Source organism: Lampetra fluviatilis, chromosome 4 (assembly GCF_964198595.1).
Source record: "Lampetra fluviatilis chromosome 4, kcLamFluv1.1, whole genome shotgun sequence".
Taxonomy (NCBI): domain Eukaryota; kingdom Metazoa; phylum Chordata; class Hyperoartia; order Petromyzontiformes; family Petromyzontidae; genus Lampetra; species Lampetra fluviatilis.
Window position 1 is genome coordinate 9,816,891 of NC_136278.1, and position 266,106 is coordinate 10,082,996.

Here is a 266,106-nt window from a genome sequence, read left to right on the forward strand (position 1 = left end):
TGGGAGACATGTCTCATATATTTAGACGATATTATCGTCTTCAGCCGCACATTTGATGAACATTTACGGCGGTTGGAGGCGGTGTTCACGAGGATGCGTTCCACGAATTTGAAATTCAAACCAAAGAAATGTCACCTACTGCAACGGTCCGTCCGTTATTTGGGGCATATCGTGAGTGCTGAGGGGGTGGCCACGGATCCGGACAAAACGGCGTGCGTCCGGGATTGGCCAACTCCGGCCACCGTGGGGGATGTACGTCGGTTTTTGGGATTCGCCTCGTATTATCGGAGATTTGTTCCGAATTTTGCGACGATCGCGAGGCCCTTGCACCTCCTTACGGGTAAAGGACGAAAATTTGGTTGGGGACCGCCGGAAGAGGCGGCCTTTCAGGGCCTGCGCGATCTATTGGCTACGGCACCGACGTTGGATTATCCCGATTTCGATCACCCCTTCATTCTTGATACGGACGCGAGTGACACAGGTATTGGCGCGGTGTTGTCTCAGTCTAAAGGGGGTGTGGAGCGCGTAGTGGCGTATGGTAGCCGGGTTTTGTCTCCCGCGGAAACCCGCTACTGTGTCACTCGCAGGGAACTTTTGGCTGTTGTTTTTTTTATACGCCAATTTCGACCGTACCTGTACGGTCGTTCCTTTATTGTGCGTACGGATCATGCGGCCTTGCAGTATGCTCTTAAGATGGATCAGCCATCCGGCCAGTTGGCGCATTGGTTGGACACGCTGCAAGAATTTTCCTTCCAAATTCACCATCGGAAGGGGGTGCGCCATGCGAACGCAGACGCACTTTCAAGATTGCCGCAGCGCTCCCCGTGCAAATGCGCGTCGGGGACGCATAGGTGTACGCCCATTCTATCCCCCCCTCAGCCGGTTGCGTTGGCCGTAGAGAGGCCGGATGCTCCGATGGAACCGGGTCCGACTGATGGGGTTTTGAATCTGCCACGGTCTGTGTGGATTCGGGAACAAATGATGGATGAGTCGTTGTTGTCCCTACGGAAGCGGTCTGGGGTGGAGAGTGGGGGTCCGGGTACGGATGGGGTGCCGGAAACCGCTCTCCGGGATGGTCTGCTCATGTGGAGGGAAGGATTCCAGGAACGCTGGCGTTTGGTTGTGCCAGCGTCCCTGCGATACGAGTTAATTAGGACTCTCCATTGTGACACGCTCTTACATTTGGGTGTGCAAAAGACCCTATTGACGTTGCAACGTCATTACTTTTGGCACGGCATGGCGACAGATGTCGTCGGGCACGTACGCGCATGCCCTGATTGTGCCTGGCGTAAGCCACCTAAACATCCTTATGTCCCACCTTTACAGTCTATTCAGGTGTCTCGGGTTAATGAATTGGTGGCACTGGACATTTTGGGACCTTTCCCACCCTCTGCGAGAGGTAATAAATATTTGCTGGTTGGGGTCGAGTACCTCTCCCGTTGGCCGATGGCCTGGCCGTTGCCCGACCAGTCGGCCGCGGCTATTACCGAGGCCTTTCTATTCGGGTACGTTATGGACAAGGGTGCGCCGGAGAGACTCCTCACGGACCAGGGCCGGAATTTTTCTTCTAAATTATTGGCGGAGGTGTGCGCGGCTCTTGGGACTAAGAAAGTACAGACATCCCCATACCATCCGCAGATAGATGGTATGGTCGAACGGCTGAATCGGACATTGTCTGCCATGCTGTGCCACACGGTGAGTGAACAACAATCAGATTGGGATTTGCACATCCCTGGGGTGCTTTCGGCGTACCGGATGACGCCGCATGCGGCTACAGGATATTCGCCGTTTTACCTTATGTATGGTCGGGAAAACGTGCCGCCGATGGATGTGCAGTTGGGAACCGGTGTGAGGGGACCTCGTAAACCACTCCCAGATTACATTCGGGACACCGTTCGCCGGGTCACGGAGGCGCGGGAGGGTGCCCGCGTGGCTATGGCCAAAGCCCAGGCCCGGAACGAGCGGTATGCTCGACGTTCCGAGGGGGAGTGCCCTTGGAAGGTTGGGGACCTGGCCTGGCTCCATTGCCCGCAGGTGCGGCCGGGAACCTCTCCTAAATTGCATAAACCTTGGCAAGGGCCCGTCCGCCTCATCGAGGTTCCCAACCCGCAGTCGGCACGTGTTCGGATTGGATCTCGTCGCTGGTTTGTTCACACGTCGCGCTTGAAGCCATATGTTGCTCCCCTACCTGATGCGTCATCTCCTGACGTTGCCTTGCCGGGGTCTGTTGCTGCCGACTCTCCCCTGCCTGCGTCCATTGATCTTGCAAGAGCGCCTGTCGTACCTATTACAGACAGACCGGCCGTGACACCGCAGGTGACGGGGGGCCCTGCTCGGGGGGTGCCTGCCAGGACTGCGGGAATTCCGAGCCCTGCAGCCCTTCCGACCCCGCTGCAAGCACAATTGCGGGACACCTCCGGGGCTGAGCCCTCGGGGACACGGGACGTTGGTGGGCCTCCAACAGCGACAGGAGGATTGCGGCCTGTCACTCTTAAAACCCCATCACGTTCCCGCTCTGCGGGTGGGCCGCCGACCGTCCGGGACGGGCCGGCGACCCGCACACGTTCTAAATCTCTTACGTTTCGTTGATTATAATGTTGTGTTGTTGTTCTTACTGTTATAATTATTGCATGCTTCGTGTCCTTTAGTGTGTCAGGGTCGGTTTCGCCCGCATTACTGTTCGTAGTTTTGTTCAGCCGAGGTCGGCTGGGTTTTCTCTACGGGGGAGGGTGGTGTAATGCGGGCGTAAACGACCTTCCGGATGTGACGTCACGGGGGGGAGGAGTTACGTCACGTGGGAGAAGGGTTCGGGTCTTTAAGGGGAGAAACCGGAAGAGGAAGGGAGGTTGTTGGAGACTGGACTAGGGTGAGGCCACGCAGGGCGAAGGCTGGGAGGAGTGGCGAGATCGCCACACACGCTCGGAGAGGGGATTGGCACCGTCGGCCAGCGGTGACCAACCCAGGGAGCAGCGGCGAGGCTGCAGCGAGCGCAGCCAGCGAGGCTGCACGAAGAGGCAGCAGTGGGACTGCTCGGAGAGAGAGAGCAGTGGTGGAGCTGCAGCGAGGGCAGCCGGAGAGGCTGCGCGAGGAGATCAGCAGCGAGGCTGCTAGCGGCTACGGGAGCGACAGCAGCGTCGGCGCCGAGCGAAGGGTCTCAGAGGGAAAGAGCCGTGTGGGAAAAGTAGACGAACCCGAATAAAGGACACCAAGCCAGATACTGTGGTCGAGTCTTTTATTACACCTGTATAATAGACACCTGGGAGGCAGAAACCTTTCTGATTGAGAGGGGGTCAAATACTTATTTCCCTCGTTAAACATCAAATCAATTTTTTACATTTTTGACATGCGTTTTTTTGGATTTTGTTGTTGTTATTCTGTCTCCCACTGTTCAAATAAACCTACTATTAAAATTATAGATTGATCATTTCTTTGTCAGTGGGCAAACGTACAAAATCAGCAAGGGATCAAATACTCTTTTCCCTCACTGTATAACCTCGTGTCACAGCAGAGCTCTCGCCTACTTCAGCAGTTTTTTCTTGCTATGGTTGTCCCACCTAATGACGATTGCTTGTGTTGCGATCGAAACGTCGTGATCTATTATTTTTTCTACCTACGTGACTTTACCGAAAGAACCAAAGAGTATTGTCCTTGCGCCTTGTTAATGGACATTGCAAAGCTGAGCTGGATGGGGGATTGAAGCCTCCTAAATTCAAAGACTGTGTCGTTTGGGATTTTATGTATGTGAGGGAGAAAGACGTCTTCACCTTTAGAATTGCCTGTAATGATTGTAGCTGCGATAACATTTGAATGTAATTGTTTGACAATTAACCTTGTGCCATTGCATAGCCTAGTCTGAATAGCAAGAAAGGTGCCCCAATTTTTAGTAGTAAGTTGTGTGGAGGAACACCCGGGAGCTGCATAGAATTCAAGAATTAAACTGAATAGTGAACAATTTGATCATGGTCCAACACTGTGTCGATAGATTTGTAGGACTTGCTTTCTCCAGGTAATTTGTGCAACAGCATGGAATTGATTCTGTGAACAGCATCATTCCTTGGAGCCAAATTGGCCCTCCCGTAGCCAGATAGCATCTTGAAAGTGTTGTTGCATGTTTGGGTACACTTTTGTGGGACATGGCGCATTCATCTCACACTATTAATTCACAATTAAGCAGGACTTGTGCAAGGGTTGTCCCCTTTGCAATATTGCGAACAGGGTTTTTTTTGTCGGGATGGATCCAATGGAAGCTTAAATGTGGAATGGGCAGTTCTTCTTCCAGTAAGCAGATTTGACGCAATTCCCGTTGATGCCACAGCTAGAGCAATGTGTGACTTACCTAAAAGGGTGTTGACCCAAATTATAATTCCCCCCTCACCCCCACCGAACGCGTGTGACTTGGTAGGGGCCCTCCCCCCACCGAACGCGTGCGAGTTGGTAGGGTCGAGCAGGCGCTATGTAATAAAGAAGTAACCGAAAGCAGCACTAAATCGCTAATTAAACTACTTTAAAGGTGATGGTCGCTAAATCGGAATAGCGCTGGCTCAGCACGGGGCTTATGGCGTGGTACCTGGGTACTTTTTTTAAACGTAAACCGCACGGTTTGCGAGCCGAATCCTTCACAAGTTTCGGCCGCACACACACAGACAGACACAGACAAACAATGGCATTTATAAGTTAAAAAGAAAATGATGAATGGCTGTATCTGGCTGCACAGTTTATATTCCTGATGCTTCCAGGCCCAACAATGAATACCACTGGGATAATGGGATTGGTTGGAATCTGGCAATTGTTATGATAGAAGCAGAAATGTAATACACCTCGGAGTAGGGTGCATCTGAAAATAATTATGACCCTGTATAAAAAGTGTATATAGTACAGTACAGTAAAACCTCATGAAGCCAGCCTCGAGTAAGCTTAAATTCAAGGTTCCCACATAGATTTAGTTTTTTCATACAGCTGTAATGAGAGAGCGCCATCCAGTGGGTGCTAGAGGGTAACTGGGTGCAGGCACTATTATGTAATCAGTATCCAATCCTAAGAGGAAATAACATCTGGGCCAAAGGTGACGGGCGGAGTCGAGAGAGATGCTTCGGGAACCATCAGGAAGGTTCCACGAGGGGGCATGACTAGAAGCGGAGCCAGCTCCGCCGGGGAAAATATAAGCAGGGGCAGGGGAGGATTCGAAGTTGGTGTAGGGAGCCTGGGGTCCGGACTGCGTCGCTGCTCGTCATCGCCTCTCTTCGCCACCAACCACGTGGTGGGTTCCCCAGTAAAGCTCGCCTCCTCTCTCCGGCATGCCGCCAGCCAATGGCGAGACCTGGGGGAGCGGAGAGATCTTCGTTGGTGGACCGGAGAGAGACGCCTCGTCTATGGCGTTGTGAGAAGAGAAATTACCCAGAGTCGGAAGGAGAGGAGCTGTGCAGTACTACAGTTAATAAAGAAGCACTCTTGCAACAATCATTGTGGAAGTCGTTTATTACATTGGAGTCAGAAGTGGTCCTTCAATAGAATAAATTTTACCAGTTGCGAAAAATGTCTAAACATCTCAAGAAGAAGAACCCACCTGTAGCGTCTTCCGACAATGATGAGGCGGGGACCCAGGACCTGCCGACCCCGGGATCTGTGGTCCCGGTCACAGGAACCACGGCTGGTGAGGTCGCAGCACCGGAGGTGGTCGGCGCAGCCGCGGCATCTCTGCCCCAGCGAGCCGAAGACGGTTGTAGGAGGGTGGAGGAGCAGCTAGAGTCACAGCGGACGGTGCTCCTTCAGTTGGTGTCGCTCGTCGCGACGTCTATGGTGGCAGGGCGTCCACCTGAAGCATAGCTGGGAGGTAGCGATCGGAGGTCCGAGGCTGGAGTCTCGGCGAGTTCTCCTGCAGAGGCAACGTCCGCCATTACAGGCACTGAGGAGACGTCCACCATTACACGCGCTGAGGACGCCACGCGGTAGGATGCCACCATTTCGGACGATGCAGCAAGGGCGCGGTCGGAGCCCGCCATTTTGGACGGGCCGTGTGGTGCGCAAGGTGCGGGGACCGCCGCTGAGGTCGGATGAGGCGGTGCCGATCGCACCCAATGACTTCCATATGTCAAAGAATTAGTCGCGGCCGGCGGCGACTGGAGCGCCTTCACTTGGAGGTTTGAATCGTCGTTCCGTTCAGTACGCTGGACGGAGGAGGAGGCGCTGGTCGCTCTACCAACTGTATTAGATGACGACACCCTGGCGGTCTTCAGGCTAACCTTCCAGAGAAGAAGGCAACGTTGCAAGGTGCATATTGCCGAGATGGCAGATGTTTACGAGCCACCTTCCGACACACAATGAAAGTTTATGCAACGTAGGCGAGGGAGTTCCGAGTCACCTCTCGCCTACCATAGTGCGCTGATGGCATTGGCTGTGGCCGGCTACCCTGAGGCCCGTGACTCGCTTGTCATGGACCATATGCTGGCTCTGGCGAGGGACATGGCAGTGGTTTTGCCTGCGTGTGGCCATGATGTACAATCATCCCGATGGGCCGCCAGATGTCTTCACACTCACGGGAGCCTGCAGCGGTGGTCTCAAATGGCGGTATGGACGGGTGACCCTAATCGGGATGGGGAACCGAAAGGTTGGTCGCCGACTAAATTCGTCGAGATTCTGCCTGGTGATACGTCTTCTGAAGGTGATTTCGCCGTTGCAGTTCCTCGGTGGAATCGAAGACGGGGCTACACTGCATGTCGCCGAGAGTTCAAGAGACCACGTTAGCGTGAGGACTGGGGGGCACAAAGGCTGCCCGTGATCTGCTACCGATGTGGCCGGCTGGGACACTACGCAAGTCGCTCTCGATCTCCGACTTCGGCTGCTGCTCCGGCTCCTGCTGTCCCTCCGACGGCTCAACCTCCACCCCCACAGGCGAGTCAGTACACGTCGGACACCCGGCCCATTTCGCAACCTCATGCATCTCATGACACGGAGCTCGTTCGTTCACAGCACGGTTCGTATGTTGACACCATGCAATCGGGTTCGGTTACACGGGGTTGGCCTAATTCGGTGACACAAGGGAAGAAATTAGCGCGTCGCGTGGTCGTGGCGGCTGAGGGATCCACGGCGGTGCCTGGTTCGATACAGGGAGTAGACGTTTGCGTCTTAGTGGACACGGGGGCTTATTAAACAGCAAAAAAACACTCCTATTAGAACAATGTAGGCTAATCAAGCCGCTTGCAGTAGCACATACCACACAAAGCTATATACTATTACTGTACAGTCTGTTCTCTTATAACGCGGTAGTTACGTTCCTGAAGAACACCGCGTTATGGAAAAATCTCGTTATGCAAAATAATATATAGGGTAATGAACAGTCCACGATGACACGTGAGATGCGTACGCAGGCCGAACAAAGACTGAGGCACGTGGGTAGCATCTAGAAGCATCCAGAAGCATCCTACCTTGTGTCATGCTACGCTGTGGGTGCCACACAACCGCTTATTCCTACTCGAGCGACGTAGTTTCTGTTCACTCAATTGCGTTATATAGAATTTGCATCCGTGTTATAAAATACTGTGTTTCCTAATACATTCATCGCCTTATATACAATTCGCGTTATGAAAACACGCATAATAGGAGTACAGACTAATAGGAGTACAGACTAATAGGGACGTCTTCTAAGCGTGTATTAAGACTGGAGAGTGTAATACTGTGCTTAAATACAACTTACGCACATATTTGCACTAGCAATTCAAACTCTATGTACATCAAGTACATATCTGTTGCATGGGATTTAGTAAACCGTGCATGCGCTCGAAGGCAGTGCTCATCAACGTGCTTTGCTCGGGGTTCCCTCTCTCGTCTCTACTTATTTTTTTGTTTCGTGTTAATTTTAGAGGAAAAAAATAACAACCTTAAGCCCGCCTTGCACCTCTGCTGCAGGGTGATGTTAAGTTCAAATTGGTTTGGATTTTATTAGAGCTACCGTGTTTCCACACTCTGATTATTCTGATGTATAGTACAGGTCAGCCTTTGTAACTGTCATCAATATGCTCAATTCTTTTATAGCACTCTGATTCTAAGATTTGTCTTTAACTAGCCCTTTAGGATATACCAATGTCACCTATATCTCACAGCTCATTTGAACTCTGGAGGCATGGAGAAATATACATTTCATTTTCAAAGTATGGTAATCGAATCTAAATCTGCTCAATATCCATCGAGTTTGCTGGAAGTTTAAAACAAGCCTCTGATTATTGTCCTTTGTAATTGCAGCGCCAAAATTCTGGAATGCATTGGTCACTTTGATCAATATTTCAGACCTTACCATCTGAGTCTGTATTGATGTCATTGCTCCCACGACTCCTACTGCAACACATTTCCCAATTTTACTTATGCCATTAGTAAGGCCATGAGAATGCTATTTTTGGAAAGGACAATTTAGAATTGCGAATCCAGTTATAATTCATGCTGTTTTTAAATGCCATTTTAAATGCCATATGCCAATTCCACTCACTCGTGTCATGTAAATTTGGATTGCTAGCTAGACTTCCATTGTACATAATTCTGACTAATGCATTAGACATGTCCATAATATTTCCCCGATTTTGTTCTATGCAGCCCCTGTAAACCCTCCCTTCCCATGTGACGTGCGTGCGAATGTATCAGCTGTTTTTGGCTGGGTTGCCATTGAAAAAGAGCTGCGTAGCTCATTGGGGTTGATACGATATAAACTTACTGAATGAAGTGACACACGCGGATTAAATGTAGGATTTTGTGAAAAGTGCTATTCAATAAGTGTGTATTAAATTGTAAATATTCAGTTTTTTTTTGCTAACAATATTACAGTTAATAAAATGTGGTCGGTGTTGTGTAAACATAATTGCCAATCAGTGGTGTAGCTGTGCTAGTGCACACCTATAATCCATCACTGGAGGTAAGGATCACCACATAAATAGTGTGAAACTCCCTTCCTGTGGGAATCGAGGTGCGAGACCCTTGCTTGCCATTTATTTAAAACGTTGACTAAATGCTTCATACTTCCCAAGCAACGTAATCATTCCAGAATAAAGTACTGTATATGCATCTTCACGCCAATAATTAATTACTTTATGAATACATGTACAATATGTGAATGCACAAGCTGTCTTCTTTTACAGTATATCAGTGTGCAAGATAAAATGCCAGTATGTTGCTACAATACAAAGCTGGTCTGTGATTTAAAAAGAGGCTTGAATTTCAACGTTAACACTGTGGCATTTGCTTAAAATCCTCATCGGAATGCCCTAAATTGCATAGTGTTGAATTCCAGAGGTGTGCATAGTCGACATCTTGTATCGACATAATATCCCTTTTCGAGACAGATGGCACAGTCCCATCTTTGTTGTTGCCTTGATTTACCATGAACCCACAGGGCTGCGAAACATTTTAATACGCGCACACACACTGTAAGCAATACCCGTTGACCAAAAAGAATGGCAGATTTCGCTGCCTTCGTTCAAGCTTTTAAAATGATTGCGTTCCATGCCGTTGTCTAACGGTGGCTCAATAATATAACCAGTCGTGGTTGCACTCTACTAAAGAACGGGAGGCAAAGGCTGCTTGCCTATGGAGTTCATCACCCACTCTTTGGTGACTGGTGATTTGAAATGCTATACTGGAACGATGTTTTTTTTTTATCCTTGACCATCTGTGGTGGTCCTGTATTTCACCATGACACATAATATCATGCTATGCAATGAATGCGATCCCACTGTTCAGTGATACTGCTGTCATATATGAATAGTGCTATGTGCAGTATGTTTGCATTGTTTGATTTTGAGACCAGTGACTTTTTAAGTAAGCATTTCAACATTGGGAGAATAGTACAACATCAGGTGGCTCTAATTGATACCGTACTGCAATATTTGTAAGGAATAGTTAAATTAATAGAATGTTGAAAATAAGTTATTCCAATTGTTGCGGTGCGCTTGTTAATCGTTATTGTTTTTACTGAAAACGGAATTGAGCAACAAACATGAATCGATTTCTTATTCCCTCCATGAATTGAAAAGAACAATTTTACATTCCGTTTTTTTCGGTTCGTTTTGTCTTTTTAGCTGAAGTTTTGTTTCATGAAGACGTTGAATCGAGATTGCATTTGTTTTCTAAAGTTGGCTATATGCTTAATAACAGCCGTAAACGTTGTAATTTATATTCAGATAAACTCACCATGCAAGGGAAAGCTCTATACGTTTTTTTTATCAGTAGCTTGTACAATCAGAAGCCACCTTCAGCTTAGCTGTAATTCTGACCATTCAGCCACAAGCAGAGATCACCTGTTATCGTCTAAGTGCTTCAAGTCCAATTTTCAGTGCCTTTTGCCTTGCACTCCCTTTTATCAAATGGTATGGAATGCTAGCTGTGCAATTTTTTCGCGAAAGAGGCAGTCTCATGTAGATGATGAAGGTGCATTCCTCAGCCATCCTGTCCACAAATCCATCTTCAAAGGAGGTCAGACAATATTTCAGAAACAATTCCACGATTGAACATACGCAATGCAGGAAGGTATGTTTAATAAAATACATAGAAATATACATTATGATGTGTATATCTTAACCATAGCAGCACTTCATACCAACAATAAATATGGTACTTTGCATTTTTAAATACTACAAAGTATAGCACTGTGGAGGAAGTGATCGTATAATTGTTTGCACACTGGGCTATGAACTTGGCAAACCTGAGCTCAATTCCTGGTCAAGGCTAACGCCACTGATGAGTAATTTCTGAATTTGTCCTGCCCCCCCTTTAGCAAACCTGCATTGACCAGCGTGAAGTATAGGAAAAAGCCCCCACCGTGACTGATATGACGTGAGTAGGCCTTCAGCCTATAATGGATTGACAAAGAACTGAATTATTAATTGGACATCGTACTGCATGTTCAAATAAGATATAAGAATAATCCATATCGCTCTGGCTGTTACACGTTTTTGAATAATGCACATGATTTTCCTATTCAGGAATATGGAACAGTAATTTTGAGGTCCATGAATATACGGGCAATTGACACACTGCTAAAATGTGTCCAATTGCATGTAGAATGTCCAAGCATACATATGCTGTAAATATATATAAAAAATATTGGACTCACTGAAGTAATATGCTTAAAAATGAAAATAAAATCTGAATTGGCTATGATAAAAAGCAGAGCAAGGCACACGTATGCATTTCTCGGTGCCTAAACAAATCATGTGCTGCATGTAAAATATACTTGGGAAAACAACAAACCCTAACAAATCTTCAACATACGGCAAACTTCTTTGGGGCATAGTTTGTCCTGCACAACTTTGACCAAAGCGAACTCCTTAATTGCCTGCTTGAATACATCGAATGGGCTTCCTGTGGACATATGTATTGATTAATGAAATGCTTTAACATCCCATTCGATATTTAATGTTTTTTTTTCAGAGTCATATTGTCAGGCTGTTATTGTTGGAAGCTTCGCTTGCTTTTTGTCCTAATTATTTTCGTGTAATGCTATATACATATATCGTATTCATGCTGCGGTTGTAAGCATACGGCCATCCAACGCAATTCTCAATAATTTTAAATAACTTTTCATTGGAGGACTGCCAAACCTTCAAGTTAAAGCTGAGATATGTCTAGTAGGCCAACACATATACTGCCTCTAACGTAGTTACCTGCGCAGTGAATGTTGCACACAATTGCAATAATAAGACAACGTTGCATTCAAAGTTTCATTTAAAATGAAACAACAACAAAAACACGACGTCGGCATTTATGCAACGATTGTGAAGGCTTCCCCCTCTGTTGTGGTTAGTGTACGCCAATGCATTACAATCGCATCGTCTCCGTGCGTGCGTGTGCGCATTTTGTTGTTGTGTTTGTGTGCAAGGCGGTCGAGCCCTGCTTGCTGGCCACCCTCCTGTGCCGTGCCGACCTTAAATTAAAAAATAGTCGCTCGCCACCAACAAGCACTTTGCCTCTCCCAACAGGCTGTGGAAGGGCTACACGGGTGACCTTTGTCTTTTGTTCGCGAGTCTGTGAACGCGAATGGGCAATCCCAGGGAAAGGCAAAAGGGGGTGACGTCATGCCGCCCGGAGCCTTAGAGACGCTGTTTGTAGCAACAAGCTGATGCGGCTTTCGAGACGAACGGAATCACCCCGTGCGCGTGAAGACGCGTTGCGTTACACGCATGCGAGGACGACTGCGACGACAACAACAACAACAACATCGTCGTCTACGCAATGAACGAAGACCTCAATTAGCAACATCCGCTGGATCCCCTGCTATTCGTTTGGTGAGAGAGAGCTGATGGTAATAATGGTACTACTGCGATGTGCGCCGAGGCTTTCGCAGTGCGTAAATGGCAGAGCAAGTGTGGAAACGCCGCCGTGCCTTCACTTGGGGGCTGTATGTATCTATGTATATATATACAACCGCAACTCGCGTTTAGACACACGGTGTATCTTCTGCATCGTACACGCGATGTGCGTCGAATTGCGGACGCGTCTGTGCCGCGCGTGCATGTGAACTATGACGTCACGTAACCTCGTACTCTTCCTTCCCCGCTGCGAAGCAACACAACCAGCTCGCATCGGCAATTCCTTAAAGCGGTAACCATGTATATGTGTGTGTGTCATTGCAGCACGGCTCGATGTCATTTACCACGCATTCCGATAGGCGAACAACAACAAAACAATTGGTTAACCTTACCTCGCGTAGCAGAGCCGCGATACGATCAAATATAGGAAGGTCTGCAGCGGTGAGAGTGATTATCATGACGATGACCGTCATCATCATCGTAAACACGTGCGTGCTGCATGCATCATTCCGGCGGTCGAGGCGTTTGCCGTCGAAATCGCTGGCAGCCGAGCTGCTTCGTAGTGCGCGTGGTCAATCGATCAGTGTCATTGACGCGAGCACACGCGGATTTCTAATTGTATCGATATTCTTCCAGTTGCAATGGCACTCGAGTCGGATGCTGGCACATGCAAAATATTTGACTTTGGATGCCTATATTGTCCGCTCAATATGCAAATGCAGTGTTTGTAATATGCAGGGCCAGGCCCGTTACGAACATTATAGGGGTTCAACCATTAAGATTATTGAACTGGTTGCCTTGGCTGTGTTTACTTTATTGTATTGCTTTTAATATATTAATATTGTATCTTTCGTGTTACAAAGCAATGCATTCATCCCGGGTCCAGTTAAAGATGCATGTTGCTTCTCTCAATGGGCTCTCGTCTAGCAAAAATACGGGGGATTAGTGTTTCCGTGGCATTTGCTTTTGCATTATTCATGCCACGCGGTGGGTGTGTGTGTGGTGGCTTAAGGGGAAATATTGCATTTACGACAAATTTCTCATTTGTGAACGGGGTAAACCACCGATGATTTTTTTTGGAGATTTAAACGAAATCGGGGTGGCTTTTAGTAGGAGGAGACTGCGCATTTTTTTATTCTAAGGTCCTCACCCCCCTTCCATAACCCCGCATCGCACCGCACCACAGCACGCACATCCCCTCCACTCACTCACCATCCTTCCCGTCCACTCACCCACCATCCGTACTCTCCACCACCTAGCACACGTTTGTGGTAACATAGCGAACGAGCATTGCCACGTACGTTCCCGTTCCTGTTTAGGATTCTTTGGAGAGATAGAGCGAGAGAGAGTCGCCTAGGAGGGGACCGGCATGGCTCGCTGCTACAATGAAGATGAGGACGAGGAGTTTTACGAGTATGAGCCACTGCCCACTGTGCTGGAGGACGAGGTGAGAGAGATCGGTGAATGCGCCGGTGATGGTGACACGTGCGTGAGATGCGTGTGTGCTGGCTCATTGATGTGCAGCGTTAGGTGTGCAGAACAAGAGATGTGTGTGCGGGCGTGCTGACGAATTGATGCATGATGCACAGCGCTGGATATGTGTGCATACGTTATATATGCACAAGCTGTACTGTGCTTATGTATCAATTTAAAACATGAAACAAATATCTATCTGATATATGTGCCGTTGTCATGTGCCTGCATGCATATACAATGCATTTTATGATTATATAAAACTATGCAAATAATAGTGACAAATATGTTTTATTTTTACAACGGGCATCTAGAACGTCAATAACAGTCAATATATCAAAGCAGTAATTTCTAAAAATATATATGCATTGCCATATGTCAGAGTGCATTACACACCATGTATTTCTTTGATGTCATGTTTGCACGGGTTTGCTATCATTGTACAATTCCAGTGCTGCCTAATTTAATTGAATGGGTGATGATAATAAGATTTACAAGAGTAATGCATCAGATTGCACTGCACGGGATGTGCGTGCCTGCCATTAATTTTTTTTGCAAAAATAATTTCTAATCAAATACTGCTTGTTCATTTAAATTGCTTTTCATATCAGTAGGACCTTTTTATTCAGCCTTGTGCATAGGTTTGCGTTTTTTTACCATTCTTTTTTTGCCAATAAATGTGATTGCAGCATGAGAAATGTGACATTGATATGAAGTGAAGTTAATGCATTTTTGAGATTTCAGAAAACAGTCATGCGAGTGATTCATTTTTTTACAGCGCTAACAACCAGATCGTCTCACGATGCTGGGAACTTTGTCAAACAGTGGTGTGTGATAAAATATTAATGTTTCGTGGCATGTGTTTTCAATGCTGCAGCGTTGCCAAATGTCCTCATGCGAATGCTGCTAAGTATCCCAGGCACAGGAATACTTAGTGCATTGCTCGGTTGACAATGGTTTATATTTATTGTAATAAAAACTAATGCTCACGGAATTATTGTAAAAAAAACACATTTTGCAAAAAAAACACGAGCATGAGTTTCTTGAGCGGCATTTTCAAAAGCCTTCGTATTAGTGGACCTCATTTGTAGCCAAACTGTTTTCAACCTCATCCGAAGTAAGACATACAGGACGCAACAAGAAAATGCTTTTAGAGGCTAACATTGACCAGCTTGTGGTGCGTCTGCGTTGCGCGACAGTCTAAGCTGGCATGTCCCAAGCGTGTTTTTTTCCCTCTCCAAAACTCATCGATGAGAGTGGGTGCATTGGTCAGGACAATGCAATTCAGCGCTTGCGTAATAGCACCGTGCACACAGCGTGCCACTGCACAGGTGTGTGCTCGCATACACGGTTGGATCGGTACAGTGCGAAAGAAGCTCAACATACATACGTAGGACCGTACACACGCTTTCACGCTTCAAATATTTGCTGTGCTGTACATTCGCAGCTTATAGACGATGTTTTCTCATCAGCTGTTGATCTTTTTTTGGGATGAATATAACTTTCTAGGTATGCAATCTTCAAATTTTACTTAAGCAGATTACATTGACGGCTGTCTGAAAGTGCGCGCATTTTTAACCTTACCATTCAAAATACTGCAGTGTAATAATCACCTCGCTCGGTGTATCCAGATATGTGTGGATGATAGCTGAGAAAAGTGTTGAACATCATAACAACTATATCTGTACAGTACTTTAAATGTTGCACTTAAGAACTGCTGTGCCCGGAGCCAAATATATACATACTATATGTATTAAAAATACATTATGAATTAAATTGACCGTACAAAAAGTTGAGCCAATGGCATTATTGAATAAAAGGCTCCATCAAATGCAACAAACTCTCTTTATTTATTATTAACTTAATAAAAGCACTTTGGTCCCTTAACTAAAAGTTGAAGAAGTTTCACTTGTAACCGTGATATGTGCCCTGACAACATGGTGTGCACTGTGACGTTCGTACAGCCCATCTCAAAGTAGAGCACTGAGGTGGCATTTCTCAAGCGTGGTTAAACATTTAGTGCTGTTGAATTGTATAGGATTTGCAATATGACCCGTATCCCAAGAGTCGTTAAAAGATTAATGTTAGCTCCTGCAGAATGCACAAGCAGTGCGGTTATGTTGGTCATTGTATTTTTAAAGAATGAGTCTACAGTGGTAACCAAATATTACTGCAATGCCTGAACCATCATAACTGTGCTTTGTTGTTTTAGCTATGAATCGCCCAGCACATCACTTTCTGTGTTTGTTAAACCAGTGAAGGATCTTGCCTTTTCTCATTGGATAATAAAGTATGGGCAACAATGGATCATTTATTGGACAAAATGTCTGAGAATCATTACTTACTCACTCGTCATCATCCCCGATGGGACGTAAGGCGACAATGAGCTCATGCACAACTGAAAACTTTTCATTTCAGAATTTTAACGACATTTATTTAGAGCACCGTCAAACTAGTTCGTTGGATTTGTATAATCTTGGTACACACTAAATATCGTATACACTGAAACTAAGCTTAAAGTATATGTTCATAGGGTGAGCTGTATAAACATAACATGTATATGTCCATCGTAAACAGCACAGACAACATCTACATGCAGAAAGGAAGTCCTACAACTCTTACGAAAACATTTTGCATTCTGTTAAGTGCTGTGTGACAACCTATGGTCATAACTCTTATCGCTCATGCTTTCATCTGCGTACATTAGAAAGCACCATTTGTCAACGCCTGCAAATATGACAATCTGCCCGCAATGGAAACCCACTGGTAGATGTGAATACTCAGGCTCCTTAACGTTTGAGATAACAAAGATGACGTGTTGATTCGTGGGCCGCGTCTATTGTCTTCGTGTAGGGTACACGGGCATTGTAGAATTTCAATGCACAGTTAGACGCAGCGAAACGGCAATATTCACTGACCCTCGCATAAATAGATTTGTGAAAAAGATTTTGTTCCTCACCGCTAATCATCCAAGCGATTGATGCAATTAATTTAAAGCATGTCTTTATGCATACTAATTGAAATATGCATTGCAAACAAGCCTGACAGTGAAAAGTGTGACTTGACAAGCATTTTCATATTTAATTTCCAACACAATATTGAACCATGAATTAAATGTAAGATGTAAACGGATAAGGAAATGGATTTCGCTCATCATTTTGTAGTTAACTACAAGAGTCGATAATGTTTAGTACATTTAATATATAATAGGACACATTTTGTTCTGTATCATTAAAATAACACGAGGGCATGTATTGAACATCGTTATAAAAAAATCATTTTATGTTTTACTCTTGGCAATTATGTAATAAATGGCACCAATAGCACATTATATATATAGTTGTATATATGCCTGGCATATACATTTTGACGTGGTGCACACGTTGCCTTGGGATGTCCCTCCATGCACACAACAAGTATGCAGCTCCCCTGTCTTGTGCATGCACCTCCTCAAACTCTTGACGTTGCTGTGGCAAACTGCAAAACCATGCAGTTGAGCTCATTGACCCTGAGCCTCTCGTTCTCTCCCCACACATCTCAACTCCGCAGGACCTCATTTATCGATCTGCACATCTCCCACACCTGCCGTGTCCTTACCCCCAGCCGCTGATAGGACCCTTGCCAGTGCATTACTTACATCCTGACTCAACTACTGCAACCGTCTGCTCTACAGCCTCCACAAACCACTCATCACCAAAACCTGATGATCCAAAATGTCACCGTTAAGACTCCTTGCTCACACAAGTAAACATGACCCTCCCCCCCCCCCAATACTCCAATACGTCCACTGGCTTGCATTATAGTCCCAGGTAAATTTCACTATCACACTGATCATCTTTAAGATCATCCTTGGACCCATTCCCACCTATCCTCTCCTCTGAGCATCTCTTAAGGCCAGCGCTGAACTTGACTGAGTGGTTGTGGGCAGCACTACACACCCTCTAGCTGCTTTTGTTTGTCTCATTTGTCATCGGTACCAATGTCGACTGCACTGGGTCTACGATCCTCCTTGGACCCATTCCCACCTATACTCTCCTCTGAGCATCTCCTAGGGCCAGCACTGAATTTGACTGAGTGGTTGTGGGCAGCACTACACACCTCCTGGCTGCTTTTCGTCTCATTTCTCATTGGTACCAATGTTGACCGCACTGGTGTCCTCGATTCCGGCCAATTTGTCCTGGGATGAACCCAGGCTAACTTTAGGCACCAATCACCACAGGCCCAATCTACCAGCACGCCAAGCAGCCAGCAACAAGCAGCACTCTTGAAAATATAATAAATAAGAGTTGCAGCAACATTCTGCTTGAATCGCACGATGTTGTAATAACTTGGAAAGAGAGACGATGGCAAGGAATTCCAAAACCGAGCGGTGCGAGAGAGAGAAGCATTTTCACCTGCCGTGTGGGGGTTGAACACAGTATGGATGAGACGAAAGAGTCACACCGCTAGAGTCATCACAGTGGGTGGAAGAATAATTGACAGAAAGAGGCGACTGACCGTCCGTGAGCGAGTGATTGGAGTGACGGGAGCATTGTGTATGACCTGGTATCAAACCTGTCGTCCATTGTGCTATACACTCTCCCCTCCACTCCTCATCCATACACATGAGCTGTAATTTTTTTTTCTTGGGGGGGGAAGGGGCATTCAATAATCCCCAGTGTCTTTTTTTTCCACTGTCATGCCTACGCAACATACATTCTTTTCAAATTCTGTTTTAATAGAATGGAAAGGTTGCAAAAGTAATATTACATTACAATTGCTAGGTACACTTGCATCAGTTGAAGGTGATGTGCAAACGTCATGCAGGCTCCACATAATGATTCAGCAAAGTGTGATTATAATACCCAATACGGCATTTGATTGTTTGATGCAGTTTAGTATACTGTAATTTGGTGATATTTCCGCAAATAGGTTTATTGGTTCTTATTCTTTGATCATCATTGACCTATTATCAATACATTGCTAGATGAAGGCCTCTCTAAGCCACCATCTTTTTGCATTATTTTTATAAATTGGCAACTTAACTTTATTCTTACGTGTCTTCAGGCTCTAACCGTAATAATTTTCAATACTCACGATACTATTGCACTCGCATCTTTAAACTATTTAAGTAAATTTGACACGCAGGCTTTCTACTCTGCAGTGTTTCTAATACGACAACTGGAAACACGACAGAGTATATATAATTGTATACACATACAGTTGAGCGGAATTTTTGGAAACAGACCAGGATGAAAATGATTATAGAGGCAAGCGAGAGCAGGTTGGGGTGATTTTGGACGCATGGACACTGACAAAGAAAATAGAGATGTATGCTTGGAATTACAGTCGGACACATAAATAGGAACACATGGATCAGGCAACCAATGAAAATCAGACATCACATTGACCATTAAGGAAATTGAGTTGACTTGGGAAGGACACATTGCTCGAGGGTATTGTGGTCCATGGACAATACTGGTGATGGAATAGTGGCTAGAATAGTGGACACTCCCGAGAGGACAACCCTGACGAAAATGGAGTGATGTAATTCGCTTGTGTGGAGGAGTGAGATGAATTGTGGTATCGCAAGTCCATGGTGGATGGCGATGATGCATTGGCTTGATCTTGGCTGATGACATTGGTGATCATCCATTACATAGAGGATGCTAACTGCACTGTTGTGTGCTTCATCAATCACAAATTGGCAGTTATGCAAATATTACAAGTAGGTACATTCCGGATGATTTGTAGTTTTTACCCCTTGCAACAAATTACAGTCTGTTCTCCTAGAACGCGGTAGTTGCATTCATGAAGAACACCGCGTTATGGAAAAATCTCGTTATAATAAATAATAGGGTAAAGAACAGTCCACGATAACACGTGAGATGCGTACGCAGGCCGAGCAAAATACTGAGGCACGTGGGTAGCATCTAGAAGCATCCAGCAGCATCCCACCTTGTGTGATGCTACGCCGTGGGAGCAGTACAACCACTTATTTCTACTTGCACGACGTAGTTTTTGTTCATTCAATCGCGTTATATCCAATTCGCATCTGCGTAGTAAAAAACGTGTTCCCAAATACATTAATCGCGTTGTATCCAATTCATGTTATGAAAACAACACGCGGCGTTATAGCAGAACAGACTGTATTTATTTGATGTATTCTTACCAGAATATTTTAAATCAATTAAAGTTTTTTTCTTTTATATTCTTGGTTCTTTTGGTAAAATTTGAAATTTTCTTATTGTGGATTTCACACCTGATGATGCTTGCTTGTGTTGCAGTTGAAACGTCGTGAGAATTGTATTGTTTAATATTTGTATTATTGTATTATTTCCCTTCTACGTGACTTTACCGAAAGAACCAAGAATATGAATCCCTGCAGTCACGAAAGCTTTAAATAAAAAAAAAATATTTTGTTATTTTGGTCACAATAAGAATACAGTACTGTATTCAATTTGCTAGTTATGGTGAATTTAAAACCTAGGCTTTCGTAGCCAATACAATGGTTCATAATTGTTTCTGAGTTAGGCCACATATTAGTTGTATGCCAGTGACAAGAATTTTGACATGAAGCTACTTTGTGCCAAAACTCAAAAATACATCTGGATCAGTGTTTATGATTCATGTGTCACTTTGAATTGCCGTGGTCTCTTTCCCCCCCGATGTAAATAAGTCACGCAACAAATTGGCACACGGGTGTACTGTTAAATAACAAAATAATTAACAACTCGACGTAAGGCTCCGTTGATTTTTCATGAATACCGTATTTTTATTTTTGCTCATAAATAAACTGATGAATGGAGAAATCGTGCATTTAAATCGTACATTTTAACTGTAAATGGATATGATGGAAACATCTGCGCTCATTATATCACGCTCTTATGGCACCACATATTTGTAAATCTTTCTCGTATTTGTTTAAACGACATCATTATTTTACTTTATCCCGATATTGTGTCGACATACGTATTAACGTGTATGCACACACATTAATATTCATGTTGAAATGCATTGGTGAATACATCTTTATTTTATACTTGGTGGTATAAAATATAAATAAAATACGACGGCACTCAAATATGGCTTAAATCTTTTATTTATACATTCTATATTCAAAACGAAGTGCACGTTTAATCCTTTGGAGTCTAACTGCCAGAGAGTAACCAGGAGGGTAGAGCGGTGAACATATTCGTCACCACAACCCATTGATTACAGATATCAGGGCCACAATTTCGCTTTCAGACGAGGAGCAGCCTATAATATGATGTAGTGGAATTACCTTCACATTGGACTGCAAAGCAGCCCTCAATTGCCAGGACTTTCATTTATTTCATGACAGCCTCTTGGGGCAATCAATGCTTCATGGCTGCACTGGAATTTCACGGACATTTCTTTGGTCACTGTCGTGTATCCAGAGTGATGCGAGGTTTTTTGTGTGCTCTGCTTATGATGGTCATCCTTTACAGCTTCACGCCACATTTTGCTCAGCCTGACAATGCAGTTGTGTTTGTGCAATGTGCTGTGCAGCCCTTTAACTTGTAGCACTATAAGTTACGGTTATGGAAAATTGAACTTGATGATGATAACGAGACTAGCAATGAGTGTGAATAGGACATGTTCAATCAGTGCATAGTACCTGCAATGACATTTCTTCACTGATTAAGAGGGTGAAATAAAAGCTAAACGCTCATGATGTACTGCACCATCATATTTGCAACTATAAAATACAGTACAATGTACATATCAAAATTATGGTGTGCATTTTCTAAAACAAATGTAATTCATTACATTACATATATCGTGACATGTATGATTGTTTTCGTATCATTCTCTACACAGTGTAATGAAGGACTCTCAGCCGATGTTGTTCTCCGTGTCCTTTATTGGGTTCTTGCTCGTACCCCGCGATGTCTCCGCTCCGACCTGCACCTTCTCCGCCTCGTGCCTCCGCACGTCGTCTGAGTCCTCCGCTCCCGCTCACTCCCTCTCTCTGCAGCCACCCCACTGCTCGTATGCTCCGCACACTCTACAGCCCCCTTGCTGCTCCGTGTGCTCCCCGCGCACCCAGCAGCCACCCTGCTGCTCCGTGTGCTCCCGCACACTCTGCAGACACCCCCGCTGCTCCACGAACACTGCTGGCCGATGGTGCCGTGACTCCTGCCTCGTGGCACTCACGCCACTCCTCGCCAGCTCTCCGCGTGGCCTCTCCCTTCTCTCTTCTGTCTCCACTCCCGATCTCCTTCCGGTTCTCCCCTTATATCCTCCCCCTCATGTGACCCTGACTCCTCCTCCTCCGCACGTGACCCTGATTCCGCCCACACTCACGTGACCCTGTCCTTGCTCGCATTACATGACCCCCCCCGCCCGTGTAGAAAAACCCAGCCGTCCCCGGCTGCAACAGAGCAAAATAATGCGAGCAAAAGTCCAGCAACAGGCCTAACAAGACAATGGAGATTATAACAACAACAACAACAACAACAAAATAAATAGGTACTTGGAACGCGTGCGGGTCGCCGGCCCGTCCTGAACGGGTGGCGGCCCTCGCATAGACCGTGACCGCGACAGGATTTTAGTCCCGCCAATGTCAGAGTCCCGTACCCCCGGGAGACCCGGCGCCGGGGTCTCCAGCAAATGCGTCCGCGGCGGGGTTGGAGGGGCGGCGGGGCCAAGTGTCCCCGTCGCCGTGGTAGGCCCACCCGGAGCAGAACTCACTGTCTCCATCCGTGTCACGGCTGGTCCGTCTGTAGAAGGCACGACAGGCGCTCTTGCAGGTTGAACAGGCAAAGTCAGTGGCGCGTCGGACGCAACAGACACCGGCAAGGCAACTTTAGGAGATGACGCATCCGGCCGTGGGGCCACGTAGGGTTTCAATCGAGATGTGTGTACGTACCAGTGCCGCGATCTGAAACGAACACGCGCGGACTGCGGACTAGGCACCTCGATAAGCACAACCAGCCCATGCCATGGTTTGTGCAACTTAGGGGAGGTCCCCACCCGCACCTGCGGGCAGTGCAGCCAGGCCATATCCCCCACTCGCCAGGGGGATTCCCCATCCGAGCGCCGAGCACAACGTTCGTTCCGGGCCTGGGTCTTAGCCGTAGCCAATCTGGCCCCCTCCCGTGCCTCCGCCACGCGACGAACGGCGTCCCGAATGTACTCCGGAAGAGGCTTAACAGGACCCTTCGCCCCCGTACCCAGCTGCACGTCCATCGGCGGCACATTCTCACAGCCGTACATTAAAAAAAAAGGTGAGTACCCCGTCGACGCATGAGGCGTCATCCTGTATGCAGAGAGCACTCCAGGGATGTGCAAATCCCAATCAGCCTGTTTTTCGCTAACCGTGTGACAGCATAGCCGACAGGTCCGATTAAGCCGTTCCACCATGCCGTCCATTTGAGGGTGGTAGGGAGACGTTCGAACTTTCTTGGTCCCCAGTGCAGCGCACACCTCAGCCAATAATTTAGAAGAAAAATTCCGCCCTTGGTTTGTGAGCAACCTTTCCGGCGCCCCTTTGTCCATTACGTATCCGAACAGGAACGCGTCCGTGATAGACGCCGCCGACTGGTCGGGCAAGGGCCAAGCCATAGCCCAGCGGGAGAGATATTCCACCCCGACCAGCAAAAATGTATTCCCCCGAGCGGACAGCGGGAAAGGCCCCAAAATATCCAACGCCACCAACTCGTTAATCCGGGACACCTGTATGGACTGCACTGGTGGAACATATGGGTGTTTAGGCAGCTTCCGCCGGGCACAGTCGGGATACGCCCGAATGTGCCCGACGACATCAGTCGTCATGCCGTGCCAGAAGTAGCCCTGCTGCAATGTTAACAAGGTTTTCTGCACCCCGAGATGTAACAACGTCTCGGAGTGCAGAGTCCGAACCAACTCGTACCGTAACGACGACGGCACCACCAGGCGCCAGCGATCGTGCAACCCTTCTTTCCACATTAGCAACCCATCCCGGAGAGCGGCTCCCGGCGTCCCACCGGACAGCGGGCCCCCCGTCCCCTTTGCAGCCCGACTCCGCATGGTTCCTAGCGACTCATCGAGCAATTGCTCGCGAAGCCATACCGAACGTGGCAGGTTCAAAACGCCATCAGCCGGTCCCGGACACACGGGATCCTCGGCCACCTCAGCTGGTACCGGGCATACGGGAATCTCGAGCCCTTCTACAGCGGACACAACAGGCAAAGGGGGTTGCTGAACCCGCGTACATCTGTTCGTGCCCGAAGCGCAAGCGCAAGGGAACCCCTGCGGCAATCTGGAGAGTGCGTCCGCGTTCGCGTGACGCGTGCCCTTCCGATATTGAATATCGAACGAAAATTCCTGCAGAGTCTCCAACCATCGTGCCAATTGGTCAGACGGTTGGTCGAACCGCAGGGCATATTGCAAAGCCGCATGGTCCGTGCGCACAATAAACGTACGGCCGTACAAATACGGCCGATATTGGCAAAGAAAATGTACAATGGCCAAAAGTTTGCGGCGAGTAACGCAGTAACGGGTCTCCGCAGGAGACAACATGCGACTACCGTACGCAACCACGCGTTCAACGCCGTTCTTAGACTGGGAGAGAACAGCCCCAATCCCGGTGTCACTACCGTTAGTATCCAGAATAAAATGTCGAGTGAAATCTGGATAGTCCAACGTTGGTGCTGACGCCAAACGATCGCGCAGGCCCTGAAACACCGCCTCTTCCGTTGGTCCCCAGCTGAATCTCCGGCCTTTAGCCGTAAGGAGGTGCAACGGCCTCGCGATCGTGGCAAAGTTAGGAATGAACCGGCGGTAATATGAAGCGAACCCAACGAACCGACGCACGTCGCCCACTGAGGCCGGAGTCGGCCAGTTACGGATGCACGCCGTCTTCTCCGGGTCAGTGGCGACCCCGTCGGAACTAACAATGTGGCCCAAATAGCGCACGGATCGTTGTAAGAGGTGCCACTTTTTGGGCTTAAATTTCAAATTGGCCGTACGCATTCTGGCAAACACAGTGTCCAACCTCCGCAAATATTCCTCAAACGTGCGGCTGAAAACGATAACATCGTCTAAATATATCAGGCACGTCTCCCACTGCAGACCCGTCAACACGAGCTCCATCAGCTGCTGAAATGTTGCGGGGGCGGCGTTTAGGCCCATGGGAAGACAATTAAATTGAAATAATCCCTGCGGCGTCCGGAAGGCCGTCTTTTCCCTCGAGGACTTGTCTAGGGGAAGTTGCCAGAATCCCGATGAGAGATCAAGAGTAGAAAAAAAATTCGCCCCAGACAAGGCATCGAGGGAATCGTCCATACGCGGCAGGGGGTACGCATCCGCAACCGACACCTTATTTAATTTGCAAAAATCCACACAAAACCGCAGCTTCCCATCCTTTTTTTTCACAAGGATCACCGGCGCGCCCCACGGGCTATTTGACGGGGAAATAATGTCGGCGGCCAGCATCTCCTCCACTGCGCCGCGAATGTGATCCCGCTCCAGCAGACTCAACCGATGCGGGTTCATCCGAATCGGAGCGGCATCCCCCGTATCAATGTGGTGGGAAAGCAAGGAGGTGCGACCCAAATCGAAATCGTCCGCACTAAAGACGTCGGAATACCTTCCCAACAGTGCGCGGAGCGCGGACCTCTGGTCCGCCGTCAAAGACGTATTCTCACGGCACAATTCGGCAATCCATCGATCATCCTGTGACATCGAGACCGATACCCCCCCTATGAGGCCCCGACGGTCATGATCGCCATGGCTCGTGAAGGCAGTTTTAGTGTGAGCCAAAACCGTTCCGGCCGGTACAACAACATTTTCCGCGCTCCCATTTAATACCTGTGAAGTATTGGAAAATGACGGCAGGAAACTCCTTGACGGGAACACACTTCTTTTATTAAATCTTGACTTGTAACGATACAACGCGTGGCCTCTCTTCTTCACAATGCGGTCACCATACAACGGTACAACTCGTGACCTCTTCTCTCCGCCCTACGCTTCTCTTGACTCTCGTAGATTCTGTGCTGCTGGCTCTCTGTGCCTCGTGTAGACTCCGCGCCTCGGCTACACTCTTCTCTCGTCTCGTGTAGACTCTGCGCCTCTGCTACACTCTTCACTCGTCGCGTGTAGACCTTACGCCTCTGCTACACTCTTTACTCGTCTCGTGTAGACTTTACATCTCTCTCTGGCTACACCGTATGCATACTCGGCTCGTGTAGACCTTTCTCTCTCTCTGGCTACACCGTATGCATACTCGGCTCGTGTAGACCTTTCTCTCTCTCTGGCTACACACTATACATCGCTCAGCTCGTGTAGACCTTTCTCTCTCTCTGGCTACACACTATACATCACTCAGCTCGTGTAGACCGTTCTCTCTCTCTGGCTACACACTTATACCTTACTCTCCTCTACTCTCCATTACTCTCCTCTCCTCTCCATTACTCTCCTCTCCGGGCTCTATCTCTGCACCTTCGTCTTCATTCTTAGATGGTTCCACTTCTGCCCTCTACTCCTCTGTGCATCACCTTATATATCTCTTCCTCCCGGGAGACGGAGCGGATGCGGACCTCAACGTCGGCACCGCTCCTCAGTTACCCAATCACCACGCGCTATCTCTACGATCCGTTTTCCCCCCAGCGCGTGTTTCCACTCCCCGACCAATCACACCGCGCTGCCCCCCGATCACTCCCTCTCAGCGCATCACCGGCACACAGCCAATCAGCAGCACTACCCCCACCCGCGCACTGACGCCTGCTCCTCCCCGTCAGCGCGCGTCACCACACACACACCCGTACATACGCGCTGGCACACAACGTATACACCCAGCGCGTATCACCACTACATCACCCCCTCCCACATAGCTCGCAGCCGGCCCGGCTGCTAACAACAACCAACCGCAACGATAAGACGACAACCAAACAAAAAAAACCCTGTAACCCCCCAGTGTGCCCCGTAACATAACAACAACAACAACTATGTACAGATTGACAATGAACACGAAAAGCCAACAATAACACAATACAAACAAATTCCAAAAAACGAACGCGCCCCACGTCCCTGCGACTACACGCAGTGACGAGGCGCTCCAACTGCCCCGACTCCTCACGAGGCAGGTCACGCAAAGTAGCACGACCTGGCGCGAGTCCGTCTGGCTGGTCCGTCGTATGGGACGGGACACTGACGACCGTCCGGCGGTTCCGGCTGCTCCAGACGGCGCGGAACGGGCCTGAAAGGGCCGGCCCCGCCGCGGAGATCCGGCCGCCGGTGATCGGCAGCTGTCAGTTCCGAGACACCTGGGAGCAGATCAGGCGAAAATACGTGTGGATCAGGCAGAGACATTTCCCCCTCTGGGTCGCCGGTCACGTCACACGCCCGGCCATCACGACACAAGGGGAGGGCATATGGAGGCGAGAACGGTTTCAGTCGGGAGGGGTGAACGTACCAACGGCGCTTTCCCCACTTTATCTGAACGCACTGGGGCCGTGCAACGCGCACGACCTCCACGGGTCCCCTCCACGGTCTCAACAATTTGGGCGACGTAGCCAAGGGTGCCTGAGGGCAATGCAGCCAGGCCCTGTCACCTGGTTTCCATTCGTGCATGGACACCTTCCGTGCCCGCAACCGTTCATTAGCAATTTGGCGAGCCCGCGAATTAAGCCGTGCGGCCTCCCTCGCCTCTGTCAGCTTGTGAATATTAAACTTAATATGTTCTGCCAATTTAGAATTAGTTCGTGGAGCGGACAGGCCAAGTTGCGTTTCCATTGGCGGGTCAGCTTCCCGACCGTACATCAAATAGAATGGGGAAAACCCCGTAGCTGCATGGGGGGCCATTCTATACGCGGCAAGGACTCCCGGGACCTGCAGGTCCCAATCTACATGTGCCTCGCACACCTGCTGGCACAGCATGGAAGTCAAAGTTTTGTGGAGTCTCTCCACCATCCCGTCTGTCTGCGGGTGGTACGGGGAGGTACGCACCTTCTTGGTACCCAACAGATCGCACACCTCTTGCAACAATTTACTCGAAATTTTTTTACCTTGGTCGGTCAGCAGGCGTTCGGGAGCCCCCTTGTCCAGGACATAGCCCTGGACGAAGGCGTCCGTCACAGCCGCTGCCGACTGGTTAGCGAGAGGCCACGCCATAGGCCATCGGGTAAAGTATTCGACCCCCACTAACAAATATTTATTCCCTCTCGGCGTGACTGGGAAGGGCCCCAAAATATCGAGTGCAACGAGCTCGTTGGTACGCGAGACCTGAATAGATTGCAGCGGTGGATTAGCTGCCACGGGCGGTGGTTTACGCCTGGCGCACTCAACGCACCCCTTCAGAATATTTACCACATCACTTCCCATTCCCGGCCAGTAATAGTCACGCTGAAGCAGGGCAAGCGTCTTGTTAACTCCCAAGTGCAAGAGGCGTTCGTGTGCCGCCAAGACAACCCTCCCCCTCACAGCGGAAGGCACCACGAGTGCGTTCCGCCGGGACAAACTGTCCCATCTCAATAACATGCCCTGCTCAAGTACATAGGAGCCGGTACGCTCCTGGTCCCCCTCGGGACCCCCAACCTTGCGGCGTAATGCTAGCAGCGAGCTGTCCGCCATCTGGAGACGGCCCCATTCGCTGAGCGACAACGAGAGCAGCGAGTCCCGACCCTGAGAGGCAGTGGAATCATCCACGATCGGTGCGCCCGCTGTCGCAGCCAGTGCCCCCATCTCCCCCGCAAGCGTCGGTTTACAGCGCGCCGATCCCGACAAACACGCGCATTCATCACAAGGCAACAACCGCGACAAGCAATCGGCATTTGTGTGTCGCAACCCCTTACGGTACGTAGTCGTAAACTGATAGTCCTGGAGGACTTCCAACCAACGCGACAACTGGCCCGAGGGTTGGGCGACCCTCAATGAATACTGTAGCGCCGCGTGGTCCGTTCGGACCGTAAAGTGACGACCATAGAGATATGGCCTAAACTGCTGCACAAAAAAGACAATGGCAAGCAGCTCGCGACGGGTGACGCAGTAGCGCTGCTCCGCCGGAGACAACACCCTACTACCGTAGGCGACAACTCTTTCGACACCCCCAACGACTTGGGATAGCACCCCCCCAATGCCCGTGTTGCTAGCATCCGTGTCCAGCAAAAAGGGCCTCGCAAAATCGGGATAACACAAGGGTGGGGCACCCACCAAGGCGTCCCGGAGGGAGCGAAACGCGGCCTCCTCCTCCGGTCCCCATTTGAACTTCACTCCCTTCGCCGTTAGAGCGTGCAAGGGTTTTGCAATAGTGGCGAAGTGTTCAACGAACCGCCGATAATAAGAAGCAAACCCGATGAAACTACGCACGTCGGAAACGGACGTAGGTGTCGGCCACGAACCGACACAATCCGTCTTCGCGGGATCGGTGGAGATCCCCGAAGAATCGACAATGTGACCCAAGTATCTAACCGACTTCCGAAGGAGGTGACATTTGGCCGGTTTAAATTTCAGCTTAGCCGATCGCATTCGCAAGAACACCCCTCTCAATCGCTGGAGGTGTTCTTCAAACGTTTTACTGAAAACAATGACATCGTCCATATAAATCAAGCATGTATCCCACTGTAAGCCCGACAAAACCAGCTCCATAAGTCGCTGAAACGTCGCTGGAGAGGAGTGAAGTCCCATGGGTAACCGGTTAAACTGGAACAGCCCCCCTGGAGTCCGAAATGCTGTCTTAGGTTTCGACTCTTCGTCGAGCGGCAACTGCCAAAACCCCGATAACAAATCAAGAGTCGAAAAATATCGCGCACCAGACAATGCATCGAGGGACTCATCCATCCTGGGGAGCGGATACGCGTCAGCCACAGAGATCTTATTCAGGCGACGGAAATCAACGCAGAATCGCAGGGACCCGTCCTGCTTCTTAACCAGCACAATAGGCGCTCCCCACGGGCTAGAGGAGGGCGAAATAATATCGGCTTCTAGCATTTCGTTAACAGCCGACTGAACGTGTTCCTTTTCCACGGGACTCAGTCGGAAGGGATTTAGCTTGACCGGCGCCGCATCGCCCGTTTCAATGTGGTGGTGCAACAAATCCGTGCACCCAATGTCATACTTATGTTTACTGAACACATCAGAGAATTCTATGAGCAACTCGCGCAGCGCACCCAACTGCGCCGCCGACAAATCGTCCGAGGCGGCGCATAGCGAATGGACCCACTCAAGGTCTTCCCTTGGCTCAACGTTCCGCGCGGGGCTCGAGCCCACCTGCGCAACCAACCCATCATCCACAGGGACCCGCGCCGCGTGAGCCAGCACGGTGCCCTGCGGAATGACAGCTGGCCGCGACCCCGCGTTCAAAACCATCACAAACGGATCCCTGTCAGCCCGCACCAAAGTGTGAGCCACCGATAAATCAAGACCCCCGACAGCCTTGTTAGAAGGACCCAAAAGCATACTTTGTTCCGAAGCCTCCCTCACCCATGGTTTCCGCAACCGGAGGGGAATCAACATCTGTGAACCCGGGGGCACTTGCACGGTCTGTGTCGCCACCGCTTGTATCGTAGCGCACGCCGTCCGAATGTCAGTAGGGCTCGTCAAAAATGAAATCCGGCGACCCGAAGGCAGTTCAATGCATCGTTGATCGATAAGAATTTTAATAGGCATTTTAGCCAAAAAATCAGTGCCCAAAAGACACGGAACTGCCAAAGAAGACGAAACGAAAACGGGTCCCGACAATTTGATATCTCCAATGCAAATGGACGCCCTAACCTGACCGATAATGCCCAACGATCCCCCATTAGCGGCGTAAAATGGCACATCCACTGGAAGCAGCGGACGACATTGGACTGGAAGAATATTATAAATGAGGTCCGATATAATAGTTGCCGATGCCCCCGTGTCCACTAACACCCTAATCTCGACCCCATCAATAGATCCCGTAACAACGGACGAACCCGCCGAAGCAGCCACAATTCTATGCCCCAATTCCGCCCATTCAATGTCTCCCTGGTTCCGGCCGAACCCCCCTCGCCGAACCGAATCCCCGAACCTTAACCGGCCCTCCTCCGCCGCAACGCGGCGTCCCATGTGTGCCGAATAAACAGGCCGAGCGTGTGAGGTGCCGCGACTTGCCGGGGAATGTAGAGATGACTTGGGCTCTCGGTCGTCGTCCAGCCGAGCTCCCATGGCGCGCTGGCGCGGAGCGCGGCACCCGGACGCCACGTGGCCCCGGAGGCCGCAGTTATAGCACGTGACGAGGGTCGGAGTAGATCTTGGTTGCTCCGACTTTCGGCCCGATCGCAGAGGCGACCGGGCCCCCGGCCTCCAGTCCCCTGGTCGTCCCGTGGCGAACGCCTCCTCTCGTGGGCTGACGACTTGGGGTTCGGTGACCACCGAACCCGGGGCTGCGACGACAGCAGCGTTGCAACCAACGCCTTGTTTCCGTTGTAGGGCCTCGTGCGCTTGAATACTCGTGGCGACTCTCAAAGAAGAAATATCAATCTCGTCAGCTGTGTTGATAGGGACCCTCAGGTCCTGCGCCAACTTAAGCAGCTGCTCCAAAACCATCGCGTCTTGACCCTCCTCGTCCATCCGAGGGAACGCAGCATCAGCAAGAGCCAGCAACGCAGTGCGATAGGCCAGCGCGGTCTCCGTGGCCGCTTTCCGTCTTGCGTAGAAATGATGGCGGCACGCCGAGGAAGGTCCGTAGACCCTGGCCAACAAACCCAGCGCATCCTTCAGCGTGGAGCGGTCCGACTTCCGTGCCGACCTGAAGGCCGCGAGCGCGTCGTCGTCCAGCATGGCGGGCAACGCCCGCAGCGCCGTAACATCGGACCACGCTGACATCTCTTGATGCGCCAAAAACCTTCGCTGAAATTGGCCCCAGTCTCCGCCTTCCGCCTTGAAGGCTGACAACGTGGGCAGACGCTGCTGAAAAATGAAGTCATCCGCCTCGTGGTTCCTCTCCGCCTCTCCGTCGGTGTGTAAGATGGCGGCTCCAGCGGCAGACGTAAAATGGCGGACCCCCTCACGCGCTGATGACGTCGATGCGCGCGCTTGGGAACCCACCACCACGTGGCGCTCGCCGTTCCCGCCAAAAGTAGGCCCAGGCGCCATGGCGGGAATCCCCCATTCGTTTTGGCAGGAATCTGCGGGGCGACCTTGTAAAATGTCCCCCACCGTCCCCGCTCCTCCCGACGAGCTGATCTCCGCCAAGATGGACGCGGCGGCGAGCAGCAGCTCCGCCAGTCGGGAGTGCGCCTCACGAAGCCCGGCCACGGTCTCCGGTCGCTCGCCCGGCGCCGTCGACGGATCCTGTAGCGTGGGCAAGTCGTCCTCCTCGCCCCCCGCCACCAGCGGCCCCGAGTCGTCCAGGTTTTCCTCGCGGTCAATCCCGTGGGTCCTACGGGTCTTCCTTGTCTCCATGCTTGGAAGCCCGTTTCACTTCTGACGCCAGATGAAGTATTGGAAAATGACGGCAGGAAACTCCTTGACGGGAACACACTTCTTTTTATTAAATCTTGACTTGTAACGATACAACGCGTGGCCTCTCTTCTTCACAATGCGGTCACCATACAACGGTACAACTCGTGACCTCTTCTCTCCGCCCTACGCTTCTCTTGACTCTCGTAGATTCTGTGCTGCTGGCTCTCTGTGCCTCGTGTAGACTCCGCGCCTCGGCTACACTCTTCTCTCGTCTCGTGTAGACTCTGCGCCTCTGCTACACTCTTCACTCGTCGCGTGTAGACCTTACGCCTCTGCTACACTCTTTACTCGTCTCGTGTAGACTTTACATCTCTCTCTGGCTACACCGTATGCATACTCGGCTCGTGTAGACCTTTCTCTCTCTCTGGCTACACCGTATGCATACTCGGCTCGTGTAGACCTTTCTCTCTCTCTGGCTACACACTATACATCGCTCAGCTCGTGTAGACCTTTCTCTCTCTCTGGCTACACACTATACATCACTCAGCTCGTGTAGACCGTTCTCTCTCTCTGGCTACACACTTATACCTTACTCTCCTCTACTCTCCATTACTCTCCTCTCCTCTCCATTACTCTCCTCTCCGGGCTCTATCTCTGCACCTTCGTCTTCATTCTTAGATGGTTCCACTTCTGCCCTCTACTCCTCTGTGCATCACCTTATATATCTCTTCCTCCCGGGAGACGGAGCGGATGCGGACCTCAACGTCGGCACCGCTCCTCAGTTACCCAATCACCACGCGCTATCTCTACGATCCGTTTTCCCCCCAGCGCGTGTTTCCACTCCCCGACCAATCACACCGCGCTGCCCCCCGATCACTCCCTTTCAGCGCATCACCGGCACACAGCCAATCAGCAGCACTACCCCCACCCGCGCACTGACGCCTGCTCCTCCCCGTCAGCGCGCGTCACCACACACACACCCGTACATACGCGCTGGCACACAACGTATACACCCAGCGCGTATCACCACTACACCTGTAAAAACGGAGGTTGACCCGGCCGGACAATCGTCTGTGCCCCCACCAGCGTCAAGCAACCCGTTACAGCCGCGGACGGTGATAACAAAACACCCGCCGCCCCTTGGATTCCCGGCACCGGTTTCCGATACCGCAGCGGAATAAGCATCTGCGAGCCAGGCGGAATATCGACCGATACCTCGGACAGCGCCTGCACCTGACGGTCAGGAGCTGTCCGGCCCCAGGGTGACGGCAAGAATGAAACACGCCGACCGCCCGGCAGTTCAATACAATTATGATCCACCCTTATTTGAATTGGCATCTTGGCTAGGAAATTGGTTCCCAACAAACAGGGCACCGCGAGGGACCTGGAAATCAACACTGTCCCAGTAGCCGAAACACCCCCAACCGATATATTGGCATCCACCTGACCCACAATGCCCATACTACCCCCGTTCGCCGCTATGCACGAGTCATAAACCGGTCTCACGTGCCCCGGCGGAATGGACAAGAGGTGAAATATCACGTCAGGGATAATGGTCGCTGACGCTCCCGAGTCAACCAAAATGCGCACGTCGATCCCTTGGATCGACCCCGGCACAGTCGACGAGCCCGTAGCGGCCGCAACTACTCTTCGTGCCAATTTGCGCCACTGCGTCAGCGAGCGATGCTGACCACCGAACACCCCCCCCGTCAGTAATGGCACCCGGCTCGCGTATCGATGGTGATGCATGAGGTGACAGGCCTTGCCGGGTGTCTGATGCGTGCCGACTTGCCTGTCATGGGTGGTCCTTCCCCGTTGCGTCCGTAACCGAGGCCTCCTGCTGGGGCGGCGGTCGAACGCGAGCCCAGCATTCCCTGGCGAAGTGGCCTTTACGGCCGCAGCGGAAACATGCCAGATCGGCTCGCCGTGCAGCACCCCCTCTGTCTTGTCGCTCCCGCGCCGGCGGCCCAGGTCGCAATCCCGCTCTCTCCCGAGTCGGCCACTGGGTCGATGCCGCCGTCAGCCCGTCAGGACCCCTCTCATCGCGAACATAGACGGCCTCCTTCGGGACCCCTCCTGTTGCACCGCCATCGACTGTAGGGCTCCTCGTCCACGCCGTCACCTGTTTCCATCAGCGAAGATTGAATTGGGCATCCAGGCACTTGGCCGCCGTCCGGGACATCAACTTATTGTGGCCGCACACGGGCATGGGGATGCCCAAATCCCGGGATAACTCCAACATTTTGCCCAGTATCAGGGGTTCCAACAAATCGGGCTCAGTCTCTGGATATGCGGCCATTGCTAACTCGATCACCGCGCCCCGGAATGCCACCGGCGATTCTTCAGGTGCCCATTGCCGCTGCACGAACCTGCGGTGTGCTTCGTCTGGGGGCTCGTACGCCTCCGCCATTTCCTCAAAGACCCCCTGTAGCGTCGTCTTCTTAGCGGCTTTGATGGAGCGAAAGAACCGGACGGCCTCGTCGTCAAGAACCGTTGGCAAGACCTCCAAAGCCTCAGCATCAGTCCATTTAGCGGATCGTACTGCCGCTTGAAAACGGCAGGCGAATGCGCTCCAATCTCCACCAATGGAGAACTCTTTCACCGTCGTTAGACGCTGGCTGCGGGTCCCCACGCCGCCTTCATTCGCCGAAGATGTCCCATGCGGTAGCGACAAGATAGCGTCACGTTGCAACGTGTTCAAAATGGCGGCTCCCCGTCGTTCGTCTCCGACCACTCCCAAGATGGCGTCCTCCCGCGTCGGAGGCGGCAAGATGGCGTCTTCCCGCCGTTCTTCCCCGACCACGCCCAAGATGGCGGTCCCGTGCCGCGTGGCGGAGAAGGCTGGAAGCGACGACAAGGCCCCACTCGGCTGCCCTCTGCTCGGGCTCCCCGGACTCGTCGTGGGCGTCACCAGGGTGCAAAGCTGAGTTAAAACAGCCTTGAGCGACTCAAGTTGAGCCACCACGTGTCGCCACCCTTCCTCGGCGCCTACCCCCGGAGACGGTCCCGCTGCGCCGGCGATATTCTGCACTCTCGGCGCGTCGCCCGTCACTGTCTCGCCTCCGCCTTCCATTGTTGGTAGCGCCACCAGAAGCTGGCACAGAAGATGGTGCAGGTATAGCCTTTCTTCTGAGGTGTTTCGACATGTCTCACTTCTGACCCCAGTGTAATGTTCTCCATGTCCTTTATTGGGTTCTTGCTCGCACCCCGCGATGTCTCCGCTCTGACCCGCACCGTCTGCTCGCACCCCGCGATGTCTCCGCTCCGACCCGCACCTTCTCCGCCTCGTGCCTCCGCACGTCGTCTGAGTCTTCCGCTCCCGCTCACTCTCTCTCTCTGCAGCCACCCCGCTGCTCGTATGCTCCGCACACTCTACAGCCCCCTTGCTGCTCCGTGTGCTCCCCGCGCACCCAGCAGCCACCCTGCTGCTCCGTGTGCTCCCACACACTCTGCAGACACCCCCGCTGCTCCACGAACACTGCTGGCCGACGGTGCCGTGACTCCTGCCTCGTGGCACTCGCGCCACTCCTCGCCAGCTCTCCGCGTGGCCTCTCCCTTCTCTATTCTGTCTCCACTCCCGATCTCCTTCCGGTTCTCCCCTTATATCCTCCCCCTCATGTGACCCTGACTCCTCCTCCTCCGCACGTGACCCTGACTCCGCCCACACTCATGTGACCCTGTCCTTGCTCGCATTACAACAGTATTAAATAACACATTGCATGTGTGTTTCACTCCTGGCTTTTGAACGTACATTCACGAAGAGGACGCTAGAATGTAATGGAAGGATGGGGTAGGCACCTTGAAAGTTTGGAACTGAATGTGGCAATAAAATTATGTGGATGTAATTAGGAAGAGGAGTTTGCAATAGGTGGGATGAATGTGCGGGTTGGAGGAGGGCCAGGTTGCTGAGACCAGCATTGGAGTGGCACCCGGAGGTCAATGATCAAGGGGATGTCCCAAAGCCAGATGGTGCGACACCGTAAGAGCAGCGCTTGAAAGTCAAGTTGCAAACAATGTGGCATGTTTCCTTGCCATTCGGGAAGGAAGCTATGGTGAGATGTAATGGCAACAACAGCATCTTCACATTGATTCAAACATTTCGACTTAACATGCTGATCACAGGACAACAATGGTGGTGTGTGTACGCACCGTATGAAGAGAAATACTTGATAAGACAAACATGTAGTTACTTGCTTTTTAAACCCATGACTGCCTTGGGTTATATTGCTAATGAATGAAAGGCTAGCATTCACTGGAAAAATATGTTGGAAGGCAATTGTAACCATTAAAATACCATAATTACTGTACTCCAAATTCTGATGCTGCCAGTGTTCAACTTTATATAATTAAAACCATTTCAATTGTGTATAGTGTATTTACATTTAATTATGCTGCAGTTGTTTAAAAAAAAATAGTGATATTTTTAAGTAACAAGAAATGTATTCCCTAGCGGTTTGTTACAGAATGTTGTTCATACACATACCTAACAATATGTAATGGTGTGTGTGTACGTATGTATTGGTTAGCAGGGGTAAGTATCTGCTGTTATACAACCGCCTGTCTGTAAAGTGGTCCCTCAGGATGAAGTCATTTTATTCGGTAACACTTGCGAAGGCGTGTTTGGAAGGTATGGGTCAGATTAACTCAACAATAACATTAGGAGGCTGCTGGATTTGTGTGCAGCCCATGGGCTTGTATTTAGCAGCATACTGTTCTGTAATAATTGAATCAACACAATCATGAGTGTATGCCAGGTCCTGGAATATGTAATGACTGACCAGTATATGTAAGCCCATGCCCTTGGTACCAGAACCTACCATATAATTACTTGGTATTGCTACCATGCAGTTAATTTGTCTACTGACCATAGGCTGATAATTTGCAAGATTTGCCTGGTGTTCTTCAGCTGTGGGAGTATGCATCCACCTAGGGCCCCATTCAACACTTTAATAGACATGTTCTCTTGATGCCAAAGAGAAGCGGGAGAGGTTTAGGGCTGACTTATGTGGTTGCTTTTACATTGCTGCTCCAAACTCCCCCAGAAACCCTGGCTAACGGAGGATGTATCCCAACTACCTGACAGATTTTAGCAATTCCTTCTCACAGATTCCAACACCCCATGCCTGAGAATGAGGATTGTCACAACTTCCTCTCCAAGGTTAAGGGACCTGATGGCAATGCAATGATGAGTGATGGCCACAGGTTTTCTGTACAGATGGAAACTGTCCGAGTAGTCTGCAATCACAAAGCACTCTTTAATAAATTAAAATTACATGAAGTTCCACCTCCGATGGCACCATTGAAGAGAATAAATTAAAATTCTGCTGTCCAAGTGCTTCGTGTCTTTGAGAACTCCACCCTCCCTTATTTCCATAAGAATCGAGGTGGTTGTGCAGAGGGTGGAGGAGATTCTGTAACTGGGCAGTGCACCTGTGGTTGACTGCTTTGGTGACACGGGGCTCACTCCAAATCAAAGCTCCATGGTGGTAACATGTGCTCCCACTTGACGAGGGCATCTGTGCCAGGTTGAAACATGCAGGCGAGCCTGCCTAAGATCTACCCTTGTGCTTATTTAGGTTAAAATGTGTGAGGAGCTCATAGACACTTGAAAGCTTGGACAGAATCTTCTCAGTCGGCTGCTCTGGCAGGTTAAGATGTTTTGGCTAGGTCTTGTAGCCCACCTGCACAGGCATCGCATACCCAAGATGGCCTGTTTGGATCACAGGGAGAGCTAGATTGGTGTATCATGGGCATGATAACTATATTAACTTGTTGAGTTCAGGAGGACTTAAACCTGAATGGACTTACTTACAACTGCTATCAGTGGTGTCAAGAACAGTCTGTGCGGAGGAGACTTATGGAATATGCGATTGGGCAGTTGGTAGCAGCTGTCTTCCAGCAACAATGGGAGGCAGGAGAACAATGCTCACGGCAATGAGAAAAACAGCAGGGGTCCAAAACATCGCTTGTTAGCGAAGCTAGACTATTTGAGTCTCCTGTGACCTGTTATTCAACTTTGCCCATCAAGTGGTCTTGAGTATACCTAGCTGGGCGTAAACACCATGGCGATGTCACCACTAGTATTCTTTTTCTATCAGCTTAAAAATATATTGAACCCAGGCACTGTGATTTGTTTACTTTAAATTAATTTAATGATTTGGCATTACATTAATTTTCCGTCTCAACAAATTAACACGGAAGCAGCTTTTAGAAGTGTTTTCATAGCCATAATGTCAACCTCCCCAAATTATATTCTTCATTTTTTTCATTGATGTGTACTACATTTGATCCATGTCATAGTAGGTAATATACACTGAGTAAAACATTATTGGTATGTTGCCTTTCTTTACAAAGTCACTCCGACCTGCTCTCGTCCACATTATCTTAATTCATCATTGTGATTTTGACTAATCTTCAAAACTCTCCTTACATATAAATATGCGATGTGTTTTATAACATGGACATATGATATGTGTGTAGGGCTTGAGTATAGCGCGCCACACATCCCCCGCCTCTGTTGCTATGCAAGAAAGCACAGTACAGTGGGGTGATGTGAGGTAATGGTTGTTGTTGTGACTTTAGGTGAAGTGGGTCGTTAAGGGTTGAAACAGGTGTCAGGGTAGCCGGGAGGACACAGGCCAGTGATTGGCTGGAAAGGTAATTGGACATTAGCTGGCGTCACTCCGGCGGCGAAAACAAGGCCACGTAACACAGGGGGGGGGTTAGAGATAATTAGGTAGATTAATTGGTGTGAGGATATAAGCCAGAGTGCAACGGAGAGAAGGGAGTCCTGTAAGAGTCGGCATCGTGGATGGAGCTGCAGTAACGGTGCCCGGAGAGTCGCAGAGCAAGTGATAGTAGAGTAAAGTGTAGAGAGACAGTGTTGGTAGAGTAAAGCATAGAAAGACAGTGCTGGTAGAGTAAAGCACAGAGAGACAGTGTTGGTAGAGTAAAGCACAGAGAGACAGTGGTAGCGAGAACGCAGTGAGCAACCAGGGTAGCCATGCATCGGAAGGATGCAGAGTAGGAGAAACCGTAGAGACGACGAGCGTAGGGATAGTGAGTAGAGAGACGCGGAGCGACGCGGAGTTGAGGGCACGGAGAGATGCAGAGCGGTGGCGCAGCAGAGACGCGGAGCGGAGCGAGGCCGCGCCGAGACGCGGAGCGGTGGCGCGGCGAAGGTGGACTCTAAGAGGAAAATAAAGAGGAGAGAAAGACAACCCTTGTACGAGTCCTACATGTGCATCAGAGACGTGGACTGATGGATACTGATGAAAGAATTGGATGAAAGTTTAAAGGTGTGCAAAAGAATAATGATTGGAATTTACACTGAGAGGCAACAAGATGAACACATCTATCAGGGAACAAATGTAAATCAGACCCATATTGATTATGAAAGCCTTACAAGAACACATTGCCGGAGAGAATTATGGCCCATGGACAAGGCAGGTGATCGAATAGTAGCTCCAAGAGGACAACTGGTACTGAGATGAAGTGTTGTGATTAGCCCGTGTTTATAAAACGTACACAAGTTACGGACATCATATTGACTGTTAAGAAAATCAAATGGCCTCGGGCAGGGCACATAGCGAGGATGGATGATGGCTGATGGTCATGAATAATGATGGAGTGGCAGCCAAGGAATGGAACGCGTCCGAGAGGACGTCCACCGGGGAGAGATGGAGTCCTTAACTCAGCTTGCGTGTAGGTGCTGCGTGGATTGTTCCGTTGCAAGACCGTGAGAGATGGTGACAAGTTGGGGAGACCTTCATCCAGCAGTGGACAGATCACAACTGGTGATGGTGATTACATGTGAAGGAAAATTGAAAAATATGGCTGTCCATATGCTGGTATCCCTTTAACAAAGTATTATTCAGTAAACTCACATAAACTAATGAAAACATTTCCCCACATGTTTGTATTGTAAGATTAAATACAGGCACTCAAATTGGCCTATATCAGTGATTGGCGAGGAATGCCTCCCTGTGAAGCTTAATACCGAGGATACTGGCCTTATTAGATTCACGGCTTTTGAGCTGCCAGGATGATGTATTGCTCTCCCTCCTGGTTATGTGAGAAAAAATGGTCCGAGTGATTGAGGTTTTTGAAAATTGGATAACATGCTTCACCCATGCAAGCAACCAGGCCTTAATAGTTATTTACAATGATATTGCACCTGGCACCACTTCACCTTAATTAAATTGATTGGTTGGAGGAGCAATGCAAATTTGCGTACATGCAAGTTATTTACTTTAAGCAATGAAAAAAATCCTGAGATGAACAATTTTAGAAGCTCGATTATTGCGACTTCGTTAATTAATTTTATTTAAAGAGGTATAGCGCGTTGTTTTTAAAGACATTGTACTTACCGCAGAGAACTGTAGCGACATGACCGCGCTCTATGATAGTTGTGCCAAACTGTTCCATACGCCCCCCCTGCATGGCCTTGTGGGAGCCTCGGTACCAACAAAGTAATTTATATTTTAGTTTTTTCTTCCGGTTTAGTTTTGATGATGTACACATACATAAATCGGAACGAGATCGTGTTAAAATGAACATGCAGTGACTAGACACATACACTTTGAGTTGTCATGTAAAACCTAACTAGTTTGTAAAAAGATATTATCTTATGAGGTCATAGGACCATGTCGCTAACTTCAGGGGAGACCTTACACCCTTTTATATGCTGTCTCTAATATAAAATAAAAATAAATCGACAGCGGTAGAAGGATTGTTGAGAAATTAACTTAACGGTTTTTTTTTACGGAAAATGACAAAGCGATAAGGTTTCATAACATCAACTCAAAAATGCCATGAATGGCAGGGCGCTCCCAAATATGTAATCCTGTTTTCCATCAAATTCTCACTTCTGAAAATCAACCCACAGTTGCACTGCCAGATCTTGCCGTGTTGCATTGTTAGTCACGATACTTCGCTTTGTGTTCTCTTGCATGTACAATTCGTGAGAAGCTGTGTTAGCTGTCAAAGCGTCAGTGTCTCTCTGCTTAAATGAGCAGTGGAGCAGTGCGCACATCTGTTGGTGACTGAGGCGGTGATGAAAATTTCCACTTTTTTCGCTTCACATGTATCTGTCTGTCCGTAAGGATGACCACTGCCAATGTGCAACCGATGAGGGATGATGAGTGGAGTCAGTCCCTAAATGACATTTGAAACCGTAACCAGGAGTGTTTTGAACCCCTGCCCGCAGCAGTTAGATGAATATTCATGACACTGGTTTGTGATTTAATTAAAACATTAATATTTTATGAATGTTATTGAACATGTCGTGGTTGCATGGGTATCATGAACCCATAAAATAACACAATACAAATATAATAAACATTGATTCTTATACAAAACATTTGATGCATGCCTTTGAGCTTGACAATTAATATTATGATAATAGGGTTTCCCCATTTTTTCTGGCAACAAAACAGGTGTTAAGATGCTAAAACACAAAACTGCAAACTTTTACAAGGAATCATGTCTGCATTAACCATAATGCTTGTGGTCAGAATGCAAACAAAAAACATGCTCTGATAATATATGCATTGTCTTTGAAACTGATTGGTCCACATTATCATGTGCACCAACAGGGGCTTGCGCACAAACACGTCCACGTCTACGTACACCTCGTGCTCTCTTTTAGCCCCGCCCCCCCTCCCAATACGTTCCATTCATTGGCTACCACATTCTGATCAGCTCCCCCCCTCTCCTCCCCCTTAACTTATATTTAAGAACTTGCATCTTGGAATCTTTGCCTCACTTGATAGAGCAAATCTGGCTGTGACGGTCCCACCTGATGACGGAGACTTGTGTTGCCTCCGAAACGTCGTGATTTTTATTATTTTATTTTTATTAATTTTCATTTCATTTTTTACCTACGTGACTTTACCGAAAAAACTAAGAGTATGATTGGTCCACACCAGAGATGGCTTTCTTTTGATCCTCGTCTCAAACGGTGTTAGACCAGAGGACGCCAGAAGGCCTAAAGCCCAAAGACAATGCACTATCAGAGTAATGAGAGCTCGGGGTGAGCATCTACATATGCTAGCAATTGATTAATTAATTATTAATTTAACCTTATTTGTATCTAAAAACTATATAAGCTCTGCATGCATCCAATGTACAGTGTAGGAGCGTTTAAGAGGGTAATTTGTGAAATTAGTATTATTCTCACGACTTAGGAATTCATATTCGTTGGGTCTTTCGGTAAAGTCACGTACATAGGTTCAAAGATAATAACAAAAAACTACGACGTTTCGATCACAACACAAGCGGTCGCCATCTGTTTATAAAGGTTTAAAATGGGCATAGCCCATTAGCATTAGCTGCCCCACCCATGCTGCTGACATTTGGGCTATGCCCATTTTAAACCGTTGTAAACAGTTTGCCTTGAGAAGCTACCCACCTTTTCCTGATGACGACTGCTTGTGTTGTGATCGAAACGTCATAGTTTATTGTTATTTTCTTTGAACCGATCTACGTGACTTTACCGAAAGACCTAAAGAATATGAATTCCTGCAGTCACAAAACTTTTAAGTCAAGATTTTATGTAATAACGCGTTCATCATTAACACTGCCTTAAATGGAAACTATATACCAGGCGACAATTTCGGGCAATGGATCTTCTTCATATCACATACATCATTTATGATTTTTGACAGTGTTAATAACGAATGTGTTGAGATTTTTTTTATTTGTGCTTTAACACCACTACCAACACAGCATCACCAAGTATATACATATCTTATTGTAATTTTTGCTGATGTAGTGGAATGGTCGGCACACTGGACATGAAATCCACAGGTTTTGTCTAATTTAGAAATATCAGTTGTCAACACACAAACATTTTTCATTTAACATGCACACACACATATGGACACACAGACGTACACACACACTAACGTCGTAGCAGACACGCACATGGACTCACACGCACACAAGGACTTATACACAATAGTAATTAGATTAATATTCAGCAAGTAAATTTAGAAATATTAGTTGTCAGCACACAAAAAAAATATTTTTTATATTTTCAAGGTGATAATTAAAATAATAGGTTTGTATTTACGTGATTTTAGCGAAAGAAGCAATACATATTAATATTAGTTGTCTGCACACAAACATTATTAATGTAATACTTGCAAGGTGATTATTTAAAGAAGAGGTATTTATCAACTTGAGTTTAGCAAAAGAAGCAATAAAAAAATAACTTAACATTGCCGTGGTGAGGCCTAGTGCCATGCAGAGCGCCCGGTCTCACCTAGATTGCCTAGCCAGCCGAGGTGGCACCCCCCCCCCCAGCCACAATCCCCCTGCCCACTCTGCAGTAATATGTGCGGCCTATAGTGGTAGCATCTACCGACTGTATAGTAGTAACTGCACGCGGTGGGGGGGAGGACATGACACTGTTAAGAATTTACCTGAGCATTTTGTGTTTTTGTATAGCATTTTTAACGCAAAATAAAATTTCCCCCTCACCCCCACTGAACGCGTGTCACTTGGCGTGTGAGTTGGTATTGTCGAGCGTGCGTTAAAAATAAATAAATGAAGAGAAATCGCACTAAATCGCTAATTTAACTAATTAGAAGTTGAGAGACGTGAAAATTTTTTAGCGCTTGCCCACCGCGGGGCTTATGGCGTGATACCCGGCTAATTCTTTTTTACGTAAACCCCACCGTTTGAGAGACAAATCCTTCACAAGTGTGCGAACACACACACGTACATAGAAAACTATTATTATAAAAAAAAGGTTTGGAAATATTTAATTAATAATGTTTGTGTGCTGACAACTAATATTTAAAAATGAAGTTGTTAAATATTAATGTGTGTTTTATGAAGCTGCGCCAGTGTATTGGCAGTCTGTAATGTGGCCTGTTTCCTGCTTATTAATTAAAGTCAGTGCACTGGCAGTTTATTATCTACACTGCAAATATTGCTATTGGGCAGAGTAAGTGTATGCCAGCCTATAATCTGTTGCCTGTTTCTTTACTTCGTTCCGTGTACTGCCAGTCTTTCATGTAGACTGTAGCCTGCTTTTTAAGCTGCTGACCGTATTGCCAGCGTATTATGTCGACTGTAGCAATGCTTATGTAATTGAGTCAGCGTACTGGCAGTCTATATTCTAGACTGTAGCCTGCTTCTTAACTTAAGTGTATGCACTGCTGCTCTTTAATGTAGACATATTTTATCTTCTTTCTTCAATGCATTTTTATTGTTTCGTTTGCTCACGTCACGCTATTTACTGATATGAGGTACTGCAATGCTGATTTATATGTTATACTGCTAAATACGTTGGACTTTCTTAGCGACAGCTGATTACATTTTGTCTATCATTTTGTTACATTGGTGGGAAAATGAACCATTTTAAATTTGCCATACTGCACCTTTTCTTTCGACCCAAGCGGGGAGCACACAGGGAGGTTCAATGCCCCAACTTGTGTTGAGGTTGCTGTTCTTACGGTGGGTGAGGAACATGGTAAGAGAGCCATTGTGCTTCGATACCAAGACAACACCATCAAAGATTTCCTGAGACAGAGCATATGATGCCCTACAATACTCCATTTGACTGTGGCAAGGCCAAGATAGGTACCACGTCCAGATTCCTCAAATTATCAAAGCTACAGAACAAAGACATCCTCACAAAACTGTCTCCTCTAAACACTTATATTCCTTCATGATCATAGACAGAGAAGAATGAAACCACATATTACGGTGCGCCAACGTCTTTCAGCAGTATGTTGTCGATGAGTATGCCAAAATTGAGAGTGAGCGCCTTCTTTACATTCAACTGAATCAAAAACGCCTGCGTGTAGACCAGTATGCTCATCTCAGGGACGCTATCAATACCGACGGAGATGCAAACGCTCAGAATGTGGGCAGATGAGTTATTTTGCCTTCACCCTTTACAGTTGGACCAAGGAACATGCATGAGAAGACTCAGGATGCCATGACGTACATCAGCCAAGATGGCAGGCCTGATCTCTTTAAACTCAACGTTTATAACCTTATGAGGCGTATAATGACTAACGAAGGCGGCGTCTTTGGAAAGACAAGATGTAACTTGCACACCATTGAGTAGCAAAAACGTCATCCATAGCAAAAACATTTTGCTATGGATGACAGAAATAATTCATGCAAGTGACATTGACACATTTGTCAGTGCTGAGCTACCTGACCCCCATCAAGACCCTGCCCTATTTAATGTGGTCTGCAAGCAAATGGTCCATGGCCCATGTGGCAGTTCAATCCAATTTCGCCATGTATGCAACACCGCAAGTTTACCAAGACACTCAGTCAGGCCATGATGGCTATCCTCTATATAATTGCAGAAATACTGAGCATGGTGGATTTGAAACAACACTCAGACCTGCCACTAACTCTGAAATGAAGGTTGACAACAAGTGGATTGTTCCCTACTGCCCTCTTTTGGGCAAGATCTTCGAGGCCCACATTAATGTGGAATTCTGCAATTCTGTGCAAGCCATCAAATATGTTTGCAAATGCATCAACAACGGCTCTGACATGCCTGTCTTTGCCTCACAAAAAGCGGGGCAAAGTGTGGATGAGGTTAAACTTTTTGTCCAAGGAAGATACATCAGCAGCAATAAGTCCATTTGGATAATTCTTGGCTCCCCCATCCATGACTGTTCCCCCACAGTCGTCCATTTGCCAGTTCAACTGGAAAATGGTCAATGCATCTACTTCACTGAAGGAAATGACCAACAACAGGCCCTGGCTCCACAATATTTCACCTTGATGGCGTTATTTGGTTTGTGCCAAAGTTACCCATTTGATGCCAACCTGCTCTAAAAGTTAAAATGTGTGTGTGTAAGTCGATATCTGTGTGTGTAAGTCCATGTGTGTGTGTGTTAGTCAATATGTGTGTGTGTAGGTCTATATGTTTTGCGTGTAGGTCGATGTGTGTGTGAATCTATGTATGTGCTTGTGTGAGTCGATGTTTGTGAGTGTGGCTCGATGTGTTTGTGTGTGTGGGTCGATGTCTGTGTAAGTCGATGTGTCTGTCTTTTTTACCCGTGCAACATCAGGTACTTCCCGCTAGTCTTATATATAAATGTCATTTTTGTCTGTCTGTGTGTTCGCACGCTTGCAAATGATATGGCTCTCAAACGGTGGTGTTTATGTAAAAAAAAAAATAGCCAAGTACCACGCTGCAAGGCCCGTGGTGAGCAAGCGCGATTCCTTTTTCCCATCCGTCAACTTTAAATTAGTAAAATGAGCGATTCCGTGCAAATCTATTTATTTATTTATTACGCGGGCTTCCACCATACCATGGCCCCTGCCAAGTTACACGCGTTCAGTGGGGGTGAGGGGGAAATTTTATTTCGCATTCAAAATGCTATAAAAACACAACGCTCAGGTAAATTATTCACAGTGTGCTGTTTCCCCCCCTCCCACCCCGATGCATGCAGTTACTACTGTAGAGTCCGTAGATATTAATATTATAGCGCTTAGATAGTATTATTGTAGCGTGGGTGGGGGGATGGTGTGGGGGGGGGCGGGGTAGCGGCCCAGCCCCCAGCTTGCCAAGGTGCAACCTCGGCCTGCTGGTCAATCTTAGCGAGGCCGGGGGCTCTGCACGGGACTAGGCCTCACCACGGCAATGTTAATTACAATTTTCTTGCTTCTTTTGCTCAACTCACGTTGATAGAAACCTATTATTTAAATAATCACCTTGAAAATATTACATTAGTAATGTTTGTGTGCAGAAAACTAATATTTCAATTCCTTGCTTCTTTCGCGAAACTCATGTATATAGATACCTATTATTTGAATAATAACCTTTCAAATATTACAATATTTTTGTTTGTGTGCTGACAACTAATATTTCTAAATGTACTTGGCAATTATTTATATGTTTATAATTGTGTATAAGTCTTTGTGTGCGTGTGAGTCCATGTGTGTGTCTGCCACGATGTGTGTGTCTACGTCCGTGTGTGTGTATCAGTCGACATGTGTGTGCGAGTAGATGTGTGTTTGCGTGAGTTGATATGTCTGTGTGACGGTCCATGTGTGTGTTTTAGTGAATGTGTCTGCGTGGTGTGTGTGTGTACACAACTCATTTAACAATTGGGTTACTAAATTTTTTAATAATGTGTGTGTCTAAGTCCATGTGTGAGTGTGAGTCCATTAATGTGTGTGTGAATCGATATGTGCGTGTCAGTTGATTTGTGTTTGTTAGTCAATGTGTGTGCGTGGTCTGTGTGTGTAGACAACTTATATTTTAAAATGTAGTTAGTACATTTTGGTTATATTTATGTGTGTGTTTTAGTCCATTTGTGTGTGTCAGTCCATGTGTGTGTGTGAGTTGATGTGTGTGTGAGTCTATGTGTGTGTGTGTGAATCGATGTGTGTGTGTGTTAGTCGATGTGTGTGCATGGCTCCATGTGAATGTGTAAGTCCATTTCTTTGTGTGTGTGTGTGTAGGTCCATGTGTGTTTGTGAGTCGATCTGTGTGTGTAAGTTAAAATAAAAAATACATTGTGTGTGCGCCTAAATTGATGTGTGTGAGCTGATGTATGTGTGTGTGAATGTCCATATGTGAGTGTGGCTCCATGTGTGTGTGTAAGTCAATGTGTGTGTGTACGTCGATGTGTGTGTGTAAGTCCAAGTGTATGTGTCAGTCCATGTGTGTGTGTCAGTCCATGTGTGTGTGAGAGTCGCTGTGTGTGTGTACGTCAGTGTGTCTGCATGTCACTCGATGTGTGTGTGTGGTTCTATGTGCGTGTGTGAGTCGATGTGTGTTTGTGTGTCTATGTGTGTCAGTCAATTTGTGTGTGTACGTCGATGTGTGTAAGTTCATATGTGTGTGTAAGTCCATATGTGTGTGTGAGTCGATGTGTGTGAGTAAGTCTATGTGTGTGCGAGTCGATGAGTGTGTGTAGGGCAATATGTATGTGAGTCAATGTATGTGTGTGTGTTAGTCGATGTGTGTGTAAGTCCATGTGTGTGTGTAGGTCAATGTGCGTGTGAGTCTATGTATGTGTGTGTGAGTCGATGTTAGTGTGTGAGTTGCTGTATGTGTGTACGTCCATATGTGTGTGTAACTCTATGTGTGTGTATATCTAAAGTCGCTATGTGTGTGTGAGTCCATATGTGTGTAAGTGGATGTGTTTGTGTGTATGGGTCAATGTCTTTGTAAGTGTGTGTAAGTCGATGTGTGTGTCTGTCTTTTTCGCCTGGGCAACGCCGGGTACTTCCCGCAAGTATAATATGTCTGCACGCATGAGAGAGGGTGCGTGCGTGTGTGTGTGTGTGTTTATCTATCTAAATGTAACATTGGAACAGAGAATGACATTTGACATGTCTGAGGATGGATAGAAGAAAAATGAATACATTGTGTTTGTCCTTACATGCTATTCATAATGAATCACGAACAGCTGTACAGTATTCCTTTTAAATTTGACCTTACATAGCCGCTTGAAAATATAATCATGTATTATGAAAACAACTGTAAAATATGTTTCCTTCCATTGCGAAGCTTAACATTCATGGAATTTCAGCAGAAATCATTACACTGCAGTGAAGTGTTATGAAGCTATTTCTATTGAAAATTGTGGTTTATTTACTTGGTATTCCTTTCTTCCGTTAAATACAGTATACTCATTTGGGAAATAAATTATCTTCTTGTGTAATGGTAATAGGCGCAAGGAGCTCACTGCCAATATCGAGGTCTGCTAGCCACGAAGAGGGCTTCAAGACAGAGTTTGTGTAGTTTTGGATATTCCTCCATTCAAGGAGTGTAGGTTTTTTACACGTGGTTCATCGTTTGTGTTGCATGGCCACAGTCACACGGTGGCTTGCATTTAATCTTCCATTCACGAAGGCTATATATGTGGCGGCCTTTTGATGTTGTGATGCGGTGGATGGTTTACACCCGTGTCTTCGAGGAGGAATGTGAACGCCAGTATGTGTGATGTTTGAGTGAGGTGTTTATTCAGGACATCCGCATTATTCCACTCTGTTGGGGTGAGATACAAGGATGGTGATAGCGGCGCAATCCCAGAAGCCAGTTTGGGACTTTAATCGGTGGCGTGGTGCATTGTTGAGGTTAGGAAATGAATATGCTGTATCAATGTCAATACGGCATATAATTATAGACTACAAAATGTCAATGATATTTTTACAGCTCTTTGTTAAGTAAATCCTGGATTAAGATCTCCCCACGCTGTGACAGTCTCGGGTGGTTTTGACCATGCATCATCTCAGTGGTCAAAGCTGGTTGGTCAAGGCAGGGGGCTCAGGACCAGTTTATGTATCACGAACTACTGGGATGTTAGCCATGGCCACAAATCCAACTCAGATGACCAGGTTTTTAATGGAATATAGTACTAACCACTGGGACACCTCTCCATGAGCAGTAGTGTATTGAAAGTGCATCGATACTTGTATATTTTGTTTCAGTAAAATGTAAATGATCATTTCTGTTTCTAAAACTAGGGCTATCTTTTGGATAAATCCGAGGTTACTAAATCATGTAATGTAAAAATTGAACATTAATGGATTTGTCTTGAGTCTTGCACTTGATTATACCATATGCACGTCGCATAAAAGGTGAAATACCAGATTTTTCTTTTTTACCTGTGTTGTATATACAGTAGTGACATTTTGACTTGGGAATTGACGCTTGTGTTTGTGTATATATTTATTGCACACCATTCATAAATATCAATTACCAAGTGGAACGTTTTAAGTATTCCACAGTGCACCCATGTTATGGACTATATACGATTCTTAAGAGCTGTTTAGTTTTTGAGGTGGCAGATGGCTCAGGACTCAGGAGCACTGCTGAGACAATGGGTTCAAATGTGGATTTCAGCCTCCTGTGATTTGAAAAGGCTTCTCGTGTATATGGAATTCATGGTTTGATAGGCTTGCAACAAACAATATCCTAAGGGCATTAAACGGTGTTGTACTTTTTGGAATAAATTGGTCTGTTGAAGTGACTACAGGAGCAGTTCTGTGATATAATTTTACGAGGCAATTTTCCACCACAGGGTGATGCTCTGCTAGCTCCAAAGTTTTGGATGGAATTTCTTTGTCTAATGACAAGATGCCAATGGCATAATTGGAATATAATTGGAGAAAAAATAATACATTAAACTCTGCTTTACTTTCACTGCTGGAGTATGTACTTTCCTGCTGTGAATTAAAGACTGCATGATTTACAGCATTGCAATGCCCATGACTCATATCAGGAAAATTATTTTAAATTTCAAATTAATAGGGTGGCTCTGTGGCTAAGAGGGTTGATGCAGGCCAATTCCGACGTCAACATGTAGAGCCTAGATTTTATATCTGGGTTGAGCAATTGGTTTGCACATATTTACCGCTACTACTATCTAACCTATATAATTCATTTTTTGTCTGTCTGTCTGTCTGTCCGTCCGTCTGTCCGTCTGCGTACGCTCTCTTCCGGGGGATGTAGCTCTCGGACCGTGGGGTTCGCCGAGATTAAATTTTGCAAGTGGGCACGCCCCCGGCCCCGCGGTAAACTTAGGCATTTCCGATTTTTTGTCTCTAAACTTTAAATCGGACCGATTATCTATTTAGTGCGATTTCTCTTTATTTATTTATTTACTATTGCCGACCAGCATGTAAGGAAGCACGCCGTTGCGCATACGATAAGGCGGTTGCCCCTGGCAACGGGCGGTTGGCCCCTGGCAACGGGCAGCAAAGCTGTCGCTGCGGGGTGGACGCCATTTTTAATTCCCGTAAAAAATATGCGCACGCATTAACACGCGACTCTGAGGTAAATTCATCAAAGTTTCACGTCCTCTTCAATCCCCCCCCCACCCCAATGTGTGCAATTACTATTATAGGGTCGGTAGATAATAAAATTATAGCGATTAGACAGTATTATTGTAGCGCGGGGGGGGGGGGGGGTAACGGCCCCAGTACCCAGCCTCAGCCGAGTGGGCAATCTAGGCGAGGCCGGAGGCTCTGCACGGTACTAGGCCTCGACACCCCACACGTGTCAGGTGACGACTTTGTGGTATAAACTCGATATACCCAGCGTTGCCCGGGGGAAAAATACATTTAAAATCTTCTGAAAACTTTAAAACATAACATACCAATGAAAATACAACTGTGTAATTAAAATTCTAAACCCGACCGCGCCAAGAATCGATTCTCTGAATCGCGAAAAGGAATCGAAGGTTGTAGATTCATTTATAATCGCCCTGTTCCTGTTAAATATAAGTTTGTTATAGAGTCGATGTAAACTGCTACAAATGGGAAATATCTGGCGTTGACCGGGGCAAAAATATAATTAAAAACTCCTGAAAACTTTAAAACATAACATACCAATGAAAATAAAACTCTGTAATTAAATATGGAAACCTCTTACGCGCCAGGAATCGATTCTTTGAATCGTGCAAATGAATCATTGAAGGTTGTAGATTCCTTTAGAATCGCCTTATTCATGCCACGTTTGCTTAACATTTCCCACACACATTCACACATTTAGCTTTTACATTTAACATACAAAACGTCAGCATGTACTGCTGTCATCATAGGTAAAAATATTTACACCTTCACCACTCTACCTCACCACTCTCCCTCACTCACCATCACCACTCACCCTCAACACTCACTATCACTCACCACTCACTATCACTGACCACTCACCACTCACACTCACCCTCACCACTTACCCTCACAACTCACCCTCACCACTATTCCTCACTACTTACCCTCACCACTCTCCCTCACCAATCACCAATCACCCTCAAGCATACTTGGCGACACGTAAGTAAGTTTTTAAAACGGGAATAGGGTGAGTGGTGGTGGTGAGGGTAAGTGTTGAGGGTGAGTGGTGAGTGGTTAGGGTGAGTAGTGAGGATGAGTGGTGAGCGTGAGTGGTGAGCGTGACTGGTGAGGGTGAGTGTTGAGGAAGAGTGGTGAGGGAGAGTGGTGAGGGAGAGTGGTGAGGGAGAGTGGTGATTGGTGAGGGAGAGTGGTGATTGGTGAGGGTGAGTGGTGAGGGTGTGATTGGTGAGGGTGAGTGGTGAGGGTGAGTGGTGATTGTTGAGGGTGTGATTGGTGAGAATGAGTGGTGAGTGGTGAGGGTGAGTGGTGAGGGTGAGTGGCGGTTGTGAGTGGTGATTAGTGAGGGGTGAGGGTGAGTGGTGAGCGTGAGTGATGAGGGTGAGTGGTGAGGGTGAGCAGTGAGGGTGAGCAGTGAGGGTGAGTGGTGATTGGTGAGGGTGTGATTGGTGAGGATGAGTGGTGAGTGGTCAGGGTGAGTGGTGAGGGTGAGTGGTGAGCGGCGAGGGTGAGTGTTGAGGGTGAGTGGTGAGTAGTGAGGGTGAGTGGTGAGTGTGACTGGTTAGTGGTGAGGGTGAGTGGTGAGGGAAAGTGGTGAGGGAGAGTGGTGAGGGAGAGTGGTGAGGGTGAATGGTGAGGGTGAGTGGTGAGGGTGAATGGTGAGGGTGAGTGGTGAGGGTGAATGGTGAGGGTGAGTGGTGAGGGTGAGTAGTGAGTGGTGAGGGTGAGTGGTGAGGGTGAGTGGTGATTGGTGAGGATGAGTGGTGAGGGTGAGTGGTGATTGGTGAGGATAAGTGGTGAGGGTGAGTAGTGAGGGTGAGTGGTTGTTGTGAGGGTGAGTGGTAAGAGTGAGTGGTGAGGGTGAGTGGCGGTTGTGAGTGGTGATTAGTGAGGGGTGAGTGGTGAGGGTGAGCGTGAGTGGTGAGGGTGAGTGGTGAGGGTGAGCAGTGAGGGTGAGCAGTGAGGGTGAGTGGTGATTGGTGAGGGTGTGATTGGTGAGGATGAGTGGTGAGTGGTCAGGGTGAGTGGTGAGGGTGAGTGGTGAGCGGTGAGGGTGAGTGTTGAGGGTGAGTGGTGAGTAGTGATGGTGAGTGGTGAGCATGACTGGTGAGTGGTGAGGGAGAGTGGTGAGGGAGAGTGGTGAGGGTGAATGGTGAGGGTGAATGGTGAGTGGTGAGGGTGGGTGGCAAGTGGTGAGGGTGAGTGGTGATTGGTGAGGGTGTGATTGGTGAGGATGAGTGGTGAGTAGTGAGGGTGAGTGGGGAGGGTGAGTGGCGGTTGTGAGTGGTGATTAGTGAGGGGTGAGTGGTGAGAGTGAGTGGTGAGGGTGAGTGGTGAGCGTGAGTGGTGAGGGTGAGTGGTGATTGTTGAGGGTGTGATTGGTGAGGATGAGTGGTGAGTAGTGAGGGTGAGTGGTGAGGGTGAGTGGTGAGGGTGAGTGGCGGTTATGAGTGGTGATTAGTGAGTGGTGAGGGTGAGCGGTGAGTGGTGAGGGTGAGCAGTGCGGGTGAGTGGTGATTGGTGAGGGTGTGATTGGTGAGGATGAGTGGTGAGTGGTCAGGGTGAGTGGTGAGCGGTGAGGGTGAGTGGTTGTTGTGAGGGTGAGTGGTGAGCGTGAGTGGTGAGGGTGAGTGGCGGTTGTGAGTGGTGAGGGGTGAGGGGTGAGTGGTGAGCGTGAGTGGTGAGGGTGAGTGGTGAGGGTGAGTGCTGAGTGGTGAGGGTGAGTGATGAGAGAGTGGTTAGTTTTGAGGGTGAGTGGTGAGGTTGAGTGGTGAGGGTTAGTGTAGAGTGGTGAGTGGTGATTGGTCAGTGGTGATTGGTGAGGATGAATGGTGAGTAGTGAGGGTGAGGTTGTGTGGTGAGGGTGAGTGGTGGTTGTGATGGTGAGTGGTGAGGGTGAGTGGTGAGGCTGAATGGTGAGGGTGAATGGTGAGAGTGAGGGGTGAGGGAGAGTGGTGAGGGAGAGTGGTGAGGGAGAGTGGTGAGGGTTAGTGGTGAGGGTTAGTGGTGAGGGTGAGTGGTGAGGGAGATTGGTGAGGGAGATTGGTGAGGGAGATTGGTGAGTGGTGAGTTGTGAGGGTGAATGGTGAATAGTGAGTGGGAGTGGTGAGTGGTGAGGATGAGTGGTAAGGGTGAGTTGTGAGTGGTGAATGGTGAGGGTGAATGATGAGTACAGTCAATATGCACTGCTGTAATCATAGCAGGTACCACCACCACAGAATGTACTGCTGTCATCATAGCAGGTACCACCACAGTATGTACTGCTGTCGTCATAGCAGGTGCCACCACACTCGGTATCTACTGCTGTTATCATACCAGGTACCACCACCACAATATGTACTCCTCTTATCATAGCAGATACCACCACAGCAGTATGCACTGCTGTAATCATAGCAGGTTCCACCACAATGTGCACTGCTGTCATCATAACAGGTGTAGTGGTGATACGCGCTGGGTGTATATGTCGTGTGCCAGCGCGTATGTACGGGTGTGTGTGTGGTGACGCGCGCTGACGGGGAGGAGCAGGCGTCAGTGCGCGGGTGGGGGTAGTGCTGCTGATTGGCTGTGTGCCGGTGACGCGCCCAGAGGGAGTGATCGGGTAGCAGCGCGGTGTGATTGGTCGGGGAGTGGAAACACGCGCTGAGCGGAACCGGATCGTAGGGATAGCGCGTGGGGATTGGGTAACTGAGGAGCGGTGCCGACGTTGAGGTCCGCATCCGCTCCGCCTCCCGGGAAGAAGGGGTATATAAGGTGATGCACAGAGGAGCAGGGGCAGAAGTGGAACCATCTAAGAATGAAGACGAAGGTGCAGAGATAGAGCCCGGAGAGGAGAGTAATGGAGAGTAATGGAGAGTAGAGGAGAGTAAGGTATAAGTGTGTAGCCAGCGAGAGAGAACGGTCTACACGAGCTGAGTAATGTATAGTGTGTAGCCAGCGAGAGAGAACGGTCTACACGAGCTGAGTAATGTATAGTGTGTAGCCAGCGAGAGAGAACGGTCTACACGAGCTGAGTAATGTATAGTGTGTAGCCACCGAGAGAGAACGGTCTACACGAGCCGAGTATGCATACGGTGTAGCCAGAGAGAGAGGAAGGTCTACACGAGCCGAGTATGCGTACGGTGTAGCCAGAGAGAGAGATGCAAAGTCTACACGAGGCGAGTGGAGAGTGTAGCAGAGGCGCAGAGTCTACACGAGGCGAGAGAGGAGTGTAGCCGAGGCGCGGAGTCTACACGAGGCACAGAGAGCCAGCAGCACAGAATCCAGAGTCAAGAGAAGCGCATTGTGAAGAAGAGAGGCCACGCGTTGTATTGTTACAAGTCAAGATTTAATAAAAGAAGTGTGTTCCCGTCAAGGAGTTTCCTGCCGTCATTTTCCAATACTTCATCTGGCGTCAGAAGTGAAACGGGCTTCCAAGTATGGAGACGAGGAAGACCCGTAGGACCCACGGGATTGACCGCGAGGAAGACCTGGACGACTCGGGGCCGCTGGTGGCGGGGGGTGAGGAAGAGGACTTGCCCACGCTGCAGGGTCCGTCGACGGCGCCGGCCGAGCGACCGGGGACAGACGCCGGGCTTCGTGAGGCGCACTCCCGACTGGCGGAGCTGCTGCTCGCCGCCGCGTCCATCTTGGCGGAGATCAGCTCGTCGGGAGGAGCGGGGACGCTGGGGGACATTTTACAAGGTCGCCCCGCAGATTCCCGCCAAAACGAATGGGGGATTCCCGCCATTGCGCCTGGGCCTACTTTTGGCGGGAACGGCGAGCGCCACGTGGTGGTGGGTTCCCAAGCGCGCGCATCGACGTCATCAGCGCGCGAGGGGGTCCGCCATCTTACGTCTGCTGCTGGAGCCGCCATCTTAGACACCGACGGACAGGCGGAGAGGAACCACGAGGCGGATGACTTCATTTTTCAGCAGCGCCTGCCCACGTTGTCAGCCTTCAAGGCGGAAGGCGGAGACTGGGGCCAATTTCAGCGAAGGTTTTTGGCGCATCAAGAGATGTCAGCGTGGTCCGATGCTACGGCGCTGCGGGCATTGCCCGCCATGCTGGACGACGATGCGCTCGCGGCCTTCAGGGCTGCACGGAAGTCGGACCGCTCCACGCTGAAGGATGCACTGGGTTTGTTGGCCAGGGTCTACGGGCCTCTCTCTACGTGCCGCCATCAGTTCTACGCAAGACGGAAAGCGGCCACGGAGACCGCGCTGGCCTATCGCACGGCGTTGCTGGCTCTTGCTGATGCTGCGTTCCCTCGGATGGACAAGGAGGGCCAAGACGCGATGGTTTTGGAGCAGCTGCTCAAGTTGGCGCAGGACCTGGGGGTCCCTATCAACGCAGCTGACGAGATTGATATTTCTTCTTTGAGAGTCGCCACGAGTATTCAAGCGCACGAGGCCCTACAACGGAAGCAAGGCGTTGGTTGCAACGCTGCTGTCGTCGCAGCCCCGGGTTTGGTGGTCGCCGAACCCCAAGTCGTCAGCCCACGAGAGGAGGCGTTCGCCACGGGACGACCAGGGGACTGGAGGCCGGGGGCCCGGTCGCCTCTGCGATCGGGCCGAAAGTCGGAGCAATCAAGATCTACTCCGACCCTCGTCACGTGCTATAACTGCGGCCTCCGGGGCCACGTGGCGTCCGGGTGCCGCGCTCCGCGGCAGCGCGCCATGGGAGCTCGGCTGGACGACGACCGAGAGCCCAAGTCATCTCTACAATCCCCGGTGTCTCGGAACTGACAGCTGCCGATCACCGGCGGCCGGATCTCCGCGGCGGGGCCGGCCCTTTCAGGCCCGTTCCGCGCCGTCTGGAGCAGCCGGAACCGCCGGACGGTCGTCAGTGTCCCGCCCCATACGATGGACCAGCCAGACGGACTCGCGCCAGGTCGTGCTACTTTGCATGACCTGCCTCGTGAGGAGTCGGTGCAGTTGGAGCGCCTCGTCACTGCGTGTAGTCGCAGGGACGTGGGGCGTGTTCGTTTCGAATTTGCTCGTATCGTGTTATTGTTGACTTTTCGGGTTCATTGTCAATCTGTACATAGTTATTCTTGTTGTTGTTGTTGTTGTGTTATGTTACGGGGCACACTCGGGGGGTTACGGGGTTTTTTTTGTTGGTTGTCGTTTTATCGTCGCGGTTGGTTGTTGTTAGCAGCCGGGCCGGCTGCGAGCTATGTGGGAGGGGGTGATGTAGTGGTGATACGCGCTGGGTGTATATGTCGTGTGCCAGCGCGTATGTACGGGTGTGTGTGTGGTGACGCGCGCTGACGGGGAGGAGCAGGCGTCAGTGCGCGGGTGGGGGTAGTGCTGCTGATTGGCTGTGTGCCGGTGACGCGCCCAGAGGGAGTGATCGGGTAGCAGCGCGGTGTGATTGGTCGGGGAGTGGAAACACGCGCTGAGCGGAACCGGATCGTAGGGATAGCGCGTGGGGATTGGGTAACTGAGGAGCGGTGCCGACGTTGAGGTCCGCATCCGCTCCGCCTCCCGGGAAGAAGGGGTATATAAGGTGATGCACAGAGGAGCAGGGGCAGAAGTGGAACCATCTAAGAATGAAGACGAAGGTGCAGAGATAGAGCCCGGAGAGGAGAGTAATGGAGAGTAATGGAGAGTAGAGGAGAGTAAGGTATAAGTGTGTAGCCAGCGAGAGAGAACGGTCTACACGAGCTGAGTAATGTATAGTGTGTACCCAGCGAGAGAGAACGGTCTACACGAGCTGAGTAATGTATAGTGTGTAGCCAGCGAGAGAGAACGGTCTACACGAGCTGAGTAATGTATAGTGTGTAGCCAGCGAGAGAGAACGGTCTACACGAGCCGAGTATGCATACGGTGTAGCCAGAGAGAGAGGAAGGTCTACACGAGCCGAGTATGCGTACGGTGTAGCCAGAGAGAGAGATGCAAAGTCTACACGAGGCGAGTGGAGAGTGTAGCAGAGGCGCAGAGTCTACACGAGGCGAGAGAGGAGTGTAGCCGAGGCGCGGAGTCTACACGAGGCACAGAGAGCCAGCAGCACAGAATCCAGAGTCAAGAGAAGCGCATTGTGAAGAAGAGAGGCCACGCGTTGTATTGTTACAAGTCAAGATTTAATAAAAGAAGTGTGTTCCCGTCAAGGAGTTTCCTGCCGTCATTTTCCAATACTTCACAGGTACCAACACAGCAGTATGCACTGCTGTAGTGATAGCAGGTACGACCTCAGTCGGTATACACTGCTGTAGCGATAGTAGATACTGCTATCGAGTTGGTAGATACCGCTATAGTAAATACTAAAACAGTCAGTATATACCGCTACAGTCAGTCAATACTGCTACAGTCAGTATATACCAGAGGTGTGGACTCGAGTCATGTGACTTGGACTCGAGTCAGACTCGAGTCATGAATTTGATGACTTGCGACTCGACTTGGACTTGCATAACAATGACTTTGTCCCACCTATGAGATGTGGACTCGAGTCATGTGACTTGGACTCGAGTCAGACTCGAGTCATGAATTTGATGACTTGCGACTCGACTTGGACTTGCATAACAATGACTTTGTCCCACCTCTGGTATATACTACTATACAGTCAGTACATACTACCACGGTGAGTAGCTACTAGAGTCAGTAGATACTATTATAGAGTGAGTAGATACTGCTATAGATTTTGTAGTTACTACTATAGTCAGTGGATACAACTATAGAGTCAGCAGATACTATACAGTTAGTCGTTACGAGTATATAGTCGGTAGATACTACTGTAGGCCCAGTAAATACCAGAGGTGGGACAAAGTCATTGTTATGCAAGTCCAAGTCGAGTCGCAAGTCATCAAATTCATGACTCGAGTCTGACTCGAGTCCAAGTCACATGACTCGAGTCCACATCTCATAGGTGGGACAAAGTCATTGTTATGCAAGTCCAAGTCGAGTCGCAAGTCATCAAATTCATGACTCGAGTCTGACTCGAGTCCAAGTCACATGACTCGAGTCCACACCTCTGGTAAATACTACTATGGTCAGTAATTATTACAGTCACTAAATACTACTACACAGTCAGTAGCTACTACTGGCTCAGTAGATACTACGGTACAGTCAGTAGATACTACTACATAGTCAATAGATACCACTTCCTCTGTTGTATGTAAGGTGTTGTTAGTATATATACCTACGAGGGGTAAAGATATTTTTTGAGGGGGGGGGGGGGGGAGACCACAATTTTCGGAAACCTTTCGACATCAACTATTTACCCCACACTTTCTACAACTTTTTGGACTTGTGAAAGCCTCTTATATATTTGTTGGTGGAGAAATGTACAAACAACCCACCGGGCTTTGACAATACCTTAGTATCTGTGTATATATATGTAAGGTTTTTAAGAAATATATTTTTCACCCGGGCAAAGCCGGGTACTTCCGCTAGTATGGATATAAAACAGTATTGCTGTCGTAGCTGATTCAGCCATAAAAAGCTACAAAAATGCGAACATGGTGTATTAAAGACAGTCACTGCTTTGCGTGCTGTCAGATGCGCCTCTGTAGCCTTCTGGAACGCTCTTCCTTCCGATATTAGGAAGCCACTGAAACTATGCACTTTCAAATCTATATTGAAAACTAATTTTTTTACTGATTTTTATGTTTAGTTTGCTGTCCTTCCGCCACACCTCTGATTAGAACGGTTGGCTATTTATGGTGCGAAGTCAGTTCAATACACAGTACATACATACAAAAAACTAAATTAAGTAACTATGGACCTTTTTGCCGGTATCAAAACGAGTAAATAATAGAAAAAGGGCTTTATTCAGGAGGTGTTAAGATGTTCGGACACCAAATAGACACCAATTCCAAGGCATCAAGTCTGCATCAACCACGCATACTTGTGCGAAAACACAAACCAATATGCTTAGAGAATGTCTGCAATGTCCTTGAAACTGCAACAGAGACGGCCTCCTTTATGTTTTACCAGTGCCAGACCAAATGCTGAGAGCAGAACAAGGACAATAAAAACATACTCGCTCAGGTTTGAGAAGTTGTAACTTTTTCAGCAGTTACATTTTGTTTACAGATTTTTTTTGCCTCAAGCGCTTGTGGTTGTGTCGATAAGATGCCTTGTAATTTGTATCTATTTTGCGTTTGTACATCTTAACACCTCCATTTACGCCAGAAAGGGTATCGCTTCTTTTGTCAACAAAATTAAACTCGATACTTCGTGTGTGAACTTTGCACCCTCTGAAATCAAATACACTGGAGTTGATACTGATGATGGCAATTATGATGGTGATGATCGCAGGGGCTATTTAAAATAAAGTACATAACGACAGCATATATAGTAAAGCATGTAAATAAATGATGCGATTGCACTATATACAGTATTTGGTGATTCATTGCGTTCAGGTATGCGGTGCCCTTACAAAGGAATTTGGCCATCTCAGATTTCTATTTTAATAATGTAATGGTCATGGTTGATTGAAATTTTGTAGAGTCTTAAATACTTCAGCTCCCTGGCTCTCATTTTTAATTAAGGTATTATATTGTATGTCTGACATGCAAATAGCGCTAGGAATGGTCTTTGCATGGTAGACGGGGGATTTATATTTTCATTCCTATATTAAGAGATGTCTATGTCCTCAATACATTCAACACAATAAGTGATCACAGACTGGCACAAAGCAGGTTTATCCTTCAAAATAGTCAAAGAGAGGGAATTCTAATTACGGGTAAAACCAAAACGGTTGACAAAAATATAGGGGAATTTTGTACTCGATTTTCCCAAAAGATTGATATTCCTAGAGGAAAGAAATTACTTTAGATAATGAATTAACTGTCATTAATGGAGAGTGCATTTAAAGTGGTGCGAAAGGTTAGAGAAGGTAACGAGCAAATCGTCTGAAATCACAAAATACACGTTGAGGAAAAGGTGAGCTATAACAAAATAAATAATGGAATACGCAAAACTCGCTGTCAAACTATTCAGGGAAAAAATGGGAATAGAAATCAGGGAACACAACAGAAACATGATTGAATATGCCATAGTGAGCAATGGGAGCATGAAGGCAGAAAAAATTAGGTTGGTGATTGGCAATTCACTAGTGGTGGCACAGAGGGAGAAAGGTAGAACGTACCTCATAGATAAATAAAATGTTAAAATTAGTAGACGAATTTTACGTAGACCTTAATAGCAAAAACATCATATAGTCGAGTAAGAATAAGACCGTCTCTCATTTGAAGAGCAGGAAGCTCCAGATTTCACACTTAAATAAGTAAACGATGCCCTTAGTAGCATGAAACACAGGGAACACTCCTGGACCAGACGGTCCAGAAGTAGGACCAATTGATGGAACAAAATGAGCAGTTTCGTTATTAAATTGTTGACAAAATAATAAAATACCACAATCGTGAAATGATGCCTCAGTTAGAAACCGATGAGTGAGTGGGTTGAAGCGTTTCAGGAAAGCTGAACTGGTTTATGTGAATCAAAATAAAAAAAAAACGATCTAAAGAAGAATGTTTTTAATAAATGTGTATTACCTGCTACAACTTATATATCAGAAACATGGGCAGTGATGAAAAGGAGGATGGACAGTTATGAAAAGAAGCATAGAGAGATGTATGCTTGGGATTACACTGAAATATAAATAGGTACACCTGGATTACAGAACATACACAGGTCTAAGACAAAATTTTGATTGTTGCAAAAAGTAAGTGGATTTGGGCAGGACGTGTTGCCAAAAGGAATGATGGCCAGTGGATAAGAACAATGACAATATCAGCCAAAGGATGGAAGGCAACCGAGGTTTCATCCCCTGTGGAGATGGAGGGATGAAATCACCTCGTTTGCAGGTGCTATATGGACCCTGAGAGACGGCAATAGTGTGGGGAGGGGCCTTCATCCATCCGTCGATTGATTATGGCTGATGATCATGGTGATGACTTGTGTTAAGGTTCCCAGATACATCTGTTTTGATGTCTATCTGGAGTCATATGTTGGTTGCTGGGTTTTATAACTGTACAGAGCAGCATATGGTTAGGAATGCAAAACATGGATTCATATTCTGCATTAATAAAATTAACAAATTTATCTCAACTTGCCAGATTAAGTTATATAAAGCAGTAAACTATTTATGTGGAGCTGAGCTATGCATGTAAATCCTGTTTGTAGAATCTGGAAACCAATTGAAATTTCACAACTTTTAAATTGCATGCATTGATTGCATATGCATGTAGAATATTTTAAAAATAACTTAATTACAATAGATGGGTGTTGCGGTACCTGTTGCTTGGCCTATTGTATGTATGTTGAACTTCTTTTGCACCGTATGTATTGTGCTTTTTATCAATGGTATAATGATGAATGTCGAAGTTGTTAAATATTCTTGATTGCTCTTCGACATACCAGTGTGCTGAATCGATACAAAAAAAAGTGGTGCTTTTGTTCCAGTGACCACTTTACATATTTGTCTGTGTCAGATGGAGGGTGTAGGATGCAACATTTGCATTGTACTAATGCGCTCTGACCCAAACATCAATTATGAATCCTAATGTAATGACAATAGAGCCTGCATGCGGTGTGAGGGGACTGTTGGCCACGGGATGTAATGATAGGGAAATCAGCCAACAGTGCAAACGCGCTCGTGGCCACGGGAGGTAATGACAGGGGTATCAGTTGTGAGTGCGAAGGGACTGGTGGCTACGGGAATGATGGAGAAGGGAGCGTGGTCAGGTGACTGAAGAGGATGGTAGAATCTGCTGGTGGAGCGAGCGTCCAGAGTCAACGAGAATGATCAAGAAGGGGGGCCGTGACCTCGGTTGGTATATAAGGGGGGGATGCGTGGGAGACTCGGGGCTGTTGCAGTGGGGATCTCCGCCTGGTGTCAAGTGAACGCGTCTTCAATGAAGTGCCATCTCAAGAGAAGTGTGTCAAGTCGTCATTACACTAACATTGGTCGCGAATGAAGCCTTTGAAAAGTGTGAGGCACTGGATTAATATGCTTGGATGGCTAATTATGTCCAGTATACACGAGGCAGAGACAGCTGTCTGAACCTTGCTTAAATGGTCAGCAGAGGCAATACCTGCAGGTGGCCTTAATTTAAAACTCTTGGCATTCACTGTCCTACTGGTCTGTTTATAATTTATGGCTTTCACAAGCAAAAACGCAAGACGTCAAATGTCTGAATGTAAAATGTGGATACAAAAGTGGATATGTGATATCTAATTAGCATTACTATACATGAGCACTTAAATGTGTACAGGGTGATTTATTTATAGATGCCCATTCTAATATAATAAGCAGAGATTACTGTATAAAGAGAAAAGTAAATTTTATTCGAAAGCCTGTACACATCTACAAATCATAATTCACTTAACAAAATAAGCAGACTTATATTGTCCTATTTATGTTATAATTTTTATTCACCACAATGGCACTCATGATTCTTTTTTGAGTTAATACACTTGTTTAATATTTTAACACTCTCCTGATGCCTGCTACCACCTTACGGGCGATCTCTGTTCCTCTGTAAAATATGAAGCCATCGCTTTCACAATACCTGCATTCAATCACTTGTCGACAGGGAATAAAGTCGAGCGTTAGAATTCAGTGGGGCGTCTATAAATGGATCCCTTGCGTCCTCTTTCAATGTGGTGAATTTACTGTCAAGAAATGCTCTCAAACTCATGCTCGTCAAATACAAGCACATTTGCAACTGTGACCTGAAACTATTACCTGCAACTGTGATTTGCAACTGTTTGGGTATTTTTGGCCTACTCTTCGACACTGCCCAAATATATTTGAAGAGGTTAGGAGTGACCACAATTTATGCCATCACATGCAAACTGCCAATCGACTAACTGTAATAGGTAACATACAACAACGTAAATCAATAGCTCAGAAAACGCCCCCAAAAAACGTGTTATTGAATAGAATAAAATCTAAAGTAATTGCAACCATGTCTTTCATTGATGAACTCAATCTGAGAAACAAAATGTGTATTAATTAGAGTAAAGAGAAGTGAAGAAAATGTGTCATTTAAAACAATTCCAGACTGATTTGTTAATTTGAACATGTTGTTATTCGTTCACTATCCATGTTTCTGACGTTTGTAGTCCTGTACGTGTAACTCAGTTTTAGATGGTGACTCCGATTGATTCATGATGATGATGACGACGAAAACGACGACGAAGAAAACGATGCCGCTGATGGTAATTCATGTTTACGTCCAACCTCTGCCATCTCGCGTGCACAGGAGAACGTGTCTCTTGCGGACATCTTGTCGCTGCGGGACAGCTGCTTGGCCGAGACCGAGCTGTGGGCCGTGTGTCTAGAATGCTGCCTTGCCCTGCGCAGCATCGGGCACACGGAGCTCTTCAGGAACCTGTGCATCACTCCCGACACGCTCGCTTTCAACACGCACGGCAACGTGTGCTTCATGGAGCAGCTCAGCGGTGAGGCCCCGGAGAGGTTCACGCCGCCAAAGTACTCGCCGCTCGTCTGCATTGCGCCGTGTTAGGTTCCCCTAACACGATCAAAGCAAAAGGAGTCACGGGTACCGCAGGTGTTGTGTTGTTATCGCTTTGCACACCCGTGCGTCTTGGGAAGTGTTTTAGAGTAAACAAACTAACCGGACGAAATTAAGTGTACAATTGTATTTTTTACACTTCAGTTGGTAAATTCAGCGGTGCATCATCATCATCATTAGCCCTGGCCCATCCGCTGGATGAAGATCTCTCCCAAGCTGTCACCATCCCTCACATCCTGCGTTGTAACAGTCCACCTCAACCTGCACACGAGCGGACTTCATCGCTCCTGCCCCTCGCTGGATACGTGTCACTGCAGGGCCGGATGAAGATTTTGTGAGGCCCCCAGTAATATTTTCAAAAAGAAAATAAAGTTAAAGAAAATTGTAATTTATTTTTACAAGGCTAACAACAAATAAAATTCAGCATTCACAAATGAAATTACTTTTCACTCATCTCTGGAGGCCCCTCCAGCTGGCGGAGGCCCCTGGGCTGTAGCCCCTAAAGCCCCCATGCCTTAATCCGTCCCTGTGTCACTGCCGTTATTTGTTGACCAGGGGTCGGCAACCTGTGAATCCGGAGCCGCATGCGGCTCTTTCAGGCCTGTGTCACGACGTGATTTATAAAGGACCACCGTCTCGTGCTCACGTGCATTGGCGGCTCTGGAAATATTGAGGGTTTTTACCGATTTCGAAAAAAATGCCTCACTGCCTCAACGAGGCATTTTTTTCGAAATACCTCAAAAAATGCCTTTGGTTGCTGGCCCTTGTTTTTTTACCATCGGCTGTCGATGTATCCTGCCCAAATCCACTTTTCTTAACAGTTTTAATTAATTCATTATCCTGCAAATGCTTTCTGATCCTCATGTTCTCTGTCTCTCAATGTATGCATCTCTCCATGCTTTGTTGGGAATTTATACGTTTTTATGTTCCATTTTGTTCGTTAAAATTCAGTGCAAGCGAAATGTAATTTAATTCACACGCTCATACATTGTAGATGGCAATCACGCAAATCGGTAGTTGGAAAATGTTTAAGCAAAACGTTACATTAATGATATGATGACATTTTGGCCATCTTAACAATGAAATGCTCATTTATCACAGTTGGTAATCTCATCACCGAGTCAGCATTGCTTATTTCAAAACATGTTTTATTCATGTGCGCTTTGATGCGACATTCACACATATGTAGTATGTTTTTCAACATTTTAATGAAAACATTGCCAATTGAGTGGCTGACCTCATATGCACTCTGAGGAAGGCAATGAAGTTTGCATGCGCCTCAGTGTTAGTAGGAAAGCTGATATCTTGTATAGGTAAAGGTGCATCCCATGCAATTGCCTGCACACGGCACTACTGGCAGAATGGCATCCCATAAAGAGAACTCTGGAGAAACCCTATAGGTGGTATTTGGCCTACTCTTTAATGCTGGTAGGAGCATGCACATATTAGCGCATCACATGCACCCTGCCCAACGACTGACTGTGGTAGTATCCATTTATACAATACTGTACGTTTTAATAAACATGCCCATTGTTTGAACTGCCATGCCAGGAGAAAAAAGAAACTGGTGACTTTTGGACTGCAAGTCCTGTGTGCTATTACACCATGGCAACACCCCTGATATAGTGGTAAACTAAACTATAAACTATTTTAATTTTACCAGGCAAGGCCCACTGATCTGGAAAGCTCTCTTCAGAAGTGACCTGGCCACAAACGATAGCTCAACGAAGTGGCTTATCACGTGAAAATGTATAGGACCCAAATACTCTAAACGCATCTTTCAAAATGTGAGGCAAATCCCGGAGGACCCGGATAAATATCCGCGCGACTACGGGGACAATATTCCAACTTTAAATATACAACAGGTGTCAGGGTTGGGATCGAACTAACGACCTCCTCGATATCAGGCGAGGGAAATATCATCTCGCCATTGCGAGATAATGTTAAAGTGTGCTGGATGTTGAGCAATGTTTCACCATCTTGTAATACTTTACCGACTCGTACAAAAACGATAGACTAAGTGGAATTTAGTTATTGAGCATGTAACGATGCATTCATTCATTGATTAACATCGACTCTTACACTGGATGGACCAAGTGGACCTTAACTATTGAGCATGTAACGATGCATTCATTCATTGATTAACATCGACTCTTACATTGGATGGACCAAGTGGACCTTAGCTATTGAGCATGTAACGATGCATTCATTGATTGATTAACATCGACTCTTACACTCGTCATACATGCAATCACATCGTGCATGTAGGAATGAATTATTTTGCCTTTTAAAAGATTTACGCAATTTTTTACATTATGCCTGCAGCCACTAGACAGACATTCAACGGAATGGGGTAAAAAAAATGCTATTCTTGAATAGAATCGTGACCCAGTACCACCATGACAATTCATACAATCGCGAGGGTGGAAATTGGATAACGAGCCTACGGGTAACAGCAACGCTACCCCGTAAACTGAGCCGTTCTCAAAAGTAGGACACACACGGAATTTAAATGCATAACCATTTTTGAAATGCGGAAAGATTTTTTAATAGTATTAAAGACATTATGTTGTGATTATACAGTGTGCTGGGGTGCTGTTTTTAACGAGTGTGTGCGTGTTGGTTTGTGACGTGAAGTCATGCACTTGGTTTTTTTGTTTTGGTGAAAAAGACTACAATATAATATATCGAAGTACGGTATTCCCTCGTTATTTGAGAGGGATACGTTCTGGAGATGCATGTGAATAGCAGATTTCGCGGGAAATTGTATTTGCTCACGAAAACAGATTTTATTAAATAATTACCTTCAATAAATAGACAAGTGAGCTATTCAATATATAAAAATTATAATAATAACACATTTCTTTATTTTATCACTTTAGCTCTAATCGCTTAATCTCAACACTTTATCTTATCACTTTCTTTCTCTCCCTCGATGCAGTCGTGTAGAGTTCCAGATGCAATTCGCGGATAGCCAAAATCGCGGATGGAAAGTTCGTAAATAATGACAGAATACCGTACAATAGTTTTATTCAATATAATCTGCTACTTGAGACTCATTTCATAAGCTCGCCTGCCATTTATCGGATATCTATTTAATCTTCCCTTTAAAGTGACCACTTAGGACCTTTTGATTATAGCACATACCTACTACCCGTTGCGAGTCAACCAAGCCACTGATGGGAGCTAATGCATAGAAAAAGTGGAACACCATTTAAAGTTGTGTTCATTTCACACTTGGCATTGAATGAGATATAAAATGGGTCAAGCCTCGGCAGAGTTCATTTTAGAAGCAGTACCATTGGTAGCACTGCCTCGGGCTTGTTATCCCACAGGGTAACTCGCATCTGCTGAAGGGGATTCATATAACCATATGATGCTTATTTTATTGGGGCACAATTTGTCCTACATGTTTGTACTCTATCGGCTGTATTCCAATTCCATTGCAATAAGAACATTAAATACGATGTAACAAATGCATTTATCATCTAGTGCACAAAACTCCCAACTGTGTAGCTATTACCTGACTCGGGTGTGGTGGTACAGGGAGTAGTTTTTTATTAACATAAAATGCATTTATTTAGTTTAAAAGATATGCATACATCGCTGATCAAGAATAGCATGATGATGAAAATGCACAGATACTGTAGGTCAGAAACCTTACCATGTATGAATTGCTGATGGTGTTGTTAGTGCTCGATTATGCTGACAGTTATTACATTATCATGCAAATTCCAGAATTTATGGTATGTTATCTCCATGCTGAAACAAGAGATTGGTAATTGTCAAAATATGAAGAATTTGTGCCATGCAGTTGCTGAACCATGTTTCCATATGTTTACATTGATGCAGGATATAAAATAGCATTAAATTCCCATCTTGTAGATACAGATCATAATGTTCTTATTTCCCAGACTGAGAAGCATTGATCAGTGTTGATGATAGTGTTTGTCTCAAAGAAGACTGATAATGAGTCAAAGGTTGTACCTTAAGTAACACCCAGCCTGGTGTCAGGCTTAATCAGTGTGTAATTAAACAGTGCAGTGAAATTGATTCAACAGTCCTTAATGCCAATTCCAATTACAGAACATCTATGCGTAGTGTGTGTAATTAAATGTGCTATGGACCGCACAGTCGGGAAAGTTGTGAGAGCTAGATTCTATAAAAGGGAGTTCTAACCAACGTAATTTGAGTCGTGTGTAGAAGCTCAACTTATATGCTACGGTACAATCATTTTTTTTCCATATATATATTTTTAAATCTACGTCTTTTTCCCTCCAATTTATTTCAATTACCGTATTGACATCTTGTCACGACAGGAACAAATCCATTGAAAAATCTTGCGGGGCACTGGTGCACACCGCGCGTATCAGATGACAGCTGCGGGGAGAGATTATATCGCAGGATTTCTCCGTGAAATCACCGAGATAGTTGGGGTTATCGTTGTCCTTTGCACAGTAGAGGGTGCATTTTCGCACATATTCGGACATGAGATTGCCGCGTGATATTTTTTTATATCTCACAGCTGGAATTTAGCTTAATTAAATGCAGAAACCGATGTTTTAATAGAATGTGTGGTGTTGTGCCGTCATTGGTGACCGGGCTTAGAACATCAACTCACTACACTTATTTTAAAAGGCAGCTTTTTTGGTGGGTTATGATTCAAGAATCATGCAAAACATTTTTTTTAAAGTTGTGTGTGTGAAATGAACACTTTGTTATTTGTGATTAATTGTGGCCGTGTAGTGCTGTGTCGGAGCTGCTTCACCTGTTGCTTTCACATGAATCTGTGCTTCTTCTCAGCTATATTTGTGAAAAGTGGACCCTGTACGTGGATTGTCTTAAAACATTTAAGCTGGCCTGCCCATGATCCACCCTGGGTATATACGGCTGGGTTGTATAAAGATCTCACAGATTCTTGTAAGATCTAAACAGGGTCCCATTAGTGGACTTTCCTGGTGGGCGAGGACGCATTTGCTGGACCATGTCACCGGCATGCCCAGCCACCACATACCCAAGTGGCTTCGGTTTGGCTGGATAGAGTGAAATAAACAGGCATGGCATTGGCTATAGAAGACGTGGACTGATGTGGACAAAGAGTACTGGGAGTTGAGTAGGTTTATCGGAAGCTGGTACTAATTGTGTGAAGAGTAGCCACTGTGGATGACGCTTGTGAAAGATGCTGTTGGGGAGTTGGTGGCAGCTGCCCTCCAGCAGCAATGGACGCAATGCTCACAACAATGAGCAGAATATCAGACAGCTACAACACAGTTGGTGGGCACCATATAGCATGCTGGCATTGCATTTGTTAGTCACCTCAATCATTTGACCATAACATCTGCATCTCCTCTATGACCTGATAGTAAGCTTTAGACACTTCATATGGCACAAGCACCGTGGTGACGTCACTGCCGCTACGTGGTCAATTAACAATACAACATTAACTGTAACAGCTCTCTCGCTAGTTCAGCAGTTCCACTGCTGGATTATATTTTTCCGCCTGAAGACGACCGCTTGTGTGGCGATCGAAACGTCGTGATTTATGATATTTTATACCTACGTGACTTTATCGAAAGAACCAAAGAGTACACAGCATTTGTTCGTATAAATGACTGGTGCTAGATTAACAGAGAACAGTAGAGGAAGCATCGCAATGGTATTTTGCTGAGCACTTGATGTCTGAGTCTTGCTATTGAAATGCGGGCTCCCTCAATGGAATGCTCTTTTCCCTCTTTCACTACAATTGAACCCATGACTGATTAAAAAATTGATTTATTGATTGGTATAAAAGTGTCAATGCACCGAGGCCTGAACATCTGAGGCCAGTGTAATGAAGTAGAATTTCTCCCTTTCATTTATACTTCTGATTTTTATGCGGTATACATTTGATATGTACAGTAACACCATTAATTAAACTGCATTATAGATACAATACTTTTGCAAACAAACCTATGGTGCAAACTAGCCAGAATTTATAATAACATATAATTTTCAACACCATTACAGCTCTAGTCATATTCGGTTTTCAAGTTCACCGAGGTATGAAACCATATAATTGTGCATTATCTGCACTGTGAAAAAGAGGCTGATGAATCTTATGTGCGGCGAAATTGCAGGGGACGCAGAGTGAAGGCATATAACCAGACAGGTGTGGGTAAGGAGGTGAGAAACGAGACGAGGGCAGCTGGGAAGGGGCCGAGAGGTTGAAAGGGTTATAGAAATTGGACGAGCAACCTGGCAGGATACTGTGCTTAAGAGCTAAACATCCCCGAGGTAGCTTTTTCAAATACGTGTGTGTTTTTTTCTTATTTTATATACAGCTGGCATTGATGTAACCTTGGCCTCCAGCTTCATGAGTCGTGTGCAAAGGACTTGTAGAATGTATTTGATCTCTAAATCAAAATGCTAATATTGCGTACCCTTGTCACCAATGCTATTCTTTGCTACAGATGACACGAGACCTCTATTGTACGCTAATTTAACGTGCCATGTAAAGTAATGGCGTATCGATTGGTGCTTGTATTGATATTTTTAAATTGTACAGAACTGCATGAATTAGGTTTGCAATATCACAAAGTGGGAAAACAAACTTAAGTGATTTGATTTGTTTTTAAAAGCTGTGATATTAATGTATTAAACCAAAATATATATTTTTATGCTCAGGAAAGAGGTGCAAGAGTTTAATTTTAGATCCTTTTAACTTCAATGTGGTTATCAGCATCCAGATTTCAAACGTAAACTAATACCAGCATTATGATAGAAAACAAATACATCGTATTTTAAATATGTCATGCATCATGTGCAAATAGTTAATTTAATTACGCGTACACTCATGTCCCTTTGTTGTTCTGTGAGTATTATGAATGGAATGAAAAATGCAATATTTTCTCTCCAATGACAGATGACCCAGAAGGAGCCTTCATACCTCCTGAGTTTGACGAGACAGGAAACACATTCAAGGTAAGTTTTCCAACCTGGTTCTGAGCAGACGCCAAGGCCATCATTAACTTGCAGTACTTTCAGGCATGCAAAGTCAGATCATATCTGTAAATGATGAGAAATCATTACAGAATAATAGTGCAGGTTGGAACATCATAAGTTTAAAACCGGGCACAAAAATGTATAAAAATGCACACAGCCGTTGTGCACATGCAAAACAAACCCATCAGCATTTCCCTGAAAAATTGCATTGTTGTTGTTGTCTCATATTAGGTCAACATAAAATACATTTGAGCAGACGTGACAGATTGACAGCAATGTCAGTTTCATCCAATTATAAACCGATGCACAGTTGTCTATCACTGCATCACTGCTGTCACTTGGTTGCATCTGCTCAAAGTTAGTTTGATGATGACCACAGACAAGAGGACCACAATGCACTTTTTCAGGAAATGCTGATGTTTTTTTTTTGCATATGCACAAAGGCTGTGTGCTTTTCACATATTTTGGCATCCTCTTTGGTTCTTTCGGTAAAGTCACGTAGATAGAAAATTAATAGATCACGACGTTTCGATCGCAACACAAGCAACCGTCATCAGGTGAGACAAACACAGCAGTTCTCGTGATCTATTAATTTTCTACCCATGTGACTTTACCTAAGGAACCAAAAAGTATGGATTCCTGCAGTCACGAAAGCTTCAAATCAATATTTTGGCATCTTGAAAATCAGTGTGCGGAGAATGGGTAAGCGATGTGTGAGATTACATATTAGGTTAGGTTAAATTATTTTGCCATGAAATGTTGTTTTGTAATTTGAAATGCATGCTTTTTTACGACAAGTATTTAATGAACATTAGTGCATTTCTTAAATTATTATTACTTAAATGTATATGGAATTAATTATTTTACATTTGTATAGTGTGTAATTAGGAAGGAATTCTAATTAATTTCAGCCATTGGCTGCAAGGCAGGTAATTTCACTAAAATGGAACATTCCATTCTGCACAGCCTACATATGGATAGTTTAATAGAGGCCTATGAGTTCATGTTGGTCATGGTATTAAGTTTTGAGTTTGCCACTTTGGAATAAGTTGACAAGTATTTGAAATTTCCTTGCGACAGGTATGAACTGTAAAGTAGAACGAATCTGAGTGTGAGGCACATCATCAAATAGCATAAGAAAAATGTTCGTGGAGTGTATATTTTAACACTTATAAATCGCTAATGATATGACATTTAAACACAATTAAAGTGCAAGTTGTAGGCTTGAATATGTGAAACATAACACAAGTAAAAAAAAACAGTTCCAATCAATGAATAAAACATTTCCTAATTAAAATGAATCATTGCACTATCTGCAATCAAAAAGGTGTTAATTTACTACTATGGGGAGAAAATCAGCTCATCAGTTTGAGATCAACATCAAATATCATGTCATTTGTCTGGCTTGTGTAAAAATACATCTATGCCCTACCAAACTCCCACATGAAAGCTGTTTGCTTATATCAAAGATACTGTGGTAATCCTTCGATTGTTTTTATAGACAGAATACTATTATTCGGCAAGCAACCTAACAGCTTGTGTAGAGCGTTGAAATTTCATGTTTATATAGTGATAGAAATATGACGTTTTACCAGTTGCCATGAAGTTGGATGCTTTGGCAACCCGACCATTCCTGAGAAATCCATTCTCTGGGCTGAAATACTGTATGTGGTTATTCATAAAAAATAATAATAAACTTATTTAAAAACTCGACATTAATTAATTAATTAAATGTAAAACATAAAATAGGTGGTGTTTCTGCCACAATGGCCCTTCTTCATCTAAATAAATAAATAAAGCCCTTAATATATCTGTCTCAAAAACCTCTTGGGTACTTCCCGACGAGGTAGAAAGCTGAAATTTGGTACATAGGTAGCTTTTAGGACACAAACAACAGGAAAATTTCATCTGAAAATCCTAGATTTTTCATTTTAAGGCACCCCCAAATCTCTCGATTTTAAGCGCCCCATAAACATGTTTGCGCGTGTCATTCAGAAACAGTTCAAATAATAAGATTGAGTTTTTTTCATTTGATAGAGCGTTAAACAGCAAATACAATTGTAATGACAGTATGCCATATGGTGGCCATGGGGGCTAACTATGGGTATGGGTGCAGTATAGAACGACACATGCGAGTGGCCAACAGGGGTGGGGGGCGTAACTGGGCCAAGGGTCAAAGAGGGGATCGAACTGGAAGCTCCTGGAACCCGCGAGAGCGTTCCAGGAGAGGGGCATGGCCAAGGGCGGGGCTGTCGTCGCTGTCATCGCTGCCATCTTTTCGTCGTCGTTGCTGCAAAGCCAGCCAGCTATACAGTCTTCATCGCCGTCGTCACTATATAGTCAGCCAGCTATATAATTGTACGTCGCCGATGTCGCAGTATGGATGGCTAAGCTATAAGTCAGTCAGCGCTTATGTTACTCTGTAACCCTGTCATTAAAGTATTAAGAAATAAATAAGAAACCCTCTACAAGTCGCGTCTCGGAAGTTGTCTCATTACATAAGGCGAGAACCATTGTTTTATCTTTTGATTTTTTTATATTTTGGATTCAAGTGGTATTGAATGAAAAAAATACATATTGTATCATGTTCAAATCTGAATAATTCGAAAACGGTAAAAGATATGAGCTTCCCCTTATAGAGTATAAGTTCATTTATTTGTGTTATTTCCAATAAAAAAGAACAGCATCTTTAAATTGAGTGGTTTCCGATGGGTACGACTTTAATTATAAGAAGTTTTGTGGAAAATACACATGTTTGGAGTAGTTGCTAGTGTCTGATTGTAGATAAAAATAGTAAAAAAAATCATAGGTTCATTATCATTTAATTAAAATGTTTTCCTGGCGAAGACAAACTTCATGAACTAGTATCATATAAATATAGAAGCCAGAGACATACAGGGAATAACAGTTGGACACTTAATGCATATGAGAGCTGTGGCTGGGAATACTTGGAAGCCGTATATATAAATACGAAAACATTTGAATGTACATTGCTGCGGCTTTACAGGTTTAGGCTGTTATCAATGTTTTGCTTGTCGCAATGCATTTGAATGAAAGGTGGCATAATATTGTTGTTGCACGTACGGTGTAGCATTAAAATGCCTCTTATTTTCTTAAGGCAGACTGTTATTGTGTGTGATACAATGACATTTCCCCATACTTTATTTACCAAAATATGTTTTGTTTATCTAGAATTGAAGCTTTCGTGACTGCAGAAATTACTATACTCATTGTTTCTTTCGATAAAGTCACGTATGTAGAAATAAAATACAATTTAAATAAATCACAAATAAAATTTAAATAAATCACAAATAAAATGTAATTAAAATTAATCACGACGTTTCGAACGCAACACAAGCGCTCATCATCAGGGGGAAATGGTGCAAAACACATAGCGAGGGAACACACAGAGGGACATCACACACAGAGCACAGAGAACAGCAAACTGCACGGAGACAAACCTTAGAAACATAATGCGATGCAAACCAGTCATCCAACAACACAGTTAGACACTAACCTGGTTGACCACGTATTTCAAAAGACTGCTAACTTTTGTGTTCATCTTCTGGGCTGAACAAGGACTCGTGAACAGACACGAGGTACAAGGTAGCAGAGATGTTGTGTTATTCAAACATGCAGTTGAAAAAATATTATCTTAATATTCACTTACTGGTACTGGAACGAAAATTAAGCTTTCTATACGTTATAGAACAAATTCACGCACACAGTCGGTCACAATAATCTATATGTATGATATGATATTTACAGTCTTGATTTTATCTCTAAATTATTGAATATAGAAATACACAAGATATATCAGGAAACATTTTTCATGTAATTGGTGCCCAGATTGTGACTGCTGAATGGCAATTCAAATTCTCTTTTTTATGGAACAATATACAGTACCTTTGATTTTCAGTTTATTTTTAAGGTTAAACATATATTTGTTTCGGCAATGGGTAAAATTGCCGCTTTTGAGTGCTTTGCATGATACCACTTTTCTGTGTCGCAGAGGTTTAATGCATGCAGCAGGGTAGTGTGCAAAACTCCCGGCTGAAAGGCCGTGCAGGAGAGAGCCAAGAGCCTTATGTTTACGTGACGCAGAAAATGTCACCGTCTATAAATATCTGTGCACATGGCTACTTCGAGCGTGCCACTCACGTGCATTGGAATTTAACACCGGAACGTCCGATAATGAGACTGCTATGTATCACAATTGGTTTGGTTACCATCCTCAATAAAAAATAGTCGAGATTTGTATTTATTTGTAAACCAGACAACGTGTAGCATTTAGCTACGCTATCTTGAAACCATGCCTGTAAAAGGCTTCCTGATTCAAAATGAAAATTCATAAATGGAGGCAATGTTTAATTATTTTGTAAGATGTCACGCATTTTCTAATTTAATTTTCCTGATATGTATAGAAACATATATAGCTAGACAATTATAGCTATTGCTAATGACTGTTTTAATAGTCTATGCCGACCTCTGCTACTTGAATCAACATTTGATTTGGTCAGGTGTACTATTAATTCACATTTAAAAGAAAATTTTAACTGGGTTTATATATACGTGCGTCAAATGTCACATTTGTATAAATGCTTTATTTTAAAACACTCATCTATGAATTAGTCTTTCTACTGCAAATCTGAGCTCGTGACATACGTTATTAAGATAAATTTAGTGAGATGTGGTATTGCCACTGGCACTAATTAGCTGTGGATGATATAATCGAGTCACAGTACAATGATAGCAAGAGCGCACCATGCTGTTCAGCATGATCTAGCCTGGGATGCACAAATCCACGAAATGTGATATAAGCTGTGATGCAATTTGTGATTTGTTACACACTGTGGAATTTAAGGCACATTTACATGTTAGAGGAGACAAATTCTGTTATAGACAGGTACACAGATGATAATTGTTTTTTTACCCTTTTATCTGGCAACAAAACTGACACTTTTTTTTACAAGGAGTCATGTTTGCATTGACCACAATACCTGCGGTCGGAATGCAAGGACAGTGCATACATTATCAGAGTTGTGTTTTTTGCTTGCATTCCGACCGCAGGTATTGTGGTCAATGCAAACATGACTCTTTGTAAAAAAAAGGTGTCAGTTTTGTTGTCAGATAAAAGGGTAAAAAAACAATTATATTTTGCTACTGGCAAAGGAGGTTCCAAAGGTGCACAGATATTAAATATTGTGGGTCGTGTCCGTTGATCATCAGAATGCATGAACATAACCAGCAACCCCATGTTAGATGCCTGGTTGTGCATGACACCATTGGTATTTGACATTCAAGCCTCAGCTGAGAATGCCTTGGTTGAGCTCACCAGAATTGAGCATGAACAGCAGATCTGTGGAGAAAAACGTCGGTGACCAGACATGGTGTTAGCCACACCAACTTCCTGGGTGCTGCACTGGCATTAACCATTACTCACTGCCAGCACTTACTGCAGCAATCTGTAAGCCTACAGTCAGGATCTGTCATTGTTCGTGCACGTGTGCTCATATTTATTTTTTCTGATAGTAACGTTAATAGCACAGTGTGGTCCTCTCTGAACTGTTTGTAGAGATTTATATCATTTAAAAGCCATATTTATAATTTAAGAGCCATATTTCATGCTTAATTTACCAGTTAATACACTGAAATTCTCAAATTTAGAAAAAATGATGATGTGTATTATATGTAGTTAAACATACTCATTCGCTTTATAAATGTGTGCCAACATAATTTCTCTAGCATACCTTAATTCTAATTGTCTCTTTTTGTGCAAGCTAAAATAACTGGCAATTACTGGAAGTGTTTTTTTCTCTCTCACAAAATCCAGAGCATTACATGCAGCAGATGTTTAACTACTCAATTGAGCAATCATGTAATGTATCACATAAATGTATACAAACATTCAATACAATCCGGATAAATGCCAACAAGGTGTATCGCCGTTTGCAACACATGGATAGGAAGACACATTTTCAATGTTACATTAATCTTGTAATTATATATGCTGTATAAATATGAATAACAGAAAGTAAATGTGGATCTTTATATTGAGACCTAATGTTGCTGGTATATGATTAAAGCCTTAAATATCCTGGCGGGCCCCTGGAGGTGCTTAGAGAGTGGTAATAACGAATCCCATAAACCAAGTCCATTTTCTCAGCTGGCACCAACATCTAATATTTTGCCACTACCAATGTGTTGTGGATAATTGGATTTTGGTCAAATGGGACGCAGACCTTCTGTTCACTTTTACAATTAATAAAAGACATTACCACATATTTCTTGATTAATTCTCTCCTTGCCTTGACATAAGGATCGCCTTGACATAAGGATCCGCACCTCTGACTATCACGATTGGCTACATACAATACAAAGAAGTTCAACATACAAACTGTGCATACAAGGAGGTGGCATCACACACTTAAGTAGTGCAGACATACCAGCATATGTACAGCTTCCACACCATGATTAACAATAACATATGACGACTAACACTTTCCAATAGCTATATCTAGCCAGGTGCAATTGTGGCAGAGTGCTGGACTCACGGTAGGAAGACAGAGGTCACATCATTGTTCAGAGTTCAACTCAACGCAACAGGATAATGCGCCGATTTACACTTTGTGGGGCGTCAACATTGATTGTCGAACAAAGAGATTGGCCCCTGCCATAGGAATATGAAAATTCCACTCCGAGTTGAGGGCTGCTGATGGAAACTAGGACTGCCTTCAGCTCATTTGAGCTGATAAACGATTTGGATTTTTGAAGGCATTAACAACAGGTATCGGATGTTACGGTAGTGTGGAGAGGCCCTTGTCCAGCAACCGATTATGCATGGTGTTGTATAAATATGCTTAATAAGACATGTTGAGTGTCCTGGGATGTTCTCACTTCACGGTGGTGTGTGCGGGAACACTTTTTAAACAACAGCCTCCATTCACCACTATAGTGACATTACTGTCGTGCTTGAGCCAGACTAGGTGCACCTTGAGGCCACGTGAAGTGTCAAAGGCTCGCTGGCACGAGGTCACACGAGAGACCCAGGTGTTATGGGTTTATTGACTGAGATAACTGGCAGATGCACTACCAGTGCTCCCCACTGTGCCAACTTTCTGCCTTTTAGGTCTGTTCACTTTTGGAAAAGTCGCTCCTCTGCTCTCTGTTGTTGTTCGGGGAGCAATTGTCTCCAATTGACCAGAAGCATTCTTCATGAGCCTTCTCCACGATTTATAAACAGGCGTCCGTGTGCATCCATAATTGCGTTGCTATTTTGTGTTATGGCTTTGTTATGCAAAAATTGGGTCAGTGCCCCATCTCCGCCTCCGCCTGTTATCTATCCTTTAAAAAAAATAGAAATATGTCTGTGTGTGTTCAGAATGCAATGATAATATAATCTGTCACTGCTGCTCAATGCAGTATTGTAGGAATAAATTAGGCTCTTGTGGAAAAAATTAAATAATAAAAATGTGTTTCCTAATATGCTGTAAAAGGAGTGTCTTCTTCAGCACATGACTGTGTAATAAATGTAATTGTTTGATTTAGGTACACTTTTTGCAGAGGGAATTGTCACAATCTGCTGCTTTTAAAATGTGATCACTTATGGGCATTTTCCAGCCAAGCTTTGCACGCTTGGAGGTCCTCATTGTTGTGCACCACACTATTACGTGTGTGTGGCCAATAACCAGACAGCCCATTAAGATGCTGATTACAGCGCACGCAGCAGCGCGGGATTTCTTGTGCTGCTGCAGTTTACTTGGCAGACATCCATGGCCCTCGAGATATTAATTGTAAAGGGTCTTAGGCAACAGCTATTCATGACGGACTTGCGAAATGAGTTGAACATTCATCGTCAGACATTGTCTATCCACTGCTGGATGATGGCTTCCACATGCCGTCACCATCCCTCTGAATCCAGGGTTACTAACCATCAATTCACTTCCACATGTAAACTTGTCTCAACCATGCCGTCACTTCGTTTGATGCTTGTATGCATCAACTGGTCAATGCTGAGTGCCGGACGGCGGTCAATTAGCCCGGCCCCCACAAGAAATGCCAATGGCTTAGGGTGGGTGAACGCTTAGTTTGGGTAGTGGGACCCTGATGGAGGAGATTACTTCAAAGGCAGATGAGCTAATTCAATTAAGTAGCCAACAGCATCTACAACCTCGGTGAGAGGGCAGATGGATCTCTTTTGCCATGGAAGGCAACCCATCTAGGAGAAGGAACTCCTAATAAATAAAAACCCGCAGCAAACCCACCACCAGCCATCATGGGTTAATTCCATGCCACTGGATACTGGTGAGCAAGCAGAGAGAGTGTGTGAGGAAAATGCACAAGTCCCCAACCACTTCAATCATTCCACGCGCATGTGTCTCTTGCATATATATGGTGTCAATACCTTTCCACCATCCTTCAACTAAAGTCCTGTAGCGAGGAATAAGGAGCGAAGCAGCAGGCCTGACGGCCTGGGAGCTGTAGCAACACATCCACATGGGGAGATGGGTCGTGCAGTATCAATAGGAGTGACTGATCTGCAGGGCAGTACCCCAAGTAACTGGGCAGCCCAATTTAGGAAGGTACTGCCCACCCCAATCCGTGGAGGAGCCTAGAAAAGTTGCCTTTAAAAATGTTCACTCCAAAGAGTACCTGATCAGCTAGCTGTGGCTGGTGGGTATCCAATGCAGCAGTAGAAAAGCAAAAGTATAAACTCCGACAGAAATTAGTAATTTGAACCTGGAACATCCACACCCTAATTGATCGAGAAGTTTTCCCCAGACCAAAACGAAAGACTGCACTTATTGCACGGGAGCTCAATCGCTATGGCAAAGACATCGCTGCTCTCTCTGAGACACATTTTTCTTGAGAAAAACAACTCACGGAAGACCTGGGAGGATACGCCTTCTTTTGGTCAGGAAGACCCGAAGGAGAAAGACGTGTTGCAGGGGTAAGTTTTGCCATGAAGAATTCCCTTTGTCAGAAAGTTGACATCACTTCCCAAGGGGATTTCAATTAGACTCCTGGTACTTCTCCCTTCCTCTGAAGGCCAATAGACGCATCACAGTAGTCTCGGCTTATGGTCCAACCTTAAATAACCCTGAAACGATAAAGTCAAAGTTTTATCATGAACTTGGCCAAATATTATCCTCCAGTCACAGAAATTATGAAATCATCTTGCTAGGCAACTTCAATGTCAGGGTAGGGACTGACCATGACACCTGGCCTGGAATCATTGGAAGGCATGGTGTGGGCATGACTAATTGCAATAGTCAACTCCTGGGACTGTGCTCAATGCATGGCCTCTCAATATCTAAAACTTTATATCACCTTCCACACCATCTCATAACAACCTGGATGCACCCTAGGTCAAAACATCAGCACTTCATAGATTATATCATGACTCGACAAAGTGACTTACGATACATCTACATTACGTGAGTAATGAGAGGTGCGATTGGTGACACTGACCACTGTCTTGTAAGGTCAAAGACAAACCTTCATATAAACACTCCAAAGTGTGAGACTGCGCCACTTCTTCCAAAGAAATTAAACCTAAACAAACTGAAGGTTGAAGAGGTCCAACTCTCCTTGCAACTGAATATTGGGCAATCTCTGATAAACCTAAACCACTAAAGCAAAGACATTAAACTTCGTTGGACTAGTTTCAAGGACACCGTCTATAATGTCTCAACAAACGTCCTTGGAATTTCAAATAAAAGACACAAGGTCTGGTTTGATGAGAATGACCCACAGATCCAGGAGCTTCTGGATGTAAGAACTTCAGCTCATAACACTCAACTTCAAGGCCATCAAACCCGTGCGAGGAAATCGGCATCTCAAACAGAAGAAACCAAGAGAAATTGAAAATAAACGGTGGCACAATAAAGCACCTGAATGAAGGACCTAAACGCAGGAGCAACGATCAACTCCCACACAGATGGTGGGCTTCAAAACATGTCAGGGTTACGAGCAAATACTCTCATCAGGGAGGTCATAGTACGTGAACTTCAGTATGCAGATGACTGTGCCATGGTTGACCACACTGAAGTTGGCCAACAACTGCTAGTCAGCTCCTTTTTCAATTCAGCCAGAGAATTTGGTCTCAATGTGAGCCTCAAGAAAACCGAGGTAATGCATCAACTGGCTCCTGGGAGCAGTGAAGCTGGAGCAAGGATCCAAATTGACCAACACCAACTTAACTCAATCAGCAAGTTTACATATCTGGGAACTACAGTGGCAAGTGATGGTAGTCTGGGCCAAGAGGTCAAAAATAGAAAAAGCAGAGCCTCATCCACTTTCGGTTGCCTTCGAGAGCGTCTATGGGACAAACCAGGCATCACCTTAAGAACAGAGTGCAGTGTTTATAGGGCATGTGTAGTAAGTGCTCTCCTTCATAGATCTGAAACTCGGACTGCTTACCATTGCCACTTACAACAACTCACCAACCTCCAGCAAATATGTTTGAGAAGTCTTATGGGGATCAAATGGCAGGACAGACTAACTAATACCGAGGTCCTTGCTAGAGCTGGAATGACTTATGTGGCAACTATGGTCACCATTACCCAACTTCTCTGGGCTGGACACATACTCAGAATGGGAGAAAACAGACTCCCAAAACCATTGCTCTACGCTCAATTGTACGAGGGGCTCTAGAAGCAGAGGAGGTCAGTGCTTGTGCTTAGAGGATGTACTTCACTCAAATTTGAGAAGATGTAGAATTTCTGTAGATTCATCGGAAAATCTCTCCAAAAACAGACAGTCTTGGAGAAACAGCCTTGGTTGAAGCTACTCAGTTGCTTGAGAGACAGCGCCTGGAAGACACGGAGAAACAACAAGCCAGCAGACGCGGGTTAGAAGTGGTTACTGTGTCGTTCAAACGCCGCTGGTCTTGCTAGTCACAAGCAGACTCACAGGAATCAAAACACGACAGCCACCTGAGATTACAAAAGATTACTGACTCCCGATGCAAGAGAGGTTATCGTCCTTGGGGACAGACTGCACGATGATGATGGTATGCAAATGATTTCACGCTCAGAGATCTAAGCCTAGGCACAAAATAAGCCGACGTTTTTTGAGCAAGAGTGTAAAACACATCGCTTCACACAATTTAATAGCATTTCCTAGCTTCTGGCACAATTATTCTCCCCAAGAAAAAATTATATACAGTGTTATATATAGTTAGTAATGTAAAGGGATAGTTAGATTCGTTCTGTTATATGAGACAAAGCAAACCCATGACGATTTATGGCCACACCACCCTTACATAGCACTCAATGCATGAGAATGGCCAGCCGGTGATGTGATATTAACTAGTGGTGGTGTGAGACTGGATATTGTGATGATATGTGCGTGTTTATTTGAGGTGGTGTGGGGCCAGGGTAGCTCAGTGGGCTAATATTGTGTCGGCGTTCATTTGGCACTGCTGGGCTTAGATCTGGGCAGCCATCCATATCGTTAACAGGGTTCTCAAATGTAGCAGGTTGATGGTCTCAGCCCATTTACCAATGAGTTGGCAAAAACCCCATCATGTTAATGTTTTGTTCAGCTTATTGCAGTCCGAATATTTACACATTTTAGTTATAGGACACACAGAGATTGTGCCCATCGATCAAAGGTCCATTGAGTTGACAACGTAAACAGTTCTGTGTTGTCACCTTTCATGTTCGTTCTCTTTCTGTGGGGGTGGTGCACTGCTCGCTGGGAGAGTTGTGAACGTGTCTCGTGACGAGACGCCCAAAATTCAAACTTTGAAAATCATTTGGGAAGAAATGGAAGGAACAAAAATTGAAAAGTTATCTTTGCTTTATCAAAAGTACCGATCCAGGACCTGCCCAGTACCGATCCAGCACTACTGCCATGAAACCCAAGACACACACCAAATGTCATAACAATTTGTGCAACACTTGATATGCTCATTTGCTGTGTTAACCCAGCGACAAAAACTAAGATCCCCTGTATAGCCTTAACAGACTGTTCGGGCAAGTACTGTTTGCGAGCACCTATGAAGGCCGGCACGGCACATGAGGGCGTGGGTGGCCAGCACCACGTGCGGCTACTTTTGTCTCCCCAGTGGTGATGTTTACACACTGCACCAGGTACTCATTTGAGGCTGAGTCTACCTAGGGGAGGCCCAGGACCAGTTCAGATCATCGTTATTGGTGTTGGCCATGAGGGGGAATGGAACTTGGGCCGCTGGGTTCATAGTGCAGCGTGCTCATCGATACACTGCCGCTGGCGCTGCTCACTCACCCACGAACGCGAAATGATTTTGGAGGAACAGGAAGCTGTTGAATTCGTTGACGGAGAAAGAGAAAGGGGCAGGGAATCATGAATAAAAGTGAACTGACTGTTTCACGTATGCCTAGAACGTGTCAAAATAGACACAACACGAAGCGGGTGGGAACCTCAGTCTACCCAAAAATAAGGGTCAAGAGTTGTTCTACAAATAACAAGGCCTCAGCCCCTTTATAAATATTAAAAAAACAACACTTAACACACCATTAACAAATAAAAGCGAATAAAAACCCTTGACAGATCACACCCTTTGTTTGTAAACTTTTGCCCGTAATGTTATGCACAAGTGATGCAATACATTTAACATGCAGCAATAAATGCCAATTTACAGACGTTAGATGACCTTCGTGTTATGTGTGTTTGTGTGTGCGCTACCGTGGGGACCTCTCACTACAGGTCAGGGCTTTGAGCGTGTGGGACAGCAATCAAGAAACACGCCCGCTTCATTAGCGCCGAGTCGTGGGGAATGAATAGTGAAGTTGTAAATGTCCACTGGCAGGTTGGGACACGTTGAGTTGTTTGCTTAATGGATTTCCCAATGCTGCTTTATTGCTTGTGGGTTTTTTTTCTTCTGAGTCGTTGTATTTAAACCGCCGCCATAGAATAAGACGTCGTGGTTAAACGACAGCTTTTTAGTCGCAATATTTGTATAACCTTTCGGTCCCGCCACAGTAAGTTATACTCGTGTTTACGATTTAATACGGGCAATTCTGAGCACATTTTAAGTTTATAATAGAACACACCAATACAAGTGCCCGATCTATGCAACTGACAAGCGTGTGAGAACAATTCCCAGTGAATGTTTTATCGTTTGAAACATTACTTTATTGTATGTGACTAGCAGGTCGGAAACCTGGATGAATCACGAGGGCAGTCTACTTAATCTGTTTCGCAATGTACACTTGATATGTGTGTTAACGATGAATACTGTATAGCGCACAAACTCGCCTCTAATTCAGCAGATCGCACAGAGACTAGTTCATGTGCCTAGTACAGCAAGTAGGATGCTGACCAATGTGTGGGGAGATTGAGTATTGCCCCTGCATGTTCGTGGGTCTCCGTTGGATGCCATTGATTTCTGCCCACAATCGAAAAGACTGCAGCAAGCGATTGGTTGTAGCGCCTCCTCAAGGAGTCGTTATGCTCAATTGAGGATTTCTTGGGTAAATGTTACGGTACATTTTTGTATTAGAGTACGTTTATTGTAAATATTACCTTTCCAACTGATGTATAATGGTCAAAGAACTACATGCCCTGCGGTAAAATGTGTTTGTGTTTTGGAAAATTCACATGATATCCGAGGAGTCTTTGCAAGTCACTATTGTGGGAATTAAACCAGGGCTGTGGTTGCCCTGCAGTGTGAAAGAAAGACAAATGTCTCGAGTTCGTGGACATTTAACCGACACCAGCATAGGTGGCCACAATCTCACTATTACAACTTTTTTTATTTGATTATTCGCATTCCCTAATTTACTCTGAGAAATAAATCCTCAACTCACTCCACATTCTCACTCCCGCTATCTCAAGAGGCAATCACCAAAATTACAGTTCCTATATTGTGCAGTGATTTGGTTGTTGATTTTGGTTTAGATGCTTGGGATTTAAAAAACCTGGAACTGAGAAGGGTGTGTTTGTACAAGCCACGTGAATTGCATTGTGGTCAGACTGTGGTTGTGCAGTTTGAAGACATTTTATTACAAGTGGTGATATTTAGCACATTTTATTTAATTACAGTAATATGCAGTAAATCATGTTTTTCAGAAGGATCCTGCTCCAGGATGTTTGACCAATTCCTTTTTAATGAGAAAAACCTTTAGACGTCAGTGACTAAGGTTTCAACAATTCTATACTGACAAGTTCCTTTATTCATAATCAACGATTTTTGGGTTTAGATCGCGTTATTTAAAAATGTGTCGTAACCCTCCACCACCCGACACGGCCAATCAGTAAAAAAGTGTCACGTTGACAAAAGACAAATAGTTCACTGCTTTAGCCCACCGGTGTGTTGAAGCGTGAAACCACAACATTTACAATTTGAGTACGACGTTTCGCTGGTAATTGCATCCAGCAAGACAAATAGTTCACTGCTTTAGCCCACCGGTGTGTTGAAGCGTGAAACCACAACATTTACAATTTGAGTACGACGTTTCGCTGGTAATTGCATCCAGCAATTACCAGCGAAACGTCGTTGCATCCAGCAATTACCAGCGAAACGTCGTACTCAAATTGTAAATGTGGTGGTTTCACGCTTCAACACACCGGTGGGCTAAAGCAGTGAACTATTTGTCTTTTGTCAACGTGACACTTTTTTACTGATTGGCCGTGTCGGGTGGTGGAGGGTTACGACACATTTATAAATAACGCAATCTAAACCCAAAAATCGTTGATTATGAACAATATTGGTCGCGAAAGCCTACGTGTTAAACTGAAGTTCCTTTATTATTTAATTAAATGTATTTCAGTTTTATTTCTATTTACATTCTCATTATTTAAGCAGTCTTGTTTTTGGCAATAACTGCAGTAGATTAATGAAATAAATGACTTTCTGTTCTGTACCTCCACATACAAAGAAGTGTATTGGCCTTACATACTCATGTGAACGAGCAGCATTTGCTTAAACACACACTCCAATGCTTTCCTGGGCTCACGAGCAGAGTCAAGCTTCCCAAAAAAATACTGCTGGTTTACCAGATATGTTTTAAGTGCCCTCTCTCTCTCTGTATATATCATGAGCCGTCATCACATATTGTAAAAGACGGTTGCCTTGACAATACCACTTTGCATGATGGCTTGGCGTTGCAATGAGCACCGTTGGTTGATTAACAATAAACGAGCGAATTGTCCAGTTTTATATCTCGAAAATAAACGGGAATGAGTTAGAGCCAGTCATCATCTCTGTTACTGGTTCTCAGTGGCGGCTCCTGCAAAATCTGTCAGGGGGGGCAAATGTTTGGATGATTGATAAGGATAAGGTCCACCCATGCAATGAATAAATTAACAGCTCAAGCATGTAAAGGCAACTTCACTACTTTAATATTACTGAAAAATAAAGTGACTCTTACAATACATCTTCTATACTCACTATTATTACACTGCTTACTTATACTGAAATTTTGCTCTTCTCTCTTTCAAAGTAGCAAAGTGATGAATTACTCTCTCATTGAAAGCAGGCATGTTCCTGACTAGTTCCCTCTCCATGGAAAGCATAGCCAGTGCATTCAGACGTTCCTGTCCCATTACATTTCTCAGGAATGTCTTGATTCTCTTTAAGGTTGAGAAACACCTCTCAGCTTCAGCAGTTGTCATGGGAGTGGTTATGAGGATCTTCAACAGAGCAACAGTCTCTGAAAAAGTATCCTGGAGGTTGTACTTCAGCAAAACCTGGGACAGCGCCAGTGCACCACAGCAGCCCTTGAATTCTGGAGTCTCATAAATGAGAGACAGTTCAGTTTTCAGCTTCGCCTTATTTAACATAGGGTATGCCCTGACAGTGATGTTCAGAGCCTCAACAGGGAATGTATGGCCATGCTGTTGAAACATCTCTCCTTGTAGCAGCGTGGCACTTACAAGGTGGTCGGTAAAGGAGAACCTTTCTTTGGTGTGGACCAAGATTGTGTCGCAGACCTGACAAAATAAATACATTTATTTTAGTTATAAAATAAATTATTTATTATAATATAAATATGGAGATACAAGGTTTCCATCCCGACAGCAACAATGTATCAGGCAGAATCCATATTTTATATCTCCATATTTTTTCAAAAATGTATGCTATTGGTCAGCCTTTACATTTGTCAATGTGTTTTACAAGTATTTAACCAATGAAAAGCATTAAAAGAGCTTGGAAATTATTTTGGGGAAAAAACAGGTTTTCTTTCGTTTCCTGAAAAGTAACAGTTTTGGACATACAAGGCTTCCGTCCGACAGCGATGTTTGTTCCCACCAATCGCTGCACAAGTTAAGGATACGTATGATGACGTAAGCACGTTAGTGCGAGCCCTCCCGGAACTCATAGAGAATGCATTGCAGTGCCTGCGGTTCGAAAAAAAACATATTTGAATGTAAGTCTATGGGAACACTCTGGGCGATTCTCAGCCAGAGTGAAATCGCCCAAAAAGAGGCAGTACTCCACAGAACGTGACATGACGCTGATTGGACTATATCCAGAGGCACAGTGACGGCTAGCGTAACTATGTGGTTGAATGAGATTGTGAATGTGATTGAAAAAGTCCCTTTCACACTTTGGTAGTGTGTCGCCCAATCGCCCTAATGAAGAAACCGCCCCTGCTGGTTCTTATCCAGCAGTATCATTTCCACATTACTGTGGCAGGTGGTAGTCTTCCTTTATGATGGCCACTGCTGACTGTGGTGTTCATTGTGTGGATCCTAGAGATGGATGTTGAGCGGCGTAGAGTCCTTGACTGAGATTTGAACTCACAACCTTTGGTCAATATGCACTGGGGAAGATCTAACTGACTGATTAAATTAGTAAATGTTGTGACTGATAGAGGACACTTAAGGTGTTCCCATTTGGCTTAGAATGAGCAGTGTAAACTCCACCACAGAATTTACAATTACAATGAAAATAATAATAATACCGTCTTGATTTGAAGCTTCCGTGACTGCAGGAATCCATACTCTCTGGTTCTTTCGGTAAAGTCACGTGGATAGAAAAAATAATGAAAGAAAACACGACGTTTTGGCTGCAACACAAGCGTCCGTCTTCAGGTGAGAAAATGATCTGCTGTTGTGGCTTTATATAGGGGGGTGAAGGGGGGGGTTCTTTCGAGTCGTGGCTGTAGGAGTTCACGAGTTTAATCGAGAAGATGGATTCAGATTGAGCATTCATTGGAAGGATGTGATAAACCGCGCCAAGTTTTAACTGCTATGATTTTCACTCACCCACCCGGTTGTCGTCGTACGATTACTAATTCGATCTCCATCTCCTTTACTTGATAATTTCTCCAGCCCCACCCGTCCCTGGACGCCACAAGCCCTCTCCCCCCTGTAACAGCCCCCTTCCTTCCCTGCACGCCACAAACCTCCCTCTCCCCCGTGAACTCCTACAGCCGCGACTCGAGAGAACTCCCCCCCCCCCCTTCCGTGCCTATATAAAGCCACAACAGCAGATCATTTTCTCACCTGAAGACGGACGCTTGCGTTGCGACCAAAACGTCGTGTTTTCTTTCATGATTTTTTCTATCCACGTGACTTTACCGAAAGAACCAGAGAACAATAATAATACCCTTTAATCATCCAAGAAAACCTCACTGAGACTGCAATGTCTTGCATTGAATTGTCAGGCCAATTTTATTTAACGATCGAGCACCAATGCATGATTGGATATTCCAAGGTATTAACCTGCTTACCTTTGGCAATCTGATGACATCGTGTGCATTGAGGTTGATTTGGTCGTAAGACGATTTAAATGCATGCGTCCTTAACAGGCTCACATCTACTCGCTGGGAATGACCCTGCTTGCCGCCGTTGAGTATGTGGTGGAGCCGGAGCTCAGCATGGAGATGAGCGCTGAGCTGAGAGCCCTGCTGGAGAAGATGCAACTCGACGACCCAGACTCCAGGCCAGATATCGAGGTATTCAACTGCACACGTTCCTCGTTTCCACTGCACAGCCATGCCAGACTTTTTTTTCCCACTGCAGAAGCAGAGCGTTGCCGTGCCGCTGACGTCACATGTAATGAACAAGTGGGGACGCATGGAGGTACAACTATTTGAAACTTTTTTATTTCACCAGGTAAGGCCCACTCAGCTATATAGCTCCTTTTCAGAAGCAATCTCGCCACAAATGATAGCTCAATGAAGTGGCTTATCACGTGGACATTGGTCGCAGCCAAATACTCTAAGCGCACGTTTCTAAATGTGGCGAGAAAAACCGGAGGACCCGGAGAAAATATCCATGCAATCTCGCCTCTATACCAAACAAAGCAGTTAACATTTGGGCACCGTGGCTGCCCCTGTCCTCACAATGTAATGACTGACGTCACATGCAATGGACGTGCTAATAGCCCTGCCCCTGGCCCTGCCCGTCCCTGAGCCACATTCAGATGTCTTGTGAGGCCTGTGATCCCAAGTTTTGTTGTGGCTTTATTTGGCAAATTTCCAGTGGGAAACAACCTGTACCGTGAGGACCCCGTGCTGGCTTGGACGTGCCAGTGGAATAGCTTTAACAGTGGCCACATATAGGTTTATCGTTATTCTGGGTGTCATGGGCATGGTGCAGCTCTGATATTTAAATTATAATAACCTTTTCATGGTGCCAATATGCAAATAAGGTTCAAGTATCTCCATGCTCAAAAGAGAAAAATGGGATGGTGGCCATATCCACTGGCAACTTTAGGCCAGTGATGAATAATCCACATTCATATGGTGGTTATAGTGTATATATAGTAATTTTTTTCAACACCACATAGCATTACTAATTTTATCGAACCAGATAGGGTGATGGTCAGCTTACTCCTGAACAGAATTTTAAATCACAGTCTTCTGACTGTAGGTTGGATTATCTATCTGTTCGTCATGTGTCGATTTATCGATAACATTGATTACTATGCTCTTAATATACACATTGAATTATGCATTTGGGAATTGATTCATTCAATGCATGCAAAAAAATATACCCATGTCACATGGTAGGCTAAAGAAACTAAAAATCCTGCCAATGAGACACAAAATGAGAAACTGTATAAATTAGATGGAAAAATATACAAAAAATTATGAAATTCTGGATTAATTCGCGAACACAAATTGCGTGAATGTATGGGTATAAATCCTTACATGCCTACCTGTCAGCTGCCTTTACACACGGGAGACGACGTCACAGCCAGTTCTACAAATGTATGGCCAGTTGAGTCAAATGTACTCTGAAGGCAAACATAACAGTGTTATTTCTGCTTAGGCACACATTTCATTAATCCTCAGGCTTTGGCTGGCCAGCTACAAAGAAAATTTAATGGTGCACATAATGCAGAGATGAATGGGGTGCACACTGATCGCCATTACCATCACCACCCCTTATCCGTTGATGTGGCCCTGCAGATGGTGCTGAGGCTTTGCCAGTCACGGCTGCAGGGCGAGTCGTCCGCCAGCGTTTGCCGCCACCTCTCAGCCACGGGACGCCGGGTCCTGTCCATCGAGTCCATCAACACGGCCTCCGGTGACTCAGCACTGACCACCTCTTCTGCAGCGAAGGCCATGCCGTGTCCCATGTTACACTTAACGCTGACGCCACTCAATGCAAGGTTCAACACACGTGGGGGGGTGATGTATCAGCCTAGTTGTGGATGGTTCTTAGAAAAAGCACACAGCCTCACTGTTCAAATAAACATATCATTAAAATTATAGACTGATCATTTCTTTGTCAGTGGGCAAACGTACAAAATCAGCAAGGAATCAAATACTTTTTTCCCTCACTGTATACAGTCGCGAATACGTGACATGAGAGTTAATTGGTCGAACTATTCAATCAGCATCATCGGCCACGGTCAATTGACTGCTGGATGAAGGTCTCCCCAAGTCACAACGATCTCTCACAATTCACCTGGCACCCGCACACGAGATTATTTGATCACTTTTGTCACATAATGATTCCTGACGAGGTGTATTTTTACAAGCGCTGTCTCTCTTTTCGCTTGATAGATCCCCAGTATAATTTTTCTACAACTGAATTTAACGTCATTAATATTTAATTTAAAAAAACATGGGTAACCGGCTCGATTAATTCTAAAGCCTATTCCCATTCATATTTCTCAGGACCAATTTTGTCTCAACAAGTTGGACTGATATAGACATCTGTAAGTCTCATCCGAATCAGATTTTTTTTTATTTAGACTGGAGGAGAAATCCGATGAGCTCTGAAGCTCTTTTTCACAGATATCCATGATGGGTGGGTCAGCAAGTTACAACAGCAAACAATACAACAACACGATAAGAGTGCAAAAAGAGAAAAATGGTAAGCATGTGACTAAAATTAAGAAATGAATGCATAATCTATACATTTATTTAAAAAGTCCGATCTATCAAGATTATGCAAAAACAACAACAAAACATTCTAGATTTGAAGCTTTCGTGACTGCAAGGAATCATATTCTTAGGTTTTTTCGGTAAAGTCACGTAGGTAAAACATCAAAATTAATGAAAATAAAATAAAATAAAAACAAAAATCACGACGTTTCGGAGGCAACACAAAAATCACGACGTTTCGGAGGCAACACAAGTCTCCGTCATCAGGTGGGACCGTCACAGCCGAATTAGCTGTTGCCTCCGAAACGTCGTGATTTTTGTTTTTATTTTATTTTATTTTCATTAATTTTGATGTTTTACTTACGTGACTTTACCGAAAAAACCTAAGAATAACAACAAAACAGTCCCAGATCACGCCAAGCTAACACGTAGTCCCCCAATAGGCATGGCCTGCTAAAACAGCACGACTGGGTGATCTGGTATTATGAGTAAGAGCCATCTACAATGCGTACGCAAGGAAGTTATTTTTCCGACTCTAGTAGAAACACGCATACGTCTCTCCAAGAAAATGTTATCAATTTATCAACGTAATCTTTATTTGAGAGTGTAACATCATACGCACGCAACTGCGGAGCAGTTGATCTTACTTGTGACAGCAGTCATGGGTTCTATGTTTTTCGCAACGGTCTGGCACAGCACGGCATTACTCTGAAAGCAGTACATTGGATTGTCAGTGCCAGTGCCTTAACAGACGATAGAACATTGCATTATGCAATTATTTCTCTAACAGCAGCTGACTCAAAGCATATACCACGCCTCTGTGCTCGTGCATTGCAAGCACAGTGGTTGCTAGCTCAGTAAAGCCTCATTGTGTTTGACAAGACAAACTGTGCATGGTGAAAAGTCTGCGGCGAATTCATATTTTTGTTGGATTTCGTGCTGAGATGTGCAACTTCACAATCTCTGTGCACCTGGTTAGAGCACGGGGTACGGAGCAACGTTCATTGCTCATGCCGTGGCTGCTATTAGCCGTGCCCAGCGCAACAGGATCCTTGGGGCTTGTCACCTACTGCCTGCTACCCACCCACATTATTGATGAGTTGGAATAAAGTTATCGCAAATAGCACTTGTGCACTTGCCCGACTCATCGAATAATCTCAGTCCTCTGTTGCGTGAAGGCCTCCTCTCTGGGACAATGTCTTTGTGTCTAGCATCTGCAGATGTAATATGATTCATTCCCACGTCCTTATGCACCCTTTTTAAATTTTCCGAATTCCCTTTGTGCGCCTGTAAACAAAAAATATCGCCACCTTTGACATTAAAACTGCCATTTAAGAAAAATCCATGTATTGTATTAAGGTTTTGGGCTGTGGCCTCCGAAGAACTATATATTGTTTGACCGTCTTTATGTTTCTTGTTATAAGGCAGTGTTAATGTTGAGGGTGATGAGATTGTGTTTGCTTATTAATGTAATCCCTTATTTATTTTCCTTAGTTGTCATTTCCTTGCTAGTTTTGTCCAGCAATCGCAGCGCAAATCAATAATGTAGAATATAACTTTTCTTATTAGCTACGTTGCTGCAGGTCTTCAGGAAGTTCGACAAAGGTCGATACATTGAGCACGGCTGATGTTGTTTTGACATTGTTCGTGACTATTTAAAATAAAATCCATAATTTTGAACTGATTGAATGAATACATGAATTTGAATTAACCCTTGCTGGTCTTTTTACAACAGATAGTGGTGGAGACTCCTGGCGTTTGACATTCAATGAAAGGAACCCAGCCGACGGATCGTCCAGCACAGAAGACCTCAGCTTTGATAGAATGGTTCACAACGCAGTACCTGCCAAAGCGAAGGCAGACAAGGATGACAGGGGGAATCTGCAGGATCCCAGCGCTAAACCGCAGGGTGAGACGGGTCCTCAGAAGAACAAAGAGGACGGCAAGCCAGAGTGCAGCAAACGTCACTGTAAAGAGTTGTTGGGGTTGTTTGATCTCGTTCCATTGTCTGAAGGGGCACAGCCACACGTGGAGGCTGGAGCCACAATTTGTTCTCCGGTCAAACGGCGGCTTCTGCCCAAAATCCCCGTCGAAGCATTCCCGAAAATGCAGCAGCAGCAGCAGCAGCAGAGTCTCGTTCATGCGTCCGCACTTGACGGCAAGGAGAACTTTGCCGTCGACTTTTGCGCCCGAGGCACAAAATCAAGCCGTGCCGCCGCGCCGGATGAATTGACGATGAAACCCGCCGCGAGGCACTTGTTCAAAGTACACTCGCTCGACGAGCAGGTGAGCGAGAGCTTTCGGTCCGTCGCCGACTCGGACAAAGCATCGGGATCGGCCGCCGATGGCCAGGGGGCGACGCGCACGTCCGGCACGGCGGCCACCAGGATTGTGAAGCGCTGCCGGTCGTTGGATTCGCCGTACGACGGCGAGAGGGCCGACCGGCTGACCAGGAGCAGCCCTGTGAGACAGCGCAACCTCCGGGTGGGCGGGCAGCTGACGTACTGGCCAACGCTGGTGGACAAGCGGCGGCTGGAGGACAGCGATCCCACGCTGCGAGCTGGGAAAGGAGATGACCGCATTGGCAGTGGCTCCGCGACGAGAAACGCCGACGCTGTCAATAATTCACAATTGCAAAGACGCAGAGAGAGCATCGAGGTACATATGGCCATTCACATGCAATCAAATCAAGAGCTCTCCACCTTATTTGCCATCCATTCATTTCTGTCTTTCTTGTTTGTTTGTGTTGGCATGTCGGTGTATGTGTGTGTTTGCATCATACTTCAGTCAATAACTTTTTTAATTGGGTCTACAACCCCCCTTATCTTCAAGTGGCTTTGGTAGCTCAGTGGGATAAAGCTCCATTATCAGGGCTCGGGGCCTGGAATCTCTGGGGCCTCAAGTTCAAATCCATCCTCGGAATGAATTATTGAAACCCTGTTGTGCTCCACTGGCCCGTTCATTTCCATGCACTCCGAGTTTGATAGTCCTTTGGTGAGCCCACGCCTCTAAAGCATTCCACAATACGATACCCCTCACTAAATTTGTGGTGGCGAGCCTGGCATTGTGTGATTAATACCAAGGTGCTTACATAGCAGCGGGAGATAACGCAGATCTGCATGGCTCTTTCCCATTTCCACGTGGGAGTTGCTATTGTGTAATGGAGCTTCGCTTTCATGGTAATAAACAAAGACCCCCCACCAATGGCAGCATGCACACTCCTCAGACTCCCACACACTGCGTATTCCCAAATACACCATTAAAATCATGACGGTAGCTTGGTGAGCCGTAGTGTTTTTGGATGTGCACTGGTACATGGGGTAAGGCAGCTATTTTATTTCGTCAGCCCCTTTGAAGCAACTCATTGAAATTGGTTTGTTCTTTCTTGACAGGCCATGTGCTGGGATTTAAGAGTCATTCTTTAGGTGTTGACCACATCGTGCTGCTAATGGTGAATAGGCTTCGAGTAAAAAAATAGTGAGAAAGTTTCCTTATTGAAAGTTTCTGACTAAAGTTTGCGGTCTATTCGTTAACCTAAATCACTGGGGAAGATAAAGCTGTTTGCACTAGAATTTGGAAATTGCAAATTGTAATTAAGTGAGAAAAAACGTGGGTAATGTGTTCAGAGATTAGCAGGAGAGGGTTACGAGAGATGCGACAAAGTGGTAAGGCGAGTTACATGAGTAGCAGTCGGGGCTCCAAGTCTCAGGTGACACGTCCAGCTGGACTAATTGACCATTGAAAGGCAGCGTGGTGATTGGTGGTGGCGGTGGCGGGCTCCACCAGACTGGTTCTTCTAGCAATCCTGTCTAATGGAGAAAGCGTTTATCAGTGGGTCTCTATGTGGGTCAATGCGTCCTCTACGTAAATAAGTCTATGGGTCTCTGTGAATCTACATGTTTCTGTGTGAATCTTTTGGTTCTCTGTGAGTCTATAGGGTCTTTTTTTCCTGAGTCAATGATGGGTTCTCTGTGTCAGAAAGTGCTGATTATTAATCCACTGGCAGTGCATTCCAGTTTTTTTTTATGAATCCACCTTGTGCATGTCAGCTAAGGCAGACTGTTGCCAGCTCAATTTAGAGCCGAGCACCGCCACTGATGAACTGGTTGACATATTGAATTCCTGTACATGAGGGATTTCAGAACAGTGGTGATCAGAGAAAAGGCAAAAGAGCAACTACGTATGGAGAGGCAAATACATAGTTGCGTGGCAAACTCAGTGAGAAAAGAATGAAGATTGAGGTTGTGAAATGTGTAAATGCATTTAATTTAGCAGGCTCATTGAAAACATTGTGTTTCATTTCGCAATGACAAAGGTTGCAACTGTTTTAAATTATTAATAAGCACCATTGTTAAATGGGCTTCAGTGGATACATGACTATACTGCCCTCTACTGTGAGGGTTTTTATTTCGATTTAAAGCTTTCGTGACTGCATGGATTCATATTCTTGGTTCTTTCGGGAAAGTCACGTAGAAGGGAAATAATAAAATAATAAAAATATAACATAATCAGATAAAATTCTCACGACGTTTCGGCCACAACGCAAGTAGCCGTCCTCAGGTGAAGAACAGGGCTGTCGGAAAGACAGCGTCCTAATTAGCACTGTTAAGCTTGGCAGCGTCGTGAGAATTTTATCTGATTATGTTTTATTTATTTTTATTTTATTATTTCACTTCTACGTGACTTTACCGAAAGAACCAAGAATGTGAAGGTTTTTTTTGTGCTTGTGCACCACTTCCAATGCAGCAGTATTACCAAAGAACGCATTACGTAACAGTAATTTACAGTCCTCTGTTAATCCACACCATGCCCGTCATGGGATCATCCTCCCCCACATTCGTTGTTGTGGTTTGGTGACTCCACTTGCCACCGATCTTCACCACGGCTGGAAATCAAACCCAGCTAGCCAGGTTTATATCCCCAATGCACTAGCCACGACGTCACTCATTTACCCCATGGTAGAGCAATCATCAGCAGCACAGCGCAATGTTGACACTCTTGTGATGGTATTTGACCTTCATGTATGCAAATAGCAGAACAAGTTCTAGTGAGATGGTGTGTGTGCGCGCTAGTTTGCGCGTGGGTGTATTGTGGGCGTGAAGAGTCTGGCTTTTTTTTTTAGCGCATTAAGCAAACGGGAGTACAATTACATCTGGGCCTGTTGATGCATGACCAGTTTTCACTTTACGCAGAGCAGGACGATGCTATCTTGATTGTGTCTTTTTGCCTGCACATGCTGCACAATGCAGTGCTGTGTTCACACACCACACACACGCCACCGCACTGCGAGTAGTCGTAACACCCTCATCGGGCCAGTGCCCGTGTAATGAAATGTGTCGTCGTCGTCGCTGATATTTCTTTGTCCATCTCCGTGCATGGAATTCGTTGCCCGCGGTGGCAAGGAGGTGTCTCTGGGAGCTGTGCTGGCCGCATGGGGCAAGCCGCTCGGGGAACAGCTGCTGTGGTGTGTTTGCCGGGAGGCGACCTTGACCCTGCAGGGAAGCAAGCAGTTACCAGGTGAGGCAGCCCTGCTTAACGACCTAAGTCGGGATCTGATGGACATTTCACGTCGTCTAGTTTTCCTTCATTGTGGCAGTCTCTCTTTCGGATGGCATTTGAAAAGCCACTGACCAAATATGAACACGCGTGTGTGTGTGTGTGTTGAGTTCGGTAATTCATTCGATGGCATCAGGAGTTGTTTGATGGTGCAGCGCTCATCAGTGATACACGTCAGGGCCGTAATTATAATAAATATTCAAATGTGCTAAAAATGTCCCCCCAATATATTGCTATAAAATAGATTTCTGTTTATATGATTGTGGTTATGGTTGTAACTTATTAATCCCTAATCTCTGCCATTACATACAATGAAACAAGAAAAGGTAAAAAAGAAAAAACAGAGCAATGTAATACAAGACACTATTAGACATTATTGTAAAAAAAAAGAGTCCATCCTATGTGTTAGTGAATTTTGTAATATTTTAGGCAGGAAATTCGTTTCAAATTTAGATTTTTTTTTTCCTGGGGGAGGACCCCCAGACCCCCTGGAAGATTTGGTCCCCCCCAATGTTGACTCCATGGCTACGGCCTTGACACACGTGCAGCCCGATTGCGAGTTCACTGCTGGATGAGGGTCTCCCCTTACATTGCGGGGCGTGAGGAATTATAGGACCAGACTTCACCGCACTAGGCAGTGGGAGTTGGTGAAGGTCAGAGAGGAGTGCGGAACGATGGATTTTGCTGCACTGCTCTCTACTGCACAACGCCTATAGCACCTGGGTCTTGCACATGGTGTGTCATCCATACAAGCACTATCTAGCTCAACGATGCTAAGCTTCTAAGATCTTACTAAAAGCAATAACACAACATCCCGAGCACCTAGTTAACATGTTTGGCCGAACGGCAGATAATGTTGGACCAACGTTCACCAAATATCGCATGTTTACTGGGCAGGGCCAATCTTGAAAACACTCTTGAAATTCAATGGAGATGTCAATACTTTGGTAAAGTGTTATTAATATCAAATGGAGAGTAACATGCGTGTGTGGAACCACCTTTTTGATTGTTAACAAGTGGACATTAACACCTCAATTAATGTATTTTACCCTGTTGTAAAATCAATTTGTCCACGTGACAAACGTGCTTGTTATTTTAAGCCGAAACCCAATATAGAGCAGACATTATCTCTAAAGCTTCAAGTACGAGGCACAATGCACATGTAGGCATATTGACCATGTTCTGCCCGGTGGAGTTAGTGACAAAACATAAATAGTGTGCGTTAGCAGTCTGAAATGGGCAATCGGTAAACATGTTAATCCCCGTCCATAGCATTTATTGGTTCAATTATTGGCACACATGTTGAGAAATAATGGCAGTGATTGAATAATAACTTCACTATACGAATGTGCTTTTCTTCCTCTCCCGAACACTTTTTAAACAGTCTACGTATCCGTGGACACACTGCTCATACAAACGCAGGGGACTGCCACCTTTTGCCCTCCACCAGGTGGGTTCCGTGTAAATTATCCTCGACTCTCCCCCCATGATCGAAACCAATTGTTCGTAACCTTTCACCCCCCACCAGATCTCTCAACTCTCCGCTTACCCCTCTCCTAACCCAATTACCTCTCTCCATACCCCCCACTGGTCATATCAACTCTCCGCGTACCCCCCACTAGCCCAATAAGCTCTCCGTGTACCCCCAAATTGGTCCTATCAACTCTCCTCCTACACCCACTCTTCATGTATCCCCCCCCACCAGCATGACATTTGTTTGACACGTAATAACATAATAGCAAATAACTAGAAATGTATAATTAATAATTTGCACTTTCATAAAACAACAAAAATGCTACTGAACCGTTTAAGCTTAGTCACTACGAAGCAGAGGGGAGAAGGCTGAAAAGGTGTTCTGACAGACTTAAATATTTTTAGTGTATGTGTAAAATACATGTAAACATGAATATGATGAAACATGAGAGAAAGAGAGAGAGAGCACTCGCAGAACACATCTAAAACGGAGACGCCTGAGTGCACGGGTTCGCCAAATTCCATGTAACCGACTTCATGTAAGGGCGTTGCGGTGGCGAGATGTTAACTGTCTCGTCTGGTATGCAAGAGGGCGTGGGTTCGATCCCGACCCTGACACCTGTATATTTGGAGTTTGCATGTTCTCCCCGTAGTTGCGTGCATTTTTCTCCGGGTATTCTGGTTTTTCCCTCCAAATTTAGAGTCGTGTTTCCAGTATTTGTGGCCAGGTCGCTTCAAAAATATAGATTAGTAGGCCTTACCTAGTAACGTAAAAATTATTTAGTTTATAGCTTTAGGAATGCTCATGCACATGCGCTGAGCAACACTCCTCGGTCCCATGATCACCGTCATTCCTTAATATTTCTCGCAATACCCCCTTGAGATGCATTGAGATTTAGATTATTTTGGTGCTATAAATGTCCGAATAACGAGCCACTTTCTTGAGCCCTGTCGTTTCTGAAAAATAAGTTAATACCTCAGTGGGCTTTGCCTGGTAGGATGGGGATGGTTCAGTTTTATTTGTTCGTGTTTGGGCGATTTGTTTACCTTTCTTGCACTTTGTGTCTGTGTACTGTTTGTTGTTGTAACATTCTTACCCGCCCCTACTGGACATCTGTGAAAAGGAGCTTTATAGTTCATCGGATTCCTCCAGTATAAATATTATGATTCTGATGTCCCGCGTACCCCCACGGTCTGGGAACCGCTGTTCTCAACGCCCTCTTTGTTTTTGTTTTACTGCACACGGTGTGATGGAGTCATTGATCGCTTTGTATTCAACGCAGGAAATGTGCAAGCCTTCTATCTCGCTCCCGAGTTACAGGACAACGGGCTGCTTTCCGAAAAGGTAATAAAAACACCCCCTTACTTGGCTTCGATTTGTTTAAGCTCGTTGCTTGGATATCCCTGTGGGCTTTCGTGACGTCATTCTCGGGGTGAACGAGCACTGACAAAGAGGTAAGCTAATTCCCTCCTTTAACTTTATGGCAAATGTTGAGAGTGAACTGAGCAGAACATATGTTTACACACGGTTCACTCACCGTGTCTTTTACCCAATTACTTATTTTGGATATTAAATGGCAGAGGTTCACAGAACTTGTCATTAAAACACACTCCTGCACACCCACTGGCGCTTGTTGCAGTGGGCCGTAACAGAATGCATCTACGCCAAACAACTTGAAAGCTGAAAGGCTTTGCGGCGGACTTAGTCTACGACGACTGTGTTTGAGGTATAGTTTATAATTTATATATAACAGCAGGACATATTAAAATGCTATAAAGAACCACGTTGTAGCTAAAGTGCCCTGCCATCTCTTTCGTATGCAGTCTTGTGTGTATGGCTTGGCTGCTACTCTGTGGTCTGCGGCCAAGTGCAACTTGGCTGCCTGTCAGAAGCTGAAGCTGAGCGGGCCCTTCAAGCAGCTGTTGTTGAGCATGGCCAAAAATCAACCCCAGGACAGGCCCTCGCTGGCCCATATCCTAAAGGTGCCAAGTTCTACACCTTTCGACATATTGTGCCTCTGTGTGGCGTGGGAGGGAGGGTGCGTGATTGGATGATGTTTTGTGTGCTGAACCTGCCCTGAACGTGACCCCATAGGGTCCCCTCAGCCACAAGTCACCTTAGCATAGGGGCCACTTCATTTATACAATTTAAATTGCATCACTTAAGGCAATTTGTCGTCTTCTTACTTTGGATTCAGCAGTGGCTTTCTTCGTTTTTTTTTATTTCAAGGCTCATAACGTACTCGGTGTACCGGTTGCAATGTGTAAACTTTAGTAACTGGAGAAACGAATGTGGCATGGGCATTGTGCTGGGCCTACATACCACCCCACTTTGCCTGTGCACCCTTGGTAGCTACTCACAATCCGTACTTGCCCCTCTGGTCCATGAGGCTGAACAAGAGAGCCGTGTGCCCTTTGTCGCCCGTGTGTATGTGTGCTCGGTGTGTGCTTAGTGATCAAATGGTCTAGATGCTAGCACGTGTTGACTGCATTCGTGGCATGCACATGCTCGCCACCTACAATTAAGTGGCAGTTCTGTTAGCGTGTGTGAGGGTCTGTCCTATGTTGTCATAGTAGACACGGGTGCTTGCATGGTAGTGGATGTCAACACCAGCGATGAGGAGTCAAAGGTGATATCGGCATCACTGTGTCCTTCTGCTGTACAGTGTGAGCCATAATAGGTGCACAATTACAGCACTTGTTAGCTTGGCTAAGAGACGGGACATTGCCCCAACAGTCTGTTAAGGCTATACGGGCGATCCTTAACTTTGCGTGAGAGCGTGTCTGCATTGTTTCGTATACTGCATGTTGATCTGAAAATGTTATTTCATCAGACATTCCTTTGTAAGTTTATAAGAGTACTGTAATATTTTAAATGCTCATCATGTTTTCTGAGTGTCAAACAATATTTACAGTATAACAGTACACTACATGAAAACAATCAAGTACTGAGCTATACTGTATCACATACTCATGAAATGTATAATTGCAATAAAATATGCTTCGTTATTTAATACCATGCCAATTCTGCGCCTCAATGTTTCCTTGTAAATAATATAATCTGACACCTTTGCTTGTAATGCAACGGTCATGAAATTTACGTGTTTCTTGTTATGGGAGCATTGTGTTCCCATTCCCAGGCATCCAGCGACTATCAGGATAAGCGAGGGATATCGTCCCGTGAGACGTGTGCTTTTTTGCGCAGTCGGACACTGCAAACCCAGGTACAGAAAGCATTGTGTTATTGTCATCAGCATCAGTCTGTATCTTCCCGCTGATGGGTGAAGGGGTGCCACGGTGGCGAGATGTTAACTACCTCGCCTGGTATGCAGGAGGTCTTTGGTTTGATCCCGACCCTGACGCCTGCTGTATATTTGGAGTTTGCATGTTCTCCTCCGCGGTCGCGTGAATTTTTCTCCAGGTCCTCCGGTTTATCACTCAACATTGAGAATTAACGTGCGTTTAAAGTATTTGGCTGCAATACCTTTCCACGTGATACACCACTTATTTGGGCAATCACTTGTGGCCAGGTCGCTTCTGAAAAAGAGCTATATAGCTCAGTCGGCTTTACTTGGTAAAATTAAAATAGTTTATATTCTTGGTTCTTTCGGTAAAATCACGTAGAAGGGAAACAATAAAATAATAATATATATAAAACATTAAAATTCTCACGACGTTTCGATTGCAACACAAGCAATCATCAGGTGTGAAAACCACGGCAAGAAAATTTGAAAAAAGTGGCGTTTTTTTTAACGTTAGCACCACGGACAGCGACTTGGTCGTGAGAATTTTATTGTTTTATATATATTTTTTCCCTTCTACGTGACTTTACTGAAAGAACCAAGAATATGAATCCCTGCATTCACGAAAGCTTTAAATTAAAATAGTTTAGTTTAGAAGACTTTTCCCATTTTCCAATAATTCCCTTGTAACTGTGAAATCACCCTTGCGGCAGGCCCCATATGTCAGTTGTCTACTCTACTTGTAATAATTATATACTGTATAGATATAAAACAAAATTGGCTTAATCTTAAAAAATCTAAAATTACAGCTTGTGCTTATCATACTGTAACCTTTTATTATGTATTAATTGCTCATGCAGAAAGCCCTGGTGAAAGCTTTTATTGGGATCCTTCACCAGATTTTGTTTCTGTTTTTGTTCTCATGAAAAGGACAACAACAACGGGCCAAAGTCGATAGCTAGTTCCCCCGCGGGGAAAAAAAAACCCGCTGAAATATTGTGTAATTTCATCTCTGGCAGCCTTGTGGTTGTTTTGTTGTTCAGCAGAATGTTTAAAAAGCTAAATTTTCAAGCCTCCTTTATCATTTTCCTTTACCCTAGGCACTTGTCTAAATAATGGAATGGCTGTGTACTCATTCTCAAAAGCATAATTGTGTTTTTTTTATTGAAAGACTACTTTTGATACTGAGTATGTATTGACCTGATGAATAACTCGGTGATGCACTCTTAATATAACAAATACGTGCTCCTTTTTCATATTTGAGCAATATTCTTTTGATGTTGAGGATGAGAAACATTTGGCATATCTTTAACTCAGAGTGGTCTAATAGCTTTAATGTTGGCTGGGCGACTATATCTGATGTGCTCTTGAAACACAGAACTCTATATTTCATTTCTGGAGAGACGAGGAATCCCACTCCTCTATGCGTACTGTCAACTCCCCATCTCTCCTGAGATTGCAATAAGAAAGTGACAAATACATATGAGAAGGGAAGTCAGACAATGAAAACTCTGCTTTCACCAAAGTTATTCGCAGCGATGTTTTCTCAACAAATTGTATTAGAGAAATATAAATGGAGGGAATATTTAATATCAGATTTGCTGATGACATGGTAATTGTTCATTGCTAGACCCTGAGAGATGGCGTAACGGCTTGGGGAGGCCTTTATCAGATTTAACCTTTAAGCGTTTTTACTTTTTACCTAAAAACACGTCTTTAAATGGATATAAAGTAACCATATAATCATGCATTTTGCTTAAAGGTAATTTAAGATATGTATTTTTTGTTCTTATCTTGGCCTGAAATTATATGGTGCGCTGTAAAACCTCTGTACTTTTCTTATCTGATGTATGCGAATAATTTTACTTAAGCAACGAATGTGACATTTAATTTCCCCAGCACTGGATTATTTTCTTTTATGAAATCATGTATCATCAGTTGCACCATCAGAATAGTTATTGCATTACTGTGTTAATGTGTCTTGCCCTTTTTTGTTTTCTATGCAAGGAAATACCAGTTGATATTTCAGATTAATTCACTTGAAGTGAAAATAATAATTATCTTGTTTCAGAAACAATGTGCAGCAGAGGCTCAGAAGTCACTGCAGCCCCAAATGCCAACACAGAGTGTGGCTGAATGTACCAAGCACACCGCCGACACCAATACAAAGAAGCCCGCCACAGAAAATATGCAGCTCATTACCAAAACATCACCGACAAAATCAGGTTGTAATTTGCATTTTTCAAATGTTTCTTGGCTTTTTTTTATTTGAACGGTTGCGTAATCTCTTTAATTATTCACATTTGCATTGGTACGCATATCAAAACATTTCTCCCTATGGGTTTTCAACCTTTTATAAAAATAGGTTTTAATCCATTCATTTATTCAAAATCGACAGCCTTGTCATCCAATAGGTCATCAGAAATCATGTCTACTATTTTGTTTGTAAACAAAAAGCAGATGTCGACAGAGCAACATTTCTGCCATTCCGCTTTTTTTTCCATTCGTGGCGAAAATGAGAAGCCCTTTTAAACATATTCCTGCGGAGGGAGCTGGTAGGAACGTTGGGTTGCTCGGTCAATGGCCAGGGTCAACGGCGGCGTGGTGTATTCCGCAAATATGCCCGACTGTGAGGGCGGGCACAAGCCGGCGTGAGTAGGTTAAACGTTGAGTTTTATAAGGGCACCACGGGGTGACCAGCCCCTCCCCACCCAGCCCCTCCCCACCCTCCCCTCTCCACCCAGCCCCACCCCTCCCATTTTTGGATGCACGACGGACGGACGGACACAATAATCCCCTGTGGGAAAGTGGAACCAGGTGGTTCCTACCAGTAATAGAGGAAGCTGCTCTGCTGAGTGCCGACGCTGGTTTGAGTTACCCCGATGCTGAGCACAGCGTTTTCTCATCCAAGGCTTCGTCCCGATCTCAGCCGAGGCGAGGCTGACGGCTGTGAAGGGTCCCGTCCCCAACGAGGGTAGCCCTGGCAAGCTTCCCACGGCCTTCACGTCCACTGCCACGCACTTCAAGCCAATCGTCCTCCGCCGGGAAGCGACCAGGTGAGCAAACTGCCCGGCGCGAATCACAGACGGCCGATTTTGCACGTCGCTCGCACCAACATTGACAAAATTGGAAATATCGTTAACGGCATTACCACCCTCTACTGGCAGAATATTATAATTATTCTTTGGGCCTTTCGGTAATGTCACGTTGATAAGTTCAAAGAAAATAACAAAATAACAAAAAACTACGACTTTTCTATCGCTGCAGAAGCGGTCGTCATCAGGAAAATTTAGAATTATTTAAGGTTATTATGAAGACAAATTTCAGTAGAAATTACTCGATGCCTATGTTTTTCTTCCAGGACAATTTACTGTTTGCCTGGCTGTATACAGTTTGGCAGCTATTCAGCCACTTTATTTAGAATTATAAAATTTAATTGTACATGTGTTTACACATATAATCAAAGTACTGTATGTGTAAATAGCAGTATTCTGCAAAGCTTTTGTGTAATATGCAAAACATATTAAAAACCGGCAATTAACTCATGCACGTTTACATCTGGTATTGCAGGAGCCCTGAAGGATGTGTTGCAAAAATCTCAGGAGATAAACAGGCGATAAAAACTGTAAACAAAGAAGTCACTAAGAGGCAATCGGGAATTTCCACTGGCGAGGCAGAGGATGGCACGGGGAACTCGCTGGGCTCTGCCGCGGCAGACGCAAATTGCCGAGGTGACACCTTGAGCGCCACCGTCTCGCCCGATAGCGGGTCACCTGATTCCACAAAGCAAAGTGCGGACGCCTCCTCCGGCAACAAGAAGATGCTGCACTCTGACTCCAGTGATAGCGCAACGGATTCCTCGTCCCCCAATTCGAACGCCAGCTTCAGCTTGGACCAGATCCTGGCCGCAGGCACCCAAGTGCCCAATTTTATGCTCCAACAGGATCCAATCACGGGGCTCTTCACACTCGTTCCTGTCATCCTGCCCAGTCAAACACAGTCGCATCCGGCTCATAGCGTGCCTTCAGTACTCTTCAAATGGCCCGCGCAGATTGACATAAAGAGTTCCAACCAGGCAGCAGTCGCCATCTCCGTGCACACTCATGCGGAAAGAAAGCCCGACTCGCTGTTTTGCGCTCCCCTGGAGCTCACAGCGCCCCACATAATTAGCCGGGGTGTGTCGAATTCGTCGTCGCAGGGCACACCGACGTCCGTCAACTCGGAGGGCCTTAGTTTGCCGTCGTCAGCGCTGTCCTCGCCAGCTTTCCTGCAGAAAGCCTCGCCGTGGTGCTCTGGACCGGAGGCGGACATTAGCGGCCCGCTGCGAAGAGTTAACCTTCTGATCCGTGAGGAGTTTGCCTTCGATGGCTACATGGAGAATGGGGTAGAGGATCTGGCTGTGGGTGAGTGAACCCTGAGGTGTCTCCTCATGGTGTGCGTATTCAGGAAACTAGTATCAGCGTGGTGCCCACTGCATAATTTTTTTACGTGTTGTTTAACTCAATAATGCATTCTTACTCTTTGCATGCATGCAGTGATGTGGCTGCAGCATTCAGAATTGTGAATAGAAACTCAAAGTCAAATTCTCCCCTCTCAAACGTGAACGTGCAATGAGGCAGTACCCATCTCTCTTGGTGGCCGTGAGCCAGTGATGGAAAGTCTACATTCCCACGACCAAGGGTCGTCTATTCATCGGATGTCCACTGCTTACTTACCACAGTGTAGCACTCATTTTGTTCATGTCAGTGGGACAATAGACTCGGTTATCTTCTGACTGGGATTTGAACGTGCGTCCTGCCGATCGTGACTTCAGCGCACAAGTCATAATGTGACCTTTATAGTTTTAACACTTCCACTGCCGCTGTACTAACTTTAAACCTACAAATATGTCCTGCCAAAAATGCAGACAATTAGATTATAATTATGAAATGTTCAAATGTGAGCTGTGAAACACATTTTACAGGAATTATCAAATAGCATTTTCCAATTATTTGATAAAGACTTTTTATCATATACATATACCAGCCATTGCAAACATTTTAGTTTGCCCATAGTTCAAGGGGTACAGGTAAAAACTAAGTTGCCTCACTCATGTAATATATTGGACAGGAAACATTTAAGTGTGAAATTGCCCCATTGAAGAATTGTTAGCCACCTGCTTATTTTGCCGAGTTGCTGAGGCCTTTGTTTTAATGATTGTGCCTGTCAATCACTGTTCCTTCACTGTGGCTGTACATGTTGAATTCACATATGATTTCCTATTGTCATTATTTTAATACCTGGTGGCCGACTGTGGTGCTAGCCACACCACTCCTCATACATATATATACATTTATGCCGATGAATTGACAGAATGTGTGGGGCTACAATGAGTCCTAGTGCAACCGAGTTGGTTACTTTGTTTCAGTTCCATACAGGTGGCCCTCAATTCCTGCCTATGTTGCACACGAGCATTGCTCCTTGCAATCTTTAATGTGACCTGGGGCTCCTCCAAGGCAACTAGCTAAAAATGATTACCGGTGCAATGTGTGAACGCCAGCAACGGAGAGAAAGATGGCCAAGCATTGTGCTGACCACATAATCTCTTTGTATGCGTGCGCACATCTATCTATGTTGAACTTCACACCGTATGTAGCCCACCGTGCTAATTGGAGGTGCGGAAAGTACGTATATTTTATTTGTGTAATGGGGAATGGAAGTGCATTTTTCAGCACACTGCACTCTGAACTTGGCAACAGCTAAAATCAGTGGCGAGTGATTTCTGAACTGGTCCTGGGCCTCCCTTAGGTCGCCTCAGCCTTAAAGTAGTACCTGGTGTGTAAATATCGCGAGGAAGACAAAGGTGGCATGGTATGGGTCTGGCCATAACACCCCTCATGCTCCATGCTGGCCATGATGGGTGTTCACACATCGAATTTGCGCCAACAGTCTGTTAATGGCTATAACATTTATCGTTGTGTTAGTGTAGAGGGGGAGGACTTAGTGAAACTTTGAATTTTATTTTACTCGTGTGCGTGTGTGCAAATTTAGTTCATTCCAAATTCAAACTTTAATATTTCCCATTATCTCGTTAAGTGTCATTCTTTCATGATCATCCCAATGTTCCTTGTAAAAAATGTTTTTGCATCTCATGAGGCTGACTACTTAAATTATTAAAATGTAAATGAATTCCAAGGGAGTGAGCCATGCTCACTAGCTCATGACTAGGGCTGTGGCGATATAATTTTTGACAATGGAATATAATTCCATATATTTTTTTTATATGACTATCATCGCGATATCAGTTTTCCAATCACCTAGTTGTACAGTTTTTTAATTATATTATTGTTATGCCTTGCTATAATTATACCATTAGATATAAGTAAGCCTTCATATTATATTACTATTATCCTTCATAGTTCTTAAATTGCAGTTCAACAAACAAAAGCTTTAAATAAGTTATTCTAATCGTCACAATATATGTAACTCCGAAAATGTGCTCACTGTCAGTTGCACAAAAATAATAAATTACTCCTGATATCATGATGTATAATAAATGTCATGTCCTCAGTTACTCCAAAAGACATGTCGCAACAATGTAATGGATAATAGTAAATTATTTACAACTTTACTCGAGTTTGTTAGTTCCTGAGTATTTTGTAAGGAAATAAAATACTTAAGATTAAATTGAACGACGATAATCACGAAAAAGGAATATTTTTAAAAACGGACAAAGCAATCATCATGGATATAATATCGTACAATGTACCGTTATATTGCCTTCCCCTACTTCAAATTCCTATAACCTGTTTAACTCGATTATTGATTCACGTGTGCAATGCATGCTGGGATGCTTACTTTTCCTGTCATTTCTGCCGGTTCTGTGTTGACAGCTGAGTACATCATGTCGATGAAGGGTCTCAAGTTTCCGACCTTCTGCAGTGCAGTTTCAGAGAAATTCAGCGACCTTTACTGGGATGAGACACTTTTGGAAAACCTCTACGAGGCCGTGAGCGGGCAGCCGCCTCCTACTCCTGACAGGTACGGCTAATTAAGACGTAACGGTGCAGAGGTGTCAGAAAAAGGTTACAGTACTGTAACTTGTAAAAAAGAAGTTCACATTTTACATTCTCTGTTATGACTGCATTGGTTTAATGCTCCCTTTTGTATTAAAGTACAAGCTGCAATCATGTCCTTTCTTGCCATTTTAGATTAGATAGCAAAGATGATTAAATGTTCACGTAATGTTCCCTTAAAATCACATTCCCTTTTACCAGTCAATTCACATGCTCGTACATATATTACGGTGTGGACTTAACGATGTCATACTGAACAAGCTGTTTGTAAAACATGGATATTTTTGACAGCTTTTACAAGAGAGTAATTGCACGTGACACAAGTGATAAAGTGAGTCTCAGAAGGACATTGCAACCGTTGTTAAAAACAAAAGCTGGTAGGCGGCTACTTTTTCATTGCCTGACATAAAAGGCAATGTAGAAGTGCAATTTTGTAGCTCGTTGCAAAGGTGCACAGTTCAGCCCTAGTAGCCGCACTGGTGAATGGTGTTGACTATTGATACGCACGGCCAGTGGCCACCCTGGTGCATGGTGTTGACTATTGATACACACCGCCAGTGGCCGCCCTGGCGAATGGTGTTGACTTTTGATACGCATCGCATCGTTCGCAGGGCCTGTGATACTGTTTGATCAGGCCATGTGTACCCATGTCATGATCCAAATGTAGCACTCTTGCGAAATTGCTCGCAATTTTTTTAATTTGGTAATACCACATAACAACATCGTCTTCCTCCTTACTGGCAGACTATACTCGTCTGTGAAACAGCACTTCTGTTATATCCTTGGTTCAAATACCAAATGTCCAAAACTCGTATTCATTCAATTATATTGTTGTAAAGAGTCAAAAAATATACGTAAACATTTGAAAGAATCTTCATGGTAGTCCTCCAAGATATCTTTCCTCCAAGATGCATCCATGTGTCCAACATTAATTTCTGTGCTCAATAGGTGCCAATCTTCTCTGTTTGCAGAGATGTCCATCTAAATAAACGCTTCTACTTTGTACCACCACATTGTTGCAATACATTATCTTTTCAGTGAGAATTGCTTTTTCGTTGCTTGTCACAGCAAGCACAAAAGCATTCAGTTCTAAAGGTTTTCAACCAATATTATATGGCATGAGTGTTTATGACTTCATCTAATATCCACACAAAAATTGTTACCGGTTGATTTTTTCACATTACCATTTTGATGATGGCACAACTCAATTTATGCTGCCCTCGTTTATATTTCTGTGTTGATTTTATATAACGTTCTCACAGCAGATGTATATGTAATGCATTTTCAAAACCATCACTGGTTCAAAGTGCTCTCACATCCACAAACATGCTCCTTAGCCTGTGCGCTTGATACCTGTGAAGTGAATTTTGTATCATAGACGATAACGATGATGGGTGTGTTGACTAACATCTCAATGAAATGCCTTTTTAAATAATTGATTGCTTGCGAACATTTGAGAGCAGATGTTTTCTCTGTGGGCTCTTTACAGATATCATAGAATCCTCTCGTGGGGATGCAGTAGATGCCAATGCTGCGTAAACTGCTGTAAAGTTTTGCCCAGGATTGGCGCCAGGTGGATAATGTGCATGGCCTCGTAAATTTCTACCACGTGACTTAACTGGAGGGCCCAATTAAAACGTGTGCGTCTCTCCAATTTTAGCAGCGACTCCCATGACGACGTCCAACTATCGGCGCCGCTCTCTGCGACCTCCAGTGAAGATGGAGATGCGTTGGATGACGATGAGGCTGATGGTGATGATAGCAGAGACGACGAGAATGTGATAAGGGGCATGGTGGAGAGAGAAACATTCCCAAGCCGTTACGTGCCTTCCTCTGTGAGCTACCAGCCAGTTCGGAGTAAGGATGCAAGTCACCCAATGGTGGAACACTCTCAGCTGAGTGAACCCGAAGGTACAATGTTGTTTATATATGTGTTGTGGTGCAAATGACGATGCTGACGCAGTTCTTCGATAAGGGCTGATGCCAAGGTTTATTAGGGGCTTATGCCTAGGAACTTGATAGTTGCTTACGTCGAACAGTGGACGACTGGTATATTTCTCCCCAGGGAAAGGGTACTGGGAGGTCACTAGCACCTACCCAGGCTATTCGGGCTCTTCCCTCAGCACCGACCAAGGGATCTGCCAACTCGGTCGGCCGAGTGAAGTAGCCGCCCTTGCCTGGTGCTAATTTCCCCCTACCCTGGGTCCCGACTCTCGACCGCTCTCGTTCCCGGCCCCTGATGACGACCCCGATCACGTCACCGGTCCCAGCTTATATCCCAGCGTGACCTGACGTCATCCATTATCTCCCCCAGGGTGACACGACGTCATCCACTACTCCTCTACATATGTATACACTGTACTGTGAAAGCCTGATAATTTCACCACATATCTCTTAATGGGCGGAGTGGTGACACACTGCTTAGCACACCATGCTCTGAATCCAGAGACTCGAGTTTACTTTCTGGCCGTGGCTAACACGATAGACAAACGGATTCCCGAACCTCCACCCCACCAACCCACACTGACCAGTGCGAAGAAGTATGGGCAAACCACCCTTATGACAAAAATCATTAAACAGTGGATTTACAAGGGGCTGCAAATAATATTTAATACAATATCACTTCATATAAGTTAATTTAAAAAAGAATCGTCAAAAAATAAAAACGAATCTTATCAAAAGTCATTACTCCAGTAATTAAACTTCCTAAATACACTAGATATATTTATGCAGCTTGCATAAATGTATATTCAGTAGCATATGTAATAAAATCACCATATTCGGGATACAGGATTTGCAATCCAGAGGTTTCCGGTTTGATCTCCTGGCGAGGCTGTTGAAACAATAGACGAGTTTCTTAAAATCTTCTGCCCCTCTTAACCCAGTGATGTTAATGGCTACACCACAGTCGATCGGCATGTCACGTGTGGTGGAGTAAAGTGTGAGCAATCCCACCACTTCTAAGATGTCTGAAATACCCTCACGAGGTGCTCCCTAGAGCTTCCTCTCGTGCAGACCCTCGCGCCGGCAGTGGCGGGTGTATGAAATTGCGGTGCTGCACCTTTGTCACATCTACACTGTGTATGTGTATGCAGTTTGCACGCACATATGTCCAGGTTATTTGCTGAAACTACATTGGCAGTGGTGCACAAGCACAAGTAACAAAAACTCAATAAGCTTGCCAGTAACACTGCCTTATGAGAAAAAATATATAATAGGTGACGTTTCAGGAAATTCCCCCACTCACCTATTTTCCCAAAACATCACGTGTTATATATACATATTTATTTTCTCTTAAAATGCCACGGCGTTATTGACGAACGCGTTGAGTTATTTGGACACATGTTCAGGAGCATACGTAAAAAAATTGCCACGTGGTATGTTGCCGTGTGCTCATTCAAAGGGAAATCCAATCACGCGTTGGCCCAAGTGACACCTGTGAGGAAGCCGACCGACGCACAAGCCGGCAATCCCAAAGCCTCGCCCAGGGTGACCCCGCAGACAGAACGCAAGACAGGCCCCCCGCATGACTTGCACAAGGCCGGTGCCTCCACAGACAGGGGTGAGCCATTTCACTCAGCACTGCCAGTCTGCATTATCGGGGCCACCGGATAGACTGATGATCGGCAAGCTTGCCACTTGGGGCCACTTTGTTCCGAGTCAATGATTCAATTGCTACTGTTGCACGGTTAAGTTCTGTTGGGAATTGTTAATGCACTTAGTCTGTAATGAAGGGTGCTGTAATGAGCCGGTATCATCATTTACAAGAGTTGGCCATTATATGCTTGTCTAATGTCCCTCATCTAATGACAAAGTCTGGTATTCTTCCTACTCAAATGCTCAAATGGGTGTGGGGCAGTTGTGAATATTTATTAGTGCTATGGTTAAGGTCAATCAAATTTTATAGATGAAGTAATGCATACATTTTTATTAAAGGACATTTGTGAATCCACTGCTGGATGACGATTTCCCTACGTCACATGGTCGGTATTGTCTGATCATACTTCACCACCCTGGTCATTGCGATATACTTTGACACGTATATCAGATGCAACCGAGAATCGAACTTGGGTCATCTGAACTAACCACAAATCCACATCTAAATGACATTAACTACAAATAAAATTTAAAAACAATTATTTGACTCTTGTAATCGTAGTCTATCTTAGAAAATGTACTCTTCAAAGCAGTTTGTTCTGAACTGGTTATGTAAAGAGCAGCGATTATATTAGCCAAGACGGTGCAGATAGAACAGAAACTTCCTAAACTGTCACAACGATGCAAATTAAAATGGTGCATTTCTACGTTCTAATGAAAATGTAGGTATAACGTTCTATTTTGGATTTTTTTTTTCATTTGACTGTTTAATTATACCCAAAAATAGAGACCATTAAACGGCGACAATTATATTACCACTTAGCAACAAATGCTCCCAGTCAACCTTTGCTCCGTGGGAGGTCGCTCATTCTCCTGGGTTGCCCCCGTTGTCTGCAACTGGCAGCGGATACAAATTGTGTTACATCGTGGCTTGGTAAAAAAATGCCATAGAGGTTGGTTGGGGTAAGATCTGGTATATTTACTGTTTTTCCGGATGTTTTATGTTTAGTTTACGAATGTATGCTTCTGTTCGTGTTGCTAAGTATTTTGGCAACGTACCGTTTTGTTCTGCCCTTTAGCACATGCTGCTTTATGTTGTTTTGTGACCCAATTCTTACTTAAACAAAAAAGCTAACTTTGTAATATACTGTCATATTGTTTAAACTTTCAAAGAATATATATGTATCGATTAATTCTAGATACAGTAAAATTGTATTTTGTTTTTAAATCTATCACAAAATATTCAACGTTTGTGTAAAAGGTAAAACAATTGAAAACAGAGTAGTTATTTTGAGATTGTCATGCTGTCGTTATTTAAATGCCTTATTTGGGAAAATCAAATAGCAACATCTCCCCCTACTGGCAGACTAATGCTCCCATGTGGGTTGGTGCTGCGTTCACCTTGTGCCACACATGGGGTGCTGCCACTGAGAATCCCTTGCCTCAGGGGACATTGAGATGTACACAATGGGATGATGACATTGATTCTTCTAATTATTACATATAACTGTTCACAAATTTTTTTTTAATGCGATGTATGCATTGCTGCATGCACCTACAGAGCAACAAGATCGTGCAGGTGGCAATACACTGAGCCAATCGGTAAGAAGCGAGAGATCAAGGGTTCCACCGAGAAGAGCCATTAGCCGAAGAATAAAAAGTGCCCCTTCCATGGCTGGATCGGTTGCAAGTGAGGGCCCAACTCAGAGCCGTGCGGCCATGGCAGCAGGTGGGGAGGGCACACTGGGTGGTCTCGCGCAGATGCGGGGATGTCCCGAGGGGTCTCAGCAGCTCAAGAAACCTCTCCTGGCCTGGGAGAGCCTCAGGTACGGAGCGGGATTCTTCAGCAACGACGTCAAAGATTGCGTCCATCAGCAGAGGGCACGACGTAGCAGCGACATTAACCTCGAATCCAAGCTGCAGGTACGATGTCTCTGAGGCTGGTGCGCGGGAGTCGCGTGTGAAACCAGGCATGCAATGCGTGTTATGGGACTTTGTAGATATTTTCGTGTTATACGTTTTATCGCAGTGGGCACGTTTCTTAAATCTTCTGTCCACCCAGCAATGTAAATGGATACAGCACAGTTATTCCATGAGCATTGTCACGTGTGGTGGACGTTGGTCAGCGTGGAAACGTGGCCCCTTTGTAAATAGTCGTGTGGAGATGACCTGTTTACGTGAATCGTTGAAAGTTTATTGTGTAACTTAGCTAAATGCAAGTGCATGGACACAGGCTTGCAGACACGTTAAAGCTATTCCTGAGAAAATATTTTATTCTTTCACATCAAATACTGGATGACTTCATTTTGCAAATATAAGGGGTATACGAATGGTGGCATGCTTTCTGATTTTTTTCAATTTGTTATATGTTTATGTCAATAAACTTTTGCTCAGGGAAAAAAGTGAATTACATCAGTCGTATTTTGTAGGTGAAGTTCACTTTAATGGAAAAGTGTCACAGTGCTGTAGTGCTGTATATGTTTGTGTGATGTTTGTCCTCACAGTTATGTAAGTCAAACTATAAATAGTGCAAATGATGAAAAAAATGCATGTACTGCATTCCCAATGCCTTACCTTCAATATTGTTTGCCCAGAATAAGTTAAAATGCATGGTTTGAAAACATTTTAATTGGCAAAACAATTGCTTTTAGGCATATATATATTGAAGCAAATATATTGAAGCAGCACATGCACACTATTTTATTTCATAAAAGCCACAAAATATATAACATACTGCCATGTGGTAGTATATGCCTAAATTGCAATGACTTTGAATGCAGGATTTTGTATATCATGCATATACTGTATGGAACCTACACGCAAAACTCTTCTGCTAGGCAATGTGGCAGGGCATAAAAAAGGTTCCAGAAGTCTACTTGTGTAGTAGAGATTGTGGGTTTGCTCTGCATACTACATATTTCTCCCAAATTCTAAATACTCTAAAATAAGTCTCGACTTAGTAAGGCTTTCCCAGGGAAACATATACATTATTACAGTACAGAGCTCACAATTGGATGTTGCCTCGATGTAAGGGTTAGCACACTGGCCTTGGCATTCCAGGGGTTATCACTTCAATGTGATCTCCCGGAAAGCCAGTTTAAACAAAGGGCAAATCTCTTAATGCCCCCTCCCTCTGTTAACCCGGCAGTATACATGGCTACATGGCAGTCGATCGGCAGGTCACGTGTTGTGGGGTAAATTGTGGGCACTCCCACCTCTTCAAACAATGTCTGGCCAGCATAACACAAAATACCCTCTTGTAGAGGCCCTTCTGCCAAAAAGTGCCATGAACAGGTAATTGCAGGGCTGCACCTTTGGCTTTTACGTTCCTCGGCTTTAACAATATTTGTTTTGTGATGTGTATCTAGGAGGTGGATCAGCAGATTATGCTGGAAGGGAAGAATCTAAGAAAGTCGAGAGCTCTGATTCACAAGCTGAGCCAACAAGGTCAAGCCAGCAAAGGTGGGTGGCTGCTCTCTCCCTCACAAAAGCCCCTTGATAACTGTTAACCCTTTCAGTGGCATGAAGACAGGGTCATACTGGGTCAAAGTGTTTTGAGAAACAGAGCGAGTTTAGTATTCTGGTGTGCGGCAAGCATAAAGACAGCATTGTGGGCTTATAGAAAAACTAGAAAATTAGCATCTCTGCTCAAACTCAAAATCAATTCCAGGCTCAGGTTTTAGCACGAAACCAGGCACGCACATGTTTTACGTACCGGTATTTAACATATCATGCATTTGCATGTATTGTTGTGTTTATACATTTAGTATGTCTTTGTATAGCACATTGTATGCTTGGCAAGGTCATATTGCTGTCATACATTGTATACCAAGACCAACATTATCAAGTACGTATTTCATGGTGTTCATTATATCTGACCAGTTTTTTTATTACTTCCTTTGCATATTTTGCATGTTTATATTTTTGTTGAAATAGTAAATTGTGTATTTTTCCTTAACGTTTTCAGAACTTGGGTGCTAACATTCAGGATATGTTGCACGTGGTACCAATGATGGTCATTGAGAATTGATGATGATTAACACGATACGATAGACATGTGGCAATCAGGCTATCTTCAGTGTCAACAAGTTTGCAAGGAGCAGATTTTGATGACACCCTACATCATATCTAATATCCCAATGCTTTTAAATGATACCAAAATCTATCCCCATATGCCTTCCCTATTGTTTTCATTTTAATGTTCAGTACGATGACAAAAGTAATCATGCACTGATCAATAATGGCAAGGGCCATAACAGCTTTTCCGGAATGTGTATCAAATGGCCTGTTTGATGAAATACGTACGTGCTATTTATATAAAAATTTAATTCAGTCTGAAAGCAAAATGGAAAAGGGTGAATGGTGCACTGGGTAATATTTAAGTGAGTTTAAGAAAATGTATATAAGTTATTCTGCCCTTTTGGGTGATATGTGGGGAGATATGAGCTTGCTATGAATTATCCAAGTTGCAGAAATCAGTAGTCAGTGAATGGGTATGTACCTTTGAACTGGCTGTATTTGAAAAATCACTTATGAACAAAAACAATAAAACATTTCCATTTTTTTTTAATTTGATCACCAGGCACCCTCATGTCAGCATTGCATTAAATTTCACTTCCAAGCCATCTAATAGTTCTGGAAAAATGAAACCAATTTTGGATTTATTGAAAGCATACTAAATCACTTCAGGAGGCATTGTACAATATTAATCAGCCTTTCCTTCCTGCCTCGGTGGAAAGTGGTTGCTGCATGTTGGTCATCCATTTTTAAGGTGGCTATTTAAGGGATTTAAGTAATACAATACCAAGTTTACAGGATTTTCACCTTCTTATTTGTAGTTATTTTGTGACTAACCAGATAACTCCTACTTTCTTACCATGAGAACCTTGTTAAATATTAAATATAGCATCAGACAACGGTTCCAGTTCCCACAAACTTATACATTTTACTCTTTCAACTTTCACTTGGTCTTCCAAACTGTTTTTTTTATTCATAATCAACGTTTTTGGGTTTAGATCGCGTTATTTATAAATGTGTCGTAACCCTCCACCACCCAACACGGCCAATCAGTAAAAAAAAGTGTCACGTTGACAAAAGACAAATAGTTCACTGCTTTAGCCCACCGGTGTGTTGAAGCGTGAAACCACAACAATTTACAATTTGAGTACGACGTTTCGCTGGTAATTGCATCCAGCATCATCGGGCAATTCTGGCGTCATTGGGCAATTCTGGCGAATTGCCCAATGATGCTGGATGCAATTACCAGCGAAACGTCGTACTCAAATTGTAAATTGTTGTGGTTTCACGCTTCAACACACCGGTGGGCTAAAGCAGTGAACTATTTGTCTTTTGTCAACGTGACACTTTTTTTTACTGATTGGCCGTGTCGGGTGGTGGAGGGTTACGACACATTTATAAATAACGCGATCTAAACCCAAAAACGTTGATTATGAATAATATTGGTCGCGAAAGCCTACGTGTTAAACTGTTTTTTTTATCTCATCCATACTATCCACCCTACTCCAGCTAAAATCACTTCTTTCTCTGCTTCCTTCCTCACACTGCTCAACTTTGGAATTCCCTTCATATATTATACGACATTCTAACAACCTTGATCAATTACAGGAAACACGTGACCATATTCTCTGTAGTATTTGACGTTCCAGAAATTCAGATGCACTCCAAACATGTGCCTGGTGTCATTAAAGCTATATAAATATGGTCACACGTGTATACACACACTCAACTTTTGCTTTAAAATAAATAGAGGAAATGTGCATCATAATCTTTAGAATATGATAACTCTTGTCTATTATATTTTAAATAGTGCTGTTTGTTCCAGGTCTCTTGGTGTTTTAGGCGTTTTGCTCATCCACCATGCTTTTAAAAATTATACGAGCCCATGATTGAAGCTGTGCTAACTCAGTACATAGGTAATGGTGCATGAACCACCCAGCCACGTTGTGAAATGTTAAAACTGTTGAAACAGCTACTCTGAGCATCCCTCTCTTGTTGATTTATGCGCAGAAACGAAAGGTGTGCTTTCGAAGTTAAAAGAGCAAGTAAAAGAAATGAGAGAGAAGATTGAATTCCTGCAAACCACAAAAAGATACATTGAGGTACGATCCATAAATCAATCGCAGCCTAGCAGAGAGAAAGTTTGAAGTCTGTGCAAAAAGTAAAGTGTAAAAGAAAAACAATTTAAATTTTAACGTACAATTTACATTTAAAATAGGACTTCTGGATATTATGACTGACCCTTGATCTACATCTGCATTAATACCGTGCTTCATTAATTACCCAAAAATATTTTTTTATTTACTTAAAAAACGAGTTGCTCTCGAAATGTTATTTCTTTAAAAATATATCCTTAAGCTACAGTTCTGTTTTTTGGGTAAAAATAGATTGCAGATAACGATACATACACTTGTGCATTCTTACATAGATGCAATTTAATATTATGTTCTGTTAAGAGTAAAAACGAAACAATATTGGCCAATTGGCCTTAATAAATTGTGCTTTAGTTTCAAGGGAAATGCCTTAAATTGTTAAACGAATACAAACATTCGAATTGTTCATCAAAAGCACTGCCCTGAAAGGAATATATATGGGGCAACATATTCTTAGGTTGTTTCGGTAAAGTCACGTAGGTAAAAAATTAAAATTAAAATTAGTAATAAAAAATATTTATATTTTTATTTTACTTTTATTAATTTTCATTTTTTACCTACGTGACTTTACAGAAAAAACCTAAGAATATGAATCCTTGCAGTCACGAAAGCTTCAAATCTAGAATGAGGCAACATGTTTGGCAATAGCCATTCTTTCCAGAGATCAAATTACCCTAAACATCATCTATTATATACAATATATATTTCCTTTTAGCTCAGTGTTATTGACATCTGTGTTAAGCTTTTGTAATAACTGTTGATGCACGGTCACAAGCATTTATTTCTAAATGAATACAGTGTCCCGTAGGCAGTGAGTGCATTTTTGAAAAATATATAATACAACGAGAGCACGTACAGGTAACGAATGTAACGACATTATAGGAGTCGCCGCATTTATCATGCATCACACGAAGAGGTCGCGTCGTTATAGATGAACGTACATCGCGACAATGAGTCGTAGTTGACACACCAAGGCGAGCAGGTGGCTCGCACATTAACATGACGAGCCGTATCACCGCATCCCGTGCCAAACCTCTGCAGTTGCTGTTCGCCGACGAATGGGGCCTGGAGATCTCTCTGTTGAGGGCCTTCCTGGGCTGGCGAGCCCCTGCACCGCTGTGCCTGCAACCGGCTCCCCCTAGCCCGGAGCTTGTATTCCAGCCGGCCCATGCAGGCCAGGCGGCTTCTCGTCCTACGTTGCAGGCCGGGACGCCACACGCCCTCATGTGCTACCTCTACTCCAGGTACTACTGACGGTAGAGTTGCCTCGTTACAAAAAAAAAAGTATATTCATATCAGTGGGGAAAAAAGAGTTAACTCGTAATACTGTAAAAAGCGGAGAATTACAGGTATTTAAATTGTCTGGAGTGGTTATGCGTATCTTGATTTGAAGCTTTCGTGACTGGAGGAATCAATAATCTATGGTTCTTTCGGTAAAGTCATGTAGGTAGAAAAATAATAGATCACGACGTTTCTATCGCAACACAAGCAATCATCATCAGGTGGGACAACCACAGCAGCTTTTTCTTGCTGTGGTTGTCCCACCTGATAACGATTGCTTGTGTTGCTATCGAAACGTCGTGATCTATTATTTTTCTACCTACGTGACTTTACCGAAAGAACCAAAAAGTATGGTTATGCGTATTTTAATCCAATGCTGGGTAAGAGCATTCCCCTGCTTCGTGAGTCGTGGGGGTTATTTTTTTACCATACAGAACCACCTGGATGAAGCTGGGTTCATAGACACAGGAGCACAGAACACAAACACAACAGTGGATTTTTCTGCACTGCCAATCACATCGCCAATTGCTCATATCACCATGCTACACAAGAGTTTGATTTTAAAGCCATATCCTGACAAAAGCATATTGAGAATACTGTATCTTTTTTATAAAATGACGGAGACTTGTGTTGCCTCCGAAACGTCGTGATTTTTGTTTTTATTTTATTTTCATTAATTTTGATGTTTTACCTACGTGACTTTACCGAAAAAACCTAAGAATATAGTAAGTACACAACACATGGTATTATAGATTTTAAAACCATCGGGCCTCATCGAGAGCTTTGTAAGTTTTGTGCTCAACCACAACAAAGAATATTGCTGCCAGCATTTGAAACATATTTTCACTGCAGCACTATAATATTGCATTACGCATTTAATATTTCGCCTCAAGCAAAACATGTCATTGTAACTAGATGGAGGAAGCGGCCTTTATTGCACGGCTTGCGAAGAGGAAGTCTCATTGCTTGTAGACTTCAGGGAATGCCTGAGGGTCACACTGGTGGAATTGAGGCCCCCTAATGAGACGAATTGACATGAGTGAGATGCAATAAATAGGACAGGATGAGAATGATGGCACGCTAGAAACAATTGCATGTAACTAAATCATCTTGAAAAACATTGAAGATGAATATTGCAATAAAAAACACATTATTGAACCAGTTCTAACAAAATTATAGAAATGAAAAAAAATGTTCTTTGATAATTTGAAGGCTCTAGAGTGTTGAGTGCATGTTGCATTTCACCAAAACTAATGAGGTGATTGTTATTCTTACAGAATACTCTCCCTGCCATATTAATAGGTCTGTTATTGACATAACTGAATAGTATTCTATGTATGTCGTAAATCGTACATGATATTTTAATATAAAAAATATGTTTAAAAAATGCTTAAATTAGTATATACATAGAGAATCTTTATGACAACATTTTACAAAATAGTCAACATCTCACGTACCGTATTTAAATATTGTTCTAATAATTCTCAAACACACGTGCATAAAATATCAATATAATTTGTTTAGTTTGACCAGAATTTCAGGCCAAGCACCGTTATCATGGATGAGTAGGCCCAATACCCTCTTTGGAGCTCCCTCTAGTAGTGGCCTTGCATCATTTCATGAATTTTACTTTGATTCTCACCGGCACAATGCACATGTAAACCTTGAGGAAATATACAATTTACAATTCAGGTAATTTCTATGTACATTGTATACTGTTCAATTAAGCTAGTGGGACAAACGAATCAGTGGATGTGATGCAGTAAAAACAAGCCAAACATCCTGTATTCTGAGCCTCAATTCGTGACATTTTAATATCTGGGGTTGGTTTATTCTAGATTTGAAGTTTTCGTGACTGCAGGGATCCATATTCTTTGGTTCTTTCGGTACCTACGTGACTACCGAAAGAACCAAAGAGGTTGGTTTACTGTTAGCTGCCAACTATCCTCCACATCCACTCTGCTACCACGTGGTGGCGTGAGACAACAGAAGACAGTCCTGCATACGCTTGCTTTCCTGACTTTCCCAGAGATGGAGCCACTGCAGCGTCACAAGCAGTACTCACCTCTACCGAATGTCATGTGAAGTCCATAACCGCACATTCACACATACAAAGAGAGGCAACACATATGCACAGACACATGCAATAATTTAGCGTCATCATGCTCTATCATTTTGTATTATCCGTGGCAGCAGTTGCAACAGCAACAACATAATAATCATGTCCTTTACTGTATTAACATGATCATCAGCATCAATAATATCATATCATCATGTTCATCATCTGTCTGTAGTCAATCAAATTAATTTCTGCTGGTGGTCTTTGGAGAGTTTGTGGCCTGCCAAGGTTATGTGGAATTTCCACCACTGGCTCACAGCTGTCAATGGAGTTCCCCTCATCACTAGTTCGATGGTTTGGTTACTCGATGACTGTCCCACCAGGCACACATGCATACACACACATGCATGTATGTTGAACTGCTTTCGCACCGCACATAGCCAACCGAGCTAATCGGATGTGCAGGGGAAGGACAATAAACTCCACACAAAATGCAGTTCAAAAAAAAATATTTTCAATTTAGGTCTAAAAGTGGATAGCTCCAGTGGCTTCCTAATATTGGAAGGAAGAACGTTCCAAACGGCCGCAGAGGCGCATCTGACAGCATGTGTTCCAGACGCCTGCAGTGTGTAGGTATGGGATGTGGTAGCGTAGTGATTAGAATGCTGTGCTACGAACCTGACGATACAAATTTGATTCCCGCTCATGACCAATATCGGTGGCAAATATCTGAACCAGTCCTGCGCATCCTCTAGGCCGACTCAGCCTTATACGAGTACCTGGTGCGGTGTGTAAAAGTCAGCACTGGGAAGACAAAGGTTAGCTGTGCGTGTTTCTGGCCACACCATCCCTCATGTGCCATGCTGGCCTTAATAGGTGTTCACTCGCAGAACCTGCCCCAACAGCCTGTGAAGGCTACATGGGGGAATTTGTCTTATATTGTGATATCATGGAACTATGGCAGATTTCCTTCGCCGTGCTATACCACACGTTGGATTGGTCAACAAAAACAAAGCAGACTTCCAACACATCCATTCTGACAACCCAGTAGATCATATTCCAGCAATAGAACTGCCCACTGCCAGAGGACCCTCGCTTTTGAATCCATGTGCCTCAGAACGGTAAACAAGATGATATGGCCGGTGGCAAGTGACATGATCAAAGACTTTTTGTTTATTTCACAAGTGCTGACATTCACACTCATTTCAGACGAAGTTCACCAAGAGGAGACCTATGGCATGTTTAGACGCAATCACCCAATGATTTGCAAAGTCAAGAATCGATTCCACATTCTTAGGATTGTAGCAGCAATCATTGTGCCACCACTCCCCACTAACAAAGTACACACACGTGTACACACAAAGAAAAAATATTGTACTTTTTTTTTCGAGTCACATTCCATACCGAGTGACAAAGCGAGGTTCATTGTTTTTCTCCAAGCAATGTAGAAAGTACACGACTGCCAGTTGGAATGCAAATGAACATTGATTAATTGACCCACACTTTGCACTGTTGACAGCTTCGCTGCAGTGGACGGATTCATCCATCACTTCTTGTACACTTTCCGCTACTTCTGCGTGCCCAGCCACCTGCTACAGTTCCTGTTGGAGCGTCTGGAAGCCACATGCAGGTCTGTTGCAATGTAGATCCATTTAGAATGCTCTCATTCACGAAAAGCATATTTTGTCTGCCTGATAGGGATGGAACGATGCATTAATTTCATGTATTCATGTCAATTCTCATGCTCAGGATAACTGGATCAAATCAGGCGTGTAAAGCATTGATCACAGTACTGGAGTTGAGATTAATGCATTTTAAAAGTAATGGGTTCACGTTACTCCTGTAGCCACCGGAGGCACTATTATTTACGGCAAAGTAAAGCAAAAATAATTTCGATCCTGAGTCTTTTACAATTCACAGAATCGCCGAGGAAGTTAATTGTTCCACCCACAATGGCAGTGGTTGCAGTGCAATTTTCTGTTTAATACGCATGTTTTTTTTATATACACTGGAGTTTAACATTACGCTATTCAAAAATGTATCACAATAGTTGTGCAGCTGAGATTAACTTCACCATATTTAAATGTAAATTTATATTTCTCATGTTTCACAAACATACAGTACAGTACATTGGACACTGCTCAAGATATGATTTTGGAAATTGTATTACCTTTCTTCTAATTATTATTATAGGAATGTGTAAGTAAAATCAAGGAGTGTGATAGTTTCTTCTGCGACAAATAATTTGTATAATGTTCTGTTAATTTTGTTGAATAGTTCCTTGTCTATCTTTTTCAGAGGACCCGAGTAGATCCACAATAAAAACATATATTTACTTTTGTAAAGACATTAACCACATATGAGCACTGGAAAGTGACTACTTACCATTATAAATGTTATACTTTAGAAAAATGATTTTTTTTAAAGGATGTGTATGTCGAAACACCGTGACTGCAGGAATCCATATTCTTTGGTTCTTTCGGTAAAGTCACGTAGGTATAAAATAAAATAAAGCATGCTTTCCCACCTGATGATGGACGCTTGTGTTGCGCCCGAAACGTCGTGATTTATTTTATTTTATACCTACGTGACTTTACCGAAAGAACCAAAGAGTATAGCATAGTTTTGTTTCATAATAGTGTTTGACTGCCCCCTTCAGGCAAAGTTGTACAAGTGCACATCATTCACATCCCATGGTTAAACTTTGAAGGCAGGATTTGTATGGAATGGAATATTCTGGCTCGATGCTTTCAATGGTATTATTATAACAGGATAAATAACCTCATCTATCAACTATAAGAACCAGCTGTCATCGCTGAAGTGTGTAACAGCATCACGCCCTAACACTGCTGCCAGCATGCACGCAAGTTAAGGCCACATGCCTACCAAAGAACTGCAATTGACAAAAACGTCCACTTGAAATGATTGTAAATGTTTGCTTTACAGCAGCTTCTGGATTGAATGTGTGACACACATTAGCCTGCACTTCACTTGGCTTTTGCAATGCATGTGGCTCTGTAGAGCATGTTTTTGATTAGAGAGCCAAGTGATTGGAACACATTTGTACGTGATGTGACTAGACATGTTATTACAGCCAATAGGATTTGCTTAAATCTGCAGCACATGTGTACAATACTCTTGCCCGTAGGCACAATTATATTACATTTAGCTGTCACATGGCTATTGCTATTATGCAACCCTTGATATGCAAAGTTATCAAAATTGTGTGGTTATATCCACTCAATCTTCTCAGCACTTCAGGATTCAGTTGTAGACTTTTTTTCCAGTCTCATTTCCTGCGATCCAGGTCTTTGTGTAAAATATTATAGAGCCATGGTTGAATACATTTTTAGGAAATGCTTTTCTTTCTGCCCCAAACACGTGTTAATGAGCAACATGTGGAGAACATTGGCATAAATACACGAGCAGTCACTCTCCATGATTAGCACATTTCTCAGCTCACGTCAGACAGGCTGACAGGCTTGCGATAAGATTCCATCTTTTGCACTACCCTACCGGCCAGTTGTTACTTGTATCCTCAACTGGGTTTGTATTGGCCGTCCCTTTAACATATGTGTGTACGCATGTTTAACTTCTTTCGCACCGTACGTAGCCAACCGTGCTAATCGGAGGTGTCACTCAGACCTGCAGAATTCGTTGTTCAGTAAGAAGTTTTAGAATGGATGTTGCCCAATGTGTAGGCACAGCTTGTAATCCTTGACTTTAATGACGGGGTTGGTAAGAAATGCAGATTTTACGTTGCTGCTGATACTGCGCTGTAACGTGGCCAAGAGATGGCAGTACAGCAATTGTCATTGATCAACCTGTGCACACTTCTAAGTGTCATTCCCATCTATGCTTGTGTTTTAGCTATGCTTGTTTCTTTGCACGTGAAAACCGTTCATAAAAAAGGAATAGGCCAAACATCCCAGTGCAGGACTCTTTAGTAAGGTCTTGAAGCTCAGGAAGTCTTTTCGAGATAAATAATGGCACAGTTACGATAATTATGAGTATAGTGTATGGCATCCATAAAATCTTGGTAGCTCTACGCACAAATGTGCACCACCATCTAACCGGGTTAACGCATGGGTGGAAGGACATTTCTTGATATTTTTGACAAAATCTCTACATGATGGGGCTATTTTGCACACTAAATATATCATAGTACTATTATTTAAACGATTGTATGCCATCTTGTGCCACCGACTTGTTTATTTCTTGCGACTTAAATGTTTTCGACCACGATTGTACAGGATTAATAATGCAGAGCACACTTGGCTGAAGTGTTGCATAGATGAGATAACTGTAATTAGACCGAAACAATTGCGAAAACAATTGGCTCTTTAAGCCAGTGGGTCTTTTACCTCAGCCATTTCATACAGCCTATTCAATTAACTACTAATTCCATGTAAATGCATTTGACATAACTCCAATTCATGTTTTCCCAGCGGGGCAGTCAATCAGCCTCGGGAGGTCGCCAGCATTCGCATCCGGAGCCTGGACATTCTTAGTCTCTGGGTGGGAGACTGTTACAACATCGACTTCAAATCCAACCCTGAAATGAGGCAGCTTCTCAAGACTTTCATCCAGAAGAAAGTAAGCTCGTTTTACTTGTAATATTAATGAAGGAGTGCATGCTCTCAACTGCACATTTACACAATGAAACATTTAAAAAAATTAAAATGGCATGCCCTTTGGCTAGCTGCAATGTCCTATAAGCTGCAACACAGACAAAGTCTTTGTCTAATCAACGTTGCGATGGTGCACGCCTGCAATCCATTGCTGTCCAAGTGGTGTTGGTTGATTACACATTCATCAGCTCGTGTGCCAGGCACCCGAGCTGTAGGACTTTGATATGGCTTTTAAACAGTGGTACCGCCATTGACTGGCACAGTGAATTATGATCAAACAACACCATTACCAACACAGCATGGGCAGGGGTAGAATGCCAAAGGGCTGTGAATTAGTATGTATGTTTTTAGCTACTTACATTTCCTCCAAAGTGCAAAATACTCAATGATAAATTGGCCACAGATTAAAAACAGGACCCTCCTGAAAAAGAGTATTGAGATTCAGTGAGGAACTATTGTGCAAATTAATCGTAATTGTCTGCGAGGCACTGCATATGTGTAGTGTTTTCATTATATTCTATTCTTGCGTGTGACAATATGGTGTTCAGGCTCTCAATGCCATTGCTGGGGTCTGCTTGCCTCGAGAGGGCTTCAGGCGAGAGTTTGTGTCGTTTTGCTATTCCTCCTTTGAAGGAGCGTGGACTGCAGTGGTTTATGATATGGTCCATAGTTTGGGTTGCATGGCCACACTCGCACGGTAGCACGTCTTTAATTTTATATTCATAATGAAGGAGATGATGCGGTTGATGGTTATACCAGAATATCAAAGCCAGGAGGTGCAATGTTTGGGTCTCCAATGAAAGTGTCTCCTGGGAGATGGTAGCCTTCTCGCGGCTCCACCTATTACGCGTTTTCGCGTTTCCCTTAAACACACCTAATACGATCATCTAGGTGAAATGGGCATCGTTAACTCAATACTTTTAATCAAAACAACTACCCACACAGCGTCCCTTGGCACCCACCATGTTTACTGGCATCTGCGGTATGTGTGTAAATTTTTGTTTGTCTCTATCCACCTCCGTCTACCTGGGGCAGCTCTGGGTAGAGGAGCAGCGTGCAGAGCGGCTGCTGGCTCTGCTGCGCTTGCACGAGAGTGGGGTAAGCCCGAATCGTGCGGTTGGCCCTCTGGCCCCGATCACTGAACCCGTGGGCGTGGAAGAGGGGCCCCTGTTCATCAAATCTGACAGAATTCCAGTGCAGCCCATGGAAGATGCAAGCAAAAAGGTAAAGGGGTGAAGTTATTCAGTTGAGAAAAACGTGGCCTGATTTATGTTTGGCAGAAATTATTTTCTGATGTTTCACGTCTTTTTTTTTTTGGGAGTGATATAAACAGTTGGCAGATTGTAAAGTCATTTGGACATTTATTTCTACCCAATGTTGTCAAAACTAAATTTTTTGCTAACACGTGTATTTGGCTCAATGGATTTATTTTTTTATTTTTGGGGGGCGGAATTTTTATTATGAATTGCTCTATGTCATAATTGTGCCACTCAGATCATATTAATTTACGAAGGCATGTACTATATAAATTAATGGAGCCAGCATAGCATCATATAATATTCCCCTGACACTACAAAACTATGTCGACACATAAATGACAAATAATATTATATGGTGCTTTTGAACATATATATATTTGCTTAAATTCTTTAAGCAGGTAAACCCTGTCCTGATTTTGACTCAAAAGTCAACATTTTGGACGTGCTTGGCAGTTTCTACAAATGCAGATGGATTGCCTAAATGTGCATGAAAATGCCGTTTATGAATACAATCCAGCATGGCAGTGCATACTATATTTTGTACAAATTAGGTATACCACAGGTTTAATAGGTCTCACTGTTCATGAAGTGTTGTTATTTATAACATCAGGCATCCCAACTGAGGTTGTTTTAACAGGCCACGCACGGCTGAAAAGACCCTTCTAGTCTAAACTGGTGTTGAGTTTATTGTTGAAATTACTGCACTTGAGAGTTCATTGTAATCTTGAGTGGATGAAACTTGGATTTGAATTCAGACCGTCAGCAGAGATGGCTGAATGCTATACGTGTTTAAGCAGAAACAGAATCTTTATTTATCTTGCAAAACCCCGATGAGCTATGAAGCTCTGTTTCCCAGTTGTCCAGTAATCACAATGTCCGGTAGTGTCCCCTGGTCCACCTGAACAAAACCCACATTTGTTTGCACTTTTTATTCTCCATCATCATCATCATAAACACAATGTTTATGTTCGAGGATATTATTTTCTTCACCCAACACATTTAAAGTTCTACAAGACTTTAACTTGTGTCAGCCTAAAATGTGTCAGCTTCGTGTTTATCCTGTTGAGAACCCCTGTACATGTCCTGTCTGCTTATTCATGTATATATGTAAACATACATTTTCACAGAGTTCTCCCCTCAAACGCCTTCCACTGGGCAGAAGGGCCGGAAGGCCAGACGGCGGATCGCCATCGATAGGCACGCGGGAGAGAGGTCTTGAAAGGGAGAGGGCCATTGCGAAGGAGCGGGAATGGGAGAGGGACAAGGGGAAGGGCTGGAAATCTCTGGCGGGCCCTGCTGACCCATGGCTGTACGTCCCAACGTGCCGTGTCGTGGCAGCAGACAAGACCTTGTTCAGTCATCGCGAGGTGACAGCGCTGCAGCTGGCTCAGCAGCTCTCCTTGATGCAGCAGGTGAAACCAAAGATTATTCTGCATGAAAAAACTAATGGTTTATTTTAAAAAAACTACAAATAATTTATTGTCAATATAGCAACGTCATCATTTTTCAATCATACTGAATCACTATCCAGGGTTAAATGGCAAAGTTCATGTCAGTTCAGCAAGTGGGTTTTTTCCTACCTAGAGTGTTATTATCTTGTATGCATGGGGTTTATCCGAGTGCTCTGCTTTTATCCCACATGCAAAAAACAACCTTTAAAAATGGAATTGGCTGCAAACATCCAAATGCAGCACATACCTCAAAAACAGTATCGGGCCTCGGCAAGCCTCGCCTGAATAAAGCATATTCTTACACGGAGGCAAATTACTTCTGAAAAAAAAAGTTTTGTCTAATTCACCAAACTTGTCCCAATTGTCACAAAATGAAGTACATATAACCAATCAGTGCACCACCCCGTCTGCAGGAGCAGTCCACGGTTCATAACTTAAAATTAATATGATGGGTTTGTTTTATGTGCTCTGCTTGGTGATGGGGCTCAAACTGTAACTAAATGCATTTGAGAAGCCAGTTTAATCAGAGATGTTTGCCCAGATTTGAACCCATACACTCAAGCTCTGACCTTTGCGATAGCTGGCCACCTTAACCAACTTTAAAAAACAATATTACCGGGAAATTATTTCAAGCAGAGTGCTATGGTTTAAATTCAAATAATTAAAATTGTCTTCCAATATTCATGAATCACATATTGTACTGCAGTAACTTGTAATCCAAAACATGTATAAAATGTATGTTTTTCAAAGGAGACATGGGTTTAGATAATTACATCAAAACATCTCAATTAAATTAGACTTGTCATTTATTTTGAAACAGATCCGATGGTAAAAGAATTGACATTAACGTTACCCTCCAGCAGCAATGTTACAACAGACTAAATTTAATACACCTATTTTACAGTACTTGTTTGTGTATCGCAGAAGCTGTTGATTATATTATGAAACGTGTCCAAATGTTCAATTCACTTGGCCCTGATAAGAAATGTTTTATATTATGTACACATGAACCAGCGATGCAGCCATGATGTGGTGGTTGCTGCACTCCTTTATGACCTTGGAGACCTATGTTCGATTCGCGACCATGGCTAACATCAGTGGTGAGGGATATCTGAACTGGTCCTGGGCTTCCCTTAAGCAGTTTAACACGTCGGCTTTCGCGACCAATATTATTCATAATAAAGGTTTTTGGGTTAGATCGCGTTATTGATAAATGTGTCGTAACCCTCCACCACCCGCACTGACCAGTGTGGTGAAGTATGGTCAAGCAACCTCATGACCCGCATGGTGTGGGGAGGCCTTCATTAAGCATTGGATTGACAACGGGCTTTTAATTATTAACATTTTATGAACAAATTGCCTTCCAAGTAGTCGTGCCATAATTGTTGTTATTTACGTTCACTGTATTTTTAAGGTACATTTTTAATGTCAATAATCCATTGCAAATGTCCCCACTCTTCTTGTTCAGGAGCTCTTTCTCCAATGCCATCCGGTTGACTTCATGAACACGCGTGCTCTTGGGCTGAAAGAAACAGGGCCTTTAAGGTCAGAACATCTTGTTTCCAACGTGTCCCACTGCACGTCAATATGAGCATCCAACATTCCCAAATTCCATATTTCTGGCTGAATAATTTTTTTTTATACATCCATATGAAGGTAATCAAAAATATGACACATGGCTAGATACACTGGCGGAGCCAGTCGGGGGGGGGTGGGGTGGCACGCACCCCCAACGATCCGATAGAAATCCCTCATTTCGATCGGATCATTGGGGTTTATTAGTAATAAATTGGCATTTTGCGACCCCCACTACCACTGTGTAGCTTATTATTACGTGCCAGGGACTATCAGATGATAGGACAATAGTCTGAGTCCATAATTGGCAATAAGTAACAGCAAAGCAGTTTATAATTGGTTTTTTACCCTTTTATCTGGCAACAAAACTGACACCTTTTTTTACAAGGAGTCATGTTTGCATAGACCACAATACCTGCAGTCATAATGCAAACAAAAAGCTGTCTCGGGTGTGGACCAATCAACTTCAAGGACAGTGCATACATTATCAGAGTTATGTTTTTTGTTTGCATTATGACTGCAGGTATTGTGGTCTATGCAAACATGACTCCTTGTGTCAGTTTTGTTGCCAGATAAAAGGGTAAAAAAACAATTCTCATATTTTTTACTCGCAAATGAGGTTCCAATGGAGCAAAGCAGTTATAAGTGACTCACATAATTGTGCACAGTTGCGTATACAGTACACGACTTCCCTGAAGGCATACCTTCAGCGAGCGCGATGCCGATCACACACAGTTCGAATTCGACCCTCGATCGATGGCTGTGCCATCGGCACACACGCGTCGAATAAAAAGCAAGGGACAAGTCCTTACTTACTAACAACTCCTTTAATTTTTCATTGCTGGAGGGGTTGCCCCCCCCCTACCTGAAAATCCTGGCTCTGCCATTGGCTAGATAGCTATTTCACAAACTTCTTAACTGGTTATAAGAATTGCTATTTACAGCATATAGTAAAAGTACTCAAGTTGATGTTTAAGATTGGTTAATTATTCAATGTGACACTCATTCATCAGTATTTATAACTTCTAAACACCCTACAAATTAAATTTAAAAAATCATTCTAAATTAGTATTTTTATAAATTATGAAACACTTCTAATCAATACGAAATGTAATTATAGTATACACGCATAGACCAAATAGCATCTAATACATCCACATGTTTTGGGAGGACCACATTATGTATACAGAAGGGGAAGAGGTGGCACAGTGGTCAGTGCACTGTGCTATGAACCCAGCAACCTGAGATATATGCTTGGTCGTGGCTAAAATCAGTGTCAAGTAATATATGACCCAGTCCTGGGCTTCATCAATCCACACTGACTAGCATGGTGAACTATGCTCAGCACAATCCCCATAAACCGACATTGAATCGGATGGCCTTTATCCAGCAATGGATTGACATAGGGCTGTAAATCTATTTATTTTATACGTTAGGAATATGTACATTTTCTACTATAAGTGGCTTTACAATGGCCAAATAACCACGGAGGAGAAATCTCCGGACACTGCAAATGCAGTGTGGCTCACATGGTAATGTTTTCATCAGTGGATGACCAAATAATTACGACCACCTCTAGACTTGTTAGTGTGAGTTACAGCATGTGCTAGCTTACGGTGGAGAATAACGTCATAAAGAACGACAACAGGCTGCAGTAAATCACAGATTTTATGGTGTTGCCATATGTAAACCTTTTCAATTGGGTGAGAGAACACATATGCTAGCTCAGCAGGATTATTTTAAACATTCCTAACCCTGGTTGATGACCCGAACCATAATGCCCACATAAATTATTATTATTATCATAGGTCTCATTGCACTCATTGAGACTGTGGTCTCTGCATTCCTTTATGATGGGTTAGTTTGTATACCTCCAGTCTTGAATGTGTGTATTCCTCTAGTCTTGAATGTATTTGTCTATGTGCTTATCGAATATGCTTGAACCCCTGTCAGCCAGGCTTCATCTTCAACTGGCAAAATATCACGGGAAAGTGGTATCTATGACCATGCTGGGCCTCCCCTGGGTTTACTTGGCCAAAATTGAATTGGTTTCGCAGTATGTTAACACCAGCACTTGAGAGATGATGGCACCTGGCCATCATTCTGTCACTATATCCCACACCTGAGCCATTCGGGTCATAATAAGCGATCACGAGCAGCAGTTATCTCTAACAGTGTGGGAGAAAATGGGATCTGTGTCAGGTGTGTGTCTTGTACAGCAAGTGAGACTGAGCGGTGTGTTCGCCTTAAAATGAAATCTAATTCAAACCATAAATTACAGTACAAGTTGTAGCCCTTATTCTTAATTCAATGACTCCCAATCCTTAACAACATTTCCTCTGTCAAAAGTCAGTTTTCCAACATTGTTGATATTTCCTCCAACCACATTTAGAGTGGCGGGGGGGGGGGGCATACAAAAAATGAAGGGGGGCCATGACAGTCACTGTTAAATGAACGTTAAAGAATGTGTTAAAGGCTATAATACACGAAGCTCTCAATCCCTCGTGCATATTAGGAAAGGCTACGATGGGCCCATCGCTTATTTGTACAAATGTTTCCAATTTGTCCAGACCCCACCGAGTATGTCAGACAGTTTGTATAACAGACGTTTAATATCAAATGAAGCTTGCAAATCAAAATAAGGTTACCTAAGCCGATTAGGCAGTGTGTGCGTGAAGTAATTACAATATGTAGAACGCAGTCATCTTTGACTTCAGTATATGAATTAATAAGGAGGAGGAGAGGGTGATTGAGCTTACAGAAGGGGAGGGGGGTGCTCAGCTCCCTCCAGCCCCCCTTCTTTATAGAGCTGATGTTGGTGTAGAGTAATAAATATAATTTTACATTGAGATGTTTGAGCCAGATCATTGCATCGGCAGTAGAGCAGCAGATCGCCGTGAAACCTCCACGTTTTTTAATCGGGCAATTGAATCGTTATATCTTCCACCCAAGGCCTCCGAACGCTACGGGGCTGAATCCCTCCGCTATTGGGTGTTCGTGTTTTTCAGACCCACGGCAGAACCTGCCTCCACAGACCCACCAAGTCTGTTCCTGCCGGAGTGCACAAACGATCATCCCATCACTCGTCTCATCGAGCACTCCGACACAGTCAGCACGTGGATCTCTGCTGAGATTGTCACCTGCGATGGTGCCAAGGTAATGGCTGTTTCCGGCCTTTGCGGATCACCTTTGAGTGTGACAGGGCTCATTTAGTTTTACTCAATGCGTGAAAAAAACACATGTACTTGCATATGAAAATGTGCACGTTGTTTTTTACACGTCGCAAATGCCCAGTAGGCAACTGTTATCTTTTGATATTTGTTTCTGAGGGATTGGTGATTTCTTATGTTCAGTCTGGTGGTCTGTTGAAATGATTTAAATAAATGTAGAAGGAGAGACGTGGTAATTGCTTCAATACAATGCACAAATCAACATACCCTCATGGATGTGTTACATTATGATAACAGCTATGTAGTTTTGTATGCAGCGTTGGTAATTGAGTGCCAAGAATGTACTTACATGAATATATCCAACAATTCTGTACATCATACAACCATGTAGCTCATTGCCGCCAATGCTATATTTTCTAAACCCCCTTAAATATATCATTGAAATATAGCATACACATATATTGTTAATTGTCATATAAATGTGTCTACAAACGTCTGTCTTTATATAGCTGTGAAATTTTTCCAAATGTTTCCTGAAGCAACTTCAGGATGGGCATTGGAAAATAAATAATTAACAGTGCTTTGTCCATTCCGCTGCTGAAGGCCTCCACGGTCTGTATCACTCGTGGGCGCTGTTTGTCCCGACTTTGTCAGGCTGATTGGTACAAGTTGGTAAAGCTGTGGGGAGTGGGAGCCCAGAAATAGTTCAGCTATAAGTCACCGCTGATGTTACCCATGGCCAGAAATCAAACTCAAATTGCAGGTTGAGAGTGCATTGTGCTTAAACATGTACACATAGTTCCCGCACCACCAGTAGCTGAGACCAACACTATTTGTGATTTCCACTAGGGCCTGAATTCTTCGGAACTGTGAGATATAGATCATGACATTATATTATTTAGCCATTTAAAAAATACATACATAAATCTTAAAACATTTGTTTACCAGCAAGAGACAAGAGGCTTAACACTACGGTAATTGTGACTGCAATGCATGTGTAGTGAGTCATTCAGAGGCACTATTTTGGAGGCAACGTTTATCCTACATTTACGTAACACCATTACACACATGACTAAATACACCTATCTCTCACTGTTGTTACACACGGGACCATAAGACACCTATTCCTCTCGCATACGGGATAACTATAACCGGGTCAGAGCAGCCAACGTGCTGTCTGACCCACGATGTCGAAGATGGAGACGAAGACGTAGCCGGAGCACTTGAGTTCCTCTTCACCTGCAGACAGCCTCGATATGTGATCGGAGCTCCCCTTTTATCCTTCCCGGCGCAACCTGGCTCCACCCTCAGCCCCGCCTACCTCTGGAATATTCCCGACAGTACCAGGCGACACCGCACCTGTTCCCTCTCTGGCTCCGCCCTTAACCACGCCTCCTTCGTGAACGCTCCAGACGTTTCTCAGCTACTCTTCCCGTGTCCCCTCGTTCACCCTTGGCCCACATTCCTCACCCCGGACCATCACGCACGTGCTTAACCCGGTGCCGGGGTGACTGGTCCTCACATGCCCCCCCCCACTGCCAGCCGCCCCCACCACACTCCCCCAGTGACCGACTCTGTGATGATTACCTGCGGCATTGGCGGAGGCTGTTATCCCCTACTCTGTCAGTAGGACTCATCAGGCTTTCTTCTGCTCGCACCGAGTACCATGCCCCTAGTGGCCCACTGGATGGTACTGCACGGTGTGTTAGCCTCTGTCCCCATTTCTACGGCACTTGGCGCTACGCGCCGTAGTGATCCATTTAACATCACTACACATGCACCACTGTGCTTTCAATGTCCCTGGACAAGATGCTATTAAAACGCGATGCACTTCACAATGAACGTCTCACACCTGGTTCGCACATGCTATGTCCCTTGAGGTTCCTTCCATGAAATATATACGCACACGCCGGATGGAGGCTTATATATTCCTATTCGCGCATAGCATCCAAGCATGCAGAGGCAATGATGAAAGGTTACCCTGTCCCCTACACAACTAGGATGTAATTGGTGAGGAAATCCATTATTGGTGAAGAAAGTAAGAAGGGAATTTGCGTTGGTGAGGTTCCTGTGCAATGGCATTACAATGTCTTTATTTATCCCGGAAGTGCTCAAACTGAACCTCAAGGCTATCTTCTTCAAAGTTGTAGATTTTTTTTCCAGTCTCATTTCCTACAATCCAGGTGTTTGTGTCAAATATTATAAAGCCATGGTTTGATGGATTTTTAGAAAATGCCTTTTTATTTTACCCCACGCGGTGCGTGTAAATGAGCAACATGTGGAGAACATTGGCATAACTCCACGAGCAGCCACTCTCTGTGATGAGCACATTTCTCGGATCACGTAGCACAGGCTGACAGACGAGGGTCCGACTTGGCATTCCACCATCGTTGTTCTGGCATTTTAATGTTTGGGCACTGGGTGCTGAACTGTGTTGGTTCATTTTGTTTTGCAGAGTCAGCTGGCAGTGCTCTCCAAGCTGCTGTGGGTGGCCAAACATTGCTGTGACATTCGAAACTTTTCCACTGGCATGCAGATACTGCAAGGCATGGAGAACATCATAGTCAGACAATTGCCAGTATGTAATAAATGTCCTTTTCGTACACGCACACATACACATATATATTCTTGAAAGGTCTGGTCATTAATTTCGAATGACCTTTTAACATAGGCTATGCCATTCTTCCGGTTTCCATTTGATAAATAGAACCTTAATTTGCAGATGTGAATATTTTAACAAGTTCTTAATTAATTCAATACTAGAATAAGAACCCATATTTAATAGATGCCCCCGTATAATTGCACATTATAGATACATTAATTAAGCAATATATCCGTTCAATGGTGATTACATTTAAGTTGATAAGAATTGATTTTAGAAATCATGTTGCCTAGCTACCACAGTATAAACATACTGATTAGTAATAACCAAAATAATATAACTATATCTTATGTAAAGCAACTTGAATAAAACATTATTGAAAGTCAATTTAATTTTGTTGTGTATATGTCCTTTGGGATAACTGGTTTCATTATTAATTCTATTTATGACCTATCTTTATTTAAAAATGTACTTTCTCATGTGAATTAAGCAATTTCCTAAGTAATTTGTTGTGCCTACAGGTATGGAAGCACGTTCCACCAAAGGTGGCAAACATTATGAACCAACTGAATGATGTCAAGGTAGACACTTAATTTCATATAAATTTCGTGCTCTTTAATGTATTGTACGTGTAAAGTGCATCCATGAATATTCTACTGATGTATAAAATGATTTTAATCAAACACACGCACCGCACGGCAATCCCACTGGTTATGATATCTCCAATTCATTATATTCTTTATTCTCTTGTCAGATGTTTCTCAAGCGCGATGGCATGTGTCTGATGGAGGAGGGGTGCCACGTGAAAAACCCCACAATTCCTTGCGCTCGCATCTTTGCCATGCACGTGCAGCAGCTGGAGATCGGTGCCTTCACCATGGCTAGCGGCCTGTACAAGTGGAGCAAAATCAGGCAAGTGGGGATTAATTAGCTTGCCCTGTGGTCATTTACCTCATAATTACATAAAAAATGTCGTGGTGATTGTAGTGTTATTTTTAGAAAAGCATGTGAAGGTGCAACCATGCCCAGGCAGTACTGGTGAAAGGGCCTGACCACGGATAACCCCAGATATTAGGAGAATTTTCCAAATAACTCCATGTATCCGTGGTCCTGACTGTGGATAATTAAAATAATCTGATGATTAATTCTGCTAAACCGTGGTCTGGACCCCAGATATTTGGAAGAAAGAACCATATTTTGCTGACCCCCAATAAACAATTCACATATAATCAGGTCACAGAAACGGAATTTGACCGTATATATGACAGCATTGCTTGTGTGTACATTGTACCGTGTTTTTTTTGTGTGTGCAGATCAATTTCAGAGACGGTGAGTGGGATTCGCATCCTTCAGGAGAGCCCTTATCCGTTTCGGCATGAGTATGAGCTGCAGGCTTGGCTCAGGGAAAGGATTGTCTATTTTGGCCTCGCTGACATCCAGGCTCTGGCATCGGAGAACTCGACAAACTTCCAGCCTCTGCATGGAGACAGGGGCATTCACAAGATCAAAGAGGCATTCCTTCGTATAACAACTTGAGCCTCGGAGCTCGATCAATGTTACCTCCCCCCAAAAAAATACACCAACCTGGTGCGTTTGCTTGCACCGCACCTTCCAAAGGAAGCAACCGAAGTAGTGAGTAAAGGATGTTATCGAAAAAGCGTGTTTGTGCAAGGTCCAGACTGACAGCCAGCGCTCAGATGAGAATGATGTAAAGTTTTACTGAGCGTGCCCACACATGAGCGTTATCAAATCAAAGGGCAACGGCAATGGAAGAGAAGGTTTGACACGGTTGTGTAATATAATCAATTAGGTACACAGTGCTATCAAAATAAATAAAGGGATGAAAGCAATATTTGCCCTTTCATAATTATATTTTGTCTTTCAAAAAAACACATTAAGGAAATGCATTAAAAAGCCAAAAAAACTAAAGATACAGTATATGTGTTTATAAGTATTGACTTTAATCATTCACATTATGGTTATTTTTCAGATTTTGTTGGTTTCACGTCTGGTTTTATTGGGATTGGTTCATGTCATCTGCTACATTAAACCAGTCAATTCCCAAAACACGATACTCGACTATGGAATTGTTTTGTCCTGTCACGAACAGCTATAAACACAAATGTTTGCAACCATATTATGTGAACACAACCAAATTAGAGTCAGGTATAATCAAAGGTTGCATGCACACTGAGCTATTAACAGTATATAAAGCATGATGTCAACAACTTTGGCTTTAATTTGTCGAATATATAAAATTGTGAACAAACCTACCTGGAGAACACAAGTGGATCTATATTTGCATCTATAATATCACACCTCTCGTTCTTACACATTTTTTTCGAACATTTCAATTGAGAACTCTTCTGAATTAAGTTAAAGCATTCACTAAATTAAATCTCCGTAGGTGTTATCCTCCATTGTGATTGTACATGATACTGTACTTGTAAGTTAATTATGAATACTGAACATTGGCGACATGTGTATTGTAGTTGTCTTACCTCTCTGGCCACTCTTGTTAACGTCTGTATACAGGCCGTTCGGCTATCACATACAGAGTAAGACAAACTGAAGGTCTGTCATCCAGTTATTGGTAACTGCATATTCCTTGCAATCATATAAATTACAAAGTCCGCATCTCAGGATCGCCTACATTCTGTGTTGGCTGTTTCAGTCGCGCGGTCACATTGTCGTCGATGCCACTTATTTTGTAATTTAAATCCTAAACAGAGAATCAACGCCGCATGTATTTGAACCCATTGTTGCCACATGTACAGAATCAGTGTCAACAAACGTGTGCTTTAAATAGTACACCAACAGCTGTGGGGTTTTATGAGCATGCTGCTCCCATTTGAAATGTACGGAATTCACTTATCGTGTGGGAAAAGACGCCATTTTGTGTTCACACAGTTACGTGCACTGCAGTAGCTCGAGTGTTGGTGCCAAAACACAAACACCACGTGCGTGGGTCCAATGGGTTTCAAATATCAACGGAAAATAAGATCAACGTGTTGCTGTAATTACATGCCGAATTAAAATGTGTAAATAATAGCCTGTGTAAATTGATGAATCGGCATCAATCAAAGCACCCTGTACGTCCCACATGAAGGCCACTTAATGGATTACAATTGGTGGGAAATCGTGGTTACAACTGTAATTGAATCGTAATGTAAAAAAACTGGACCGACCGGTGGATAATTATTTGAAGGCACATTGTTTCCGTGCTCTTTGCAATTACAATTGACATATCCCTTCATCCTAATGGGAGAAATAGGCTCATTATTAACAGCTTGGCGTGCTCCGATACAACCCTAAGCCAACACATGGCTGTTATAACATCCAGTTTTGTGACCCCTACCCTTACAAGTGATTCTTACATACAATACACATTGCGAGTATCCATTACATATGGTCATTTGTGGTGGTCCCACTGCAACGAAGTATTGTATCTATCGTACAGAGGCTGCTACAGGAGGGGTTCTCTCGTATCTGGTGTTTTTGAAAGCCAATGAATATCAAGACAACCGCTCACGCTGCTCCATTTTTGGGAGCTGTATACCTTGTAAGTGCGTATTATGAAATGTAATGCAGTATTGGCTGTTTTAGAGGGTGGGTTATACTTGCTTTGGTAAGTACTTACTGTGTTGGAATGGTTATAAATGTTGTATTGGCCTATATTTTGTATCTGTATTTCTGACCGGTTTATGAATCCTGAAGTTGAAGCAAAGGCATTACATTGCTCTACTGTATGACTTTGTTCTGACTGCAGTATTGCATTGCATCTGATATCTGTGCTTTATTGATGGGTTGGCATGTTTTGTAATTAAATTGCATTTCTTAAAAAAAATACACACTACTGCAAGTTCCTGTGTTTGGTAATTTGTGTGCGGAAGGCATGGGGAAATTACTATTTACTTTTTGACACCCTTTAAATCAGAATTGATGGTGTTACTTATTATGAAATAATTGCATCGTTACAATTGAGTTACTGTCTAATTGAGGAATACATGGCTTGAAGGACATTCAGGTCATAGTAAATTGCTGTAGGTAAGCTAATGCAGTATATTATGTACTGAAGTTGTAAACACAATTGGTGTTTACTGTTAAATCCAAAATTTTATTTTAGTGTACAGTACTTATAAAAACCCTACACATGTAACATATTATACAGTTTATGTGCCATGTGGTTAATATGAAATACCATCATGGCGTGACATTGACAACCCCAATTATGAGTTATTCTCGGTGCATAGGCCGGAATGTGGGTTTATCATTAGTGGTGCACATTGTTGGTGAAGGCCTAACACAGGCAGGTCTTGCTCTCGAGTAAACTCCATTGCATTGATAAAATGGAAGTGGGAGGTTTGGTTTGGGTGGAATCATGGTCGTGGTCATCTTCTGGCTTTCTATAAAAGGTAAAGAAAATGTCCCTCAATTGATAATATAGGTTTTATTGGGTTTGATCGTGTAAATCTATATGTTGGAGAGAAAACCCACATTTACACCGAACTCGTAACTAATTGACATGTTTTGTTTACATGACAAACCTTACTAATAGGCTGTGTCTGGTGGTGGCGGGTTAAAGAACACATGTATATTCACGCGATCTCACCCAAAAAAAACTTTTGAGGATAATATAGGTCGCGAAATTCAACGCGTTAATATGTCCCTTAATGGTCTAGAATTACATAATTCCGAGATTATGGCGATGAAGATGCACAACGTTAATATAGTTTTGTTGTTACGAGCTTTTCACAAGAACATATCTCTGGAGCATAGCCAGTGACATGCGACTCGGTGTGTCACCACGGTGAGAGTACCAATTCTCACAATTTCAGAGTCCGTGAGAATTGGTATGGTACAGCACTTTAGGAAACCACTCGCCGCCACTTCTCTCCAGAGCTATTAGAATGCGACGCGAGTCGGAGCAGAGTCGTACTCAACTTCAGCTTAAGGGGGCGAGGTGTTTAAGTGAAGTGGCTTAAATAGTCACTGCAGTCTTTGTAGGATGTGATGAGTCGAGTATTGAGGGGCAACTCGACTACCAGCTGTTAGAATATTGGTGCAGCTTGTAGGGTAAGACAACATAAGTGTTTTGGCTCCAGCTATTCATGAGTGGTCAAACAAGATAGAACAAGACCGTTTTTAATGTCATGTCAGCCTTGGGAATATCTTGAGGCACACAAGCTGCTTTATAAATGTATATTTACGGTAAGAGTCATGATACATAATTGCAAAATTAAGTAATAGACCGTGTGTAATAAGAGTGATTTTGCAAAATGTTAACGTGCAATTTCTAAAATTCTTGACGGTTTAATTGGATGCCATGAAATATGGCAACAATATTACATGCATATATTCCCACAGGAAATGTAATAATACATATATATGGGGTGGAAGCTTGTTATTTCGCAAGGTGAAGTTCTCTGCCACTTAATTTGCCACATCAGCAAATGTTCATGAATTACAGCACTGTCTTTTGTATGCCTTCTGTTGCGTTATTGTATTCTGAAAATGACACAAGTACCAGCAATTAAGTTAATATAATGGAACCCCACATTCTGTATTTACATGTGTCGTACAACAGATTTGGTAGACCTTAAAGAGTATTTTTAATGGGAACTTTGCAGGCTCAGATGATACTTGAAATGCTTAGATAACACGCTTGCTAAATATGCATCTTGTTCAGGAATCAAACCCACGTCACTGCGTTTATAGGGGTGTGCACATATGCATGCATACTGTACATATTCAATACCATGCATCCATATAAATACAGTACACTTGATTATCCACGCTAATGACGGATAATCCAAAAATATGAATTTTCTGAGGATCTGTGCCAAAAATCACTACAGTAGGTATACATTATATTTAAGTGAAGAAAATTTAGTTTGTTAATGAACAAAAAATTTGCAGTATTTTTTTTATTGATTTTGTTTGTAATACAAAAGTCCATACAAAACACACTCACTTAAACATGTTTGAAAATTACATATAGTATCTAGTTTCTGGTTTAAAGTAAAAAAAAACACGCTTACATTTCTCTGCCATCGGACAGTTTCCTCAATTAAAACTCACGAAATAAATTATCGGATGAACCACTCAAAATGAAGCATAACTACAATTTTGATTGTAACTATTTCTATTTATAACGATTACTATCAACACCGGTCGATGCACATGCTCAGTGATGACACTTTCCTGCTCCCGTGCAGAAGATGAGGCCCACTAAGTGGACAGCAGCAGTGCCACGCCAATCAACATCAATCAAACTCCGCCCACTGTTGGAAAGGTATGCGACTACTGTACTGTAGAGGCGATCACGTGAATTTCGGATTAATCACAGCACGTTGAAGCACATGACTTGTAATACACATTTTCAAGAATATTCTTGGGTCTTTTGGTAAAATCACGTAGATAGGTTCAAAGAAAATAACAAAAAATTACGACGTTTCGATCGCAAGAAAAGCGGTCGTCTTCAGGAAAAGGGGGGTTTGCGTCCAAGGCAAACTGTTTATAAGGGTTTGAAATGGGCACAGCCCAAATGTCAGCAGCCAATGATAATGTACGTGGTGGACAGCCAACCCGACGGTGGTTAGTTTTCCACCAATAAAAGGGCTGCCAGGTGAAAATTAGCATGTTAAAGAGAGATTAGCATGTTAATGGAGATTGCAGCGCCGCAACCAAGGGGTCGTCGCACGAATTGACTGTGAAAGTGTAAGTTTGAAATGGGCGTAGGGGACAACTAACATCGGAATGTGGTAGGATGGGAACATCATAACGTACTTCCAATGATTGCTCAGTTTGTACCCATCTTCTTGGTTGAAATTGTGTCTGTGTCTATATATATAGATGGCTTCATGAACGAATCTTTGTTGATAGCCAGTGGGCTTGCAAAGTACCTTCGTCTTAGAGAAATTAATTTCGTGTAAGCCCACCACATTGGAACAATGATCAGCTACGGCCGAGGTATTGGTCCTACCGAGTTTCAGATCTGGCTCATGTTCACGAACACGGTCCGAGACATGTCTCTTAGTTTCCCCAATGTAACTACTGCCGCAGACACAGCTTAGTTTGTAGACGCCGGGTAAACCGCACGCGGATAATCGAGTCTACTGTAGACACGTATGCAATATGTCCACACATATGTACGTATAACGGGATGCAGGGAGTGGGGGGCAGTGGTTGGTTGCCATGCGATATAAATCTGGCCGTCTGAGTTAAATCCCTGGACACTGCTAACACCAGTGGAATTTGCTGTCTGAGCTGTTCCTAACCCCTTGCCTTCACCAACCAACACTGGCCAGCGTGGAAGTGTGGTCATTCAACTGTCATGAGCGGCATCGTGTCGCGAGGTCTTAATCCAGGTATTCATTGCAAAATAGTATACTCCTGCATATGATTTGTCATAAGCAATGTGTTTTACATGTCGCCAGTTTAAGATATTTATTTGAAGTAGCTTTATGTCACGGAGAAACTGGAATTAGTATGTGATGAGCCATAATGACAATGTCCGGATTTAACAGAGGGGCTTTAAGGGGCTTACAGCCTAGGGCCTCAGAATTTCAGGGCCCCCATAAATACATATTGATTTAGAATGGTTGCTATGCAATACTGTAGCACTATGCTATGTCCTGCAGATAATTTGTTAAAGTAACACCGATATTACTACAGTACCAAATGTGTGGTGAAAGTAAAATGGTTTTGTTATTTTTTTACTTTAAATTTTATGTTTCATATCACATTTTATAAACTATCCAAGTTAAATAACAATGGCGTGTTTGGCATCACGCATGGATGGTGGTCCAACGGCAAAGAGAAGAAATGGATTACTATACTGTAATACAAAGAGGGGTCCCCCAAAAGTAAATACAACCCCAAGGCCCCTTCACAATTAATCCAGCCCTGCTTGACAGTAATGTACAGAGCTGGATTTAATTTTAATAAAAAATAAGTTTGCAGACAATCCTGAATTTTTATCTCGCTAAAAGCTGGTCCTCATTTTTCTCATTTCCTTTTCACAATGGGCAGAGGTGAAAAAAACATTCCAAGAATGAGTTCCATATGGGATGTCGATGGCTTCTCTCCAAAGGCAATTGCACTTGTTTGATGGTGTTTATCTGTTTATTCACAGGCCCATGCAGGGATGTTTGATTCACTCATGTGACTATTATCATTGCTTCTAAAGCGTGCAAGCATCTTCACAACTATTTTCTTCTTTCAAATAGGCGCAGTCTGGCAATAATGAGCCATTGTGTGACCAGAATCTATTGAATACGAATATGTATATGTACAAAAAGAGCAGTTTCTGTGCCAAAATGGCAATGTTAGAAGTGCAATTCCCTATTCTAGATTTGAAGCTTTCGTGACTGCAAGGATTTATACTCTTAGGTTTTTTCGGTAAAGTCACGTAGGTAAAAAAAATAATAAATCACGACGTTTCGGAGGCAACACAAGTCTCCGTCATCAGGTGGGACCGTCACTTGATACAGTAAATTTAGCTGTGACGGAGACTTGTGTTGCCTCCGAAACGTCGTGATTTATTATTTTATTTCTATTATTATTATTATTATTTTTTATATATTTCTACCTACGTGGCTTTACCGAAAAAACCTAATTCCCTACTCTATATTTAAACCAATCGGAATTTGTATAAAGAGGGAACGGAATGGTGAAAGGAAATTCAAATCCACTAATCGGCTATCAGTGATCTTTGGCTATGAGTGCTCTACTCGTCATCAGAAAAGAGGTAGTCTTGAGTGTTGGCAATGTTGACATACTCAAGAGTGACTGGAGATTTTGGAGCAGTTTCTTTTCCGTAGTTGTTTGTCCAGGAAATGCACATGCTGACATTGTGTGCGTGTGCGCCAAACAACTGGTAAAGGTTGTTGCGGCAATTCATGAAAATTCTCATCTCCCATCCTACCCATTCTATAATAAATTCAACACAATAGAGTACTGCATAAATGTAAAACTTCATTTAGATGATAAATACTGTAATAATATTTATATAAATTATATTTAACAGGCTATATTTAGCCTGTTGTCAATTCACTACTATGCCGTGTCTCTCCAGAATGTTATTTGACAGCCATATGTCACAACGTTGGTCAGTGTGAAGTTGGTGAATATTGTTTCTGCTTTTGTGACTTGAATGAGCGTATTGAGTGAAGAGTGATGTCGTAAAAAAAAGTATGGATCAGATAGTAAGTATAAGAAAATAAGTGATTTAATGGAGAGAAAAATACATCTTATCAGGACAGAATTGAGCCTTGCAGTGGACCAGAATAGAGGGTGTCAAATTATAATTGTGGACATGTGTGCTGGTACTAAACTCAGCTCGTCGTCAACTTAGAAAATAGATACATGAGTTGCGTGGAAGTTGTGGCAAATGCATCCTCCTGTATTTGTCTTTGTATCCGCACTTTTATGTGTAGATAAAATGAGTCTTTTTTTGGAATGGATAAATGTGGATTATAGGATCTGCCACTACTTATCACTCTCCAATTTGACCTTGAATAAGAAGTTTTACTGTAATGAAGTTAAGATGGTCAGTCCATCAGTAGGTCAGTCCTATGAAAGACTCGAGCAAAATAAGTTGGCTGTATCCTACTCATCAAGAATGCAAACCCAGATTGATATGATATTGATGGAAACGTCTTGCAGAAGTTGATGGAGACTGGTTTGGCAAAAGATGATAGCCACCTACTGTAGACGTGATGACATTATCATGCATTTGCACTTGACATGATTATTAATCTTGATTTAAAGCTTTCGTGACTGCGGGAATCCATACTCTTTGGTTCTTTCGGTAAAGTCATATAGGTAGACAAAATAATGGATCACGACGTTTCGATGGCAACGCAAGCAACCGTCTTCAGGTGAGAGGACCTGAAGATAGTCGCTTGCGTTGCGATCGAAACGTCGTGATCTATTCTTTTGTCGTCCTATGTGACTTTACCGAAAGAACCAAAGAGAATGTTTATGAATGTTATAGTTGATATGAGATGGAGGGGGGAGTGATTGACTTTGATACCATATTTGGAAGGCTCTCATTGCTTTACACAGTGCAAAAGTTGGGACTGTAGATTTACAATGTCATTGACAGCTGAGCCACGCAGTTGCAATATGAGCAGTAATGCAAAGGTAAGCGAGACTGGAAATGATGTGAACCATTATGATGTGTCTTTGTAAACATCAAATTGAGCATGTTGGTTTGCTGTTAGGTTTTAGAGTAGAGGAGTGTTTCACAGTGACTGGACAATGGTTGGAAATGATAGTTGATGCATAAACTGCAACAATGAAGAGCAGGGTCAGATTTTAACATCCAATCCAAGATAAGCTGTAGAAGGTTTGTAGCGCAGCTCACTTATTGTTCAAGGTTGCTCATGACAGATTTTTTTGCAACTGCAGTAAAACTATTATCCAGAAGAGGGCAAGCGTCGTTTATGTCAAGGTTGCGTGAATAACGTTATGCTCTCGTATCGAGTGTTTCAACTTTCATTAATAATGCATTCTTTCAAATGATTATGCATATTGCTTATATCGATCTGTCATGGAAGTGCTCGGGTTTAATTTGATCGCTGTGGCTTTGCCTCTAAGTGCGTACTTAATGAAAGCAACACATTTTTGCTTCCTGCACAAAGGAAACCGAGAACTGACATTAATGTAATGTCATTGAACAGAATGTAAAGATATAATAAAATAGCACTAGAAAATACCCTTTTAGCATCTGAGCCAGTGGTATTGCAGATGGACTATGTAGATCAACATGGAATTATTTCAGGGAGAACTTAATTTATGACCTGCTTTATGTTTAAATGTCATCAAATGGTGTTGAATTTGCATTTTACGTAAAATGTAAATAGTTCTGCTACATGTACATGCCAAGTATGTCGGCACGCAACCTTATTGATAATTCAGGGAAACAATAAGTGCATCTGAACTAAAGATAAATTACAATTTGCAGTTCAAAATATCACAATACTGCATTCAATAAATATAAAATGATCGTGCTTTTTGTTCTATGGTAACCTTTGTAAGCGCTCCCTCTACATGTAATGCACTTGCTGCCGTATCAGCCATTTTTTTTGCTGGGTCATCATCGGAAAAGAGATTTTGAGCTCAATGGGCCTTACCTCGAAATAGACCGACTGCGGTAATGTTATTACAAATAATTGTGCGCGTGTTTTGTGTAATGGGACAACCTTTATAACCCCAAAACCCTAAACATAATAGGACATTTTATTTTGACGAATGACATCCGGTTAACCATTGCAACCCACAAGGACGTGTTATTCACCGTGGGTAACACAAGTAAATTAATCAGCATTACAATGGAACCAATTCGCAGTACGTTTTGATTCAATCATAAACCACCACACAGGTCTCATTCTACAGTGCACTTGTTCGAGGATATGTACTTTTAAAATCCACGTTCATAACTCAACTCAACCACTGCCATTGTACCTCCAACCTCACAGCATTGGTATTGGTTAAATCACTTCCAATGAAACTCCCAAAAATACCTTAGCCCCATTTTCTCAAAGCATCCAGGAAGCAGACTAATCACCGCGTCGCTTCCTCAAAAAAAACTCGCCGCTCGCTCCACCATCAGTCTCTAAAATCACTTGAAAATCCTCTAACACCTTGAACTCTACATTCCCACTTGACAACCACGTGCTGTATGTATGTATATGTCGAATTTTTTTCGCACCGTACGTAGCCAACCGTGCAAATCAGAGGCGTGGTCCTCAACACCGTTGTAAAGGCAGGCCACTGCCATCTCAGGGCCTTGGGGCACATTCGCCCAATACTGACCACTGCCACTGAATACACTCTGGTTTGTAGCATTGTCAGCACTCGCCTTGATTATTGCAACACAATCCATACTCGGACATCAGAAAACATACTTCAGCAAATTACAGCGGCTTACAAACCACCTGTCACGTACCACCTTGCGGATTAGTGACCGCAATATGGCCTCCATGATGTCACCAAAACTTTGCATTGGCTCCCCCATGAACGATCTCTTTCAAAGTCTCCGGCCATACCTCTGCACCATTCTCACTCCACTGACCACAGCAAATCACTGCGTCCCATTGACCACATCTAAACGTATGATCGCCGTACTCAGAGCCAGGACTGTCCTGGCTGAGTGGCTTTCTCCTTAGCTGCACCGGTCATCTGGAATCCTCTCAAGCACCATCCACCTTCAAGCAACAGCTCAGGGCTTACCCCATCCAGTTTTACAAGTTCAGGATGAAAGAGGCACTTGAAGCTTTGGCTCCACACCTCGGTTCACGATCCAACATTTGTGTCTAGCAATACAAATTGTGCTCGTTAATATTGTTATTAGAACCAGAGTCATTTACAAGTTCCCCATTAGGGCACGTGCAAGTTGTTTTTACTGATAAAGTTTGGTGCATTCATGATACAAACATGTGTAAGTTAAAATGGAGGGAAAGAAAACAAACTGCATTTGTAGTGCATAGCAATATTGCCTGGAGACAATGGTGCTATTTTAATGCACATCTGTTTTAAAAACTTCTGATACCAACATCACTTTTGCTTTAAAGTGAAAATGAATGAACCAACAGAGCCTGGTCCTGGTGAGAATAGCTATGCACATGGATTTAATTTAGCCTGCATTTGAAAACTACAACGGTTCAGGATAAACATGGTCATCTAGCAATGAAATGCTATAATAGGAGTGATCATATGTATCATTAGTTTCCCATTACCTTGTGATTTGTTTAGAAAACCCGATTCGATGGGGCATGTGATTGGCTACATGGCTCCTCTTTGCGGCTTAATACCTTTTTTCGTGTTCATGCACAACTTTTAAACATTCTTTAATTTACCACAAAGATAAATACAATTTCCTGTAAGCTGGTAACGTGAACAACTTTGAAATTGAGCTGTAATAGCGTGATGATGCCCTTTAAGATTAATTCGTCCTCACTGCATCTCAGCATTCCTTAACAGCGAATAGAACTGCCGCACTGCTCTCCCCTCATTCATATGTTGTTGGTGATGGCTTAATTGGTTTGAGAATAAAAACAGAGACAGGACAACATTCGTCCCAAGAGTTTTAACAAGAATGCATCGGTGTAAGCTGCAACACACGTGTTTGCTTTATGGTACGGGTGAAAGGAATGACTTATGAAGGGAAAGTGAAACAACAATAAAAGAACAAGTTAACTTTATTGTTACAATTAATTGCGCCGTGTATCGGCGCAACCAATGCAATTTAGCCCTCCATAATACACGGCGTCTTTATCGCCAACTTCTCTTAAAAACGAGAAGTCTGCATGGAGTTACATCCACGACTTCACCTTCGCACGGTTATTACTTCTGAACACAATTAAGAAAGCTCGTAACAAGCCAGGGGCATTTTGTGATGTCCCAGTTCACAATTTCTAGTACCCAAACATGTTTCGCAGCAACCGCGGAATATGAAGCTTTTTTTCCAAAAGTGGAGGAGATTGCTTCAGAAAGGTTAGTAAAACTATTAATCAGTATATGGCAATTTGAAGGTTTGCTGGGTAAATTATTTATCGGTTCATAAATGAATTCATGAAGGTGTGCTGTTACAGTGCCAACAGGACTGAAAGGTCTGGCAGCCTTGTTCATCCACTGCTGACACCACAGCAAGCATTGCGATCTAAATAATATATTGTGATATAAATTACAACGCAATAGCATTTCAGAGTAACGCCAAGAGGACCGACCATTCCCTTCTCTGAGGTACACGAGACCTTTGCCACGTTAGCAATCTATCAGCCATGTTTCTGCTGTCATTTAAATTCAGTGCTTAGCATTGTTTAAACTTTGAACACGTTTTTTTTTATTTTATTAGAGCGATTGCATTTGCTCTAAGACTTTGAAATGCTCATGAAGTAAGTGCACTAAGTGAGTAGTGACAATGCACTTAATGGCAATTTTTGGAAAGTCCACAATATATTTCTCCCCAGTGATGCATAACACGATTATCATTGTGCAATGTGCTTGTCTTTGAAAGGGGATAGAAAACTAACATTACCAGGTACAAATTAAGCTACTGTATACTGTACAGGGAAAGATACTGAGATATATAGGCGTCTCATTAAACGTAATTTTGAATTCGGTAATAACAGCCCGCATTTACACGCGCGCGTGCAAAACAAAGGCCACAAAATAGCGTGGCTCGCAAAGCAACAAAGGCCGCCAGTCACGATATTACCCAAGTTAAATTCCCATTCCAGAGCCCACTCATTTATTCATCTCGTTGAGTACCACACGGTGGGCACAGTATGAAACCACACGGCAAATTCAGACAAATATAAAAATGTACTTAACTATGGAGATGCTCGACATCCGTACACACTATTATAAGTGTGCGCTGTTGGAAATGGATATTTTATTTTAGATTTAAAAAAAAAGTCGTGTTTCAAAAGTTGAATGGAACGCGGGATAAAAAAAATATCTTTTATGGTTCATATTAATAATTCAAAGACACAACATGTTTTTAGCAGGGGGTAAAGGTGGCGTGTTAATCAGTAATGAGCTGCATCTCTGGACTCGGAGCTGGCATATCCTCCTGAATGAATAGAACATGCCAAAAGGTCATAATCGCTTTTTTCCCCCTCATGGCTCTGTGGCCCTTCGTGAGTGTCCAGGTTCTAACAGTTCAAACCAGAGGCTTGTAAAGAAACATGGGTAGAGGTGGAGAGGGGTTTAATGCGTGTCCTACACTCAAACTAGGTTCTGAGGGTGTAAAGAGACGTGCTGTGTCGAGTTATGATTTATCGCGCTTTAAACATGTGAACTTTATTTGAAAAGATTTGAATTCGAGACCATTACTAGGATGTAACTTTATTCCCAGGGGTAAAAGCCATATTCCACAATTGCTTTAATAAACATCCTTTTTGCATGAGTTATCAACGTTTTCCTTTGTTTTTAGTAATGGTAAAACTCTTCTTTCATTTATTAGTAACTGTTAATGTTGCAATTTAAAACTATCTTTAAAACTATATTTTCTAATGGACTCCGAGAAATTGTGAAGCAAATTTTTCGTATGATATCTCTTGTTCATATATTGAGCTGTCGTGATATATCTTGTGAAATTAAGCAACAACACGATTGACCCTTCACAAAAAGGCACTGCAGTATTGATGATCTCCATAATGAAGACAGGTCTAGAAATTAATTGGCATAAACTTTATTTCTATAAAAAAACATACCAATTTAATAATGCCATGAAAGTATCATTGAGTTTCAAGACTTGCATGAGAGAATAATATTCTTCACACTCGTCAATTATGTCAGCATCCAGCATAGTGTACAAAATGTATTTTACACATCACCAAATTGCCATAAATTCACCTCGTCATATCAGATCTCTGAAACCGTGCAAAGTGGAGCCCGATTTACACGTGTATGGATGACCACCAGCCCTTGGCAGATGTTATAAGGAATGAGGCTGCAAGGTGGCCCAGGAATTGACAGTGCCGAATCAATCCCTTGTACAGTATTTATGGGTTTTCTCCAGGTACTTAATTCCATAATGTCAAACACTCATGAATGGTATTGGCCAAATGTCTCAATGCAGGGCCCTGGTGAAAACAAGTCCTGAGACTAGGGCAAGGCTTTGCTGAGGGAGTAATTGGCGTTATGTATAAGTGGTGAAACGTAACTTTTCCTTTTAATGAACACTTTCATTGGCTGTGCTGTCTCGTGCTGCAGTTCACCATGCAGACACACACGATCCAAAATTATGAACAATAAGAAGAGGTGTTACTTTGTCTGGTGATAAAATACATATTAAGATGTTCAAACACCAAATAGAAACATTTTGCAAGGCATCAAGTCTACATTAACCACACGGACTTGTGGCAAAACATGCTAAACAAACATGCTCTGATAATACATACATTCTCGTCGAAACTGATTGGTCTACACCAGAGACAGCCTACTTTATGGCCTAACCTCACCAATGTTAGACCATAGAATGCCAAATGATGAACAGTACAAAGACAATGCCAGTTTCAGAACACTCATAGCTCGGATATCTCGGGTCGAGCAGTTATATTTATGGGACCCTTTTGCCAGTATCCAAAATGATGAAAAATAAGAATAGATTTTACTCTTATATATTCATATGCATATATTATCAGAGCATATTTGTTTTAATGTTTTTTTGCCACACAAAAAAACCTAAGAGCATATTTGTTTTAATGTTTTGCCACAAGTATGTTTGGTTAATGCAGACTCGATGCCTTGAAAAGGGTATCTCTTTGGCATTTGAGCATCTTAACACCTGCTCGAAAGGGCAAAACCTATTCTTATTTGTCATCATTTTGGATATTGGCAAAAAGGTCGCATAGATACACATGATCCACAATCGTAACCTCCCAAGCCTCGACATTATAGACATGCTCCACTACAGGTGTAAAGCTCTTTATGGACCAGTTTATAGTCTCCTTAATCCTACTCATGTCTATACTCACAAGTATACGAAGCCATACCAACCGCCGTTGGCCACTAAGTGGTGGTGATGGTATCACCACGGCACTTGTGTCGGCCTAGGTGCACGTTGAGGCCACGTGACGTGTCAAAGGCTTGCTGGCAGGATGCCATGGGACATGCTCAGATGTTATAGGTTGACTGACAGATGACTAGGAGATGCACCACCTGTGCTCCCCACTGTGCCAATCTGCTGTATTTTAACCACCCTGCACTCGTTGTCCTGAATGTCACTCCTCTGTCTTCCATTGTTGTTGGAGAACGACTGCCTCCAACTGCCCAGTAGCGCCCTTCACGGGCCTCCTCCACAGAGGCCGATCTTGACACTGCTGGTACCAGACATCGAAAAGTCCAATCAGCTCCACGACCTTCTGTACCACATCAATCCATCTCTTTTCTAGCCCATGCCACACTCATTTAGCACCCTCTGTCCAGCCAAACAGAAGCTGCTTGGGCATTCGGTGACTAAGCATGCGGGCCACTTGACCCAGCCAATGCAGTCTCGCTCGCCGGAGGAGCTCATGAAGGCCTACGAGCACCTTGCACAATCAAGTCTAGTTAAACCCCGGATGGATCATAGGCAGGCCAGCCTGAATGTTTCAAACTGGCGTAGATGTTCCTTTTTAAAGGGTTCAACGTTGTATAATCAGAGAGGTCACAACTGTGGCTGAGAAGATGTGAAGCTTCATATGGAGTGAGGGAGCAGGTCACTTCCAAACCAGAGCTAGTCATTAGCACACTGCTAAGGTACAAACACATCTCTAGTTTCTCCACAACTGCCCCATCATTCATGGGGAGTGGGTAGAAGAGGTGGAATATTTGATGACATCAAATGCTCAGGCAGGTGTTTTGTTTTTGTGTAGCTGATGGTAAGTCCTCTTCTCTAAGCAGCATGATCCAGATTCGGCAGTAGTGTCTCCGACTCCTCAGAGTGAGCAGATCAACAGCATACATAAATAACATGGCTGACCAATAGGGAGCCATCCGTTAACCACACCCAGACATTGATCAGATTTTCCATTGTATCTGTACCATAAATAAATTCCACTAGTACAGCCATTGAAAGGTTCTCGAACTATGCGGTTAAAGCAGATGTTAAAGAGTGAAGGCACCAGACACCTTCCCTGCCACACCCCAAAGTGAACAGAAAATTGGTCTGAATCCCGGCCACGCGGTTTTAACCAGACCTACCCACTATCATGAAGGTCCTACCCATTATGATTGTGAGCAGCGGATCCGAAACTCGGAAAGCACAAAGAATAACCTAGAGCCCTTGCCGATGGTATCATAGGCCTTGACCAGATCAATAAAGCAGAGATGTAGGCCATTTTGGAATTCCCTATACCTCTGCTGTAGCAGACAGAGAATATGGCATCTGTGTAGGACTACCCTGGTCTGAAACTACACTGGGGCTCTGCAAGCCTCTCCTCAGCGTGTCTGACAAGGCGATGTTGAATAATCCTGGCTAGGACCTTTCCCGGCACACTAAAGAGGGAGATGCTGCAGAAGTTATGCAATTAGTGTGGTGCCCCTTCTTAAAAATGGGGACCATCAGGGCATCCTTCCAATCCTGTGGAACCCATCGTATAGACATAAACCCATATCCCAGTCTATGACAAACGTTATCTGGTGGCATATTTGGTCTTGGTTACATAATGCCTTCTGGGGTAAAGTTATGCAAACCTGTTCTGAGTGAAATAAGATTGGCTGTATGGCCCAATAATTATCTATTTGGTTGGTGCTGGACCATGAACTATAACGTTGCCACTGGTTGGGATGATTTTGCTAACTCATAATAAATCATTGTCTGTGGTTTCATCAAATAATGCATTATATATGCAAGTTTAAAGTTTTCAAATTAACATTTAGTTTTTATTCATTTGTAATTATTTTAATGTTGTTAAGCTGACAGCTATAAATGAGAATAAGGCATGCCAATGTCTTTGCCATAACGGAAACAGCTATCGCAAGCCATTAAAATTGTCATGCATTGATTCCCACAGTGTCTTCATAGAAACATCCTCCCAATGTGATGTATGTGACATCTGATGCAATTAATTATTAATAGTCATTGCATGGCAATGATTTTTCTATATGCAACATTTATTGCAGCCTACTAAAATGAAATCCCCATGTTATATTACAGTACTCCTCATATGAGCTTGCCTGTTGTTGGGGACATTTATGGAACAGTTAGATTTTCTTTGCCAAATTACAGCCCAAACTATGGTCTGATTATGATTATTATGAGCCATAATCAATGCACCGTTGGATGAGGCCTTCTCTCAAGCCTTCGCTATCTCTCGTGATCTTGCGACATATTAAACCACCTAGCACCTGCGCAACATGAGCTGATTTCATCACTTTATCTCCCCGGTAGACGGCCTCTCTAACAAATTTTTTATTCCTTCCTCTGTCATTATTCTTTACCATTGGCTGTCATTGCTTAGTGGTGTGATCTGCTCAATCTCACTTGCCTTTTTCATCGGTGTCAATTACGTCATTGTGGTCCAATTCTAGGTGTTTTTAAAGCACAGAAAGTTACATAAGTACGACACATAATACCATATGGTATTTTAATTGCATTTGACAGTAATACAGCGATGAGTCTTTATGGTATATAGTATTGTATTGACTATTATTAGTTTCCACAAGACACTTAGTTACAAATAAAAAAAATCCCTTCCGATATTACTACACCAAATAATTGTAGATCAGCCATAGAGCCTTCAAGGGACTGAGGCCCGAGGAGTCACATCTGAAGTAAATTAGAGCAATGATTCCAAATGAATGACCTCATGGTATTTTTTCACAATGCTATACCAAACATGGGCACCACACTTTCTTGGAAACATTTATGATACTTTAAACGTGGTCTCCCACATTATTGTAATTGTTTGAAGATGTGCACTGGGTACTGGACAAGTGGCCACACAATCGCAGCAGTCTTTTGCAATTCCTGTCCAAAATCGGAGTATTTATTTATACTGGAGGAATCTTATGAGCTATAAGGCTTTTTTTCTGGTAGGAACCTCCTGGTTCCACCAGCCCACAGGGGATTATTGTGTCCGTCCGTCGTGCAGAGAGGGGCTGGGTGGGGAAGGGAGGGTGGGGAGGGGCTGGGTGGGGAGGGTGGGGAGGGGCTGGGTGGGGAGGGTGGGGCTGGGTGGGGGGTGGGAGGGGTGGGGCTGGGTGGGGAGGGGCTGGTCACCCCGTGGTGCCCTTATAAAACTCGTTTAACCGACTCACGCCGGCTTGTGCCCGCACTCACAGTCGGGCATATTTGCGGAATACACCACGCCGCCGTTGACCCTGGCCATTGACCGAGCAACCCAACGTTCCTACCAGCTCCCTCCTCAGGAATGTGTTACAGATGTCCAGTCGGGGAGGGTAAGAACGTTATAACAACAACACCTCAAAAACATGATAGGAGTGCAAAGTACAAGAAAGGTAAACAAATCACCTAAACACATACAAATACAACTAAACCATCCCCATCCTGCCAAACAAAGCCCACTGAGCTATTAACTTATTTTTCAAAAGTGACCTTGCCACAATTAATAGCTCAACGAAGTGGCTTATCATTTGGACATTTATAAGAGCAATATAATCTAAATAGTCTAAACGCATGTTTCTAAATGTGGAGAGAAACACCGGAGGACCCGTTTGTTTTGAGTCACAGGATTTAGATAGACCTGTGGGGGTTATATTCTTGGTTCTTTCGGTAAAGTCACGTAGAAAGGAAATAATACAATAACAAAAATAAAACAATAGTGGCTCCTCCCCCCTCTCTTACCTATATAGCCTCTTGTTACAGCAGCCCTTTTGCCCACTTCAGCCATTGTTTCTTACTGTGGTTGTCCTACCTGATGACGGACGCTTGTGATGCACCCGAAACGTCGTGATTTAATTTATTTTATGGATCCCTGCAGTCACGAAAACTTCAAATCTAGATTAGACCATTATAACTTGTAAACTTTCCTTAGGTCAGTTTAACATGTAGGTTTTCTTGACAAATATTATCCAAAATTAAGATATTTTTTTGCGTTAGATCACGTAATTATAAGTGTGTCGTTAAACCCACTATCACCCGACACACCCAATTAGTAAGGTTTGTAATGTAAATAAACCTTGCCAATTAGTTACTACTTCAGCACACCAGTGTGTTTGAGAGTAAACCCACAACAATTACAATTCGAGTACGACGTTTCTCTAGTGATTACAACGAGCTTCATCAGGCGATAAGCCAGAGTTACGAATAAGTCTACCTGTTTCAGTCTTACAGGGCATCTCATACACATGCAATAATTTAGAACAATGGTATGATTTCAATCCAACAACAGAACAAATACAGTATTGTAGCTTGATTTATAATGGAATATATTTTTCATTTTATTCAAGTTTGAGAATATTTTTAGATTGCATTTTCATGAAAGTATTGGCATAATGCATTATTTTTATTGAACAAAAATACATGCAAAATATTGACTTAAAAATGTTGTGACTGCAGTAATTCATATTCTTTGGTTCTTTCGGTAAAGCCACGTCTATATGTGTGACTTTACTGAAAGAACCAAGTAATATAAAAAGACTATAAAAATATATGCAATGATATTTTTAAAAACTCAACGCAAGTAATTAAAAAAACAAATTCCGAATAATCTTAAAGGACCATCGACTGCTGGTGTTTCTGATTCATGCTTTAAAAATGTAAAACCTCAGGTTGTGTTGATTTTTCACGGAGTCAAATCAGCATTGTGGCCCATTGAAAAGGTTTGGTACTGGATGTCCTGATGCCATGGATAAGGTCCACAAACGTTATTTGATATTGGCCATTTAACAAGCCCCCTTATTTATGTGTTTTTGTTGTGCACAATTCACCAGGGTAGTGGATACATATCTTATTGGCGTGTGTGTGTTTATACACCACAGCGTGTTTACATGAGCCGATGTTAGGCTGTAGAGTGGCTCTTGGTGTCAAAACAAGATGGTAATTAGTGTCCATAGGTCGGCGATGGGAGCTGAATTAGTGCTACACATGCTTGGCAGGTTTCAGCATTGCTTTCAGATAGCAGTAACCTCAACTTCTGCATGACAGATGGTACCAACCTTTACATACCAGCCCGGGGAATCCTAGTATCTTTCACTAAATAAATCATCGATGACATGTTTTGCCAATCCCTATATCACACTGCTTTCTGCAGGTAAATTCTACTACAGCTATGACTACGCTCAGAATAAACAGTGACTCAGCTGGGATTATGAAACCTCCCCAGGGATAAAAAAACACTCCAATGTGTAAGGTTTCTCTTTTATTTGCCCTCCCTGAATAATTGTCAAAATGGTTTCTCTTATTTATTTTTCTAGACGTGTATACAACATTGTAATGCAAACAAGTCTCAGTTGTTTGTGTATTTATAAATAAAACAATATACAGTATGATACATATCAATGCTGGGTTTGCAGCTGGTTTTCTAACAGCGGCAAGCATTCTATGGAGCACAAACTGCCGCTCAAATCTTCTCCAATCCCCGGTTTTGCTCTGAATAAAAATTCGAACAGCAAACCAAGTCCATAATTGGCAGGCACCTCTGCTCCTCTGACACAAAAAGGTCAACGTCATTTTATGATTTTATGTGAAATCTGGATTCTGCTACCGAGAGTAAACCTTGACGATGCTCTCAACACCACCCTTATCTTTGTGGAATGACCGTGAGTGGATGACTCCACCATTGAGTGGATTTCCTCAATACTCCTGGCCGTGGTAATGGCGACCAAGAACGCCGTTTCCAGCATCAGTGATTCTAAAGGACACGTTGCCAGAGGTTCCAACAGGAAGGTGTCTTCAGAGGTAAAGAGAGGTCCAGTGGGTGCTGCCTCTGACCTCGCCTTAAAAATTGCCTGCAACAGATTTGTGACTGGACTAGACAAACCAACTAATTTCCTTTTTCAACTCATCAAAACAGGCCAAAATCCGCAGCTACTCTTGTCCAGAGTGAAGTTGGGGCGTAACCCTCTTCTCATAATTCTCAAAAGAGATTTACAAGATCACAGGGCTGTGACCCCTACCCTCCATTAACTGAACACCAGACCCCAAATGTGCACAAATGACTGTAGTAGAGCCAACTAGTGGGTAGGGACCCTTGCTGATTTTCATAACAAGTCCTGCCAAATCTGGCACGGATTCACATCCATGATTTCTGGAAAATGCTGACAGCTAGTCCATTGCACACTTCATAGCTTTGCGATATTTATCAAATCCCAAGCAAACAAATCAAAATATAAACAACAACAAATAGGGTTTACTCAGGCCTTATTTTTAACAAAATTATCTCAAATAAAATCTTAGCTGCTGGAATTTGCTTTATCTGTTCCAGCATTTTACAAGGGTGTTGAGAGTGTACTGGTTAACGAGAGATTTAAACTTCGTTAATGTGTTTTGCAATCTCCGGGTAATGGTGTGAGCCATAAACGTAGCACAAACCTGAAATTATAAGCTACACATTCACGGTCGAATATTGAATGCCGTCGGGTAGAGTATACTGTACATTCAGTTTGCATCTCAGTACCGTTGTTACAATACTGAGCCAATGTAAACACGTGCAGTCGTGCGTGCACATCACATTATACTGCATGGATGCTATGTTTATTTGTTTGTGGCGATATGAAGCAAGTGGGTATTTTTCCAGAGGGGGGTGGGGCGAGGCTTTTATTCATGGTCTGGTTAAATAAATGTCCTTTGGTGGTGACACTGAGGATGGAATGTGTTTGTGAATTAATTACCTTAATGAGACGACCATTGTCAGACAAAAACAATGTGGAGCTTGTTTTAAGTGCAACAAATAACCGTTTCACCAATGTTGCATTGAAAAACACACAAGTGCATTGTCTTGCTACAGCAACTGTGAGGCTGTGATGGTCGTCTGATATTAAATGGCGATGAGAGCTCTTGAATATGTAAAACAATGCTGCTCGCATGTTGTCCTGGTGCTGTCATTGGTTTGTTTCGCCCTCCCACCCATCCACCGCTCCTTGAATGAGAGTGAATTGGGGCGGCTGTAAAGGCTTGATAACACGAGGTGACCATACGAATATGTACGCACTTTTATTTTTGTATTTGTCAATAAAAAAAAACAATTTATTTCCAAAATAATTGTAATGATAATGTATCTTCCCCATTCGAGTGCAAGACGTGCCTTTAAAAAAATGCATTTGCACACCCATTTTACTTGTGTGGGGTTTTTTTATTTTCTCTGTTACTGTATGATACAAACAATTTGCGAGAGGAGCAATACGAATCTATTTCGAATAATTCAAAACATGATTAACCCATGTGTGTGTGTGTGCTACGTACGTACCCTTGCAATTACCTGATAACGGGGAAATTGTAAGTTAACTGATAGGTTAGACAACACTTGAAAGTACATTTATTCTTCCATTACAGTTGATTAGTGATACAGTGTATCTCAATGGTGTATTAATTAGTTTTGTATACATTAGCATATTAAATTTATATTATGGTAAGATAATGACCATACATGGATTAAGGTACTCGTGCAAAGCTTCTGCACATATTCATCATGCGCGCACCTTAGCAGCCTTCGTTATTAACTTACTAGCTTCACTACCCGGCTTCGCCCGGGACTTGGATTCACCACGCCGGGCCGCCTTTGTCTCCCTAGTGGCGATGTTCACACACCACACCAGTTACTCGTTTGAAGCTGAGTCGACCTAGGGGAGGCCCAGGACCGGTTGAAATAATCGTCACCGGTGGTGGCCGTGAGCAGGAATCGAACTCGGGTCGCCGGGTTCGAGTATGGTGCACAGTCTGAAAAGTACGCACATGGCAAATTTTAAGTTTGTTGCATGTCGGGAAGTAAGCTCAACATTTTGAACAGACACATAATCACAACTTTGCCTTTTATATATATGGAGATTATACCATTTCCCTCGTTGACTTTTTATTGGACGTTACAATGACAGAACATTTCAGAAGTTGCGTAACTGTGCAGAAAATTTGCCGAACAATTGTACGTAGCGAACGTCTTGCACACGACCTCCCAGATTTTTTGACGCAATCCATCTCGCTCCAGCGCCGTACACGTGAGCTAATCGCATTTGTCCATCTCCACGGAGGCCGTTCTCTCCTGCGTGCTATCTCTTTTGGCTGTCATTCCATCTCCAATCTCATCCTTTCGCCGTCATCCTTTACAGTGATTTGTCCTGCCTAAGCCCACTTGGTCGACAGGGTGTCCCTCTAATTTGCATTTGTTTTCTGACTAACATCCGTGTGTTCTTCTTTCTACCGCAGACTGTCATTCCCAACATGGACCTCTCACTGCTTTTTTTGTCATAATTTGTCAGTTTTTTGTTGTTACATTTTCTTTGTCAGTGTTAATGTTAGTGATCCGTGTCGTAGCGGGCAATATTACTCTGATTGATAACGTGAGGTAGGTTCCTTTTAAGTGGTGACATGGGCCAGCGGTAACACTTTCGGCACTTGTTGCAGAGATATGGCTATTCCTGTGGGTGCATTAACAATAAAATATCGTGCTAGCTGCTGTACGTGTCATGCTCCATATTCGCCAATTTTCACAAAATTACCTGCAAATTGCTCGCTTCGGAGTACACAAAGCAAACATTGTCCCCTTCTTGCAGACGAATACCTAATTGCAGCCTAGGTGCAGAGTTAACTTGTGCCATACAGGGACAGCTGCCGCTGTGGGATGTCCTTACAAATGTTTGAGATGAGATGCGATGTAAGCCAATTATTGTGTGGAAAGCGCTCTGGGTAAATGTTTTTGTTTTAGGAATTTACCAGGACTCCGTTACTAGTTTTACGACTCTTTCTTTCAATTATGATATTGTGAAATCTTGCTCTGCAAGAACTGATGATTGTGAGTTACCAATCATTGTGTATCTCCCTGTGTCTCCGTGTCTGCGTCTCTGTGTATCTCCTTGTCTGTGCATATCGGTCTCTATGTGTGTGCCTCTATCTCTGTCTATGTGTTTCCATTTTACTGGTAGGAACCTCCTGGTTACACCAGCCCACAGGGGATTATTGTGTCCGTCCGTCCGTCGTGAATCCAAAAATGGGAAGGGTGGGGCTGGGTGGAGAGGGGAGGGTGGGGAGAGGCTGGGTAGGGAGGGAGGGGCTGGGTGGTGAGGGGAGGGTGGGGAGGGGCTGGGTGGGGAGGGTAGGGCTGGGTGGGAGGGGTGGGGCTGGGTGGGGAGGGGAGGGTGGGGAGAGGCTGGGTGGGGAGGGTGGGGAGGGGCTGGGTGGGGAGGGGCTGGGTGGGGAGGGTAGGGCTGGGTGGGGGGTGGGAGGGGTGGGGCTGGGTGGGGAGGGGCTGGTCACCCCGTGGTGCCCTTATAAAACTCAACGTTTAACCTACTCACGCCGGCTTGTGCCCACCCTCACAGTCGGGCATATTTGCGGAATACACCACAAACCCGTTGACCATGGCCATTGACCGAGTATCCCAACGTTCCTATCAGCTCCCTCCGCAGGAATGTGTTTGTGTGTTTCTGTGCGGTACATTAAAAAAAACCACTGTGAATAACCCCACTGATAATGTTTTTACCATAGAACTACTCTTATTCACAATCACGATTCATATAATGCCATTCTGTAAAGACTTAATGGGAAAAGTTACCTTGCCGAAGCCTACCTACAGCTGCCGTGGTTAATAAGCATTGCAGATAATAGAATCGTAGAAAAGAGGAGTTATACACCAGATTGAAATGCCCAAAAAAAGCAATATAATGAAACTAATTTCGTCACTTTAAATAAAGAAAAAGTGTTTCTTTTCACATTATAACACAGCAACAATGGACATGGTGTGTAATATATGTAATGCGCGACTTCCACGACACATCATGTAGAGGGAACTCTTCTTTATTTCACAATTGGGCACAGCACAGGCCAACATTATCTTCTCCCTCTTCCGAAAACACACTTTGGATATTAACGTTGTTACAGACTACACACACGTTGATCACATGGCGGGGCTCCACCCGTCCACTCCCGGCCTTGCCGCTGGCTGACGGCGTGCCGGTAAGGGCGGTGGAACTCCGCAGAAGATCTGCCACGTGGCCAAACGACAGATAGAGATGACGGCGAGGAACGACGCAGTCCGGACCCAAGACTCCACACACCGACCCCGACTCCTCCTCCGCCTCCACTTATATTTCCGCAGAGGCGGCTAGGCTCCGCCTCCGGCCACGCCCTCTCGTGGAACTTTCTAGCCGGTTCTCGGAGTTTCTCGGCCAGCCCCGCCCTTCACCTTTGGCCCAGATACCTCTCCCTTGGGGATTGAATAATGTTTATAGTGGTGCCTGTACCCGTGCTTCCCTTTTCCAACCAGTATATGTCACTATCTCATTACATCTATAAGGATTTTGCGACCTTGTTATCATCTAATTGCTTTACATTTGTTTTATCAGTTTACTACTAATACATTTGAACGTAGAAAAACAGATGTTCACATTTTTATAGAACTACTTCCTGTGCAGGGTGGCATGTTTCACATCTTGTATAGAATATTTGTCAAATTATGTCCATGGATTATGTCTATTGATATTTAAAAGCCCTTGTGATAGTGCTTTTCAGGGGGGTAAATAATCAGATGAGACGGCATTGCTTGCATTTCAATATGGTTAAGTTATGTTCACGAAAATAAGTCTGAAATATTTTAACAGGACTCCTGTATTTTCATGCCCAACTTTTCTTTTCTTGTTTACATATTTGAAAGCATGGTTCATGCATTGAAAACCAGATATGTTTCAGGAATCTAGCTAGTAAACATGACAAGATAACCAAACTGATATTGCATGCCCCATTTAATAACAAATGGTCAGTGATTTTAACTTCCATCAATCTGCTTATTTGATTATTCATTAATTAAAGTAATACACTGCAGCAATTAAGTCAATAAGATTTGTACCATGTCAAAGTATTTGTGAGCAACATTCTATTCAGGTAGTTACTGTATTGTAAACAATGCAATATGTGACTTAATAAAATCTTTTGTGATTAAAATATAATGTCCTTTATCAAGTACAGTATCACTTAGTCGTATTCATGTCTGACACGTTCTGTCTAAGGGTGTTTTACCGGAGTAATTATCTTGGGAGGATATAACGAGGGTCGCAGCAGAGAAGCCACCACACAAGGTGAAGATGCAGAGATGCATGTGTTGCTGAAAGTAACTAGAGTCACATCTCACCACAATCCAAGATATCACATTTGCACTTTACTTTTACTAAATCTGTTCATCATCAACCAATATGAAATACAGACAAACGTATGTTGACATTTTTTCGCACAGTATGTAGCCAACCATGCTAATCGGAGGTGCAGGAAATGCACACAGTCTACAAGAACAAAAGTGAGAACCTTATTTTATATATTTAAAAAAATGAACACTTAAAAAAACATTTGTATCGAGGCGAGTGGGTGTATGCAGAAGACAACATTTCTCAGATTTATTTCTGAAGAAGACAATTGTTTTTGACAACAAATCAAGGTGAGAGGGACATCGCATTCCCTCCGAAGAAAAGCAACGTGAACTTGGATAGGACAAGGCATTCGAAGAGTCCACGACAACCAAAAAAATCGCGCAACGTTGGCGTAATCTCGATTCCGGAGAACCATCTGGGAAATGGATTGATGAAATGCGGACAACATGTGGAAGTGAGATGGATCGTAGCTGCTCGTGACCTGAGGCACTATAGCGTTACCCTCTAGGTCTAAGTTACCCAGACTTTTAATTCAAGGTCTCACCCAGCCTCACTCTGGCATTTTTCAATCCTTGCCCCCTTGAATTCCTGTTGGTTATCACACTGTGCGCATAAACTATACAAAATGAAATACCGCTTTGAATACACAAAGTGTCTCTGAAGCAAAGCAATGCTATCACCATCTGGAGCACCCAGCCGTGATAGAGAGTTATGATAATTGTGTACATACTGCTTAAAAACGGAATAAGGGTGGTTTTTATAATACTCTACCCTAGACATGTATCCTTAATACAGAACTCTGTGTTACATTTGTATTTACAACGTCTCGTTTTATAGTCATGACTGAATTGGCTGTCTATTCGCGGTTATATTTGCCCATGTTATACGCAATGAAACTAATTTGGTTTCGTGCAGTTTATTAGATCCTAGATGTGGATATTTAATGCAGCGTAGCAGCTGTTGTACATCATGAGAAGGACATTATTAGTCAACTGTGTGTGTAGATACCATCAGCGTTTCTCTTATTTATATCAACTTGAAACTCCCGAAGTATTCAACGATGATAGCGAAACATAGTCAATTACGTTTGGCCAGATGTCGACCTGGTTCTGTTATGAATTGTGCGGCAATAAAATGCAATTACGACCGAGAGTAATTTTAGAAAATGAACACTGACACCTGCAATTGATGAAAGGCATGCAAAGACATTGAAAAAAACACATTAAAAAGTGAGAACTCCTTTGGTTATATGTTTAAACACATTTATAAACGTGCTTTTCAGATGCATTAAAGCAGGCCACAAATTGTGAATATAATTGAGTTCTGAGTTGTCAGTGCCAGCAGCTGAAAAAAAAGTGTGACGTGACATTTTATGCTTGGTATATGCTAGAGCGGCCTCCATATGCACAACTGTACCATATCATATTAAATAATTCACAATATATTTAGAACCATAGTAATACGGTAAAGATATAATTATTGCATTAACAATTCAGTACAGCAAAATGCATGGGTTCATTAACAATTTGTCCTGAAAATAGTGTGTAATTCGTATCACTATCCTACTTGGAATTGTATTAAATTGTTATTGTATACAATATAGGTTAGTGCAGAGTACATGTAAAATTATTAATTTCTCAGTGTGCTATTTGGGAGGAGCGCGGGGGGGGGGGGTTAGGAAATACATGGAGAATACAAGTTAAAAAGCAACGCATTTCAGAGACACGCTGACATTATGTGAAGGTGTATGCAGCCGTGCACAAGCGCTCGTCTGTGGAACTGACATTTGCCGTTGAGCTGTCTGCTTTGAACAATTGCAAAATGAAGGGTTTCATTTTTATCTTGTTTGTTTGAGATATTATTTCTGTCCCTGCAGGAATATGCTCTTGGAAAATTAATGACCTGAGACATGTATTGAAGAATGTGTATATAATATGCACAGACACCCATGCACATGAAGTGTATATATAATGCAATAAAATATACACAGTATCCTATTTTGTTGTTATAAGATTACGTGTGTTTATATACAATCATAGTTTTACAGTATCTCCAGGTGTCCTGGCATGTTAACCCGAGACGTATTTGAGTATATTTAGACGTACCCGTGATATTATTTTTTTTATGATATTAATCAATGAAAAAATATACCAAATTAGACGTGGCCATAAGCTCTTCAAACACCAACTCTTTAAGTGTCTCTATATTACAACTTATTAAAATATATTGGTGGTGAAAGGTGGAAAAGTTGTGAGTGCACTGCGCTATTAATCCAACGACCTTAGTTCAATTCATGATCACGGCCAGCATCAGTGGTCATATTGGGACCAGTGCTGGTCATCACCATCAACCCCTTTAACCAATCCACAGGAACCTGTGCGGTGAAATATGGTTAAAACACCCCCCCCACCCCCACCCCCAATGAATACCCATATTATTTTAAACGAACAAATAATATCAAGCCTCCACCTTTTGTCATTGAGGACAACATGTTGTGAATACGGGTAGAGAATATGGCGCTTTTGTTGAGGGAGATTGACAGCAAGTGAGTGTCACAAATGTGATTGTGTTACTGGGAAGGAGACGGAGTGTTAAAGTGTGTACCCAGTTCGTAATCAGAATGAATGTGATGCTGCCACACGGAGCAAGCGTACACGCGATCAGTATTGCACACACAAGTGTTATAGCACTTGACCGCCAATAAACGCACGGGGTTGCACACCCTAAGCGATACAGCTGTAGGTTGATTTCACGTGAAACGGAGTTTATACGAACCGCACCTCATCAGTAATGTGGCCAGAGACAAATGGATTTAACAAGAGGGCCAAAGTGAAGAACATTATTTGGAAGCTGTCACATTGCATATGTCTGGATGCATTGTATATATACATTGTGTGGGGAATGGTAATGCAGTAGTTAGCGCTGCACTGCACTACCAACCTGGCGAACCCGAGTTCGATTTCCATTCAGGGCCGAAAACAGTGGCGAATATCTGAATAGGTCCTGTGCATTTTCTCAGTCGATTTGTAAACATGAGCACTGTGGAGACAAAGGCGGCCAGGCATGTTGTTGGCCACCCACCCCCTAATGTACCAAATGCCGTCCATCATTAGTACGGAAATAAAAGCACTTGCCTCAACATTCTTTTAAAGGTTATATGGGGAATATGCGCCTTTGTTTTGTATATTGTAGGGGAGTTGTGTCATAGGGGTTTGCATACTGCTGTACAAACCTGAGTTCTATTCCAGGTCATCATCACATTAATGGTGGTTGATATATAAACTGGTTCTCAGCCTCCCCTAGGTCATGTGAGCCTTAAATGAGTATCTAGTGCAGTGTGTAAACATGGAGAGATACTGGTGGCAAAGCATGGTCCTGGCCACAACACAGTTGTGGTATTTTGCCATAACGGTCTAATAGGTTGGACGGGGAATCTTTGTGTGTGTATGTGTTTAAATAATCAACGTACGGTTCAGAAACATGGACACTGACAAATAAATTTCAAAAAAATCGGAAGATCGGAAAAGGAAGCATGGAGAGATGCATTCTTTGATAATACAATTAAGAGACAATAACATAAACGCACGGATAAAGTAATTCACACGCACCTTAGATATTGATTCTTATGGCCAGTTAGTGCGCTTGGGCCAGACACTTTAATCGAGAGGACTTTGGTCAATGGACTAGACTGCTGGTAGAATTACAGCCAAAGGTGAGAATACACCTGAGGGGACTCCACTTGCGGAGATGGAGTGACGAGACATGCTCGTGTGCAGACTTGAGGTGGATTGTGTTATCGTCACGCCACGAATTATGGTGGCGGTGGGGAAGCCTGTCATCTAGTAGGAGATAAGCCATAGCCCACGACGATGTTGGCGAACACACAATTTTGAACGTATTTTAGAGTGAACTTTGTCTTCATTGTGATTTTGCTACATAGCCACACTGCGAATTTTACTCAAGTACGGTGTCTATTCATTTGCCTTTTCCATTTCATTACATTACAATCTGAGTGCAGTAACGAGTGACTATCACAATTACAATACGGTTATGATTTGTATTGCATCTGAACGCAGCCACCATCTCAAGGCGCGATTGTATAAAAGAACGTGGCACGCTTGGCTATTTTGACTTATAATTTATAACAATCTGCTACAAATTAAACGATTGGAAGCTCTTGATTTGGAGTCCTTTGATGGTGTGCTCATAGGCCTCACTCAAGGCTGAAATAGAGAAAGTGGACTGCAGCGGGCAAGGATGTAGTCATTAGCTGGGTAATGGAGCTCCTCGTATTTAGCCTCCCGTTTCTACCCCCGTTGCCATTATTGGAAGATAATAATAATATGATCAATCATTCCTTTTGGATTTTATTGACCATGATGGTTATGTCAAGAATCAATTAACTGTAACTCTGCAAGCATGTATTGTTATAAGATGTATTATAACGTTTGACTCCCACCAACGCATTTATGTTTTTAAAGTCAGTAGATTTTTGGGGGGGGGGGGGGGGTTATATACAGTACATACCACCTTTTGACATATTGAGTATATGGATAACCGCTGTAAAACATATGCCCAATGATAGCTTCGTTGTTTTATATTGCCTTTCCCCCTAATATTATACAAATTGTGCAATCGTTGCTGTGTCAACGGGTTCTCTACTCGTTGCAATTATAATAATAAACTTTCACTCCACGGGGCACAACTCTTATATTAGATATTCTGATCACACACCAAACTGTTTCTGACCACCAGATTCAATCCTCAAAATGCAGCAGCCCGTAGCACCTATTAGGGCCAGCGCTCGGCACAAGCAGAATAAACAACAGCGAAGACCCCCAAGCAACTCGAAGCAGTTCATGATTGATGACAGCAAAAATTAGTGCATCAAATATCAACATTGAATTTTAATCCGGCAGGAATGCAGTCTTTTTTTGGACTGTTATATAACAGCACAGGCCATACCATTTCATTGTAGTAAATTAATTTGGACCGTTAATGCATCTACTTGGCCCACCATAAAAGGTTTGTAAGCCTCTTGACACGTCGGGATGGGGGGGGGGGCAAGACGAGTGGGGGTTGTGTGTGCAGTTCGGGGGGCGGCTGTGTCCACAGGGCACACACCACGTGGTGTCCACGGAGCACCACACCACGTGGTGTCCACGGGGCACGGCACCGCGCGGTGTCCACAGGGCACACACCACGTGGTGTCCACGGGGCGCCACGCCGCGCGGTGTCCACGGGGCACCACATCACGTGGTGTCCACGGGCCACCACATCACGTGGTGTTCACGGGGCACGGCACCGCGTGGTGTCCACAGGGCACACACCGCGTGGTGTCCACGGGGCACGGCACCGCGTGGTGTCCACAGGGCACACACCACGTGGTGTCCACGGGGCACCGCGTGGTGTCCACGGGGCACCGCGTGGTGTCCACGGGGCACCGCGTGGTGTCCACGGAGGCGCGCGCGACTCTCTCTCTCCCCCTCCGTGTGCTTCATTGTTGTTGGCGAGCGCAAATTCCTCCAAGATTTGAGCTGCATATTTGCTTCAGCCTTGCCCAATTTAGTGGCAACGCTGCTAACTGCATCTGCAAATTAAAGAGCTCCGTGGTTTTTTTTGTAGGAACTCTGTCATGTCGGTTGTTACGTGCCTACGCCCGTAGTTTTCAACATAAACAGCTGAAATTGCACCAATTGCTGAGATGTGAACTATGCCCTTTTATATATACTTGTTATGCTCTTTCACTTTGTAATATTTTCCTTACGCCTAGTGTAAATGGCGCTTTTTGTAAAATATATTGATTTCATTAAACTTCAAGAAAACACGTTTTTCCAAAGTACTTTCTCCAATAACATATAACCCGTCCTTCAAATAATCTGCACGCACACCAGCATCTCCACAATTGTTTGCATTATCACCGCAAGCCAGAGGTGGGACAAAGTCATTGTTATGCAAGTCCAAGTCGAGTCGCAAGTCATCAAATTCATGACTCGAGTCTGACTCGAGTCCAAGTCACATGACTCGAGTCCACATCTCAGAGGTGGGACAAAGTCATTGTTATGCAAGTCCAAGTCGAGTCGCAAGTCATCAAATTCATGACTCGAGTCTGACTCGAGTCCAAGTCACATGACTCGAGTCCACACCTCTGCCGCAAGCCATGTGCAATCCACTGCTCGATGAAGACTTCCCCAGGGCTTTGCCACCTCTCACGATCCTGTGATGCAATATTCCACCTAGCACCTGCACGCAAGCCAATTTCATCGCTCCCTCTCCTCCGTGTGAGTGCTGTCGTGTTCCCTTCATGGTCGCCATTCTGCAATATTGCCTGACCAACTGCCGTCATCCCTTTTTAGTAGATATTTTTTTTAAACGGATATCAGGTGCTTTTGGAATATTTTAAGCCCGGCTAGCTGGCTGGCTGGCTGCATTTATGTCAGGGCGAGCACATCTCATTTGCTGTTGCCTGTTGCACATAAAGCGGTGAGAAAGATTTAGCCACTGGGCAAGATGACCACTGCAGGCATTACGAGACACTCAGATTTCTTACCCCCGTATCGCTGAGCACAGCACTAACGGATAATGGGTCGTCAATTAAAGCAGAGCGACTGAGCGCACGGAGGATCTGGATCCCATTTTCCCAGTGGAGAATTGAGTTGCAATCCACTACAGCAGGGGCTCGCAAACCAACTTATGGCAGTCAGAATACATACATTTGCAGGCAGTCCTTGTTACCAAGAGGTTGGGGTCAAGGGTGAGTGTGGGTGGGTGAGAAAGCTCTGCGAACAGCTTGCCATTACCTTTGCAATCTCCCCAAAGCCTGCCTAAAAGCACCTACTTTTACTTGTATTCTGCACAGACCACTGTCTGGGTCAGCAAAGGTGATTTGCCATCATTTGGCATTGCTTCATGGCACGCCGCATGTCAGGTGCAGTCATTTGCAGTCAAGGCTCAATTTGACGCAGTAAATTCTGGCAAAACACATCGTGAATGTGATTCCATGTAAAGTTAGTTTTGTGTAAATTACTATTTATATGGGGTGGAGAGGTGGTGCAGGTGGCTCACGCACTGTACTACGAGCAGAGCTACTTCGTTTTGATTCCTGGCCACGGCTAATAACCGACATCCGAACCAATCCTGGGTTCCTCCGTCAGCAACACACTAAACAGCGCGATGACGTTATGGTCAATCAACCCTCATGAGCAACACAGGGTGGGGAGGCCTTCATCCTGCAGTGGATTAACAAAGAGCTGTTAACAATAAGAATGCTTTTTAAATTGGCATGAAAAGAATTGTCTATGATATCTTACACAATTAGTTTAATAACGTATGCCACGTGGATATTAATTACATAACGACCCTCCCAACATACATTTAAACACCAAAAAAAATTAGTTATACTGTGTACTCTAAAAGACGCAACTGATATCAAAGAGTTGCTAATTGTAGCAAGAGAATGAAGCCTAGAACCATTGACGTGACATGAACGAAGCACAACTGTGTAAAATACAACTTTTTCTGCGCATATATGCGTAAAATTACATCTTGGCTGCATAATAATAGATATCTCACCATGATTTGCGAAATGAAACTATCCATCATTCAATTATCTGTGTTTGCTGCAGTAGATCTGCTCTTGACGGTGAGAAGGCACACGGTTAAATGCGCATTCATTACTGGAAGCGCTAACTTGCTTCGGGAGATGGATGGTGCCACTTTGCTCACGGTATCAAACCAGTGCATAAATAGGACAATAAATGTACGGGGATTTTTTTACAACGTAGTATTTTCTGTTCTAACAAAAATGTATCAGCTGTCTGCTGTTGAGCATGGCCTAACAAATGTATCACATTTTCGATAGGAACACGTAAGATCAAAGCAAGCTGCGGCTGAGTTTCTTGGGGAGTTACAGGTCTTGAGCCAGACACAATGATGATCGTAAAGCCCCTTTATTTAAGGAAACTTTAATGAGTCCAAGGGTCTCCTTTTCAGAAGGAACCTGAAATGGGATGTTTGGCCAGTAATACGTTTTGCCATGAGGGTGCAAACCTGAGTAACCCGGAAAAAAAACTCACACACATGTGTAATAAACGACTGGACCACGATGTCTGGCTCAGTGTCCTTTATTATTCGGTTCGTGCTGTACACCCACACGGCTGTCTTTACTCTGTAGCTTCTCCACGGTGCTGACTCCAATGTCGGCCCGATCCCCAACAGCAGCTCCGCTGCTGTTTCTCTCACACAGCCCCCCTTGGCTGTACTCTCTGCTGCTCTTCTCCCTCCGCAGCTCTCACAGCTTCTTGCTCTCTCTCTCTCCCTCCGCAGCTCCTCCTGGCAGCCACACCGCTGCCTCTATCAAGCAGCCCCCTCTCTCTCTCTCTCCGCAGCTCCTCCTGGCAGCCACACCGCTGCCTCTAACTCGCAGCCCTCCTGGCTGTCTCCTCCCCAGCTGCACACCACTCCGCAGCTTGCTCTTATCTTCGGGGTTGGCTCCCGATCGCCGTCGGCGCCCCCCCTTCTCCACACTTGCCCGCGTGGCCTCACTCTTTTCCGCTCACACCCCGACTGCCTTCCCCTTCCGGTTTACCCGCTTAAAGCCCCGAACCTTACCCCCACGTCACATGACTCCACCCCCCGTGACGTCACCTCCGGAAGGTCGCTTACGCCCGCATTACACCACCCTCCCCCGTAGAAAAATCCCAGCCGACCTCGGCTGACCAATAGCAAATCGTAATGCGGCGAACCGAGCTTCCCCCCCTAAAGGACACTAAGCATATAATGTAACAGCAAGAACAACAACAACGCAATCAACATCAACGATCGTACAAAAGCATGCAATAAATACAACTGTAAGAAGAAAATAACAAGACAACAACACTCAACGAAACGTAAGCGATTTGGAACGTGTGCGGGTCGCCGGCCCGTCCCGGACGGTCGGCGGCCCACTCGCAGAACGGGAACGCGATGAAAGTCGAGGAACGACAGGGGGTAATCCCCCTGTCGCAGCTGGAAGTCCACCGCCGTCCCGTGTCTCTAAAGAGTTAGTCTTGGGCTTGTCCTGTGACCGTGCCCGCAGCTGGGTCGGAAGGGCTGCAGGGCTCGAAGGTCCCGCAGACCTGGCAGGCGTCCTCCGAGCAGGGCCCCTCGTCCCCCGCAATGTCACGGCCGGCCTGTCTGGAACAGGTACGACAGGCGCTCTAGCAAAATCAATGGACGCAGGCAGGGGAGAGTCAGCAGCAACAGACCCCGGCAAGGCAACATTGGGGGATGATGCATCATGTAAGGGAGCAACATATGGTTTCAAGCGCGACGTATGCACAACCCAGCGACGAGACCCAATCTGGACGCGTGCTGTCTGTGGGTTGGGAACCGCAATGAGGCGTACGGGACCATGCCAGGGTTTGTGCAATTTCGGCGAGGTCCCCGGACGTACCTGTGGACAATGAAGCCAGGCTAGGTCCCCAACCTTCCAAGGGCACTCCCCCTCAGACCGTCGCGCATATCGCTCGTTCCGGGCCTGGGCTTTGGCCGTAGCCACGCGGGCATTCTCCCGCGCCTCCGTGACTCGGCGAACCGTGTCCTGAATGTATTCAGGAAGTGGTTTCCGAGGTCCCTTCACCCCAGTTCCCAATTGCACATCCACCGGCGGCACGTTTTCCCGACCATACATAAGGTAAAACGGCGAATATCCCGTAGCCGCATGAGGCGTCATCCTGTACGCCGAAAGCACCCCGGGGATGTGCAGATCCCAATCTGATTGTTGTTCACTCACGGTATGGCAAAGCATGGCAGACAATGTCCTGTTCAGCCGTTCAACCATACCATCCGTCTGCGGATGGTATGGGGATGTCCGTACTTTCTTAGTCCCAAGGCCCGCGCACACTTCCGCCAATAATTTAGAAGAGAAATTCCTGCCCTGGTCCGTGAGGAGTCTCTCAGGCGCCCCCTTATCCATAATATACCCAAACAAAAAGGCGTCGGTAATGGCCGCGGCCGACTGATCAGGCAACGGCCAGGCCATCGGCCAACGGGAGAGGTACTCAACCCCTACCAGCAAATATTTATTACCCCTCGCCGATGGTGGAAAAGGTCCCAATATGTCCAGTGCCACCAATTCATTGACTCGAGACACCTGAATCGACTGGAGAGGCGGCACGTAAGGATGTTTCGGCGGCTTACGTTGTGCACACGCAGGGCACGCGCGCACGTGCCCTACGACATCTGTCGCCATGCCGTGCCAAAAATAATGACGTTGCAACGTCAACAAGGTCTTCTGCACCCCTAAATGTAAGAGAGTGTCACAATGGAGGGTTCTAATCAACTCGAACCGCAAGGACGTTGGTACCACCAGGCGCCAACGTTCCTGGAACCCCTCCCGCCACATAAGCAGACCATCTCGGAGAGCGGTTTGCGGCCCCACAGCCGTACTCGGACTCCCATTGTCCTTAGCAGACCGCTTCCGCAAGGACACCAATGACTCATCCATCATCTGTTCCCGGATCCAGACAGACCGCGGCAGATTCAAAACCCCGTCAGCCGGTCCCGGTTCCATCGGAGTGTCCGACTTCTCGACGGCCAACGTGAGCGGCTGAGGGGGGTTTGGAATCGGCGAACACCTATGCGTCCCCGACTCACATTTACAAGGGGCGCGCCGCGGTAATCTGGAAAGTGCGTCAGCGTTCGCATGGCGCACACCCTTCCGATGTTGAATTTGGAAGGAAAATTCCTGTAGCGTGTCCAACCAACGTGCCAACTGTCCGGATGGCTGGTCAATTTTAAGGGCATATTGCAAGGCCGCATGATCCGTACGCACAATAAAAGAACGACCGTAGAGGTATGGTCGAAATTGCCGTAGGAAAAAAACAACCGCCAATAGTTCTCTGCGAGTGACACAGTAGCGGGTTTCCGCAGGAGACAAGACTCGGCTACCATACGCCACGACACGCTCTACACCCCCTTTAGACTGTGATAACACCGCCCCAATACCTGTGTCACTCGCGTCCGTATCAAGAATGAATGGGTGATCGAAATCGGGATAATCCAATGTTGGGGCCGTGGCCAATAGATCACGCAGACTCCGAAAGGCCGCCTCCTCCGGCTGTCCCCAACCAAACTTCCGTCCTTTACCCGTAAGGAGATGCAAAGGCCTCGCAATCGTCGCAAAACCCGGCACGAATCTTCGGTAATACGAGGCAAATCCCAAAAACCGCCGAACATCCCCCACGGTGGCCGGAGTCGGCCAATCCCGGACGCACGCCGTCTTTTCCGGATCCGTGGACACTCCCTCAGCGCTCACAATGTGCCCCAAATAGCGGACGGACCGTTGCAGTAGGTGACATTTCTTTGGTTTGAATTTCAATTTGGCAGAACGCATCCTCGTGAACACTGTCTCCAGCCGCGTCAAATAGCCGCGTCAAATGTTCATCGAATGTGCGGCTGAAGACAATGATATCGTCCAAATATATAAGACATGTCTCCCACTGCAACCCCGTCAAAACGAGCTCCATCAATCTTTGAAATGTAGCAGGGGCCGCATTCAATCCCATCGGGAGACAGTTGAATTGAAATAACCCCTGCGGCGTACGGAAAGCGGTTTTCTCCCGTGAGGACTCGTCAAGGGGAAGCTGCCAAAATCCCGAAGAGAGGTCCAGTGTGGAAAAGAACTTAGCCCCCGACAATGCGTCGAGGGAGTCATCCATACGCGGCAGGGGGTACGCATCTGCCACCGATATCTTATTCAATTTGCGGAAATCAACACAAAATCGCAATTTGCCATCCTTCTTCTTAACCAAGACGACTGGAGCGCCCCATGGGCTGTTAGATGGCGATATAATGTCCGCAGCCAACATGTCTTCCACTGCCCCCCGTACGTGTTCTCGCTCCGCAGGACTCATCCGATGCGAATTTAATCGAATAGGGGCAGCATCGCCCGTCTCAATGTGATGGTAAAGCAAGGAAGTGCGGCCCAAATCCAAATCATCGGAGCTGAACACATCGGAATATGTCAACAACAATTTACGCAGCGCACCACGTTGCTCCATGGACAGGGAAGAATTTTCGTCACATAATTGAGCAACCCAACGATCATCCGAACTCCTTGGCTCGGAAACCCCAGCAACAACTCCCCGGCTATGTGGACAATCATGGGTCGCAAACGCCGTAGTGGCATGTGCCACAACCGTACCGGCCGGGACACGGACGTTTTCTCCCCCCGCATTAAGCACCTGTAAAAATGGTAATTGATCCGGCCGGACGATGGTCTGTGCCCCCACTAACGCCAACCCGGTTGTTATCGTGGCGGACGGTGACAACAAGACCCCTACTGCTCCTAGCCGATCAGGCAGGGGCTTCCGATACCGCAAGGGTATAAGCATCTGTGTACCAGGTGGAATGTCCACAGATGCGACGGACAGCGCCTGCACTTGTACGGCCGAAGCAGGTCGCCCCCAGGGCGACGGCAGAAACGAGATTTGACGGCCCCCCGGCAGTTCAATACAATTCTCATTGATTTTGATCAAAATGGGCATCTTAGCCAAAAAATCGGTGCCTAACAAACAAGGAACCGCCAAAGATCTCGATATCAACACAACACCCGAGGCCGACACATCCCCAATAGATATCTTAGCATCCACCTGACCCACGATGCCCATGCTACCCCCGTTCGCAGCGACGCACGACCCATAAACCGGACGCACAGCCCCCGACGGAATGCCCAACAGATGGAAAATGACATCCGATATAATAGTCGCAGACGCCCCCGAGTCGACCAAAATGTGCACGTCCACACCTTGTATGGACCCCGGTACAGTGGACGAACCCGTAGCGGCCGCGACAACTCTCCGTGCCAATTTGCGCCACTGCGTAACTGAATGACAAGGCCCCGTCGATGGCCTTTCTTTAACAACAACAATAGGATCGCGCAACACAGGTGGTGGGTGAGGTGGAAAGCCTTGCCGAGTGTCTGGTGCGTGCCGACATGCCTGTTTCGGAGGATCTTTAGCCGACTTGACCGGTGCCGAGGCCTCCTGCTGCGGCGGAGCCGGGAAGCGGGCCCAGCAGTCTCTGGCGTAGTGGCCCCTACGCCCGCAGCGGAAACATTCGGCCTCGTTGCGCCGAAGCGCAGGCCTCGCCTCCTGACGGCCCCATTCTGGTAGCATCGCGCGCGGTCTCGGCCCGCCGCGTCCCGTCCATGGAGCGGAGGCGGCCGTCAGTTGTTGAGGGCCCCGGTCATCCGGAACATAGACGGCCTGCGCAGGGTCCCACCCCAGCGCATCCCCTTCTTTGACGGGCCCCCCCGTCCACGCCGTCACTTGTTTCCAGCGACGGAGGTTGAATTGCGCATCGAGACACTTAGCAGCCATCCGGGAAGTTAGCTTCTCATGCCCACACACAGGCATGGGGATCCCTAGATCCCGAGACAACTCCAACATTTTCCCTAATATGAGAGGCTCAAGCAGGTCCTGTGGCGTCTCAGGATAAGCTGCCATGGCCAGCTCCAGCACCGCACCCCTGAACGCCACGGGCGACTCCTCTGGTGCTCGTTGTCGTTGAGCGAATCGCCGATGCGCATCATCTGGTGGCTCATAAGCATCGGCCATTTCTTGAAAAACACCACATAAAGTTGCCTTCTTATCGGTCGCTATGGAACGGAAGAATCGGACAGATTCGTCGTCCAGAAGAGTCGGCAACACCTCTAAAGCCTCCGCATCGGTCCATCTTGCTGTGCGTACCGCCGCCAAGAAGCGGCAGGCGAACGCGCTCCAGTCCCCACCGACGGAAAATTCTTTAACTGTTGTAAGGTGGCGACTCCGACTCCTCTTCCCGCCGTCTTCCAATGGTGGTGGTTGTGATGGCAAATTCAAAATGGCGTCGGCCCGCGGCGTGGCCAAGATGGCGGTTTGGCGCCACGGAGCGCGCAAAATGGCGGCCTCTTGCCGCGTGGGCAATGGCGGCGGCAGGACAGGCAACGTGGCGGCCCGCGGAGCACCACTTGCATCATCCATCGTCCCTGGCGCGACGAGATGGCATAGATGCGCCAGGACGTCCTGAAGTGCCTCCAGTTGTACCGCCATCGCTTGCCATCGTTGATCCGCGTCTGATGATGTCGACGGACCCGCCACCCCGCCAACATCCTCCACACCCGTTCCCGTGGTCGCCTCAGCCTGGCTCTCCTCCACCACCCCAACAGGATCCGTGGTTGGAGGGAGTTCGTCGTCGTCGGACGAAGAAGCCGATGCAGGCGCCGGATTAACTTTCTTCCTCACTTGTTTCGACATGCCGTTGCACTTCCGACACCAGTGTAATAAACGACTGGACCACGATGTCTGGCTCAGTGTCCTTTATTATTCGGTTCGTGCTGTACACCCACACGGCTGTCTTTACTCTGTAGCTTCTCCACGGTGCTGACTCCAATGTCGGCCCGATCCCCAACAGCAGCTCCGCTGCTGTTTCTCTCACACAGCCCCCCTTGGCTGTACTCTCTGCTGCTCTTCTCCCTCCGCAGCTCTCACAGCTTCTTGCTCTCTCTCTCTCCCTCCGCAGCTCCTCCTGGCAGCCACACCGCTGCCTCTATCAAGCAGCCCCCTCTCTCTCTCTCTCCGCAGCTCCTCCTGGCAGCCACACCGCTGCCTCTAACTCGCAGCCCTCCTGGCTGTCTCCTCCCCAGCTGCACACCACTCCGCAGCTTGCTCTTATCTTCGGGGTTGGCTCCCGATCGCCGTCGGCGCCCCCCCTTCTCCACACTTGCCCGCGTGGCCTCACTCTTTTCCGCTCACACCCCGACTGCCTTCCCCTTCCGGTTTACCCGCTTAAAGCCCCGAACCTTACCCCCACGTCACATGACTCCACCCCCCGTGACGTCACCTCCGGAAGGTCGCTTACGCCCGCATTACACATGTAAGGCGGTACGAGGGTAACACTCAAAGCTCCACACAGATAGCTTCACCTCGAGTCCCGTGTTGTACTTCCATCTCCGAGTCACCTCACAGCCAAAGCCTACAGTGACAGGTATTCTCAGGTAGCCTCCGTTCCTGGGGCTATCAAAGATCAATGAATCCAGGGAATTTCATTGCTAAAATTCAAGCAGCTTTGGAATGATGATGATGATGTTGGGAATCAACACTGCAGTGTTATTATCAGAGTGGATTATTTCCTTTCACCTATGCCTTGACACTAAAATAAAAGTCAAATAACAATTTTTTATGGCTTTCACGAAATTATTACTTACTAGCGGAAGTACCCGGCTTTGCCCGGGGGAAAAATATATTTCTTAAAAACCTTACATATATATACATAGATACTAAGGTATTGTCAAAGCCCGGTGGGCTGTTTGTACATTTCTCCACCAACAAATATATAAGAGGCTTTCACAAGTCCAAAAAGTTGTAGAAAGTGTGGGGTAAATAGTTGATGTCAAAAGGTTTCCGAAAATTGCGGTCTCCCCCCCCCCCCTCAAAAAATATCTTTACCCCTCGTAGGTATATATACTAACAACACCTTACATACAACAGAGGAAGTGGTATCTATTGACTCTGTAGTAGTATCTACTGACTGTACCGTAGTATCTACTGAGCCAGTAGTAGCTACTGAGTGTGTAGTAGTATTTAGTGACTGTAATAACTACTGACCATAGTAGTATTTACTGGGCCTACAGTAGTATCTACCGACTATATACTCGTAACGACTAACTGGATAGTATCTGCTGACTCTATAGTTGTATCCACTGACTATAGTAGTAACTACAAAATCTATAGCAGTATCTACTCACTCTATAATAGTATCTACTGACTCTAGTAGCTACTCACCGTGGTAGTATGTACTGACTGTATAGTAGTATATACTGACTGTAGCAGTATTGACTGACTGTAGCGGTATATACTGACTGTTTTAGTATTTACTATAGCGGTATCTACCAACTCGATAGCAGTATCTACTATCGCTACAGCAGTGTATACCGACTGAGGTCGTACCTGCTATCACTACAGCAGTGCATACTGCTGTGTTGGTACCTGTTATGATGACAGCAGTGCATATTGTGGTGGAACCTGCTATTACAGCAGTGCATACTGCTGTGGTGGTATCTGCTATGATGAGAGGAGTACATATTGTGGTGGTGTTACCTGGTATGATAACAGCAGTGCATATTGACTGTACTCATCATTCACCCTCACCATTCACCACTCACAACTCACCCTTACCACTCATCCTCACCACTCACCACTCCCACTCACTATTCACCATTCACCCTCACAACTCACCACTCACCAACCTCCCTCACCAATCTCCCTCACCACTCACCCTCACCACTCACCAATCACCACTCACCCTCACCACTCACTCTCACCACTAACCCTCACCACTAACCCTCACCACTCTCACTCACCACTCTCCCTCACCACTCACCACTCACTCTCACCATTCACCCTCACCATTCAGCCTCACCACTCACCCTCACCACTCACCGTCACAACCACCACTCACCCTCACCACTCAACTTCACACTCACTACTCACCATTCATCCTCACCAATCACCACTGACCAATCACCACTCACCACTCTCCACTAACCCTCACCACTCAACCTCACCACTCACCCCTCACCGCTCACAACCGCCACTCACCCTCACCACTCATCCTCACCACTCACCCTCACAACAACCACTCACCCTCACTACTCACCCTGACCACTCACCACTCATCCTCACCAATCACACCCTCACCAATCACCACTCACCCGCACTGCTCACCCTCACCACTCACGCTCACCCTCACCACTCACCCCTCACTAATCACCACTCATAACCGCCACTCACCCTCACCACTCACCACTCACCCTCAACACTCACCCTCACCACTCACCGTCACAACTCACCCTCACTACTCACCACTCATCCTCACCAATCACACCCTCAACAATCACCACTCACCCTCACAACTCACCCTCACCACTCACTCTCAACACTCACCACTCACCCTCACAACAACCACTCACCCTCACCGCTCAGCACTCACCCTCACTACTCACCCTCACCACTCACCACTAATCCTCACCAATCACACCCTCACCAATCACCACTCACCCTCACCACTTGCCACTCACCCTCACCACTCACCACTCACCCTCACCATTCACCCTCACCACTCTCCCTCACCACTCTCCCTCACCACTCACCAGTCACGCTCACCACTCACCCTCACTACTCACCACTCACCCTCAACACTCACCCTCACCTCTCACCACTCACCCTCACCACTCACCCTCACCACTCACCCTGACCACTCACCACTCATCCTCACCAATCACACCCTCAACAATCACCACTCACCCTCACCACTCACGCTCAACACTCACCCTCACCACTCATGCTCACCACCAACCCTCACCACTTTCCCTCACCACTCTCCCTCACCACTCACTCTCACCACTCACCAGTCACGCTCACCACTCACCCTCACTACTCACCACTCACCCTCAACACTCACCCTCACCGCTCACCACTCACCCTCAACACTCACCCTCACCGCTCACCACTCACCCTGACCACTCACCACTCATCCTCACCAATCACATCCTCACCAATCACCACTCACCCTCACTGCTCACCCTCACCGCTCACCCTCACCACTCACCCTCACCACTCACGCTCACCCTCACCACTCACCCCTCACTAATCACCACTCACAACCACCACTCACCCTCATCACTAACCCTCACCACTCACCCTCACCACTCACTAATTACCTCTCACAACCGTCACTCACCCTCACCACTCACTCTTACCACTCACCCTCACCATGCACCCTCACAACAACCACTCACCCTCACAACAACCACTCACCCTCGCTACTCACCCTCACCACTCATCCTCACCAATCACACCCTCACCAATCACCACTCACCCTCACTGCTCACCACTCAACCTCACCGCTCACTCTCACCACTCACCCCTCACTAATCACCACTAACAACCGGCACTCACCCTCCCCACTCACCCTCACCACTCACCCTCACCAATGACCACTCACCCTCACCACTCACTACTCACCCTCACCACTCTCCCTCACCACTCTCCCTCACCACTCTCCCTCACCACTCTCCCTCACCAGTCACGCTCACCACTCACCACTCACGCTCACCACTCACCCTCACTACTCACCCTAACCACTCACCACTCACCCTCAACACTCACCCTGACCACTCACCACTCATCCTCACCAATCACACCCTCACCAATCACCACTCACCCTCACTGCTCACCCTCACTGCTCACCCTCACCACTCACCCTAACCACTCACTCTCACCCTCACCACTAACCCCTCACTAATCAGAGGTGGGACAAAGTCATTGTTATGCAAGTCCAAGTCGAGTCGCAAGTCATCAAATTCATGACTCGAGTCTGACTCGAGTCCAAGTCACATGACTCGAGTCCACACCTCTGCTAATCACCACTCACAACCGCCACTCACCCTCACCACTCACCCTCACCACTCACCCTCACTACTCACCACTCATCCTCACCAATCACACCCTCAACAATAACCACTCACCCTCACCACTCACGCTCAACACTCACCCTCACCACTCATGCTCACCACTAACCCTCACCACTCACCCCTCACTAATCACCACTAACAACCGCCACTCACCCTCCCCACTCACCCTCACCCTCACCCATCACCACTCACCCTCACCACTCACCCTCACCACTCACCCTCACCACTCACCACTCACCCTCACCACTCACCCTCACCACTCACCCTCACCACTCACCCACACCACTCACCCACACCACTCACCCACACCACTCACCCACACCACTCACCCACACCACTCACCCACACCACTCACCCACACCACTCACCCACACCACTCACCCACACCACTCACCCACACCACTCACCCACACCACTCACCCACACCACTCACCCACACCACTCACCCACACCACTCACCCACACCACTCACCCACACCACTCACCCACACCACTCACCCACACCACTCACCCACACCACTCACCCACACCACTCACCCACACCACTCACCCACACCACTCACCCACACCACTCACCCACACCACTCACCCACACCACTCACCCACACCACTCACCCACACCACTCACCCACACCACTCACCCACACCACTCACCCACACCACTCACCCACACCACTCACCCACACCACTCACCCACACCACTCACCCACACCACTCACCCACACCACTCACCCACACCACTCACCCACACCACTCACCCACACCACTCACCCACACCACTCACCCACACCACTCTCCCCCTCACCACTCTCCCCCTCACCACTCTCCCCCTCACCACTCTCCCCCTCACCACTCTCCCCCTCACCACTCTCCCCCTCACCACTCTCCCCCTCACCACTCTCCCCCTCACCACTCTCCCCCTCACCACTCTCCCCCTCACCACTCTCCCCCTCACCACTCTCCCCCTCACCACTCTCCCCCTCACCACTCTCCCCCTCACCACTCTCCCCCTCACCACTCTCCCCCTCACCACATGTTAAGGGCGATCCTAAAGGAATCTACAACCTTCGATGATTCCTTTGCGCGATTCAAAGAATCGATTCCTGGCGCATAGGAGGTTTCCATTTTTAATTACAGAGTTTTATTTTCATTCTTATGTTATGTTTTAAAGTTTTCAGGAGTTTTTAATTATATTTTAGCCCCGGTCAACGCCGGATATTTCCCATTCGTAGCAGTTTATATCAACTCTATAACCAACTAATATTAAACGGAAATAAGGCGATTATAAATGAATCTACAACATTCGATCCCTTTTCGCGATTCAGAGAATCGATTCTTGGCGCGGTCGGGTTTAGAGTTTTAATTACACAGTTGTATTTCCATTGGGATGTCATGTTTTAAAGTTTTCAGAAGATTTTAAATGTATTTTTCCCCCGGGCAACGCTGGGTATATCGAGTTTATACCACAAAGTCGACGCCTGACAGACTTGCGTGTCGAGGCCTAGTACCGTGCAGAGCCTCCGGCCTCGCCTAGATTGCCCATCCGGCTGAGGCTGGGTACTGGGGCCGTTAACCCCCCCCCCCCCGCGCTACAATAATACTGTCTAATCGCTATAATTTTATTATCTACCGACCCTATAATAGTAACTGCACACATTGGGGTGGGGGGGGAGTGAAGAGGACGTGAAACTTTGATTAATTTACCTCAGAGTCGCGTGTTAATGCGTGCACATATTTTTTATGGTAATTCAAAATGGCGTCCACCCCGCAGCGAACGCGTTGCTATCCGTTGCCATGGGCAACCGCCGTGGTCCGCGCCGGCCGGCAAGAGTAAATAAATAAATAAAGCGTTAAATAAATAACTAAAGATATATTGCACTAAATCGATAATCGGTCCGATTTAAAGTTTAGAGACGAAAAATCGGAAAGGCCTAAGTTTACCGCGGGGCCGGGGGCGTGCCCACCTGCAAAATTTAATCTCGCCGAACCCCACGGTCCGAGAGCTAAATCCCCCGGTAGGGAGCGTACGCAGACGGATGGACGGACGGACGGACAGACAAAAAATGAATTATATAGGTTAGATGTTATAAACTCATTTACGGGATGATGGGCTGATATGACTCTCCGACGTAATTTTTTACTTGGACGCTTCCGAGTTTAATTTAAGCGCTCTAAACCCCACAGTTCCACCTTGCTAGATATGGACGCCTACGAGCTTTCACTTGAGTTAATCTTAACATTTATAAAGCAACATGTAGCAGAATTAATAATGACTATTGCAATTTGAAGGATGTCAAATTTTATCATTTAAATATAGTTACAAAATTATATTATCAAATGTAGAATTTGTTTTTATTCACATAAAATAAATATTTACTTGGTATAAAGTGTAATGTATGTTAGCTCTTTCTAAAACAATGTCACGAGAGTTTTAATTTTGTAGACTTGCCTTAGGCTATTTCATTTGTGACTGGTCATGTGTTAAGCAGATGCTTCTCGCCACCATGAGAGTTGTAATGATCTTCTTGGTTTTTTCGGAAAAGTCACGTAGAAGGGAAATAATAAAATGATAAAAATAAAACATAATAGAATACAATTCTCACGACGTTTCGGCCACAACGCAAGCAGCTGTCCTCAGGTGAAGAACAGGTCTGTTGGAAAGACAGCGTCTGAATGAACTCATTCAGACGCTGAACTCATTCAGACGCTGTCTTTCCGACAGACCTGTTCTTCACCTGAGGACGGCTGCTTGCGTTGTGGCCGAAACGTCGTGAGAATTGTATTTTATTATGTTTAATTTGTATCATTTTATTATTATTATACAATTCTCACGACGTTTCGGCCACAACGCAAGCAGCCGTCCTCAGGTGAAGAACAGCTCTGTCGGAAAGACAGCGTCTGAATGAGTTCAGCGTCTGAATGAGTTCATGAATGAGTTCATTCAGACGCTGTCTTTCCAACAGACCTGTTCTTCACCTGAGGATAGCTGCTTGCGTTGTGGCCGAAACGTCGTGAGAATTGTATTCTATTGTTTTATTTTTATCATTTTATTATTTCCCTTCTACGTGACTTTACCGAAAGAACCAAGAAGATGAATCCCTGCAGTCACGAAAGCTTTAAATCGAAAAAAAAGTTGTAATGATGTGAGGATACAATTTTAACAGTTCTAGTGATAATTGCTGCAGCAAGTTCATGGGAATGTGGATAATAAAAATCAGATTTCCTTGATACTCTGGCCTGAATACACTGAAATGTGTTATACTGCAGACAGCACTGATCGTTAATGTAAACTGCTTGGGATGTTGCCAAATTATTATGTAAAGGAATGTCCAATATTACGACTTGAAAATTCAGGACCAAACTTTACGGGATGCAATGCGGTAATGAAGCACCAAGTGCTGTGCTCACAAACAGCGTATTTCTTAAACTCCATCACCACTCAAGAGGTCACAGAGCACATGCACTGGCCTTTCTCATAATCCCTTATGAAGGAGTCAAATCGGTTAAAACATTTAGCAAGTTCAGATTATGATATTGCTCTGCAGCATTTCCTTTCCGTTAAGAATTGCCCATGCAGCGCCGACAACGTTACTGGTGGTGAATTAAGTGCTTATTAGTATATCAGGAAGACATATTGTCACATAAATTCAATTTATGTATTAATGCAAAGCTTGCAATTAAGTGCAGCGTTAAAGCATCATCCGTGAATTATCTTGGTTGATTGAATATTTTTAATTAAGGGCAGCTAGGGACTGCATTGTGCCCTTGGGTAGCTGCAGAAATGTGTTGAGGTATTGGAGAGCTGAAGTGGGTTAAAAAACTGACCTCATCTTTTTTATCCTTATAAATCATTGCTCTTGAAATCTATGCAGCTTTCCCACCTGACTCCCTATATTATTCACAAGGGTGACATTTGAAAGAGCATGATCTATTAATGCTCTAGCATTAATATCCTTTGCCAATATGAGTGCCAGTGCCAAATTCTAAATATAATTATTTTCTGCATACTGCACATGCATTATATAAAATCTTGAACTAGATTTAAACTCCCACGCAGAGTAATTATTGTTTGACTTTAACCTGACTTCTATTAAAAGCAATAAATCCAACGTTAAATTATCATCATGGAGCGATTATAAAGAACAAATGAAAGATAATTTCTAAGATTGTCATGTCAGAGTGCCAAAGTAAAGTGTCCCTGAATTCAAAGAAGTATTGGGAAATGATTTTTCCACAACCCATAAACCAGAAATTAAAATTCCACCTTCAATTTATATACAACAGTATCTCCAAAGTACGATCACGGTTGACTTTCTGCATGGTGGTTACTTAAGATGATCATCTCCAGTCTAAATAATGATGGGCTTAGCCAACCCCTGACTGAGATGTTGAAAAGCTGCTATAAAGACACGTCCAGTTTAATCTGTAACGTTGATCCAATCTCCATACTGCAATGCAACTGTTGCATTGTATGTGTCTGAGAGAGAGAGAAATAAGTGTGTGCATGTCTGGGCAGACCCCCAATATTAAGTTGGGGTGAACATAATTCTTTGCAATGCCATCCCAGTTTGACCCAAGTCTGCACTGTCATCCCAGATGAATCAGAGGCAAGCTGGGTCGATTCAACCATCTGGCTCCATATACCTCAGTGGGATTTATTTATATCAAAATCTTCGTACAGGGCAGCATCATTACGGTGTATAGAGGTAGCATAGTTTCAAAGGAAGCCAACACTGTGATTGTGGCAGATTGTTCTTATTATTTTTCTATTTCCATAGATGCCTTGGATATGGGAGTGTCATTCCGGTGCAATGTGACATCTTTACAAATTGACTCTGTTTTGATATCTCTGCAGAGGTCAGGGCCATAAATCTACCTGCTTACAATTTATACGAAGGAATGTTTGCATGTGTAGTGGGACATATTAACATGACAGGAAAATCCAAACAACTGGAATATCTTCTTGGTTCTTTCGGTAAAGTCACGTAGAAGGGAAGTAATAAAATAATAAAAATAAAACATAATAAAATAATTCTCACGACGTTTCGGCCACAACGCAAGCAGCCGTCTTCAGGTGGAGAACAGGTCTGTCAAGTAGACAGAGTCTGAATGGCACGCTCCAGGCTTGGAGCGACTATTTATGCTGGGATGGAGGGGCGAAGAGCGTCTTGACAAAATAATTTGCTTATCAAGAGGAATTTAGCATATTTATGGGAAATGCAGATATGCGATTAGTACTGCTTGTGAGATACGTAGGAGGTTGGCGAGGGGTTTAAAGTCATTATGCCCATGCATTATGCAGGATTAGCAGTATCAAAGGGAGGGAGTAAGGTTAGAATTCATAAAGGGAAAGAATGTTAATAATATGGCGCGCAGCAACTAATATGTTTTTAGACTATACATTGTAATATTACACTTTGTATTATTCTACCCACCCAACTGTATACCACACTGCTGTATATTCACTATACAATTACGATACTATATATTACCTTATACATTGTATTAAACATTACACTTTAATACTATTTATTATTATAAATAGTAACGAAATATGTCAATTCTCCCATTGACATATTTCGTTGCTTTCTCTTAGTACCTTTTTACGCGACGGTCAATGGTATAGTGTATAGCATATTGTATAATAATAAATAGTATTAAAGTGTAATGTTTAATACAATGTATGAGGTAATATATAGTATCGTAATTGTATAGTGAATATACAGCAGTGTGGTATACAGTTGGGCGGGTAGAATAATACATAGTGTAATATGATAAGGTATAGTAAATAAATATATTAGTTGCTGCGGCGCCATTTTATTAACATTCCTTCCCTTTATTAATTCTAACCTTACTCCCTCCCTTTGATACTGCTAATCCTGCATAATGCACGGGCATAATGACTTTAAACCCCTCGCCAAACCTCCTACGCATTTCACAAGTAGTACTAATCGCATATCTGCATTTTCCATAAATATGCTAAATTCCTCTTGATATGCAAATTATTTTGTCAAGACGCTCTTCGCCCATCCATCCCAGCATAAATAGTCGCTCCAAGCCTGGAGCGTGCCATTCAGACTCTGTCTACTTGACAGACCTGTTCTCCACCTGAAGACGGCTGCTTGCGTTGTGGCCGAAACGTCGTGAGAATTATTTTATTATGTTTTATTTGTATTATTTTATTACTTCCCTTCTACGTGACTTTACCGAAAGAACCAAGAAGATGAATCCCTGCAGTCACGAAAGCTTTAAATCGAAATTTAACTGGAATATGTAAAACTAAAAGGGCCACACAATAAGTGTTTGCTATTCGGCCTTCCAGGAAACATAATAGCTGTCATAGCAATCAAGAATAAAAATGGGTTTTTACTTGCAACGATATTAATGCCCGTGTTGCTCACTCATCCATCACTACACGCAAACAATACAGTGATAATTCTGCAGTGTCTTTTTTATCTCTGAGATATTAATGCTTATTGGTAGAGAGATGATTCCTGTGCCCAAAACACTTTTATCTAAATAATGGCCGTCTTGCTTTGCTTTGGCAAAATATAACTATTGACATAGCATGAGAAGTGCAGATTCTCTTCCAATAACTTTCCTCACTATGATGCTGCTTTGACAATTCTAAAAGTTTTTTTTATCCTTGCCAAAGAAAATTGATCAGGTGTAAAATTAAGTTCATTGAACTGTGGGTGTGTGTTTTTCAAAACCCTCCCAAAAAGTCTGGCAATCAAAAGTATCATTGGCAATTGCTGGCTATTTGCACTTTTGATAGTAAATTAATTACTTAATCAATTGCAAGATCATCTTCCATAATGGAAACGGATTGTAAATATACATTTTGCAATGGATATTGGCTGTGAGTACAAGATAGTACATTATATATATCAGTACAGTACTGTAATAAGGCAATACTGTTCAAGCTGAAACAAAATAAAAGCGGATCTATTGATGGTTTGTTTTTCTTTTGTTGAGTATGCACAATGAATAATGCGAGCACTGTCAATGAAGGTTCAAAACTATCAATGGCATCTTGAGTTCATGAGGGGGAATGTGCTGTTTACAGCAATAAGGAAGTATATTAACATTACATTCTGACTTCATAGCATTGTTGTTCTGATTTCCTGATTCCAAGAACTGATGATGTTTGAGTAAACGCAAACAAAACAATATAATATTGCTAAATTTTGTCGGGAGGATTGTTCTTCAACTTACGAGTGAGCTGAAATAATAATAATTGCCTCATGAAATGCTTGGAAATGTGGCAATTAATTTGTTTGGCTGTATCGTGTGGTGAAGGGCTCTTAACCACGCAGAGTTGGTCAAATCATTACGTCGCTTCACCGAAAAATCTTTTTTTTAAACGTAAGAGACGTGAAAAGCTGTAATTACATGAGGACATACACTTTTTGGGCGAAGTTTAGATTGCGAGAACGCCATGCAATGACTTAGTCTTGGAGATGATTATTATCACAGCATCTTTAATACCAGTTTTATTGGAAGTGTCACATTTGGGTAGTTCCCAGTGGAAATTAAAGTGCAGCTGCAGTGATTCAGCCTCCGACTTCACATACATTTTTTTGTCGGTGGAGAAGGGTCTGCCCACTTGGCCGTTTCGCCACTCTAAGCTGAAGCACCTTGAAACAACTATTGACTTTTTGGGTTATTTTAAACACATCTCATTCCTTCTGGCATCACGTTCACTCACTGTGTTATTCTACATCATCGTCGTCATCATGCTTCATCATACATCGTCTATTAACTCACGTATGAAAGCCTCTCGATTCCATCACCAACCCCCACGGTTCTGGAATGTCACAATCTCTTTTGCTCCTCCTGCATTTATGAACTGACCTAGTTGCTACATCTCCACAGTGGTTGTCCTCAGTGGTACCTTCTATTCTTTATTCATAATAAACGTTTTTGGGTTAGATAACGTTATTTATAAATGTGTCGTAACCCTCCACCACCCGACGCGGCCAATCAGCAACAACAAAAAAGTGTCACCGGTGTGTTGACGAGTGAAACCACAACATTTACAAATTTTTGAGTACGACGTTTTGCTGGTAATTGCATCCAGCATCATCGGGCAATTCGCCAGAATGGTGAGGCTCTGCTCTTGCTCCCGGTCTTAAATAGAGCAGCAGCAGGTTGACGTCATCATTGAACTCATCAGGTGCAATGATTTATAAATAACGCGATCTAACCCAAAAACGTTTATTATTAATAATATTGGTCGCGAAAGCCTACGTGTTAACCTTCTATTCTTTGTCTGTCATTCCACTATTATTCTTGTGCCTTGGCCATAATACATTCGATGGACGTGTGGCTTTCCCGAGTGCACTGTTTAACAGGCAACAATGTCTCCACTTTGTAATGATCAAATTTTCACCAATAAAGATCACCCATGGCTTAAGAATTCCCATGGCTGAATTCAACAGGAACTTATACATTTAACACATACCGTACAAATAATATCTTTGTCATATGTTGGAGGGTTAATGACAATCATTTTGACATAAAACTACCACGTGGCCTAACTCAAAAACAAATGTGGACTTTTGTATTAGCTACAAAAACCTAGGTTTTAAGACTCCGACGTGTTGTGTGTGTGCATTGATTTATCTTCCTTCATAATGATGTAATCTTGGGCATGCATCAAACCCAACTTGCACTTTTCAGCTTTTGTTCATGTCTTTTTCAACGTCCATATTTCATATCTATGCCACAGCTGGTGGTATGCACTGATTGAAAACATTCTTATTAAGGCATATCAGTATGCCGCCTATAATTTTAAAGTGGACTTTTCCAAAAGCACTCCATCCTGATATTTTTCGGTCTATTAATGTAATAATTTTGATCGCAATAGATCTTCAACAATTGCCCCAGGTATATCCATTCGTGTCCAAATTACAGTTTTACTTCATTTAGCAAACTTGTGCTATGCTGCTTTTTTCTTTATTCATTTTTATCTTGAACATAACGTTGAAATCTCTCTGTGCAATGCTTGAATATTTTCTTGTAATACATCTGCATTGGTTGCTATGATTAATAACTTGTCAACAAATCTGAGATGAATGATTATTTCTCAATTTACGTCTATGCCTTTTATTACTCTGATCTGTTTTCTGGAGCAAAAAACAAAAAACGTTGCAGGTTATAACCCTAGTGAGGTTACTTCTTTGTAAACTGTATTGATATATGATATTTTGTTTCGAAGGCCTTATATTTAAAAAAATCTTGGATATACTGCTTTAGTTTATACTGTATCAAGGAATTTCCATAATAAATCACAATGATATTTGAAACACATTGGTCTTTTCTAGGATCTGGTTGATAGTATTGTGTGGGCAGTGGCAGAATATATTCCTAAATATAGCTGGCAAGTGTTGTTCGTTTGCATTTAAAATGTCTAAAATGTTTTTTTATGCTCTTTGTTTAGAGTTTTTTGTATGTATGTTAGGAAGCTAATGGTCTGTTTGTCCACATAAATGCATCTTATTAAATGTGGCTCTCATCCTGATGTGCAAATGTATTACACACGACTCCCATGTTCAGGGTATTCAATTAAGTAGATTTAATAAGGTAGTAATACATTCATATTTAAAATTAATATCAATGCTCGGAGTAATATAACAATGAGGGCTTCAAATGGATATCCAATGAGTTAATGATTTTAGTACAATACGTAATTTTTAAAACAGGGTTTTTTTTCCTTCTATACAGTTATCATTTCAAATGTTTTATATAATAATTGAGGTTGATATTGTTTGATGTAACTGCAACTATGATAACTGAGAATGTACACCAATTAGCCAATGCAATTGTATTTTTTTTTACTTAAAGCATAATGTTCCATTTGAAAATTAACATCGATTTCTCAATTAAATACCGCTAACGATATTATGTAAAAATATTAGTATTCTGCTTTCTGCTTAATTGCTTGTTTCATTTTATGAATTAGCAATTTGCATAATTAGCTGAAACACAAATAATAGTTTTGATCTTAGTAATGTGTGCTTTGTTTATTGTATTGAAATGCCGATCAGCTATACCTTCCATGGAGTGTGTTTTTCCCCCTGCATCTCAAATGCCATTCCCTACCAGAGCAAAGGGTCTGTACTCAGCGTGTGAATGCCTGCACCATTAAAGAAACACAAAACAGCGGTGGTGCTATTGTCAATGGGGGCCTAAAACAGAATTGTATTTTGTATGTGTCACGTGATTCCAAACATTTTATTCTGGGCAAGTTGCAACTCGTATTATATCACAATTCTGAACTAATGACGTCTATATACATATTCTTATATAAAATCAAATTTTTTGCAGTTTTATTAGACTTGAGATCTTTTTTTTATAACAATATGAGCTTGAGCTGATATTTGGTCCACACCCCTATTTCCCCATGAATCCCGGGCCCAATCGAGTTTGTTGGGGCCCTACGGTGTTGATTCGTTTGCTTAAGCCATCGCACTGCCTCTACACAGAACTATCAGTTGCTATGAGAGCGCATTATAAGCATGACCTACTTGAATTAAGAACCCTGGCAATCGTCACTGGGAGTGTAATGACGCATCCTTTAATCGATATCAATTCCTAAGGTCACAATACATGCATTAAATCTCGTGGTAATAAGTAATATTAAAAAAACTTTATTTTACACACGCTTTAATGAAATGTACCCGTACTCGTAATGGCAGAACTCCACGACTCCAAGAAGTGACTCCGAGGCTTGCCATAACGTAAGAGACCGTGGTGATTTACAGCCAACGTCAGTTGAGCGTGGACAATTAGACCCAAGACGAAACATAACGTATGAAAAAGAGATTTAAATGTTTTAATTTTATTTTTAATGATAGAATATAGTATTGTCATCAGTATGATATAAGTATACGAAGTTTGCTGTCGATACCACATTGGGAAGTGGGTTAAAATTGAGTTACAAGATTTGAGGATACGACAACAACAGAGTGAGTTAATAGAAAGCGTATAAAAATAATGTTTAAACATATTTTTCTTTTATTTTTTTATGATAGAATATAGTATTGCCATCAGTAAGACATAAGTATACGAATTTTGCAGTTGATACCACATTGGGAAGTGGGTTAATATTTAGTTACAAGATTTGAGGATACGACAACAACAACAGACAGTGAGGTTAAATAAAAGCGTGTAAAAATGCATGAGTTTCGTTTCGTATATACAGTAGTGTATTGTATATGATGGGTTCACACGACGTCAACCAACCATTGAATTAGGCTTCATTCCCCACAATGTAAACTAAATAAATATTGTTTCTTCAAACAAATCTTTTCCCCGAATCACAACAATTCATTGAATCGTGAGAAAGAGAGAACCACTGCACCCTACTCAGGGCAGATCCTGGCATTGCCTTGCTATTATATTGTACGTTGCTACTGCGTAAGTAGACAGAATGGATATTATAATGAGATGTTAGTACAGTCGTGCACAAAGTACACTGGGAGAGACAAAACATGGAGCTCACCACACCCCCCCCCCTGTATCACGCCATTGCAATGCTGTGCGCGCACACAATTTTCACGATGGCGTGATTGAGCAGTTAATGCAAAGACGATATGATGCTTTGAACGCTGGTCGCACTTAAAGCCTCTCACTCCGGCACCGGCGATGACGCATCGTGCGGACGACTCTTAATATTCAGTCTGAGCATGGCAAACTGACAGCGTGAACGCCTTTGCCCATCGCACGTTTAGGTGAGAGGACCACAGCGCTAACATTGTGATGTGTGTGCCATTGTGCTGCCGGTCGTGACAGATGAGCTGGTGGAGAGCGTGGCAGCTAGCAGTGGTGATGGTGATGATGGTGTGGATGGGGTAACAGCTGAATGATTAATGGCGTGGCCGCAGAAGGGTGTGCAATGTTACAGGGGTTGTCACCATTTGACTTTGTTTTTTCCCATTAGGGCATTTGCGTCCCACCATCGGCACGCCGAGCTGTTATCATGCTATCCGCGAATGCCTTCTGGCGCAAGACGCCCAAAGACTTTACAAATGCGGCTCTTGGCCAATGTCGTGCTGTGCTGTGCTCTGCCATGATATCTAGCGTGCACTCAAATGAACCCGTAGGGATGCATGACCAGGCCTGACAGAAGAAGCAGGGTTTCCAGTAGTGTGATAACAGCGTGGGATCATTGCCTTCTTCATGCCGTGGACTTGCAAGCCACAATTTCCAATTAATACGTTGGCAATGCTCTATTTCAGATATCGGCAATACATATTTAACAAACGCGTAACTGTTATGCGCTTGTTAATATCACATCAAGCCTTAACGGGTTTGTTAACAGCCACTAATTAAGCTTTTTTTTTTGCAAAAATGCTCACAATATGCTATCTAGCAATCTTATTTTTATTATTATTTTATTTCCTTTCTACGTGACTTTACCGAAATAACCAAGAATATCTAGCAATGCTTAGAGTAATTAACGTTACGCTCTGCATGTATTTATATAACTGTGCAGCAAATGTGTTTTGCAGTCTCTGAGAGTGAAGCGAGTCTAACATGTAGGGTCAAGTTGTGAAAAATGTGAAGTTGTCAACAGTTTCCATCAACTCAGCAGTTCACATCCCAAAATGTCCTCAATGTTTGCAGAGGTTAATCAGCTGCAGATGCTCATAGCACATCACAATCCTTGGCAGGAGTAATGTTTACAGTGAATATTTCCACAATGTCTAATGCATTCTCATTTATAGTGCCGGAGCCATTGTTTGCTTTGGAAGTGCCGATGTAAGATATAATGTATAGCGATGGAATTTGCTGACGCTGCGAGACCTTTTCGAGGCTAACGGAACCATTACAGAATGAAATAATATTTGCTTTTTGATGCGCAGGATGGGCTGCTTTCAAAGAATAGCTGTTGTGATCATCAAGCTATGGGTTTATCTACTCCAGGGAATAATATGAGTTTAAGTTACATTGCTTCCCTGCTAAAGGATGATGCGTGATGAATAACGATGTGGATGACTTAAAAAGATTAAAGCAGTTTACAGGTAATTTATGTCCAGTTATATCCCATTGCATATACTGTTAAATTACTCTCAAAATGAATGTCAAAAACAAAGTTAATGTCAAGCATCTCGTTAAAGCGCCAACAACATCATACATCAATACACAAAACGACCTTTCATCATCACGACTGAATTGCAACTCAAGGTCACTCAGAAGCAATAAGCAATCTCTCAAATACATCTTAACAAGTTCTTCTCGGTGTTGTCTGGCCTGCCATGGTTTGTTATTCTCTTTGTTTAAAGTGACCCCAGGGATGGTCCTTTGATGTTCTGGAGATCTGGCCAACCTTGCAAAATCATTGACTTAAATTATTACGCTGCGTAAAGTCTCCTGAGACATAATGCAGAGCTCATCAATGGACATGTCATTCCTTTGGTTTTTAGGAACCATTAAAATACTGGCCATTTGCTTTGCATCTAACTATGTCACCACATCACCATGACATCTCGTAATTAGCTCGAATTGTTTTTTTTAACACTGTTCAACCCATTATTGGATGGCATTAATGAGTGGCCACTATTTCAGTAACGCTTTAAGTGTATCATTAGAGCTGATATTATCACGTAGGACACTTGATATTTCAATTTCACCACAGTGCTTTATTTCACAAATATATGCATTACGTTTTATCTACTTAAAAGAGGTTAAGAAATGTAATTTGTTGATTTATACACACGTGGTGTTGTTGGTAAAAAGAAAACAACGTGCTCCTGCTGCTGCAGAATAAACTTCGTATAACAAAGATAACAAATACAATATTACAATCAAGCAAATCCACATACTGATTAAAAAAACGACAAAACATTAAAAAAACAATTCATGTCCAGCGTTTGAGGGAAATTAGAGAAAATTTTTTTGGGGATTGGGTCTCTCTCTTTTTTTCTGCCTCTCAAACATGTTTCATTAGCGTCCTTTGAGGATCAGCAAGCATCTGTCCCCAGCAGATGGTCATGGCTTGCTGCAACGAAAGGGCCACTCCGCTGAGACGTCTCTCCATTACACTACCAGCGGGACCACTGCGCTCACCAACAACGAGAAAACCTGTCTGCACTCAACTCGCACGTTAGATGGATTGGCCCCTTGCACTTGCTTGCCAGATTTTTGCCCGGAGCTTCCATATCGGGGAAGTTTAGCCGCGGTATTGACTCCAAGCAAGTCGTGTCAACGCTATGGAGAACGTGCATGTTCTACTGTTTCAGAGGTATGCACAAGCTATGTTAGACACCCATTTGCTGAACTACCATGTCCTGCGGTATCTTGTGGTCAGGCAGGTTTTGGAGTCTCACAAAGCGTGACCCCTGCTTCTAAAGCTATGCTGCAGGTGTGTGCTGTTAAATGAATGATTACTTTGTCAGAATTACTTTCTTTATACTGTTTTAGGACTGATTTGTTTCATATCTCTGAAAGTAACGTTTTTCAGAGCCACTTTCAAAGCTTCATCGGTCATCTTCTTAAAATATTGTCACTTATATAAAAAACAAAACCAACGTAAAAACAAGTAGAATTAAATATTGAAATCATATTTTTTTAATAGTTTAAATTATTTGCAAATTACTAATTAAAGGTATGTATGTGACAAAGGAATTGTGAATTCATCACGGTTTGATGGCATCCATTACAGATCGCTTACCCATTTGAAATTAACTTTTAACTACCCTAGCCCAAGTTAATTCTTAACCACAGAGTAGTATGCCTTTACTACTATCATCATTGCCACGTTTAAAATTTTTATGAGGGTAAAATTTAACAAAAGCTCATAGCCAAGGCAAATACAGTGCTTTCATTTGCTAAATGAGTTTGTTTTAAGCTACATATTTACAAAACTTCTAGTGCCTATTTTTCTACAGACAATAGACATTTTGCTGACGCAGTACTAAACACAACTTTTAATGAAACCTATATATGAATATTGGACAGTTTGTGCCGTCTTTGAATCATCCACAAACTCATGTTTCTATATTTGTCTGTTCTCTGAAATAAATGTGTGAAGGGCAAAGGAGTGTCCTTGCAACAGCAGCTTCACGAGGGGGCTATGGCGTGGGTGGGAGAGGAAACGATACCGTGGTTATGAGCACCAGCTCTTGATCTACAGAATATTTCGCATAGAAAAAGAGTCCCCCAGTGCGAACATGAAAGTGGCTGTTATATGCAAAAAAATGTCTGTACCTTCACTTGTCAGGGCTGACCTTTAGACTATAACTGAGAACTGAGAATTGAGCCGACACAAACCAACGGCATCCAGCATGCTCGCAGCAACAACTGCATCGTGCAGCAAAAAAATGTGATTAATAGTTTGCGTTTGAAGGGGGTTTTAATAAAAGGTGGGTTTGATACGTGGGGAATAAATCAGATATCAGGTGATTGTAAACGAATGTGGTAAGTAGCATTCGTAGATAGTGCCTGCATAGAATGTGCACATTGAGGTTCTGTGAGCCTGTCACTTTCCGTGAAAATTCATGCATCGTGCCTGTAGCCTTGCACAGACAATCTTACACGGTCAAAGCATTCAATACAAATGTTACTAATGTACACACAACCATTTTTTCGTTATGGAAAATAATATTTTCTGATTTAGAGCCACTAAAATTATAGAATAAAATCAGATTTTAGAATTTTAGTTCAATAGAATTTTTCCGAATGTAATATCAGGAAATATCATTGCGGCATATCTTCAGTGATCGTTTTGGTACCAAATAACCTCCAATTTGTCAACATTTAATTGTCTCTGTAAGAGTAGAAGCTTTAACAGATACACATTTTGTGTGTTTGCAATGAGCGCGCTGCGCTACGAATCCGAGTTCGATTCCCGTTCTTGGTCAACACCAGTGACGATGATCTGAACTGGTCCTGGGCCTCCCCCAGGTTAACTCAGCCTAAAATGAGTACCTGGTGTGATGTGTATACATCACCACTTAGAAGACAAAGGCGGCTGGGCTTGGTGTTGACCACCCACCCCCTCGTGTGTCATGACGCCCTTGACAGGTGCTCGCTAACAGCATTTGCCCCAAAAGTCTGTTAAAACTCTATGGGTGGTCTTTGTCTTTTGTAGTCAAATGGAAAGTCATTAACCTAATATAGTGAACATACATTGAATTTCCCAGAGGCCCTATGACCTAGATTACTTTTCAATGAAACAACTATCAAAAGAAGCCACGCTTCTGAAATTCTTGCGCAGGTGGAGAGCACTGAAGCATTTTTGCCTTTAATTGGCCTTAATCTATCAAGAGGCTAGGGGATGTAAACCTATAATCTTTTTTTTTTATAAACTCGAGTTCACCTCCACAGTGTCACTGTGAATGCGACTGTGAATGCCAAACATAACTATGCTTCAATGACTGATATTATTATTTTGTCCATGTTTTTAGCAAAGCTCTGTTTACATACTATATTCGTTGCACTTTCCGACGCAGTTAGACCATTATTTAAAATGAGGACACATTTCATAATTTTCCCCTCCCTCCTGAAACAATACGCTTGATGCTGCCTCGTACTTTGTCAGTGGTTCGCATGTCCTCTTAGGCCATGGTAAAATGTAACTTGCAATCAACTTCTGGAGGAATAGTGGTATTATTGTTGAAGTTATTGAATATAGCAGCTTTTACTATGGTCACTGTCACTGGAGTATTGTGTAGTCAGGTGGCTGCCTGCATGATTGCTGTTCGCGCTGTCAGGTAGCGTATCCTCACCAATCCACACCCACCACCCCATACTTTCGTGACCAATATCATCCGTACTCTTTACGCAATCTAACCCCCAAGAAACCCTATATTTTGTTCAGTACATAATCTTTTTATTGGTCGTTAGAATCGATCGTATTTAAAATTGTTCATTAGTATAATTTGGATGAAACAAGATAAAATTAGGTATTTTATTTATCTCTGTCTGGATTATATATCCATATTTTTAGCAAGGACTAAGAGCTGTGGCAGTAAAATTTTCAAAATATAAATCACGAATATGTTGTGCTGATATAAAAAATATATATAGTGTTTTACTAGTTTTAAGACTCTAGATTTGAAGTTATCGTGACTGCAAAGATCCATACTATTTGGTTCTTTCGGAAAAGTTACGTAGGTGAAAATAAAAACAAATAAATAATAATAGTAGGTTTTTACCCTTTTAACTGGTACAAAACTGACACCTTTATTCAAGGCATCATGTTTGCAATGACCACAACACAAGTAGTCAAAAAAGCAAACAAAAAGAAGCAACTCTGATAAGGATGATAATATGCACTGTCCTTGAAGTTGATTGGCCCACACCCGAGACGGCTTTCTTTAGAGCCTAGTCCCCATTGGTGTAGGGCCAGATGACACCAAAGGCGTACAACTCAAACACAGTGCAATATCAGAGTATTGAGAGCTCGGGGTAAGCATTTACACTATGAGATCTCTTTTACCAGTGGCAAAATATAATAGTAGGTTTTTACCCTTTTAACTGGTACAAAACTGACACCTTTATTCAAGGCATCATGTTTGCAATGACCACAACACAAGTAGTCAAAAAAGCAAACAAAAAGAAGCAACTCTGATAAGGATGATAATATGCACTGTCCTTGAAGTTGATTGGCCCACACCCGAGACGGCTTTCTTTAGAGCCTAGTCCCCATTGGTGTAGGGCCAGATGACACCAAAGGCGTACAACTCAAACACAGTGCAATATCAGAGTATTGAGAGCTCGGGGTAAGCATTTACACTATGAGATCTCTTTTACCAGTGGCAAAATATAATAGTAGGTTTTTACCCTTTTATAATAATAAATTCACGTGACTTTACCGAAAGAACCAAAGAGGATAGTTTTAAGACTTAGTCATGAACTGAAATACTCACATGTAAGTACTGGCTGGATTAATGTAATTTAGCAGGGTTTACATATACCACGTTGCTTATGGTGGGTTGGTGATGTATTGCCACATAGCCCCCTCCATGGGCCCACTCCCCAGCTGCTCGAGCATCCATGGCATTGGCTGGGTAGCTGAAGAAGCAGAAGCTGCATAGAATAATTGAGTTCAAACAACCTTCTGGGTTTAACCCTGTCTACATATTATAGGGACTCGTCTGGTGAATCGAACCCTGGTCTTTTGACGTCAACGCAAAGGTAGGTCAAAGGTTTGAAAATTCCCAATCAGCAAAACCATGGAGATAACTGTGACCCTTTATTTGAAAAATGATTCTGGAAAGGGAATGTGCACAATTGTAAATCGAGGAATTCGAAATTAAACTTACTCAACTCACCCGCACAAACCACATAATGTTCAAGAACTTCTTCATAAAACAAAACATGCATAGTTAAGTGGTTAAGTGGAACCTTTTATAATCACTTTACGTTGTTCTCACAAACGTATAGTAATGGGGGTCAAACGTGCAATAATATTATCTTAAAAAACACTTTTTTAAAATTAATTGCAAAAGGGATATAAATGCATAAAAAAAAATAAGAATAGGTTTGACCATTTCTGGTAATTAAACAGGAGGTGTTAAGATGCTCAACACCAAATAGAAATTATTATTTGGTTCGTTCGGTAAAGTCACGTATAAAGATAAAATAATCAATTAAATAATAGCATACTACGACGTTTCGATTGCAACACAAGCAATCATCATCAGGTATAAAAGAAATAGCAACAAAAATCTAACCAGAAAACTATAGACAGACATATAAGCAGACATATATCACAAAGATACACAGAGAGAAATAGAAACCTTTTGCAAGGAATCAAGTCTGCATTAGCCACACACACTTGAGGTGAGTGTCTGACCAGAGAACGCAAAAGGCGAAGAGTACAAAAACAATGCACTATCAGGGCATTTATAGTTCGGGGTGAGCAGCTCCAAAATGGGACCTTTTTGCGAGTATCATACTGGCAAAAATGGATCAATGCACTTGCGTAGCTGTTTAAAACACACACGCACAAATCGTACAACCTTGGGAGCAGTTACAGTGTCCCTGCTTTTCTCTCAGTCCTCTTCTTTCCATTTATGTAAGTTAATTAAAATCGTTCCATTAGTGGGGATTATCTAAATCTCATTCAACATTTCCTTGCATCACGTGGTAGAACGCTGCAGAGAAGCCCACCTCAGTTTAACACGTAGGCTTTCGCGACCAATATTCATAATCAACGTTTTTGGATTTAGATCGCGTTATTTATAAATGTGTTGTAACCCTCCACCACCCGACACGGCCAATCAGTAAGCCCACCTGATGCAGAAGACCTGAAAGTGACCGACTGACCTCGAGAAAAACACCATACAGCACGATTTCATTATTGTGGATAATCAAATTGCTATAGTCTTTCATTATATAGATTAAAATCACTTGTTATATAATTCAAAAATGCTTCAATACTACCTTTAATGGTTACAATGCATTAAACGATGTCATTTTCGTGGTATTAAATTGCCTATTGAAGAAAATATGCGTTACAATATATGTATAATAATATCGCTCAGCACTAAATTGTTTTGGCTTTATATCCGAAATATAATTTTACACTTCTTCCATTGAGAGCCATTAGGTTGCTCTGTGTAGTTCATGATTTGGTGCAAAGTGGAACCGTGAAACACTGAAAACTCAGGTCATGCAGATATAACAATTCCTTCTATTACACATGGCATAAGTGGCAAAGCCCATCTTCATCTCTAATTAAATTGTCTCTCCAGTTACTAAAAAACACTTGCAATTTTTAATATTACTCCTTATATTGTATGGGTGATAGAGTGCCACGGTGGTGAGATGTTAACTACCTCGTCTGGTATACAAGTGGTCGTGGGTTCCATCCCGACCCTGGCGCGTGTGCATATTTGGAGTTTCGGTGTTCTCCCCATGGTCAGATGTATTTTTCTCCGGTTCCTTTGGTTTTCCCCTCCACATTTAGAAACATGCATTTAGAGTATGTGGCTGCTAGAAATGTCCACATGCATGATGAGCCTCTTCGTTTAGCTATCATTTGTGGCCAGGTCGCTTCTGAAAAAGAGCTCAGTGGGCCTTACCTGGTAAAAAGATAAACAGACAAATATGTAAAGGTTCTACGCTTATATCTGTCTCTCAATGTTCATCCTTTCAATCGCATGTTCAGTCACAGTCCACCTAGGAATATATGACTGGAGCGATATTTGTAAGTGAGCTGTCTGCTTGCTACATTCTTTGAATAAGTAAAAAGCCATAACAACATCATGACCAAATTATCCACGAGAAAATAAATCATGTAGGGTGCTTTCGTGATTGTGATCTAAGCAGCTACAATTGGCTATCTGGAAGCATCTTTCCAGGCAAGTAAATAAATAATATCACAAAAACTATGATGCCTCGGAATGCCATTCCCATGCCCTGTGGTGGTTTGAGGCTTTTTGCCAAAGCGACAATTGTCTGCAATATCCCATGGAAAACGAATGGTGCCATTGAACTAACATCTCCAAGAATGTTGGGCAATGTCATTTTAATGTCTTGTCTACTTTGAAATAGTCACGTCTGCTTAGGATTCCACTGGCACAATGTTAAGTAGCCTTTACTGTAGCACCATTCAGTACTTATCTTGCATAGCGTGCACTACCTTGCAGCCATTTCAAACCACATTAAGAGCCATTTAATTTGGCCTTGATTCATACAGATGTTGGACCGATATTGGCACATATTAACAGAAACTAAATAATTTATACAGCCGTGTGCATTGTAATTTGTTTCGGAATGTTCATTTGTTCCTCTGGCCTGGCTAATCTTCCTTATGTCGAAGAGAAAATTGAAATGCTGATCATTTATCCATGCCCTGCAGCAGGTTTCAGGCCTCTAACCCATGCAATCACTGCATTCTGCCTCCTGAGGGACCCTGAGAGTGCGTTTTTTAACCCAGCTGAAGCAACCTATCCTTCACTGGTCGTGTTACATGTTAATGAGTGTAAAGTCACAGACGGCGTCATCGCTCCGGGCTGTAACTGCCAGTCACGGTGTGTGCGGCTATCGAGCATTCACCGTGCGTAGAGGGACTCGGAGAACAGGGAAACAATGGCATTCTCACTTAACATGTGGTCACTTTAACTCATTGCATACAACAAATAACTTGTCTAAATATGTGCAATGTTGTAATTATTAACATTACTTTAGCATATTCTTAGGTTTTTTCGGTAAAGTCACGTAGGTAAAACATTAAAATTAATAAAAGTAAAATAAAAATCACGACGTTTCGGAGGCTATTTTTATGTTTTACCTACGTGACTTTACCGAAAAAACCTAAGAATATGAATCCTTGCAGTCACGAAAGCTTCAAATCTAGAATTACTTTAGCACATCGTATGCAAGCTGTACGGCGACACCTCAATTTCCCGTTCCTGTTGTGTTTTTTTTTACGTATATAATTACTTGTTGTCTGTAGAGTTTTTGATTTAAGTCAAATAACCTCCTTGCTAAAATGAGTGTGAAACAATGATCATCTCCGTTAGTTGCCCAGACCCAGTGGTGAAAAAATGACACATTGTTGTGGTGTGGCACAGTCTTGCTGTGCAACAAACACTGTTGACTCCCAACGGAGGGGTACTGATGAGTTAACAGTCTTGAGCAGTCTCCTGACAACTCCAAACCTTCTGATTGAAAGTCCATCACTCTAACCACAGTGCTGCTACCCAGTTGAATATCTATATTACAAGCAGAAAATGTCAGGACAAATACTTATTATATATTTTTTAATCAGATAAACTATCATGTGTGATGTTAAGTCGTGATAATGTCGGGTTCATAAAAAAAAAACTATTACCTGCAAACATGCAAAATTACAAACCTAGCATTTTACCTCGGGGGTGCAAAACGAACCACATCCTATCGTCTTAGCACACCCACAGAACTAGATTTTGTATATCCGAATGTCAGGCCGTAAAGGAGCGAACAATGTAACCTTGCAAAGCAACGCATTAGTCACCTACGAAGTGCTGTATGCGTCGCCCCCTGAGCCGATCATCTTCCCAAAATTGCTTCTCCATCATCTCCCATCAATCCACCACTGTGCGTTTGAGTGCCACGCATGAGAAAAAAAAAATTGTAGGGGCATGTGCATTAATGACTGCCTTTGTGAATAAGCGGGATTACAATTCTCAACCACATTTACACCAAATAACCATTTTAGAAGTTTCAATTGGTTTCCTACCAAAGACTTATGAGTGCATGTGTCTGGGTGGGGAGCGGTAGTGTAGCGGTTAGCGCACTGCGCTATGAACCCGGCGACCCGAGTACGATTCTCGCTCGCGGCCAACACCAGTGACGATTATCTGAACCGGTCCTGGGCCTCCCCTAGGTCGACTCTGCCTTAAACCTGGTGTGGTGTTTAAACATCCCCACTAGGGAGACAAAGGCGGTCGGGCATGGTGTTGGCCACCCACCCCCTCGTGTGCTGTGCCGGCCTTCATAGATACTCCTCGCTAACAACAGTCTGTTCTGGCTATACGGGGATCTTTGTTTCTGATCTGCACTTCATTTGTGGTGTGTGTATGTGCATATTTAAAATGTGTGTTATATTCTGTGACATTGCCATTCATATACCGCATCCTCTTTGCCTATCATACATATATAGCAGTGTGTGTGTGTGATTCCCTCGATGGAAATTTACTACGTTTACAATGAGACAGCTGCATTTGGAGGTATATTAAGTATTCACATTGAAATTTCAAAATTCAATTTGATCATCTCATACTGCAGCATTGGCTGGCTCGAGTGAAAGGTGTGGGAGTTTAACATCTGCAAGCAAGCAGATGGTGCACTTTTGATTACACGCATCTCTCCAGGGGACAAACGAGTAACTTTCATGCTTGCTTGTTCGTCTTTGTTTGCATAACACTCTGTAATCAAAGTTGTCTTTTATGTGCCCCTGGCTGGTTATGTTGGTTTATATTTGTTCAAAGTGTCTCTTTTGCCGAGAGCATGGTTGATTCACTTTCTTCCGTGGATCTTGACACCCAATGCTGGATACTGTAATGACACGCATTACATAAACCATGTGGGTGTATCATTGATTCAATTTGGAATCAGATCAGATAATTGGATCAACTGAGCATGGATCGGAATGTGACCAAATCAATAACAGCTTTTAACTTGATTGAATTTGATTTTTTACCATATTTAATCGATAGTGGCTGCAGGGTTTCGATGATGCGATCACATACATGTTTCTATTCATTGCAAATGGTCAATTCTCAAATGCATTGTTTTACACGTGTATAAAACATTATTTTAGTCAATGCAAAGTTAAAGGTCTGGTAGATATACTGAGAAGCAAGGAATGTTTAATAGTAAACCTACTTTATAATTTTGTCAACTTAAATGTGGCTTCAAATCAAGATTGTGGCTGATATTGTTGGTATTGTTATTTAAGTCTTACGGTATTGCGAAATGCATTTCTACAAAATTAAAATGTGATCCAGGCCAACCAACCATGGCTATTGTGTGGTGGCGAGATGTCAACTCCCTCGCCTGGTATGTAGGTAGTCGTGTTTTCGATCCAGACTGATGCCTGTATATTTGGAGTTTCAATGTTCTCCCCGTCGTTGTGTGGATTTTCTCCGGGTACTCTGGTTTTTCCATCCACATTTAGAAACATGCTGCTTTACCGAAAGAACCAAAGAGTAATGCTGCTGTAAATTTCCACATGATAAGCCACATTGTTGAGCTAACATTTGTGGCCAGGTTGCTTCTGAAAAAGAGCTATTTATCTCAGTTGGTTTTACCTGGTAAAATAATTAATAAATAGGATTTTTCATTTAGTTTAATTATGGCTGTGGAATCGTGGATCTAATCAGTTTGGAGTTGGATTTGCATCCTGATGGAGTAAAATTGGACTGGAAACATACATCCCGAAATACCAGGACTACTTTAATGTACTTTTTGAATCGGATTATTACAGAACAGGACATTTAATTTCCGGCTGTGGATAAAACATGGCTGATGATTATGATTACTCTTTACAATACATTGGTTTTCAGGTAAAACATATTCTGTAATAGTTTCAATAATTGAATGCGCGTAAAATGTTAAATAGTCAAGTTAATATCATTTAAGGCATGCAGAAATTGAATATGCATCTTGCATTTTCTCAGGGGAATTAAATGATCGGCAGCAATATATGACACATTAGGGATACATTTAAATATCTATCATGTAATCAGTTACATTACCGTCTTGAGTACTGAAACAGGTTATGTTGCAGAGTACCCCGCCGCTATTCCAATTAATATTAAACGGGGAATTGATTACTTGTTTAAATACCAGCCATATGCATATGATAAATACATTCCAGAGTTGGTGTTTGGCTAGATGTGCCTTCCTAATTCCCTTGCTACAGGTGTGTACAAATAAATATACAACTATCCGTACTATATTTTTTTTATAACAAAACACCCCTGAGACATACTCTGAATCCTTCAAACCCCTGCTCATTGAAAGCGTACCCTTAATAATGAATGCCCAATTGCGCCACTGAATATTACTTAGCAGAGTATAAAACGTGAATGAATAAATAACAATCCTCTTTGTTTTTTCTGTCAAGTTAAAAAGTCAGTGTCTCACTGCTGAATCAAACATGAAGTTCCACATTCCTTTGAACAGGAGCCACTATTACTAGGGCCATGACCACTGTTGAGTTACTACAACGTCCAGAGCACGTCCTCTGGTCTAACACCTTTTGAGACGAAGAAAGCTGTCTCTGGTGTGGACCAATCAGTTTCAAAGACAATGCATATATACCAAAATATGAGAATAGGTTTTCCCCTTTTTTGCTGGCAACAAAACAGGTGTTAAGATGTTAAAACAACCAAACTGAAACCTTTTACAAGGAATCATGTCTGCATTAACCACAATACTTGTGGTCAGAATGCAAACAAGAAACATACTCTGATAATATAGGCATTATATTTCGATTTAAAGCTTTCGTGACTGCAGGGATTCATCTTCTTGGTTCTTTCGATAAAGTCACGTAGAAGGGAAATAATAAAATAATAAAAATAAAACGTAATTAAATAATTCTCACGACGTTTCGGCCACAACGCAAGCAGCCGTCCTCAGGTGAAGAACAGGTCTGTCGGAAAGACAGCGTCTGACCTGTTCTTCACCTGAGGATGGCTGCTTGCGTTGTGGCCGAAACGTCGTGAGAATTATTTAATTGGTTTATTTTTATTATTTTATTATTTCCCTTCTACGTGACTTTATCGAAAGAACCAAGAAGATGAATCCCTGCAGTCACGAAAGCTTTAAATCGAAATATAATGCATATATTATCAGAGTGTTTTTTGTTTGCATTCTGACCACAAGTATTGTGGTTAATGCAGCCATGATTCCTTGTAAAAGGTTTCAGTTTGGTTGTTTTAACATCTTAACACCTGTTTTGTTGCCAGCAAAAAAGGGGAAAACCTATTCTCATATTTTGGTACTTGCAAAGGAGGTCCCATGATGTAACGTGGTACTTATTCTCATACCCTGCAGAGTCGATACTCAACCAATTGTGAGCGAATCACTCTAACCTCTTGCCTTTTGGCGAGCATTTTAGTACTCAGGTATGGTAAAGTTACTCAGCAAATGCAAAAGTGATGTTTTCATGGCCTGTCTTAATTATCACGAGCCACAGTCGATCTATTACTGGAAAGAGGCCTGTCTACAGAGTCTTTATTCCTCATGGTCTTACATTGTAACACAACCCATATCACTCCTACACATGAGGTAATTTCAATGCCCCATCTCTGCAGTGGTCATCCTCTCTGTTGCATTTATCCTTTGGCTGCTACTCCATCACCAGTTTTGTCCATTGGCTTTCACCTACAGTCACATGTCCTGCCAAAGCCAACTTACTTTTTGCGACATTTTGAACGATGTCATCAGAATCGGAATTAGAATCTTTAGTTAGACTGGAGGAATCCGATAAGCTATGCAGCTTTTTTTCAAAGATGTCCAGTATGGGTGGGTCAGCAACATTAACCTTCGTATGTTCTCTAATTCATGTGAACCTATTTATTTCTCTGAGTGCAGGTCCAAGTATTCGTATTTCCATGCTTATTCATTGATGCCAGAGGGTAATATACTCAAATTGTATAACTTTCTTCTTGCACATAAGTATTTTACTTTTCATTATAGAAATTTTTTTTCCATAAGCACTTTCCTCATCATCTTTTTTTATCCCAAGCGACCTTCAATTATTACCCGAGGTATTCCACTTTGGTTTACAATTGTTGGAGGGGTCCAACAATTACTTTGTTTTGTTCAGCGAACTTTCTTTTGTGACACTGATATCTCTCAAATGTATCATGAGCTCAACATTTTCAGCCTTATTTTGTAAGTTCCTCAAACATGTCCTCTAGTTAATGTCCATTGGTTGTTACATCTGACTATGTCGTCGGCGAAACTGAATTGACCAATACTTTTTTCCCACGTTTTATTTATGCAGATCTGTGTCGCAAATGAAAATCAAATACCATGGCTTATAGTCAAATACAATGAACTCTGTGGCAGAGTTTATTTTCAGGCATTCCAGCACCAGGTATTTCAGGCAAAATGCAGTAGGAGCTATTGCATTGCCAGACAATTAGATATGCTGACATATTGGGGAGGACTTCATCCAACAGTAGATTGAACTTGGCTGACAATAAAGGAGAAATGCTCTCGGTGCAACTAGGCGTCCTATGACCTCAATATTCAGAATCATAATATTTATTTATTCTGGAGGATTTTCAGGAGGGTCATAAAGTTACAACAACAAATAATACAAAAACATGATAGGAATGCATAGTCTAGGAAAGGTACAGTGAGGGAAAAAAGTATTTGAACCCCTGCTGATTTTGTACGTTTGCCCACTGACAAATAAATGATCAGTCTATAATTTTAATGGTAGGTTTATTTGAACAGTGAGTGACAGAATAACAACAACAAAATCCAGAAAAACTCATGTTAAAAATGTTATAAATTGATTTGCATTTTAATGAGGGAAATAAGTATTTGACCCCCTCTCAATCAGAAAGATTTCTGGCTCCCAGGTGTCTTTTATACAGGTAACGAGCTGAGATTAGGAGCACACTCTTAAAGGGAGTGCTCCTAATCTCAGCTTGTTACCTGTATAAAGGACACCTGTTCACAGAAGAAATCAATCAAAGAGCTCTCCAAGGATGTCAGGGACAAGATTGTAGACCTACACAAGGCTGGAATGGGCTACAAGACCATCGCCAAGCAGCTTGGTGAGAAGGTGACAACAGTTGGTGCGATTATTCGCAAATGGAAGAAACACAAAAGAACTGTCAATCTCCCTCGGCCTGGGGCTCCATGCAAGATCTCACCTCGTGGAGTTGCAATGATCATGAGAACAGTGAGGAATCAGCCCAGAACTACACGGGAGGATCTTGTCAATGATCTCAAGGCAGCTGAAAACCTGCAGCGCCCGCAAGGCCCCCCTGCTCAAGAAAGCACATATACATGCCCGTCTGAAGTTTGCCAATGAACATCTGAATGATTCAGAGGACAACTGGGTGAAAGTGTTGTGGTCAGATGAGACCAAAATGGAGCTCTTTGGCATCAACTCAACTCGCCGTGTTTGGAGGAGGAGGAATGCTGCCTATGACCCCAAGAACACCATCCCCACCGTCAAACATGAAGGTGGAAACATTATGCTTTGGGGGTGTTTTTCTGTTAAGGGGTCAGGACAACTTCACCGCATCAAAGGGACGATGGACGGAGCCATATACTGTCAAATCTTGGGTGAGAACCACCTTCCCTCAACCAGGGCATTGAAAATGGGTCGTGGATGGGTATTCCAGAATGACAATGACCCAAAACACACGGCCAAGGCAACAAAGGAGTGGCTCAAGAAGAAGCACATTAAGGTCCTGGAGTGGCCTAGTCAGTCTCCAGACCTTAATCTCATAGAAAATCTGTGGAGGGAGCTGAAGGTTCGAGTTGTCAAACGTCAGCCTCGAAACCTTAATGACCTGGAGAAGATCTGCAAAGAGGAGTGGGACAAAATCCCTCCTGAGATGTGTGCAAACCTGGTGGCCAACTACAAGAAACGTCTGACCTCTGTGATTGCCAACAAGGGTTTTGCCACCAAGTACTAAGTCATGTTTTGCAGAGGGGTCAAATACTTATTTCCCTCATTAAATTGCAAATAAATTTATAACATATTTGACATGCGTTTTTCTGGATTTTGTTGTTGTTGTTATTCTGTCTCTCACTGTTCAAATAAACCTACCATTAAAATTATAGACTAATCATTTCTTTGTCAGTGGGCAAACGTACAAAATCAGCAGGGGATCAAATACTTTTTCCCTCACTGTAAGCAAATCCCCCAAAAATACAAATAAAACTAAACTATTTTTTATTTTAACAAGTAAAGCCCACTGAGTTGTTAGGTTCTTTTTCAGAAGCGACCTGGCTACAAATGATAGCTCAACGAAGTGGCGTAACATGTGTCAACGTATAACACCCAAATCATGTAAATAATTATATGGTAGCTAATGTGGTGAATGGGTTCAGGTAAACAGGACAGTACTAGATTGAAAACGTATATCTGTTTTTTGTGTTTAGTTTGTTGTCCTTCCCCCGCACCTTCGATTATCACGGTTGGCTATGTACGATGCGAAAGAAGTTCAACATACGTACTTGACAAAGTCGTCTTGTCAATCACATTAAATTCCATATAATATACAATATAAAGTGCTTCAATTCAATCCTTTTTCTTCCGAAGGTCTTAGCTAAACCATGGTTGGGTAGTATATGCATACATAATTATGGAAATGAATTCAGTTTTAATGTAAAACTTTCTTTCTTTTTGGCAATCTGTAAAAAAAGACAGTTTGTGTAGGCTCATCCATCACTTATAATAGTGATACACTTCTTAAAGCCAGCAATATATTGCTTTTTTCAGCTTCAGGTGTACAGTGCATGTAGATGGAGGTACACAGTAGTAGTCTTATACTAGGCCGGATTAACCCAGTGGCTTTCGAAGCTGCAGCCTCGTGCCTCGCATTTTGAGGCATCCCTATATACATCGCTTTGTAATGGTTGAAATACAATACTGCAGCACTATGATAAATCTAATAGTTACAGTAATTTGATCATTAAATCCATCACTATGCATGCTACTACTGAGTTATCTGGCAAAATTACAATTACAACTGGCTCATTTTCATTTTGATTTAGCTTTCCTATTCGTAAATTACATCTAAAAACCAGAACTGCATTCTTCAGGGGAGATAATTCGAGTGTTTGACATTGGGCCATGGGTGGGTGGTAAAACGCTCAAGGGAAGGAACTGAAAATAGCAAGAGAGGTTCCTCAAACTCTAACAGTCCCAGGCCCCCCATGAAACTTAAGCTATTCCTGTCCAATAAACAATTGTTTGAACATTAATTAAATTGCTGCATTTAAATATATATTAATGAGAACAATTGCCGATAATCGGTAATAGCTGTGGCTAAATGACAATTGGACCAATCCTGGGCCTCCCTTTTACCAAACCATTGCTGACCAGTGGTGTTCTTCCTGCCAGAGGACTGTGGCAGTGGCCTGGAGTCGCTGCGAACAAATGCCATGTTAAAGCACCAAGCTTGTACTCCTGAGATCCTGGATGGAAATCTGGGCAGTTACCGTTGATTAAACTGGGTTCCCGTGCACTACGAATTAATGGTCTCAGTATAGTTATACATCAATATATAAAACTAATTTATATAATAATTTATATCTATTCAATTTACGTATTTAATGTATAACGTTGTCTTGTTCCAGTTCGAAGATAAACGAAAATATGGTTTAACAGGGCTGTTCCCAGACTTAGTGCACTACACTGTTAGTTACAAGAGTTTCTGAATGGAGAATTCCTCTCAGGCCATGTCATTTCGTGACGTTGATATCGTTAATGCACGTGGTTTGATTACTTAAATCTAAATTAGAAGGGTTGAGTTTAAATTATTGCGAGGGGTTGGCTCAGCTAAGAGTGATTAGATAATAATTTTTAGATAATAATTTCTGTAATAAAATTAGAAGCTTCACCACGTCTCAGAGATGTAAACACTGGTTTAAGAACCACCCCAATGCTTGTTTAAGCAGGAGTTATTCACATGTGAATGTTTTCTTTTTGAATAGCTACTTTGGTCTAATTGTAATAAACAATTAAGATGTACATCACGTGCCGCATTCACGATAGATTGTAGGTAGGGGAGCAATAACAACGACGAGATGGAAGGACAACATGAAAGGGGACTTTGGAAAGTGGCTGGGATGAGAAGGAAGGGTGCAGAGGGAGGGGGCCTTTGACGGCCATCAGTGGAGGAGCGGGACCAGTTCAGCTGAACCCATAGCAACGTGGGGAGCAGCGGCCGTACGAAGAAGAACAAGAAGACAGTACGTATTTGTCATGGAGGGAAACAAAACACATTCTGGAGTGGATCAATAGAGTTGGCAAGCCCACTTCATATGCCTAGCACAATTCACATTTAACCTATGTTGTCACCTTGAATGGAGATGAGAGAAAAAAAATCGCCGAGCCAAAAGACTCACGCCGGTTTTTGCGAGCAACAATTTGAATCTGGCCATTCGTGACTGCATGCATGTGGCCAGATTAGGTAGCCAGACTTGCAGTGTCACTGCAATTTCCATACAACACCTTCCACAACATTGGGGCCAGGTTGGTCATCACCCTGTATCTAATCAGTGCATAACTACACAAGGACACTGTTAGGTCGATTATGCGTGTAAAGGATAAATACTGAAATATGTGCAGCTTTTTTCCACTTAACAAAACAAAAATCAAAAACCGTAGGCTGCATTATTTGACAAAACATGCCACTGGGAAGAGGCCACAGGCCGAGAGCCGTGCTTTCCTTAGCCCTGCCTTCATATCTTTGCCTGCCTATGATCCTCCTGATCCAATAGTTATTACTTGCCGCTCTTGTGTCCACTGTACTGGGTCCCACTGGGTGCTATGTCCTATAGAGTTGCTCTGTAGAGCTTTGATAAACAGCTGCACTTTTTGACGCATTGTCTCGCCTCGCTTAAACGCACAGGACACATTTGTTCAGCGCACAAAATTGGAATTGCATGCTTCCATATCAAAAAGAGAAGTGCACTTTTCTTTCATAACCACATATTGTGTGTGTATATATGTGTGTCTATACTTGTACAGACTCTATATTTATCTTATTTCGGACATATTAGAATGCTTCACTTGCAATCAGGTTACAGGTTCAAATCCCAGTTGGGGAGAGACTAGGCCTATCTATCCTTTTAGGGTCAATAAGGTGCGTGTCACTATTAGTAAATTAAGCCGGATCCCGAAATAGGATTCTGGAATTTTCCATTAGCTAAGGCATCGGCAATGAAGATTATGACCACAATGTCCTTGATCGAATTGAGAAACTCTTCCGAATTTGACAAAAGGACGTTTTATCATTAAATTCAAATATCTGAAGGGTCTCAAAACCACAAGCATGTATCCTTTTATGTCCGGCATATAGTTATTTTATACTCCATGTTCTTAGTCTAAAATCTTTAGCTATTGGGAAATTGATCCAGACCATAAAGCGGCCCACGCTATTTTAAATCTTTCTAACATCTCATTTAAAAATTTGTCCAAGGCTCCCCAGTCTGCCATTTTCATCTCCCAGCTCCCATACTGGAAGCTGTAAAGCTCGCGTTCCCTATAAACCTTGTCTGCCACGCTGAGTGGTAGCTCCTAACAGAAAAAATGATAGGAGCATTGACGCGGCAAATTGAACCCAGCGGCCGCCTGGGCGTTCAGGCACAAGATGCCAGCAGTATGTTGCTTCTTGGTCTCTTTAATGTGACGGTAATAACTTAAGAGCCAGGAGTTAAACGCTTGCGTTTGTTGTTATCCCTGCTAATGTATGGATAATGCCGTAATCACATAACGTAATGGCGATACCAGTGACCCTCTCGAACTACCCCCCCAACACCCACTTCCCTCCCAAGAGGTAGCCTGGTATTATTTTGCCTGTTCCAGATGCTTAATGTGGCTGTAATACCACAACGGCCGAGAGCCAAGCCACAGGGCTTTTCTGGGAAATTGGGTGCTCAAGCCCTTCACTGATCTCTGCTAATGGCTGTGAAATGTGGCAGAACCCTCAGGGAAAGCTGTGAAGCATTTTACCCTTTGCCACAGAGGGTGGGGGGGGGCTTGGAATATGCCTAAACCTTAGCAACACATTTTTTTTTCAACAGCGTTACTGTATTTGTTTAAAGAATTCTCATCGTGGAAACTCTCTTTACACATTTACTGTCAAGTGTGTTCATTTGTTTTTATTAAGTTATAGGTGACAGAATAATGTTTAACACGTAGGCTTTCACGACCAACATTCACAATAATGTTACTTTTTTTGGATTAGATCGCGTAAATATTAATGTGTCGCTAACCCACCACCACCCAACAGAGCCAATTAGTAAGGTGTGTCACGTACACAAAACGTACCAATTAGTTACTACTTGAGCACACCCACAACCTTTACAATTTGAGTACGATGTTTCCACTGGTAAATACAATCAGGCGATTTGTCAGACTTGTGAATAAGTCTTCCTGTTTCAATCGTTAATAGAGTAAAAAAGAATGTTGTTTTGATATGCATTGCTACAGATCAAGTTATCATTACATCAACGCCATCTCAATCACTGATATTATCCAAAATTGATGCAACAGTCTAAATGTGTGTGAATCGAATGCTGAGCTTTTGTGAATTGAATTAATATCCGTGGGTTTTCCTTTGCATAAAATTACTACATATAGTATGTATAGAAAATAATGATTTTTGCATGCATGGTTTGCTTTTAAAATTCCTCCACACCCCAAAAATAAATCATTACCTCAGGGAGTCACCTACTTTGGCCTTCTTGAGAATTAACCAAACAAGTGAAATTGTATGTATTGAATATAGCAGCAAGGCGTTGGGTACATGAGGGAGCATAACATATATTTTTTTCTGGCAAACGATCATCAAATACACATCATATATACATCTGTACGTTAGATTGAATGGGGCAATTTCAAAGGTACAATATTTTTTATAATATTGCATGTAATGCTTTTATATTATTTCAATATTTTGAATAGTTATAGTATTCATCTCCCCCCCCCATTTGTATTCCCGATGTACGATTGGCATCATGTTTTGATACAAATAATCCATTTGGTAATATCACACAACAGCATCTCCCATGTGTGAAAGAATGAGCCATTGAAGATATTTTCGAAGCAGTTCTAACAACGATCCTCCAATTGGCCTTTTTGCTCCTTTACACGGGAGGGGGAAAACTTTCTCATTGGCTTTGCAGTGAGATTGTCGCACGACAGTACAAACGATATTTGTGATTTTTAGATTTGAAAATTAGCTAAATCAGTAGCATATCTATTGTTATTGTTTTTATCTTTGTACAGTCATGAGTGGTCAGGCTGAGAGCATCAACTTGCTAGCCTTAAGAACTTGTTTTAATCACGGATGATAGACTGCCTGGAGTTAAAAGCAAGATCTCAATACCAATGCGTGGGTTTGCAAGTGATGGACAGATACATTTGCAGCATAAGCAAGATATATCACTTTGTTGACATGTTTCAGCACTGATTTGTGATTATGAATATCCATCAGGCATTAGTTTGTTGCCTTTTAACCTCAATAACTGTGTTCGCAATGTTGACTGCAGCACTTGAAACAATGTATTACAAACAGAATACCTAGCAAGATGGAATACTAGCTGTTTCTGGATCTCCACACTAGCATAGCAGAGACAATGGAAACATCTGTTGCTTGAGCTCATAACACTTGAGCAATAGTTTTCAGTCTAAATTGTGGAGCAGTACAGGAAAAAAAGTATCTGGCATCTAAATGGAAACGTTTACGTTTATAGATTACAGATTTTATATGTAGCACAAAGCTTACCTCTGGGAGATTTGCAGGATTACAAATGTACAATGTTATTTTTAGATATATTTAGCAGATGTTACACTTATTCATATACTCGAACCCACTCAAAGACGTTAATCATTTTGTCGATGTATTTACTTTGAGTCCGTGAATGTATCTAACATAAGATATTGTAATTAGCATTGATGCTTTTTTTTACTGACCTTTACAAACAACAGGGTGCTTTTGTTCATTCATATGTATTTCGCGTCGCTTATTTAGAAGTTTTTTTTAACGTAATGAATTAACCACATTTCAACTGAAAGATCCACTAATTGATACTGTATATCGATCATTTCGCTCTGTACACTCACCTTGTATTTGCTACCACTTGCCTAATCTCAGAGAGGTAGCGTACTCAACTGCCATCACTGTTGGTATATCTTTCAAATGTTTTTTCCCCTCTGCAGTTAAATTAAAGGCTGGTCTCCGAGGCCAGGCACCCATTTTTATTATAACCTTACAATTCTCCTCATGGATTTCAAGACCTACACATTCCCCCCCCCCTCTTCTGAGCAGCATCAAGTACCAAATGTTTGTAGCAGTGTGGTTTTTGTTTAACTGCCATATTCACGGTGCCATTATTTAAAACTTGCACGCAGCACCACATTTTTTGGTTACAGATTTGCCCATTGCTTCCTCTCATCTATTTCATTCACCTCATCATCTCCACCATTGCATTCATATGTACCGTTGTTAATTCTTTGTAAGGCAGTATATGAATTCCTTTAAGATAAGATGTAGTGGAAAACAAATGAAGGAACATAAACTTAATTTAAAAAAAATATATGGTGAGAATTAAATGTTAATGTTGTTGACAAACGGTGCTAACACCCCTTAATAGTTCTCAGGTTTTTTTTTTCGGTAAAGTCACGTAGGTAAAAACATTAAAATTAATGAAAGTAAAATAAAACAAAACAAAAATAAAATTCACGACGTTTCGGAGGCAACACAAGTCTCCGTCATCAGGTGGGACCGTCACAGCCGAATTAGCTGCATCAAGTGAAGCAATGATTCAAGATGTAATCCCTTATAAGCAAGTTGAAGGGAGGTGGAGAGGGGGGGTGGAGAGCTTATCAGGCTGTGGTAGCCAATGAATGGAAACGTATCGGGAGGGAGGAGGAGCGGTGATCAAAGACTACACATAGTGCTGAACACAATGAATGGACACGTGTCGGGAGGGAGGAGGAGCGGTGATCAAAGACTGCACGTAGTGCTCAACACAATGAATGGAGACGTGTCGGGACGGAGGGCGAGCATGTCATTTACAAACGGGCACGGTTAAGTGAGGATGGACACATGTCGGTAAACTAATATAACTTCACGGTTAATTTATTTTCAGACCAGTCCTCACAGGGTCACCGAGGAGCAATTCTGAAACTTTAATTGATCTTGGCTTATTAACATGAAGGCAACCTTTAGACGAGTGTGGCGATTTTGGAAGTAGAAGGAAATGTTTGAGTGGAGGTGAGTTGGGTGCAATTAAACACGCTCTAAAAGGCAAGTACTTTAAGAGCTCCTGCGGGTTGATGCATTCCATCAGGGAATGACGACAGTGACACAGGAATCCCAGAGGAATGCTTTTAATCACACGTTCTCGCATAGCGAATTAATGCTCGTTGCGGTGCTGCAAACTCCCAATTGAAACTATATACTTTGGAGACTTTCCATGGATATGCCTGAGGATGCAACAGCATGGCAATGGACCGTGGCGTTTGCATGCAAATGGCAGGCACTATAAGCTGCAGATGTCCAGCCATAAAGACAGAGCTCCCCATCTGTTACACTAGAAGCTGCCAAGTGCTGGAAATTATGATTATCGTGGTTTAAGAAATATTCCCACCAGTATGGATAATTGAAACGCTTATTACAGAATGTTATGCAGTATTATTTTGCCATTTATAAAGAGAACGGTTCACTGGCAGACTACAGTACATTTTTGTCAAGTCAAATTTGATCTTTCTTAAAGAAAACAAATGCAAGCAGGTGGGATCTATTTGGGCAGTATTTATAATTGAGAATTACTGGGTGTGATCACCAGGATATTATTTCAAGACAGGATTTCCAAATGGTCAGACCTCATTTTCCCATCAACTCACGATTTTGCATACAACTCCAGATAAGATTAAACTATCAAATGATAGTTTAGAGTTGTTTTGCCTGCAGCTGTTTTGAAACCTTAAGTAATAGCAAAAGCGTTTAGTTGGCTTTCCCACAATAATTTAAACATTGCATTATTTACTCTGCTCAGAGTGACCATTAAAGGGTGCAGTTCGGTGAAGTATTATAGGCTTGTAGTGAATAATGGTGTACAATATAAGTTCATCCATGCGGTTATCTACCTTTCTAATAATTATTTTTCTTACTTCTTTTCCTTCTTCATCATCATTATCATCATCTGTTTTTGGTCTCCCCCCCCCCCCATTTATTCCATTTATGTTGTTGACATCATGTGATGAGATGAAGAAGTTATGCGGAAAATCCCTTAATATATTGCTGCTCTGTTTCCCATCGAAAATGGCTCTAGAGGAGATTTTTTTTGCAGGATTTCTCCAAAAAGGAATTCGTTTGGCCTGTTTATCCTTCACACAGTAGTGGCCCCACTTTCCAACCACACTCTGCTATTAATTTGTTGTAGCATGACAGTCAAACATATATATTTAATTCTCATATCTGGAATTTAGCCAAGTAAAAATGAAAAACTAAATTTAATGTAACCATTGTTTTGTTACCTTATCAGGCTGAAATATTTAAGTTGCTACACTTGAATATGGGTGGCTGCCCAGATTAAATCCCATGATCTCAGCTGTGCGAGCATGGTGCTGTGACCTTTGAACCACTCGGCCCAACGCTCCTCTTTTTACTATTCCTATAAAGTAATGTTAACATAAACCAACTGAGATGGGTGACTCTTAGCAGTGTTAATATTATTGGTGGAAATATACATTGATAAAAAAATATATATAAGCTCAAGATACATGCATTGGATCGCGTGTACGAATCACACTTTTTTCAGTTTGTATGTTATACGTTATTGTTAAATAAAATTATAATTAATTATAATTAATCACTTGATACAGCAAATATGGCTGTGACGGTCCCACCTGATGACGGAGACTTGTGTTGCCTCCGAAACGTCGTGATTTTCATTATTTTATTTTTATTAATTTTTATTTCATTTTTTTACCTACGTGACTTTACCGAAAAAACTAAGAGAATAATTAATCAATTCCTAAATGGAATTAATTTAATGTTGATGAGGTGTCGAATTCTGACTCCACAATGATCACGTGGAACTTTAATCCCATGATCTGAAGAAATGTGTTTGTATATGCCTGACCACGATCTTGCGTAAAATAGGTTGCAACCAGATGGAATTTAATTTTTATTAATTTCACTAGATGTAAAATAGGTCATATGTTGGCATAGTGAGGCTTTCTTTTTTGGCACCTGCCGAAAATTATACATTTGGCTTAAATTATCTAAACGAGTAATATGAATATGTGGGAAAGTGAGTGTATGTTCTATCACATGCTACAAGTTCCTTTTAAATAATAACATTTCAAATGAATGTTCAGCTTTTTTTAAGGGTGGCATATGGATGCAGGGCTTAGGGCCTAAAGGCCACAGGATTCATGCACAGCCCATCTTGTCACATCAGCCAGTATCACCCATTCTTGTGTAAATTGTGCAATACATTTACACACGCAACATCTGTTCATTTGGTGCAAGTGGAAATGCTTGCTCTAAGTTTTTTTTTCTTCTGGCGAATCCAGGTGTGTTCATCATATGTATACAATGTGCACACTCTGCATACGCGTCACATGTATTTTAACAATAATCTATATATATAAAATCGCAAATCTGTCTGTCTGTCCGTCTGTCTGTCTGTGTGTCTGTCTGTCTGTGTGTGTGTCTGTCTGTCTGTGTGTCGCCGGACCATACGCAGTTTCATTGGACGGCGGTTGCCCCTGGCAATGGGTAGCGACGCATTCGCTGCGGGGTGGACGCCATTTTTAATTTCCGTTAAAAATATGCGCAAGCATTAACACGCGACTCTGAGGTAAATTCATCAAAGTTTCACGTCCTCTTCACTCCCCCCCCACCACAATGTGTGCAATTACTATTATAGGGTCGGTAGATAATAAAATTATAGCGATTAGACAGTATTATTGTAGCGCGGGGGGGGGGGGGTAACGGCCCCTGTACCCAGCCTCAGCCGGGTGAACAATTTAGGCGAGGCCGGAGGCTCTGCACGGTACTAGGCCTCGACACCCCACCACACTATAGGCCGTACATAGTACTGCACAGCGGCCCAGGAGATCGTGGCTGGGGGGGGCAGGGGTAGCAGCCCATCTGTGGATATATGTAAGGTTATTAAGAAATATATTTTTCACCCGGGCAATGCCGGGTACTTATGCTAGTAACATATTTAAAATACTTAAAAAAAACACGCTTTAATGAAATGTACTGTCCGAGCTGCCCCTCCCCCTGCCCCCTTCCCCCATCGCCCCTCCCCTCCTTCCATATCCCCCGCCCCTCGGCGTGGCTCCCCGAAGCTTGCCGTGATGTAAGGGACCACGTGGTGATTTACAGGCAACGTGAGTTGAGCGTGGACAATTAGAGCCGTAAAAAAGATTGTTTAAAAATATTTTTTTTAATTTGCAATGATAGAATATAGTATTTTCATCAGTATGACATACCTATACCAAGTTTGCAGTCGATACGACATTGGGAAGACGATTGCAATTGAGCTACAATATTTGAGGATACAACCGACAGAGTGAGTTAAATATAAGCATGTAAAATGTTTAAAAATATATATTTTAAAATTTGAATGATAGAATATAGTCCTGTCATCAGTATTACATAAGTATACCAAGTTTGCAGTCGATAGCACATTGGGAAGGGGGTAAAATTGAGTTAGAATATTGTTTGAGGATACGACAACAGACGGAGTGAGTTAAAAGCGTGTAATAAAAATATATGAGAATCAATGCTTGTCAACTGATTGGGTAGATGTGAAATGCTTTACCACCCAAACAATGAAATGAAATGCCCTGTTTTGGGATTGTAATTCAATTCAATAGTGATTTTTTGGTTCCATATTTATCATCTCATATGTATGTTTGTTTGTTTCTATTTTGTCTGTTGTACGAGGTTGTTTCTCTCCCTAAGTCTAATTTAACAGTCGCATATAATTTCCATAAATTGTGAATATCAATTAAATTTCAATTCTTTAATAAGCCCTTGGATGCAAAAGCATAAAAGTAGATATTAATCAACACATTGATGCCCAGTGGATTAGATTAAATCTTCTTTAAAGGTTTTCTTGTTCCTTTTTGATTTGCAACATGTATAAATGGTTATGAAATCAGTCGCTTAAGGTTGTATTAAGAAGCTCTTGAGCTAAGGAGACCAGCTGAAGGTGTTTATCAATTCTATCGAAACATTTTTACTACTTATTTGTATATCCACACAAAATGCTCTATTGCAGTGCTGATACACAATACAGTGCCATTTTAAAGTGTGTAGGGTCATGGGATTACAATGATTAACACACATTGTGTTTATCATGCCAATGATACATATTTTGCATGAACAGTCTTTTATAGATAATGTGTTCTGTGGATCGGATACTGAATTCATTGCAAAGATACACAGCCAAGTATAAACAGCACTGGTAGCTTCCTCTCCGTATTCCAAGATCATATTGTACCAGCCGTGTCTTTGTTCTCTTTGACGATGGCAATTATATGCATAGCTTTACTGTTGAAGCATCGCAAAATGTAACGTACTCCACCATAGTTTGATTCTGCAACCGTAGAATATGTACAACGTGCAATAACCCTGCAGGAAGCCTCTTCACTTTGTAAGATGGGGTTTTGGTAATGTCACCAATATGCATTTACATTCTGGTGTTTCCATTTAAATGGAGGAACAACTTGGCCATGTTACACTGACTTCGTGCCCCTATGTCATTATAGTCTTGCAGTGACTGACTTGCCCAGTCGGTGAATGTAGACCTTAAAATTATGTATTCCTACATGCCACTCTCGCATGCTTTAGTTACTGTGGCGTTTCGGAGATGAGAACGATGCATAAAATACCATATTGGTTCGACCTGTATGCACATCAATTGTGGCTGCAGATTTTCAATTTTCCAAGGTGCAAGAAAAAAAAAATTGAAAACAGAAATTATGACCTGACCCTGCCTTTGCTACAGAAGAATATCGTGATGCAAAGAGAGATTTTGATGAGATTTTATCTCCTCCCAGAACTCTTCTGAGGGATTAAATTATGACAGTTATACAATCTAAATAAAGAAATAAAAACTAACGTTGTGATTACACTTTATCATATAACATTACTATATTATTTTTTAGGCCTTTACAGGTAGGCTTCGGGTGACGCAAAAATGGACAGCATTTTTTGGATCATAAACATCTGTAATGCACCATGATGACATTTCTTCCAATGTTATTAACCTCAGCTCCCTCATTACATGTCAAGTCATAGCTCCTCTGCACACCATCTTGAAAAGATTGCCACTGAAACATCATTGACAATATAATGGAATCAGTGTGGGGTCAGAATTTTCCTAAAGAGTTGGTTTAGGATGTGCGCTTTGGTTTAGCCAAACATTTTCAGGAGAATAGTCAGGATGTACTGTATATGCTTATGTATTTGGCATAGGTTTTAAAGGAGTCCATTATAAAATGCATAATTCAGTATGTACACAGATAGTAGGAAAGGCTTGGTTTTTTTTGTTCACATATAATAACACATTCAGGAATTTAGATATTAACTCTTTAAACTCATGATCTAAATCAGACCTGCACTTTGCATAAATTTGTTTTCATGTTGTCATCCATTTCGGTCTTAAAATGGCATTTAAGTTTCAATTATGCTTCTGAGTGGGTTGTATAAATTGCAATGATATCTAGGGCAATATAACATTTATTGTGATGAATATTAAAGGTTACATGTACGTTTCACATCAAATCTTCTTTGCAATGTATGCCTGGATAGCTTTTTTAAAACACAGTTATGTGTGGAAGAGACTAAGAAAACATTTTTTAATTGTTTTTAATCTGCCCATATTTTCAATGCTTTGCAATTTAGGTTAAACGTTTTAATGCATTCACTTTGTCCGTCTGTCTGATATCTCTCTTAAAAGTATTAAATACGCACGAAACTTGAGTCTGACGTTGTGTTTGTTTTAGGGCCATATCCAGTATGAAACCAAACAAATTGATCAAAGGATTATCCACTGTCCGAATCCCGGAGTTTCAGCGTGGCCTATGGATGCCTGGTCCGAGCGCTATCATTATTATCACTGATATCATACTTCGGAGGATAAATCCATGTTGGAAAATGTGACAAATTCTATGCGAATGCAGAAATGTTCTTCCCTTGTTAATGCTTTCCAACGCCGGTTGAAAATTTTGAGGACTAGTTCCGTCCGTATGTTTGTACGTCAGTAAATGGGAGTAAAGATGAGCCAATATTAGTTCCATTTTATGAGATAGTTGTCTTGCTAATTGGGGCTTACCCTAGAGACAAATTGCAAATGTATCAACAGGTTAACCAAAAGTTGGTGATGTCATCTTGCAGCATCGTCTGTCCTGCGAGGTCATCTCGTCATCTGGCTCGAACACCAAAGTTATTCAGCATCAACAGCCATGATTAATCCACTGCTGGTTGAATGCCTCCCCGAGCAGTCACCATCTCTCGGCTAATTTGACTGCTCCATCTCCTTTGTCGGTGTCCTCTTGAACGCATTCCATCTCCTTGGCTGGCACTCCATCGTTATTCTTGACTATTGGCCATCATCCTTTTTCTAGCTACGTGTCTTACCAAAGCAGACGTACTGACCAGTTTGAACGATGTCATGAACCTGCAATTTCCCCGTCTCTCAATGTATTTCAAAGCATTTATCTCAGTTTTGTTTTTGAGCTTTCAAATTTTTGTTGCGTTTGTTTCATTAACGTACATGCCTCTCACCCGTATTTTATTGCACGTAGTATATATTAATTATCATAAACAACATTTCAAGGACAAATGCATGTTGGAAAGTGTCACATAACCCATGCATATGCATGATTTTTCTTCCGTGTTAATAGGATACAGTCTTGTTTTTGTGTTTTTACTGACGGTATGTGTGTTCAAGCATTTACTGTCGGCTTTGGATATGCTGTATTTTATTCCAAGAGACATTAAAGAGTATTCCTATTGAAATGTACAACTGCGTGATTAAAACGTGCGCACGGTTTGTTTACCAGCGATGTCCTTCTTTGGGGGGTGGGGAGCCATGACTCGTGGTGATTAATCACCCCGTGACATCAAGGCGCAGTGGACACAATCACATTTGCATTAAGGTGCCACCGCATCCCGAAGTTAGCAGTTATATCCGTATAACACGTTATCCCCAAAAGACAAATTAATCGGTGGTATATTGCCGCAGATGTTGTACCAAGGTCTCAATAATTCCTGAGTTACGCTTACGCGCCGCCAAGATTTGGCTTCTCGTTTACGCAGCTTTGCTGTGTTGAAGCAACTGTCAACTCGAGTGAACCACTCACTCCTTTTTGGCCTCCTTTCTGCAGTGCTCCCCAAGGGTCCACAGTGTGTGTGTGTGATAGCGGCTTTGAGTTCCAGGTATTTTGCATTCCCTCTCGTCAAAGACGGCGTGCACTATGGGATCCAGTGCGCTGCCTTCAAAATGTTGATAGTGGGCTTTGCTTTTAAACAATTTACTTTATTCCAGAAACTATTCGCTTTAAAAAAATGAACAAACTATCATCTTCAAGGGTCATCAACGAGCAAACCATTTCATTTGTTCATTGTTTAAAGACAGAGTGCCTGAAGTACAGGATTCAGCTTTACTTTTATTACGTGAGTTATATTAAAGCAGTTGAATGAATGGGCACGATTCTAAAATCTCCGTGCCCAACTCAATCGGCAGGCCATGTGTGGTGGGGTAAAGTATGGGTACTCCCATCTCTTCCGAGATGTTTGACCAGCGTAAAAAAGGAGGCGAAAATTCAGTCTTTCGGGGCTCTCCTGAGCTCCCTCGAGTGGACGCCCTTTTGCCAACAGTGGCGCGAGCGAGACATTGCAGGACTGCGCCTTTACATTCAAATGCAGCTCATGCAGTATTTGCAAATGGAGTACATTTTTTTGCAACATCAGCAGGAAGACGCTGTAAACATTACACTGCATCTATGCTACGCACATCTATAGCTGAAATAAATATACCGGTACCGGACTTTGGCCATATATGCGGTATAATACATTTTCTCATCACGTGGGGAATATTTCTTCTATGGAAGAGAAAAAAAATCCAAATTGTGACATGGTTTGATATGCGTGCAAAGATGCCATGCAATGAATCTCAATGCAAAGTCAGAGGAGCAGACTTTATATGGAGAGTTGATTTTAATACGTATGTGGAATTCCAGTGTTAGCCTCATTAGCATCATCATTCTCGTCATCAGAATGAGAATCTATTCATCTTGGAGGAATCCGATGAGCTATGAAGCTCTTTTTTTTACAGATCTCCAGTCATTGTCATTCCAAGCAGTAGCAGCAACGTCAGTAACAGGAACATTATCATTATTAAAATCGTCCTCGAAATCAATTTTATCAGCAGCATTAATATATCGAATGATATGATTATCACTGTCATCACAGTCATCAATGGCATCATCATCATGCTTATGGAGATCAGTCCCATCTTCTTTGCCTTCATCATCACTGTAACCTTGATCTTCACCGGTTCCTCCGTTCTGCCACGTAGCACGGACCTCTAAATATTACGCTTAAATGCAGAAGAAATGTTGTGGTGTGGAGGTGATGAGCTCCACGTGCCTGAATTATGGTGGAAAATGTCACTCTAAGTACCACCACAAGCAACATCCATCGTGTTATTGACGCAAGTCCACACGACGGCAAAAGAGGGTTTTCCGCTATATGCGGAAACTTTCCGCCGTCATCGACTAATTGCACCCTCACTCAACCCTGCCCACTTTGGGTCGTTCCGCAATTGCGGTGGCCGTGAGTGGCGCAGAATGGGCATGCCGGTTTTTTTTCCCGTGGAATTGTTCCCACGTAAATAGCAAAATGTGCATTGGGGTTGATTTCCTCGCCAAAATATATTGCTTATAAAGTGACGTGACTGCACAAATCAGGCCCAAATAAGCTTTGAGCCAGGCTCATTTATGTTAAGGTGTCTGAAATAGTGGTACACATTTACTTGTTTGTTTATTTATTTTATTATGTAAGGCTCACTGAGCTATATAGCTCTTTTTTTTCAGAAGTGACCTCAATGCATGTTTCTAAATGTGGAGGAAAAAAACAGAGGACCCGGAGAAAAATCCAGGCAACCACAGGGAGAACATGCAAACCTCAAATGTGCAGGTGTCAGGGTCAGGATCGAACCCCTTGTTTTCTGTATACCAGGCAAGGTAGTTAATATCTCGTAACCATGGCACCCCAACTTATGATAGGGCCATTCTTTCTATATAACCGCTATTAACAGAGGAATTATGGGTTGAGTCAGCCCCCGACCATAATCTCAACTCACGCACTTTCAATTGTGATTTGAGTGATCTGTCACAACTTACTCAAACATCAGGGTCATTACAAGTACGAAAAAAGGTATTCATTTCAAATCCATTACATGTGCTTTTTACGCAAAAGCGCACGGGTAAAACTTTACTTGTTTTGCATTGTCGAGGTGATCTCAAGTTGCCGTCAGTGTACACTCATTACGATCCGTCGCACTTCGGCAGATGGCAGGCAATGAACGCACGTCGTCATTGCGCTATGCTATGGCGGATTGGTGCAACAGGATGGATATAACAATTGGTCGACAGATGCTGCCACGCGGGTGGCGAATTGCATTTAATAAAGCAAGAAGGTGACTTGTGATATCCTACCAGGAGGGAGCCGCTGCACTCCTTTGAGGTTCCATTAGCAGCTTGTGACGCTCGCTACGGCACACCAGTAGTGGCTGCTGGGATAAGCTGCCGATGTTTGACAAATATTTGAAGCGACGTTGACTGCTTCCAGCACCTTGCTAATGGATGATTTTCGCCGGGCACGAATTGGCAAGTCGTCGCAAAAAACCCAACCGCCGAGCGATGCCAAACTCAGGGTGCGGAGAGTGAGGCAACCCGCAGGCTTGTTGAAGCAACCACTTTAATGACTATGACAGCCCGTCACGAATCGCCAAAAGGTGCCAAGGAAATGTTTAAGGGATGAGTGTTCTAAAGTCAAAAATTGTAAGTTCCCAAAATAAACGCTGCTTGTTTTAGACGCTCAAGTTAGAACCGTCAACTCTAATTTCCTTTTTTCTTTCATGTCGCAGTCTATGAACATAACAATACGCCCATTTCAAAAAGGATTGGGCGCCAAAGAGAAATGCACTATGTTCTGAATCAATCGTGATGAATTCGTTAATTTGACAGCATGTGATATGTAGATTGGATCATCTGCAGGGGCAGATGGATGGACTGCAGAACAAGGCCAACCCTTATGAACCAATTACAATAGCATCAGACAGAAAAATAAACCATATTTTATATCATCATCTGAGCCACCCGTTATATCATTATGCCGTTAAAGCAATACATTATTTTCTTTAAAGCCTATTTGATAAAGCCAAAGCACACTTCCTGCCTTTCAGACATGCAGTGGCTGTTTTCCAGAAATCAATACTTACGCTTTTTGTTCACTGAACTTATACATGCAATGTTAAATCACAACTGACAAGCTGGGTTTCGTGTTTTGTGGGGTATAATCATATCATTGCAAGCAGTCTGTCCAAGGTACGGTATTGAAATAAAAGCACATTCTACGCACAGTATACACAAGACGTGAGAACGTGATTAAAACATAATGCATTCTGTACATACCACTTTTATTTTGTATATATCGCAACGCAATGGTCACGTAGCACGGGTTTCCCGAGTGGCGTCTCTCCATTGCATGTACACAGCATTGAAGCACCGTCCTTTTGACAGCAACTTTAGAAGATATTTAAGGGAAATTGGCATGTCTATATATTTAATTAAATGTATTATTTATTACGATTCAGAACAAAGTTATTATTACTCTTTAGTTCTTTCGGTAAAGTCACGTAGGTAGAAAAATAATAGATCACGACGTTTCAATCGCAACACAAGCAATCGTCATCAGGTGGGACAACCACGGCGAGAAAAAACTGCTGAAGTAGGCGAGAGATCTGCCGTGGCACGAGGTTATATAGGCCTCGGCAGTAGGGGGGGGGGGAGAGGGGGCGGGGGGAGAGAGGGGGCGGGGGAAGAGAGGGGGCGGGGGAAGAGAGGGGGCGGGGGAAGAGAGGGGGCGGGGCAGAAAGTGGACCCTGCAGCAGCTGGAGTAAAGTGGGCCACCGCGGCAGCACTGGAGAGGTCTGCTGCAGGGGAGGAGAGAGAAGTGGGGCAGAAAGTGGAAGTTTACTCCAGTGACCCGGGTGCTGCTGCGGGGTCCACTTTCTGCCCCCCCCCCCCCCTTATCTCCCCCCCCCCCCTACTGCCGAGGCCTATATAACCTCGTGCCACGGCAGATATCTCGCCTACTTCAGCAGTTTTTTCTTGCTGTGGTTGTCCCACCTGATGACGATTGCTTGTGTTGCGATCGAAACGTCGTGATCTATTATTTTTCTACCTACGTGACTTTCCGAAAGAACCAAAGAGTATGGATTCCTACTGCCGAGGCCTACTATATAACCTCGTGCCACGCTAAAATAACTACAAAGAAAAGAAGACTGTAAAATGGGGCTAAATATAAATATGATCGAAGCTAAATTAATTCCAAACAGGTTGGCTGAATAAAATTTAATTATGGAAGGGTCAAAAGTGGAATATGGCAGAATTCACGTATGTTTATACATCTAGGACACTTCCTGAAAGCAGACTAGGATCAAAATACATCTATGTTAAATTTGTTTCGCATCGTATGTAGCCAACCGTACTAATCGGAGGTGCAAAAATGATGAAGTATAGACGTGAGCAAGAACTTTTGAAAATGCACAGTTGGTAATGAAAGCATCCGAACAGTGCACCTTCAAAAAGTTGTCAATATGTGCATGTCACCTTCCAGGACATGAATTGCCGGACAAATACCGTGGAAGAAAAGTTGAAAAGTATACATATAATCATGAAGAGATGCATGCTGGGAATTACAATGTGAGATAGAATGAGGAAAAAAACACATGGGTCGTAGAACAAACCCAAATTATAGACATCATATTGACTGCTGAGAAAAAAGTGGGCTTTGGCAGAACACATGGGATTACGGCTGATGAATCACATTAGTGATGGAATGGCACCTGAAGAAGAAAACAAACCCAAGGTGGACATCCACGGCATGGTGGAATGAGGTCGTCTGGCATGCGTGAGCAAGACAGATCGTGGCACTGAAAAATCGTGAGTGACAGCATCAGCATGGGGAGACATTTTTCCAGCAGCCGTTAGACTATGGGCAGTCTATCCGATCCAAACCATGCTGGACCGACTGACTAATCCTGATAGATTTATTTTTTTTACGTGTGGAATTAATCAGAATTTTGGAATGAGTTAATGTTCTAAATCGCAATGTTTCATATGATGTGGGCTACTCGATTATATCAAAGCCCTAGCCCCCCCCCCAGACACCACAGTCCCATAAGTACATGCTGTGTAAGCAAATTGTAAGTTGTGCACATGCATTGGTAGAATGTATACGTGTGCACGTATATATATGCAGCATCAGTGCACTAGAATCAGGGTATGAAAATACTCTCAAATGAAATATAAACTGCAGTACATACTACAATTAAGGACGCTGCTTTTGTTATTATTTGATAAAGCTGTAATCTGTGTGGAGAGAAGGTGTTGACACAAGCCATTTGAGTGGCTCAGGGGACTAATAGTGATGTTAGGGTATTGAGCTAGCGCCTCTGTGATCCCGGGGTTAAGCCGCCAGAGGCAAACAAGTAGGGGGGGGGGAATGAACGTTGTTCCAATGTTCCCCGTTGTCTGTGACAATTGTGACACGCAGTGAGTTTGATGGCCTCAGCCTCATTGGTCACGAGAAAAAAACACACAAAGTCAACGTTGCTGATACGTGGAAAGGAACACGTGTTGTTTTTGGGATCAGGAAGAACACTGAGATCGTTCAATGAGGTGCACTGCTCACGACGCCTAAATAGAGCAGTCTGGATGCCGGTTTTGCTCATTCACATGCATTTTATTTTCTGAATGCAGCCATGTTTTGACTTGAATTAGCAGCCAATTTTGCTGCTACGCAACGTGCCATTATTAAAAATGCATTTCAGAAGCCTAATAATGCATGCTAGTTACATAACAGCCTTGTAATAAAACAAGCCGTTTTGTGTGATATGTTTTTTCAGGTCTTCTTAAAGTCGTTTGCAATATGTGCTCCCTTGTCTTGATATTTTTAACCAGTTTTAAATATGTATCAAATAAAATATATAGATTTACACAACTTGTTCACAAACACAACTGTAACTATGCTCTCAGCCAAGCATAACATTGTCACTGGATCATATATTAAAAAAAAAGATGTTCACACACTTGCAGATACGTTCATATCGAGGCCACATGCGATTGGTGTGTGTTGATTGGGAAAACCCGTTCCGCAAGTGTGAACATGCTGCCATACAACTGCAACATCTTGAGAACATTTTAACTAAATTCAAAGGAGCCCTCGCTGCAATTCCAAAAAGCTCAGTGTACCAAGATCCAATAAATGTTTATTCATTCTTCACAATTTTGCATGGGGACTTTGTTCTCTAATACTTATTTTAGGCGTAGAGTTACATTTACTGCGCTCAAACTCTAGCATAATAACACAAGCATTAATGTAATGGTTGTTTAATTTAGTGACCCATGCAATTTAAACCTGGCTTCCTGTATGTTTCTGCACCGATTGCAGCACTGTGAAATAATTACAAATGTAATCACCGAACCACACGTACCGTAGTCTACTTTATGCCAAACACGATTACGCCTGAGTTTTGAAGTGTGAGGTGGTGATGTCACAGGAGTAGTCGTAGTAGTAGTCACCAAGCCATGTCTAATGTTCCTCCAGGTGTGACGATCCATCGTCCCCAGACAGGCCTCTTGGACGGGCATGGGTCAGCATCATCGGGCGCGCTAATCGGTGAGCACCAGCGAGAGCGTGGACGTCCTCTTGGGTGGTGAGCCCACGGACGGGTTGGCTTTTGTTCCGGATCTATTTTCAACACTCGACCGCAGGGCCACAAGGTGAGCCAGAAGCGTCTGATTAGAGGCGAGCAACGTGCCCGAATGGAGCCAGACGGCGGTATCGGATGAGGTCCTAGGTGATGTACTCGAGGCTAAATATTGTACAACGTAAAAAAAGAAAAAATCGCTGAAATATATTTGTATTCCTTTACTTTTTTACCGCAGTATGTTTAATAGTGGGATGCAGTTGATCCGCTTCAACAGTTTGAGAACATACAGGTTGGGCTTTGCTAAAATGATTATTTGTCTGGCGTGCAAGTGTATTTTTAGCCGTTAAAGATTCACAGTTTTGGACTGTATATTTTACCTTGTCATGGCTCTCCAGATTTGCTATTTGGTTATTTTGGATGGTGTGATGAATGATGTGCACTTTCCTGAGACAAATTATTTAACTCTGGCCAGTGCCTGAAATATATCGCTGGATTTTTTTTCTTCCCTTTTTTCCCAGTAACTTTGTAAGTTTGTGTACGTTTAAATTAATTATAACACGAGTAAATTTTCAAAAACTGCGGAGATGTGTAATTATTTTAGTGGCTCTGTTTTTTTCCAATTTGGCATTTAGATACTTACGTAATATACTCCCTGGTGTAGGCCAATCAGCTTCAAAGACAATGCCCATATAATATCAGAGCATGTTTGTTTGCATATTCACCACAATTACGTGTGGTTAGTGCAGACTTCATTCCTTGCAAAAAGTGTCTATTTGGTGTTTGGAGATCTTAACACATGTTCTATCGCCAGAAAGGGTAAAACCTATTCTTATTTTTTCATACTTTGATACCTGCAAAAAGGTCCCATTTTGCCAATGCACTCTATTGCATACAGAGTGGTAAATACATAGAGCACAATAGTTTGTCAATTCACAGTCGAGGGACTTACTTTATAAAATTACCGTAATATTTTCTATCAATTAAAGCATATGTACATCACAGAGTGTTTTTTGAAGGTGCTTTTGGTAGTTTAACGCTTAATTACACTTCGTGCATTTGTTTTTAATGTGTGGCGCTTGGGTGATTGATTTTGAGATTCCTGAGCTGCATTGATCTTGTCAACGCGGTGATGCAAGGGGTTTTGTAGCAGGGGGACACAGGGCTTCATTTCAGCTGGGCCTGTACACGCAGGCTACTCAGAATAGATGTCCGTGCCTGGCACTCCACATCCAGTATACATCTCCATAATATGGTTGCTGCTAATACCCGCGTGCTTACTCCAATAAACTGGTAACCCGTAAAATATTCATTGGGAAATTGAGCCCAGAGCGTATATGTACTCATTGCGCACAGTGCAACCTTTTCCAGTACGCATATCAATAGTGCTGCCGGATATATTTAGAGGTTCGAATGCACTGCTGCAATTCAATTCTGGCATTTCAATTAGATGTTTACAACCGAAATACCGTGACATCATGTGCGTAAATTGACAACTTCATGGTGACAAAGGTTCTGCTTAGTTTCCTTTGGAAGGGTCTCCCGTGTCCAATTATCAGACATTTTCTGCATCCCAATATATGGCATGTTATATGTACTGACAACATGCCTAACTGAATAATATATACAATCCTACTTCCATATATCTTAGTGGGCTTCTGCTTAACATTCTCCTGCTCCATCGACACTCATGAGTTATTTATGGATCTTATTGTTTAAAAATGTAGCTACATTCTGCCGTTTTGTTGCAAATGTCACCATTTACTTCCGATGCAGATGCATCAACACGAAATAAACTGGCTTTTACAAAGAGGGGGGGGGGTTACTTTACTTTATTATTTCTTCCTTTAGCACAATACAATGCGAACGAAGTATATAACATTCCACATAAATGGAGGAAACGACACAAAGGCATTTTGTTTTGTGCACAGGAATATGCAATGTATTAGGTGCCCTCTGTTGCTTAGTACAGTATTTCAGTGCTGTCAACAATATATACATATACCGAATGTGGTGTCTTAGACTGTGTGAAACTGTGGAGTTGCCATTGACACCTCATGCTCTTCCCACACATCTCAACTCAGCACAATCTCATGTTTCCATTCGTGCACCATCTCCCATAGCAGCCATCTCATTACAGTGGCTGCTGCCAAGACTCATTCATTTTTTCACCACACCCCGACTCGCCCTCGTGCAACTCTCTCCTCTATGGCTTCCTCAAACCCCTTATCTCTAAACTCCAGTTGATCTCAAATGCTGCTCCCAGACTTCTCACCCACACCATAAATCCTAGCATATCACTCTCATATCCCTCCACTAATTCTCATTCCAATCCTCGATCAACTTCAACATCACCATCGCTGTTTTCAAATTCCTCCATGGGCTGACCCTTACCTATCGCATCTCACTCTACTCCCCTCCGTTTACTCTCTACTCCGGTAACCAGAGGCTTATTGTCAAAGCTGCCAGTCAACATTTACTCAATTGAGGTCACTCATTCTTCTCTGATGCCTCCATAGTCTGCATATCCCAACCCCACAGTCATCCGTGCAATTGACTCCCTGCCCCTATTCAAATCCAGGCTCAATAATGTACTCTTTCCTGTCCTTTTTCAACAATATATTCACGCCGATTCTGGACAGCGTGCTGACATGCAGTCACATCTTGACGCTATATGAATACACTTTGTATTGCCTTGCTAAAATATTTATACGGAATATACTACAACGGTTAAAAACGTAAGACGCCCAAACCTAATCTCACATCTTGCAGAACCTCGCATATGGTTATCACTGTTGAAACATGTCTCCTGGTCCATTGTTGATAAATCCATCAATTGCAACACCATAGAACCTTTTTTTGGCTGCACATTCCGTTCTATTCAACCTCTGCCCTTCTGCTGTAGCAGCTTCAGTCATGTACATTTAAACCGTGTCATGCAGATAAGGGACACAATGGCATTACGAGTTATTTTCAGATGCATTATTTACCTATAGAGGTTACTGCCAATTGGTCGACAATAATAACGCTACCTCTTAAAAACCATGCATCCTTTTCGTTCCCTGACGCTAATATCAAGTGAGGCTCTCATAACATGCTGACTGATTGCAATCATGTCAGCCTGTTGGTAATATCACAATGTACAATCGGGTAATTTCCAGGAACACCATCTGAAGGATTCCATTTTCAAGATTATGCTAAAAAAAGATTGCCAATATCATTCGATTTTGTATTGCGTCGGTATGAATTCACATTTACACCATAGAACTTGGTCACAATGTTGAGTTTTATATGGCAAGTATTTATTAAGTTTTTATTCAACATTTACTGCCACTGAAGTCACAATGTGCGTACGCTTTTGTGTCCAAAATAACTTGAGCGCAAAATGTCTGCATTCTATATAGATCCAGTATGGATTTTTGTGATGTGTAATCCGCGTAGGTTTATGGATGGGGGGCCGCATACCTCGCCAGTGATGTATGTCGCACATTACTTAGTTCACACAGCAAGGTGTCGTTTTTTTAAACACAAATATTATGATTTACGGACACATTAACCAAAGTACCATGTAATGGATATCTGAATTGCATTTTAATCTGATAAATAATAATCAAATTATTAATCGTAATACATCATACGTTCAGGCAGAAGTATTTTCGTCACTGTTTTTTCCCCCTTCAGTAATCTGCGCTGTCATTCCCCACAACAAACGTGACCATTACACGTTGCCCCCTACCTTTGTGCAACAAGTACAACGTTACCGCGATACAGAACCAATTCAACCAGTGTGGACTTATGTCTTGGTCAAGAGTGGGGCTTTTATGAGCACTGCTTGGGGGTAACATCTTTCCTTTATTTGCGATTGTTACTGCAGCCAAGACGCAGGGTCTGGCAAGGTCATTGCTGCAGTGGTTAAGGTCCTTTCACAGGTACAACATATCCAGCTCCATCTGAACATTGACGTTTCCTGCAGCCTTTGTTTTATTTCAGCTCTCGGCGTTTAAATAGAACGCACCAGCACTCAGGCGAGTGAACCTTATACAAGACACGCATATCTACGATCTACAACATATGGGAATTGGTGTAATTTAAATAAATTTTACCACTTCCTCACCTCCTGTAAACATGAGTGAATGACCTCACTGAGGATTTATATTACCGCTTGTTTTTGTCCAATGAAGATTACATCCTGATTGCAATTTAGCACATTTTCTTGAGCTCTTTATTCCGTCTGCTTTTTTCTACAACGATGGCACGATGTAACTTGTAATGCCGTTTGCTACTAATGCTCACGCCACTAACATTATGCATTACATCTAACCTATATAATTCATTTTTTGTCTGTCTGTCTGTCCGTCCGTCTGCGTACGCTCCCTTGTGGGGGATGTAGCTCTCGGACCGTGGGGTTCGCCGAGATTAAATTTTGCAGGTGGGCACGCCCCCGGCCCCCCGGTAAATTTAGGCATTTCCGATTTTTCGTCTATAAACTTAGTGCAATTTCTCTTAATTTTTTTATGTAATTCTTTATTTATTTATTTACTATTGCCGACCGGCGCGGACCACGGCGGTTGCCCCTGGCAACGGGTAGCAACGCCTTCGCTGCGGGGTGGTCGCCATTTTTAATTCCCGTTAAAAATATGCGCATGCATTAACACGCGACTCTGAGGTAAATTCATCAAAGTTTCACGTCCTCTTCACTCCCCCCCCCACCCCAATGTGTGCAATTACTATTATAGGGTCGGTAGATAATAAAATTATAGCGATTAGACAGTATTATTGTAGCGCGGGGGGGGGGGGGGTAACGGCCCCAGTACCCAGCCTCAGCCGGGTGGGCAATCTAGGCGAGGCAAGAGGCTCTGCACGGTACTAGGCCTCGACACCCCACACGTGTCAAGCGACGACTTTGTGGTATAAACTCGATATACCCAGCGTTGCCCGGGGGGAAAATACATTTAAAATCTTCTGAAAACTTTAAAACATTACATACCAATGAAAATACAACTGTGTAATTACTTTTAAACCCGACGCGCCAAGAATCGATTCTCTGAATCGTGCAAAGGAATCGAAGGTTGTAGATTCCTTTAGAATCGGACGATTCCCGTTTACTATAAGTTGGTTATAGTCAATATAAACTGCTACAAACGGGAAATATCCGGCGTTGACCGGGGCAAAAATGTAATTAAAAACTCCTGAAAACATTAAAACATAACATACCAATGAAAATAAAACTCTGTCATTCAAAATGTAAACCCCCAACATGCCAGGAATCGATTCTTTGAATCGCACAAAGGACTAATCGAAGGTTGTAGATTACTTTAGGATCGCGCTGTTCCCGTTTAATATAAGTTGGTTATAGAGTTGATATAAACTGCTACGAATGGGAAATATCCGGCGTTGACTGGGGCAAAAATATAATGGTGAGGGTGTGATTGGTGAGGATGAGTAGTGAGGGTGAGTGGTGAGGGTGAGTGGTGAGGGTGAGTGGCGGTTGTGAGTGGCGATTGTGAGTGGTGATTAGTGAGTGGTGAGGGTGAGTGGTGAGTTGTGAGGGTGAGCGGTGAGCGTGAGTGGTTGTTGTGAGTGGTGAGGGTGAGTGGTGAGGGGTGAGAGATTGGTTAGTGGTGAGGGTGAGTGGTGAGGGTGAGTGGTGGTTGTGACGGTGAGTGGTGAGTGGTGAGGCTGAATGGTGAGTTGAATGGTGAGAGTGAGTGGTGAGGGAGAGTGGGGAGTGGTGAGGGTGAGTCGTGAGGGTGAGTGGTGAGGCTGCATGGTGAGGGTGAATGGTGAGAGTGAGTGGTCAGGGAGAGTGGTGAGGGGTGAGGGTGAGTGGTGACGAAGAGTGGTGAGGTTGAGTGGTGAGTAGTAAGGGTGAGTGGTGATGGTGAGGGTTAGTGGTGAGGGTGAGTGGTAAGGGTGAGTGGTGAGGGTTAGTGGTGAGGGTGAGTGGTCAGGGTGAGTGGTGAGGGTGAGTGGTGAGGGTGAGTGGTGAGCGGTGAGGGTGAGTGGTTGTTGTGAGTGGTGAGGGTGAGTGGTGAGGGGTGAGAGATTGGTTAGTGGTGAGGGTGAGTGGTGAGGGTGAGTGGTGGTTGTGACGGTGAGTGGTGAGTGGTGAGGCTGAATGGTGAGTTGAATGGTGAGAGTGAGTGGTGAGGGAGAGTGGGGAGTGGTGAGGGTGAGTCGTGAGGGTGAGTGGTGAGGCTGCATGGTGAGGGTGAATGGTGAGAGTGAGTGGTCAGGGAGAGTGGTGAGGGGTGAGGGTGAGTGGTGACGAAGAGTGGTGAGGTTGAGTGGTGAGTAGTAAGGGTGAGTGGTGATGGTGAGGGTTAGTGGTGAGGGTGAGTGGTAAGGGTGAGTGGTGAGGGTTAGTGGTGAGGGTGAGTGGTCAGGGTGAGTGGTGAGGGTGAGTGGTGAGGGTGAGTGGTGAGCGGTGAGGGTGAGTGGTTGTTGTGAGGGTGAGTGGCAGTTGTGAGTGGTGATGGGTGAGTGGTGAGTGGTGAGCGTGAGTGGTGAGCGTGAGTGGTGAGGGTGAGTGGTGAGTGCTGAGTGGTGAGAGAGTGGTTAGTTTTGAGGGTCAGTGGTGAGGTTGAGTGGTGAGGGTTAGTGGAGAGTGGTGAGTGGTGATTGGTCAGTGGTGATTGGTCAGGATGAATGGTGAGTAGTGAGGGTGAGGTTGAGTGGTGAGGTTGAGTGGTGAGGGTAAGTGGTGAGGGTGAATGGTGAGAGTGAGTGGTGGGTGGTGAGGGAGAGTGGTGAGGGTGAGTGGTGATGGTGAGGGGTGAGTGGTGAGGGTGAGTGGTGAGGGTGAGTGGTCAGTGGTGAGGGGTCAGGGTTAGTGGTGAGGGTGAGTGGTGATGGTGAGGGGTGAGTGGTGAGGGTGAGTGGTGAGTGGTGACGGTGAGTGGTGAGGGAGAGTGGTGAGGGAGAGGGGATAGGGTGAGTGTTGAGGGTGAATGGTGAGGGTGAGTGGTGAGGGTGAGTGGTGAGCGGTGAGGGTGAGTGGTTGTGGTGAGGGTGAGTGGCAGTTGTGAGTGGTGATGGGTGAGTGGTGAGTGGTGAGTGATGAGCGTGAGTGGTGAGGGTGAGTGGTGAGGGTGAGTGCTGAGTGGTGAGGGTGAGTGGTGAGAGAGTGGTTAGTTTTGAGGGTCAGTGGTGAGGTTGAGTGGTGAGGGTTAGTGGAGAGTGGTGAGTGGTGATTGGTCAGTGGTGATTGGTCAGGATGAATGGTGAGTAGTGAGGGTGAGGTTGAGTGGTGAGGTTGAGTGGTGAGGGTGAGTGGTGAGGGTGAGTGGTGAGGGTGAGTGGTGAGTAGTAAGGGTGAGTGGTGATGGTGAGGGTTAGTGGTGAGGGTGAGTGGTGAGGGTGAGTGGTGAGGGTTAGTGGTGAGGGTGAGTGGTCAGGGTGAGTGGTGAGGGTGAGTGGTGAGGGTGAGTGGTGAGCGGTGAGGGTGAGTGGTTGTTGTGAGGGTGAGTGGCAGTTGTGAGTGCTGATGGGTGAGTGGTGAGCGTGAGTGGTGAGGGTGAGTGGTGAGGGTGAGTGCTGAGTGGTGAGGGTGAGTGGTGAGAGAGTGGTTAGTTTTGAGGGTCAGTGGTGAGGTTGAGTGGTGAGGGTTAGTGGAGAGTGGTGAGTGGTGATTGGTCAGTGGTGATTGGTCAGGATGAATGGTGAGTAGTGAGGGTGAGGTTGAGTGGTGAGGTTGAGTGGTGAGGGTAAGTGGTGAGGGTGAATGGTGAGAGCGAGTGGTGGGTGGTGAGGGAGAGTGGTGAGGGTGAGTGGTGATGGTGAGGGGTGAGTGGTGAGTGTGAGTGGTGAGGGTGAGTGGTGAGTGGTCAGTGGTGAGGGGTCAGGGTTAGTGGTGAGGGTGAGTGGTGATGGTGAGGGGTGAGTGGTGAGGGTGAGTGGTGAGTGGTGACGGTGAGTGGTGAGGGAGAGTGGTGAGGGAGATGGGATAGGGTGAGTGTTGAGGGTGAATGGTGAGGGTGAGTGGTCAGGGTGAGTGGTGAGCGGTGAGGGTGAGTGGTTGTGGTGAGGGTGAGTGGCAGTTGTGAGTGGTGATGGGTGAGTGGTGAGTGATGAGCGTGAGTGGTGAGGGTGAGTGGTGAGGGTGAGTGGTGAGAGAGTCGTTAGTTTTGAGGGTGAGTAGTGAGGTTGAGTGGTGAGGGTTAGTGGTGAGGGTGAGTGGTGGTTGTGACGGTGAGTGGTGAGGCTGAATGGTGAGGGTGAATGGTGAGAGTGAGTGGTGAGTGGTGAGGGAGAGTGGTGAGGGTGAGTGGTGAGGGGTGAGTGGTGAGGGTGAGTGGTGAGGGTGAGGGGTGAGTGGTGAGGGGTGAGTGGTGATTGGTCAGTGGTTATTGGTCAGGATGAATGGTGAGTAGTGGGGGTGAGGTTGAGTGGTGAGGTTGAGTGGTGAGGGTGAGTGGTGAGGGTGAGTGGTGGTTGTGACGGTGAGTGGTGAGGGTGAGTGGTGAGGCTGAATGGTGAGGGTGAATGGTGAGAGTGAGTGGTGAGGGAGAGTGGTGAGGGTGAGTGGTGATGGTGAGGGGTGAGTGGTGAGGGTGAGTGGTGAGGGTGAGGGGTGAGTGGTGAGGGGTGAGTGGTGAGGGTGAGTGGTGACGAAGAGTGGTGAGGTTGAGTGGTGAGTAGTAAGGGTGAGTGGTGATGGTGAGGGTTAGTGGTAAGGGTGAGTGGTAAGGGTGAGTGGTGAGGGTTAGTGGTGAGGGTGAGTGGTCAGGGTGAGTGGTGAGGGTGAGTGGTGACGGTGAGTGGTGAGGGAGAGTGGTGAGGGAGAGGGGTTAGGGTGAGTGTTGAGGGTGAATGGTGAGGGTGAGTGGTGAGGGTGAGTGGTGAGGTTGAGTGGTGAGGTTAAGTGGTGAGGGTGTGTGGTGAGGGTGAGTGGGGAGGGTGAGTGCTGAGGGTGTGGTGAGAGTGAGTGGTGAGGGTGAGTGGTGAGGGTGAGTGTTGATGTTGAGGGTGAGTGGTGAGGGTGTGTGGTGAATAGTAAGGGTGAGTGGTGAGAGTGAGTGGTGAGGGTAAGGGTGAGTGATGAGTGGTCAGTGGTGAGGTTGAGTGGTGAGTAGGAAGGGTGAGTGGTGAGTGGGGAGGGTGAGTGGTCAGGGGTGAGGGTTAGTGGTGAGGTTGAGTGGTGAGTAGGAAGGGTGAGTGGGGAAGGTGAGTGGTCAGTGGTGAGGGGTCAGAGTTAGTGGTGAGGGTGAGTGGTGAAGGTGAGTGGTGACGAAGAGTGGTGCCGTTGAGTGGTGAGTAGTAAGGGTGAGTGGTGAGGGTAAGTGGTGAGGGTGAGTGGTGAGGGTTAGTGTGAGGGTGAGTGGTTAGGGTTTATGGTGATGGTGAGTGGTGAGGATGAGTGGTGAGTGGTGAGTGTTAGTGGTGTCGGTGAGTATTGAGGGTGAGTGGTGAGGGTGAGTGGTGAGGGTGAGTGGTGAATGGTGAGTGGTGAGGGTAAGTGGTGATGGTGAGTAGTGAGGGTGAGTGGTTAGGGGTGAGTGGTGGGGATGAGTGGTGAGGGTCAGTGGTGAAGGTGAGTGGTGAAGGTGAGTAGTAAGTAGTGAGGATGAGTGGTGAGTGGTGAGGGTGATTAGTGAGTTGTGAGGGTGAGTGGTGAGGGTGAGTGGAGAGGGAGAGAGTGAGTGGTGAGCGTGAGTGGTGAGGGTGAGTGGTGGTGGTGAGGGTGAGTGGTAAGCGTGAGTGGTGAGGGAGAGGGTGAGTGGTGAGGGTGAGTGGTCAGGGTGAGTGGTGATGGTGAGGGTTAGTGGTGAGGGTGAGTGGTAAGGGTGAGTGGTGAGGGTTAGTGGTGAGGGTGAGTGGTCAGGGTAAGTGGTGAGGGTGAGTGGTGAGCGGTGAGGGTGAGTGGTTGTTGTGAGGGTGAGTGGCAGTTGTGAGTGGTGATGGGTGAGTGGTGAGCGTGAGTGGTGAGGGTGAGTGGTGAGGGTGAGTGGTGAGGGTGAGTGCTGAGTGGTGAGGGTGAGTGGTGAGTGATTCGTTAGTTTTGAGGGTGAGTGGTGCGGTTGAGTGGTGAGGGTTAGTGGAGAGTGGTGAGTGGTGATTGGTCAGTGGTGATTGGTCAGGATGAATGGTGAGTAGTGAGGGTGAGGTTGAGTGGTGAGGTTGAGTGGTGAGGGTGAGTGGTGAGGGTGAGTGGTGAGGGTGAATGGTGAGAGTGAGTGGTGAGTGGTGAGGGAGAGTGGTGAGGGTGAGTGGTGATGGTGAGGGGTGAGTGGTGAGGGTGAGTGGTGAGGGTGAGGGGTGAGTGGTGAGGGTGAGTGATGACGAAGAGTGGTGAGGTTGAGTGGTGAGTTGTTAGGGTGAGTGGTGATGGTGAGGGACAGTGGTGAGGGTGAGTGGTGAGTGGTCAGTGGTGAGGGGTCAGGGTTAGTGGTGAGAGTGATTGGTGATGGTGAGTGGTGAGTGGTGAGGGTGAGTGGTGAGTGGTGACGGTGAGTGGTGAGGGAGAGTGGTGAGGGAGAGGGGTTATGGTGAGTGTTGAGGGTGAATGGTGAGGGTGAGTGGTGAGGGTGAGTGGTGAGGTTGAGTGGTGAGGTTAAGTGGTGAGGGTGTGTGGTGAGGGTGAGTGGGGAGGGTGAGTGCTGAGGGTGTGGTGAGAGTGAGTGGTGAGGGTGAGTGGTGAGGGTGAGTGTTGATGTTGAGGGTGAGTGGTGAGGGTGTGTGGTGAATAGTAAGGGTGAGTGGTGAGAGTGAGTGGTGAGGGTAAGGGTGAGTGGTGAGTGGTCAGTGGTGAGGGGTCAGAGTTAGTGGTGAGGGTGAGTGGTGAGGGTGAGTGGTGATGGTGAGTAGTGACGGTGAGTTGTGATGGTGAGTGGTGAGGGTGAGTGGTGATGGTGAGGGTTGAGTGGTGAAGGTGAGTGGTGACGAAGAGTGGTGACGTTGAGTGGTGAGTAGTAAGGGTGAGTGGTGAGGGTAAGTGGTGAGGGTGAGTCGTGAGGGTTAGTGTGAGGGTGAGTGGTTAGGGTTTATGGTGATGGTGAGTGGTGAGGATGAGTGGTGAGTGGTGAAGGTAAGTGGTGATGGTGAGTAGTGAGGGTGAGCGGTTAGGGGTTAGTGGTGGGGATGAGTGGTGAGGGTGAGTGGTGAGGGTCAGTGGTGAAGGTGAGTGGTGAAGGTGAGTAGTAAGTAGTGAGGATGAGTGGTGAGTGGTGAGGGTGATTAGTGAGGGTGAGTGGTGAGGGTGAGTGGAGAGGGAGAGAGTGAGTGGTGAGCGTGAGTGGTGAGGGTGAGTGGTGAATAGTAAGGGTGAGTGGTGAGAGTGAGTGGTGAGGGTAAGGGTGAGTGGTGAGTGGTCAGTGGTGAGGTTGAGTGGTGAGTAGGAAGGGTGAGTGGTGAGTGGGGAGGGTGAGTGGTCAGGGGTGAGGGTTAGTGGTGAGGTTGGGTGGGGAGTAGGAAGGGTGAGTGGGGAAGGTGAGTGGTCAGTGGTGAGGGGTCAGAGTTAGTGGTGAGGGTGAGTGGTGAGGGTAAGGGTGAGTGGTTAGTGGTCAGTGGTGAGGTTGAGTGGTGAGTAGGAAGGGTGAGTGGTGAGTGGGGAGGGTGAGTGGTCAGGGGTGAGGGTTAGTGGTGAGGTTGGGTGGTGAGTAGAAAGGGTGAGTGGGGAAGGTGAGTGGTCAGTGGTGAGGGGTCAGAGTTAGTGGTGAGGGTGAGTGGTGAGGGTGAGTGGTGATGGTGAGTAGTGACGGTGAGTTGTGATGGTGAGTGGTGAGGGTGAGTGGTGATGGTGAGGGGTGAGTGGTGAAGGTGAGTGGTGACGAAGAGTGGTGACGTTGAGTGGTGAGTAGTAAGGGTGAGTGGTGAGGGTAAGTGGTGAGGGTGAGTCGTGAGGGTTAGTGTGAGGGTGAGTGGTTAGGGTTTATGGTGATGGTGAGTGGTGAGGATGAGTGGTGAGTGGTGAAGGTAAGTGGTGATGGTGAGTAGTGAGGGTGAGCGGTTAGGGGTTAGTGGTGGGGATGAGTGGTGAGGGTGAGTGGTGAGGGTCAGTGGTGAAGGTGAGTGGTGAAGGTGAGTAGTAAGTAGTGAGGATGAGTGGTGAGTGGTGAGGGTGATTAGTGAGTAGTGAGGGTGAGTGGTGAGGGTGAGTGGAGAGGGAGAGAGTGAGTGGTGAGCGTGAGTGGTGAGGGTGAGTGGTGGTGGTGAGGGTGAGTGGTAAGCGTGAGTGGTGAGGGAGAGGGTGAGTGGTGAGGGTGAGTGGTCAGGGTGAATGGTGAGAGTGAGTGGTGAGGCTGAATGGTCATGGTGAATGGTGAGAGTGAGTGGTGAGGGTTAATGGTGATTGGTGATTGGTGAGTGGTGAGGGTGAGTGGTGAGGGTGAGTGGTGAGGGTGAGGGAGATTGGTGAGGGAGTTTGGTGAGTGGTGAGTTGTCAGTGGTGAGTGGTGAAAGGTATTGTCAAAGCCCACCGGGCTTTGACAATACCTTAGTATCTGTGTATATATGTAAGGTTATTAAGAAATATATTTTTCACCCGGACAACGCCGGGTACTTCTGCTAGTAGTTGATAAAAGTTAGCTCGGGTAATTTGCTATTTTGTGTTAATTACCGAAAAAAATCTTCTTTGAATGAAATCCCATTGCCTTTCACTAAAACTATTCTAATTTAGTTATTATAATACTATGTTGATTTCCAAAACTTTTGCAATCAGAATGTCCCATGATTCATAAATGAAATATCAGCTCATTCGATCCTTATGCACCTAATAATATGATACAATGCACTTCGGTTTAATCTCGTAGTGTCTCAATGCAGCTGCATCTCAAGATAATGTACAAACAAACAAGACAAGCACATCACACAGAGCTAGATTTGAAGTCTTTCGTGACTGCAAGGATCCATACTCTTGGTTTTATCGGTAAAGTCACGCAGGTAAAGAAAATAATAATAAATAAAAATAAAATAAAAGATAAAAATAAATATAATTAAATCACGATGTTTTGATTGCTTGTGTTGGTAAAGAAAATCATAATAAATAAACATAAAATAAAATTAAATACAATTAAATCACGACGTTTTGATTGCTTGTGTTGCAATCGAAACGTGGTGATTTTTTTTTATTTTTTTATCTTTTATTTTATATTTATTTATTATTACTTTCTTTACTTACGTGACTTTACCGAAAGAACTAAGAGTATCACACAGAGCCTCTGAAAATGAGAAAATATTCTGCATATACAGTGATACCTCAGTTCACGAACTTAATTCGTGAACTGACTCTGGTCGCGAACCGAATTGGTCATGAACCGAGGCACATTTTCCCATAGGGTTCAATGTAAATCCGGTTAATCCGTTCTGACCTTTTTTTTTGGTTTTTGAAGCACAAAAATATGAAACAAATTACAATACACATTAGTACTGTACAGTATAGTAATGTATAAAGAGAGAACACTAACCTTGCTTGAGATGACTTCAGTAAGCACTCAAACGGGTGAACTGTACAATACAGTAAGTACAGTATTGTACAGTACAGTAGTACAGTACAGTATTGTATGTGCTAAAAAGCACACCAAAAAGCAAAAAGTCACTGAAAGTGTATTCACAGTACTCACAGTACTTCTTTATGTGTCTCTTCTTCTCTCCACGATCTTCCTACAGGAAGTCACGACCATGTGACAGCCTGGAAATAGCATTAAAATGGCCGCGGCTCCTGTTCGTGAACCGAAGCGGAGTTCGTGAACCGGAGCATATTTTTATGAACTTTTATGTTCGTGAACCGAGTTGTTCGTGAACAGAAGCGTACGTGAACCGAGGTATCACTGTATATAAAAACATGAAACATGTCTTACGCGTAATATAGAGACAGTTAGTCTTAGGCAAAAAAGAGGAGGAAAAACCTCGCTCAGCTTCAACAAATACTCTTTCTAAAAAATCCACACTTTTCATGCCTAGATTAAAGCTATGCAGGGATATGCTCGAAGAAATTCTACTGGAAAGCAAGAATCTACAAAGCTCATTAGTAGAGGGGTGATATTAAATATTCTTTGGGTCTTTCGGTAAAGCCATGTAGATAGAAAAAATAATAAAAATATCACGACGTTTCGATCGCAACACAAGAAATCGTCATCAGGCGAAAAAATAGCGAGAGAGCTGCTGAGGCAGGATGTTATAAAGGTTTGAGATGGGTGTAGCCCAAGGGTCATAAGCGTAGTGGGCGGGGCTAGTGAAGAAATTTGCATGCACAGTAAATGTAAAATCGGAGAGCTGAGCTACCTCCAGGACGACGAAGTTGCGGAGGTGGCCATTGTATGGTGAGAGGTAGCATGTCAATGTAAGATCGTAGAGCCACCGCCACGTCAAGGAAAACGAGCAACGGTGGCTGTGCCAGTGAGACATTTAACCTGTTAATGTAAAGACATTGAACCTGTTAATCAGTGGCGGCTCCTGCAAAATCTCTCAGGGGGGGCAAATATCTGGATGATTGATAAGGATAAGGTCCACCCATGCAATGGATAAATTAACAGCTTAAGCATGTAAAGGCAACTTCACTTCTTTAATATTAATGAAAAATAAAGTGACTCTTACAATACATCTTGTTTGTTTCTATACTCACTATTATTACAATCCACTCAGTTTCTTTTATTAAAGATTCCACTAGGTGGCGACAAATAATATTGTTGACTGAAACGTGCTTACGTATGATGACGTAAGCACGTTAGTGCGAGCCCTCCCGGAAGCCATAGAGAATGCATTGCAGCGCCTGCCGTTCGAAAAAAAACATCTTTGAATGTAAGTCTATGGGAACACTCTGGGCGATTCTCAGCCGGAGTGAAATCGCCCAAAAAGAGGCGGTACTCCACAGAACGTGACATGACGCTGATTGGACTATATCCAGAGGCACAGTAACGCCTAGCGTAACTGTGATTGAATGAGATTGGTGGTGCGTCGCCCAATCGCCCTAATGAAGAAACCGCCCCTGCTGTTAATGTAACACCAGAGAGTTGAAAATAACTACTGAACATCACAGCCAGTTATGACTTAAACTGGTTAATAACTTCCTTGCAATGATTGCTCAGTTTGTACCCATCTTCTCGGTTGAAATTGTGTCCGTGTTTATATATCTGGAGGGCATCATGAACGAATCTTTGCTGATAGCCAGTGGGTTTGCAAAGTACCTTCGTCTTGGAAAAATCTATTTCGTGTGTGCCCACAGCATTAAAACAATGATCAGCCACGGCTGAGGTATTGATCCTACCGTGTTTCAGATCTGCCTTATGTTCACGAACACGGTCCGAGACATGTCGCTTAGTTTTCCCAATGTAACTACTGCCGCAGACACAGCTTAGTTTGTAGACGCCGGGGTATTGCATGTCAGGTATCACATCCTTCATAGATGGGATCAGATCACGAATGTTATGTACTGTGTTGAATCTAACCCGGATCTTGTGTTTGCTCATAATATTGAAAATCTTTTTGGTGACCCCTGCTATGTTTGGCAAGGTGATGGTTTTTATTAGTTCCTCAGATGGTTCTTTCCCAACAGTTGGGTGATAGCTTTACGGATTATGTAGTCTGAATATCCATTCATCTTGAGGTCTTGGTGTACGTGTTCCAGTTCACTGGCTCGGTGGTGATGGTCAGAAATACATCGAGCTCTGTGGAGTAGAGTTTTGATGAGGGAATTCTTCTGAGATGGTTCGTTTTATTGCCAATCCTGGCAAAATTACTATCACACGATTTTGAGTACTTAAAATAATCATAGAGCAGCTGTTGCTGAACATCTGTGAAAAAAGATATTCATAGTTCATCGGATTTTTGCAGGGCAAATAAAGATTCTGATTAATGCTGAGCTATATCCCCTTAACCCCACATCAAAATGTTAGCTGTTGTACATTTCGTTATAAAACCTTTAGGGCGTTTGACTATCTGGCATATTCACTGAATTCTAAGGATTCAATAATTTTTCGCCATATTGAATGTTGTGCTTTGTAGAAGACAACTCCAGCATGTGAACGATGCCTAAAATACAAAAGGACAGTGCAGTCAGGTGACTTACGTCAAAGAGGCCCACTGCTCCTGAACTGTACAAGAGAGCAAAGTGAGTGCAGAAACACTCCTCGGTAGTGGGACAGTGCAGTTTCAGACTAGCTACAACGTATGTAAAATCCCCCATCGACGAGGGCTAACACTGCATTGTGGTTCAATCTAGATTTGAAGTTTTCGTGACTGCAGGGATCCATACTCTTCGATTCTTTCGGTAAAGTCACGTAGGTATAAAATAAAATGAATAAAATCACGACGTTTCGGGCGTAACACAAGCGTCCGTCATCAGGTGGGACAACCACAGCAAGAAAAACAATTGCTGAAGTGGACAAAAGGGCTGCTGTAACAAGAGGCTATATAGGTGTAATAAAGGACTCGATCCTGGGTCTGTCTCCGTTGTCCTTTATTCGGGTTCTTACACTTTTCCCACATGGCCCTCGCTCAGAGCTCTCCCCTTGGCAGCTCCATAGCTGCCCTCGCACCCGTAGCCTCCACACCTCTGCAGCTCCACTGCAGATCCCCTGTGCAGTCCTCCGGCTGCCCTCACTGCAGCTCCACCGCTGCCCTCACTGCAGCTCCACCGCTGCCCTCACTGCAGCTCCACCGCTGCCCGTCGTTCCTCCGTGCTTGGTCACCGCTGGCCGACGGTGCCAAGTCTTACTCTCCGTGTGTGTGGCGATCTCGCCACTCCTCGACCTCCGCCCTGCGTGGCCTCACTGTAACTCTATCTCCCACACTCCCCCGTCTCTTCCGGTATCTCTCCCTTAAGACCTCACCCCTCTCTCACACGTGACTTAACTCCTCCCCCCATGACGTCATATCCGCGAAGCCGTTTACGCCCGCATTACACCACCCTCCCCCGTAGAGAAAATCCAGCCGACCTCGGCTGAACAATAACGAGACAAGTAATGCGAGCTAACACAACCATCACACATTCAAGGACAACGAAGCATACAATAAATATAACAACAACAAAACACAACAGTAAAATTTAACGAAATGTAAGGGACTTTGAGTGCGTTCGGGTCGCCGGTCCGTCCCGGACGGGCGGCGGCCCTCCTGCAGACCGGGAACGTGACGAGGTTTTAGGAGCGACAGGATGAAGTCCTCCTGTCGCTATTGGAGGCCCGTCATCGTCCCGGTCCCGTGTCCCTGAAGGCCCAGCGTCGGGGGTGCGTCGCGATCGTGTCTGCGACGGGGTCGGAAGGGCGGCGGGGCTCGGAGTCCCCGCAGCCGTGGTAGGCACACCCCGAGCAGAGTCTCCTGTCTCCAGCAATGTCACAGCCGGCTTGTCTGTAAAAGGCACGACAGGCTCTCTTGCAAGGTCAACAGGCACAGGCAAGGATGAGTCGGCAGCCACAGACCCCGGCAAGGCAACATCGGGAGATGACGCATCGTCTCGAGGGGCCACATATGGTTTCAAGCGCGACGTGTGAACGAACCAACGCCGAGATCCAAACCGAACACGCGCAGACTGTGGGTTGGGAACCTCGATGAGGCGGACCGGCCCTTGCCATGGTTTGTGTAATTTAGGAGAGGTACCTGGCCGCACCTGCGGGCAATGGAGCCAGGCCATGTCCCCCACCTTCCAGGGGCACTCCCCCTTCGAGCATCGAGCACACCGCTCGTTCCGGGCCTGGGCTTTGGCAGTAGCCATGCGGGCCCCCTCCCGTGCCTCAGTAACCCGGCGAACGGTATCCCGAATGTAATCAGGAAGAGGCTTAACAGGTCCCCTCACTCCAGTTCCCAACTGCACATCCATTGGCGGCACGTTCTCGCGACCGTACATAAGGAAAAACGGCGAATATCCTGTAGCCACATGCGGCATCATTCGGTATGCCGAAAGTACCCCAGGGATATGCAAATCCCAATCCGATTGTTTTTCACTCACGGTGTGACACAACATGGCGGACAATGTCCGATTTACCCGTTCGACCATACCATCCGTTTGCGGATGGTAGGGAGATGTCCGTATCTTTTTAGTTCCAAGAGCCGCGCACACCTCCCCCAACAATTTAGAAGAAAAATTACAGCCTTGGTCTGTGAGGAGCCTCTCCGGCGCCCCCTTGTCCATAACGTACCCGAATAGAAAGGCGTCTGTGATAGACGCCGCTGACTGGTCAGGCAAAGGCCAGGCCATCGGCCAGCGGGAGAGGTACTCTACCCCAACTAGCAAGTATTTATTTCCCTTAGCGGATGGCGGGAAGGGTCCCAAAATGTCCAACGCCACCAATTCGTTAACTCTAGACACCTGAATAGACTGTATGGGCGGCACATATGGTTGTTTAGGTGGTTTTCGCCGGGCACAATCGGGACACGCGCGAACGTGACCGACGACATCCGTTGTCATGCTGTGCCAAAAATAGTCTCGCTGCAGCATCAATAGGGTCTTCTGCACCCCCAGATGTAAAAGTGTGTCCCCATGCAGAGTCCTAATCAACTCGTACCGCAAGGATGCCGGTACAACCAGATGCCAGCGTTCCTGTAACCCTTCCCTCCACATCAGCAGACCATCGCGGAGAGCGGTTTCTGGCATACCCCCGTACCCAGTCCCCTACTCTTCTTCGCAGTCCGATTTCGTAACGAGACCAATGAACCATCCAACATTTGTTCCCGAATCCACACAGCCCTTGGAAGATTCAGAATCCCATCAGCCGGTCCCGGCTCCTTTGGAGCTTCTGGCACGTCGACCGCCAACGCAACAGGCTGAGGGGGTTGCTGAATCGGCGCACATCTATGCGTCCCCGACGCGCACGCGCAAGGGGATCGCTGCGGCAACCTAGAAAGCGCGTCCGCATTCGCGTGACGCACCCCCTTCCGATGGTGAATTTGGAAGGAAAATTCTTGCAGCGTGTCCAACCACCGTGCCAACTGGCCGGATGGCTGGTCCATCTTAAGAGCATACTGCAAGGCCGCATGATCCGTGCGAACAATAAACGAACGACCGTAGAGATACGGTCGAAATTGGCGGAGAAAGAAAACAATAGCCAAAAGTTCCCTGTGTGTGTCGCAGTAGCGAGTTTCTGCGGGAGACAAAACCCGGCTACCATACGCCACCACGCGTTCCACACCACCTTTTGATTGAGACAACATGGCCCCAATGCCCGTGTCACTCGCATCCGTATCCAGAATGAAGGGGTGATCGAAATCCGGATAATCTAACGTCGGTGCCGCAGCCAGTCGATCGCGCAGGCCCTGAAACGCCGCCTCTTCCGGCGGTCCCCAAGCAAATTTCCTTCCTTTACCCATAAGGAGGTGCAAGGGCCTCGCGATCGTCGCGAAATCCGGAACAAACCTCCGATAGTATGAGGCAAACCCCAAAAAGCGACGTACATCCCCCACCGTGGCCGGGGTTGGCCAGTCACGGACGCATGCTGTCTTGTCCGGATCCGTGGCCACCCCGTCCGCACTTACGATATGCCCCAAATAGCGCACGGACCGTTGCAGTAGGTGACATTTCTTAGGCTTAAATTTCAAATTTGCGGAACGCATCCTGGCGAACACCGCCTCCAACCGCAGTAAATGCTCATCAAATGTGCGGCTGAAGACGATAATATCATCTAAATATATCAGACATGTCTCCCACTGCAACCCCGTTAACACCAACTCCATCAACCTTTGAAATGTGGCAGGGGCAGCATTCAGCCCCATCGGAAGACAATTACATTGGAATAACCCCTGCGGCGTACGGAAAGCAGTCTTCTCCCGCGAGGGCTCGTCAAGGGGAAGCTGCCAGAATCCCGAAGAGAGATCTAGCGTTGAAAAGAACTTCGCCCCCGACAAGGCATCGAGGGAGTCGTCCATACGCGGCAGGGGGTACGCATCTGCCACAGACACTTTATTCAATTTTCGAAAGTCGACACGAAATCGCAATTTGCCATCCTTTTTAACCAAAACAACAGGCGCGCCCCATGGGCTGTTAGATGGAGATATTATGTCCGCAGCCAACATGTCATCCACTGCCCCTCGAACCTGATCTCGCTCCGCCGGACTCATCCGATGCGAGTTCAACCGAATAGGGGCAGCGTCCCCTGTGTCAATATGATGGTAAAGCAACGAGGTGCGTCCCAAGTCCAAATCGTCGGAGCTAAACACATCAGAATAACTCAATAATAATTTACGAAGCGCACAACGTTGTTCACCAGAAAGGGAAGAATTTTCCCCACACAATTCGGCGATCCAGCGATTATCAGCGGCACCAGGACCTGAAACACCACCAACCACGACCTGGCTGCCCAGATGATCTTGTGCCGTAAACGCCGTAGTGGCATGTGCCACAACCGTACCAGCCGGCACACAGACATTTTCGGAACTTGCATTAAGCACCTGCAGAAACGGCTGCTGGTCATGCCGGACAATAGTTTGCGCCCCAACGAGCGCCGCTCCGCCCGTTATAGTGGCGGACGGCGACAACAAAATCCCAATTGCACCCTGACGACCAGGTACAGGCTTACGATATCGCAAGGGGATAAGCATCTGTGAGCCAGGTGGAATATCAACAGATACCTCGGACAGCGCCTGCACCTGAGCGACCGGAGCAGGTCGCCCCCAGGGCGACGGTAGAAATGTAATTTTTCGCCCACCCGGTAATTCAATGCAGTTTTGATTAATTCGAATTAGAATGGGCATCTTGGCCAGGAAGTCAGTTCCCAACAAGCAAGGAACCGCGAGGGACCTCGAAATTAACACAATTCCCGAGGCCGACACTCCCCCGATAGCTATTGTAGCGTCCACCTGGACCACAATGCCCATGCTACCCCCGTTGGCAGCGACGCAGGAATCGTAAACCGGACGCACGGCCTCAGGTGGGATGTTCAACAGATGGAAAATGACATCCGATATAATGGTCGCGGACGCCCCGGAATCCACTAACACACGTACGTCCACCCCTTGTATAGAACCAGGTACAGTGGACGAACCAGTAGCGGCCGCGACGACCCGCCGTGCCAATTTACGCCACTGCGTTACCGAGCGACGTGGCCCAGTCGATGGCCTCCCCCCGATATTAACAACACCCGGATCGCACGACAACGGTGATGAGTGAGGTGTCAAGCCTTGCCGGGTGTCTGGTGCGCACCGACTTGCCTGTCCTGGAGGATCCTTCCGTGGCACGTCCGCTGACGAGGCCTCCTGCTGGGGCGGACCCGGGACGCGGGCCCAGCAGTCCTTAGCGTAATGGCCTTTACGGCCGCAGCGGAAGCAGTCGATGTTGTTGCGCTGCGCCGCAGGCACCCCGTCCCGACGCTCCCGTGGCGGCGGCGCAGATCGCGGCCCCGGCGTACTGCGGGCCGACCACTGAGCAGAGGCGGCTGTCAGCTCCTGCGGGCCCCCCCCGTCAGGAACGTACACCGCCTTCTTGGGATCCCAACCCACGGCACCTCCTTCGACGATGGGCCCCCCCGTCCACGCCGTGACTTGCTTCCAACGGCGCAGGTTGAACTGGGCATCAAGACATTTAGCGGCCGCCCGGGATGTGAGCTTTTCATGGCCACACACCGGCATAGGAATCCCCAAATCCCGGGACAGCTCGAGCATCTTACCCAAGATGAGAGGTTCGAGCAGGTCAGGCTCCGTCTCCGGGTATGCAGCCATGGCCAACTCCAATACTGCACCCCTGTATGCCACCGGCGACTCCTCGGGTGCTCGCTGACGTTGAACAAACCGGCGATGAGCATCATCCGGTGGCTCATATGCATCTGCCATCTCGTCGAAAACTCCTCTCAATGTTTTCTTCTTCTCGGCCTTTATAGAGCGGAAGAATCTCACCGACTCGTCATCGAGAAAAGTCGGTAAAACCTCCAATGCCTCAGCGTCCGTCCATCTTGCTGAGCGTACCGCCGCCAGAAATCTGCAGGCGAAAGCACTCCAATCGCCCCCGATGGAGAATTCTTTGACGGTCGTGAGATGACGACTGCGACTCCTTGTTTCACCGTCCTCAGCCGATGAGTCACCAGGCGGCATATTCAAAATGGCGTCGCATCGCATCGTGTTCAAGATGGCGGCCTCTCGCCGCGGAGAGCGCAAGATGGCGGCTTCCCGTCGTTCTTCTCCTGCCACGCCCAAGATGGCGTCTTCTTGCCGCGTGGCCAATGGCGCCGACAGCGGAGGCAAGGCAGCGACCTGCGGACCTCCATCGGCTCTCCCCAACGCCGTCCTCGGCGTGACGAGCTCGCACAATTGCGCGAGCACGATTTTCAGTGTCTCCAGCTGCGCCGCCATCTGCGTCCATCACCAATCTGCGTCCTCTGGTGCAGACGGGTCCACCGACGCGGCGACATCTTGGACTCCCGGACCCGCACTTGTTCCCACACGGATCTCCTCCTCCATCGCAGGCAGGTCGACCGCCCGAGGAAGGTCGTCGTCGTCGGATGACGTAGCAGATGATGGCGCAGGAATATTCTTTCTTCTGAGCTGTTTTGACATGCCGTTTCACTTCTGATACCAGTGTAATAAAGGACTCGATCCTGGGTCTGTCTCCGTTGTCCTTTATTCGGGTTCTTACACTTTTCCCACACGGCCCTCGCTCAGAGCTCTCCCCTTGGCAGCTCCATAGCTGCCCTCGCTCCCGTAGCCTCCACACCTCTGCAGCTCCGCTGCAGATCCCCTGTGCAGTCCTCTGGCTGCCCTCACTGCAGCTCCACCGCTGCCCTCACTGCAGCTCCACCGCTGCCCTCACTGCAGCTCCACCGCTGCCCGTCGTTCCTCCGTGCTTGGTCACCGCTGGCCGACGGTGCCAAGTCTTACTCTCCGTGTGTGTGGCGATCTCGCCACTCCTCGACCTCCGCCCTGCGTGGCCTCACTGTAACTCTATCTCCCACACTCCCCCGTCTCTTCCGGTATCTCTCCCTTAAGACCTCACCCCTCTCTCACACGTGACCTAACTCCTCCCCCCATGACGTCATATCCGCGAAGCCGTTTACGCCCGCATTACATAGGTAAGAGAAGGGGAGAGGAGCCAGGGAGGAGAGATAGAGAGGGTGGGGGTGTGGGCTAGGGGGAGTGGAGTGCTGAAGCTAAGACACATAAACACATGGCAAAAAAGCCGGAGTGGAGAGGGGAAGTGAGCGGGTCTGGGAGTGTGTTGCGCCCGAAACGTCGTGATTTAATTTATTTTATTTTATACCTACGTGACTTTACCGAAAGAGCCAAAGAGTATGCATTGTGGTTGTTTGTTCAGCATGCCAGGTGCACACCTTTGGCTGTGTTTTCATCGAGGAGCTCCAGGCTGTGTACAGGTCCACGCTGATGACTTCCAGTGTGTGTCTGTTTTCATTGGGGGTTTCTGAGCGGGACGTTATCTGCAAAGGACAACGCTCAACATCAGCGTATATCATCCTTTCTCAAATCCACTGCTGGATCCGGGTCTCCCCACGCCGTGTCGGTCATGCTGGTCAGCGTGAGTTGGTGAAGTGGTGCTGGGGTTGGCCAGGACGAGTCCAGGTTGGCTATAAGTGGGAATCTAACTAGGATCTATTGATTCATAGAATTTCTCCACCCAAACATCAGTGTGGGTAGATGGTCTCCTTTATAAGGAGTTGATTCATGAATCTGGGTTGGATTTTTCAAATTGATGTTGGACTTTTCATACGGCAATTCTATCACACCAATGACATACATCACATATACCCTATATATTTAAATAGCAAATGTATTGTTGGATTAATTCGGAAACTGTTTAAAAGGTGTTGGCTACAAAAAATTGTCATTTTTCACTGATTTATGCGACGTGGGCTGATTTATTTTTACAAATGTATTTAATTGGTTTACGCGTCGTCTGTGTGCTTCGAATTTGTCACATTGGACATTAATCAAGTAACAGTTTTTTTTTTTACGCATGGTAATTATGCCATGAAGAAAACTCTGCTGAGTGGTATTCATTTCACATAACAACGTGCCTAAAATGAAACAAAGGTACATTTGGGAAATGTGTATAACATCATTTAAGCTCTTTTTGGCACAGAAAAGTGATTAAAATGCTGCATGCAATAGTGGACAGATTATCCCACATACACGGAGCTTGAATCCAGTGGGAGCTGAAACATTTGCCAACTAATCAACAGTTTTGTATATTCATTCTCAAAAGCAAGTTAATTAAGTATGTAAGCTTTGAACATGCTAATATTGCTTTGTGGTTAATTTAAGCGCAAATGCTGGATTAAAGGGCAAGACAGCTGTGGCTCTGATCTTTTAGTGCAATAGGGGCCTTTCAATTAGTTAATTACATAGCTGCACGTTTCAAGTGGATTTCGGTGTGAATATTTATTTTTTATTATGCATAAACAATGTCTTTGAGTCATTCTTTTACATTCACACAGACATAGGTGTAGTTTCTCGATAATACCATATAATGTGAAAGTTACCTTTGGGTTACTGATCGCTGATTTACCAAGGGAATGCTGCAAAATGTACGACTGTGTTGCCAAATATCAACACGTGTCCCTATGGTACTCTTCTAATGGAAAATGCAAATCACACATTGCTTTTCCAGTGCAAAGTTGTAAAACTTCCACTGGGTTAATCAGCCACGACACTGTTCGCAAACTGTTCTGAAACAATTCACAATGATGCTTCTGAATGTGCTGATATTAAATCAAAATGAGATCTGCAATTTAGAAGAGATGGGTGGGGGAGTGTGAGTGAAGTAATTGTGTGTACGTGCGTACATTTCTCAATACGGTATCGATAAAGTGCCACGTAAACAGAAACCGTGCGTTTGATGTTTAATGGTGGCGGTGATAATTGCTCTCACCGACTCTCTGCGGAGGAGAGACTTGGGTGTGCTCTTCATTGAACTCGGGACAACTAATTTTTCTTCTTTATTTTTACTCCAGCGCGTCTGCAAATTATTCTAGTAGCTGATTGCTTTGTTATTTCGCAGCATGCCACACATACGTACGACCGATGATAATGCGTCGCTGATGACTATTAAAACTAAGTAATTTAAGAGCATTGTTCTGTTACGTGTATTGCCCGCCTTGTTGCTGATGTGTAGTTCAAGTTTGGATACATCAGCACGTGTCACATTGTCAGAGTGATGGCAACAGATATATGAAAAACTTATTCACCTGTGCTGACTGGTTGAAATGTAATGCTTCATATCTTTAAAAATGTAAGAACTGCAGCCTTCAAATCCTGAAAGAGCAACACAATAAATCTATATTCAGCCTACATGATGGATGATGTCATATGGAACAATTTATAACCCGTCAGCCAATGTGTTCAATCTTTCGTTTTTATGCATTTAAAAAAATTCAATTTTGTTCTAAATGCGTGTTAATAATAGTAATGCTATACCTATGTACAACGGCTTGTAGAATATCTTCCCATGCTGATATTTCATTTGTTTTTGCCCCATCGTATTCGGAGATAAATTGTGCCTTCATGAAATCACATTTTAATGTTAATATTTACAGTAACTGTAGCGCAATGCTCATTCGTTAAATGTGAGATCCCAGCAGTTACGTTAATTTAATATATTGAACAACATTTCGAACAGTTTACGTTCTATATAACTTGTACATTTAGCCATCAGCGTTGAGCAATACCCAGAACTGCCTTGTCCTAAGTCTGCCATTCTCCCCAAGTCTCCCATGAAAAAGAGAGACTTGTTGTGCTCCTACCTGGCTATATATGAAACATGAATGAATGAAGGAATAATATGGGTTCTCACACTGTTACAGTATATTGCAAAAGTGAATGGCATAGATATGATTTCTTCAAAAATGGGTCAACAATACACCTCAATTCCACAACTTTAGAAAACCTTACATTGGAACTACTGGCTTATTTATTTGAATGTAACGATCACGATTAATTCTGTTCAGGTTGAAGCAAACATCAAAATAATGTGATTGTTAGATGTTATTTTAGTCCAGGATAATGTCCAATAGCAATCATTATTTCTTGTAACAACACTTCAACATCTATTAGAGTAAAACTGTGGTCAGATGTGCCCAAAAGTCCCTAAAAGTGCTTGGAATCGTGTCTAAGCCAAGGAAATTCACTAAACTGGTCTCTAAAGCACTTGTTTCAGTGCTCACAAAATAAATAACATTTGGACGCGTATGATCCAAAACTGTGGATTACAGGCACTCATCTACTTACGAACTAGTTAGGTTCCAGAGGTCTGTAAGTCGATCTATTCATAAGTCCAACTTTACTCCTGTCGATTCCAAACATGTTGTACAGCATGTAGACTAAACACGGGGAATGGATTTAAACGTTGTATAATCTCCTGGAGATGTAGATGCCACTGGTTTTTCATGTTCTGCAGATGTAGATACCCCCACTGCCATCTCATTACGCGGCAAATGAACTTATAACTCTCGATCCAAACGGGCAAATGGACATACAGACGAGTTTGTTCTTATCTCTGAAAGATCGTAAGTCGAATATTCGTAAGTAGAGGAGTCCCTATACATTGGTAAAAGGCACAGCACTGCAATTGCATGCTTACACAACTACTGGCAGAAGAGCCTCCACCCCAAGATTGTTTTGTCGATTCTTCCACTCTACCCAGATACTTCTGAAGGGGTGACAGCACCCACACTTTATGCCACACACAACGTTGCCGATCAACTAACTGTGTGTGTACCCATGTATACTCCTCATGGGGGCTATGGCTGCAAATATCTGTACATCCATACTGTACATGTGGGGAAAGAGCATCACCAATCTAACACTGTCTTTATTTTTTATACATATAAAAAAAAACTTTCATTGGCGTGATAGATATAATTTGGTATAGAAATTAATGGCACGTTCATAATGTGCACTCCAAAATCACGTTACAATTGTTAGAAGATGCGTGGGATGTTTTTGTATTTGCTTTTCTTTTTAACAACAAAGACATTAATAGGCTTAGTCTATGTTCATGTTACAGATTTATGCCTGGTTAAAGAAAAAGGAATGCCCCAAGTTCTATAATATTGAGCCCTACTAATGGGATCATGTACCTTCCGCTAAATGAAGCATATAGTGAACGCACATTAACCGTAATGTGTACAAAAGGAAACTACTAACGGTTGTCAGTGCTAGTTTATCATACAATAATTTACAACTTTCATTCTTGGGTGGCCATTGTAAGTGTTACACAAGCGAGGATTGAAGCTAAGCTCTGTTAAAAAAAAACTGCTTCAGCATATTCTTCTCAGTAGGTGGCTAAGTGGACGCGCGCTCAAAAGCCAAAGTTCACCGATTTAAACGTTTGGCTTGACCTGACCGCTAATTGTGCTGCAGGTGTCGTGTGAATAATGTCGGCTTATTTTGGGGAAGTTTGCACCAATTTCCTGCCCCCCCCCCCCCACAGTTTAACGGGTTTTTTTATCCAGGCAATCTGTTTGTGACTCGTGGTCAGTCACTGTCCGGGATTTGTCCCTGATTGTCAGCCAGCTCTGCAGTAGACTCGAGACAGAGAAGTTCTCTATAGCAGTGGTTCTTCTTTACCTGGGGTGCACGCACCCCCTGGGGGCGCGAGATGCCCTTTCTGGGGTGCCAGACATGGCCAGATTTTTTTAGAAGGTAAATCGTCGAAAACACAAAATTAATCACGGGCACGTAAGCACAACGACGTTGTTTCATAAAACCCCTATGTATTTATTAACATACATGCATTTATATCCTTGGTTCTTTCGATAAAATCACGTAGAGGGGAAATAATACAATAATACAAATATAAAACAATAAAAAAAAACATGAATTTATTTACGATTGAGAACCGAAGGGGTGCAGGCTGCAGTAAAGGTTAAGGACCACTGCTCTAGAGCTTCCAAGGCGTGATCGTAGTGCCTTCATGGTAGCCGTAGTTCCTCCAGGTATCACAATCCATCGTACAAAGCCAGGGCTCATGGACGAGCATGGGCACGCATCATCGAACACCATGATCCGTGGACACAAGCTTGAGCGTAGACGTCCCCTTGGGCAAGCCAACGTACGGTCAGGTTATGTACTGTGAGAATTGGAAGAATACAAAATGTTCTTATTATTATTCTTAATCGCCTGAGTTGAATTGCTTTCATGATTTGTGTTTGGATAGTGTGCTCGTAACTTTTTTCTCGCCACCTAGTTTTGAACAGACTTTTGTTTTAATGAACAGTGGGGAATCAGAACTGCTTTGTCTGGTATGTGAATATAAAATATATGGAATTAACTAATAATAACGATAAAAACAAATACTGTACTGCACAGATATGCAATATATATGATACCCACAGAGTGAACGTGAAGACCACAGAGTGATTTGTCAATATCTTTTAAAGACCTCTCGACCTAGTGTGACAAATTTAAGTTAATTAAAGTACTGCTGTATGCCAGTGCATAGTGACCCTATTTGCTATAATTAATGTAGGAATTAAACACGTACTGAACTTTAGCTCGAATGGCTGTTAATGGGAGTTCCGTGTATTCTTCCGGCAGTAGTTACATATCGCTGGCGGGATGTTGGTGCCCTTGATAACATCTTCTTCTTCTTTATCCATCAACCGTCTTGCGATTGCCAACGCAGTCGCATTGCATCTCCAACGTGCAACTCGTCTGAGCATTACGGAAATAACAATTCTGTTCGTCATTATTTCACGGGTAATTCTCGATGGCTGATGACGGGCAATGATATTTTAATATATATAAAACAAATTGTGAGTGCACGTTTGTGCTGAAATATAGTGCAGAGTTTTTTTCTTGTCAATTTAGGAGTGGTCCACTTCCTATTTGGATAGAAGCCATATTGGCCGTTATGCCGAGGGTTTCACTCAGGTGAATGGCAAGAAATTATCTGCACATAACGTTTAGAACTGTAGAACAGTCGGTGCAATAACAAAACGGCTGAATAATGAATACTGCCATTAACACGAACTTTTCCTCAAGTAACACAGTTCGTTCTCAGGGGTATATCTGATCTTGAGTTTGCAGCATAAGTGATAAGAAAGTTTCGTGAATTATACGGATAGAGTGCCTATTTTACAATATAATTTCTCAACAATTTCTAAAAGTGCAGCAGTGATTAAAATATATCTCTCCGGAGACTATAGGGACATGAACACACGACTATCTCTGCTACTTTATCCCCCTTATTTGGCCAGAGTGAAATTTGAAAAGGTGAATCTTGAAATGTTTAATATTCACAAAGAGAAGAACATTAGTGCTAAGAAACTTCCTTGACTTGACCGAGAAGCACAACGCAGGATTGTCTGTCGCTAAGCACTGTTCAAGATATACATCTGAAGTATAATAATGTGTTCTATAGAACACTGCCATTGTTTGGTTGTTATTATTTGAAGTTTTAAAATACGTTATCGGGGTTAGGGTGAGTTCTATGATAGTTGCAATGAAGATGCAGCAAACTAAATCTACACTTGTATGTCGATACTTTTATGAAGAGAGGCATGATCTGTATGCCGGGTGACGTACCTACACCCCCCTAGGTCAACTCAGACGTAAATGGGTCCTAGCTGCAGTGTACATGTGCTGCATGCAATCCATAGCTGTATATCTCTACTGAAAAATAGCAATATTGCTCAATGGGCCTTACCTGGTGAAATAAAAATTTATATTTTTTAATCATCAGCAGCAGCAAAAGAAGCAAAATCAGGAACATAAACAAATATATGTAACAAAACGAATATCTCGATTTAAAGCTTTCGTGACTGCAGGGATTCATATTCTTGGTTCTTTCGGTAAAGTCACGTAGAATGGAAATAATAAAATAATAAAAATAGAACCATTAGATTCTCACGACGTTTCGATTGCAACACAAGCAATCATCATCAGGTGTGAAAACCACGGCAAGAAATTTTAGAAAAAAGTGGCGTTTTTTTCTTAACGTCAGCACCACGGACAGCAACTGGTGGTTGTTCAGACGGGCGAGTCCATCTATGCTCCGAATGGAGGAGGGGGGAGAAAAAGAGAATGGAATGCGGTCTGAAAGTCACCGTAAGCGTGAACACAATCAATTAAGACCCGAAATGGTTCATCAAATCCTTCCAATAATTGCTAAGCCAGAATCCATCTTCTCGGTTGAAATTGTCTCTCTGTTTGTATATGTGGATAGCCTCATGAAAGAATCTCTCATGGTAGCCAGATGGCTTGCAGAGAACCTCTGTCTTGGAGAAGTCAATGTCATGTGAGCCCACTGAATTATAACAGTGGTCTGCCACGGCTGAGGTGTTGGTCCTACCGTGTTTTAGGTCTGCTTTGTGTTCACGGACGCGGTCCGAGACATTTCGTGAGAATTTTATTGTTTAATTTTTATTATTTTATTATTTCCCTTCTACGTGACTTTACCGAAAGAACCAAGAAAACGAATATCATCTACAAAATACTGTAATAATCATTGCAATCAAATAAACAACATCATCACTATCCTATCATAGGCATGAATCATTACTGTCATATTCTGCATCTGCATGTGTTCCTCCATTCCACCTTTTACCAGAAAGTTTTGGTCAACAAATGTTGATTTTTTTTTTGCATAACTCAGGCGCTGCTGAATGTGCACGTGAATTTGTGAGGAACGAGCCGTCAGGGGCCATCCATTTAGTACGTACACATGGAGGGGGGTTAACCCAAATGCGTACGCTGATAATGTACGTACGCATAGAAAACGTGGGGGGAGGGGGTGAAGCCTCGATAATAATTTGTCTACATCGGCCTTCAAATGAGTTAGATAGTCCAGCGGTGGACTGTTTGCCTAAACACGTTAATATTATTCATCCTTGATCATTTCTGCGTGGATTAAATATCGGCCGTTCTATAGGATTCGGAGGGGGGGGGGGGTGCGTCAGGCGGTACGTACGCAGGTGGGGGGGGGGGGGTAAAAAGTCCGCGTGCGTACAGGGAGGGGGGGAGGGGTCAAGTTTTGACAGATTTGTGCGTTACCTACTCAATGGATGGCCCCTCACACGCTCGGGGCACAGCCCAATTAACGCGGTTCTGCACACCGTGGGCAAGTTTCAGTGCATTTGTTAATATGCGAAAACATTCCAACATTGTGGGCTCCGGTCCGAGACTCGCCAACTTTGGCCAAATGTCCCACAATTGTGATGGAAGTAGCGGTGGAATGGGGGGTATTTTCGCATGGGATTGGCCGTGCATGAATTTTTATGTACAGATGTGGGCAGGTTTTCCGTGGATCAACAAACGAAGACAAATCATAGGCGCATTATAACGGCTGTTAAGGAAAGATAATGGGCTTAGCCCCGACATTCCCTCTCAAGGAGATGATGGCTGATGGATGGAATAGGGGTGACGGTATGTCAGCCATCGGAGGGAACGTGGCTGAAGCGATGGGATAAGCTCACGTCCGGAACCGAGGTGCATTGCGGCTTTGCAAGACGAAGGAATTGCAATGACTTCATCCAGCAGTGGATAGATCATGGCTTGTGATTGTAAGGTATACATTTTGTATGAAGAAGCAAAAATACAGTCGACGGCAAGACCACCTTTACCACCTGAAGGCAAATTATTTGCCTGTAAACGACAGCATATTGACTGTGATGTTTGCATTTCTCCAAGTAATTTACATTTTTCTTGTTTATATTTCCTGTTAAATTAGGCCAATATCATTAGTCGTTTCTACTTAGTGTGTTAATGATTTTAAGCCGTAGCATGAAGTGAACGAATTTCCTAGTGATAAATATAAAAGAGTATGGATAATGCCAGCAGGGTAAACATTACAGCCTTGCATCACATCCTCATTTACATGTGCTTAGTCAGCAGAATCTATCCAGACCATTAACCACGAATGTGTGATCATTTTGCAAAAAATAGCCATTAGGCAAGCAAATGCTTACAAAAGCCCACATACTATATATCATGCATTGCATGGTGATAATGTATAACATGTAAATATAATTTATGAAAGTGAGATGCTGAGCTTTATATTCAGTATAAAATGCATATTATTAATATGTAATCTGCCAGCCAATGCAGTTAGAATTTAGAATTTTTTGTGAACGTTAAATTTGATTTATGCAGAGAAGAACTTTCTCTTGATACGGAACCAATTTATTTTCAGTCCTACAAACGAACAAGCGTAAACGTGTATGTGAATAATGGGGTGCTTGCATACCAATTAAAATGTGTGTGTGTACCTACGCGGGTCTGAGCAATAAACAATGTGGGGACAACGTGTGCAGTGTCACTTAAATGGGAAAGGGTCCTTAAAGAAAGGCCCAAATCGTGGTGTTATGCTCCACAGAGTGCCTTTGGGACACCTCTGTTTGCTACTGACTTTACTGTTCAGCAGAACTTAAAAAAAAAATTATGGTCGGTACTTCTTTTGTACCATAAGTCGTCGTGAACTTATCCTGCAATCGATTTTATTCTTGCTGATTAACTCTTTAATATGAGCCAACCATTATTATTGATGGGGTAATGTGAGCACTGTAAAACATAGCCTAAATGTATGGTTGGTTGTACTATAAACCAAGGAGTCATAATGACCAAATTTCATATTGATATTTAATTTGCTTCATAAAATGTCTCAATCCTTGTATTCATTATTAACGGTCATTTGAAAAAAGATCAAAACGCAAATCAGAATTTGTAACCCGCTAAGGTTTTACGGCCAAAAAAATAACCTGCACATAATTTTAAAATAACAAATGAAATATGTTTGATGGCACATTCAAACTATACATTCAGAATGATTTTAAATGTGACAGCTGGTTAGGAGATATCTCAAGGATGCAATTGCATTTCAGACTTTCATTGTCTGTTTTTGCTGACTTTTCAAATGATGGCCCTTCCGGTCGCATACTATTTTCATGAATTATCTCACTCTTTATGGATATTTATCCGATTGGAATTTTGTCGCGATGTACACTTGTCAAGTGGCGCAGTCGCTAAGAGATTCGGGGGAGGGGCGGGGGGGTGATATAATTTTGAGGTCTTTTTTTTTACCATGCTAAAATCAGGACAGTTTACAAATTCTGAACGGTTCAGAAGGTTACATTGCATGTAATGAAAATGGGCTGTCATAAAGTAAACCCAGGAATAAGCAAATGCAGTCGTGGACAATTCTGGTTTCTAATTCCACTGCCGACCTTTTTATTTACTTTCAAGTACCTTTTCTGTTAATCACCAATGAGATGATCTCACTTTCATATTTGTTCAGGCCCGCACTGAATAACAATTTTTATGGGAGATTTAGTCATGTCCCCCCTTAATAATCTGAGAGTATAGAATGATATCTCTCCAACAGTGTTGCTATTCCCGGTCGATGAAACTGCAGTAATTGAGATTAAAAAGGTCCTTTCCATCCACCCTCGGAAAAAATGTTCCCCCACCCCGGGATTTAATCTCATGCAAGGCTTCCCAAAAGGGACTCGAGATGGCTCAGTAAATGTTGATTGTGTGCACGCAATGATTGTCTTCCTCTTGAGTTGTTTTATGCTGTGAGATTATGTTGTGGGTGAGCAATCAAAACTTTGAATGTTGAGAAGGCATGCAGCGCTGTCATTTATTGCTTCATTCATCAACAGAGTAACTTTCAACGTCAATAGATATACAAAGTCCCCTTGTAATATGTGTCAGTACACTCTGCAGAAATCTGCTACGAAAAACATCACTTTGGTCATAAATACGGATTGATTTTCACGTGCACGATTCCACGTGGGCATAATCAGATTAATTGATTCTAGTTAATGATTTTTGCTAAACATCACGGGAGCTGCATGGAGTAGTGCCTCTATTGTAGTCTGCTCATCTGATTGTGCAGAATCTTTACGGTGGTATGTATGTTCTTTAATTGTTTTATATATATTTAAATATGCTAATTGGTGAAATTGTATTATCATTATTGTCATTATTGGTTTAGTATTGTCTAAAATCCAATCCAAACTGCACCAACTGTGCCAGATCTCATCGACTGATCAATCCTGATTGATTCTGTGCAATCGTGGATCACATCAGTTTCACGTGGAATCATATTTTCAGTACAACTATTA

The 266,106-nt window shown here is 44.0% G+C and overlaps 1 protein-coding gene across 3 annotated transcripts; it reads left to right on the plus strand.

The window, feature by feature from the left end:
- Nucleotides 1-12,545: 12,545 nt before the first annotated feature.
- On the plus strand, nt 12,546-140,579 carry KNDC1 (kinase non-catalytic C-lobe domain containing 1). 3 transcript variants are annotated; one of them, XM_078855522.1, is made up of 32 exons: nt 12,546-12,579; nt 13,607-13,734; nt 64,093-64,291; nt 71,267-71,325; nt 89,091-89,237; nt 90,699-90,816; nt 93,358-94,280; nt 97,025-97,139; nt 98,563-98,628; nt 99,935-99,996; nt 100,476-100,634; nt 101,792-101,875; nt 103,965-104,118; nt 104,805-104,949; nt 105,464-106,296; nt 108,766-108,913; nt 110,609-110,859; nt 112,352-112,510; nt 114,107-114,468; nt 115,914-116,007; nt 118,573-118,664; nt 119,757-119,959; nt 123,575-123,685; nt 126,504-126,651; nt 127,722-127,910; nt 129,073-129,357; nt 130,865-130,941; nt 133,980-134,127; nt 136,597-136,719; nt 137,265-137,324; nt 137,498-137,655; nt 138,057-140,579. In XM_078855522.1, the coding sequence occupies exons 2-32, from the start codon at nt 13,657-13,659 to the stop codon at nt 138,277-138,279; spliced, it is 5,973 nt and encodes a 1,990-aa protein (XP_078711648.1). In that variant the 5' UTR covers nt 12,546-12,579; nt 13,607-13,656; the 3' UTR covers nt 138,280-140,579. The 3 variants fall into 3 exon arrangements, with proteins under 3 accessions (XP_078711648.1, XP_078711650.1, XP_078711649.1); XM_078855523.1 differs by lacking the exon at nt 12,546-12,579 and having other exon boundaries at nt 13,377-13,734; nt 71,267-71,293; nt 89,173-89,237; XM_078855524.1 differs by lacking the exons at nt 12,546-12,579; nt 112,352-112,510 and having other exon boundaries at nt 13,375-13,734.
- Nucleotides 140,580-266,106: the final 125,527 nt, after the last annotated feature.

Bases quoted from the DNA above. Each gene is read 5' to 3' on its own strand.
- KNDC1 (XM_078855522.1), top strand. From the start codon at position 13,657: ATGGCTCGCTGCTACAATGAAGATGAGGACGAGGAGTTTTACGAGTAT. The intron at 106,297-108,765 runs GTGAGTGAACCC...CTGTGTTGACAG, and splicing joins GGTAGAGGATCTGGCTGTGG to CTGAGTACATCATGTCGATG. The intron at 126,652-127,721 runs GTAAGCTCGTTT...TACCTGGGGCAG, and splicing joins AGACTTTCATCCAGAAGAAA to CTCTGGGTAGAGGAGCAGCG.